Raw genomic sequence first — 267,670 nt, forward strand, 5'->3', positions numbered from 1 at the left:
AATGCCCGGTGAGCTCCTGCCGTCTGCAGCACACTGTGTGTGCATGCGCCAGTGCCTGACCTCGGTCGCCCCTCTCCACACCACCAGCAAGAGCAGTAACTATGCCACACAGTGCATCTCTGTGCTAAGTGCCACTGCTGACAGAATCATTTCTTCCTGCCCTGACTGGAACTTTGCCAAGCTACCTAAATTCTCCTTGACCTTGAACCTGGACTGAAGTCAAGAGAGGCTCCAGAGGTGCAGGACTTAACTGTGGCACTCCCTCTCGGGACACGCAAGGGTGGGGTCAACCCCTGAGAGTGAGCACCACCTTAAATGCTGTGCCCTGGGCCCCTCGTAGTCTCACCTTGAACACTACGACCGGCTGGCACCTAGACGGTGCTCAGTGGATGTGCTGAGTGAGTGAATCCTGACTTCTGTTTTCCAGTGGCATCAGCCCACTTGGAGTAATGAATTCTCTAGGTCATTCTCTTGTCCAAGAAGGAATATTCTGCCTTAAAAAAATCCACCCCCCTTTTAATGGTAAATTGTATGTGCTTTTTACAATTAAAAAATGTTTATTTCTTTATCTTTAGAAGGGAAGGGAAGGAGAGAGGGAGAAAAATATCAACATATGGCTGCTTCTCGTGCATCCCCTGCTGGGAATTGGCCTGCAACCCAGGCATGTGCCCTGATGGGGAATGAAACCACGATCTTTGGTTCACAGGCCGGTGCTCAATACACTGAGCTACACTAGCCCGGGCTGTTTTTTTACAATTTAAAAATTTAATTAAAAAGGAGGAAAACCTGCATGTAATAAGCCACTTGGTACAGTGAGAAGTGCTCCTGCTTTGGAATCAGACTGCCCCAATTCAAGTGGAAGTGATTGCACTTCCTAGCTGTGTGGCCTTGGGCAAGTCACTTTCTCTCCCTGGACTGTAGTTTCCGCACGTATGAAATGCAACTAAAATAACAGCAAAGCCCCAGCACAGTACCTGGCCTATGACAGGTACTTTACACAAGTTTGTTTCCTCTTGCTGTGAGCCCTAGTCACAGCTCAGAGGACCTCCCTCTGTGAGTGGGTCATGGACGCAGCATGGGGCTGGACTGAGGGCCTCAGTCCCTGGGAGAACGGGACTGCCTTAGGGGTACCCCTATGCCCTATGGAGCAGAGAGGGTACATGATCGTAAGTCTGCTCTAAGTAGCTTAAGCAAAATGGAAGATTACCTCATGCATCGAGAATCCTGGCTCGGGCGAGGCTGGACCCAGGGACTCAATAAGACCTTCACCAGGTTGGTCTCACTTCCTGGCCCAGGGAACGACTGGTCAGGGCAATAGGGTGCAGTGACTGGCCTGGCCTGGTTCACATGCCAGGGGAGGGTGGGTGGGTGGCTATGATCAACAGCCCCACTGAAGCAGCCGCCCACGGGAGAAAGGAGGGAAGACAAACAGGGAGCCTTACAACCTGCCACGTGGTGTCCTAAGCACTCTTAGGTGTTAAATCATTGAATCCTTGTAACAACCCTACAAGGTGCGTATAATTTTTACCACTCCTCTTTCAGGATGGAAAAACTGAGGTGCAGGGTACCTCAGGCCAGAGTAAGGGGCAGGGCCAGTACTCGACCCCAGACAGTCTAGCGCTGAATCCAAGAGCTTCACTGCTCCCATTACCTTCCCCCACCACACAGAGACAAGAGCAAGTGGTCACAGAGCACCCCCAGAAGAAGGGGTTCCAGCTCTCCCCTGAGGCTGCATGGCCCAGCCCCAGCATGAAGCCTGCCTGAAGTGCCTCTGCATCTGGAAAATGCTGGGGTCTCCTAGAGAACTTTCCAGAAATTGAGAGCACTCCTATGCTCCACCCCAGGGGCAGAAGTCCTGGCCTGAACTCTCAGACAAACCAGCTGTGTGACTCATGGCTAGTCAGTCCCCTCTCCGGCCTGTTTTTCCCTTTTGCAAATGAGCAAGTTGCACCAAATCCCCATCGCTTGAGGTGTGAGTTCTCTCTTGGGAAAAGCTGGGGGTGAACTGCTCCAACTTGTGGTCACCCACAAACTGCTCTGTCCCCAACAGCCCCAGGTGCTGAGAAAACAAGGTGGCCCCTCCCCCAGCCTGGCCCCAACACATTGCACAGAAGGCTGGTTGTGAGCCCAGCCTCCGACCCAACAGGGCCTCCGGGTGGGGCCCAGCCCTGCTGCTGTGTCCCCATCGGCATCTTCATGTCCTCAACAGGGTGTCAGCTCACCAGCTCAGGGGCTCTTGGCCAGGGTAATTTCCTCCCCCCGTAGGGTTTCCAGGTTTAGCAAATAAAAATGCAATCTCTGGGACATAATTGTACTAAGAAATCTAAGAAATCATGAATTGCTTACCTGAGATGCAAACTTTAACTGTGAAACATTCCACCTGGGGACAACTGTCCTTATCTGGAGACATTTTTGATTGTCAGGGCTGAGGGGGTTCTGGTGGTATCTAGTGGGTCCAGGGACCCCACAGCCTGCACCGAGTAAGCTGGCTCTACCAAAAAGAATGATCTTGCCCAAAGTCAGCAGCGCATGAGGGTGAGAAATCCTGCCCTCCGACCTTCTCAGGACTGACCCACTCAGGAACGTGCCATCTCCGGGTCCTGTCATAGGAGTGGTGGCTATTCTCATGTGAGAGCCAGGAAAACCGAGGCATGGGTCAAATGGCTTGTTGAAGGTCTCTTACCTGTCTGCGCCTTCTCCTCACTAACAAACTCATCTGTTCTTCTAGACATGGAGCCATACAAGGTCAGCGAGGAAGTACAGTGGGGGAAGGGAGAGAGGTGGAGACAGAGCTGCAGGGTCCCCAGATCCCTGGTAACCGCTGTTCTGGGATCCCTGTGGGCAGGCAGACAAGCCCGTCCCAGAGAGGGAAGATCCCAGGTGTTGCTAGTAGGGCTGCTGCCATTGTGCCACAAGAGGGCAGCAGAGACTTTAAAATAAGTGCACACAGGGCCTCCCCGGCCCACTCCCAGGAATTCTAATTCAGTGGGTCTGTGGTAGGCACCAGGCTTTTTTTTTTTTTTTTAAACAGCTCCTGTGGGATTCTAATGCGCAGCCAGGATTGAGAACCTCCAGTCTAAGGCCTCTGATTTAATCCCTAACTGCCCATCAGAATCACCTGGAAGTTTTGAAAATACCAATGTGAAAACAATCTGACTGTCCATCCACAAATGGATAGATAAACAAAATGTGGTACACACAGACAATATTACTTAGCCATAAGAAGCATTTTTTGACACACGCTTCCACATGGGTAAACTTTGAAAGTCCCTGTGCTTATTTCAAAGTGAAATAACCAGTCGCAAAGTGACAAATGCTGTACGATTCCCCTTACACAAGGAACCCAGAGTGGGCAGACTCAGAGGTAGAAAGAAAGGACGGTTCCAGGGGCTCCGGGAGAGGAACAGGGAGGAATTAGGATTTTGTGGGTCCAGAGCTTCCGTTCTGAGTGATGGAAAAGATCCGGAGGTGACGGTTGAATCACAGTGCCAATATGCTCAATGTCACTGAATTATACACTCAAAAATGATAAAATGACAACTACTATGTTACATATATTTTACCGCAATAAATAAGTAGTAAAAACACATGTTGCCTCTTACAATTACAGTTTAAGACCTTCCACAGAACAAAACACGGATGTCCAAGGGGCTCCCTGGACCTACTGAATACGACTGTCGGGGGTTTGAGCCCAGGGCCTGCCACCTCCCGACAGTGTCCCAGCTGATCTAGTGTGTGGACCTGATCGGGCCCCTCTCCGTAGTGTTCCAGGATGCCGGCGCCGGGAAGAACAGTGCGTGCTGTCTGTCTCTCTGTTGCAATGGCTTGAAATCTGTTCACAAAGACTTTGCTGCTCTTCCTTCAGGAGGTGGAGCCTAATTTCCCGCCCGCGCTGAGTGTGAGCCGGACTTAGTGAGACCTCGAGCCAGAACTACCTAAGTCACTTCTGAATTCCTGTCCCACAGATATGAAGAGATAATGTTTGTTGTTTTAAGCCACTAAATTTGGGGGGGATTTGTTACACAGCAATAGAAAATGAATACATCTATTTCCGAGTCTTTGAGCCATACATTCACCGCCATACACACCCACCCACCCACCCACCCACTCACCAGCTACCCATGTACTTATCCACCCATTCAGCCACTGATCAGCCAGGCAGACAGGTGGCCGCCCACCCTGGAACACGAGTCCTGGCACATGGTAGACCCTTGTAAACTCTGTCAAATGAATGAACAAACGTCTTCTAAATGTCTCCTCTTTGTTACTAGCTGAGACAGGCCAGGGGACTTACCAAGAAACACGGTCCCAGACCAGTGTGGGAGGGGACCGGGCCGCCGCCCCACCGGAGCCCATCCAGCCTCAGGTCCTCCAGCTGGGAGCCACGCCCAACCCTCCCACCTGTCTCTCCTCCCGCCTGACAGAAAACACCTGGTTGTCTCTCCATCTTCCCACACCCACCCACCCCCAGGGGCAAATGCTAAGGCTGCTGGCTATGACCCAGAGGGCCGGGCTGCCAGCCTGGGGAAGGGAAGACTGGGGACAGCAGAGGCCTGTCTCTTCCCTGAGAACCAAGGGAAGCCTAGGACAACCCCCCTCCCCAAAGCCCACACTGTCCTGCCTAATCCCTTCTCATTCCTCAACGTTTACTCTTTCAGTTTCTCATCTATACACTGGGAATAATGAGGGTGGGGCGAAAGCAGGTTTACAGTTGTGAGTACATGGAACACAGATTTTATTCATAATTAATAAGTAATACCATTACTTATTAATTATGGTATCGCTTTCCATACAAACAACTGCAAAACTGCCTTTGCCCCACCCTGTATTTTGGAGGTCAGATGACACGGTGCCCAGGAGGACCCTCAGCAAAGGGCAGGTGCCTGCTGAGTCGCTGTGAAAAGAGCACGGAGTGACAGTGGAACCAAAGTCCCCCGTCAGCTGGCGGGACAAGTGGTGGCTGCCCCCTCCCCGCCTCCCGCCCTCCCGCTTCGCTAGCCCCGCTCCAGGGCCCGGCTCCTCCTGTCCCTCCTGCACTCTGCACGCTCCAGCCTCAGTCTTCTTCGAGGTAAGGCCTTCCTGGCCCGCCCTGCACTGTCCCCATGTCTCTCGTGGATACAGGGGTTTGCTCGTATTCATTCACTTCTGGATCCCCTCACCTACCAGAGTGGCCAGCATGCAGTAGGATGATGGAGAAATGGACGATGATGGTGATGATGATGGATGGATGAGATGGATGGGTGGGTGGATAAATAAGTGGTTAAAGGAAGCGTATACCCAGTGGTACTTCGCCTATAGCCCTGAAATCCTCCTCTGAGTGCGAGCTCCCCACACTCTAGAGAGAGCCACAAAAATGGGGAACAGACCCCTGCGCCTACTAAAAAGTGGCTGCAAACAATGGACTGGCTGGGAGAAGCGTGCAGAAAGGAGGAGAACTCCCCTCCCCAGGCCCCAAGTTCACCCCACCCTGCACCCACCTCCAGGCTAAGGCATTTGGCACCCCAGAACTAAGGAAAAGAGAGCAGGGGGGAGGTGCCGGGTGGGGATGAGGGGGTTGGTAAGAAGCTAGAAACATCCCTTGGCAGGTGGAATTGGGAAACTGAGACAGATGGACAAACAGGCCGAGCAATTTACAGCCAGATTCAGAAGCCCAGGGCAAAACTGGTGACCTTCCCTTCCCTGGCTATCACTGGTCAAGCAGTTGCTACTGGCCAATCAGTGGAGGCCATGACCCTGAAAGGGCACACCCGGAAAAGCTGATGATGTTCTATTAGATTCTCCCCTAAGACCGCCCCTCAACTTCCAGCCTTTAAAAACCCTCAAAACACATACAAGAATCAATCAATGAATGCATAAATAAGTGGAACAATGAATAAATCTCTCTCTCTCTCTACATTCAATAAATTTTTTTAAAAATCCCAGCTTGAACTCTTCTTCCTGGGAGCACACCCACGCCTTTCCCTTACCCCTCCCTCCCCCACAGGCAAGGTCTCCTAAACTCTAATGGGCCCCACCAGACTTGCAACCAGGGAGCAATGAGGACAGTAGGAGCTTGTCCCGGGCTGACCCCCTGAACCTGTCCCCAAGGCCCCCTTTCCTCTGACTCTCCAGTGAGCCGACAGCAGCAGGCCTCGGCTCACTGCTTTCACATCCCTTTCTGCAGAGTCAAAGCAAGAGCGCCAGCTAGCCTCTCTCCTGTTGTTTTTTCCCATCCCAGGCCCTTCCCCGTCTCACTGTCTCCAGCTTTAATAAACGTCCTCTCAAAATCACCTGGACTCATGCTGTGAAATCTTTCCTGTACTAAGTCAAGAACCCACACACTACTGGCTGGCGGTAGGCAGACCCACCCCAGGTCCGGTTTCCTTTCCGGCAGCAGGGAGAGGTGACCAGGGCATGTCAGGGGGCTGGGAGTTTCTGGGAGTCCCATGGACACCGGAAGGAAACAGGCCCTGCAGCAGCTTCCCAGGGTCTCGCTCACTAGGGCTGGCTCCAGGGTGAGGCGAGCCCAGCAGGAAGCAGTGGGAGGGGGGAGAACAGCCACACAGGGAGGGTGCTGGGGAGGGGGTCATGCCCGGGAAACTTCCCGTCTTCCCAAACCTCGCATGGTTTCCCCAAACTGCACACTTGGGTGCGGTTTTTCAACCCGCCGTGGCCAGCCAGAGAAGCAACAACGACCAGACAAGGACAAGGACAGCAGCAGTGAGGTACACTTGTCCTTTTCCACCTTCACCCTCCACTGGAGAAGGAAGGGACTCAGAAAAGGGAAGGGGCTGGAAATGAACCTGAAATTGGACGTGAGCTTGCAGTTTTGGAGTGGCCTGGCCAGTTTCCTACTGCAGGCGTCTTTCTTAAAAAAAGTGGAAGGAGCCCTGGCTGGTGTGGCTGTGGATTGAACAGTGGCCTGTGAACCATAGGGTCACCGGTTCAATTCCCAGTCAGGACACATACCTGGGTTTCTGGCCAGGTCCCCCATAGGGGGCACACAAGAGGCAACCACACATGGATGTTTCTCTACCTCTTTCCCCCTCCCTTTCCCTCTCTCTAAAATATATATGTATTACAAGTGGAAGGAAAGATTTTAGAGAACGAGGTTCAGCGACAAAGGAAAGGCCATTGCATACTCGTGCTCCACCCAGTCCCGCCTGCAGCAGCGGTAGGTCACGACCTCTGTTCCCCGCTTGGCGCCGAGGATGACCTGAGCTTGGCAAAGCCTTGGGACGCCGCCCGGCACCAGGAGGGTCACAGTAAATGTTTGTCGAAGGAAGGGTCACTGGAAACGAAACAAAGAAGCAAGGAGTGCGGGGTGGGAGGGGTCAGTTGGAGGGATTCTGTGCCCCTCGGTGCTCCCGTCGGGGAGGGTAACCGGAGAGGGTAACGGAAGGAGCCTGGGCTGCTTCATGACAAGGATCTCCGAGACTGCAAGAAAGGAGCTGGGGGGGGGGGGGCAGGGGCGGGGGCCGGCTGGAAGGCTGCCGGGAGCCCTCCCGCCGTCTACTCAGCCCGGTCGCTGGGTCGGGCTCTGGAGCAGGGCCAGGCCTGCAGAACCCGGGTCAGTGCTCTGAGCTTCTCTCCACCCTGCAGAGCCTTCCCAGCCCCGGGGTCTCCAACAGCTGCAACGCGTGCTCAGGGAAGCCAGGGTTTCCTTGGCAACGTTGACGTCACGGACCTGGGGTCCCGGAAGGCTGCCTCCCGCCTCCGCCCGTGGGCCTAGCGCAGCCCGAGCCGGGTTCTACAGCAGCTGGGACTTCAGGGGCCTCGGAGCTGCTAACCTGCCCTCTGATTTGTCCTGTCCTGGGCACCAGAAGCAGCCAGGACAACCGGATCTCACCTGCTTGCCACCCCCGCGATCCCCTTCCTTCAGCCCCTTTGGCCTCAAATTGTTCTCAGCTGGCCGCTTGCCAAACAGACCTTTCTTCCTGTTTCATTAACAGGAAGCCCCCTCCCAAGGAAAATGCGCATTTTAATAGGAGCGTGGGAGGTGACCTGCGGTCCTCTCCTACCGCCCATCTGCCTCCCTCTGATCCATTCCACAACAAAGCCAGGGGATTATTTAAACAACTCCCAAATTATCAGAGCCCCTCCCCCCACTGCGCTAGGACAAAGACTTAAGGGCCTTGCCTCTCTCTCCCGATGCTCGGGCCCCACACTCCCGGCCCCCACCCCGTCTAGTAGTCCAACACCCAAGTGCCAGGCGCTGCCACAGGGCCTCGGCGCCTGCTCTTCCCGCGGCCCTAAAGGCTGTTCCCTCCCCTGCCCTGTCCTCCCCGCGGCGGCTCATTGTCGGCTCTTTCTCCAGGCCTGGGCCCGTGAGCTCCGCGCTGCCTCTGCAGGCAGGCGGCACTCGAGCCCGCACCTCCCTTTAGCTCTGCGCCCGGTGCGCCAACCGGTGTCTGGGGTTCTTTGTCTCGGGCCGCCTCCTCCCCCAGACGCTGCGTGGCGGAGGACAGTGTTCACCCCCGAGTCTCCAGGCGGTGCCTGTGGGGATGTAACTCACGTACCCTACAACGCACCGGAGTGTGCAACCGCACGGTTCTTAGTGTGTTTGCAGACTTGTGCAGAGCGTGCCACAGCCACCTTGAGGTCATCTCCATCACTCCAAAAAGAAAGCAATGCCCTCGAGCTCTCAGCTCCCGGCCCCCGCCTCCTCAGTTCTAAGACCGCCGATGACCTCTGTCTCCATGGAGCTCCCTTTCACGGGACTGGCATCATATGTGGACTTTCGTGACTGACTTCTTTCACTTAGCACAGTGTTTTCAAGGTTTAGCCAACACATTTTTGCCCAGTGAATGAACGAACGGGTGATTTATGAATGAAAGGCTATGGGAAGCAAAAGGTGCCCTCCCGAGAGCATGGCAGGCAGGGACTGCAGGCCCTGGGCCCACCGCGGGACCCGAAGGATAAGGGACGAACCGCTGAGCGAGGCCTGGGCCAGGAGGCGCCTGGAACACACCGGATTGTCTTCAGCCCCGGCCGGGGCCCAGTCCCGCCGCCCTCAGTGTTGACTCAGCAGTGCTGCTTTCCCTCCCCCACACCCGTTTTCCACGCATCCACCCATCACACGCAGTCCACACCGATGCAGGGTTATGGTCTGTCCATCTTTCTCTGGTTAATGAACACGCAGCGAGGCCAGGCGAGGGTCGCGATTGTGAGCACCCGTGACAGAGTTCTTCTTGCACTATTATTTACTAGTTACTGCATTGTTTTTCCATATGAAAGGCACAAACCTAATTTTTCCCAACCCTGTCTGCTTCTTTTTAAAACTCCAATTCAGACAGACAGATGTTTGCTTTTGAGTGGGACCGGCAGCTTTGCACCTCGGCTCTGAGAGACGCCCCCCCAGGGAGTCAGGCTGGGAGCCTCGCCTGACTGGGGGTCTCCCACAGTCAGCTCTGGGGTGGACTCTCAACACCCGCCGCCCAAGTGAAAACTGCTTTATTGGTGCACAAATGCTACTCCCAGTTGGGGCCCTTTGCCGCCCCCCACGTCCTCCACGCCGCCACCGCCCCGGCTCTGGGCTCACAGAAGCTCCAGCAACTGTGCCGTCCACTCGAGAGCCACTGGCCCGAGGGCTTGAGATGGGGAGTACAAAGCACACACCGGCTTTCAAAGACTTCACACGAACCGCACAGAAAGAAGGTAAAATATCTCAATACTTTTCATATTGATTACTTATGGAAAAGATAATGTTTGGGGTATGTCAAGTTAAAGAGAATATATTATCCGAGTCAGTGTCACTTGTTTGTTTTTACTTTTTAAAATGTGGCTAGTAGAACATGTCACATTATTTGTGTGGCTAGAGTTGTATTTCTGTAAGAGCTCTGGCCTCAAACAGCCACCCGGCAGGGGAGACCCCACAACCCCACGCCAGTAATGGGTACTGCTGGAACCCCAGGGCTGTGAGGGGCTGAAGACACCCCACAGCAGCCCCTGGGGAGGGGGCCCAGAGAGGCGCTCCCCCCAGAGAGGAGGGGTCCCATGCCCTGGGAGCCATCGGAGATTCCAGCATGTGGTTTTCTGAGCCTCCTTCCCGCCAAGCCCCTTCTCCCTGGCAAATCAGACAGGAGATGCCAGCCTCGTGTTTGAGGGAAACAGCTCACTGTTCCTGCCCTTATATTCAGAGGAAAAACAAACAGCCAAGAGGTCCTTTTGCCAGGAGCTTGGTGGGAGCCTTCCAGACCATCCTCAGCCTCTGGCTTCTGTGAGATGACCAAAAGTGCTTCGTTTCTGGAGGCGGCTCTGAAGGGCAGGTTCAATACACTGATGGGTAGTAGGTCGGGGACCAGGTGGATTCCCACTCCCTGCGAACCTGGGGTGGGCTGGCCCAGGCTGGCCTTCCTCAGCCTCAGAGTGGGAACAGGAGGGAAGGGCAGCATGAAATTGTCCAAGCCCCATCCAAACCTGGACAGTGCGCACTGCAAAATAAGGTAAAGTCACACATCCCGCCATGTACGGCTGTGCAGCTGTGCATTGCACATGGGTGCCTGCCACAGGTAAGGGAGTTGGTACATTTGTGATGTCAACGTTCCAGCAGATGGCAGTCTAGTGTTTTGAGGAGGGGACACTCCGGTTCACCAAGAGGCTGCAAAAGGATGGACGAGAATGGCTCTGATAGAAGCCACGGTGTCACTGGCACCACACCTTCCAGAGCCCAGCTAGAGAAGAGCAGCAACCACATTTTCTTTTAAAAAAATCAAGGCCAAATTATAACCTAGAAGAAACCAGTTCACTGTGGCATTTACAGCACTGGCGAAGTATTGTGTGACCAGCACCTACAGCCAATTCCGACAAGTTCCCGTCATTCTGAAGTAGAATTCTGAAGTAAAACCCTGCTCTCACTGAGCAGTTGCCCCCGCCCCTGGTAGGCGTCAGTCTGCTTTCTCTCTCTGTGTATTCCAGACGCTTTTTATGAAGGAAATCATACAGTAAACGCTCTTTTGTGTCTGGCTTGCTTCACTTACCACAGGCTGGGTTTCCGAGGCTCACCCACGTGGGAGCTGCGTCCCTACTTTACTCCTGGGGTGGGTGGGTGACGGACAGTTCACGGTCTCTGCGCACCACTTCTATTTACCAGTTCATTCGCTGCTGGGTACTTGGGTTGCGTCCACTGGCTGCCACTTAAAGGAGCTGATGTGTAAACACATACTGTAAACTACACAAATCCTAAGTGTGGAGTTCTGGAGTGTGTAAGCATCTCTGTATCCAGAGGCCAAGATGAAGGGCATTGTCATCCCCCAGAAGGTTCCCTCCTGCCTTCTCGGTTGGGGAAGAACCCCCCTGTCCACCCCTCACACACAGAGATAACCGCTACTGGGATCTCTATAATCACAGATGACTTGTGCGGGTTCATGGATTTTATGTAAATGGAATCATACAGCAATCATACCTCACTTATGTCTGCTCCTCTCACACAATGTAACGTCTATCCAATTAATTCACGTCATCGTGTGCGTCAGCCGGTTCCTCTCTTGCTCTGCAGGACTCCGGCACGAGTGTGCTGCTGTGGACGCGTGTTCCACCGCACTGTCCCACAGTGCGTTCGTTCACTCTCGTTAGTGGACTTTCCGGTTGTTTCCACTTAGGGGCTATTATGAGTAACGCCGCTATAAACACCCCAGTTGGTGTTTTCTGGTGGACGCATGAGCACAGTTGTCTTGGGCACACACCCAGGAGTGGGTGTGCAGGGCCACAGGGCAGGCAGATGTTTAGCTTTAGTGGGTATGCTTTCCAAAGCAACTGAACTGATTTCCACTCCTACTAGGAATGTTTGAGATGTCTTCTGTCAGCCACCACCCCACCTCTGAAAATGGGTGCAAGCCGCTTCTCAGGCACCCAGGTGCAAAGCTCTTTTGGCTCAGCTAGGAGGTGCCTCTGTGGCTAAGCTCAGGACCTGCTGACCTTGCAGTGTCCTTGGGGGTTTCCCAGCCTGTCACAGAAGGTCTCCCTCTCCAACCTGTCCCTCTGTCCCCTCGTGTGATGATCTTTGTCTGGGCTTCCCCTGCAGCGGGCTCTGAGATTCCAGTACAGGTAGCTTAGGTGGGAGGTGGTCCCAGGAAACATGAATGGGACCGTAGGAAAGTGGGAGGTGGGGGGAAAGAAGGGCAGAGTTCAACAAGCAAATGGGCCTGGGGGGCAGCCGGAGACTGGTCCCAGGGAGGCAGTCCAGGAGCCAGAGGGGCGGGGGCAGAGCCCCGGCGTGCCATCCTGACTCCTTGCTGGCCCTCCTTTCATCCCAATCACCCCATTCTGCAGTTCCACTCAAGCTTCTCGAGTCTCATTGTGTACATGGTCCCTGCCCTGGTCCTGGCTCAGCTCCATCTGTTCACCAGCCAGTAGGGGGATCTTCCCATAATGACTGGTTATCAGCTTGCCTCGGTCCCCTTGTTGACCTTGACCACGAGACCCAGCCCTTCCTGGCCTCTACTACCCCATTCTCTTTTTGACACATCGAGTTGCCTCTTGGGGACATCTGGGTGAATGGGTCTAGGTTTCTGAACTCAGGGAGCACCTAGGAAATGTGGGGTCTAGGGCCCACCCAGACCTGAAGAATCAGAATCTGTGCATTCCAGTCCAGCAGGTGGGGAGAAGGCATACTCACTCCTCTGAGGGGCCTCTGTGGGGCCCTGCCGCACAGCCATTCAGATCCACGGCAGGGACTCCTCCTGGGGGTGGGGGGTTTGTCCCCTGGAGACAGTGGGCAATATCTGGCAACATTTCTGGTAACAACCGGGGATGGGTGCCCCTGGCAACTAGTAGGTTGAAGCCAGGGTGCTGCTCAACATCCCACGATGCCAAGATTGGCCCCAAACGTCAACAGTGCCAAGGACCAGACACCACGGACCCATAGGAGAGGGTGACCAGGCTCTGCAGTGAGTCCCGACTCTGGGCCTGGGTTTCATCACCCTGCCCGCCCCTCCCTGCCCCACAAGACCCCCTGGAAGCCACACAAAGGCCACATGTCAATGAGTCACTTACAGTTTATTTTTGCCTGAAAGTATTTCACATCTCTGAACACAGCTACGTGACAGTAGTATGACCATCAGGGAAAGCAACAGTGCGAAGGGAAAAGGTGGCATGTCTCAGCTCTTCTTTGTTTTCCTTTAAAAAAATTTTTTTTTTGCTTCTGCTTTTTCCCGCACCAGAGTGCTGTAAAGTATGGGACTGGAGGGGAGATAATAAAACCAAACAACGGAAAACAACAAAAACGAAACACAAAACAACACTCACACGCACACGAAATAAAACCTGGCACGTAAAATGAATTAAGACTGAAACCCAATTTCTTTTTTTTTCCTTTTTTAAAAAAATGAGGGCATAGTCGGGGGGTAATAAAGTCTACCTAGCAAAGTATAAAACGACAAAAGCATGGTTTCCATTGAATAAGATTAAATATATATAAAACAATTACGTTGACTGGAGGTTGGGTCGGAGGTGCTGGAGGGGGCGTATTTGTGCTAAAACAACAGAAAAGGGGGCTTGGGGGAGAGGGGACCCCAAGTAAACTGTAAAGGGGCTGTTCTGTACAGTGAGGGCTTGTTACGAAAAAGCCGACTGTTTATAAAAGAAACAGAGGTGGCTGTCCTCAGGGCGGGTGGGGACAGAAAGGTATCTGCGCAGCAGTGGTCACATTCGGGGGGGGGTGGGGGGTGGTCGGGGTGGAGGTGACGTCTCTCTCTTCTCCCAGGAGACCATGCAAGGAGGCAGCATGCGTGAGGGGACCACGGGAGGGTGGGGAGGCCACAGGTCGCAGTGTCAGTCAGGGACAGGGACGGCAGAGGCCACCAGGGGTGGGAGCTCTTCTCCAGGGGTGGGGGGACAGCAGGTGGGCGCCCCCCACTCCAAACGTGTAAAGGGCGGAGAGAAAGCTGGACCTCGGAGGAGCGGGACTGAGATGTGGGGCTGCGGAGCCTCCTCCCCAGCCTGCTCCCCGCCCCGGGAGGGAGCTGGAGACACCGGGGAAGCGCACGGGAGTAGGTGGGCAGACAGAAAGACGGACGGGGAGAGGGCATTAGCATACAGAATCCATGACTAAAAAGTCATTAATTTCCCAAGGAGGTTCTCTGTTTTGTCTGTTTCCTTTAAAAAAATAACAATACTACTACCACTCCCCCGACAGCCGACTGGTTTTTACAGTACTAAATGCCAGGGGTGGGTGGGCGGGCAGCTGGGCGGGAGGGCGGGCGGGTGGGCGGGTCAGAGACTTCATAAATAAGAGGCAGGTCCCAGACCTGCAATTTGACAACATTTCTTAAATAGGCGCATTATTTAAATCTTATGTACAACAAGAATCACTTTGCATAGCAATGGCGAGGACACAGGACGGGTGGGATGATGGGACCGGACCTTCTTGTCCCAACTGCAGGGAGCTCTCAGCAGGAGCCTCAGAGGAAGGAAGCGTCCTTCTGGGCCCTGGAGGCCCATCGGGTCGTGTGATGGTGGCATCGGAATTGACTTTCCCCACATGGCATTAAACACAAAGGCAAAGAAAATCCACAAAGGGTCCCCCCCTTCCCAAGCCCCCCACCCATCCCCTCCCCGACCCGCTGATGCTCCTCTGGTTGCTACAAAGTCCATTTCAGATCAGGTCAAGGTTCCAATTATGAAGCTAAGAGAATTAGGCAGGGGCTGGGCGTACATATGAACCCCCTTCCCACCCCCTCCCCCAGCGCCCTCCGCCCCCAGAAAGACTCCCCCATCTATCTCGCAGCCAGGATGCTGGGGTGGGACCCCAGGACCGGCCGCTCTACGGCTAATTAGTCAAGAGTTATGTGTTGCAGTTGCAGACTCCTTCCTGCCGAGTGGGCCTTCACCAGGCCTCTGTGTAGCGGACATCCACCTCCTTCAGATTGGGGAGCTTGGCCTGCAAGGGAGCAAGAAGGACTGGTCCCAAAAAGAACCCGGCTGAGCCCTCCCTATCCTGCTGCTCCCTGGAGTTCAGATTCGGGCCACTTCAGAAAGAACACAGAGCGGCCAGGATGTTCCTGGCCCCAGGGAAAGCAGGCTGCCGGGCGCTCCAAGTCCCTGCCTCAGAGGGGCTCCGCATCACCTGCTGGCTGCATAGCCTTGGCAACCCTCCACCACATGAAGCCTCTTGGAGCCTCAGTTTCCTCATCTGTGGAGCAAATCTAAGTCCAATCCCAGGCTCACAGAACGATGCTAGGGATTAAATACTGAACCCACGGAGATCCCGCAGCGCCCTGCCCCACACAATGTCCTGTGCTTACAGAAGGGTGCCAGTCTCACGTACACATACTATTGCTTGTATCCTCACCACTCTCAGAAATAGGGGCCACTTTCAGCTGCAGGCACTGGGGGTCGGTGGAGAGTCTTGCACTTGCTACTACTCCCTAAGGCAGCTTCCTGCTCTCCATCCCTGCCACTCAGCCGCGCTCGCTCTCTTCCTCCTTTTATAAATAGTTGGTCTTTTCCTGACGAGCCTGCACTGCACAGAGAGGCTGCAGACCGGTCTCTTGCCTTTACTCCCTGCAATTTCCACTTCCCGGTGCACTGGCCAGTGAGCTCTTCTCCCCCACACAGTTCCTCACTGCTGCTGTGTTGTGCTCAATGGCCCCGACGGCCCCCCACTGCCCATGCACAGCCACACACGGGGCCTGCTCTCACCAGGACAACACGAACAAATATTTAGGCCAACCTTTCAAAATTAGGAGACTGCACAGGAGAAACTAGATTTCCAGGTTCTCTTGCAAACAAGAAGCCCCGGCTGGGCGGGGCAGTGCACTCCACCCGGCCTCCCCGCGTCCCCCTGCCACACGGAGGCTGGGCATCACTGGCCAGAATGGCCCAGCTGGTACCATGTGTCTCCCAAATGCTCGAAAACAAAATGCCTACTGAAAGCGACTTCCTCACACCTGGCTTACTACAGCCCCTCCCGCTTGGCCTCGGCAACGTTTAGTTCTCTGGAGCGCCGAACTCAGGGACGCTCGAAAACAGCGTCTCTCCAGCTTCTGGGAGTGCGGGGGTCTGGGGGGGTGGTGTTCAAATGCCCATCTGGACACAGCAGGTCTGGGGGGCCCTGGAGTTGGCATTCCTGACAAGCACCCAAGTGAGGGTGATGGTGCTGAGCTCTGAACCCTGTGGGTGGGCACCCAGGCTGGTTCTGCCCTCGCCCATCTTGCACCCTTGTCTCCCCTCTGCATGTCCCTTGTGCCCAGCTGTCTCTTCTGCCCTGCCTGGAAAACTTCTCGAGACTCCCTTTTGTGAAGACCCTTCTGCTTCAGTAAGTGGAGCTGGCTGCCGCTGCCCTGCTGGCCCCCAAACCCTGTCCCATCTGTTAGCTGTGCTGCCTCCTAGCCAGCTGCACCTCCGTGTCCCCGTTCCCAGCACAGGCCTGACACACAGTAGGTGCTCCATAGGTGACTGGAGGCTTAGCCAGGGAACAAGTTCCAGGCCGCAGGTCTGGCTGAGCTGGAGGCGGGAGAGAACAGGGGAGGCCTTCCCTGAAGGTGGGCCTCAGCTGAGAGCTGCCGGAAGGTCCCCTCCAAGCAGCTTTCCGGGCCTACGGGTGCTGCCGTGCTCCTGGCCCACCCGTGGCTCCTGGCTCAGCCCTCCCTTCCCAGCATGCCGGCTCCCTCGCAGCCCTGTGCACTCCTTTTGGGGCACTGTTACGGAGCCCAGGATGACAGGGTGGCAGGAGGCTGCCGAAAGCCCAATCCCTCCAATCCCCCACTCCCAAGACAGAAGTCCACTACCCAGGGTCTCTTCCTTCCGTCGATTTCGTCTCTCCAGCCTGGCTCCCACTGTGTGGCCGCACCAGTCCTGCTTCTGCTCTGGCTTCCGCTCCCCCTCAGAGAATCTGTTTTCCATCTAACAGCCAGAACAAGCTTCACATAGCATAACTCACTCCCCTGCTTAGAGACACTTGGGCTCTCCACTGAACCCGGATGAATTCCAGAGTCCTTCCAGGACCTGCGCGGGAGTATGGGGTCTGCCCCAGTCTATGCGCTTTCTCACGTTCCAGTCACATTTGCTAGTCAGTTCTTGCAACCCTTTCTGCCCTAGGACCACTGCACTGGTGCTTCCTCCTGCCCCTGCATCCTTGGCTGCTTACTCTGGGGTCCAGCTCAGGGACTGTCTCGACCCTCCCATGACAAATAGGCCACCCCTGCTTCCAACCCACTAGTTCCCTGCTGGCTTGCTCTTTATCACTTCTCTCTACCTGCCATTCTTTTCTTTGCTGGCTTATCTGTTGGTGTAACAGCCTTTCCTCCTGGAGAGTGAGCTCCATGCCCCCAAAACACCCCTATCTGGATGTTGGCTGGAGGAAGGAAAGCAGGATGGAATGAATTACCTTTAGATCTTCATAGGTGTCAGCTGAGAGCTTGGTGCTGTTCATGTTTAAACTGCAGAGACTCTTCATGGCTGAGCGAGAACAGACAGAAATAGTCATTAGGTCGGGGGCCCCACAAGGGGCAGCTACAGGTGGAAGATGGTCAAGCTGGGGGATGGGTTGCAGAGGCCAAGGCCCCTGCTTAGGAGATGGGGAGGAAGAGGCTCAGCTGGGGGGCCACTTGGTACAGAAAGTCTACTTCAGGCATGTGCAGGTCTAAACTGGTCCCTTGTTCCTGCTCTGCCCTCTGAGCCTCCAACTCTTCTGGTCCCTCTGGCTTGTCCCTCCACTGCCCAGACCAGATGTCTCCAGAACTCGATGCCTCACCCCGGACCATCCCTGATGGAATGGCCTCGCCCTCCCTTCAAAGGAACCCCGGAAGGTGATTCAAGCCCTTGGCTTCTCACAAGCAAGCCTCAAAAACCTCTGTTTGCATCAAGAGTTGTCCAGGGAACCTGTTAAAGACATGAACGTCCTGTCCCAGTCCCGGAGACGTGACACTGGGGGCTGGAGCGAGGCCCAGGAGCCCCCACCCACATGGTGTGACTCCAATGTCACTGAGAGAAGCAGCTCCAACTCTCATCCTCTCTGCCTTCCTTTCACCCTCTTGCCTGCCCCCACCCCCTCCTCCCCAGCCACCCCAAATTTGCCAACAACTTTGTCGAAGTCATGGCCACTGTCCAGCAGGCCTCCCCCTTGGCTAACTCCTACGCATCTGCCTGCCACACTCAGATCGATCATGTCCTGGATGCTTTCCTCGGTCCCTCCCAGGGGAGGGGCTATGACAGCATCAGGAGGGTATGGGCTTGGCTGGACTCATTTTTTGTTTTTCCATTAAAATTTAAGCTCCATGAGGGCAAGGATACTCCCTCCCCCATTATGTTCCTACCACCAAAAATGGTGTCAGGCACACAGTAGGTGCTCAGTAAGCACTTGTGATTAAATGAATCTATCCCAGCACGTAGCAAAGTGCACGGTGCCAAAGTGAAGGGAATGAGTATATGGGTGAAAGGATGGAAGCGGGCCTCGCCCACCCTGGCGGGTCCCTTCAGTACTCACAGCTGAGGGCCAGCAGGCCAGCATCGGTGACAGGCGTCTCACACAGGTTCAGCACCTGCAGCATGGTGAGGTGTTCCGACAGGAGGCGCAGGCCGGCGTCTCCAAACTGCGGGGCACAGAAACTCTCAGCCCCGGGGCTGACTTTGGCCCCCCCCCGAGGCACCCTAGGAAAGGTCCTCGAGGCTGGGGCAGCTGTGGAGGGAGGGGTGGGGGCAGAGCCCAGCTCTGAGGCCCCCTCCCAGCCTCAGGGTCTGTTCTCACTTCTCTCCAAAGCCTCAAATGCCTCTCCTGGCCTGGGTTCCAATCTAGCTTCTGCTGGTGGGACATGGGCCAGGCAAGCATCCTCCCTGCATGTTGGTTTAGCCACCTAACAAGGAGGGCTGTGAACAGGAAGTGACCTTTCCCTGGGCAGGACAAGGGGATGGAGGATGGAGGGTTGGGCCCGGAAGGCAAACTGACAAGAATGCCGAGTTTTATTCTGTACAATGTGAGTGACAGTGGGGTTGAAGCATCACAGGTGTGAAGTGGAGACCACCCATGTGCATCCATGCTAAATGCTTCACAGCATAATTGATACTGAGCACTGGCAGCAAGCACGGTGGTGCCATGGTCATTACTACGAGAGGCCCACAGCTGCCAACAAGCACAGGAAGGCTCTGCCTTTCAGCACCGCTTGGCATGTGTCTGCCCTGGGCCTCAGCAACTCCAAGTGTGAGATGGGCCACTGGGCTTCATAAGGTTCTAGGCCTCCTCTGACCTCTGGAAGTGGCCACTGAGCAAGGGAGGGGTATGGTCATCGGTGACGGGGCCGTGGGCTCTGGGCAGAAAGGCCAGCCACGGAGAAGGGTGCACGGAAGAGAATACGGACGGGGAGCAGTGTGCAGGGGCAGTAGGCACCTGAGTGGACCACAGGTTCAGCTGCTTGAGAGAAGGCAGTTTGATGAGGTGCTCAGCGCAGGCACTGGTTACATTGGTGAAGGCCAAACTGAGGTTCTCCAGGTTTCCGAAGGAGCCAGAGCTCAGCAAACGAGCCAAGTCTGCATCCTGCGAACAGAGGGCAGGTGGGGCCTTAGGGCTGCCAGGAACTCCCCCAAGACCCTGAGCTATCCCACACCCCTCCCCATCTCCTTTCCCTTGCCCCACAGAGAGCCACTTCAGGGGGTGGCAAATCCCCAGGAGCTAAGGGGATGACATGACTTGGTGGGTTGGGCCAAGAAGAGTGTCAGGGAGGGAGGCGCTATTCCTGTGGGTGGCAGCTGCCAGGTGGAAGAAAGAGCCTTCAGCGCTGTGACTCATACCCTGAGTCACTAACTGGGGTGTTCCAAGGCCAAGTCCTTCCCACAGGCGTGTGTGTGTGCAAAGACACACCCCACTCTCCCAGGCAGCTGCCTGTACCCATTTCCCATGTGGGAACACATGGCACCCCCTGGACTCTCAGGACTGTGGAGGCTGATGAATATCTAGCCCTAGACTGTGAGGCTGTTGAGACAAACATCCATTCTCCCTTCCATCTCAGTGACAGAATTCTTGGGTTATAGCTGCTACCTGGCTGTCCTGAATTAAGGCTAAATCTTTCAGCTGGCTGGGACAAGGATATATAAGGACATGTGTTGAGTGGAACTTCCACGAAGGTCCTTAAAGGGAAGGGTCATGTTCATCTTTGCCTCTTCCTTCTTCCTGCTGGCTGGTATATAGACAAGATGGCTGGAGCCTGAGCAGCCTCTTTTAGACCATGAGGTAGAGGCCCTGTGCCAAGGATGTAGGGCACCAGGATATGAGAAACTAAGATCCTTTGCAAAATGGAGATGGTAAGAGGCACCAACCTAAGCAGGTTGTTATGAGGCTAAAGGACTTAACACAGTATCTGGTACATAAATGCTCAATGTACCATTACCAATTAGCTATTAACTAATGAGCTATTACCATTACTGTTGATAATAACTGGTTAACGTATTAACACTAATAAACAATAATCCTTTTCACAACGTTCAGTTTCCTCCTTAAAAAGCTGGCCGTTCAAGTGCTGTGGGGTTTTAGTTCACCTCCCCCATCGCCTCCCACAGACAGTGCCATCCATGCCCAGCAGGGAGGGTCAACCCACCTGCGCCCCTCCACCTGGCCCCGCAGAGAGAATAAAACCAACTCACTGTGGACTTGGAGGGCAGTGTTAGCCTGGTGGGCCCGCCTTTCCTTTGCTGCAACAGAGACCAGGCTGATTATGACTCCACCTTTTCCGAGTTTCCTCCCCGCACCCCCACCGGTATTACCACCACCAGGGTTTCATTTTTATTTCTTGGTTGTATAAGGCAAAACAGTGGCCTTGGTCTGAGGGGCGGACCCCAAGGCAAGGTTTGAGCACAGGTGGTTCATTCCAGAGGTGATCCTGAGAATCAGGGAAGTGGGGAAGTGAGTCCACGAAGGCCCCTAAGGGAAGGTCTTGCTATCAGCCCAGCTGCCTCTGGGGACCTCTGGGAAGTAGTGGAAGAGTCATGTCTCAGAGTGACCCCTCCTGCATGGTAGGGGAGCTGCAGTGTCCACGGACCTGCTCCCCTTAGTCAGTGGCTGAGGGGCTGCTTTAGGAGACCAGGGGCATGAACTCCCTACCTCTTCCATTCTGCTGTGCATGCATGCGGACAGAGATGTGCTGGCATGGGAAGGCCAGGCCCCATGCACTGAAGTGGGATATGCAGATGTGTGGCAGGAAGGTGGGCACAGACAGTGGCTTTGGGGGTAAAACAGGACGTAGTCCTGGCCAGGGCCTCAACGAGCTGCATGACTTCGGGCCACTGACTTGACCTCTCTGTGCCTGTCTTTGAATGTCTGGTGGGTGCTAATCATGACCTCTTTGGATCTCAGAGGGGACTCAGCGAGAGAGAGGTCCCCACAGGTGCAATGGTCCCAGCCGCTCGCCTTGTCTGGCCAGCTGTGGACTCACCAGCTCCTTCAGCTCCCGCTGCCGTTCACACAGCTGCTCATACATGCGCTTCCCGACGCCGGTGCTCTCCAGGGTTGAGATGATCTGCAGCTGTGTGTCGTTGTTGTCGATGATGTTGTACTCCAGCATCAAGCACAGGATCTGACGAGGGCATGGGAGGCACGTTATCACTAGCCTGTGGCTTGGGGTGGAGGCAAACGGCCTCTCTAGCAGCCCCGTGTGTCCTGGAAAGGGGGCCTGAGGGTCTTATTTTGAAAATTAGCAGCCCCACTCTCTTGCCTCTGCATTTCTGGCCGTGTGACATCATGCAAATCACCAACCCTGCTTCCGGAATCTGTACAATGGGAAAACTGGTGTATGCCCAGGTGAGCGCACGACAAGCAGGCTCTTGGCAAATACACATGGAAACGATGCACACGAGGCCTGAAGATGAGACACCTCCTTTACCCCTCAGTGCCCGGCACTGAACTGGAGCCTGGTGGACACGTGCACTGCGCTGCCTCCCGGAGGGCCCTGCGCGGCTGCAGAGGCGCACTCTCCTTCCCAGCCCTCCCTGCCCAGCATCCGCAGGCTGATAGCTCAGCCTCTGAGATCTCCTTTCCTTTTCCACCTGCCCAGGAGGGCCAGCCCAGCCCTCACACCACTGCCTCTGCTCAGGCCTCTCCCTGGAAGTCCCCAAACAAGGCGCTCAGGATGAGCGCATGGGCTAAACTCCAAATTCCTCACTGGGCACCAGTAGGCTCTTCCTGATGTCCGCCCGCATCCCGAGCCTCTTGCCCCTGGACTTACCACGTTCTAGGGCCCTGGCCTCCCCTGTCCTGTTCAACCAAGCCTCCTGCAGCAGGCCTTGGCGGGTGCAGTCCCCACAGCCTGCAAGGCCCCTCCCCTGTCTCTTGCTAACCCCTCCATCTCAAGTCCCACCATTACTCCCACTTCCATGGGACCCTCTGCTGCTTTGTTGCTCTTCCCGCTGACAGAAGTCTACTCCTGTCCCCTAGATCACAACCCAGCCCTGGGGACTGAGTTCTAACAGGCAAAAGGGGCAGTGAGGCTGCCTGACTTCTGTGGCAAGTTTGGGAAAGCGACTGGGCTCCTGGCTGGCCTCTCTTTGCACAGTGGTTCTGGGAACTTTGGGGTGGGAGGGACAGAGGGGCAGGGAGAGGTGGCATGAGGGGCTGGGGCTGGTGTGTGTTCCTTCGTGGGTGGGAGTGCTACTCCCCTGGCTGCTGCATGGAGAGAGGCCTGGGAGCCCAGCTGGTTGAGTCCTCTCGGGCTAGTGCTGGACACTCAAATGAAGCCTTGGAAGTGACCTGGCCCAGCTCCCACCTGATTGACCCCACAAGGGACCCAGAGTGAGACCTGGGCAGCTGAGCCCAGTCACCACAAGCTCCATGAGCAAAGTAAGTGAGAATTATCGTTTGAAGGCCCCATTTGGGTTGGTCTATTACACAGCCTCAGACAAATGGAATAGAAACCTCCTCTCAGCAACTGGACAATACAGATTCCAGACGAAATTAAAAGACCTGGTTGGTGAAGGCCTCCTGCCCTGTGGGCTCAGAAGGGCTGGGGTCGCCCTGCCTTGACTGCTGCCGCATCTCCAGTTCCTGCAGTAGCTCTGGGCTTGGTGCCCACTCGACCGGGCCTAGGGACCGGGTGAGACAGTGGCCCTGCCAGGGACTCAGGACGGCTCCTTACCTCCACCATGGTCTGGTTGCCCCTCAGCGCCAGGAGCATGCAGGGTCCCAGCTTGTTTTCTGCCAGGGAGAGCAGGAATTTTTTGGTCTTGTAACAGGAGCCCATGAGGATGTGCACCTGTGAGGAGAGACGGCCCAGGTGAAGGGTGGCGCTTGCATCCCGTGTGAGGAAGGTTTGCGAAACCAGAAGACACGGATCGGACCACACCCTGTCTGGACAGAGAGACCTGACATGACCACCAGCCCCCCCAGGGGGGGTTCCAAAGACCGCTCCCTGACATGCTCCCATGAGCATGAACCTCGAGGACACTGTGCTAAGTAAGCCAGTGACAAAAGGATAAACCCAGTAGGACTGCTCTCATGCAACAGACCTAGAGCAGTCAGATCCGGAGACACAAAGGAGAATGGCAGGGGCCCGGGCTGGGGGCGGGGGCAGTGCTGCTTAGTGGGGACAGTTTCAGTTTGTGAAGCTGAAAGTCCTGCAGATGGGCGATGGTGGTCATTGCAGAGCAACGCCGATGTTCTCAATGCCGCTGAACGGTGCACTGACGATGGTTTAAGACGGTGAATTTTATATTACGTACATTTTATACATCTCCTCCCCCCAAAATACCCCTCCCTGCTGCCTTTGGGACTCCGCTGATACTCGGCCCTCTGGGTTCTCAGTCCTACTGAACCTAGTGGACACTTCTGGGCAGCCCTCGCTCAGGGAGCAGGGGCCTGGCCTCACGGGACACGGACCGGTATGGAGCCCTGCCTCCCTCCCCAAGCCCTCTGTAAGCCCAAAGGTATTCTGAGTGATCCCCAGCCCCAGAAATCCAATAGGCAAATTCTGCTTCATCCTGGGTTAGATGTGAGGCAGCCATTAAGGTAACTGTGCTTCAGAAGTCTGGATATTCCCGAGAGCTGGGGGCCCCAGAACCTCATTTGCTCTCCCGACTTCACACAATAGCAAATGCCCACCCATGGCTAGAAGCAGGGGCCTAATCAAGGGGACTTCTTCCTTGCCACACGTCTCCATGGAAATGACATGCTGCCATCCAGGGGCTGCCTGCTTCCTTCCTTCCACATATTTTTTTTCTGCTCCATTATTAACAACTCTGGCAACACAAATGCAGTCCCTCTGGCTATGAAGCTGCCAGCTCCCTGAAGTCTCTCACATAGTGGTTGGGGGGGACCACTGGGCGTTGCCATGGTGAAGCTGTGACGTCAGAGGAGCTGGGAGAGGTGGGAGAGGAGGTGCAGGCAGGCAAGGCCTCCACTTCCGGGATGCACAGTGCACTCAACAGGGACGGTCAGGAAGCAGGTGAGGAGTGGAGAGGGAGTGCGTAAGAAAAAGGACCTAAAAATAAGCCCCTTTTCAAGAAAGGTTCCGAGGGCAGTGCCTCAGTGTGTCATCACTGCAGAAACAACGCCGCTAAGTTCACTGTGGAGAGCTTCACGAGCAGCTCACCCTGCTGAATGGTCACCCAGCAGAGATGAGAATAACCACAGCCGTCACTTCTGAGCACTGACGTGTGCCGGACCCCGCACCTACCATCACTCGTAATCCCCATGGTAACCCCACGAAGCCAACACTATACTCCCTGTGTTACAGCTGTGGAAATTGGAGGCCAGAGAGGCAGGTTATGAGACCAAGGTCAACAACCTAGTGTGTAGCAGAGCTGCGATCTGAACCAGGTCTGGCTGATACTCTTGCTTCCTCAGGCTTGAGGACAGGCGTGATTGCGGAACTGAGTTGGTTTTGTCAGCAGTGAGATACCTGAGGTCGCCGGCCACCTGGAAGAGCACCTGGCCTGGGACATGGGAGTCTAAGCTCCTTTCAGGAGATGGGCACTCTGCTACCAGAAGTGGCCGGCTCCAGACCACCTGTGCCTGGGTCAAGGCAGAGACTAGGAGTCGGAAGTGCTGTGTGGCCTCAGGCAAGCCCTTGTACCTCTCTGGAACTATTCTAACACAGATGCAATTAAGGGATAGGGTTGCTGTGAAGATTAATAGTGCCTGTGAGGTGTTTGACACAACGCACAAAGGAAGTACGAAGTCGCCACGGCTGCAGATAATGGTTCGGTGACCTCATATCCCTCACCTCCACGGCGGGACGAACATCCTGACCTTGGCTTCTCACTGCAAGGCTGAAAGGAGCGGTGGCTCCACGGTACCTCCCAGAACCCTGTGCACGTTAGGCACGCGGTTCCTTGCTCATGTTGCCACTAAAATGAACTGTGTGAGCTCGGACAATTAACACCCCAGTCGGTAGCCTCCTCGTCTGTAAAATGGAGTAACAGTGTCACCTTGTCACATCGCCGAGTGAGACTGAGAGAGAAGTCAAGCCCCTGGCTCGGAGCCTGATCCGGTAAGAAACGAGAAAGTGACACAGTGGACGTCATCACTGCCTTCTTCAGGAGCAGCGTCATTTGAGCCTGGCAACTCCCAGGCTGTCCACAGTGGCTCGGGACAGCTCTCCTTCCCTGAGAGGAGAGGTGGCCCCAGCGCCCGACACGCCCGCTGACGGGTCCCCACGTACCATGCTGGCGAACAGCTCCCCGTCGTCATCACAGGCCACCCCTCCGGGGCTGTAGAGCTGAAACCAGCCGTCCTTGCCGGCCCGCACGCTCAGCAGGCAGGAGTGGACCTGTGCAGAGGAAAGGCACACGGCTCAGGGCCTCTCGGACCCACTGACATGGTGACCTGGAATCTGGACAGGCAGCGTGGAGGGCTCGGGTGTGCCCCGCAGTTAAAACTCATTTAACTCTGTTGGGTCTAGTGATGCCAGCCTTCTACTGAACCCCACAGGAGGTGCTTTTGCAAAACCTGGTATCCACGCCTGAGGGGCTCTGGCTACCAGCATCTGCCCGGCGGGACGGAGGGCCCAGCCCAGTCCATTCGCAGCCCTGAAAATTCTGAGGCCAAGTCAGGAGTGAGAGAGGCTGAGAGCAACTGCTCGGACTCAGCCCCCTTTTCTCCTGTGCCTCTCGGGGGGCCTTGAGAGGAACTTCTCTCCCCTCTGTCCTTCTCTCTGTCTCTGCTCCGCCGTTCTTTGGGTATTTGCTTCCCCCATTCCTGACCCTCACTTCTCCTCTACCTCTACCTTCTTCCCTCCCTGACTTCACTGCTTCACCCTCACGGGAGCTGTCCCTTTGCTGCCACTCTGCCACCCCCTCAGGAGGCCCCATCTGCACCTGAGTCTCTCTGTGCCTCTGTCTGGAAGGGGCTCTCTCCAGCGTGGGGGGAATTTTAGTGCCCAAAGCATAGCTCCTTCCCAGAGCTACATGTGTCCGCATGGCTGGGCGTGGGTGTGCATGTGTGCAAACACGGGTGCGTGTTTGGGAGGAGCAGTTCCACACCCAGCCCGGCCACTGCTGTAACTGCAGAGAGGGAGACACACACAAAGGCCTCCATTTTCCTCCCCTCCTCCCCATCCTCGGAACAAAGCTGAGAGAAGTGCCCCGCCATTTCCTTCGGGAGTGAAGGGCAGCTGGCTGCCAAGAGTCACTCGCTCTCGGATACTCGGTGGATCAAAACCCACACCCGAGTAAACAGAAGACAGCCGGTGGGGCTTTGATTTTCCCGTGTTGGAAGAATGTCAAATGTCACTGGCTTCAAAGAAGTAAGGAACCAGGAGTATGAAACCCCATTTGCCAGATACAGTAAAGAATCTATAAGAAAACAACTCTGGCTTCATTTAGGAGGGAGAAAGCAGGACTGGAGAGTGGAGGGAGCGAGAGGAAGAGACGCAGGAGAGGAAATCAAAGGAGGTGGCCGACAGGCGGGCGAGGCGCCTGCTGGGTGGGGGTGCTCTCAGCAGCCCCCTGGGCCCACGGGCGTTTTCCTGGCTCGGAAAGTTCCCTCCCAGCACTTGGCTCTGCCTCTCTGCTCTGGGAAGCAGCTGGTGCCACTTTTATTCTTCGACCTTCAAAGTTTGTGCCTGAAATATAGGCTCACTTTCCAGGGGAATTCTGAGAATCCTGAGAACAATGGAGACCATCACTGGTTGCCACCAGTTAGAAGCTTCCATCTGCCAGTTCTGCTTTTTCCCATTAGGCCCGAGAGTCGATTTTGGAATCAGGGTTTACAATCATGGTGTTTTAGAACTAGATCTAGAGCACGTTCTAGAACGAGGCTTTACAGCATGGCCTGAAGAGACTATATTCCACTTCATGGAGAGTAACTCGCTCTCTCCTCTGCCCACCCTTATCCTCCAGTTCTGCTTGGTTGGTGCTCCCCCTGGCCCTGGGGCCAGACCCCCTCATATCCCAGAACCCATGTGCAGAAAGGAGACAGACCACCCACGACCAGGAACCATGAGTAGTGAGGAGACAGACCGCCCCACGACCAGGAACCATGCGCACAGAGAAGGGGGCCTGAGCTCCCCAGGGCAGCGCCAGCATCTTGCTGTCCCCACGGCCCTGCCTGGCCCAGTGTGCCTGCTGCAGAGCTGGTTACTGCTGAGGCTCTATAGCCAGACTCCCTGGGTTCACATCCTGCCTCACCGTGTACCAGCTGTGGGACCCTGGGGATGTAACTCGACTGCAGTGTTCTGAACTCTGAAAGGAGGGGAATGCTCATGCACAACGGGGACAAGCAGAACCTACTCGGGGTCACACGGGAGGGTCACGGGAGGAGACGTGCACGACAGTCACGCCGATGCAACGGGGAGCAGCTGACAGCTGTTTGTGGGACAGCAGAGCCCCTAGGGAGGCTCTTGACCACGCTGCTCACAGACAAGGCCCACCTCGGACTTCTTGCTGGTTCTCAGAACCCTGGAGAGTCCGACGGTCTCTCAGAGCCAGCAGAGAGACCCTGTGCCTGCCTGCCCCAACTCACGGCCTGGGATCCGAGAAGCTGCCAGACGGGGGAACCACCTCTGGTGAGCCCGAGTTTACAGTAAAACACTGACATCATGGGCTGGGCTCAGGCTTGGGAGGGGCTGTTTATGCACAAGGCAAGGAGCCTGCGTAAACTGTTCTGAATGCCATGGGTGACAAAGAGGCCCTCACAGAGCCACAGAGAGGCCCACACGGGTCCTGCTGACGCCCTGACAGCAGGCTTCGAGCAGAAAGGCCTCACCTCTTGTCGTGGGTCTTCAGCAAACCTCTGAATCACATACTTCAGTTCCCTGAAAGAGACGGGTGGGGACAGTCATTCCCAGGGGCCTGGCTTAGGTGGACCAGGAGAGGGGCCGAGGGGAGGGGAGCCGGCTGAGCTGGCGGGATGAGGAAACTCCTGGATGGGCCTGCACGTGTACAGCAGGAGAACTTCCCAGAGGAGCCATCGCCGCCTCCCAGAGTGCAGGGGACACACAACGGCCGGAAGGAGAGCGGCTGAGGGGGGTGACTTCGGGACAGGAGACGTTTGCACTGGCAGAAGGTAGTGAGGGCGCTGCCTAAATACTCACTTGGTGAACTTCTCATGTGCGAGAGCTCTGTAACAAACACAAAGGGAAGAGTGCGGTTAGTGGGGTGCTTTTGAAACAGCACAAGGACCCAGAGGTCTTCCTCTGGGGGTGGCTAGGCTTGTGTCTGACTCGAAGAATGAAGAGGAAGCTGAGAATGAACCACTGATATTTTATTCCTATTTGAAGCTGCAAAACAAAGGCCTCCTTTGATGAGTGAGTGGACTGAGCCCCCACACCCCCAAACCACCCAGGGCCCTCACCTGTAAACAGGAGAGGCGGAGCTAACTGGGTAGGTGTGACCATCTGTGCCTGCACGTGGTCACCAGGGACCCAGGTGTGTTTGTTAATTGTTCCACAATTAAGGTACAGCCACGCTAATTAAGGCTGCATTATCAGGGCAACATTCGGGAACGATCCTCCAAGTGAATTGCATCATGGGCCCACCGTCGATGGTCCCCAGGGCTGTGGCGCAGCCAATGACACCACTGCTCTTTGGAGACAGCAGCAGCTCTCAGGAGTCAGATTTCTCCGGTCTCAGGTCCTGGGGGCCCCAGGGACCAGCCGAGCCAGCAAATGGGGCAATTACTGAGTGTAATGTCCCCCTCAGAGAGCCACATTTCATAAACACAGGCTCGTTAATGGGCTCCTGCGAGAGCCCCAGCTGCCTCCTGAGGCCTGGCTTCTTCACATCTATTAAAATAGAGACCTGGAGGCATTTTAGGGCCTGGTTTAGACAAACCTTCTCAGGCCATTATCCACCAGGCAGATCTCTCCCTGTTTGGCTGTGATGAATTCAATATCGGGGTAAGGGCTGGCAAGAGAGAGACAAAAGGCCCATTTCTGGCCAACTCGCTGGGGACCATGAGCTAATGATACTCATAACGGACGTGCTAAGACAGCTTTCAGCACGCACCGCAGGACATGTGGAGTGGTTGCACACGCATTGTTTCACTGTTGCCTCGGAGAGAGCAGAGGCAAGTATTCTGTCCCCACCTGGTAGTTAACAAAAACCACCCATGGCTCTGCCTGCATTCTCAACTCAGCCCTAAGGACGCAGTGAGGTGGTTTCCCCATTTTTCAGGGGGGTGCCTCCAAGGGTCCCAGAGCTGAGAACCAATCTCCGCCTCCCACAGTCCCTGGTGTTCCCGGTGCATCCTGTGATGTGACTGGTCCCCTGCTGAGGACTCGGGGTGACCGAGGTTCTCTCACAGGTCAGAAGCACAGGTGGGACTTACTCTTTGGGGAATGGAATGGGTTGAAGCAAGCTGGCCAGAGATGGTCTCCAGTCATCGTAGTCCGACCTAGAAAGAGAAGGGTGACGTCAGGCTGGTCTAAACAAGGAGAGGTGCGCAGCGGGCTGTCACAGTGGCCAAAGATGGGGCGAGAGTCTGTCAGAGACTCGCATGGCACCAGCTCTGCTCTGACCACCTCAGCGGCCAGGCAGCTGGGAGGACAAGTGGCTGATGTTGACAGTGTGGCTGCGAGGCCTGATGGGCAGAACCTGTCCCAAGACTTCAGTGGCAACTGAAGGGCCTGGTACCCGGCTCCCCAGAATTTCACCCCTCCTGGCCTCTGAACCTAGGCTACGGGGGTCACACTGTTCCACCTTTTGAACTATCAGGGGTGTTACGAGCTGGAATGTGTCGCCACCCCCCATATTCATATACTGAAGTAGTCCTAACACCCGGTGCCTCAGAATGGGCTGGGTTTGGAGACGGCCTTTGAAGAAGTGATTAAGATGAAATGAGGTCACATGGGTACAGGCTGATCTGATGTGACCGGTGCCCTTATAAGAAGAGATCAGAACACAGCCACTCTCAAAGGGATGACCATGTGCGAACACAGAGAGAATGCAGCCATCAACAGGCCAAAGAGAATGGTCTGTGGAGACCAACCCTGTCCACACCTTGATTTCACAGCTCCAGCCTCCAGAAAATACATTTCTGCTGTGTAAGCGGCCTGTGTCATTTTGTTATGGAAACCAGGCAGGCTAAAACCGGGGGTTCAGGTTGGGGACACAAAGCCGTTCTCATCTCTCATTGACCAGAACTGATTCGTAAAAAAAAAATTACAGACTCTTTGTTTGTATAATAGTGTGGGTCAACCCTTCTGAGTTACTGGACACCTGTATTCTGTGTCCAGATAACAGCTTTCTTTCACAGTCACTGCTAATGGCAGTAATAACACCAATGGTGGTAATAACAATGCTACTGGAAAAATAACAGCAGCTACACTTTTGTCAACACGGTGTACACACACTCTGCATCATGCTAAAAGCTTTACTTCTGTTCATTTACTCATCACAATGAAGGTTATGACTATTCCATGTTTATATAATTAATACAATATTATTATAGAGTACAATTATAAGAGTGGCCTCACTTTACAGATGAGGAAACTGAGGCTGACACAGCAATGGCTCATGAGAAACCAGCTGTGATTTGCTGAGCACCCACTGTGCGCTGGGACCAGCTAGCTCATGGAGTCGGCCCCACAGCAGACAGGAGTCCCTATGACAAGCAAGACGTGGTTAAGTAAGTGGTCGAGGTGACTAGAGCCATGCCACTAAAAGGTCACGGGGAGGGCAGCAACGGCTTTTGGAGGCCACTGTGGAGTCAGCAGGGCTGCTTCCTCCTCCCACCAGCACAGCTTAGTAAAGGAGCAACGTCTTCTGCCAACTGCCCTGAGAAGCCGGGAGGGTCAGGACACGGAACAGAACACATGGGGCACGGCCACGCCTCCGCCTGAGGACAGGCAGGCCTTCCCCCGGCACCGGGTGTTCGCTCACTTCCAGGTCAATCCACACACCCGATTCCTGGTCCTGTGGCCCCAGAATTCCTTCACACTTAGAATTCAGTGTTTCTCGGGTTTCTTTTCATCATCTGGTACCCTGATGCCCCCTGCTCTTCACTTCCTGCCCAAGGAGTTTTCTTGACATATCTTACTAATTGTTCTCCCAACATACTGTACATGTTATGTGCTATATGTCTATCTGTGCTTTAGGCCAAAAAAGAGTTGGTAGAACCTTCCCATCCCCCAGAACCTACACGCGCCTCTGTCAACAACGACAGCTCAGATAACTCCTGGGTGAGCGCTTTCCCACCCTGCCTTCCTCCAAATACATGGAGATAAAGCGGCAGCCTTTGGAATACAGCTCACACCCTGGAGTGTCCAGAGGAAAGGCTCAAACGCCGGACATGCAGAAGAGAATTCCCAGGAAAGCCTGGTGGCCTGAGCTAAGCTCTGCAGAGCTACTGGCAGAGGTGTACTAAGCACTCACTAGGCTGTGTGCTGGGCATGAACTTGCTCGCTTAATCCTCAAAACAGCCACTAAAGGAAAAGAGAGAATCACACCTACTTTACAGGTGAGAAAGCGAGGCCCCGAGCACCTCAGTGACCCAAGAGTGCAGGCAGCTAGGAGGTGCGGAGCAAGGATTCTGTGGGCCCCAGTGCCCAAGGCTGGGCACATGCTCTATGCCTGCCATGGGTGGCTGGGTGCCACCCAGGGTGCTCAGAGGCCTGTGGGATGCACGTGGGACACAGAGACTCTCCGTGACCCAATAGCTGTGTGCTTTCTGTGGGGAGGGGGTCATATATGTTTGCAGCTGGCTGGTCTCCCCTCCAAGTCCGTCCCCCCGACCCCCCTACCTGTCACTGACTCTGACTCCTGGTTTCCAGGAAGCCTGAAAGTAGTAACAAACATTCTGGACAGTGCCTGTCCTATTCCACGCCCACATGTGGATTGGCCCAGGTGCTCCTCCTGGAAGTGCGTCCCCATTCTACAGAGAAGAACGTGGTGGCCCACACTCGAGAGCCTGGCTCCTGCACCTGCGCTCCCACCCTCTGAACTGTGTGACGTCTCCTGTCTCCTGCATTTACCTGTGAGGAAAGGCCATTTCCCTTTATCAAAAAGGGCACTTTATCCGTTTTTCTTTTGCCTTAAAATAATGAATAATGTTACTTATAAAAATACCATTAATGCAGAAAGCCCTACGGAGACTTCAGATCGCCTGCAATCAGAGGGATGTTGAGCCCAGTGGGCAGGTGCACTGGGCTCCATCCAGGGCAGTGACAGGCGCAGCCCAGGGTTCACTGCTGAGTGGGGAGGGAAGTCGACAAGCCTGTTCCGTGTCCGCAGGTGCTAAGCTCTGTGGAAGGCTGAGGCCGAGCCCAAGGCAGGGGTCTGGGTAGAAGCCCTCTCCCTCCAAGGTCTCTCCAGCCTGGATCTTGGCTGCCTGTCGGCTCCATTATGGCAACTCACACAGGACCAAGAAAGGGGCTGTGAGGCGAAGCAAGGAAGAGGCAGACAGACTTCCTTCTCGCCTCTGCCCGGTGCAGCTCCGAGTCTGCAGCTGGCTCCTGGCCCTGCTCCAAACTCCCAGTCTGACCAGTTTGAGCATGCGCAGAGGGTGTGTTGGGCAAAGGGTGGGAGGCTAGGTGCCTGGGGACTGGCCAGCTGGCCAGGCCCAAGGGACAGGGCAAGGGAACCCCGTGGCCAGCAGAGCACCTGCCATGAGCATCTGGAGAGCAGTGCCAGCCTCAGGGTTGGTGAGCCAAGCAGGCCTGGCTGCGAGCGGCCTCACCACTCTACCCCAGGAAGGAGACAAGACAGCCAAGCCTTCCCTGGGCTCAGCAAGGAAAGTGAGAACAGGTGAAGCACCTTGAGCATTCCATTTATGTGTTCAGGGTAGCTCCAGAACCCCCATTTACAGATAAGAAATGGATGTCCAGAGAGGTCATAGACAGGACCCCAAGCTCCCAATCAGTCCCCCTTCCCTGTGCCAAATTCCTGGTGTTTCTTGTTAGCAGAGCTGTGGCATCTGGCTGGGGTGGTTCTTCCACAGGCAGGACTGTGCTGGGCGATGTACGTCTCCCTTGTCCCTCCTGGCACCTGTCTTCTGCATTCTAGTTCTGCCTCCCAGTCATTACAAACCCACATCCATCTGAATTTTCCCCAATAGCCCCTGATGACTGGGGCACCTTCCAACTGACCTCCAGCCCATCGGGCCTCTTTTAAAATCTGGGTCTTTGGAAAAATACCGAGTAGACAGATTTGAGCTGATCTGAGTGAGTAGATGTGCTCACGTCTCCCTCACAAAAGCTACTTTTTTCTCTCCCTGGAAACAAGAGCAACCCCTTACCTGTGGCCTCACCTGTGGCCAGTGGCTTCCCACAGTCCGTCTCACTGGGCAGGTGATGCCACTGCTCTCAGCAGTTGGTACTCCCAGATTCAGAGGGACTGAGAGAAGGTCAGTTGGGACCCCAGCACGTGGCAGAGAGCCTGGCCCCGCCGAGGAGTGCAGTAAATGCTTGATAAAGGAATGTAGAAGGAGATGGGTAAATAAGTACACGGATCATGTGCAGGTGCTCGGCAGACTAAGAGCTGGACTCCAAACTACCACAGGCCCAGGTCTGCTCTGTCCAGCTCCCACGTCCAGGTTCTTTCCGTCAGACCAGCCAGGCTGGGCCTCACAAGGAGACGCTTTCAGCAGCAACCTGACCTGCATTGGGAATAGCCTTCCTTTTTCAGCGTCTCCAGGGAACTTTTAGAGGCTTACGGTCCTTCTCAGAGGTGTGAAATTGTAATGACGGTAACTAGGGGCTGGGCATTTCAGGGCCCCGGCTGTGGGGAGGGCCGTGATGCTCACACCGGGGACCAAGGGGCCTCCTCCGATGCACAGGGTTGGCAAGCTGGGCCTGGCTTCCTCTGCCCCAGCAAAATGTCCTCTTAAGATTCCTCAATGCCACATTAGAGCCCTGCTCCTTCATTCTTCACACGGAACTCTCATTTAGGGAGCACCCCTACTGATAACGGCAGTCCACTCTTACTAACTCTTACTAAGAACCAGCACTGGACCAGCCTGAAAAGGCCCCACATCATTAAATTCCCATAGCAGCCCGCTGAGAAAGACACCCATTTTACAGACAAGAAAACTGAGGGCGAGAGGAGCCAAGATTTCTGCCGCCTGCAGTTACACAGCAAATGTCCTACAGTTGCATTCTCCAAGTTCCCAGATGCATGCTTCTTGCCACTCAGACCCGAGTGTGCTTTGAATGTATTTGTCTTTTATTTCCTCTCAAGTATTAGTATGAAGTCAACGAAGCATCTTACTCTCAATGGTGTCTTAAAATAGAGGAAACAGTTGTACTCAGGAAGCGCAGTAACTCCCATTTGCCCGGTGCCTACACCTGCCAGGCGCCCAGAGCCATGCCTGCCACCCCACTACTCCAATGCCTTGAGGCAGCTGTGACTTAGAAAAGACAAGTAAGTCGCCCAGGGTCACAGGGCAATACTGATGTATCTGTGGCCTTTGGACCCTGCAGTCTGGTTCTAAATCAGCGCTTTTTTCCGACATATCATACGTTGGGATGCTTTGAGCTGCTGGGGACCCAATGCGTCCTAGGCCTTCTAGTGGGCCAGTGACTCAAGCAGGCAGCAGAGTTGGAGAAGGAAAGCTGCTAGAAAAGGAGTTACCAGGCCCAGACATTGTTCTGAGCTCTGCACATCCGTCAGAACACCTCTGGTTCCCAGTGGGCGGCCCCTGACCGGGCCCCTGACCCCTACTCGCACCCGGGCAGCTGGGTGATGCGGGCAGGCAGGAGGTCTGGAAGCAGATCAGGAAGAACAGAGTCCTCATTCATGAGCATGTTTATGAAGAAGGAAAAAATATGTGTGTGAACTGCATGATGAAACTCAAACCCTTAGTGTTTAATGAGAAATATGAGCCAGGGCCCAAGCCGGCAGGGGGCCTGGGAGTTCCAGGTGTCTGCGGAAAACAACCAGAGTCAGGGGCTGAGGTGGAGAGCAGGGCCGTCTCTGGCCTGGTGGGCCCTGCTTCAGCCAAGGAGGGGAGGATACGAGAGCCATGGCTGACCACCCAACTCCTGGGAGAAACTGGAGCCGCCCCCGTGCCTTGAAGGGACTGAGGTGTGCTCTAGGAGAAGCTTTCAGAGCATAATTTGGAATTTCCTTTGGCAACTGTGAGGGCGTGAGGTAGGGTGGGGTGGGCTGTCATTAAATACAGTTGTGCCCTCAGCTGGCCTCTGCGGCCAGAAGCCTGGGCGAGGCTGGAACCGACCTCCCGGGAGGCCTCGCTCTCCTCTCAGGGACTGAACAGGGCAGAGGAAGTGTTTGTGGATACTGCATCCACATTCTCCTTTTAAAGCCCAAGAAGCCACTGCGTGATGTGTGTGGGTGAGTGCACCTGTGTGTGTTCATCTTCACAGACACAAGCCCTGCTTTGGGGGCACGGGGGCACCCCGAGAAGTCTCCCAGACTTATTCACCAGCTCACCAGGCACTGGTAGGTTGCCTCCACCCCTGTGGATGCTGAGTGCACTCCAGGCAGCAACACGCTGATGACAGCGTGATGGCAGAGCCAATGCTGCAGAATGTACAATAGCCTGAGAGACTCAGTAAAACCCTGGCAACACTGACGAGCCCCTGGAGCCAGGCCTCCCCCTGCATCCAGGGGCCCTGGCTTCAGACAGGGACCATAAGTCAGTTGGATGATTGTCATCCCATCCTCAACCCCTCTGAAAAGCCCACCACCCACCAATGACGCACCTGGCAGTGCCAACCTCTGGACCAGGTCCTGAGAGCAGGGCTGAGCTCTGTGCTGAAGGACAGGACTTGTGGGAGCAATCGGGGAAGGCATTTGTGGGGTTTCCTAGACCACGCTGGTCCATGAGACCACAGAGCTCAGCCCAGGTCCTCCACCGGGGGCTCTGGGAACCAGGTGTGTGAATTTGGAATGAGTCTGAGCGTGAATGGCGGAGCTGGAAAGACTCCTAGGGGATCGAAGATTAATACCACTGCCCCTTCTGGAGTTACAAAACTGAGGCACAAGGACAAGCCCAAAACACCCAACTCAGACCAGGTCTCCTGGTCCCTCACTCAGACCTCTTCCCACCAGCCAGGACTATATGGGCCCGACCCGCATGTACCTCCCCGCTGCCCGTCGCAAGGAAGAGCCAGGGGATCTGGTCCTCAAATCAACCCACAGGGCCACTTTCCAAAAAAGTACTCCCTTTATGGACACCCACACCAAGCGTACATGGCATGCACAGATCACACAACACAAACACACTCACATGCTGGTGCACAGGCATACCTGGCACAAACACAGAAACACACACTCCAACTCTCATGTGTGAATGCTCATATTCACGCATGTGCACTCACAGCCACTCGTGCACAAAAGCAGCAGAGTGCTCATATGTCCATGCTTGTACACTTGCACACATACACATGCCCAGGCACACATGTACCGTCACACCACACACATGGCCATTCACACATATAACGACACTCATAAACTCAGAATGAGCCCACATCCCACACAATGCACAAAGGTTCACAGACTCACAGACGCCCTTGGGTACCCGTGTGCTCATGCGCGCGCACACACACACACACACACACATGCTTCTGTACATACCTATACATGTGCCCAGACACTGCAGCATACATGCACACACGCTCAAAACGTGTGCCCTCGCACCTTGCATCTCTATACCCACACTCACATGTTCCCACACCCCAACTCAAGTGTGTACACTCAGCATGCCCACCCTTGCATGCCTCAAATTGGCAAATATGGATGGCAATGGCAAGGCCCTTCCATACCCTGCTGGGGACAGGCATGTAGAAGGGACACTCACAGCAGCTTGAGGATTTCCACGTAGCAGCCGAGCGTGCGGTCAGCCTGGGGGCCCAGCTCGATGCTCATGGTGCTGCAGGCAGGGCTGACCATGAGGCAGTCGATGAGGTTGGGCTCACTGTCGTTGCCCGCGCTGGCCGTCAGCGCTGGCTTGGCAGTGCTGGTGTGCTCCACCTCCACGTGGATCTCGCTGGAGGCCACGACCACCGACTTGAGCCGCGCCTCGGACAGCGTGGCTTCCTGAGACACCAGGTCCGGGCTGGGGTGCAGAAGGCGCAGAGGTAAGGTGGGCTTCCGGTCGCAGGGCTGCTGGCAGCCATTCCGGATCTCCTTCAGGCTTGGGGAGTTGTCGCGGCTGGGGGAAGAGGTGGAGGGCTGTGAGTGCAGGTGATGGCATGCCTGAAGTCCTGACAGCTGTGAGCTACAAGACCCACTGAGTGCTTCTGACAAGCCAGGCTCCACCACACGAAATGCCTCCCTGAACCTCCATGGCACATGCTACAAGCTAGTGCCCTTGGTTCCCAGTCCACAAGTGAGGAAACTGAGGCTCAGCCTGGGAAGGTGCCTTGTTCATGATCTCAAGACAGGGAGGGGTGGAAATGGCATCCAAACCCAGCTGTCTGTCCCTAAAGCACATGCTGTAGTCCCTGCACATAGTAGGTGTTCAACACATATTTGTTGAATGGATGAGTGAATGTTAACCTCTATGAGGTACCTCCATCAAGATGTGTTCCCTGGCCACCTTCCTGACGCACCTATGAGACCTATGGTCCAGGGGTGTCCAACCTTTTGGCATCTCTGGGCCACACTGGAAGAAGAGGAATTGTCTTGGGCCACACATTCAATACATTGCGACATGTAATCACAAAAGAATCTCATAATGTTTTAAGTAAATTTATGATTTTGTGTTGGGCCGCATTCACAGCCATGCTGGGCTGCATGTGGCCTGTGGGCTGCAGGTTGGACACCCCCATAACTGAACAATTTTGCTTCTGGTTTCTTCCTATAATCTAAGTGTCCCCCTTCTCGTCCTGAAGCATTATGTCCTTCAGGGTGAGGCCCAGGCCCCAGCTCTACTGCCCCACCCCCGCCAGGTGCGAGGGCTCACTCAGCCTTTGCTCTCCACCTGGGAATCCACTTCAAGGAGATCCCAAACCCCAGAATCCCAAACTCCTGGAGCACGCAGGTCTCTCCTGTCTGCAGCACCCCCCACCCGCGCCCCCACGCCGTACTGCACCTGCAACCACCTGAAGGAATGATGACTGTGCAGGGTGCTAACTGAGAAAGGGCTCTATGCATCACAGATGTCCGGTTTGTTTGGGAAATGCTAGGCTGGGACACAATGACATTAGTGCCTTGAGGCTGGATAAAGCACCTCCTCACTGAGCACTTCCAAACATTACCTGGAGGCACATCAGACTGAAGGTAACTCTAGCAGTGGGTTTCCCTTGTTGATGCCCCAGGGCTGGTACAGTGCTGAGTGCTCTTACACAGACTTCTCAGATATCCCTGAATGGGATATTACCATTTCCATGTTTTGGGTGAGGAAAGAAGTGTCCAGAGGTCAAATGACCTACCCTTGATCATAGGGCTTATTAAGTGGAAGGGTCTGGGATTTGATATAAGGTCTCAGACTACAAAGGCCAGGCCCCTCACCACCACTGTGGCTTCTAATATCCCACATGCAAGTCCTCCTCCTCCATGAAGTCTGCTCTGATTTCTTCTACCTGCCATCCTTACCCTGCTTCTGAACCAGAACTTTCCATCCCTAGCTGGACACCAGTGTCCCTTGTGGTGTGTCTCAACATCCTGAAGCCCAATTAGAGTAAAGTCTCTGGTTGGGGTCTAGACACCCTTTGTGTGCAGTCAAGGTTGAGCCCGCTGCTCCAAGAGACTCAGAACACAATGGTATGGACACAAACAGCTCGACGAAGTCTCTCCCTAAATGTGCCACATGCGTGTGCCCTGTGCTTCCAAAGATGCACACCCTCCCTATGTACAAGGATGGACTGAGCACAGAAGTAAAACCCAACACACACAGAGGGGCTGAATTTATCAAGTATGCACCACCGCCCAGGCCTGAGCTGAGCCCACCAAGGATGTTTGATAAATACACTTGAAACTTTGCTAGGGAAAAACAAAAGCCACGGGCCAAAGTCCGAAAATTCTATGGTTGATGGAAAATTGTGTGTGTGGTCTGTAGGGGGAGGGCTATGGGTTCGGAGCTAATTTGCTGCTGAAATGCTCAACACTCCATTTCCCTTTGTTTGCCTTTGCTGGGATTTAAAAGTGGATTTTCAAGGCTGTTTGGCTCAGAGCGGGTGATTTTCCAGTGAGCCATGCTAACCTGGGTCAAGCTGTCTGCTCCTTTGTGTGCGAGTACACCGTGTACCACAGAGAGCACCGCAGATGGGCCCTGAGGACAGCACGGGCTTTCTCTTCCAGGGGCTGCCCTACAGAGCTGGACCGGCCTGAGCCTGGGAAAGGTCTTGCAAGACTGTGGCCCTTCGGTGATTTCCTGGAGGAACTGCTGGCAACACCTGGAACTCAAACTACCATGGGCTCTGAGGGGGTCTGTGCAGGAAGCAGCAAGACCTGCCTCAGCCTCTCTTGTGCCTCCACCTGGGCCACCTGGTTATAAGCACAGTGGCTTGCAATTCCCCCAAGGTCATCTTGCCCCCTCTAGTCCATCTTCTGTGCAGCTGCTGCCAGAGAGGAATTTGGAAACTGGTATCTCGTTGAGTCTCTTCCATACTTAAAACCCAACACTCAGAATGAAAACTCCACAAATGAAACCTCGGCAGAGTTCTGCACTGAAAGTGTGGTCCCTGAATTAGCAGCATTTGCACTACTGGGGGTCTGTGAGATAAGCAGAGTCTCAGGCCCTGCCCCAGACCTGCTGAATCTGAACCTGCACTTAACACACACTCCCAGGAGCAGCTCAGCAGTGCAAGTCTGTCCATGGCCAGCCCTCTTCTCCAGCATCACCTTCTGCTACTTTCCCCCTCTCTTTGCTGTAGTCACTTCCTCCCCTGCTGTGGCCCTTCATCTTTAGGATGGAGCAGATCACCAGAGGAGTTTGCCCAGAAAGCAGATTCCAGGGCTCTGGAATCTAAGAGTCTGCTTTTTAAAGAAGTAGTTTGGGGGATCCTGAAGCAAGTAGTTAAGGACCATAGGTAGGAAAATGTGACTAATGGCAACTCCACCTGCCCTGCCAGGCATTTGTACCTTCTGTGCTCTCTGCCTGGATCACCTCATCCTGTCTCTTACCCTGTTGATAGTTAGAAGGTCTCAACTTAAACATCACCTCCCTGAAGGATCCCTTTCTCACTTCCCCTGAGAGAAGGGGTTCTCAACTCTGGCTATGAACTTGACTTGTCTGGGGAGTTTAAATAAAACAGAACAATCCACTGCAAGGGCCATCCCAATCCAATCAGAATGCAGTGGGTGGGGCTGTGACAAACCTTTTCCCACTATGTATGGAGATACAACCAGCAGTATGCTGAAAAAGAAAGCCAATTGCCTTGGCTTTTGTAGTGTTGGCCAATTTCCTCATAAATACTCCTATGATGACCAAATTCAAGCCACCAATGTGCCATTGCTGACTGTGGAATTGGGAAGAGGTATGCTTCCAAATGGAACAGGGCTCCAGCATACGTGGGTGTAACTTAAAAACAGAATAGTCAAATGTGTAAATTGTAGGTGCAGAGCTTCATGAGTTTTTACACATTCCTGTCTAATAACCACCCACCAGATCAGGATTCCTCCACCTTGGCACCACTGCCATTTGGGGCCAGAAAATTCTGGTAATTCTCTGATGGGGACTGTCCCGCACCTGGCGACAGGTTCAGCAGTGTCCTTGACTTCCACCTGCTAGATGCCAGTAGCACCCCTCCCTTTGCTCAAGTGGTGGCAACCGAAAATGTCTCCAGACATTGCCAAATATCTGAGAACCACTGGCCCAGATCAAGATGTGAAATACTTCCAGAAGCCCAGAAGCTTCTCTCATGCTTTTCCATCTAACTCCCCACCCTAAAGATGGCCACTATTCTGGCCTCTATCTCCACAGATTTATTTTGCATGTTCTTGAAGGGAAAAGAATCACACTCTACGTATCTTTTGGGTCTGACTTCTTTTACCTACTCTTACGGCTGTGGGTTGGTTGCATGAGTTCATTCATTCCTGCTGCTATATACAGTATGGCTTTTGAGAACAGATCGTAACTTATTTATCCATTCTCCTGTCCTAGGACATGGCGTTGAGGCAGATTTCAGTTTTGTACTATAGAAATGATGTAGCAATAAACATCCCTGTACACATCTTCTCATTAATATACCAAAAGCTATGAGGAGCTGGATCACAGAGTAGGTGTTTGCTCAGTTTTATGCTCTGATTTTTGTAAAGCCTCCCCAGGTGACTCTGATACACAGCCAGGGTTAAGACTCCCTGCCGGAGACCATTTTAATGATACCTCAGCTTCTGCCATCACAGCCCTGACCAAACTGTACTGTAACTGTTTACTCACACCCCACCCACTGCTACATCATCTGCTCTGGGAGCACAGGGGTCCCACCTGCGGGTGCACTTGTACCTTCAACACCTGGCACTTAATGGGCCCTCACTAAACGAGTACCGACTGAATGAGAGAAGGAGGCACACTGGTTCTTGCTGTCCCCAGTCCCCTGACTACAACGGTGTGTGTGTTTCCTCATCCTGGTTCCTTCCGCCTCCCTTCCCCTGGGACGGGCACTGGGAGGGAGATTTCCAGCATCCTGTCTTTCTGCCTCCTGCTCCTAAGCCCTGTTCCAGGGCACCCTGGCAGGGCCACAGACACACAAAGGGAAAACTTGGATGTGTGGTTTCCTGCTCTGGCCCCTGCCCTGCACCGAGTCCCAGCTCAGTATCCAGGGAGAGGGCCCAAGCAGGCTGGGGGGGGCCAGAGGCTTCAGAAGGAAAAGGAGCCTGAGAGAGAGAGAGAGAGAGAGAGTGTGTGTGTGTGTGTGTGTGTGTCCTCCTCTTGCTCTTCCTGCCTCCTGGGGAGGCCTGAGTTTGAAATGCGTGCAGATCAGATCGGCCAGCTCTTGGGCTACAGTGTACGAGGTCAAGGGCGTGACCATCAGTGTACACAGGAAGGCTGAGATGACTATACAGGCCATGCACTGCCCTCTGACCACCTTTTCCACTGAAATATAACATGTTACAGGGTCTCTCACAGGCACTCGGGAATGATCAGCATGACATCTGCATGTTCTGGCTTCAAGGATACTGTCACCTCTTTCTGAATAGGGAAATGATTCAAGATGGACATGGTCCCTTTGAATAGCAGGGCCTGGGGATGAGGACATTACAAATGGTCACCCTCCCTTCTCAAGCCATCATAAGAAAATACCCCCTTATTAAGGTTCATTTGTGGCCCTTTCCTCAAGACCTCAAAGTACAGTATTTGTTGTAAAAGCCCCATCTGTACAGGTTTTCAGTGACTCAGAATGTTCTGCTGCCTTTTCTTTAAGGTCTGAAATACATTCCCACTGAATCCCCAGCTCCATGTCCCCCTGGAGTTGTGCAGTGTGCCACCTGAATGACGGACAGGGCGGCTGCAGCCGATGCCATCTCTACCCTGCACAGCGCATCCTCCACAGTGACCCCAGCGGTCACTGTCGAAAGTTCTACGCAAACTAGTGGCATCTGCGTCACTCCATCCCTGGAGCAATCCTCAATTAAGGCGGAATGGGAACGGGTAGGTAACCGCCTCGCGTCACCATCCCTCAGAGGAACAACCGGCGTGCTCCACATGGTCTCCCAGGACGGCCAGTGGGGTGCACGGGGGTGGTGGTCACCGCCTACGAACACAGGCTCCAGTTTCCGTCATCCGTCCTCCTCCCCAGTGTTTTCCGGGCTTCCTTCCCTAGTAAGGTTTGTCCCCCAGCCCCAGGGGAACCAAGACAGTGGCCCTGCCATGCCTGCTTTCTGGTCATGGCTGCATTTTATTGTTTTCACAGTATTGCCTACCATCTGACATGATCCTGCATATTTACTTGTATGTTATCTCCCCCAGCAGAGCACAAGCTCTGAGGAGGGTCCTGTGCTCTCTTTTACCTGCAGTACCAACACTATGCCTGGCACACAGTGGGCCCTCAAGATATACACAGGCAAAATCTGTGTTTATGAAGACAGGCAAAGAGGGAGCAAACCTTACAGCCACCACTGGAGAGATGCTTGCACACTCACACATGTGGGCAATGCACACACCTACATGTGCACTCTCTCACACACTCACACAACACCCCATGTGCATACCCACATGTGTGCACATTCCCTCATACATGCATGCACACACACATACCCCCAGGCCCCAATGGGTCACATGTGCCAGGTGGTGAGAAATCTCCAGAATAAAACTCTTGCTCCTGAAGCCAGGTCAGCACCACTGCCGTGCAGCTGCCAAGGCTCATTCATAGTGTCTGCTTTTCCAGTGACATGCCTGGGTTCTGGGCCCTGGACTCAGCGAGCACACGGGGTGTGGCAAACACACTGGAGGCCGGCCCGGAGGAGGCTGCTGTACCTCCCATGCTTGGTGAGTTGGCCTCTCACTGTCCCCACCCTGGGGTGGCAGTGTGCCCCCACCCAGGCCCTCCCAGTGGTGGTGGTGACTGACCTGTTGATGAACTCTTCATAGCAGGAATAGATGGCAGCCAGGCACACGGCCACCAGGTTGGGCAGGACCCGGGGGTGAGGGCAGTGCCCTGTGGGGCCGTGCATGCTGGAAAAGAGCAGAGGGCAGGGTAAGGCAGCTGCAGGATGGTGCCCACAGCAGGGAGGTCGGGGGAGCCTGGGGACAGCTTGAGGAGGTCCCTGGGGGAGCACTCTGAGCCTTCTGTGGGGAGGTGGCAACACCAGATTTGGGTCCGAGCCCTGACCTGTACAGGCAACAGAGAACCAAGCTCTGGGCCGTGAGCTCCAGGTCCTGGGCACCTGGGTTCAAGTCCAGCTGAGCGGCCATGGCACGCTGCTTAAACATGCCACTCTTAGTTTACTTAGTTATAGAATGGGGACAACGGTGGCCCCCTCCCTAATGGGGAACAGTAAACACCCGATTTTCGAACTTATGGGAAGACTTAGCAGATAATGGCCATGTGGCCTGGGACGGTCACATTTATGGCTGGGGGTTCTGAAATAATTATGGCTAATACTCCATTTTACTCTCAAAACTGCCCTGCTTTGGAAGAAAAACTATTATGGTCCTGCTGACCTAGCACGGGGTCTGGAACACAGTTGCAAAGGCTCCCATAAACACAGCCATTGTTATTAATCATGGCTGCCTCAGCTTTCTTCTGCAAAATGGGGCAGTGTGGGACCTGGGGATAATACCTGTAACATTCCTGGAAAAACCACTGTGGCCACTGGGACTGAGCGAGGCCTCACCTAAAGAATTTTATAAACCCTGACTGGGTACTTGGAAGGGGCCCCGAGTCACCCTGACCCTGGTAGATGGGCACACTGTCGGGTCTGGAGACGCCCGGTGAGCAGCAGGGAAGTCTGTCTGGGAGGCCACAGCACGGGCTTGGTCGGGCCGTTTGGGTTCTCTTCACACACAAGAAGAGTCAAGACAACGAGCACCGGTGCTCCCATCACATTTGTGCACAGTTCTTGGTGCTTCTGTGGGTCAGACTGCCGAATCCCTCACACTAACTGGATGGAGTGGGTTTTACGATTCTTGTTTACAGATGAGGAAACCAAGGCATGGAGAAAAATATTTTAAAATGAAAGCAAAACCAACCCACCCATGCAAACACCGGAAGGGGGTGAGAACCAGAATATTTGGCTTCATTTTGGCCAAGTTTGAGATAGCTGTTAAAGTCCCCAGTGGAAACTGCCTGGGACCACAGGGGATCACTTCCTGCACACCTGGCGCCCACAGCCCAAGGGTGTACTCATATTACTCAGAACTGTTACCATTTCCTGAGCGCCTGCTGAGCCTCAGGTATTATGCCAGGGGCTTCCTCGTGCACCACCTTACGTAATCACACAACAACCCCTGTGTGGGGGAAACAGGACCAGAGGTACAGCACCTGACTGGCTCAGCGTCACACGGCATGCAAGTGCCTCAGACTGCACGTGGTCAGGAGGCTCCAGGAGAGCCTCGCAGAGGAAGAGACGCCCGTGGCCTCTGAACGCCAGTGGTGCCCCTCTGGGCATCTGTGGGGTGCGTGGTTCTGGGAAAGAAGGAAAGCTGGCTCACAGGCAGGGTGGGGAGGGTGTCAGCCAGGAGACCCACCTCTGAATGAACTTCTTCACCACTTCCATCCCCGCATTGAGCTCGTTCAAGGCAAGGATGTACTCCTGAGTAAACAGCCTCAGTCGTGGGCACTTCCCAAAGTCCTGCAGAGACAACAGAGTAGGAGTTGAGACACACCTGCAGAGCAGGCCAGGAAACTGGTGATGGGACCCGCTCGGCCTGGAGCCACTGGTGTGAAGACAGCAGGGAGACACCAGCCACCTCCTCTTTCTAGAAAGCACACACATTTTCACTTCAAAAAACTGACCCCGCAATGCTTCTTGCTTATACCCTTTGATGGCCGTCAGTAGAAAGCAATAAATGTCCTGTCACAGGGGGTTTCTGGCACACATAGCCAACCGTTTGGCATGGCACTAGCCCACCCCTGTGGTTGGGTGGGGTCAGCATGGCACACAGACATGCTCAGAAAACAGCCAAACCGGGGCCTCCCTTCTGCACAGCCACGAGGGGCCGGCAGATGTCGAGCCAGGCCTCCAATGCCTGGGAAGGCTGTAAACTTCTCCTGCAGCCACCAGAGAATTTCTGGGCCCCTCCTTCCTATGAGCCATTATCTGACACCACTCAGAACAGCAAAGTCAGAAGGTGCCCCAACCTGAGGCCATCAATTCAGGGTGCTGCTTTGGGACTTCCTGGAGGTATGAAGGAGGCGAAGGTGGTGCGCTGGACGGACATAATGCCCTGCGTCCCTGAACATCTTTGGTGAGTAGACACCTGCTCCTTCTCTGTGAGAGGGAGGCGGCCCAAAAACCAGGCATGGTGCCAGGTGGGATGGTTCCCAGTCCAGGGCTCCTCGGGTTGGCTTCTTCCTCCTCTTGGCTGACCCCAGCCACCCACTGCGTGCCACAACTGAACTTAAGAAGCATTCGATGACCTTAGTTGTCTACAAAGCCACCCTCACATGGGACCAAAAAAGGCAGATGACAACAATGCATGAGCTCAGAAAGGGCTGACTGGACAAGTATGGGTGTGTGTGTGTGTGAAAAACGTGGGTTATGGGAGGTGTATGTGGAGACAGAATGTATGACACGAGTGTAGAAGGTGTGTGTAAAGACTGTGTGACGGGAGTGTGGGAGAAAGTGTGTGAGAGACACAGGACGTGAGGAGTTGTGTGTGTGAGACACATGGAGTATGGGGTTGTGTGCAATAGTGTGGGAGTGGTGGCCTGGGAGGGAAGGTCCGTGTGCTGGGCGGTGAGCGAGTTCGGAGGGAAAGTGGCTGGTACATGGCTGCTGGTCAGTGCCCTGGTGCAGGGAGGAAGGAGGTGGAGGAAGGGGTGGAGGAATAATCTGTCCCATGTTAGGTAAAGGTCAAGCTCCCGGCCCTGGGGGGCAAGACACTCGCTCCATCTCCATCAGCCAGCTCAGCCCATAGGTGCCTGAATCTCACCTTAGCTGAAGCCTAATTAAGGGGCACTGAGCAAGGACAGAGGGACCCTGCCTGTTCCCATGAGTCGTTATTAGAGACAGACATTTTCTCAGTTTCCCCGGTGCAGCATGTTGATGGGGCAGATGGGGCAGAGCTCAGCTAAGAGTGGAAAGGCTGTCGGCTCCAGGACTTGTCAGAAGAAACACGGCGCGGGTGAGAGAAGCATCAGGCGGGGGAGGACCTAACGGCCACTCCCAGGTGCACAGTTAGGGACCTGGAGGCTTCCTTACTGCACATCAAACGCTGTGAGCTGAGTTTTGAATAGTCAGGAGGGGAAAGTCACAGTGTGGGCACGAGGTTGACTAGCATGACACAGGGAAGCCTGGTGGTCTCCAGACTCAGCTGTCCCTCCTATTGTCCCACTCAGTGAAGCCCACTGAATCGGGACTCTAATCTAAAACAAAACCGGTGGAGATTCTCCTTATGGATAACTGACCCATGGACCCTCATGAAGGCCAGGTAGGGCGTACCCCTCCCACTCCCTCCGGCCTGCTCGTGGGAGAGTTTCCAGAGCTACCTGGTGCTTCCTGACCTGGAGTCCAAAGGGCTGACTGAGGGCCCCCCAGGCAACGTGGGGCTCGTCTGACCGCATCCTGTCTCGGAGGATTATGCTTTCACATCAGGAGGGCAGCAGAACCATAGAGAGCTCAGAAGAAATATACACGTGTATGCACACACACCCCTAATGTGCGCACATGTATCACATGTACATATGATACACATGCATGCACACACACGCACAGAACACTGAGCTAGAAGGTGAGGTTCCTGCATAATGAAAGAATTGAAGCTTGACTATGATGTCAAATTGAGGAAGACACCCCAAGCACCCTGGTCCCCTGGAAGTGAGTGACAGGAAAGCTGTGTGGCCTTGGGCCACCAGGTCCTCTATGTCCCCACTGTAGAATGAGGGTTGAAGGAACCGTTCCCTAAGCACCCTCTACCTCTAAGGCTTTATGATGCTATTAAAACTGCTTCAACGGAGTCCTGCTAAAAGTAGTTACCTTTGCCATTAGATTTCTGGATAGTCAAGGCCGCTGGGAATGAACATTACATATGGGCTTCATGGTCTTTTCAAAGTTGGTTGAGGGACATTTTGCTTCTTTGGAAAAGTCAAATATGCTCCCCACGAAAAGCAGGTCAGGGCACCCACACTGGGGACCGCAGCCCCCTCTTGCCCCCTCTGCACAACAAGAACGCTCCACGGAGTGGTGAGTGGACATGAGGACCATGGTCACTCCTGAAGACACAGTTTAACATATTGTTGAGACTCTACCAGGGAACCTGCTGAAGGACCGCTTCAATTTGTATCTAATTTTCATTTCTGCCCAAAGAGTAACATTTTTTGAGACTCTAAACCTCTCTAAGATTCCGTGTGCTTATCCACAAAATCGGAGCACATGATGTATTTGCAAAAGACGCACCCTGGGAACAGGGCAAGCTCAGAAACCCCGGAACGGCACGGTGGTGTATGATTCCCCCCACTTCCCAAGTGCCTTCTTAATGAGAAACATTGCATGCAGGGCGAAGAGAGGTCACTGGTCACACTATGTGGCAGCCACGTGACTGGTGGCAGGCTAGGCACACTCGCTACCCAGTGACTGGACTCCCCGCACCTGCTGAGAGTCCCAGCTCCAAAACGGTGCACGCGGCCCATGGCCAATTACAAAGCTTAAGGAGCTTAAGTTAAATGAGTGACACCCAAGGTCTGCCACCTGGTAGGAGCCACTGGAGGGACTGCTCCCCCTCAGCCCGCCTGCCAGTGCTCTTCCCACAGTGTGGGTAATTAGCAGATGCTTTACAGCAGCCCAGGCTGGAGGATCACTTAGGGAAAGTCCTTTAAAAGTGAAGTGAGAATTCAGGCCCGAGGGTCCCTGGTCTCTGCCAGGCCACAACAGAGCTGTAAATTCTGGACTTGCCCTGTAGCTGTTCTGATTTTTATCCAGAAAATTATTACACAGTCAACACTCCAGGCCCATAAAAGTGGCCAAATACAAGGGGGATGTTGTATGGTTAGGCCACGGGAGGCTGCCTGGATTCTGACATTTTCCCCTTTGAAGTCAGGTATCCCAAAAGAACCCTCATTAAAGTCTACTGACTCCCATGAAATACGCAAAGGTGGTCATGTGCCCGGGGAGGCAGGGCCAGGCCAAGCACGCCCTGGGGTGTGTCCCTGTCACTGACCAGTGGTGAGGGGAGAAGCTCCTTTGCAGAAGAAACTGCAGAACCTTTGCTTTGGACTCTGAAAAGTACGCCCTCTACTCACGCCTCATCCACAGTGGTTTTAAAGTTAACAATCAGAGACCCTTTTTTTGCAAAGGGCTAAACCCAGAGAGCACCTGTGAAACTATGAAAGCCCAAATTAAGGCAGAACCTCCCCTGAACTAAAAAAACGGGGAGTTTCCTTGTTTGTCCTGGAGAAAGAATACAATGGAGTATCCCTCTCTGCCGTGTTCAGAAAATAAGAAATGCACTCACCCTAAGCAAGAAAGATCTCGTAAGTAGGCAACGTTTCAGTTACGGTGTGTGATCACTTGGGGCAGAGCATGGTAAATTAAACAGCATTCAGTATTTGTAGGGTGCCGACGCGGTTCAACCAGCAGTGGCTGCTTGGAGCACTGGGTTGAGAGATTCTTAAGTTGTCTCTGGGCTCTGCGGGCAGAGTGCTGCCATCAATTAATGATGTCTGCCCTGAGCAGGCTAGGGGAGGGAGAGCAGTGCCCCACACGCCCACTCCTGTTGGCACAGGGGTAGGTTAGGTAATGTTCTTTAGACGCATGTTGTGCGGGCAGAAAAGCGACTTCACAAAGTAGGCTGTTTGCAGGCCACCCTTTTTCAGGGCTGTTTTCAACATGCCGCATCTTGACGGGCCTGGGGCAGAGGTGACAGGCACCTCGCACCTGGCTCGGTGGCCCAGCCTGCTCTGTCACTGCACAGACGCCTGCGTGGCATCGAGGCGCACTTCAGTCTGGACTGGGAGCTGGCCTGGCGGAGCATGCTGGAGCACCGGCCTGGCTTTGGGCTGCCTGCGCTTCAGCACCACGGGGCACGCACGACCGTCCACGGGTTCCCTGAGGTACCTGGGAGCCTTCCTGGTCTCATCTGTAAAGGGAGGTCATGGGCTGTCCTAAGGGCTGAGTGACCTTGCACTTGAATGTCACACTGTCGGGCTCTAAAAAGGTGTGAGCAGATGTCTGTGCTCACTCATTCCTCAGTTTCCCTGAGTGTAATACGGAGAAAACAGTGACTTGCTGCTCCCACGGACTGACTGGAGGACAAAAGGGGCCGCACCGACTCTAAGAGTCTTACTGCCTCTAAGTACATGTGCCATTCAATTCTGCCACTTAAAAAAAAATTAACTAAAGCTCATACTTTATTCAGATTTCTTGCGTGTTTCGCTAACATCCTTTACTGTTTCAGAATCCCATCCAGGATACCACGTGACATTTGGGTGTCATGTCTCCTCATGTCCTCTAGGCTGTGGCACTGTCTCAGCCCCGAACAGCTTTGAGGAGCGCTGCCAGGTGTTTGCTGGCAGGCGCCTCCACTGGGGCTGGTCTGATGTCTCCCTCCTGATGGGACTGGGGCTGAGGGCTGCAGAGAGGGAGACTGCAGGGGTGAAAATGGCACAAACCATCGCCAGGGCTGATGCCTGTTGGTACTGGCCTTGAACACCTGGCCAAGGTGGTGGCAGTCAGATTTCTTCCCTGTACAGTCACTCTGTCCTCTCTCTCCAACCTGTGCATGCCAGAAGGATGTCCCTAGGGACAGCCCCCAGCGGAGGAGTGAGGAGCTTGCCCCGCTCCTTGAGGACGGAGAGGACCTTACAGACACGATTTCTGACTTTACATTCCGGAGGCCCATCTCTTCCCCAGCCGTGCTATTTTTGTTGTTCTTACCTCCTGTGCAAAGATGCTCCCATTGCCTGCATACACAGACACAGAGCCAAGGGGACAGGCTATACGAACACGCAAACTGGAAACCGCATCCCAGCCCCAGTCCCTGGCTATCAGGTGGCCAACCCCAACCCACGGTCTTTGTGAAAGGGAAAGGTGGGGGAGGCCTTGTGCCCACCTCCTCCAGCTCGGTGGTCCGGGGGTAGGGGGCACTCACCATGTTATGCTTGAGGATTCTCTGGACCACGGGAGTGAACACTTCGATGACCACCATGGACCGGGGCCGCTCTCTGCAGTGCTGGAGAGACAGGAGGGCATGGTCAGCGTGGAGCCTGTGGCCCCGGCAGGGCTCGGGGGCCGGGAGCTTAGCACTGCCGCCTGGGTTCCCTTGCTGAGCACTGCTGCCCAGCTTTTTATTTGTTTGTTTGTTTGTTTGTTTGTTTGTGGTTAAGAAAAGTGGGTGAATATGGGAGCATTTGTTTGCCTTTTCCTCTGATCTCACAGTCTGAGATTGTTTCGGAGGTACGGAAAGGTATCTGCCTGACAGGACCCTTATTCAGTGCAGGGAGACTTCTGCGGCACTAAGATCATGAGAGCATGGTCTCACAGAGGAGTCTCTCAATAATCAGTGACAGAACACCAGCGGTTCAGTGTTTGGACACCAGGATCTTGAAACTTCTGAGACTCTTCAACTGCTGGCTTTGCCAAGCTGCAGCAGTCAGCTGGCAGGCCAAAGGCAGCTCTCAGGTGCACCTGATCTCAACATGGTGTTTTGATTTCAAATTCAGATTGAAGGGCTTCAGATGGAGCAGGTAAGACCCCATCAATCTAACACATGTACAACCTGCCCAGCCTGATGGTGCTGAGCTTCCTAGCCCTGGATGAGGACAGTGTACTTGGGATATCAGAAATCAGAACTTTTCCTCAGATCTTGGGGTGACGGTTTTGAAGTCTGGCAGCAGAGGCATGCCCGGTGTGTCCAGAGAGCTGGCCTGGAGTGGACCCAGTGGAGGAGGTTTTGTTCCCCTCAAGCTCCGCTCTCTGGAGGGCTTCCTGGAGGGTGAGGCACCGGGGCTCTAACTTTGACCCCCCCCAGGGAAAACGGCCAGGAGGCTCACAGGACCCTGTAGCCGCACTTTTCCCTCCAAACGGCAGGGCAGCCCTGCGTTCCAGGACCAACAGAGAGTTCTACCAGGTAATGTCCAAGAGGTTCGTTTGTTCTACATTACTGTTTTTTTAAAATCCCCAACCAAGGATATGCTTATTGATTTGAGAGAGAGAGAGAGGAACATCGATGTGAGAGGAACATCGACCAGCGGCCTCCCGCACGAGCCCTGACCAGGACCGAACCAGCAACCTGGGTGTGTACCCTGACTGGGGATCGAACTGCAACCTTTTGATGTGTAGGACGAGGCTCCAGTCACCTGAACCACCGCCTACAGCTACATCACTGGTTTTTAAACTGTGCTACCATTTACTTTGAAGAGGTCCACTGCTCTAGAACGAGTTTGTAAACCATGAGACCTGGGAGAAATCCTATGGCTGAAAGGAGAAAGAGAAGCAGGTCTGGATTCAACTGGACCAAACATTAAGCGAGGAGATAACACGCAGTGACAGGTGGGGGAGCAGCTGGCCATTGTCTCGGGAGCCCAAACACTGGGTTATCTGACCTCGCCCTGCTTGGGGCAGGGAGGTCCATCTTGTCTTCAGGCTCATCAAGCTGTTAACTTCTCCCCCTTGTGTGGCCCCAGGGGTGGGGCCTGGATGCAGCACAGGAGCCCAGCACCCGCGTGTGGACACGCTCCCGCGTGCACACACGCACAGGCACAACCGCACAACTGGGCGCTCACCCACTTGGACCCAGCTTACCTGCTTGGACTGGAAAACACACACTGGCACCTGCCCACATTAACAATGTACCCTGGGCACTTCGGGCCAGCAGGCTGGGCCCACCCTCTGTTCTGTGGGTTGCTGAGAAAGGTCTCCTGACGGAGAGATAGGACCAAGAGGATAACATGATCCCATCTCCCTTAAATTTATGTCACCTGACAACACAGAGAGAGCACACTCCCTGAGTGTGGAGTGGCCGGGGGTAAAGGGCAGGGGGTGGGGGCAGTAAGTATACCCCAGCCCCCTTTCCTCCAGAAACCATTAGGCCTCCCAGGTGGCTTTGCCACGCCACAGGGGAGGGAAGAGACACAGGCGAGGTGAGTCATCAGGACTGAGACCAGGGGAGTGCTGGGAAGCAGCAGACCTAGGCCCTAGTCTTTCCAAGGACAAATCACTACATTAAAAAATCAGACAACAAAGAACAAAACCGAATTGTGTGCTGGTTCAGCCCTGGGGCCGATTCAGGGGACTAGCTGGCAGAGTGAGGGACGCCTGGTCCCCAGTGTGCCCTAGATCTGTCCCACGTAAATCCCACTGAGAGGCTGGCGCTGTGTCCCTGGAAGCGGGTATCCCTCTCCCTGGCTCCTCCAAGCTAACCTGGCATCCCAGCTGCTCTCCCTCCTCAGGAAAGCCCCACAGCCGGGCCCCCACTGTGGGCCAGCTGGTACTCAGAGAAGCCCTGGCTAAAAATAACCCAGCTCTGATGTCAGGAGCCTAGAAAATCTGCTATAAACTTCTCCCAAGACAGCCACGAAGACATTTCAAGGAAAACCTGGACACTCCTCCCCGACCCACTGGTTTGGACCCTGGGCTTCAGTTATCACCCGACACAGAAGGGACTGTAATTTTATGAACAGGGTACTTGGTTTGCCTGCTGGCTGTGCCCAGGACCCTGACCCCAGTTGGTGGGGCCTGGGTTTTCAGCAAATTGTGCAAAGCCAACCCCCAGCATCCGAGTGTGTGTGTGTGCGCGCGCGTACACACACACACATACACACACACACACACACACAGGGATGGGCAGGTCCTACAGATGCAGCACCACTGCAGCCAGGCCGTACCTTGCAGAAGAATTCACAGAGATCTGGTGGAGGGTGGTTGTTTTCCAGCAGAGGGGCAATTGCCTGGAAGACAATGAACTGAATGTCAGTCTGATCTAGAAGAATCACACAGGGGCTGTGTGTCTGCATAAGAGGGTGGACTCTAGATGGAAGACACACCTCCTTGTTACCCTCTAGGCAAAAAGGCCCAGCCAGGGCTCCTAAATTTGGGAAGTGCATGGCTCCCTTTGAGAAGTTGATAAAAGTTCTGGGCTGCCCCCTGCCCCCCAAAACACACATACAACGATGCATGTAACTCGAGGGGTTTCACAACCTGCTGACGCCCCCTCTGACCAACCATCCCTGACTACGAGGCAGGAGCATGGGTTTCTTGGCCTTGTACTGCTGACACTTGGGCCAGTTGTTCCTGTGGCGGCAGCTGCCCTGTGCATTGTGGGAAGTCTAGCAGCATCCTTGTCCTCGACCCACTGGATGCCACAGGTGACGCCTAACCCAGAGGTGACAATCAAAAATGCCTCCAGATATACTTCATTTGGTATTTAATGCCCCTTAAATTCATTTCTCAGGGAGCCTTCTTAAGCCAGCTGGACAATAATTATGGGTTCCACTGTCATTCCTATGCCAGTGTCCCATGGACTAAATGGTATTTGACTCTCGATTTTTCCGTCCCTTTCATAACTGGTTTTAATAAACTTGCTAAATTTCAAATCAAATAAAAATTTTAAACAATTGAAAAAGTGTGTCCAGACATTGCCAAATGCCCCCAGGGGGACAAAACTGGCCTCACTTGAAAACCGCTGGTACAGGGCCTCTCCCAGAGCCTGCACCGAGCCAGCTGCCAGTAAGTGTTAGCTGCTGCTAGGTTAATAGCTTTGTGAAGTCCACACTTTCCCCTGTTTGCCACACTGGGCACGTGATTAGGAAACATTAGACCCAGGACCCAGCAATGAGACTGCCAGGCATAGGTATGACCTTGGGTGGGCAATGCAACCTCTCTGTGCATTAATTTTCTAGTCCATAAAATGGGGGAGACTATAGAGTTACTGATTCACAGGGGTGTCAGGGGGATCTGATGATGGAAAACTCTAGAAGCTTTAGTGTTTCAGGCTTGCTTAAGCACACTGCCTAGAGCACAGCATGTCACCATCACCACCACAAGGGGACTGTCTTGGGCTGTGCTGGCACAGCAGCAAGGGTGCCGGTGCCTGACTCCCCAGGGAGGCTCCAAGATGGCGCAGTCTCCCCATGACCACCGGCCGCAGCTCAGACCCTGGTGCATGGTTTCAGAGGGTCTCCTTCATCTGCCCTCTACAACGATGCCTGTGGCTATGTGTAGTTACCTCTCGGTAAGGCCTTCTGCTAGTCCTGAGGCCACCAGGGAAAGAAAAGTGTGGCTGGACACAAGGAAAAGATGACCCTCAGTGGACTCGTGTCGGGGAGGGCACCTAGGTGAAAGATGACGTCACCGGAATGGAGTGAGGTGCTGTAACAGCCACAGCTGGGTTGATAAAAGCTGACGACCAGGCCCAGGGTCATGTTTGTCCAGGGCTGTGCACATGCCTATTCAAAATTTATCTGATATGAAATTAAATGATTTTAAATGAAATAAAATTAAGAGTGCAGTCCCTTGGTCCCACTGACCACATTTCAGGCGCTCGACAGTCAGTCACAGGAAGCTCGTGGCTCCCGCAATGGACAGTGCAGACAGGCAACGCCTCCACACTGCAGGGGCTCTCCTGACAGTGAGGTGCAGTGTCCGACCACTGGGTGGGGACTGTGCTGCCCTGTAAACACAGGGAGAGGCGAGGTCACAGCAGGGACAGCGGGACAGGAGCCTCCGTCTGGCCTGCGGCTCTGCTGCTCTGACCCGGCTCTGGGAGGAGGGATCTCATGCAGGGTGCACCCCGCTGGGCAGAGGCCCTTCATCGCACTGAGCCCCTCTTTCCTGGGCCTGAGTCAAGGAATGGAGGAGAGGGAACAAAGCACCCACACGGGCACCAGGCCTGGGTCCCATGCTTCCACAGTGGCTCTCTCGCTTGGTCCTTGTCACAACTGGTGAGGTAAAGCAGTCACTGCTTCCATGTATGCAGATGAAGAGACAAAGGGCCAGGGAAGTTACAAGGCCTGCCTCAGTCACAGAATGATGACAATTTTAAGACGCATGATTAATAAAAAAGCGTGTATTTTTGTGCAATTCTTCTATGAGCTGAGCATGTTGAGGATACTAGCTCCTTTAGCCATTCCCATGGCCCCCTAGGAGTTATCACACACGCTTCACCACCAAGAAGACTGAGGCTTGGAGCGCCAAGTTAGCTAGCTGAGTGGTTGTCTGATTAAGGAAAAATATTCTTGAGCCAGGAGAGAGAATGTGGGCAGGCCAGTGGTTCTCACCTGGAGTGGCTCTGCCCCCCAGGATGTCGGTGTGCTTGGGGACAGTTCTAACTGTCAGCATCGTGGAGGGGACTACTAGCATCTGGTGGGCGGAGGCCAGGGACGCTGCTCAACCTCCCACAGTGCACAGGACGGCCCCCAGCACAAAGGGTTCTCCACCCCCAAATGTTACGAGTGTCAAAGGTGAGACACCTTGGGGCAGATATGTGAAAAAAGACAGAAAAGAATTTCCAAGACATTTTGTTAAGTAACAACACAGAACAACACATCCAGCATGTCGTCACTGATGTTAAAAAGAAAAAAAGCAAAGACACAACAGTGTCTGTCTGTGTGGCTTTGTCACAGTGGGAGACCGCTGGCACTCTCTAAAGAGGGTGCTGGAATGCGGGGAATTATTCTTTTTCAGTTAAAATACATTCATGAAATACTTGCAAAATCAAAGCTAATTTTAATAAAATTAAATAAAAGTTAAACATTTCCACCACTTGCCCAAGGTCACAGCTAGTATGAGGTGGGCCCAGGGTCTGCTTTGGCTCTGAACTTAAACCCACTCTCTTCACCAGCATGGGGAAAGGCAGCTGGCATTTGGCCTCCAGGTCCATCCTCACCCAGGGACACTTCAGCTGTCACCAACCATCACCTATTGCACGGACGCCAACTCAAGTTACTTACAAAAGTGCTTATGAAAAATAAGTACATAAAAAAACACCAAGCCCCACTGGGAGAGGAGCGTCGCCAACAGGTCAAATCAGACAGTGTAATTGTTGGGATGACAGGAGGCCACAGAGGGCTTCACGACAATGAACACAGCATCGGGAACACAGAACACTGAAGGAGGGAGGGTGGGGGGCTGAAGGCCAGATCCGACACCAAACTCTTCCCTGTTCTCAGGCATCTTCAATGAGCAGGGAAGCCCAGCCCAGCCGAACTAGCTGGCCAAATGCAGCCCGGATTTCTTGGACAAAAAATTTTTTCCTGGTCTTTTTTTAAAAATTATATTTTATTGACTATGGTATTACAATTGAACTCACTCTACCCCCTTTCCCTCTTCTGCCCAGCAGCCCCCAATCCCTCAGGAATCCCCACACCTTTGTTCATGTCCATGGGTCATGTATATAAGTTCTTGGGCTACCAAATTTCTCTCTTGTCCTAAGTCCAAAGCCCTTGTCCCTCCTTTCCAGGACCAAGGTGCATCGTGGGACCACAGGGGTTGGCAGAGGGAGAGGAAGATACCAACTCCTTCCCTGGCATCCACAGTCCCACCTGCTCCTCCACTAGCCAGTCTCATGTCTTTGCCTTTACTTGTGCTGGGCCAGCTGCATGGACTGCCTTTCCTGGGACTGCTCCTATCCGTCTTTTAAGAGCAAACGTGAGTTTGCTCACCTCCTCTGGGAAGCCCTCTGTCATCTTCCTCCCTGTCAGCACCTTCCCTGACAGAGGAGGTTAGGTGTCTGTTCTCTGTGCTCCTCTAACACCCAGAACAAATGTCAGCTTCTGACCATGTCATTTCTTGATTATCTGTTGACCTGCCAGGTTCCCCCTGCACACAGTAAATCCTTCATGGCAGCTGTATGTCTACGGAATAGAGACTCCCCGCCCACCCTCCTTCAGTGTGTCTGGCACACACCTGCACTCGCATGTCAACGAATGTTTGTTACTTTGTTCAGAACAGTATACCAGAGAAAGGTGGTGATGGATGACTTGGGGTGCCCCAGCTGATGCTCCCGTGTTCTGGCCAAAGATGGCAATGGGTGGCCAGGCTGGAAACACAGGAAAAACCTCTGTATTTTTAACAAATACCCACTCAGTTCCTACTATGTACCAGATGCCATGGTTTGGGCTCCACGGAAGCTGCTACCTTTACTCTCAGCAATAAAAGACCCAGGGCTTATCTCCTTTGGAGCCAGCGGGACCCACCTGGGGCAAGGAGGGTGATTCTTTGGGTTGGGCTAGCTTGGGCCAAGTTGGTGGGCGCCCAAAGCCCTAACTCAGCTCAGAGAGGCACGGTGTCTGGGATGATGCCCTTGATTCGGAGGCTGCAGCCATGGGACCTCTTGGGCAGGCGAGTGTTCCAGGTCCTTTCCCAGGCACACAGGCCTCTGCCTCATGCTGCCATTTCAAGTTCTGCCTCCTTGCTTTCCACTTCCTTATGCTTTATGCTCCAGCAATACTGAAGTTTCCAAAAACTATCGTGATGCTTTAAATCTCTGCTCATATTTTATTTCCTCTCTCTGGAATGCCTGTACTCTGTTTCACCATCTGGCAAACTCCTGTTGATCCTTCAAAACCCAGTGTAGACAGACATCACTGCCCCCAGGATGCCCTCTGGCTTCTTTCCCAGGTGAGTTTATCACTCCACTCTCTACACCACATGCCTCTATTTTTGCAATGATTCCATTTGTCTTCCTACAATGAAGATGAACTGCTTAGGAGCAGGGGCTGTCTTAGTTATCTGTGGATTCAAAGACACAGCACAGTGCTTGGCACACAGTGGGTGCAAATTCATTTCTTTCTTCTCCCTAGTGAGAGTCATGTTTCATAGCTGAAAATTAACCCAGAAAGACATTTTGCCCCAAACATGCTCACACATCATAGTCAGGTCCCAGAAAGTATCACCTCACTTTGCACATCAAAGGGAATTAAGTCCAGGTTCCATTTGTGGATTACTAGGAGGTATGGCCTGGGGAAGGAGAGAGACTGGGTTACCTTTCCACTACAGGTTTTGCCTCTGAATGGGTTATGTGGTCTCTGCTATCTCCTGCCTTCAACTCCCTCAGCAGACTCAGGAGGGAGGAAGCAATTTGCTACAAAACTCAAAGACTGATAAGTACATCTCCCCCAAATCAACTGGGGCTCTGAAATGTGCAAAAGTGGGAGGGAGACATGTCTGGCTTGCGAGAGGAGAAAGCTGAGCAAGGTGGCTGTGCTGCTGGATAACATGGGTGCCTCCAGAATTTTGAGAATAGCTCAAAATCAGGGAAGATCGTGGGACTGGGCGGCGAGCAGAGGGCAGAGGGAGGGGGGTGGTGAGAGACTTACCACGATGATGTTTTCATGCTCCTGGGTAGTCAAGTTTGTGTTCTAAAGGATGGAACGCAGAAAGCAGGAAGAAAACAAAACAAAACAAAGATCCAAACATTAATCAGATGGAACACTTGTATCTCGAAGGTCCGCAGAGTTTCACAATGCTTCCGGCCTAGTGGACAGAGCACTGTTGTCGCCTTTCCTTAATTACACAGATCAGACGACCCCCGAAGGCACAGCTAGACAGGAGAAAAGCACACCCGGGAACAGGGGAATCACGTTTCCTAGTTGCTGTTTCAAAGCTTGTGGGTTACGTGACCTTGGACAGATCGCCTCTCGGCGAGACCCAGTTTCTTCTCCTGTCAGTGGGACCCTCTTTGGGCTGCTGGGAGAGGGTCCACGTGGCCAGGGCTCAGACCTGTGGTTGGCCCTTGTCGTGGTGATGCCACTTGGAAGCCAGAAGACTGGTTCACAGTAAACATGTAAAGAAGACTTAAGTTTTGACTCCATGACAGAGTCTTAGGGGTGGCATGTATATCATCTCAGCGGTTTGCAAACTGGGTTCCTAGGGAACACTGGTGTTCTATGAGTTGGCCCAAGATCCTGTAGCTAATTCAAATTCTAACAGTTAACTTTCAAAAATAATATTAGGTTGAATGGATTAAACTTGCTTAATTTTTAGTGCCAACTCCCCCACCAATTGGAATTTTCTTACACAGTGGGTACCTTTCTGCCATCCTGTGAGGAAGCAAGTGAGGAAAGTGATGAATACGCAATAAACGAGAAATTACGGGGAAAACTCAGAAACAGCCACCATTGTCTTTTTTGCTAGTTTCAGGGTATGTTCTGTTTTGTCTGTCTTGGTGGACGTGGGCTCTCTTTGGTGTCAATTCATATTTTCTAACAGTCACAGATGCTGCTCGCAAGATGCCTCCTCACTGGACAGTGAACTGGAAAGGTGGACTCGTCTAGAAAAAGCCCCCGGCACCCACCCGGACAAGTTTCAGGGGCAGTGGAATATCCACCACGTTTGCACAGCTGAAGCTCCTGAGCCTGTTTTCATCTGGCTGCCAAGGGAGGAAGGTGGACACAGAACCAGGGTCAGTGTCTGAGCTGCATGAGTCTCCGGGTTCCCATGGAGATGGCCTGACCCGCGATGCTTGGAATCAGGGAACATTCAGGAGGATGTTTTATGGATTCCAACGCCTCTTTCTTTTTGAGGATGTTGCAGTTTGAGTCTCCCACTTCGGGCAGACTATTAAACATCAGTCATTTTTCAGCTCAGGGCAGACGAAAGCCTGGCTCCGGTCTTCCTTCCCTTGTGACTGACTGACAAGTTCACTAGGCCTCAGGCTCTGTGCCAGAGCTTTGTAATACCAATCCCACCCACTTCTCTCTCTCACGGAGGTTCTCCTGCTATTTCCTACTAGCCCCTCAACAGTGAGCTACCTGAGACTCAGAGGTGCAGGTGCTTACCAGGGAACACAGCCCACAGTTGGAGGATTCCCAAGCCTCTATCTCCAACCATTGAGCCACGGTGCTCAGCCCGCACAAATGGCAGTTCCATCTTTCAGGCTCGGTGGGGCCAGCCTGCCCCTCACTGTACTCTGCACCTTTCCAGGAAGAGCCTTCAGTGAGCACAGAGGCCACTGCCTTTGTCAGTCACTGATGGCAGCCCATGCCACTTTGCAGGGACACTTTTCTCTACCAAGGCCATTTTCAACCCTGGGTGGATAGTGCTCATTAAAAGCCACTGCTTAGAGGGGACACTTGAACCCCAAGCTGATTGGCCACCCCACACACTCAACTCAACAAAGGCCCGGGAGGTCAGGGATGCCCACTTCGCTTGGCTGGTGGATGGATGGTCCTTTCTCAGCACTGTTTTGCCAACTAACAGCCCCCTCCTTCCCCTCCATCCCTCGGGCTCCTGCCCACCTTCTGGTTGCTTAGGTGAGGGCTCGAGCCTCTTAGCAGTAGGCCTCAGAAACAACTTGAGTACAGAGAACAGATAAAGAATCTAGCCCCATAAAGTCTAAACAAAAAAAGGGTGAGGAGGGAGAATGCATTTGCTTTTCCACCCATGCCGTCCAGATGTGTAGCTGCCAGTGCTGAGGCCAAAATCTCAAACACGTCCCAGGACAATAAAAGTGTGACTGTTTCCCAAATGCCCCCTCACTGTGAGGTACAGTGCCAACACTGTTTCTGTGTTAGAGCACTGGCCCTCATGTCTGAAATGGGCGCTAATCTGAGCCTCAGCTCACCGATGAAAACTGGGTACTGAGAAGCCTAGGGGCCTGCCCAAGGCCAGTTGGCTCCTGAGGACAGAACTAGATCCTTCTGACTCCACACATTTGCTTCTAACTACTATCCCACACAGGTGGGTCTCCCCCTCGCTGAAAAGCCTCTACCAATGCAAGTTCATGTCCCATCTGTGCAGAAGAGCCTGAGCTCTGCCATCAGGCAGACCTGGGTGTGGGCCCTGGCCCACACCTTCTCCGCCGAGGGACCCTGGGCAGATGATTGAACCTTTTGGAGCCTCTGTTGACTCTTCCACACACTTTAATACTTAGCCTGCAGGGTCTCTGGAAGAAACGTAAAACATCAGCTCCAAGTCCCTGCCAAAGTGATCATCACAGAGTGAGTACTGAAAAAGTGTGTCACTTGGAGTGGAGGTAAGCCTTACTGGAAGAGGTGCCATCTGTGCTACAGTCCCAGGTCCGTCCCTTACCAATGGCAGTTCTTATCAGTAAAACAGGTGAATAATATTGACCCCAGCCCGGCACACAGTAGGTATGCAGAAAATGCAAGCTTCTACTATTTTTTTAATGCTTGTATCTCTTCCCTCAACCACTTGGCGATCAGCTGACTTTGAGACAGTTAGTTGAAAGCTGGAGAAGTAATGCAAAGGCCCATGGGCATGTAGTCACACGAAGCATACCTGAGGAGGGGAAGAAATCCTGCCACCTCTACCTGCATCCTGACAGTGAGCCTGACTTTATAATGGTGGCCAGCACTGGTGGGGCGACAGGGGAGGGCAATGTGGTCTTGTAGAAAGAACTAGACAGCCCCAAGGTGGAATGGAATTTCCAGTCCCACTGCTTACTTGGCAGATCAGTTTCACTGGACCTCAGTTTCCTCACCTGTGACATGGAGACAGCAAGGCCCATCTCTCAGGGCGGATGTGTAGCAAAGAGATGCTGGGTGCGCAGCGCCTGGTGCCTGTCTGGCACAGAGCGGCTGCTTACCGAGGGTGAGCTGCCATCCCTTCCTTGATGAGAGGCCAGCCCCTGGCCTGCCTACCCTTCCCCTGCTCAGGGTGCGAAGCCGGGACTTGAGGTTGGGCACATAGCACCTGGCCTCAAGTTCTAGACCTTGACCACCATTCCTTTCAGGGCCCGAGTGTTAACTCCTCTGTGGAACAAGGCTGGTCTCCCACTGAGGACACATCCTCTGCTCTTCTGCTTGCGACTGTCACTGCCTCTTCACACCTCTCACCCCTACCTCCTCCCAGGGTGAAGAACCTCTCAAGTCTGTAGACATGTAGGGCCTGGGCTGGTTTCTTGGGCCAACAGAAGTGAGCAATCCAGGCCTGCAGAGAGAGGGCCAGGTCTAGGCAGCCGGGAGCTTACGTGGAAGTCAACGGGGGTGCAGAAGCCATTCAGGGAAGCAGGGTGTCAAAAGACAGGGGCCACCTCCAAGGGAGGGGAACAGAAAGAAGGGGACAGAAGTGTCGCTCCGGTGGCCATGCATAATTTAAATCAGGAGCCATCAGTTCTAGTGTCCCCAGGGGCCAGGTGGGCAAGTAAATGAGGACTATTATTAATATTTGTAAAGTGCTTAGCTTAGAATAGCACCTGGAACAGAGTAAACAGAAGTGTGTTTCCTAGCACCCCTCGCCTTCTAATGAACAGCGAGACTGACTCCCTGATTAAGTTCGCCTGTCTGCCCCACTGCCGGGCCATAAGCTCCAGGGGGGCAGGGGCTTGCCTTCGCCCAAAAGCCCAGAATGGTGCCTGGCACCATTCGTGCGCCACCAGCATGCACTCGAAGTGCGGGGCCGCCTGGCAGGATGGCTCGGACAGGTGGCGCTAAGCAGCGCCAGCTGCAAAGTGCTGCCGAATTTCCTGACTGTTTTTAAAGAGAACTAGGAAATTCCCATTTTGTCATGAAATCTCCCGATTTTAAAAATCCTGTGTGAGACAAACAAAATATAGCTGTAGGCTGTTGGGGATGATTGGGGTAGAAAACCATATTGCCTAGACCACTGGCACCGAGGCGGGCCAGTGCTGGGACTACCAGCCCCCACAGCGGGTGCCAGAAGGAAGGACAGTCTGGGGGCTTCCCGGATGCACCCCCACCTGGCAATGAACTAGAGAATTCGGATTCAGCCATCATCATCACCACCACCACCAGCCCAGGCATGACAGGGTAGTGACAGCTGTCCCTTCATCCGAAACTCAAATCCAATTCTGGCTGAGGAATGGTAAGCAGGGGAGGTAAAAGGAAATAAAACAATTTAAATAGGGGGCAGCAAGGTGCAAAGTCCAGTGAGGGGAAGCATCTTACCTCTGAGAGCAGTTTTGAGACGATTTCCAGTGGGGCTTGGTTGATGGAGTCGTCTTGCAGGGGTGATGTCAGGGCCATGTCCACCAGAGTTCGGATCTCCTTCAAGACAACCTCCCAACGGCTTGGGTTACTCAGGACTTTCTTGTATTTGTAAATCTTTTTCTGGTCAGGAGAAAGAGACACAAACATGTTATTGATATGTCGATGCCAGGAGATACAATATGATCAGAGAATCCAATGCATTAAGCTGTAAAAGTCCCCAAGAAAGTGTCAGTGTGGGCCACTGCCTGCCCGTGAGAAATGGACACCTGAGAAAGGAAGGAGAGTCTTGCCCTGAGTCACAGGCGTGTTTGCGGCCAGGCTTCCCGAATACAGAAGAGTAATTTCAATACAATTTCCAGCAACTTAAGGGAAAAAAAGAGATCTAGCTTTCAGACCATATCTTCTGCCAGACTTACTTCCTGAGTGTTCAAAGCCAATAGGAGCAGGCATATTCATGGGTCCACAAAGTGACTTTAAGTTAGAAGCACTACTTCTGTTCATCGGCTCCCAAGAGGTCCCCCTGGCGAGGGGTTCAGCAAAGAAACAGGACGGACAGACCAGGGGCAAAGAATTCAAGTCTGTCCAGCCAGGTGGGGACAGAGCCCAAGATGCCCCCAGGGAACATGAGGCCATCTTCAGCTTCCACCTAGTGAGGAAGATGGGAGCATTCTCACCTTGGCTCAGGAGCTACTTGCGATGCTGAAGCCAAGGGCTGCTGCCTCCCTCAATTTGAGGCTGAGTTAGCTCCGCCTCTCTGACATCATGGAAACAGCGGAAGGCTGAAGTCCCAGCCAAATCCCCACCCCCACCGCCGCCCCAGCCTGCTGGGGAGCCTCTCTTTCTATCTCTTTCTATCAGGATGAACTCCTTCATTAAGTGCGCCGCTCTGTGGGGAAAACCTAATTTTAGTGTCACTATGCCAGCAGCCAGCTGGAGTGACATGTCACAATCTCCAAGCGAAAGTCTGAATGAGGAAAAGAAGAAGGAGGAGGGAGAAGGTCATGGTCTCCCACTGGCCCCCGAGGGAACCAGAGTCTCCCTGACCACTGAGCTTCTGAGTTAAGAATTACAATGCGGTCTAGGAACCCAACGCATTTGGGGCACATAGTCCTTATCAAACTGGGTAGGAAACTGTGCTGAGCGGGCACTGGGGTGGAAGGAGGTAGAGTCCAGAGCCAGACACATCTGACTCCACCTATAAAGCATTTCACCCACTGAGCCTCAGTTCCCTCTTCTGTAGATCACACATGAATATATCTTGCAGCCTCTTGAAATGTGTAACCTTTTTAAATCCTGGACCCACATGGGCCACTCTGTATGGAGTTACGTTGAAAAGCACAGTCCAAACAAAGCCGCCACCAGTAACAAAAAGGGGAATCCGGATACTTCATTAGTGTTTTTTGAGAAACTTGAAAAAGATAAAATGTACAATCCACAGCAATACAAAAAAGCACCCCATTGCTTTCTCCCATTTTTTTCATATTCCATGATGTTCTGGAGCCTCTTACTTGCTAATCATACCCCCATCACTACCACCATCACCCAGTTAACTCCAAGTTTACCTCCCCTCACTGCTCCAGGTCTGTGTGTGGAAGTCAACTCGTCTCTCCCTACGCACACACAACATCCACTCCTGCTGTCCCTCACCCCCTTCTCTCTTTGTCTTACGGCTTTCTGCCCAGTCACCCATTCCCCATCAAGAACTAGAGAGGGACAGGCCCTCTCGGAGGGCCAAGGACAGAGGAGCACAAAGGTTGAAGACAGCATAGTTTTCATCAGGTGGGGGAGGGGAAAAGAGCAGCCTATCTCCTTCTCCATCATTTTGGAACATGATTAGGACGGGAAAAGCCATTGCAAGCACTGTCAGGGGTGGGCGGCTAATGAATAGTAAATAGGTCTTGATGAAGATGGTGGTGACAGTGAGTGCTTGCTAATGTTAATGACAAGACACACCCAGTTCTCTGGGCTTCCCTAGACTTTAACCAGACTCGGTCCTAGTTACCATCAGCTGAACCTCCCTGACTGATCCAAGCAAAGACCAACTGCCGGAAGCTTCATGCAGTGGAGACCATTCCCAAGGCAGAACCCAATCCCTCCCACGGATGAAAACTCCTTTGAGTCCTGAACATTGTGGTTTTGCTTTGTGCCCAGAGAATTGCTTACTTTTCAAATGACTATGAAATGGTCACAGAAGCTTGCCATCTATTAGGCCCCAAAGAAAACCACAATGACACCCCCCCATCTTCCCACAGCAGATTCTAGATCTGAACATGGTCTGAGCTTTAAGTGCCTTTTCTTCTGATCACCTGCAGCTCATTTACTTTCGAAAGAACAATGACTTCACTTTTTGGTGAAAACGATGCATGCTTATTGTGAGAATTTTAAACCATGATGAAAAGCACACAGAAAGGATAAATTAAGAGGCCTCAAAAGTCCCACATCTTAGAAACAGCCACCATTAATCTTTGATGAATATTGCTCCAGCCAACTCTCATTTAAATTTAACTGAATCCAGCTAGCCCATGGCGTGGGTGGTTGTGAGTATAGTCCCCTGCTGGCCACACTCAGACATACCAAGACTCTGGAGCAGCAAGACCTTGGCAGAAGGGTCCACTGGGTGCCACCAGCCCCAGTGCAGCTTCCAAGGAGCCCCTTCACAGCTGTGCTCAGCCTTGGCGCTCACTGGCAACAGCTCTCTCACGAATGCCTCTGGAACCCGAACCCCAGAACAGTGGTCACAGAGGCTGCATTCAAAACCAGAAGGTCCCAGGGATTGTAACAAGGGCTAGCATCCAATGAGCACGCAGTACACACCAGGCTCTGTGCTAGGCACTTATGAACATCATCTCATTCCATCCTCACAGTAGCCCTGGGCGCTGGGGGCCTGCCACAGGCAGAGCAGCCCTGGGAGCAGACTCTGCGACTGCTGAGAGGGTAGGGTGCCTGCAGCTTCTCTATAGGACGACAGTGTCCTGTTCACACATAGACTGTCATGACCAGAGAGGTGACATGGCTTGCTCAAGGTCACACAGCTAAAAAGGGCAACTCAAGAATCAAAACTGGCTTGCATAGACTCCAGAAGCCTCCCTCTTTCTATCACATCAATCAGGACCAGCACAGGTGGTAGAGAAGAAGGACAGATTCATCAAGAGACACTGTGAAGAAGGGGTCAGGAATGCTTGGTGGCAGGGGGTGAAGCCCAGGACAAGTTCACAAGGATCTGAGAGTCGGGGTCCAGGTGACCAGGGAGTAGAGGAACTGCTGGAGGGGCTGGTGGGAACAGCAGGGGGAAGTGCATCTGTGAAGTCAAGGTCATGGCTGTGGGCAGGGCACTAGTTCCCAGAAGAGGCTCTGAACTCTGGGACAGGGCAGCTACAGGCAGAGAGGGGCCCATTCAGGGCCACAGGGGCCCAGTTACTCTGCCTTGGGTGACATATTAGTAGCTTTCACCCCAGAAACTCTGATGAACTCATCTGGTGATAAGTCACAATGGGGCTGGGGACCCCGACTGCCCGGCTCCCAGGAGCCCAGGCCTTAGCTTTGCAGTGCAGTCCTCCCACTGAGCCCACTTCATCAAGAGGGATAGGTAACCCCCCTTGTCATGCCCAGAGTGGATGGGCTGCTGGAATCCTTTGACAGGGGCCTTCAAGCTGTCTCCCTGTTTATTTCTGTGCAAAGAAGCCAAGAATGGTCTTAAAATTTTTAAGGGTGATGAAAAAATACATGTGACAGAAGTCAATGTGGCCTACAAAGCCCCAATTACTCACTATCCGGCCCTTTGGAGGAAAAGGTTGCCAACCCCTGGATGAAAAGGTGAAACCCCAGCCTAGCAGTAAATGCGCAATGCTGCTCGACATTACGAGCCAGCCAAGAAATGCAGGTTCAAACCACAAAGAGACACCACTTCATATCCACCAGGCTGCTGCAACCAAAAAAACAGGTGATACCAAGTGCAGGCAAGGATGCGGAAAAACCAGGATCCTTGTGCACTGCTGGTGGGAATGTAAACTAGTGTAACATCATGGGAAAACAGTTTGACAGTTGCTCAAAACATTAAACATGAATTTATCATTTGACCCGGCAACTCTGTTCCTAGAAATCTGCTCAAGAGAACTAAAAACAGACTCTACATAAAGACACATGCAGGAATGTCCACAGCAGCACTATTCATAATAGCCTCAAACTGGGAATGACCCACATGTCCATCCACCGCTGAATGCATAAGCCAGATGTGGTCTATCCAGACAATGGAATAGTATCTGGTAGTAAAAAGGCTACAATACGGCCCTGGCTGGTGTAGCTCAGCGGATTGAGTGCCTGCCTGCGAACCAAAGGGTTGCTGGTTTGATTCTCAGTCAGGGCACATGCCTGGGTTGTGGGCCAGGTCCCCAGTGGGGGGGGAGGGGGGCTGCATGAGAGACAACCATATATTGATGTTTCTCTCCATCTTTCCCTCCCTTCCCCTCTCTGAAAATCAATAAAATCTTTTTCAAAAAAGGCTACAATATGGATGAACCTCACAAGTATTACACCAAGAAGCCAGATGCAAAAGACATACTGTATGGTTCCTTGTATCTGAAATGTCTAAAAAGGCAAATTTAAAGAAACAGAAAGTGGAACAGTCATTGCCTAAGGAGCATGCAGGGCAACGGAGATCAGATGGCAAATAGGCCTAAGGGCACCTTTAAGGATGATGGAAATAATCTAAACTGGATTGTACTGATAGTTGCATACTCTATAAATCTAGTAAAATCATTAAATCACACACTTAAAATAGGTGAATTTAATTGTGTGTAAATTACACCTCACTTAAGGTGTGTAGAGCAAATCCCAACCTCAGCAGGTAGAGGAGGACTGCTGACAAAGCCAGCGGCAGTATGGTTTAGTGGTTAAGCATACGGGTTTTGACATCAGCAGACCTCATTCGGTTCAATTCTAAGCTTTACTTCATCCACCCATCCACCCATTTATCTGTCATCCATGCATGCACCACCCATCCACCCATCTGTCGAACCAATGGAACAACAATAATGACTGGGAACCATCTGCTACGATGTGCCAAGTACTGTGTTAAGTACTAAGGTGAGCAAAAGGGACAGGCCGGTACTCATGAAACTCAGTCTGTCACTTGCACCTTACTTTCCTCACTTGTAACATGGGGTGAGAATAACTAAACGTCAAAGCTTTGCCATGGCTATTCCATGAAATAATATACATAAAGCACCCAGCACCAATTCTGGCTAAACAGCAGCTCTCATTCTTATCACCTACCAAGCCCTGGGAAAACGAATGGTCCAAAGCAGGCAGGACTTAGGAGGGCTCCCGGCATCCATGACTAAGCCCCATCAGCTCCTGAAGCAACCAAGCCAGCAGGAGGAGCCTGCTGCCTCCCGTGAGGAAGAGTCACTCACTCCATTACAGTTCTCACTCCTTGCTTGTTAGGGAGGGGATGTTACCTGGGCAACATCTGCCATCTCTCCGGCAACTGCTCCCACAGCAGAGGCAACGACAGACACTGGGTTCTTGGGCCTGGTAAAGCAGAGTCTGCTGGCTCCTCCACAAGAGATGAGCTGTCACTGGGATTGTGTCCCTCGTCAGGGAAGGCGTGACTCAGAATGTGCTGGAAGCATGCCTCCCAATGGTAGGGGCTGCCGCTCCGCTGCTTGCTGCGGCCTCGGAGGCTCGGGCTCACACAAGCACGCATGCTCCCACCACCTGACATTAAAGGGAAGGCTACATGGGAGCTTCTGGAGCCACAGAGGAAAACAAGCCAGGGAAGAGCCGGACCGGCTTTTAGAATTTCTTTCCAGTGAGATCCCAAAGCTGTGCTCCCAGCATGAGAGTCACCAGGCCCACATGGCTACTTACATTTACCTTAATTAAAATAAATTACAACCGAATAATCAGCATCTTGGTCCCGCTAGCCACACTTCAGCTGCTCGAAAGCCATGAGTGGCTAGTAGCTATCATACCAGATGGTGCAGATACAGAAAGTTTCCATCTCTGCAGGAAATTCTACTGGGCCGTGCTGTCCTAAAGTGTTGGAGTCCCTCCTGTCACCTGCCCCCAGAGGACCAGCAATGATCCGTTGCTTCTTCCCACCACTCAGGCAATGCTTATTTGCTGGGGCCAATATGTGAGCAACACCCTGTCCACCTGCCTGACTCCTTCAACTCTCCCTCCAGGTCTACAGGCTGCTGTCCCAAATGTGCCTTCACAACCAGGGAGAAGGACAGGTTGGCCGAGTGAATTGTCTGGCTTCCCTGATTCCTCGGCAGGGGCCTTTGACCTGCTCACACTCTCTGGGGCTGTGGATGCTGATGCAGCCAGTCTGCTGCTGGGGGCCCCGGCACTTAGTCAGGGGGGCATTTTTAGCCTTCTCTTTAGTCCTCCAGAATGGCTTCCCCTAAATCCTTCTAGCACTAAAGATACAACCCAAGCCTGTGAGCTGCCTGTGTGTGTCATCCCCAAACCGCCCATTTGGCCCTCAGATCTTGATCTTGTAGCCAACACAATTACTCACTCAAGTGTCACCTGCTGGCCCAACAACCGACAGATGGACTAATCAGTGATTACCCTCCAGGGACTCAGGATTTTCCGGGTAAGTATAGGGACACCTGCTCAGGGCGTTGCCGCTACAGAGGGGAAAGGAGTAAGGAAACAACACAAAATGAGACGTAGCCCAGCCCTGTCAGCTGGAGCATAAGGCACAGCTCACCTCACTCTAAGAACGCCACGAATTACAGCAACATGGCCTACCACTCGTCCAGGGCTTACCGTGTTCAGGAAGGACCATAATGGGCGGTGACAAGAGCCTAACTGTTAACACTTTTGGAGAGCTCTCTATGAGCCGGGCCCTGTGCTAAGCACTTTGTATAAAATAATTTCCTTAATCCACACAACCACTCAACAAGGTGAGTGGTATAATTAGCCCCATTTTACAGACAAGAAAACCGAGGCCGAGAGAATATAAGTCATGTTGGAAGTAAGAGCCAGAGCTGGAATGGGGACCCAGGTCTAGCTGTGGATCCTGGGTGCCCAGCTACCACGCCACTCTGGTAGGTACAGCTGTGTGCTTTCTCTGCCCCAACGACTGCTGCTGCCTCCTGCTAAAACAAGTGAGAAATCCTTTAAATCAGAGAGTTGGGCCTCAGTTCCCTGGCTGCTGCTGGGTGTCCAGCTGACAGAAGCCTGGGGAGACAGACGATTTGTTTGAAAGAGGGGGAAGTGCCTGCCTGGCCACTCAGCCCCTTGGTGCCCACCGGAGGCAGTGTCCTTGCAGCCATTACTGCATCCAAGGAAATAGCAGGAACTTGGGCACAGTGTCCTGCTCATCACCTCTGGGGCACTGGCTGGTTGCCTAGGAAACCACGCATCTACCTGGTGAGATGAACTGGCCTTGGTGCCAGTCTCCCAGCAGAGTACCACATCCTACCAGGCGCTTAGGGTCTGCTGCACTTTTGGGAACATCCAATCACCTCACACATCCATTTGACTACATTTTAAAATAGTATGTGACTGTTCTCACTCAGCTCTGGGCTTCTTGGGGCCTTGTCTGTTTCTTTATTGTTCTGTGTAGCAACTGGAACCATTTAGGGCACATGGAAGGTACTTTCAGTGTTTGTAAAAGGGAAAATACAAATCAGAAATAATGGCTAACATGTATGAAGTGCTTCCACTGTGCCAGGTACGACACCAAACCCTTTATCACCCCCTGACCCCAGTGTTCCTCAGATGCTCCTGTGTGCATGAACCACTGGGTGGGGGGGATCTTGCTAAAAGGCAAATTCCCACTCAGAGTTGGGGGGGGGGGTCGAAGAGCTTGCACTTTTAAGTAGATTAACCTTGAGATAAGAATGATGACCTTGAACCCTAACTCACATGCCTCATTTCCTACTCCCTACGAGGCAGACACATGTCTTTACTCTGTTCCACATGGTACATAGCAGAAGGGCACACTGAGAGACTGACACCGTGCTTGAGGTCATACACCTGGTGTTGTGGGTTGAAGTATATCCTCCCAAATAATGTATCCAAATCCTAACCTCTGGTATCTGAATGTGACTTTATTTGGAAATATGTCTTTGCAGCTGTCATCAAGTTAAAATGAGGTCATGCTGAATTAGGGTGGACCCTAAACCTAACCCCGGTATCTTATAAAAAGGCCATTTGAAGACATACACACATACACAAGGTCATGGGAAGATGGAGGCAGAGACTGGAGTGATGCACCTACAAGCCAAGGAATGCCAAGATTTGTAGCAGCCACCAGAAGCCATCAATGGGTGGTACTTTGTTACAGCAGTCACAGGAATCTCATACAGCTGGTGAGCCACAAAGGACAGAAGGAGCCCAGGAGATCTGGCTTGCTTGTTCCACTGCTCTGCTTCAGTCACCGAGCTGACCCTTCCAACCCTTTTTTCCTGGTGAAGGTGGCAGCTGGGGCCCCTCTGGGACTGCGGGTGAGAGGGCATTAGCACACAGGTGTCCCTACTCTCAGCAGCCTCTCCCAGCTTATCCTCAGTTTGGAGTTTGTTGGGTTTTGTCTTCCTGGAAAAGACCTGAAGCATCCCCCTCCCCTAATCTCTTCCCTACTCCTCAGGTGATAGAAATGCTGGTGTCGCTTCCCCATGCCTGCAACTAGAGGTCCTTCACTGCCTCAGGAAAGGCTGGGCAGGAACACCTGGACACCTGGACACCCAGCGAAGCTACCGGGGTCCTCCCTGGGAGGACATCAATTCAGGCAGGACACCAGGGCAGACCTGGGGTCCTTGGGAAAGAGGGGTCATGAGGGAGATTCCCGCTCGAGGCAAAGGGAGCTCCCTTTCCTTTGACGAGGGCCCCACGTGAGTTGATAGCAATCCCCGCCACACCAGAGACCAGCTGGAGCGCAGGGTGCCCAAACTTTTGGTGTCTCTGAGCCACGCTGGAAGAAGAAGAGTTGTCTTGGGCCACACATTAAATACACTGTGACATATAATCACACAAAAAATCTCAAAATGTTTTAAGTAAACTTACGATTTTGTGTTGGGCCCCATATGGCCTGTGGGCCACAGGCTGGACACCCCGGTAAGGCTTCCTATGGCCAGGCACTGAGCTGGGTGCTAATCCCAAAACAACTGTTTCGGGTTCTCAGACCTGGATAGGCATCAAAACCACCTGAGGGGGCTTAACAATATTCCATGAACAGAGTCCACCTCCAGGTCAATCCCACGGGGGGGGGGGGCTAGGGGTGGAGTCGAGCCCAGGCATCTGTATTTTAGGGGAGCATGGTACCATTCAAAGTGTATTTAAACACCAATGTGCACAGCAGCATTATTCACAAGAGGCAAAATGTGGAATCAACCCAAATACCCACCAATGATGAATGAATGAACAGACGTGGTGCAGCCATGAAGAGGGAGGGAATCTGACACACACTACAGCATGGACGGACCTTGAGGGCAGTGAGCCAGCCACAAAAAGGCAAATACTGTATGATTCCGCTCACACGAGGGACCTAGGGGAGTCAGGGTCAGAGACGCAGAAAGCAGGATGGTGGGTGCCGAGAGCTGGGGGAGGGGAGTGGGGAGTTCGTGTTTAATGGGGACAGAGCTTCAGTTTGGGAAGACGGAAAAGTTCTGGAGATGATGGTGCTGGTTGTTTGCACATCGGTGTGAATGCTGTGAAAGTTAATTCTACTTAAACAGGATTAAAACGGTCAATTTTATGTTATGCACATTTTACCACATTAAATGGAAGTATATTCAAAATCCCCGGATGATTGGGTGTACAGCAAGGGGTCAGCACTGCTGGTCGGGTCTGAGGGGGCAGGCGCAACCTGCACCATACACATGAGGATCTCACAACAAGATAGAGGGGGACAGTGACGTGCTCCAGGTCACAACTGCCTGCTGAAGCAGGTCCCCTCCTCAGGGCCGCCTCACTGTCCTGAGTCACGACACAGCCCCAGACCTGCTCTCTGCATCTGGAAATGCTCTCCTGTCTCCATGTGGCCCTAATCCCAGGGAGGCCATTCTCCAGCAGCCCCCTGCTAGCGAGTACCACTGACAGTGCTAGGGGGCGGGGATGAGCCCGGTCAGATGCGCAGCACACCCAACACTACACCCTCGCTGCCCTTTGCTCACTCGCCTCCCCCACCAGCCTTTAAACTCCTGGGAACAGAGATGCTCAGGCAGGGCCCTGTTTTGGCTCCAAGGTGTATCCCACTCCAAACCGAGAGTGGGACACATCTGTATTCAGATTTCCATTCTGCTACTTGTCAGCTGGGCAGCCTCGGGGAAATGATACCACCTCTCTGAACCTCAGTTCCCTCAGCTAAGGTTAAATGTGGTATTTCATGTTGAATGCCCTGCCCTTTGTAGCTGCTCAATAAATGGTGGCTATTGAGTTCAGTAGGTACTTGATTAAAGACAGTTCACTTCTGAGAAACGGTGAGGGTGACTGGAGAACCCCTGACTGTCAAAAGAAGAATGCTTAAATAAGCTGTGGTCCATGTTCACGGTGTATAGTACTAAAGAGCAGAGAAAAAGAATGAAGGATGAGAGATATGCCAAGGATTCCACCCTCATGATACCTGAAGTGTAGAAGCAAAACCACACACATGCCTATGTGTTCATATACGCTTACAAGCATGGGCTGCACATCCATGGATCTAGCATGTGGGGGGGGGGCAGACACGTGTCAGGCTGATGACAAGCTGTCTTCCTGGGGAAGGGAAGTAGCTTGGGGTGAGGGCAGGGCAGGGCAAGGAGGAACTTCACCTTTATCTATATTGTTTCAAAGTACTGCAGGAAACCATATCCATGTACTGCGCATTTACTTAAAAAGAAATAAAGACAAATCCCCAAAGATTTCAGAAACTGGGATCAATTTCTGTTCCTTCCACAGAATTATCAAATTGGTCAGAATTCCACCTCCTTAGAAAGAGCTGGAGGGTAGCTGAGATCTTATTATTTCCAACTTCTCAGAGTTCTAGTAGATTACCTGGGCTTTGAAATAATACATGTTCGCTGATAAATCAGAATGTGCAGAACAGTGTTAGGGAAGAGAGTACAGCGCACGAGAACACCGTCAGGCAGGCTCGTGGCCTGCACGTTTGCATGTTGCTGGCCATCATTGTATGTGTTCTCTTGCTGTGCGCGCGCGCGCACACACACACACACACACACACACACACACACACACCAGTATAAAAGTGCGGATGCTAGCCTATCTCATACATGTTGGCTTTTTTAAACTGCACCTCCGAATCCATGCTAACTCCGTGACATGTATCAGGGTCGCACAAACATTTTCTGTGAAGGGCTAGACAACAAACACTCCAGGCTTTTCCAGCCACACTCTGCTGTGGCATGAGCGGGCGGGGCCCATAAAACCCGCATTTAGAAAAGCAGGCGGTGGGCTGGAGAGTCCGCTGGCCCCTGGTATCTATCAGCTCAGATCCTTCTCCAAAGCCACACATAATCCAACACACATGTGCAGAGAGTTATTTTGTCCTCAGTTTCTGTGGCTGTGTTCCTCATCTCATTTTACAAAAAGGGCATCACATGACGCCTGGGTCTCTGCCTCTTGCTTTCTTCCTCTAACACCTGGTGGAAGTCGCTCTGTATCAGTTAGTGCAGATTTTCCCACACCGTATTTTCGTAAACCACCTTAAGCACCATGAGGCAAAGGGAACATATTCATTTAGAAAATGAAAACGAAACAAACAGATGTCCTCCTGTCCGCCCTCAGTGCTCTGTGCAAACTCTCTCAAAGGTCTTTCTGGCAGTTGCCTTTGGACCGCTGTGCCCGCCACACCTCGGTGACCGGCACTCCCCTCCTGGCTAGAGCTCTACCCCGGAGCCACTGCCTGCCCAGCGTTAGCCCCCTAGCTCCAGCGTATACCTCCAGGGTCACCCAGAACACAGCCCACCTGTCTTCCCCACTCTTCCAAACATCTGGACATGTGTCCTGCCTCACCTTAATTACAAATGTGACACAGTCACTTCCACACCAAAGGTGTGCAGGAGACCCCACCTTTTAAAAGTTCTGTTTAAGAAGATCCTATCATTTTCCAATGACGTTACCGGGGCTGGGAGCCCCGTGCAGAACCTGAACCTAGCACTAAAGACTGCAGTGGTGGAGACCTCTCATTAATCATGAATAGGAGATGCCATTTTCTGAAGAAACCCCCTCCCCCGAGTCGTAGCAACCCATGAAATAAATTAAAAAATGCAAACACTGTACCAGAGACTGCTCTTCGTCTGCCATGTGGGAGGGCCAGGCCCCTAGCGAGCTCCGCTCTCCTGACACGCAAAGACCAGCACAAGGCTGTTTCTTCTGGGCACAGAAAGGAAAGTCTCTATCCCAAATAAGGAGTTCCCTGCACTGCCTCAAGACGGTAGCATCTCCACAGGAGCCTCCACTGTTTATCTGACTACGAACTTTATCTAGCGCTTCCAATGCTTCAGAGGACACGCATCTTCTCATCCGTTTGTTTGGGCTCCATTTGGTGTTGGGCTGTCTCCCCCGGGCTGCAGCCACGGCTCCTTCTACAGAGGGCCTTAATGTAGGAGCACCCTGGAAGAGGACCCAGTTCCCTCATCAATTAATTTAAGGCTGGTCCCCAACGTGCGTAGCCAGCTAGGCAGTGATGGTGTGCTGGAGTCTGGGGTAAGACGTACTCCTGCCTCCCTGGGTAGGGGACTTGTGAGGAGGGAGAAATGACATGGAAGGCTCCTTCCTTGCTGAGGAAGGCACCTCGGTCGCACTGAGAAATCTCCTTGCACAGGGGGAGTCCAAGGTGGAGCTTGGGAGCAGCACTTGGAGGGTGTTCAGCATGGTGAAGTCTAAGTCACCTGCATAAATGGAGGAGATGAGGCAGAGTCATCTAAAAGCTACAGATGCATTCGGCCATTTATTCTTGATCTCAGGTCAAGAGAGACCCAGCGACAGGGTCTGGCCACAGAAGGAGCCTCAGGCCTGGGTCTGAATTCCGGTTCAGATATATGGGAAAATTATTTAACCTAAGAGTCAGTTTTGTAGTCGGTAAAATGGGGATATAATCTCAACCTCCTAGGGACATTGTATGGCATAAATAACGGGAACAGAAAACAGTAGGAGCTCAATAAATGTCTACTGTAGTTTCATCAAATCATTACAGCGATTTTTCATCTCTGGTGTGTATCAGAACCACCCAGAGGGCATGCAAAACACAATTGCTGCACTCTTCCCCCCAGCCTTTGAGTTCATGAGACAAAGATTTGCGTTTCTAGTAGGTTCCTAGGCCACACAGATGCTGCTGGTCTGGGCACCCCACTTTGGAAACCACTGAGCTGTTGGTTCAAAACCCCTGGGGGGGGGTCCATCCTGGCAGGGAGGCTAATGGGGGATGAGGACCTTCCTGGGTGGAGAGTTTAATGCAGACACTGACAAAGGCTTTAGGAGCCAACATGTGCCAGCGGGTGGCTCAAGTGTGCCACCTTTGACTAGGCCTGAGTTGGGCCCTGACTTCTTAGGTGTGCTTTTGGACTCCACGCGCTCAGTCCCAGACATCTGCTCCAGCCCAGAAATCAGATTCAGCCCATTCTGCCAAAGAGTCTTTTTCAAGCACCTGCCTAGTCCAGTCCCCCACCCAGCAACAAACAACCTTGGCTTCCTGCCACCAGTCAGAAGGCTCAGTCAGGGGTGGCTTCAGGCCCCTCAAAAGGGGCTCTCTGTCTATTTCAGGGCTTTCCGTAAAACTGTCTGTTGGTTCTAAGAAGGCACCAGGGTCGCCTAGCAAGCAGGACTATGGCGGTTCTGCCCTTGTCTTCCTGTCACTTAGCCTCTCTCTAAACACCTCTCCCCTCAGAGAGTTGAGCTGGCTGCGACACTGGGTATTTTCTCACCACCGTGAGAGGCAAGGACCTAACTGCTCTGTGGGGACAGGCACTGCTCGTTTCTGAGCCAACAGGTGGGCAGGGGCCTCAGTACAAACACAGAAGGGCAGGCCACCTTCCCCTGCGAGGCTGGGCCTTGCCGCAGCCCGGCCAGAACACTGACCAGCAGCCCCACCTATCTCAGGGGTGTGCTGTCCACCACCCACTCCAAAAGGGACCCGCTGCAGACTTCTGTAAAACAAAAGGTCTTGCTAGCCTAGACACTGCTTCGTATTTATGTTTAAAAAACTTCTTTGAAGAGAAAGAAATAGAGGAAAAAATTCTGCCTCAAAGGGCAGAAAACAAGTTCACCCGCTAACCATTTACGTGAAAAAAACTTCCTTGTATGGTTCAGTGACTCATCAGCCCCCATCGAAGCATGCGTGGGATGACACACACACACTCTGGTCCCCCCCTCCTTGTTTAGAGAAAAAGCAACTCCCACAATGCACTTCTTTCTTGGCCGTCTGAAGAGCCCATGGTTATGCGCCATTCCTGAGGCCCTGGGAAGATCTTTACGTGGAAGGGGTGGGGGTGTCTAGCATGTCCCAAAGCCCAAGGCCGGTGCTCTGGTGGGGGCTGGGGAAGCTCTGGCTGGGGCAGGAAGGTGGAGGGAAAGTTCTGAGGTCCCAGGGACAGAGCACAGACCCGGGTGCTTCACTGTGTCCCCGGGCAGCTCATTCTACCTGGGTGCCCTGGCTCCAGGTTCTTGCCCTTCCAAGTGGGGATGGTTGGAGGGACTCAAAGGGTGAGGACTAGGGAGCAGAGCACCCCTCACTGTCTCTGGCCCACTGATTAGGTGGGTGCTCAACAAATGCTGTGCTTCTCAGAAACTCGGTTTCCCCATCTGGACAACACCTTTTGTGAGAAGTCTGAAGTCCCATCCAGCTCCACCCTTTTCTGAATGGAATCCTACAAAAGCATAAAAAGGAATGAAGGCAATCTGTGCACGCTGCTACAGAGAGCTCGCCACTGAATGTAATTAATGGGTGAAGAGGCAAGGAACACAATAGTGTGGGGAATAAAATCTATGTGGTGTTGAGAAAGGAATATCCATAAAAACCTTGGGGAAGGCCCCCCAGTTCTATTGACACTATCGGCACTGCCTTTTGGAAATGGACTTGAAGGAGGAGGAGACTATGCACTGTATACCTTTCTATACTCCTTAGAATTACCACATAGGTGTTAACATTCATTTGTCTTAAATGCTACCAAAGGGTATCGGGGAGGACGGAGGGGCTCCCTGGAAAGGGGGATGGGGAATTTTCTGGAGTGATGGGGATTTGGGTGGTCGTTTTCCAGGTGATTACGACAGTCAAAACTCACCACACCCAACCGTAAAGATGTGTGCGTTCTGTTACATGTAAATTATAGAATGGTACTGTAAAACTTAAAAATGTTAACAGAGGTTTATGGACAGAGGGAATTATTTTAGTTCTCTCTGTCCTCTTCAGTATTAAAAGAAAACCTAAATAAGCGTGGTTTTAAAATATCCTGTGTCTTGGACTCTTCTACACTGCCAGCAGGTCTATCAGTTAGGAGGACCACTCCGGAAAACCGCTGCGTAGCGACCATTAAAGGGGACCCTCCCTGTGGCGGCCTCGGGGTCTGTGCTCAGTGGGATGCTGACATGCGTTCACCAAAAGGTACGTTTATAATCGTTCCATTGCCAATCGTTCTATTGGTAAGAGAACAATTATAGGTAATAGTCCACCTGGAAGTATGTCTTACAACAGAATGAACAAATTAATAACCTATTCACTCAACAGAACAGCATCTAGCAAAGCAAATGAATAAATTACCACTACACACAACAGCATGAATAAATCTTATAAACAAAATTTTGAGCCAAAGGAGCCAAGCACAAGAGTTCAGCCTGTATGATTCTATTTATTCAAAGTCCAGATATAGGAAAACTGGTCCAGCTGCTGGAAGGCAGGGTCACAGCTTCTTGTGGTGGGGGTCGAGAGGGGAGCGTAGGGACTGGGGGGGGCTGCTCAGGGGTAGTCATGCTCTGTTTGTTGATCAGGGAGCCAGTTACATTGGTGCAGTCGATTGATCCAACAGTTATCTCTGGGTCTGTGCACTATTCTCTATGTATGTTTTTCTTTAATGAAAACTTTATTTAAAAAGCATATCAAAATGCCCCATGTCTACTGCAGAGAGCACAGAGGCTGCTGCCAGGGCTTGACGCTCGCCTGAGGCTTCTCTGCCTCTATGCTCCTAGATGGGCCTCCATGTCTATGTCCCCACCCTCTCCAGGTCCCCAGCGGTGCCACCTCCCACCAGCAGAAGGAGGCTGGGTTCAGAGACCCACCACCCTGGGTTCAAATCCCAGCTTTGCCTGGTTCTAGCTGTGCAATGTGGACAAGCCCTCTGCCCTCCCAGCTCCTCCTTCAAGGTGACGCCGACCAACCTTTGACGAGGTTGTGAGAGATCGCGCACATGAGAACCCCCGCACAGCCCCTGGGTGTTAGTAGGCACCCAATGACTGTTCTCTCCGTCTATAGCAAGAAAGCCCATGAGAGCATGAAGCTCTGCTTCGGAGGCTGCTCTGCCCTCTGCCACTTGTTAGTTTCAATCCCTGAAGCCTCCCTTGTTATTAGTTACAGGGTCCCTGATGACATGCCAAGGGGCATGGGCTGTGGCTGGGAGTCACTGAAGACCATGGCCTTCCCAGGGGACCGGAAGCCTGGGCCCCCGAGGCCTCCCCTGAGTGCCATTGAGCATAAGTGCTGATGGGGCCTGGCTGGACCGGCTCCTGTGAGGGCCTGTGCTTTCTGGGGCCCAGTGCCACCACCAGCTGTACCACCTGCCAAGGCCCCTTCCAAAGTCTTGGACTGTGCTGGGCCCCCTGCCTGGAGGGAAAGCCCCTCCTTGCACAGTGCTCCACTGAATCCCTTGATCCCCTCTTAGGCGGGCACAAAGCCCTCTCTTACCAAGTGCCAGAAATTAATCTCCACGGAACTCCTGCCTTCTCAACCTGGAGGAAGCCGACCTGTGGCTGGGCCAGTGAGAGCATTGAGGCCACCTCCCGGCCATCCTCGTCCTGCTTCCTTGCTCACCTCCCTTCTCAGGGGCAGGACAGCTGATGCTCATGATCACAGGAGTAGGAGGTCAGGAGAGCAGGGACGGTGGCAAGTTCTCACTCTGCCTGTCAACTCAGGTGGGCCAGCAGAGGGCTATGCTGGGAAGAGCTCTGTCTCAGCGAGAGAGTAGTGTGAATGACTAGCGATGCCCACAATGGCCCACTTGGGGTTGCTGGCACAGGTGCCACGCCCGTGCCCCCCTTCTACAGCTGGCCTCTACCGTCCTTCTGCACAGAAGGAAACAGGGCCCTTAATCTGCACAGCAGAACAGGATTAATTAACACTAATCCAATGCTCACTCACATGGCAGGTGCTATTCTAAGTTCTTCAAAGCTATTAACCTATTTAATCATTATAAGAACCTAATGACCTTGGTCTTATGATAACCCCATTTTATTTAGGAGGAAAAGGAGGCCCAGGGAAGAATGTAACTGGTCCAGGGTCACACAGCCAGTAGTGACTGTGGAACCAGGATTTGAACCCAGGCAGTTTGGTCCAGAGCCCTCACCCGTAGGCACTGCAAACATTATTCTTTGGAAGCAAACTGGCAATAGATGGTAAGAGCCACCAAAAAAATACCCCAGTGCTGCCCAGTAACCAGTGTTCTGGAAATCTGCCCTAAAAAAGTGGTCCAAAAGAAGTAAAAGCTTTACTATGGAGGACGGTCATGTCTGCATTACTTATAATGAGAAAAACAGGAACAGCCCGAGTGCCCCACAGGCAGGAGTCCGTGGAGGCCTGTGCAAAGGTGGACAGACCCGAAGGGCACGTGTGAGAGTAAAATCAGTCATTGGGTGGGGACCGGTAGGAACAGAGTGGTTGTTGTCCTTATGTGGCTGGAAAGATGTTTTCGTGATCACCAATTATTGTAAAAGACAGAGAAAGACAGCAGGAGACGGGGGCTGGGGGTGCAGAGAGCGGAGGGGCGAGGCCATCATGTAAGTAATAGAAAGGTGACACAGGGGCCACCATCTTCCTTCCAGGCAAAGGGACATCCTGGCCGGAGCAGGCGAGCCCAGGCAGGCGCCACACTGAAGGGCGCTGGCCCCATGCCAAGGGGAGTTCAAAACAAGGTGAGGTCCAGGCACACAGAGCCTTGAGGCTGGAATCTGAGGACACAGGTGACGCAGCGTATTTGGGGCAGGTGTGGAACTGGGTTGTTGCTGAGCTTGACATTCTCGGGCTGAGGACAGGTGGGCTGACATGACAGTGTGCTGTGCCACAAGCAGGGTGGGTTAGGGCATCGGCCATTGTCCATGACAAGCAGGGGTGTGCCAAGTCAGAGGTTAATTCACATAATTCTCATGGTGACGTCTGTGAGACTTAGAGAAAAATGTAAAGCCCTCATGAAATGCCTCCCAAAAGAAAAAATACCCAGGCCCTAAACATGCAAGTCACGGGAAAGGAAAGGCAGGGAGGGAACAGGCGGGAAGTGCAAGCTCACAGGTACTCGGAGCAGTCTGGTGTGTGCACGCGTGGATGCTCACACATGTGTGGGAGCCACACTCTCGGCGGGTAAGATCCTAGGTTCTAGAATCAGTTAAATTCGCGCAACCCCAGCTTGGCCATCTAATGGTTGTGTGACCTGCACGAGTGGCTTAACCTCTCAGGCGTGGGAATGGGAGTAAGGGGTTCATCTTTCCCGTGGGGGTGGCCCGATGACAGAGGAGAACCTAGGCTTCCCGCCTCCATGGTCTCTGCCTCCAAGCCTCTGGTTCTCCACTTGCCCGAACCGGTGTTCAGTTACTGAGCCTCGGTCGGGGCTCTGGGCATAGGATGGGCTCAACCAGAGCCTGATGTGGAAGCTAGATCGTGACATCCCTAGGAGCTGCTGTCCTTAGCAATGTCCTTCATCCCCTTAGACTCTTGGTCCCCTCATCTGAGATGGGGTAGCAGAAGCCTTGCAGAACCACTGTGAGATTAAGGGAGCTAATGTACCTGAAGTGCCAGGCACAGGAGGCCCTTAAACACCCGAGAAACACCCCAAGGCCCACTCCAGGCAGGCCCCTCAGGACAGACTTCCCACCATCCTCAGTTCTTACAGACGCCATGTGGGGGCAAGGGGGGTGGGCTAGGAAGAAGGCTGCTCTCGCCCACCAACGCACAGGAGATGCCCCGGTAAGGGTGTGTGCGATGGTGCTCCCACAGCACCGGCTCCTGTGGGGCTCCTTTCAAAATGCTTCACAGATGACAGAGCGTCCCATCCTCACCAGGACCGTGAGTGAGGTACTAGCATCATCCCCGTTTCACAGAGAAAACTGAGGCCCAAATAAACACATTCCATTACCCACTGCACTCATAACAGTCACGCCCTCACACACACATACATGAACCCCACATTCTTTTCCACCTTTCTACTCTGTACAGGGGACAGACAGAGCCGTGGACAGGGTGACCTGTGGCTGCCCCGGGAGCCTGGGAAACCCTGCTGGGGAGAAGGAGGCCGTGTGGCCCGGGCAGATGGCCAGAGGGGAGGCAAACCTGGGCGGGGATTCTCCCAGAGCCAAGAGCATTCCTCTGCCTTGGGCCAGCTTCTTGCCTCTCACAAAGTCTGCTCCTGTCCCCTGCACTTGGGCTCAGCCCCTGGGGCTGTTCAGAGTGACCCAGATCCCCCAGGGGATAAGATCGGTTTAGTTTTCAAGATATCTGTGCAACGGCCTGAAGAACCCCTTCAGGAAGTGAAACGGCTCTTCTTCAGAGCTGGAGGCAGCAGAGGTGTGGCGCCGGCGGCTGGGCACAGCCGGAGTCTCTGCTCCTCGGGGCTCCCTGCGGGCCTAGTGCGCGCGTGCTCCTAGCCGGCAGTCAGGGCCTGTGGCCTCGATCCTCGGACACAGAAACAGGACAGTGTCCCCACAGCTTATCAGCACACAGCCTGCCCTCACAGCCTGGAACACACTCCTGGCCTTGCCACTCAAACCGGGCTGTTCCCTCGTGGTCTTCATACACACACAGGCCCGCCTCCTCAGAGCTGTGTATACCTGGGCCTCTCACCTTCCATACAGAAACGGGCTCATCTTTGCACAGCTCTGCACACACACAGCCTGCCCTCACAGCCTGGAACACACGCCTGGCCTTGTCACACAAACCAGCTGTCCCCCACGGCCTTGGACACATAGATAGGCCTGTCTCCACAGGACCTGGCCTCCAAGGGCCACCGAGTCAGAAATGAGGCCTCATTAACTCAGCACAACTGTTTATGCTTCCATACCCCCGGGAATTGGCCTCAGGGGCTGAGCCACCAGAACCAAACAGGGCTGGCCTTCCCAGGGAGTCTCAGGACAGCATGCTCTGCTCCAGGGGATGCTGGGAGGGCTGCAGCTGCCATCACGCTGCCCAGAGTAACCCCATCCATACTCCTCCGTGGGACCGGAGATGCTGGTTTTCCGCCTGCAGGGCTCCAAGGGCTGGAGGCTGGGAGGCTGGGAGGAGCTGCTGAGGTGGAGCAGGGAAGGGGGTTCTGGGGGCTGTGATGCTCTAAGTCAAATCTCACTTCCCCTTCAGGGTGGCCTTGGGCAAAGGGCTCAGATTTTCTCACACTGAGAGGATTTGAGGCCAGGCACTGAGGGAACTCCCCGAATGGACCGTGCTGGCAGGTGACGGCATGTGACCACGCTGGCACTCGGAGCTGCGGCCATGGCAACAACAGGGTTAGCAGGATGGAGCAGAGACTAGCAAGAATACCGCACAGCTATTTTATTTACACCCTGCCTTGCTTCCCAACATAATACAAGGTAGATTCCACAGCAGCGTTTCTCAGCCTTTCTTCATTATTGTCCCCGTAAGGACCCTTTTTGGACATCCTCATGCCCCATATTCCCTCCTGCCTTTGAAATTAAATACTAAAAAAATAAGATTTTGTTGAACAGAGCTGAACTTTGGAGGGCCACATTCTACTGTAATAACTTAAGGTTTTTTTAAGCCCCAAACAACAAGTTTTAGCCCCCTTGGGAGAATGCCCAAGAGATACCAGTACAACTTGATAAAAACTAAATCGATGGGAACACAGTATTTAAGGGGTAATATTCTTTACAAGTAGGAGGATGTATTCTCTATGTGAATTGCAGCTACAACATGCAAATACATATTGGTATGAGAGGGAGACAAACGATATTTAGAGAATTTAAAAACGCAAGCTGAGGTTGTAAGATTTCTAAAGTTCTTCATTTTGATGTTCTACTGGTATTTTTAAGTTAAAAATATAAAAAAGAAAAAGAGGAAAGAAAAGGCCCAAAATGGTTGACTGTAAAAACAGAGGAGAGAGACTGTATCAAGAGAAGCAGGAGGTCATATCTTGAGTGGGCTGAAGAGTCCACAGCTCAGAATCAGGCACAGCTGGAGGCTGGATGGACCCACGGATCTGTACTGAAATCTGCTGTGTGACTATGGGTACATCACTAGACCTCTCTGATTCTTGGTTCCCTCATTTGCTGAATGACCACGAACAGGAAAGCACCTAGCCACGCCCAGTACATTGTAGGTACTCAGTAACTGCATCTCAATGAAACCAGACCACAGGACGAGTAAGCTACAGAACTGGGATTTGTAGCCAGGCTTCCGGGTTCATTTCACTAGCCGACAGGGCCTCCAAACCACCTTATGTTTCTTTGCCATTTTAAAAGAAAGGAGAGCATGCCTCCTCCAACCTCATTAAAAGGAGGTGGCACAGAACCACAGGAATAAAATCAAGTTGCGGACACTGAGATACCACTGCCACCTGGTGGCAGCATACCTAAAACGTGGGAGGGGGGCAGTTATCAAAGGGGAACAGCCAGTATCTTACACATGCTTAAGGCATAATCGAATGCTTATACAGTGAGAAGAAAAGTCATCCTACACCAACCACCACTTGGCCAAAGGGGTACACACTGCCAGATGCCTGCTGGTTCCTTGACACGCAGTGTCCTGGATGCTCACTTTCTCTTTTTTAAAATTTAACCAATTAAATTCAACAACCAGAAACAAACCAAACACCACCAAAATTGAGCGCAGACATCCAGCTCTTGAGAACTGCTAGAAGCCCAGGGACCCTGAACTCCATGCTTGGTCAATCAATTGTCTAAAACCCACAGGCAATCCTTGACGCCGGAAGTGTACATTTCAAGCCTGTCACTTTCTAGCCATCTTTCTAGTCTCTTAAAATTCGGTTTCTGGTGCCCACCATCTTAGTCGTCCCTTGTAGCTGTGTAGTGTTCATAAATTCCACAAGCGCTGCCTTTGAGGTGTTGACATAAATCGCCGCTGAAGAAAATGTTGACCAGGGCAAGGCAGAGACGGAGTTTTAGCGGAACACCACTAAAGACAGCCTCTCTCTTAACACTGCTCTTGGCCACCTTTTCAATGAGGCATTTTCCCAACCTGTCAGGCAGGCTGCATATTTCTGAGTACTTTCTGCCCTGTCCTGAGCTAAGGAAAAGCAAGGCAATCCTTGGTGAGGGCTCGCATGGAAAAACGCGCTGAGAATAAAGAAGGGAGAAGACTCTGGCAGTGGAACGGCCTCCTCCTTCAGGGAGCCTTCCAACCACCACCATCCCAGTTACCTTCCCTCCCTCCACCTGCTCTGGCATTCAACTCCCAGACGGCCCCACGTAGGTCCTGACGCATGCCCTGCCTGTCTTGGGACACACTGGTCACAGAGAACCAGGCCTTAGGGACACTCTCCCTGTGGATACGAGCCCTCAGCAGTGCCTGTTGATCCTGTGAGCAGGCACATGCCTCCTCACTGTTTTAGCTGCCAGCCAGTACTTTCCACCTACATTCAGACGCCCACGGGGATGGGGAAAGGTAGGTTTGAACCCCACCTCAGTCCCTTACTGACTATGGAAGCGGGGCTCCAGTCTAGCCTCACCTTTCCCATACATGAAATGGCAGCAGTGGCAATAATCCGCCTTACAGGGTCGTGACAAGGGTGAACAGACGTGACGGGCAGGGCTGCAAGTTCCCCACACACAGCTGGTGCTCGGGGAACACCAGTGCTTTGCCTTCGCAGGCCCAACTTGGAGACTTAGGCTCAGCCTCTGAGACCACCCTACAGGCAGCAAGGCGAGCGGGGCTGCAGCTGTCGGGGAAATGGAGAGGACTGGCCCTCTTTGGAACCAGGAATGTAATTTTCCGGGGTTGTATTTCCGTCCTCTGCCTGGCCGTGACAACAGCCCCTCCAGAGGCATGAGAGGAATTCTGAGTGTTCCCTGGGTTGCCCCATGGCCTTAAACCCTGCACAGGGCCAGCTGCTCATCCTCCACAGCTCTCCAGCTTACAGTACAGCCATTCCAGCCATTCCCCACTGGCTCCGTGAGGCCACAGGCCCATCACAGCTTGTTCTAAAGCAAAAGATCAGAAGGCGGGAAAGACAGGGACGCGGGGCATGAGGGGAGGCCGGCTGAGCCAAGGAGCAGGGCGTGGACTCCCCAGAGTCCTCAGAAGATCTGGCCCCTGGGTTTGCAAGTGACCAGTAGAGAACCAATTTTCCTCATGTGCTGGGGGCTCTGGATCACCCCATGTAGAGCCAGAACTGGGAAATCAGGCCGAAGAACCAGAAGTTAAGACTATGAAAACTCAGTTGGGCTTTTGAATCTCTGGGAAATTTCGCTTTGGTGCCACCTTTAGAAGTTACTTTTAAGATAGCAAGCATCTTGAGCCCCTGAAGTCCTGCCGCCCCCAGTGTCTCACATGAGCCCCTGTCCTGACAGCAAGCGGCCCTACATCCTTTTGAAAGCAGGCACAGCACCATATGGCTATGAGCAAAGTCCAGGGCCGACGGGGCAGGAATGCTGCTTCCATATTGCTGGGAGAAGTGTATCAAATGACAGAGGGTGGGTGGGGCGGGGGGGGGGGTGCTTTACACAAGGGAGCCGGCTCTGCGGCTGAGCCATCTGGAAGGCAAGAGATAGATCTCCGCCTTCATGTCTCTGGGTAACAGACAGTGTTGAGCCACACCCAAAACAGAGGCGGCTGCCACAAATGAGCAACTGAGTCAGGACTTACCTTCCACTGCAGAGAATGGAACCACTGGTCCCGCAGGTAGCTGTTGGCAGCCTGCAACGAGAGGAACAGGAGAACAAGGTCCAGTCACAGACATGCATTTCAGAGCATTTTATAGAATAGCACACGAGCCCCAGACTGTCTGTCCAACGAGGTCTGCTCTGTGACCCTAATAACCTTTACAGGGATACATCAGGCTGAACCTTCTGGTACAAAACCAAAATAGAAGTGATAACCAGGGTGACTTTTCTGAAATAAGACTTGCGGCCATTGTATGCTTATTTTCCTGGGTAGGAATGACTTCAGACACTGGTGGCTGGAAGAGCTTTAATGCAGAGGCATCTTGACTTATTCAGGATCACAGGAGGGGCCCAGATGCACAGGACAGAGGCCTGGGTGGTAGGATGATGTGGGGGCGGGGAGCTGTTTGGGTGCACCCTTTGTCCCAAGCACTGCTCAAGCACCTGGCGGTTACAATCCACATGTCCTGTCATCAGCTCTCACTCACAACAGCTCTGAGGTGGGCGACACTATGTCCATTTCACAGAGGGGAAGACTGAGAGCCTGAGTTCTTCCAACAACTGACTACACTCAAACCCAAGCAGCCTGTCTTCTAAGCCTGTGAGTTTCACCACTGTACCTCCTGCCTACTGCAGAAAGTCATGGAGGAAAGCAGCCAGCTTTGAACTCAGGCAGACCTGAGTTAAAATCCCTGTGTGGAGAGCAAAACCTTCCTTGACCCACCCCACCCTAGTGCAGAGACCCAGGGCAGCTCAGCCTCAATTTTCTCATCCATAAAGGTGGGGAAAATGACACTGACACGAGAAATGTCAGGAGGCTTGAGAGTAATTCCTGTGAAGCATCTAGAAGCATGCTGGACACAGAGTGGGTGGTCAAACAGCAATGCAGCCATTGTTATTATCATTACCATCATCAGTTCCTCTCAAATAAAATGTGGCCCAAGGAAGGTGCCGCTGCCTCTGACATGTGCCGCTGCTGCTCTTACCCTGTCCTAGCAGGGGTGAGATGTGTGGATGGTGAAAGCGACGTTGACCCCAGCAGGGGTTCCCAACCCTCGGCCCGCCAGCCCTATGTGGTCCAGGTTGCCTATGAATGTGGCCCAACACAAAACTGTAAATTTACTTAAAACCTTTTTTTTGCTCACGGTTTTCATTAGTGTTTGTGGATTTAATGTGTGGCCCAAGACAACTCTTCTTCTGGTGTGGCCCAGAGACACCAAAAGGTTGGACACCCCTGGTCACTTTAACTCCTACGTATGGATTGGCTCATTCAGTCTCTGCAAGTCTACCCTGAGAAACTGGTCCTGGCAGCTGCTCATCCCTATGGTACAGATGAGGAAACTGAGGCTTGGGAGGTTAAAACTTTCCCCCGGGTTCACAGGCAGCAGATATGGGGCCAGGAGGAGCAGTCAGGTGGTTGGACCCGTGCTGCCAACCACAATGTTGGCACCACAACTGACCGCCCCCCAAGGCAGAAGTACAACATCCAGTCCTACCTGACCCCCACAGTCTTGTACCAAGTGTTCCTGACCATTGAAGGACTCTCACAAAGGCCAGAGCCACCCTCTAAACACGAAAGTCTACCTTTTGCCCACCCGCCATGTCCATGCATGAATGTGTAAAACTTTGGGTCTCCCTCAGTCAAAGAGATCCAGGCCTCCCCACCTCCTCAGCCTAATCATCTGTCAGGGCAGAAGTTGGAGAAATCTCTGGGCTTGAATAAATGAGCCAGTTCAGTGGCCAGTGCAGCGGGGGATCAGGCTCAGAGACTCATTCCAAACCCTGAGTGGATTCATATCACACCTAGAGGCAAGGAGAGTTGCTTTGCATTTTACCTGCACCTGTTTCTCTGGAAGGATCCAGCCTGACCCCAGAGCCCCAGCTGCCCGCAGTTCCACCATGAGCCCTCCTGGTACACCCAGGTCCAAGCTCACACACCAGGTGAATCTGGCCCGACTCAACACATTTCCTCTCCTGCCCCACCCCCAGTTGGGTCCACGGTGTCCTGCCTCTCACGGAGGCGCTTGCTGTCTAGAAGGGGCAGAGGGTTTCTTCAGTGACATTGACCACCATCTCACCTGCCCTTGTCACAATCCCCCCCAACCTTTCAGGCATAACCTGAGTTTTCCAAATTTTTCCTCTTGGAGGCAAGTACAAACCCCTTGCCCAGCCACACCCAGCTTCCTGACCAGTTGAATACTCCCTGTGACTGCCTCAACCCAAGCAGTTCAACACAGCGACCTAGAAAGAAGGCAGGTTTGGCTTCAGCAGAGTGGCTTAACTGAGATCCCTCGGGTCAGTAACAACACCTGATGTCACTGTTGGGCACCATCCAAAATGCCCTACACACATCACAATGAGGTGAAGGGCTATCTCACAGGTGAGGAAACTGAGGCTCAGACAGGCCCTGCTGCCCACACAGGAGTCTGACCACATGTCACCCTCACTGCCCGCCATTCCTCATCTGGCATGTGACCACCTTTCTCTGCTTTTGAAACCCCTCACCTTCCCTGAAGACTGGACCAGGACCACCCTTCCTCCTCCACTTCCCTGCACTTCTTCCCACCACTTGCCACTCACAGAGCCTTATCCCAGCCCTGCAGTCTATCTGCGGCCACAGAACTGGAAAGAGAGACAGCATCCAGTAGGACTCACTGCATCCTCTCCAGGGAGGCCGGTGTTCAGGGTTCACTGAATGAAATAATTACACAGAAAGCAAAGTACAAAGATGCTGGTCGAGGAACAATCAGCCTATCCAGCGGTCCTGTGCCCCCTCCCCCAGGGTGTGAGGGAAGCTCCTGGACCACAGGGAGACAGCAAATGTCTCCCACCCCAACCACCGGGCTCATTCCTTCCCAGCACAATTTCCCAGCAGTGTGGGGAGGTGGCCCCCCTGCTCCCTCCTCCCCTCTAGGCTGGTTGCTCTTCTGAAGCCTCTGATGCGTATGTCTAGTGTAAGGAACGAGGCTCTCTGAATCAGGCTCAAAGGGATTTCAAGGAGCACTTGGTATAGGGGTTCTCAGTCTTTTAGAGAATTATGAGAACCTGCAACCCTGTGAAAACCTGAAATTAACTATGGACTCCCACCTAAGTAATGTACACATTTGTACACCAGACACATATGCACACACACAACTATGTAGGCATTGTCAGATTATACCATGGACCGCAGAAACACAAACTTTCCTCTCCTGCAAAGTTTCTGATGAGGAATCTAAGGCCTAGGCTTGCTGTGGTCTCATCAGCGTCCTGCCCTGGTGTTTTTAGCCCCTTCAAGCACGTGGTGGGTACTCACAGCCTGGTGACTTGCTTTGGCCTGAGAAACAGGAGCTGACGTGACCTGTGTCACTGCCAGTGGAAGACTCTAAGAGCCAGTACAGTATTTGGTAGTTCCCTGGTAACCAGAAACATTGTCGTGGTGTGTGCTCCACCAGCAAGCTCCCAGCTGACCCGCCAGGAGTGAAAAATAATCCTTTGCTGTTTTAAGCCGCTTAGAATTTGGGGCTACTTGTCACTGTAGCATAACCCAGCATAACCTGGCTTGCTTTGCTTTTTTTTTTGGTCTGGCTTTCATACAGAGTGGACATCCCACATACCGCTCCTTCACCCCTCCCTCACTGCCTGCTCGATTATTTACCCTTCGGGTCTCACCTGAAATGCCAATTCTCCAGAATTCCTGTCCTAATGGTGACCAGCCACTCCTCGCCCCTCCCCATCAGGTGGTGACACCTCATCTAACATATCACACTATCCTGTAATTGCTTGTTTCTTGGTTCTTCCTCCTTTCCAGGCTGTGGGTTCTGTGTGGTCAAGGACCGGGCCCGACTTATTCACCACTATGTTCACAAAACCCAGAGAAATCTTTGTTAAATGAAAGACTGGCTGACCTGTTAAATGGATGAATGATTGGCTAGATGAATACATGGGTGGGTGGGTGGGTGGGTGGGTGGGTGGATGGATGGGTGGGTGGGTGGGTGGATGGACAGGATGGTTAGAAAATCACTACACCCACTCGACTCACTGAAGAAATGTCATGTGTAGTTGACTTTCAAAAGAACTCTTCAGCCTTGATATCCTCTCTTTCCCAAGCTGTATTTGACTAAGGCTCTAGAAATAATCATGGCAGTTTTTTCCTAAACACCTACTATGTGCCAGATAGAGTGGTGCATATTCTACATGTAGTACTGCTAATCCTCATCAGTACTATGAGTCCTGGTCATGGACAAATTAGAGGTCCAGAGAGGTTACTCCTGCTGCCCAAGGTCACACAGGTACAGCATGGAAGACCTGGGCTGGGACTCAGGTCTGTCTGATCCCTCAGCCTGCTCTGCCTACCACCCACCCCAACACGAGAGAGAGTGATGTACCTAGGTATTGCTGGGCTCCAGAAGTTGGGCTGGGAAATCTGAAAGTATTATGCTGATGATGGGGGAGGAGGAAGGACTTGGCACCTGTTCCAACAGCCAGGAGGCCCCACCTTGCAAACAAGAGAGTGGGCCAGGACTCTCCTCCAGAAGAGGGAGGTGACTTGTGGTACAGCCGCTGCACCTTCACAGCCACCTCCCTTCTTGTTGATGGAGTCAGCGGTTACAACAAGGGTGTGCCACTAACTGCTTCTTCCTTTGGCTTGTTCTGTTTTATAGAAGACAGAGGTTTCTCAGGGATGTCCGGAATCCCTGTGCAGGCATCTCTAAGTGCCTTCCGAGGATGGGGAGCGAGGACTGGGCTGCACCTGGCCTGGGGGAGAGGGCGAGCTTCTGCCCAGAGTCCCAATACTGCCGTGTGGACAGATGAGTCGGGACCACCTGGCCCCCTGGGACAGGGGGCACAGCTCAGAGTCCTGAGGCTCACTCAGAGGAGACGCGACTCAAGCATGGGAAAAAGGCCCTAGAAGAGGCAGGCCTGCCTCGGTCAGTGCAGACTTTTTACAGTGATAAATCTTTCGAATACTGAAAAGGGCCCGGTTCCAGGCAAATTCTGCTTAATTTCCTCTTCAAAAGTTGCCAAGTTCTCTCATTGTTGTATTGTCTCCAGAGGTGAGAAAAACAGCCAAGGGTGCACTGGGGGTGACTGTTTCCAAGTCGTCCTTCCCCAGCTCAACTGCTTAGGGAAAAAACAGCACGTGATCTCCAGACCGGAAAGGTCTTTCTCTCCAGCTTCCAGTAAGAAGGGAACCCGCCCTGCCCCTGCCCCTGCTGCCAGCGTTTGGGGTAAACAGTTGCCCGGAACGTCCGTGAGAAGAACGGGTCTTGGAAACCATTCCAGAAGGAAGCAGAAGCTCTCGGGGAAGAAGGTTCTCCTGGGTCTTGTGTCGCCTGCAGCCTTGTTTCAGGAGCAGCGGGCCCTGTCCACGTCTCACAGAGTGTGGACACCCAACCGCGAGATGAAAATCCCCAAAGATGACCTGCTGCCACACAGCCCATCCACGCTGGCCACCCCGTGGGTGCTTTCACGGAGCCGTTTATGTGCTTACGCAGTTCCCTCCTTGCAATGAAACACCAGCAGAAAGGGCGTTAAGGGAGGAAAGAAGATAAACAGGTCCTTTCTGCACCTGGGATTCTAATAACATGGCATTAGGGCGCACATGCTGAAAATCACAAAGCATCCAGAAACACACCAGTTGGACCCAGACTGGAAGGCTGGCGCCTTCGTCTGCGGACTCAACCTGCTGGCAAACTGCTTGGCATCTCAGAGCTAGGAAGAGGGCATGTTTGCCTAAGAGTGTCTCTTAACCTTCCTTGATCTCAGATAGGTCAGCTCCCTGAGGTCTGAGTCAAGCACCGATTTAAATTCCAACAAAGCAGCTTTGTAAGGAGGTCCCTTGGGAGAGGGACAGAGAGAAGAGAGGGAGGAAAATTGAGAGAGGAGAGAGAGAGACAGAGAGAGAAGCCCAGAGAGAAGGGCTGGGGTGGAGAGATGTGCATGGGGAAAGGTAACAGAGAGAAACCACAAATCGTGAAATAGAGCAAGAGATAAAAGGAGGGGGAGAAGGGGAGGGGGAGGGAGCAAAAGTATCAGAAAGACAGAGCAAAACCGACTCACGTGGATATGGAGTAACTGAGGAGAGGGGAGAGAGGGGAGAGAGAGACACCAGGTAGGCTAGGGTAGGGACCCCGCAAACCCTGACATCACCCCTGTGCAAGGAACAGCTGTGCTACAGGCAGCAGGAGGGGACCCTGTTCTGGGATGCGGGGATGCGGGAATACTACAGGCCTGCCTGCACTCTGAGGCTTTTTTCTCTGGGAGTGGACATAATGCATGGAGCATGTGTCGAAATGAAAAGTTCTAAAGTCCAGCCTGTCCAGCAGAAGATCAGGTGATGATGGCAATGTCCTTTATCTGCCCTGTCCCATACAATAGCCACTGACTATATGTGGCTATTGAGGACTCAAAATGTGCCTATTGGACCAAGAAACTACATTCTTGATTTGATTTAATAAATTATATTTAAATGCAAACAATCCTGTGTGGCTAATGGCATCTGCAGGGACAGTGCTGTTTGAGACACTGTTGTCCTCTGATGACCAGAAGCATGCAGGTGAGGCTCTTCAAGTCAGCTTTGCCCGTGAGCACCCCTGGATGCTTCTCAAGCTGCCCTCCCACCACAGCAGGGAGGACTGCTGTGTCATGGCATGGCTTTTGGTCTTGTCATGTAAATGGAGATAACCCTGAAGCAAAGGATCCTGCTGACTGTCACAACAGTAGGTGAGGAGTGCCCTGTCCTGCACCTGGGGGCACCACCCTGGGGCTCCAAGTGCCCCTGGCTACCCCATAACCACATGAACCCCCTCAGCCTGGAGTCTATGTTCAAGATGACTCGGAACCCATTTACATAGTAAGAGGGCCACAGAACCCTATGAGTCATGGGAAGGAGGGCAGGAGGGTAACAATAAGAAGGAAGCAAGGTAGAAGCCAATGGAAATGACAGTGAGAGAGATAAGCTAGGCAGGGACAAGGTGCACCCACCTGGGATCCTCTGGATGATGGGTGGAGGCCGCGTCTGCTTCCCCTGCTCTAGATGAGTGTGGCTCTGGATCGCATGAGCTGCCGACCGCCGCCTCCTCCTCCCTCTCTCCCTGCACTCCTGCTCCAGCCTCTGGCTCCAGGGCTGTGCAGGCTGCACTGTGTACTGGAGCAGAGGGGCAGTGAGCTGGGGGGATGTGGAGCAGCCGCAGGCCAGCCCGTCTGTCAGCACAGCGGGGAGGGCTCTGCGTGAGGCCACTGCCAGGTGCAGCCCCAGCCAGGCGAGTCATCACAGCCGGCCTGCAGCCATGGCCTGGGTTAAAGGGACATGCCCAGTGACCCACACCCCTCCAAGCCTCACTGCCCCTCTGTCCCCAGGGCACGTAGCGCACTTCCTTGGGGGGCAGTGCTGCTCCCTCCAGCTCCAGAAGCAACGAGGCCCCTGCTGCTCCCACCGGCAGTCACAGGGACTATGACCACCATGCCCAGGGAGCTGGGGGCTCGCGGCCTCTTTTATCTAATTGGACTATTTATTTATTTATCTGAAAGATTTTATTTATTTTTAGAGACAGAGGAAGGGAGGGAGAAAGAAAGGGAGAGATCATCAATGTTTGAGAGATACACAGTTCAGTTGCCTCTCACACGCCCCCAACGGGGGACCTGACCCACAGCCTGGCCTGTACCCTGACTGGGAATTGAACCAGTGACCTTTCGGTTGGCAGGCTGGCACTGAATCCACTGAGCCACACCTCCAACTGGACTATGTAAAGGGTTTCTTCTCTCCTGCCTCCCTCTGGCACTCACATATCCAGCTGCTTCTGCCAGGCAACCAGACTAATCCCTCTACTGTTCCCCTTACCCCTTAAAAGCTTTTAATAGCTTCCTATTGCCCTCAGCTTCTTCATTCAGCTAAGGAGACTCACATCCTCCGGCTGTGACCGAACAGCTCTAGATGCATCCGCCGGGCCCTGAACGCCCCTCTGCCCTCCCCCACAAGGCAGCAAACGCACCCTCCCCTAAATTCATGCTTCACTCCTGAGCTCCCTCAGCCCAGAGTGTGTGCCACCATCCTGGCACGCTCCTACGCATCCCTCACTGTCCAGCTCTAATGTCTCCATTCCCAGAGCGCTTTCTCTGGTACCCCTACGCTGAGCAAGTCACTCCCCACTCTGGAATTCCAGTCCTCTGGGGCATGCCTCTATTTTAGCTGCTATCTCTGCAGTCATTTGTTTATGGCTAGGTCTCCCTAGAGGACCCAGGAGTTCTTCAGAAAAGGGGCCAAGGGGCTTATTCACCTTCCTCCCGCAGCACAGGGGACAGGCTGGCTCACTGCTCCGTGGTTCAGACGGGATTTTCTCGGCACCCATCTTCTCTCAGCTTTCCACAGGACCCCTCTCTTGCCTCACTCATCTTCCACTGCTACTTTTCCCACCCAAGCAGGCTGGGACTGACCATTCTTTCATAGACTCAACAGAGAGGCAGGCATAGTTTTGGTGTCTTCCAAGAAATAACAGTAAAGAATGGGATTTTTCTAAAGGATGTTTAGCTGTTGACTTGTCTTGTTGAGCTCAGCATTCCTCAGGGGCCCAACTGCGTGTCTTTTGGCTCCACTGTTGTTGTACAACCCAGTGGCCACTTATGAAATGGGTTTTAGGGCGCATCTCTTTGGGCTCAGAGCAGGTCTCGGGGGAGTGACAGAGTTAGAGAGAAATTGCCTGTAAAAGAAAGGCCAATGCATATGTTCTCCCAATGACGACAGAGTGCACTCTCTCTAAACGAGGGGCACCTAACTTGGAAACTGGGGTGGCTCTCCCTGAAATGATATGGAACACATCGCATGTATGTACTACAGCAGCCATGTTATTCTTCCTGCCATAATTCCTTCTGTGGTGGACCCAACTCTCACAGTCCCACAAGGTCTTGGTAGGGCTACCACAGTCCACTGCTGCCTGTGGTCAAGGGTGGGCATGTAATGCAGGCAGGGTATTCCCCAGGGTGCAGGGCTAAGCAGAACCCATCAGAACCTTCCATCAGATTTTGTAGACAGATACTGGAAGGAAATGGGCTTGCACATTTTTAAGGCTGACAAGCTCCAAGAATGTAACTTGAGGCTGCCAGAGTCCATCTTTCCCACCACATGGAGAGACCCTGCCTGACAAAGAAGCCAACACAATGAAGCAGAGCCAGGAGATAGCCAGAGAGAGACACTGAATGTTAATGATGGTGGTGAACTCCTGGATCCAGCTACGCCTGAAGTCCTCTCTTAGACTTCCCAGCTACTTTAATAGTTTACAACATCAAATTCTCTTCTTGCCTCGGATAGTTTGAATATTGTTTGCATCATTTCCATCAAACAGCTCTGACCAATACACACAAGATGCACTCTTTTCCAAGAGCACAGCTCTTACTTCCATCAGAGTCTCAAAAGATTTCGATTAACAACAAGTAAGAAACCTCCTCACTCAAAGTAAAGCAAAAGGGGACACCTGCTGCTTATTAGCTTCTTACAGCCTTTTAAGGCCTTAACAACTGTGCCTGTGTGCTTTAGTTTCCTCATCTGTAAAATGGACATCAGAGAGCCTATTTTTCAGGTTTATTAAAAGAAATAACAGCACAATATGTAAAGCTCCCAGACTGTGGCAAGCATTCAGTAGGCGCTCAATCTGTGTGCATTCCCTCTTCACCAACTGAGCCCCGGTTTACACTTTCCTTGTACTTGGAGAAAAAAACACCCCAGGTTAAAGAACCTTTCCTCCTGATAGGTGGCTATCTCCCTCTAAGAAAAAAGAGGAAGGCGAGTGAGTGGGGCTGGGAGAAGAAACTGCTGGTTCATGTTTATTTCTCCTACCTGCAGTAAGACAGTTCCCCCAGGAATTGTGAGCTGTAAACAGTACTTCGGGGCATTCTCCCAGGACAGCAGCTGAACATCTTCAATAGCGCTGTAGGAGACTGAGTTTTCCATGTACCCAGTTGGCTGCAGCAAAAAAAAAAGACAAACAAAAGATATGCATTGGTTACAAGATCAGGCATAATGTCCACGCCTCAGAAGAAGGTTCTGGAAACACCCCCACTGCGGCAACAGCAAACCTAGCTGGTACAGACACCTGGCACCTGTAGGGACCAAAGGCACATCTTTTCACTTTTCCTAGCTGGCACATACTCTAGCTGGTGGGGCAGAGCCACAAAGGAAACTCGCCCACATGTTTGTTTGGGGATGTAGCTGAAACTAGACTGGGGGAGCCTTGGGCCAAGGCCTGTGCACTGTTCCTCTGCGCATTGGTGGGGTCCTAATGCAGGTGGAGCCACAACCCTCTCCTTCTCAGAAAGCGGTTACAGCCCGCCATGGGTTGTAACCTGCCTCGTCTTCCCCCACAGGTGTGCCTTCTCCACTCAGTACCCTGGGCCACAAGCCAAGTTGGCAAATCAATCCCCCTACTCTCCTGCTCAGCATCCTTCAATGGTCCCAGTGGTCTGACCATGAAGCAGAAGCTCCCACCCCCCACTGACATGCTCTGGTCTCGCTTCCTTCTTAGACCCACCCTGCGTCTTCTCTCCCTTTCCAAGCTCCCACACAGGCCTGCTGACAGCACCGCACCCTGCTCTTTGTCCCAGGAAGGCCATGGCCCCACCCTGTCATCTCCTCTTCTACTCTCCAGGTCTCAGCTCAGCAGCCTTCTCAGGGGAGCCCACGACCCTCCAGACCCCAGAGCCCACCAAGTCACATCCTCGCTTGAGCCCTCCATGCTCACCATGCCCAGGTTAACGACTGTGGACTTGTATCACCCGTTACTTGTTTGATGTCTGCCTCCTGGCCGGGCTGTGGCTCTGCCAGGTCAGGCCTGTGTCTATCTTGGTCCCTGTTCTCTCTCCCCAGGGCTTGACGCATGGCAAGTGCACAATTTGTGTTTATAGAAAGGACGATAAAGGCCATCATCAGTCAGCACCGATGTGAGGGTGGGACAAGAGAAATTCAGAGCCACTCACTGCTGTCTGAGTGATTTCTGCCATCATGAACAGAAGGCACCAGACAAATGAACTGGCCACCAGCACCCGCGGTGTCCTTGTTCCTCTGGCCCCAGGAAGCCAGACTCCGACAGACTCAGAGGTGAGTACAGCACAGCTCACATCTCCCAAGCCTGACATGCACCAAGCGCTGCCGGGCACATGGCAAGTGCTGTCCCCTATGATCCTCCCAACAGGCCCACGCTGCAGGTGCAGGGCCATCATCCCCTTTACACAGATGAGGAAGCTGGGGCCGAGGGAGCCATGCCACCCAGCTGGGAAGGGGCACGGCCAGCAGTGAACTCAATCCGTGGCTGACTCAGAATCGGCACCCTGACCACTAAGCTGTGCTGCAAGAAAGAGGCACAATGTAAAATCTATGGCTCAACCAGATGATTTTACCAGGATGACTGAGGACCTCCATGAGGTTTTTAAATTTCAATTTTTGTCTTCCAAAGTTGAGATAATGTGGTGGTGCAGAGGGTGGAGAAAGCTGAAGGCTTAGGCTGCCTCAGATTTCCCTTGATACAATCAGTTACCAGGCTCTGGAAGTTAGAGTGACTGACCAATTGATCTGTTCACCCATTCATCCCTTGATATTCCTGAGCACCTTTGACTTTCCAGGCCCCACACCGGGTGCTGGGGGTGTAACAGTGAATGAGACAAGAGCCCAGTGAGGCAAAGAGACAACAAAGGACCAAAATACCCAAATAAATAAACTACCGAAGAAGAGCGGTGCTGCACCGAGAATCAAAACAGGGTGTGGTGACGAGTGGCTGAGAGCTGGAGGATTGTGGAAGGACAGAGGGAAAGCACCGTATTTTGCTGTGTGTAAAGTGCACTTTTTGCCCACATTTTTTAGGGGAAAATAAGGATGTGTATTATACATGGGTAGTACCTGAAAACCTGGTAACTGTTCTTGTGTTTTATAAATCTGTTACATAAAATTTCTTATACATAGTATGTTTTAAAAAATAAATGCTAAAATTCCCTTATAGTACAAAACACAAGGACCTAAATATAAGTAAATAATCGGATTAAAAAATCAAAACAAAAACTTTTTTCCTGAAAGTTTGGACCAAAAACATGGGTGTGCATTAAACATGGCAAAATACGGCACATCCCAGAGCCCACAGCCAGAGCAAAGGGCCCAGAGGCTGGCACAAGCTGGGAGTGCTCAGGGAGGACCAAAGGGCAAAGGGCCGGAGGGCCGGGGTACGGAATGCCTTGGAGTGATGGGTAGGCCACTCCAGGAGGGCGTGGCAAGCGAAGCTGGGGGTCCAGGTAGTACTGCCCCACCTCCTGGGGCTTTGGGTTGAGCAAGTTTCAGGGCACCTTGGGGACTGCTGCAAGAAGAACAGACTCAGGAGTGGGTGGAAGCAGGGAGCGAACAGCCTGGAGGCTGCTGCACAGGCCCAGGTGAGCGACCAGGTTGCTCAGACCCCGGTGGGGAGACAGCCAAGTCCATCCTGCACTTCTCACTGGCACACGGCTCACCCCGGGGCACCAATCCCAGGGCCGCGTGTCTGTGTGCCCCAAAGCAAACATGGGGGCTCCCCCTCACTTTGTACCCTATTCCGGCATCTCCTACAATTTAAGTTTTCAATGTCTGCAATAAGTGAGTGACTCAGCATTCACAGCACACCTTGTCCCAAGAGTATCAGTAAAACCAGGGGCCCCGGGGTTGGTTTATATGCTCATTCCCAAGCCAGCATTCAAATATTTACTGTGTGTGTTGCTGACTGACTGTCTCCCCTGCTCGTGTTTCAGCATCACGAGAGCAGGAATTTTCACCTGTTCTGCTCTAAGTACCTGAACAGTGCCTGACACTGAGATGATTATTTTCTTAATAAATGAAGTAATATTTTCCCAATTAAAAAATGTCCATTCGTGTATTACTTATAATCACTATACATAACACACTTGGGAAGATGCCTTTTTGGTTATTATTTTTAAAAATTAAAAATAATTATATAAATTTTAAAAAAACAGCTCCAGAAAACAATGGCACCTGGGGGCCCAGATGCACCAAAAGCCTTCCCTTGTGGCCCACGCCCACCTCTGTCCCTTTTGAAGGTCCGGTCAGCCTCCAAACCCCAGCCCACTGACCCCTCGATATGCACAGAGACCAGAGGACATGGGCTAAGCCACAGCTGCTAGTGCATCTGCAGAATCATGGACCACACCAAACAATACAGACACAAGAACCCATTCTGAAAATCCCAACAAGGGGACAGTGCAACCATACCGAGTTGGACTTGATTACCCAAATCAAGTGCATGACCGGCCTTGTTTCTTCAGACCCCACCTTGGGTGCACAAATAGAAGGCCTTGAGACTTCTGTGTCCCACCACGGCCACCCTGGAGACCCCGAGACACAATGAGACTCTGCCCAGGGCTCACACCAGGCCCCTGGCAGCACATTCCAGAAGCCCACTGCTGACATGAGTGATGGGCAAGAGCGAGGGCTTGCCAACTGCCTGTGTCTGCCTTTCTCATGACCCTGCTTTCGCTGTCTCAGTGTGTCCCTGATTAGAAGTTGCAACACAGGCAGGCTCTAGGGGAAAGGCTGGGTATAAATAAATACATACTGGTTTTTAATAGCAGATGAATTGCTTTCCCACTGTTTGGACCAGTGTTGGCTAAAAGCAAAATCTGCATGATCAATGAGACCTATGTTTGAGCCATTTACTGTGTGTCTTTACACAAGTTACTGTACCTCTCTGAGCCTGCTTCCTCTAACAGTAAAATGAGAATTTAATAGATAGAATTATCAGGAGCCTTAAAGGAGATCCAATTTGTCAAGGGCTTAGCATAGCATCTGGAACATCTAGAAGACCTCAATAAAATCAACTATTATGAAAAAGACCGAACTTTATCTCTGGGGTCTTCCTCCTCCAAGCACACAATTCTGGTTAACCATTAGAAAAATGTGAGACGAAACCCAACTGAGGGACATTCCTCCAAACACCCGACCAATACTCATGGAAAACAAGGAAAGTCTGAGCAACTGTCCCAGCCAAGAGAAGTCGACAGAGACAACATGACTAAGTGTACGGTACAATCCCGGATCCGGTCTTGGGACAGAAAAAGGACATCAGATGAAAACTAAGGAAACCGAATGAAGTATGAAGGTTAATAATAGCACGTCAATCTTGGTTCGTTAGTTGTGACCAATGTATCATGCTAATGTGAGGTGTTAAGAATGGGAGAGACAGGGTGTGGGGTGTATGGGAGCTCTCTGCACCAGCTCTGTAGCTTTCTGGGCCTCTCCAACTGTTCCAGAATAAAATGTTTAGTAAGAAAAGTGAACTACTGCCCCTACCACTATGGCCGTTACTATTAATCATCATTGTAGGCAGTGCCTGTGAGGTTTACTAGGGAAGTGGGACAGATCCGGCTCAAAGGCCCCAAACGCTGCTCTTTGGTCTTTGGTCGAGGGAGGACACCCTTCCTCGGAGGTACCACCACACCCTTGGGAGGGTTTTACAGATAACTGACAATTCCCCGGTAACTGGAACATGAGGATCAGAGCAACAGTGGAGAAGATTCCTGCGTGGGATAAAGGCTGAGTTAGAAACAAGAAGAACTAAATTCTCCGGGGGAAGCTAGGAAATCCAGCTCTAAGAGGAACTTTTAAGAGAATAGTAAGCAGATTAAAAGTTATTTCTACATGTAAAAGCAGTGCAAGATGTACTGTGATCCCATTTAAATGACATCCTGAAATTAGCAAAACCACAGGGATGGGGCGTAGATCAGTCACAGAACGGGGTGGGGAATGTTTTGGGGTGACGGCAATGTTCTCTCTCGCCTGTGGTGGTGGTCACTTGACTACGTACATTCGTCAAAACTCACAGATCTGCACACTAAAACAGTACATTTCACCGAATGCAAATTACAACTCAAGCTGGACTAAGAAAGGCAATGCATGTATATCCAAGATAATTTGGGAGATGATGAATAGAACAAAATCTTTCAGAGAAAATCTTACCAGAATCACTCATTAGCACTTTGATATATTACTTCCTGATTATTTTTTAATATAATTTTTACTTTTTGTGTGGTTAGGGTTCCTGCTTTTCCTCCCCTGATTTTTTTAATATGTGATCTTTTTTTTACAGAGCCCAAATCATGCAGTCATATGACTTTGTAACTCACCTTTTTTCACATAATGTTACATCACGTACACACCCCGTGAACCATCATGTCAGTGGCTGTAACAAATCTGGCCACCGTTCATCACCACTCCTACCTGCTCCCCTATGGACAGCACAGCAGTTTAATCTTCCCCTGCTGTAAACAACTCCACAATGAACATCCTTATGAAACATGTTTTTCTATTCTATTCTATATTTAGGATTATTTTTTTTTAGGCCAGATTCCCAGAAATGAAATTAATGGGACAAAGGCTAAGAGCATATTTTACATCCTTGCCAAATTGCTCTCATCAAAGAGATATTAACAAGAACTGGGAGCCCTGGCTAAGACTCGGAGCCTTTATCCCGCGCCCCCAGCTTGAGTGGGTCCTGCTAGAAGCCAGGCTCTGACTGGGTGAGTTCAGCGTGACCGCCTGGCAGCTGAGTGCCTGCAGGGTGACCACACCACAAGGGCGTGGGAGTGGCAGAAGTCTGCTAGCCAGGGTCCTAGGTCCTGGGGACACTGCTTTCCCACAAGAGTCGGGGAACAGGTTGGGGATGCCTTTGTCCTTTTGCTCTCAGGGACTGGTGGGAGCCAGTGGGGGGGGGGGCTTCATATTTGCCAGTGTCCAGGAAGAGAATATGCTCCCTCTGCTCTTGTTTCTGAGATGAGCTTCTTCCCTGGTCCCCCCTCAACCCCTGAATCTGGGCTATAGAAAGCAAGACCTAGAGGGACCTCAGGAACCCCCATGACCCTCACAAAGCCTTTAGAGCAGTGCACTTTCCAAACTGGGAACCTTCTTGGACTTCCCACGTGTCAGATGGGGCATGGAGTGGGATGACCAAATGCCCCTCAAACAGCCACCCCCCCACGGAGCCCTTCACGCCCCCTTCTCTGGTCTTTGCTTCTCCTGTCTTTCTGGGAAGCCAGCTCCCTCCTGCCCAATCCTGCCTGCCAGTTTCCATGGAGATTTCTCCAAAAGTGAATATGAATCATGACGTCAGAGGCCCCTAAGACAAGGCTTCAGGCTGACTCAAGGCACATGTGAACGGGACACTGGCTCAGCTCCTAGGGAGGCGGCTCTGGACCCCGAAGGAAAAGCTGGTCTGGAAACAGCCTCAAAGGGCTCACTCTGGGTCAGGAGGATGTGGGAGGCTGGGAAACTCTGGTCAGCCGGGGACCCCGCTCAGCACACTGGTTGTGTGTCATGCGGGGGTGGGGCAGGGTTGCCACCCAGGCAGCCTGCTGGGGTCACTGTGGACGCACCTCCTCTCTTCACAAGTGGACTCGTCACACAGGGGACCCACTCTGCGCCGTCAGCTCCACAGGGCCCTGCTCCACACACACCAGGCAGGAGGTGCTCCTGATCCCCCCCCATGAACCCTGGCCTCCAAAAAAAGGTGTCAGGCAGGTCGGAGGGCAGGGGAGCCCCTGCCTGCCCCACCTTGGACAGTCAACAACAACAATGGCAGTAATAGTAATGATGGTGCCATGACATCAGTGCTGGTGTAAGGGTGTGGCACATATTGGGGGTGGGGGCTCAGCCCTCGCCTCCCCTTGCTTTTTGTAAAAAAACTGAGATAAAATTCATATGACATAAACTTAGCCATTGATCATTTAAAAACCTACAACTCAGTGGTATTTTAGTGCATCCACAATGCTGTGTAATCGTTGCCTCAATTTTGTTTTCAGACCCTTTCATGACCCCGAAAGGAAACCCAGAGCCATTGAGGGACCACTCTCTGTAACCCCTACCACCTGTCCCTGGCAACCACTAGTCTGCTCTCTGTCTATGGATTTGCCCGTTCTGGAGATCTCATGTCTATGAATCTACCTTATGCGGTCCTTTCTAGCTGCCTCCTTGTACTTAATGTTTTCAAGGTTCACCCATGTTGTGGCATGTGTCAGAACTTTGTTCCTTTTCATGGATGAATAATGTTCCGTGGAGGGGGAGTTATACCATCTTCGGTTTACCCAGCATTTGGGTTGTTTCTACCTTTTGGCAACTGTGAACAGACAGGCACATACTTTTTTCAGCAACAAGCAAAGACACGGGCTCTACAAACAGAACCCTCATCAAGCCCCTCCCACACAGAAAGGCACAGGTGCCCCTGCTTAACATTTATCAGGCCATCACCACGCGGCCAGCACCACGCTGAGGACTTTATATGTATCATCTCATTTAACCATACAACACCGGGGATGGGGGCACTGTATTTACCCCTATTTATCCAGGCTACAGAAGAAATTGCACCACAGAGAGGTGAGGACATGTCACAGGCCCCTGCTTTTGAGAGACAGATCCAGGATTCAATCTGACAGTCCCCAAGACGGCAATGGATCTCTTCCCCCACATTCTGCCAAACTCCAGCACACGTAATTGTGTGCATGCACATCGAAAGTGTGTGCTGAGCAACAGAGGAGCCGGGGCCCGGCACGGCAGGCAGTAGGTGGTCCTCAGAATCTGCCCGCCCACTGCCACCCAGCCCTGCCAGACCCCAGGCTGCCGCCAGCTCCACTGGGCCCTGAGGGCAGAAACTCACACATGCTCACTGGGGGAAGGCCTGTCAAAATATTTTGATGTTCTTTTTAATTCCACAAAGAAAAAGTCATACAGCACAAGCAAAGTGGCAGGTAACAGTCTGCTGCTAGTCTGGGCCCCAGTCCCAGAACAAATCTTCTCAAATACCTTTCACACTCCTGCTTCCCCTTGTTTCCTTAAAGGAGCATAATTTGACCTCTTCTGGCCGTCTGAGGGCCATGGTTATTACTGCACCCTCCACAGGCGAGCAGTGCAGCCCAGCAATGCAATGCCCCTGGTGCCACCGGGACAGAGAGCTGCTAGCTGCTGCACTCGCCTGCCTCAGCTGAGGACACTGTCTGCTTTGTACAGCGTCCCCAATTATTCCCTTGACGCCAAATGGCTACTCCCTATTGCTGCCAATGGACCTTCCCCTACACCTCAAAGGATCACTGCTCTTCTGTCATAGCCTGTGACATCAGAGCACCACGCTTGTTAGAGTTATGTAGAAAAGTAGCCCTGGCTGGTGTGGCTCAGTGGGTTGAGTGCCAGCCTGCGAACCAAAGGGTCTTTCTTTGGTTTGATTCCCAGTCAGGGCACATGCCTGGGTTGTGGGCCAGGTCCCCAGTAGGGGGTGTGTGAGAGGCAACCACACGGTGATTTTTTATCTCCCTCCCTCCCCATTTTTCTAGAATAAATAAAATCTTTTTAAAAATATGTGTAAAGTAAAAGTAACTGGGTTTTGAGCAAGGAAAACCTCATGATAAAAATACATGCTTCTTGCATTTTATGTTGTTTTGTCTGAGCTTATCTCCGCGGTAGGTGTGATTACTCTGAGGGCTTCATAGCACAGACAAGTCTCAGTAGCCCACAGGTGTGCGATGGTCCCTCAGGACTGAATTTACGTGGCCATTCAACAAGGAGAACCTCTCCCACGTGTGACCCCAATGCCGGGGCCTGGGGACAAGGTGGTGAAGGGGGGGACAAGGTGGTGAAAGGGAGGGACAAGCCCCTACAGTCATGGAGCTGACAAGTGGGACAGGAGACAGATGACCCAAGAAAACAGGAGGTCAGAAGCACAGAGCCTGTGTCCTCAGGGTGGCATTTCCACCTGTGCTACGGGACTCTGATAGCTGAGCAACTGACCAAGGCTCAGAGGGCACCTGGAAGGGGCCTGGCGGGAGGGACGGGCCTGGCCGCTACTCAGGCCCTGAAGAGCACCGCCCCCTGAGTCCCGGGTGTCAGGACCTCCCAGGCTGGAAGCACCCCTGCTGGCTCCCTTCACCTGTCTCCCACCACTGCATGAACCCTTCCCACCTCCACACCTCCCCCCTGAAGCCCATACCCCCAGAGGGAGGTATTGCCATCAACCCGAAACCGACCAGAAATAGAGGCTCTGAACAGGTATGCGCCTTGACTGACCGCACACAGCTATGCAGGGCAGACTGGGAGGAGAGGCGAGACCCTTGGACTCCGTATCCCGGCTTTGTCTGTCACAGCCTAGTGAGCCTGAAAGTTGGGGTCTGCCCCGGTGTGATACCACCACACCGTCCTCCCGCAGAACTGGTGACCCTGAGGTTACCCCTGGATGGGGACAGTCCTGAAGAAGTGCAGAGGAAACTTCTGGAGGCCTGGTGTTGTTCTAGGTCTCAACTGCAGTTGGTAGTGACTTTGTTAAAATGCATCGTGCAGGACATGGCGTGTATGTGTTACGCTTCAATAAAAAGATGTTTAAAAGCATCAGAAGTTCTGGAGTCAAAGCCAGCTCCACCACTCGCTGGCAGTGTTGCCTTAGGCAAGTATCTCAGCCTCTGCATCCATTTTCTTGCTTGTAAAAGTGGTATCATACTCACGCCCACTAGGGTGGTCATTGTTTTTAAAAAGACATTACCAAGTAGTGGAGAAGATGTAAAGAAACTAGAATCCCCAGACACTGCTGGCAGGAATGTGAAATGCAGCTGCCTGGGAAAACAGTCTGGCAATTCTTCAAAAAGTTCACCAGTTTCCATAAGACCCATGTGGGGAATTTTATGGTATGCGAATTACATGCAGTAAAAGAAAGTAACAGTCCACCCATCTTAAGGGTGTTTGTGGAGAGCACTTAAGTGTGCAAGGCTCAGCACCTCGTAAGAACCTGATAATAAGTAACTACTTTCATGCTGCCACCCCGAGAGTGGGTGGCCCGAGAGAAGGCCAGGACGGGGCTGCACGTGGGCAGGGATGCGATGAAAGAGTTCAAATCCCAGCACGGAGCCAGGTGCTAAGTAGAAACTCATTATATACCCAGGCGATTATTTTGAAAAAGCCTCAACGAGAAGGAAGAAGGGGCTTTACACTAACACGCTCGCCAAGTTCCTCCATCACCCACTGATTACTCCAAAAAGTTAGGACAGATGTCTGCTCCAGCTCGGAGTCGGCCGGGCACGCAGGAGGTGACCACCCAGCTCTGGATGACCGATGACAAGCAGGACCCCATCAGTTACAGATGGGTAAGGCCAGGCCTCAGAAGGCCCCCCCCGGGAGTTCCGGGCCTCGCAACACTGCCTGTCCCAGGCTCACCCACCTCCTCTCGTCCCACCTCAACCAAGTCCTACCACAGCCAGTCCTCTGTCGGGGCCCGGGATGGGCTACCTGGGGCGCTGTGAAAAGCCACCAGCCCGTTCCCAGCTGCCCAGATCTTGGCATGGCAGTGCCCAGAGGCTGGGCCATGGACAGTGTCTGGAGCAAAGCTGTTCGTGGACTGCACTCCGTGGAGACGGTCAGGAGGCACGTTCTGGCTCATTAATCATGAGTCCAGCCATGGCAGCTGCCCCCTTTTATGGCCAAATGGCTCAAGAGGTTTAATAATAGAGCAAAGGGCTGATATTTCCACATTCAGACCCTTCCATCCCTGGTCACCATCACAGACATGGGAAGACAGATAAAACTCTATGTTCCCAGGTGGCACTTGTCGACTGTGCCACGGGACACCTGCATCATCAGAACAGCTGATCGAGGCCCTTACGGGCCATGACATGAGGTCAGCATACTTCTGACCCGTGAGCCAGCCACCATTTCTAAGGACCCCAGGAGCCCACACAAACCAAGCACATCCCAGGTGTAGGTCCTCGGGCATAATCTCACTGCTTCCTCACAAGGATCCAGGACACCCCGATCTAGTAAAGGAAGAAAGGGAGGCTTAGGGCAGTAAACAGGTCACAGCTGGTCAGCAGAAAGACCATGCGGTTAACTCAGAAGCCAGGTCCATATCCACTGTACCACATTCCCTGCCTGTTCTTTGAGACACTGGCCTGGGAGCCCCCAAATGACCAGAGCCTCAGCTGCCAGTTTGGGCCTTGCGGGGAAGGAGGAGGAGCTTGGGGACAGAAATTTATAAAGGTAAGGACAACAGGAAGTGATAAGGACTGTTATTGCAAGGTGAAGGTACAAAGGGCAAAGAGGGCCAGGGGAGGAACACTCCAGGACATTGAGGCAGGCTTCCCAGAAGCGACTTTGGAGCTGGGTCTTCAGGGGGTAGGGGAGAGCCAGGCACTCAGAGGGGAGGGCAGGGAGAGCACGGGGAGCCCGCGGTATCTAGGACCCTGGTCTGAGGATGGGACCCTCGTAGATGTGCTGTGCAAGGGCCCCCCAGAGAGGCCCCAGACGGGACCCAGACCGAGGCACAGCCCTTCTCAAATCCCCTCTCTCTCCCTTCCTGTCTTTTTCTAAATTAAGGTACACTATACAAACAATAGAATGTGTAAAGTGCAGAAGCCTTACGTGTTCGGCTGGCTATACTTTTGCACAGCCCTGTGTGACTACCCCCCTGGTGGAGAACGGACTGTCTCCACGCTGCAGAAGGCTCCCCCGTGCCCTTCCTGGTCCCCGCTGCCAGAGGTCTCTGCTGCCCAGGCATCCGTCGCCACAGATCGAGTCCTGACCTTCCTACAGGTGGAAGCACACAGCAGACATGTTTTGTGTCGGGCTCTTTCGTTCAGCATAGTGTCTGCAAGGTGCGTGGACATGTCTGTGGCTCATTCTGGTTTTAATTTTAGAGAAGTGTTCCTTTCTATCTGCCTCCGTTGTTCATGGATCTTTGGTTGTTCCAGTTTGGGGCCACTGTGTATAAAGCTGCTGTGCACATTTTTATACTTATTTGGGGGGAGGGAGGACTAAAGCACCCTTTTGGGTAAATACCCAGGCATGGGATTTGCCTAGGCCACAGGATGAAATGCTTATATTTAAGCTCCAGAAACAAATGTTTGCAGGGAATTCCAGGGAAGTTTTATATAAAAATGAGCTCCTTTGCAGGGCCCGCCATTTCTCAGGTATCTGTGCCTTTGGGAGAGCAAGGATTCCTGAGTTTGGGTGAAGGAATCTGGCCAGCGATGGTGCTCAATTTTCTCAACAGGTGGGGTGCATCTTTCACACGGGGGCTTCTGAGACCTGAAGGAGAGAAGCACCCTCCTCAAAACTGGACTCTGAGCCGCAGAGACGGTGGTAGCAAAACAGAAACATTTTTCATGGCTAATGTGGCAGAAAGGGACGTCTCTGTTCCCCTTCACATTCAGTCTCCTTGCCACACTCAGCACAGACGCTTCTGCAAAAGGAAAGGGCATGTGTGCTCAAGGTTAGAGCTCTGAGCTAAAGGCTGGGAACAGCAACTATACTTTTGTTCATTAGTATTAATTTAACTCCAAGATCACATGCCAAATGTCATGTAGGCCTGTATACATTTGGTGTTCCAGATGTAAGGACACCAACAGGGATCAGACGGTGAAGTTCTGGGTCTTCAAAAACATATGCTTGTTGATGGTGCAATTCGGCTGGGGGAAAACTGGGGCCTATGGCAGCCTGCAAACAGGCAAACCTGTCTCTGGGTTCTCATAGGTCAGGGCACACCTCAGCCTTTGTACCTTCCTAGGCACTGACATCAGCTGTCTGTGTGCCATGAGCTCCTGAAAACAGGGGCCACGCACTTCAGCCTGCCACCTTAGTTGTGTCCAGAGTAACTGTGTTGATCAGGGACCATGCATATGATTTCGGTGTGGGCCAGCTGCTTGCAGACGTCTTCCCACTGACTCCCTAGAAAACCCCCGGAGATGGGTGTCATTATGGTCCCGTTTGATGGCTGAGAAAACCAAGGCCTGGAGAGGAGAAATAATTTGCCCTAAACCATGGAGCCATCCCTAAATGAAAGCAAATGACCCAGAAGCTAGGAGAGGTGGCTAATCTCTCCCAGAGCCACCCACACTGTCTGGGGACAGAGGGCTGCTGGAGACAACTAGAGGTGAACTGCCAAAATGCCGGCAGGGCAACCCCCATCTTGCTTTTGTTCCCAAAACAATGGGAGCGAACCACCATGACTGCAGTCTCATTCAGAGAACCTCTGACAGTGTAAAGAAAGCTGGGGACAGTGCCTTCAACACAGCCTTCTAGAAAATACCAGGAGAAGAGCAGAAAGGAGGAAAAGAACAACAACGTTTGGTCCAACATGCATAAGCAAACAGGCTCAGAGAGGCATGCTGACTCCCCAAGGTCACCCAGCTGGCATTGACAAACACAAGATGGGACCCCCTGAACTCTCAGAGATAGGGCTGCCTGTCAGAAGCCCAGTGGTAGTCCTTTCGGAGGTGGGGAGCTAGACCTCAGGTGGCCGAGTGTCACTGGTGGTAGGTAAACCAGTGTTGGACCAATCCCTGTGCCGGGCCCTGTGCTCCAAGGATGCTCTCTGCAATGGGTTCCTCAGTGCCCATCCAGCCTTCACAGCCACATCTCCCCCCAACCCCAGGTAGGATTCAGCACCTCCATGAGATCACAGAAGGTGCAGGCAAATGCCCACCTATTATCACACATGTTATCACACATGTAAATTGCCTTTTTACTTATATTTTTCATTGAACAGCTCAGGGCCTGGTGTTTACTCCACTTTCCATGACAGACCAGGGAGGAAAAGTGGGAGGGAGCCTGAATAAGCATCTTCATTAGAACACGCTGTGGGGTGCCACACGGTTCTTCCCATTTTACAGACGAGTCAGTGAGGCGCTGAGAAGCAAAGTCACTTTGAAAGGCGCAGTGGAGCCCAGACTGGAATCCTGACTGTCCGATGCCCATACTCACTGCTAAGCCTTGTAATGATGGTAACAACAGGGCTGGCAGCAACGAAACCACTAGGCAGTCGGTCACGTGGCCGCAGAAGGGGGAGGAAGGGAAGAGAGCAGGAAGGGGGAGGAAGGGGCCCTTGAGGATGCAAAGAGAAGGCATCACCACGCTTTCCTGTTCTGGAAACCAGCCTCTGGCACTGGACAGGCCGGCCGAGGGCCCACTCAGGGATCTGCCCAAGCCATCCAGAGTCTGTGTCTGTCAGCACAACAAACAAGTAGACAGAGGACAAAAACTCTAATTAAAAATAAAATCAGTACGTAGTACGAATAAGTGGCTGGCTGCTGGCCTGAACACGCTGCGAGACCAAAATGGCCACAGATGATGCTGTACCCTGGGCGGGAGCACGGACCATGCAGGGACAAGCCCGGCCAGACCAGATGCAGGCCCCACGCCGCTGAGCCCTTGTCTCCATTGCTTCATTATTTCCAGAAGGTGCCACCCTGTGCTAATTACAGCAAATGCACGCATCCATATATGGTCAGAGCTCCAAGGCTGGCCTTTCATCTGCCACGTAGGAGGGGACGCTGTCATTTCAAGGCTCCTGGGGGCCACACAGAGGTCACAGAGGGCAGCTGTTTCTGCCCTGAACATGTTTTTGGCTACTGCCATCTCTTCTACACTGAGACACAGAACTGGAGGCTGTGATCCAGTACGAGGACAAGAACTTGGAAAGGTAAACTTCCTTCTTGCAAAGAGATACTGGTGTCCCTGCAGCCACATGTCACTCCCACAGCAACTTAATTCAACTCGACGAGCATGTACTGAGCGCCTACTATGTACTAACAACCTAGAATAAAATAACCAATAGTTGAGGCAGATATCCAGAAAATGCAATCAAATTTCATTCATCTGAAATCAAGAACCATCACATAATCACTAGACCTATCGGAATGGCGGAAAACACACACACACACATACACCCACAATACCAATACCTTACATACATTAGCACAGCCACTATCAAAGCAAAAAGAAAAATCACAAGATAACAACTACTGGTAAGGATAGGAAGAATCTGGAACCACTGTGTACTGCTGGTAGGACTCAAAACATTGCAACTGCTACAGAAAACAGGTACATGAATTAAACACAGAATTATCATATGACCCAGCACTTCCACTTCAGGATACATATCCCAAAAAACTGAGAGCAGTGACTCACGTGGATATTTGTACCCCTATGTTCTTTGCAGCATTATTCGCAACAGCCAAAACGTGGAAGCACCCCCAAGTATCCATTGATGAGTGAGTGAATACACAAAGTGTGGCACTTACAGACAGTGGAGTGTTATTCAGCCGTAAGAACGACAATTCTGATACCTGTTACAATATGGGGGAACCTTAAGGACATCATGCTAAGAGAAATAAAGAAGGCAAATGCTGCGTGATTCTGTGTGTACGAGGTGCTTACAGTAGTCAGATCCATAAAGACAGAACGTAGAATGGTGGCTTCCAGGGTTTGGAAGGAGTGTGGGGGATGGGGAGTCACTGTTTAACGGGGACAGGGTTTCATTTTGCAGGATGAAAAGAGTTCTAGAGATGGATGTACAACAATGTGAATGTGCTTAATGCCATTGAACTGTACAGTAAAAATTGTTAAAATGGTAAATTCTATGCTATGTGTATTTCAGCACAATAAAAAAACTGGGGAACAATGACAGTGTCCAGTGATGGGCAGGATGTGGAGAAAGCAGAGCGTTCCTGCTTTGCTAGCGGGAGCGGGAACTGGCACGGCACTTCGGAAAGCGACCTGGGCGGCACCTGCCAGAGCCAACTCCGCCCTGCCCTCTGCAGCCCAGGGTCTCCACTGCCAGACCTTCTCAACAGGAACATGTACACTCGGTCCCACACCCCAAGATTCACAGCAGCACCCCACAGTGTCCACTGGTAATAAAATGCATACGTAAATTATGGCATATTCACCTAATGGAAAACTATATAGCAGCAAAAGTGAACGAACTACAATTCTATGCAGCAATATGGTTAGTTAGTTTCACCAACCAAAGAGCACATACCACAGGTCTGTTTATATAAGGGACAGACACTGGCAATGGTGAGGGGATGCCTACTCTGTGGAGTGGTGGCTGGAGGAGGACCCCGGGAGGATGTTGGGGGTGGTCTTGATCGGGGTCCAGGTTTACAAGGACATGTCCAATTTGTGCAAATTCACCAAAACCAAAACATACACTTAGGATTTGTGTACTTTTCTGTAGGTGTTTTATTCAATTCAACAAAGTTTCCTTTGAAAAGATGATATTCCTCTGGAAAGGGAGGAGGGGTGAGGGGAGGAGGTAGAAGAGAGTGAAGGGAGGAAAATGATGGGAGGAGCCTTGACTTGGGGTTGTAAACACACAGTACAATTAAAGATGATGTACTGCAGAATTATATACCTGAAACCCATATAATTTTATTAATAAGCATCACCCCAATAAATTAATAAAAAGAAAGTTTTTTTGCCAGCACTTATCTATATGCTATCTCAGCTTTTAAAAAAAGGCAATCATTAACATTTTCAGGTAAAGAAAAAAAATGACATTTCTCTGAATCAACAGCTGCTGGTCTACGAACACAGGCCACAGTGGGTGCCCACAGAATTACGCAGTGATTCCTTGTGCACCGTGCGTGCCTGCATCATCCAACAGACAGGGCCCACACGTACGTCACAGGCCAGGCTGTGGGGATGCCCACGAGCACAGCCTATTAATGGAAAAAATGGCATGTCTGCAGCTGCATGTGCATGCAAGTAGGACGATGCTACTGTTACGAGTATAAATTTGTTGAAAAACGAGACTGAGTTCAAAATATCTTTATGGCATTTTATCTATTTCTCAAATTCTAATGGTAAAGAACCCAGGCTTGGGAGTTGGAAACCCTGAGTTCATACCCCGGTCCTGCCTCTTACAGGCTAGGGGCCCAGGACAGACAGCAGGTTAGTCTTTCTGGTGACTAAGGTTCCTCGTCTGAGAAACAGGGCCGATAACAGAGCCCAGCTGATCGGGACATTATGACGATGAAACGAGAGGATGCACGTAATTCACTCAGCACGGTGTCTAGCACATGGTGACTAATGTCGGTGCATGCAGCACTGAGGACCTACTGTGTGCCGTGAATGAACAACACCCCTACTTCTCATAGGATTTCCCTTGTAGTGAGGGAGACAGAAAGAAAGAAAACAGGATAAATAAGAAAAATACATAGGTAGTGAAATAACTTCAAACAAAATAAAAAAGAGCAGATAGAGCAAAGGGATGCTGGGCTTTGGCATGGCCCTGTAATTTCATAGGAAAATAGAGTATAACTTAACCATCACACAGAGCTGATACTGGGGAAGTACAGGCGATACTCGCCAAGGTAAACTACTGCTGGCCTGAAATGAGACTGCTGATGGTGCCGTGATGGGACCGAGCTAACGAGCCCCTCACAGCAAAGGATCAGACTCTAAAGAGCTAACTGTGGTTGACAAGTCTACCTAAAATCTCTCAGGGAGGTTTAATCTGTTGTGGGGAAGAAGAGAGAGAAGAAAGTGGGGGACAGGAAGAGATCTATCCCATAAGATAAATCCGTGTGCTTTTCCTGGTCTGAAAACAAAAACCATGTGAACTGTGCTTCCCTCTTGCCTCCTTCGCAAAGGCTGTGAGCAGCCAAACAAGGCCTAAGGTACTGGCCCGTCTCTGGGGACCCAGCGGGGCTGTTCTGTGAGATCCTAATTGCCTCAGTTCACATGGTATCCTAGCTCTGAGAAGCCACAGTCCTCTTGGAGGCAGGCATGGTATAATCTTAGACAAATAAACACAATAGTTCTTGGGGAAGCGAGTGCTGGCAGCCATCACTAGTGCCTTTCAAATCAGAAGTGGGAAATCCCTGACTGTTCTTGGCTCAGCTCTTGCCTGGGGACTGTAGGCTTCCGTCAAGGACGCCAGGACGAGGGAATTCTGACACGCTAGCTGCTACGCTCAGACCCCAGACCTGGTGATCTTTCCCCAGGAAAGCGGGTTGCAGGGCCTGAACCGACTCTTAAGGCCCAAGGCTCTTGCTCACCATCCAGAGGTGGGGCCTCTAGAATCATCGTTAAAAACCTGCTCCTGAAAACTCAGGTCCACACAAACGGCCCCCCCACAAATGTTTCGGGCAGTTTTATTCATAACTGTCAATGCCTGGAAGCAACCAAGATGTCCTTCAGTAGGTGAGTGGAGAGAGAGCTGTTCTGTCTCCAGACAATGGAATATTATTCAGTGCTACAAAGGAATGAGCTGTGAGGCCATTTAAAGACTGGAGAAACTGTAGGTGCATATTACTTACTAAACAAAGAATCCAATCTGGAAAGGTTACATACCGTATGATTCAAACAATGACATTCTGAAAAAGGCAAAACTATGGAGAAAGCGAAAAATCAGTGGCTGTTGGGGGGATGGGAGCGATGAACAGGCAGAGGGTTTTCAGGAAAGTGAAACTTCTGCCTGTTACTACAGTGCTGGGTACATGTCATCATACATGTGCCCAAATGTACGGAATACACACCACCAAGAGTAAGCTGCAGGCCTAAGGTACGCTGTGGGCTTCGGAAGACAACGATGCACTGGTACAGGGCATCGATCCTAACAAATGCACCACACTCCAGTGGGGGGCGCTGTTATGGGGTGGAGATGAAGGGTATATGGGAATTCCTGTGCCTTCCCCTCAATTTTGATATGAATCTAAAACCGTTCCAAAAACTGAACTGAAAAGGAAAATCTGCCTCTCCCTCAAGGCGGGAGAGAACAGGCACAGGCTCAGGCACTTCGGGAAGCCAGGAGGGTAGAGAAAAGTTCTGGAGTGTCCCAGCTCTGCACATCACTAGTCGGGAAGCCGTGGGTGGCCGCCTCACCTCTGGGCGCCCCAGTTTTGTCACTGCCGGAACAAGACAGTGATTGGGATGGCTACGATCTGCACAGAAGCTTGCTGGGAAGCCAAGGACTTTCTAAGTAGTGAGTGGCTCTGGGCACTCACGGGTGAAGCAAGCCTCTCAGTCAAGGCCCCACGTATGCCTACGTGACACAGATCCACCACCTCGCAGTTCCCACCCACAGGCATGCCACTGTTTGAAATTCTGCCTACCAAACAAAATATGCTCATGGCACAATAAGCCGAAGTGACAGTAAAAATACAGCCTAGGAAGAGACAGAGCAGCATGGACACCAGTTGTAAACAGCTGGCCCACCCATCCAGGTGCATCCCACAGGACCCGGCTCTCGGCAATGAGTCACACATGTGCGATTTTTCATGAACAAAAGACCCTCTGTCCCTGACCACTGGCATTCCAGATCAACGCCAAAGTGAACTGAATATGTTGTATTGAAAAACAAAAACCCACCAACCAAACCCATAGAGTTTATCTCATGCCGCCTGCTCTTTACACTTTTCAAAGTTAGGAAAATAGCTCGCGAGTCCCAAGAGTTTTATGTGAAACCCGAGAATTCTGGAAACCCCCAGGCTTGAATCCAGAGATCTCTCCTTTTTCAGTTCTCTACCTCCTTGCCTGCTTTCCCCACCTACACAGATACCTCCTCACTCACTTGTCTAGCATATGAGCCAAGAAAGAGCAGAGTCCAGAATCCCTTCCCTTAAGGGCCTCGCAGTTAAGTGGGAGAGTCAGAAATGTCTGTAGATTATTAGAATTCCAGGTGTACGATATCTGCAGATGCTGAGACATGGAAGCCCTGGGGAAGGCGAACTACCTAGTGCTATTGGGTCATTCAAGAAGCATTGAAAGAGTATGTGATGTTCGAGTGGGGTTTTGAAGGGTCAGTAGGAGTTCACTGAGCAGCAAGGCATAGGTTCGGGGAGATGGATCAGAAAACAGGCCAGATCCAGGTAATGGAAAGCCTTGAATGCAATGCTGTAATGTTCAGATTTCCGTGGGACAACTGAGGAATGTGGGGGCTTGCAGGGATTTGATTCCCCCCAACGCACAAGTCAAGTAAGCCAATGTGTGTGAGCAGGACTTGGAAGAGTGAGCCAAGAGCTGCCCCCGCGGTTCACTGTTGCTATGTGTCTCTACAACTCAGTGAGCTTGGAACAACCACCCCTTTGGATGGTGGTTATGGATGTTGCTATCATCACAGTCACAAGGAGCCATCATCTCAAAGAAGGAAAAGCTGCCCTGTAGCTCCCTTAGGTCTTTCCTTTCAGGGACACAGGCCACAGCGTGCTTTCTGCCATGTCTATAAAAAGTGCTTCTAAACACTGTATTAGCAAAATGGTGGTATAAATGGTGTTTTGTTTTTTTTTTTTTTTTTCATTTCAGCACCCCATTTACCCAATGGGCTCCAAAATCCCATTTCTACACAAGCCTGGCTGGGTTAGGTTCTGAAGTTGGAAGGCTGGGTGTGAGGTGACACCACTCTCTACCAGTAGCTGTTCAGCCCTGAACACACCCACGTCCCTTCTGGAAAAAGACAGGAGCACACATAATGACAACAAGAGGCCAGCAAGAGGAAGCAACGAAGTCTGAGTGTGCGAATGCTGTTTGTTTATTCACTGAATCACTTGTTCACTCGACAAGCATTCACAGGCAATGCCCCGAACTCTGTCCTCCAGTATCTTATGGAGAATGGGGGACTGGCTAGCATGAGATGAGGTGAAGTGCCACAAGAAGGAAGACCATGGGAATAAAGAAAACACTGATTCTGCTCAAAGCAGGTTCTGGAGAAATGGGTAGGAGCTTGCTAGTCCAAGGAAATGGAAAGGCATCCAGGGCGCAAGGAAAAACATGTCTGGGAATGGTGGGAAGAGGGTGTGCACAAGGAAGAAGGTTGGGCGATGAGATCAGAGGGCTAGACTGGTTTGGGAAGAGCTGGGAAGGCCATGCTACAGGTGTGGGCTTTGTCATGTGGCTGTGGCTGTGGCCAGGCCAAGGGGCGGGCTAGAGATCTGGGCATAGGAAGAGGACAGGTGGGTGCGCCTCCAGCCAAGGGCCTTGCAAAGGAACTGACAAAGTCCAGGGAAGAGGGCTGAGAGGCATTACATGATGGGGCATCTGCAAATTCTGTGGTCTGCTCTGTAAAATGGAATGAATTTATACTGAACATGCTACAACGTGGCTTAACCTCAGAAACATGCCGGACACAGAGGCCTCATGGTGTATGACTGCACTTACATGAAACATGTAGAACAGATAAATCCATAGAGACAGAAAGCAGATTAGTGGGCTGGGGGATGGGCACAGGGAGTGACGGTTACTAGGCACAGGGTGGCCCCCGAAGGCGATGAGAGTATTCTGGAACTAGAGGTCACAGCTGCACAGCTTTGGGAAGGTGCTCAAGGCCTCTGAATCATATAGTTAAAAATGGCTAATTTCGTATTACATGAATTTCATCTCAATAAAGAAAAAGTTCTAAATAGCCCTGGCTGGTGTAGCTCAATGGATTGAGCACAGGCCTGTGAACCAAACAACCACAGTTTGATTCCCAGTCAGGGCACATGCCTGGGTTGCAGGCCAGTTCCCGGCAGGGAACGCATGAGAGGCAACCATACACTGAGATTTCTCTCCCTCTCTCCTTCCCTTCCCCTCTATAAGATAAATAAAATCTTTTTTTAAAAAGTTCTAAATAAATATAATGAACTCCGAGAATTTGACAGACCCCACGATAACGGCAGGTGGAGCGGCTGGCTTACCCCAGGGTCACTCCCCGTGCAGGCGTCCAGGCCCAGCAAGACTCCCGCACAGCCGGCAAACGGCAGCCCCCCTTCCCTGGACAGGGCAGGGGAAGAGGACTAGTATCTCAGGGGACTCCTTCAGAGTCCATTTCGAGGGCTGAAAATCACCTGCTGACACATAATCAACTGGTGGTAAATCAGACGGTGGACGATGCCAGGCCGGCCTGTACAGGACGAAACAGCGTATTTCCAAGACGGGGGGCCTCGCCCGTAGGATGCGCCGCGCCACTGTGCGTTGCTGCAATCCATAGGCATTGCCATGCTCTTGACGCCCAATCAATGGCCTCAACAGTGTCCACGGGAAACTCTGTGACACTGCAGAATGGCCCACGGCAGGGCCATTCTTCTGGCAGACAGAAGGATGGTTTTACATGAACGAACCCTCGTGCTCAGCTTGAGATAATTAATCTAAAACCTGTATTAAAAGTCTGTTTCCTGGGCTTCAAACTCAGTTTATTCAGTCATCAAATATTTATGGAGCGCTTCCTGTGCACCATGAAAGTGCTTCCGGCGTGGTCTAGGTGTTGGGGACACGTCATGAACAAAATGAAGCTCCTCACCTTCATGGAGGGCTCACACTCTGGTGACCGCCTGCTGGGCTCCACCACCTGAGGCCCTCCTGGTCCCTCCAGATCTCCACCCAAGCTGCACCCACCCAGGGGGTTCTCCCTGCTGTCTTCTCAAGCCTGGTTTGTGGCAACCACATGCACGAGTTGACCGCATGCAAAGCCTGACTGTTTGGTCTCCTTCAACAGCCCCAATCCCTGAATTCAATTAGTCACCAGGGGCAGATCCAGCTGCTACGCGCCCCTCCATTCACCCACGCTGTGCTACACCCTCTGTTCTAGTTTCATCTCCTCTCATTTTACTTGAGAATATCGCAGAGGCTGCCTGTCTGCATTTCCTGCTTCCAGTCTCACTCTCTTCATCTCTCTACACCAGAATATTGCCACCAGTTTTCCTCCTGAAACACAACTCACTTGTCTAGCTCCTCTGCCATGACTCTGGAGAGCCCTGCTTTGCCTTCAGAGATCAATCCAGCCCCTCTGCCCTGTTTTCAGGGCTGCTGTGAGGTTCCTCAGATGCTCTGGTCTTTCCTGGAGCCCATGGGGGAAAGGTGTACATGAAATAAATACCTGTGCAAAGACAGAGAGGAGAGAGGAGCTTGGGTCCAAAGAAAAAGTATCCCCAGGAAGCCCAAACTGGGGGTAACAGTGAAAAGAAGGAATGCTGAGACAATGGGCCTCTCTGGGGGGCTTGATGGCTCCCCTCCACGTCTCTGACCCAACTGGCAAGCTCTACTGACAACTTTCATTGCGTGCCAGTCCTTCCCTCTGCCCAGGGACAAGTATTACCAATGATTTATTTTTAAAAAGCAGAATCGGGCACTGATTGAGAAAGAATTCATATTTAGCCCAGGATAGTTGCTCCACAAACAACAGGAATAGACTGGTGGGCGATCTCAGGGTCAAAGAACAGAGCCTCTTTTGCTGCCATCTGGGACCACAGCTGTATGGGAGGCACACAGCTCGACCTCGGGGCCGTGCTCGTGACACGGTGGGACGTTCACACAGACATGAGGCGCAGGACTTTCCCAGCGCTGCCCGCCATCAGTGGGGAGACAAAGGGGCCAGGCAGCCCAGATGCTGGCAGGGCCCCATCTGCAGCCCCAGAAACAATTCCCTCTTTCACTGCCTGGTCAGGCGGCCAAGGTCAGAGGCAATGCCGGCCAGAGCTTACCCTCCAAGTGCCAAGACCCTTTAGAAAAATGTTCATACTTTTAGCTAGAAATGTCTCCTTTTTCCCTTGCTTAAACAGACCATTCAGAATATCCTTAGCCTATTTCTTGATGACATAATCGTCATTCAGAGCATCCGTTACGGCACACTGCCACCATCAGGAGCTCAGGGAGCACACTGCTGGCCCCCCACGCACAGTGTCCCCAGCTGCTGTGCACTTTGTGTCTTCACTTCCTTCCTGTCACTTTCCCTCTTTCCCTCCAGACGTCAGGCTGCCCGGCGTTTCTGCTCTCCACGGACATGGCAGCCCCTGCAGGCGCCCTCACTCCTCCTAATTTGCTGCTTCTAATTCATGGTCCTGGAAACCTAAGCAACACACCTGTCAGGGCTGCGCCCAGGGTGCAAATGGATAAACCTGGGAGCTCCGTGTGGAGCAGCTGCTGCCTCTCAGGAAGCTTCCTCCGGGTTCTGGGCTATGTCTGTGACTGGTGTGCCTGCTGGACAGTGGCCTCAAAACAAGTGGGGTGTTCTCCACTGACTCTAAGAGCAGAGGTCCCTGCAACTGAAAAGCACTTCCCTTGAATACCAGGGAGTAATTTAAGGCCACACACTCTGCCTTTTTGGGCAGGCCTTTGATTCTAAGAGGGACCCTTCTCAGTCCCCATCCCTCGAGCCCAGCCTGCCCTTCTCAAGCTCAGTCCGATAAGTGACTCTGTACAGAATCGCGCTGGCCCCATCTGGCTCAGAGAGATAGGGGCCGAACTGGCAAACGACAGACAAACATCTCAGGAACAGCCCCTCGGTTTCCAGGCCCTCTGAGGAGGAGGAGGCAGAGAACTGGAGCTAAAGGCCCTGGGCTCTGGGGGTCAAATTCCCTGGGTTCAAGTCCCAGCTCTTCCATTTTGGAACTGCTTGCTGTGTGGCAAGTGGTTCTATCACTCCGGGCCTCAGTTTCCCCATCTGCACCTACTTCAGAGTGTTACTGTGAAGATTAAAAAACAGCATTCACACAAACGCTAGACTCAGCAATTCCCCTCCTAGGTATTTAGCCAAAAAAAATTGGAAACACAGACTCAAACTAATACTTGTACAATAATGCTCACAGCAGCTTACTCAGAGCAGTCAAAGGGGGAACCGAACGTGCGCCGGCGGATGAAGAGGTGCACCCCGGACGGTCTGGCATTGTTCGGCCATAAGGAGAAAGGAAGTGCTGATACGCAGCACGACATACATGAAGCTTGAAGACATCGTGCTGAGCACAGGAAGCCATCAGGAAAGACCACAGCGTGGATGACTCCACTCGCGTGAAGTGTCCAGAACAGGTGAAGTCACTGGCACACGGCACAGGCTGGTGTCACAGGCTGGAGGAGGGGAGCTGGGGAAGAGGAGGAGGGACTGCTAACGGATACGAGTATCCTTTGAGGGTGAGTGAAAATGTTCTGGAAGCAGACAGAGGTGGTGGGTGCCCAACACTGTGAATGTAATAAATGCCACTGAATTCTTCACTTAAAAATGGTTAAAATCTTATTGTGTGGACATTACATTTGAAGTTATTAAGAAGCCTTAGCTCAGTGCCCAGTACACTGTCACCAGAACAAAGGCTCTGATGCCCAGAGACCTGGGCCCCTCCCTTCGCTGAGCCTTACATTCCGCGTCTGTCCGTGAAATGCCCGTGACGATGGCCATGCCCTCACACAGTTGCTGAGGTAATGAAATGAGGCGAGACGTGCATGTGCTTAACACGGGGCCTGGGATGTGCGTCCAAATACTTAGTGCATGAGGGTGAGGGCAGAGATGAGACCCCTTGCCGGCTAATGGGCCTGGGGAGGTGGCAGAGGTGGGGAGGGGTCCAGCAGCCACAAAGATTGGCTGTGGGAGCTGATAAAGCACGTGTGTCTGGAGGCAGTAAGGAGGTGCCTGCCCGGTCCCCAGTCTTCCTTGCTTACAAGGATCCTAAGAAAAGGGACTCTTTGGAGCCCAGATACTGGTTCTGTTCTACTGGAAACATCTGTCCCTCAGCAAGACAACCTGGGCCACAGCCACCCTAACTTAAGTGCTTTGTAACCCTGTCATACCATTTCATTTTACTTTATTAAAGTGGCAAAACACTTCTTTCAATGAAATCTTTGCTCGGAGTCCCAACAGGTAAAACATACAGCGGGTGCCACGCAGGGAGAAGCAGCGCTCCGGAGGGCCTGGGCTGAGACCTGCAAGCTCTACCCATCCTGCTCTGGCTCAGGAACAATTTCCTTCCATCCTCTTCATGAGGATGGAAGCCACCCAGGAACTGACAGTTTCTGTTGAGTCCTTCAAGAACAAGGCTCAAAGTGAACCATTTTCACTAAGGGACAGAATTGCTTTCAGGTTAGAAGCTGTTTTCCAAAGTCTAGAGCACTGTTGTGGGGCAAGGAGAAGGGAAGGGGCTGGTGGGTAGCTTAAGCAAGCAGAGCGGGGTGCAGAGGGTGCAAGGCAGAGGGCTGGATGTGAGGGTTGCAGGACCCTTAGAGCTTCCTAGTGGGCAAGGAGCCCCAGGAGGTCACACCACTGCCCTTGTCTCATTGACTTCCATCAGCACTGTGTCCTTGTTAATAGATGACCCCTGCAACAGCCTTATGAGGCAGGTGGAACTGCCCCCATTTCCCTGCAGAGAAAACTAAGGCATGGGGAGGTCAGGGTGCTTGCCCCATGGTCATCTGGAATGCTTCTCTGAATCCAGGAGGAAAACAGAGGCTCAGGAGGGAGATACGGCTTTCCTGAGCCGACGGGGCTGAGCAAACCCAGAACAGTTGTCTCCTGACTCTTATCCCAGAGCTCCTTCTACCCTGCCCCACCATCCGGCACAGAGCAGAGAAAGACGTAGCTGGAGAGGTCAGCTGACCCCGAAGGATGGGACCTCACAGGCCAGGGCGAGAGTGGTTGACTCCAGGGCAGCAGGTGGCTTGGACTCGCTTCTGCCATCAAGCCCTGAGGACCAGTGGGGAGGGAGGTCTGGCTAACATGCGGCAGGACCTCCCTCCAGCCAGTGTGGGCAGGGAGCAGGTGCTGCTGCCTCCAGGTCACACGGTCCCTGGGGATGACAGCCACCCATGCCTGCACACAGCCTTTTGTGATGTCTCCCACATGGAAAAGCCCAAGGGGTCCTCTCAAACTGGTCAGGAAAAATACCCTGAACATCAGCCCACCCATGGGGTCAGCTGACCTCCCCAGAGGTCACGCTTTCTGGGCTGAATGGACCAGGGGAAGGGAGGGCGAAATTCAGAAGAACAACTCTCTCTAATGTGGGTTCCAAGATGAGATCTTCTTCTTCTTTTTTTTTTTTCTTTTTGGACAAAAGAAGGGAGGGAGGGAAGGAAGGAGGGAAAAAGGGGTAGATGAATACATTGGGAGAACTGTCCCCCTTTTATTCCCTTCAACTGCGGTTCACAACTCACAGTAGTAACACATCGAAGGCCCTGAGAAGCCCTGCAGCCCAGAGGCCGGTCTGTACCTCTTCTGCACAAACACTGCAGAGCCCCTGGTTTTTGTTCTGTCCCTGGGACTTGTCACTCTAACTTTTGGCCAGCGTTACCAACGAACATCATGGAACAGAACTCACTTTAGCAAACGCGAGGCTACGACGTTCCCGGCACCACCAGAAGGCAGAGGTTGGAGATGAGCATTGACAAGTTTCTTTATTTGGGAATAAGCCCTTCTCAACTGCAAGGAAAAGATCACTGCCCCTCTTAGGGAACTCTGGTGACACTTCCTCCATTCTTGGGAAAAGTTCGAGTCCCTCAGGGTGGCATCCGAGGCCCTCGCACTCAGGTGCTGGTGTCCTTTCAGCTTCTCCTGCCGCGGCCCTCCCCTCTCCTCGCAGGTGAGACCTGACTGGTGGCCCGGCATTCTGGGCTCAGGACCTGCAACGGCCCTTCAGAAAAGCCCTGGCACAGTCACCTAGGCCCAGCAGGCAGGGGCGGGTTTTCAGAGAAGAAAAATCACACATCTCTTTCCCCAAAGTGTGCAAGATAGAAGTGTAGTGAGAGGGGGAAAGCATGAGCACTGTGAGTGAGCTTGGTGCTACGGCGCTCACCTCCGAGGAAAACAGAGGCTGACACGCCAGCCAGGACTCCCCCGAGCGGCCTGGCTCCTGGACGGAACCTGCCCGCTTGCTGCCTGGCCACACAGAAGGCTCTACCGTGGTGCTCCAGGAGGGCAGCGTCCAGTGGGCTCCCGGGCTCCTTCGCTGCACTCACACATCTCCGCTCTCACTTTCCGAACAGAAGTCTACGGCCCGTTATTTTCAGCGGAGGCACTGAGCACTTAAAATATTCCTCTCCTTTCCTTTCTGAAGATGGGAGGTTACATGCTAGGAAAGACCCAGAACTCACACGACTCAGGGCTGGGATGGTCACTGACAAAATAAGACTCGAGTAAGCTGTAGCCAGAGTGACAGAGTCCCTGGGGAGAGCCCGGAAGAGACCTTATCCGTGACGTCTTTCCCTCCAAAGGAAGTGCTGGTGGTGGTGGCGGTGGTGGTGCTGATTGGGTGGTGACGGTGATGATGGTAGTGCTGATGGTGACAGTGATGATGGGGTGATGATGATGGTGATGGTGGGGATAATGATGGTGGGGATGACATCAGTGGTGATAATGGCAGTGGTCATGGTGTTACTGTGATGGTGGTGATGGTGATCACAGCGTCAGTGGAGAACAGCCTCCCCTGGGGCCGAGTGCTACTTAAACTTCACCGAACTTAACCCCCGCTATGGCCCTTCCATTTTCCAGCTAGGAACACCAAGGCTTGGGGGTCCTGGGATATCTCAAGTCCACGGTTAGTAAGTCATGGGAGTGGGACCCACAACTCGATCTGTCTAAATCTACACCTGTGCTCTTACCCAGTGTTCTACACGAGACTCAGTTCACGTGACTCCGCAGCACACTGTGCTTGTTATGACACCAGGCTCTTATAACAGGCTGCTGGGGTTTGAATCCTGCCTCTGTCTCCCACTGGCTGTGTGTCCCTAAGCAAGTTACCCAACCTCTCTGTGCCTTGATATCTCATCTAGAATGACCATAGTAATACAGTATTTCATCAATTCAAAGACGCACAGTGCAATCTCCCTTAAAGCTGATAGAATTATTAAACGTCTGGCTGCATTCTTTTCTCTCTAGAGGTACATAAGAAAATAGGGTCTCTTACAAGCAATGGGATCTCAGATCTCATATTTCAGGTCTCAGATGAAAGATGGTAGTACCTACTGAGTGCTAAGAATGCCCCTGGCATAAAGTAGGCTTTTATAAACACTTGCTCTTATTTCAAACGTTTTAGAGTTTAAGCAGTCTACAAAATTTACTCAGGTATTTATTAAGGGATTGAAATGTTCAAACCTTGAACCAGACGCTGTGCCAGAAACATGCCCCTCCCTACTCTCACACCCCATCAGAACCCAGGCTCACATGGTGAGGAAGGGCCAGAGGCCAGATTTCAGCTCGGAACTGCTAAATGCCCACACGCGGCACCGCGGCGTGGGGCTCCACCACTGTCATGCCGGGAGTAGTTCGAGTATCCCAGGGGGCCCGGGAAGTAAAGGAGGGGAGCAGGGTGGTGTGTCCTGGTCCCAGGCTGTACCCTCCAGGGCTCGTCATCTTGGTGTTTACTCCGCACTAATGGATGAAGTCAGCCTCCATCCACGTGGGACCTTCCTTCCTGGGACCCAGACGATCACTGTGGAGATCTGCCAGCTTGACTAGGAGAGGAGTTTTCTGTTCCCTGCATCCTTGCATCGCCCCTGCTAAGCCTCCTAGAGTAGCTGGATCAGCGAGAGCTTCAGAGCCACCTCCACCAGTGGCATGGATGGTAAGGGCAAGGGAGTCAATGCCGGGGACAGTTCAGTCCATACCGGCTTCTCAGGAACTGTTCTGAGCCTGGCACAGATTCAGAGGTGACCTGGAGATCCCCGTTCCACCAGTGCACAACCTGGGCTCGACTGCTAACATTCTTCATGCCTCAGTTCCCTCCCCTAAAAAGTGGGATGATGACAATAAGCCCCTCGGTACCTCTGTTGTAAAGGTTAAGTGAGATAATCAGGATCAAGTGTTTAGCAAGTGCCGGCATGTAGTAAGTGCTCAGTTCGTCTGAGTTACATACTGTAAGTAACGTTTCTCAAGTATGTTCTGGAAGCAGCAGGACATGCCTCCTCAAACCCCGTAAAATGGGGGTGGGAAATACCCCTCTGAAGACAAAATGAGACAGGCACGTAAAGATCTCAGAAAGGACAACACCCTATACAAAGTCCCTCCAGCAACCACTTAATGAGCACCTACTGTGTTTCAGGCCCCGGGGACAACACAGCCCTTGCCCACCAGACCTCACATTTGATCCTTTCCAATACTCAGTACTAGCGGTACAGGCACCAACCAAACAGAAGTGTGACTGTTTACTCATCTGTCTGTCTCTCCCCTGGGTCTGTGAACCCCTGAGAGCAGGGACGGTGACCTGTCCCCAGACCCATGCGTCCCTGGCACCAAGAACAGCGTCTGGCACATCAAACAAGCTCACAGATGGGAGAAAAAAATGAGCAAAGGTGAGGGACTATTTCAGGTCAAAATCAAAGCCTCTTTCTTACAGAACCACCACAAACTCCTCTCCAGTTATTTTTTAGTGACTGAGAATTTCCCAATTTGTCCCATACGAAAGCCTCCAGCAGCCTCCCAGTTTTCGTCAAACCACCACCTTTTCCTGATGGGTTATGCAGACACCATGAGCCCAGGACAGGCCCGCCCAGTTCTGCGGAGCTAGCAGGGCCTGGTGCCAAGCCTGGCACCCCTTCTACTCCCTCCTGCCTGACAGTGGGAGGACTCCAGTGGCTGAGAAGGTTGTCGGGGCCAGTGATACGCAGCCCCGAGTTGGGCCAAGGGGTTTAGATGGTGTTGAGGGGGGTGGCTGGCAGTCTAGACAAAGGGTTGAGGGATTACCAGAAGACCTGCCGATAAAGGAGGATTTACAGCCCGCAGGAGGGCGCTGAACATAGGAAGTGAGGCAGGTGGGCTACCCAGGCTCCTGCTGGGCAGCCCGGCAGTATCAACCCTCTAGACCCACGATGTCCAACTGTGACCTTTCTGTGATGATGGAAACGCTGTCTGTCTGCACCGTCCAATCAGTGCCCAGGCCACTTGTGGCTACTGAGCACTTGAAACACAGCTAGTACAAATGAGGACTGAATGTTTAAGTTAACTTAATTTCTACTGTACTGAACAGCACAGTTATCAACTGCAGAAGTCAAATCCAGGATGTGGAGGTTAAACTGCCCCAGGAAATCAGCAGACAGTGGAGGGCAGATGAAGAAAAGCATGTCAGGGTCCTGCTCCGACACATGGTCTTGTCCTTTCTCTACAGGCTCCAAATACTAATGGCTCGATCCACAAGTCTGAGCTCTGGACTGAGCACTATGTCAAGTGCTTTCCTTACACTAACTCACTTAGCTAGCACAACCTCCAGGGAGGTGAGCCTGATCACAATGCCAGCTTCACAGTTGAGGAAACTAAGGCTTGTGTCACTTGAGGGACACAGGGTTTGAATGTGGGTCTGAGCACTCCAGAGTGTCAGCCACGACCCCATATGGCCCCATGCTCTCCCATCCCCACCACTGCCAGAGTCCCACCCCTGCTCCCGGGACGGGGTGCCTGCCTGCCAGCCTCCCGCCCAGGAGAGGTGGGCTACTTTCCGTCTGTGCATCTGAAAAATGGGGTGCAGGGTAATTTTGGGGGCAGGTGGTAGAGGCCTCTGGGGGTATCCACGGTTCCTCCTGGATGACCCACTAGCTGCAGGAAGAAGGCTTTGCCAAAACAGGAGAGAAATCCCATCGCAATTTGCCTCCTTCGACTGAACAAGGTGAACTGCGGCCTCCTCCCCCGACCTCCGAGTCCCCATTCCCGCCGGGAGGAGACAGCCTCAGCTTCGCATCGAGTGGGGGCTGCAGATCTACGTTTCTCTGAGTTCCAGGGGCTGCCCCCACCCCATGCTCTCTGTCTCCCTCCTTCCAGTCCTGGTGCCCCCAACCCACAAAGCTATTTTCAAGAAAGTTAACAAATATTTTATGCTTACTTAAAAAATAAGCCTCTTTTCAATAATGAATTTGAGTCTTGGCATCCCGGTTCTGATGCTTACGCCAGCAGTCTAATTCCTCACTGCTTCTTCCCACAGCTAGAAGAACGAAATAGCAGGTGCACCTTCCTAAAAGAAAGTTCTTGCCCTGTGGCTTCATTTTAAATCCTGGCTGTTTCTAAGGAGTGAAAAGACAAGTTGGTCTTTATTTTTGTTTTGGTTCTGTTTGTTTTTTTACTTCTCTTTATAGTTCCGATATAGAGATAAGAGGTCATCTCATTTTGTTATTTTACACTTGCACTTCTGACTCTGAAACGTGCTGATACTTAAAGAAACTTGGATGGGAGACAGGGCCATGCTGGTTTGTCCAGAGCCTCGGGGCTTTCAAGAAAGAGGGGCTTTCAAGAAAGAGGGCCTTTCAGTGCTGGAAGAGGGGAGTCCCAAGCAAAGGAGGACGAGTTGGTCACCAGCCTCAATCATGAGGAGCTGACTCTCCCAGTAGTATGTCCCTTTCCAAGAGAAATCAAGTTAATTTCACAACCAACACCAGGGACCTTGGGCACCTCTGGCTGTGGGGTTGCTAACCAGCAGGAAAGCAGGGTCAGAAGCATGGATCTGAAGTCAGACAGATTCAGATTTGCAATCCCAACCCAAGCATTGTGTGCTGGCACCCTGAGCAAGCAGCTTCTTGGAGCCTTAATTTCTTATCTGTAAAATAAGGGCAGTAAGACTCTCCTCCCACGTCTGTTGTGGGGAGAACAAAGAAGTAAAAATATCTGCACACAGTAGGTGCTCAATGAACACTGGCTCCTGCTTCCTATTTGCTGCCACTATGAAAGGTCCCCCAAAACCAAGCAACTCTTCTGAATAATTCAAAGAAGGAACTCAAATATCTTTTAATTAGCATTCTACACTCCCACCCCACCCCATGAAACTTGCAGGGGGGAGGGTTCTTCCCAAGACTGACACCCTGAATCCCACTCTGAAATGATGGGGTTTTGTCCTTTGGCCCAACTGTCCACAGAAAGAGCTGATGGGGGCTGCATGCTGCTCCAAGCAGGTTCAGAGAGGACACGCAGCCAAGTGAAAGGCTGATTTGATGGACAGAAATGAGAAGTTCAAATGGTGAGCTCAAGGTCTATGAAGCCTTGGGAAGAACATGCAATAAAGCCCTGAGCAGAGGAGGGGAATTGGCCCAAGGACTGGCCAGAACACTACATCAAAGTGTCCTGGGCTGGTGCCCAGGGTCAGGGCCAAGGACTTCCTGGTGAGCAAGTCCACCAAGGGTCTGATGGTGGAATGCTCTTCCCAATGCCCTTCCTCCCACAAGATGAAGGCTGAGGGGGATTGGGGCACAGAGTACCAGAGAAGAGGTCTTTTAAGTTCAGGTCCAACTGCTAGTATAAGAGGCTGGGATTTTTCCTGGGCGTTGAGGGAAGGCTCAAGCCTTGGGAAGCACTCCTGGCTTGGGAGGCCGGGAGGCTGGGAGGCAGGGCAGCCATCCACAGTCGCCAGTTGGGGCAGGGTGTGGCCAGCCAAGGAGATGAATGGGGCCTGTACTGGCCTGCGATGTGCTCACTAAACTCTGCACTGTGGTTTTCCAAAGAGGGGCCACGTGAGCCCACATCTGATGGCCTATTCTTTCTTCAATGAATTTTATTTTTTAGAAGTTTCAGAGTCACAGAAAAATGGGGAAGACAACGGAGTTCTCGTTGACCCCACATTCAGTTTCCTCTACTTATATTGGTTGTGGTGCATTTACCACAGCCAGTGAGAGAGCACTGCTATATTGCTACACCTAACATCCATGATCCATTCTAATTTCTTTAGTTTTTACCTAACGGTCCTCTTCTGCTCCAGGACCCATCCGGATCCCACATCGCCTTTGGCTGTCATGTCCCCTTAGGATCCCTCTGTGATCGTTCCTCAGACTTCCCTTGCATGGAAAGACCTTGGCAGTGTTGAGGAGCGCTGTCAGGTGTTTGTCTGCCATTTTTTCATGATTAGACTGAGGTCGTGGGTTTTGGGAAGAAGACCCCAAAGATAAAGCACCCTTCTCATCATGTAATATCAAGGGTACGTGCCATCGCCTTGACTCATCCGTGTTGGTCTTGACCTTGATCACCCGACAGAGGACGTCAGGTTTCTCCACTGCAGTGTGCTCCTTGGCAGGAAGTCACCACCAGAAGCCTCTTAAGGTAGGATCGATACTATTCCTAGCTCTTTACCATACAAACTAACTGCGCCAAAGCTGGGGTAATGGGGGTGGGGGGAACTCAGCACTTGGAGTGAGACAAATACAGCTACTGATCCAAGTTCAACCAAGTCCCCATGAGCAGGAGTGACATCACCATAGGACCTCGGCTGCCACACCCAAGACAGGAATCATAAGAATCAAGCAGCAAAGTGGTTGCGCCGAGTCACAGGGGCCAGCAGTCTGGCCTTTAAAGCACCAGGTCCCTGGTAGGGACCAGGAGACGTGGTCCTGATTACTGGTGGCCACAGTGGAAGGCTGATGACCAGAGGTCTGAGGGTGGGGTGCTAGGGGACTGGGAACCAGGGACATGCAGAAATGGTGAACAGTGTCTTCTTCCTGTGCCACATTCAGGGACCCTGTCCAAACAGATATTTCACAAGGGAAAGCCCTTCCCCCGTCCCTCCTCGCTTCTTCTCCAGGGGCTGCTGGAGTTTAAAGAAGGGAGTCCGCATACAGACTCTCAAAATCCCCTGTGTAGGACCCAGTGTCTGGCCAGCCGGGCCTGAGACAGCAGTTTGGCCAAATCCCTGAGACTACAACAAACTATGGAAAAATTTCTTTCAGCATCAGCCTCTTTAAAACTATTCCCTAATTTACAGATAAGGAAACAGGCTCAGAACCAGGCATCACCAGCAAATGGCCAGATGGGGTTCAAGCCCATGGTCTGTCCCACACTTGCCCAAACAACAGTGGCACCTGATGCTCCAAGCAATGTTCTCTGTACTGACGGCGTGGGGCACTGGCCTTGGTTGTTGGAATGTATGAAGCTCGGTGACACACCTGGGCACCAAGCATAGACCCTCTCACCCCCTTCATCGGCCACCAAGTCAGGGGTCACACAAACAGGTCCCTACAGGTAAAACCTTGGCTGTCCTTCGCTCAAATTGCAGCAAATGAGCATCTGGCCAAGCCCCTCTGCAGAAAGGGTTCAGCTTCCCCTTTGCTGGTTCTCTAAGAGAAGGACAAAGGAAGACTCCAGCACAGGCCGGGTGCACAGCAGGCCCTGCATGAGCAGATACTGATGGACTAAAGGACTGAGTGACTGAAAGCCGAATGAACAAAAACTGGTGTGCACACAATACACTTTGGAGCACCTACTAAGTGCAGGCATCATACCAAGCAATTTACATGTTTTCACCCATTTACTCCATATAGCAATGCAATAGATATTATTCCCATTTCTCAGATGAGGAAACTGAGTCTCAGAGAGATTCAGTGACTTGACCAAGGTCCCTCAACTGGGACATGGTGGAGCTGCAGTGGTGTGTGCTGGGGCTGGCTCCCGCTGGCTTGTAGGAGCCAACTGTCTATACTCGGGGTTCTTCCCAGTCTATACTCGGGGTTCTTCCTTCGGCCACAGCGGGAGAGTTTACACTGCAGAAATTGGCAAGCACTACGAATCAGGCGTCTCCCCCCCCCCCCCAGAAAATTCACCACTTCCTAGAAAGCAGGATTGCTAGCACACCACTGGTTCTAACCCGGGCAGTCTGACTCCTCATCTGGGTTCGCTACCACCAGACCACACTGCTTTCTCTCACACTGAGATTTCAGATATTTATGGGACGATTTTTGTCCAAATGAGCAAAAGCAACAACGACCACCTAGCCAAGATATGGATGCGCTTCAGTAACCCAATGGCCTGCTTGACAGGACTGTCCTGTCCCCATCAGCCCCTGCAGGCCACGGCTACTGATAGTCAAAGTGAAAACCAGAGATACCAGAACCATGTGGACCCTAACCAGCATCATCTTCCTCTGACAGAGCCAGGGGCAAACATTGGTGACAAGGGAGGCAGAATGAAGGGGACTAGCTACCTCTGGGTTCGAACTCCAGCTCTACTACCCACTACGGAACCTCATCCAAGTCACTCCACCATCACGAACCTCAGTTTTCTCATCTGCAAAACAGAGCAATAAGCCATCCCACACAGGTTATCAAGAATGTAGCAGTATGTGCACAATGCCTGATATGTAGTAAGTACTCATGAGCAGTGGCTACAAACATCTCAGTGGACACAGCATGAGGGTGAGAGACCACAGGATGAGGTCTGCCAAAGAGTAACTTAATTTAGAGGAAGGGATTACAGGCCCAGAAGGGGGGGGGGGGTCCACAGCAGTGCTACAGGCACAGCTCTTTCTTGGAAAATGCATTATACATCTAAATCTTTGCTAGTTTTCCAGATGAAAACTTGTACCATACTTTCTTTTGATAACTTGGAGGTTGGTGTTTTTCATACCATCATTGACCACTGCATTTCTCCGTTTTTTCTTTGTACATTTTTCCCCTCAGGTGGTCTCAGTTTCTTATTGATTCACATATACTTTTTGCATATTAAGGTTATTTAGCACTTTATTTGTCAAATATGCTGCAACTCTGTTTTTCCAGGTTATAATTTGCCTTTCAAATTGGTTTATGGTGAAGCTGATTTGCTTGTCTATTTTTCCATGCTCAAGGGTCACTTTTTCATTTAGCCAAATCCAGTTCTCCTTTCCTTTGTGGTTTCTCTAACAGCAACAGCCAAAGTTCAGGGCTGCTGTTGATCTGTGAGGTTGATCCCCACTGACTGGCTTAAAAGCAAGAAACAAATGTAAAAGTTTCCACTCTCCTCCCTCCTGCCCCAGGAAGCCAAGGGCTGTGCCTGGGCCTCCTCCCTGCCAGGCCTCTACTCTGTGGGGTCACTCCCCTGTCCCCTACAGCTCCTGCCTGGCACAGAGAAAAAGTGACTCACTCCCGAAGCATGGTGCCCTCACCCTGGGCCCCAGCCGTGCCAAGACAGGAGACATGTGCCCCACGAGCTACAGAGTTTTCAGCCCCTCACACTAAGCAAAGCTCCCTTCCGATGTTCCCCATTTCCAGTGGGCAGAGGCTAGGCATGTGGCCAGAGGAAGTGGGAGAGAAGGAGCTGGAAGTCAGAGCGAAAGGCAGAGCTGACTGACCACGCCATGGTCCACAGTCAATGCCAACAAGGGGCGAGCCCAGAGGTTCCCCCTCTCTTCCTTGCCGTCAATGCTGCCCTCCTGGGCCCTGGTCGCCATATCTGCAAAACGGGCCTCCTTCTCTATACAGTTACTGCCAGCTGAAAAAAATCTAATCTACCACTAAACAACCCAGTCTGTTCAGTTGTAAGTTCCCAGCATCCCTGAGTGAGTATATTGAAGTTTTCTAGCCTCAGTTACACCCAAAAGAAAGCCTGGAGCAGGATAAGACTAGGAGAACCTTCTAACAGTAACTAACAAGTCAGTGCCAAGCTAATGACTACTTACTAAGCACCTACTATGTGCCAAGGGCTACAGTTACAGTAGTGAACAAAACAGCAAATATCCCCGCCTTCAGGTAGCTGACAGGAAGCAATGTGGTAAAACAAACGTGGATCCTGTGGGGAAAACATGCAGAGAAGGGGTGGGGTGTGGCCCTAATGGCAAAGTGGCACTGGAGTAAGAAAGGGAATTTCAACTTTGCTCCAAGCCAGGCAAGGGGCTGGCACTTCACATGCAATGTCTCTTGGATGATGTCCACACACCCCTCCAGTGCCCTCCTTCCTACAGAAGCACAGACAGGCCCAGAGAGGTGACGTCCCTTGCCCAAAGTTGCACAATGAGATTTGCAATGCAAGTCTATCTTCCTCCTCCAAGCACAGGGCTAGGACTTCAGGGTAATAAGTTAATGCTCCTGAGGCCATGTTATTTTCCTGACATTCCATGCAAGGATGGAAAGAAGGGAGCCCCACCTTGCACCTGCAGTGCCCCCACATTGGTCACAACGCAATTCAAGGACAATTAAGTCCCTCGAGGGACCACAGATACAGCAAGTATAGCACGACTGCCACGGGCACTTCCCTGGGGGTCCTGCCACCAGGTGGCAAAGCCCCAGGACTGTACTTCGGGATTCTTCCCAGTGGGCATTTGCAGAACGGGTATGGCCATAGGATCCTTCCCCCTGGAGGCAGGACAGACAGAAGAGCTACTTCAACCTGGTCACGTGCACTGATGGCATGTGCAGGCTGATGAATGTTCACATACATACACACCGGTGTGACTACCAACCTGCAGCCAGAAGGCTCCCTCATGCCCCTCCCTGGTCAACACTCCCTTCTGACCTCTATCACTATAGGCTAGTTAGCCTGACCTTAAACCTCGTATAAACAGAATCATGCGACCCTGACTGGTGTGGCTCAGTTGTTTAGGCACCATCCCGCAAAGCAAGAGGTCGCTGGTTCAATCACATGCCTGGGTTGAGGGTTCAGTCCTTAGTCTAGGCACATATGAGAGGCAACCAGTCTCTCACACTGATGTTTTTCTCCCTCTCTTTCTCCCTCCCTTCTCCTCTCTCTAAAAGTAAATAAAATCTTTTTAAAAAATAGAATCATTCAGTATATACTCATCTATGTCTGGCTGTTCAACATAATGTCTGAGACTCATCTGTGATGTGTTATTTTTCATTGCTGTATAGCAATCCACTGAGTGATTATGCCACAATTTGTTTATCTACTTTACTACTAATGGATACTGGGGCTGTTTCCAAGTTTTAGGCTACTATTACTAAGGCCACTCTGAACATTCTCGGACAGAGCACTTGACTCTTGAGAATATGGCTGGCAGTAGAATCGCTGGGTCTTAGGAGAAGCAGGAATGAATGCACTACAGCTTTGTCAAGACCTGGTAGGCAGGAAATATAAGCCTCCTTGTACAGACAAGAAAACAGAGGTCAAATAAAGTGCCTGGGGTCGCACAGCTAGAGAGTAGCAGAGCCAGGACACAAGCCCAGCTGTGCGTGACCTCGGCTTTGCGCCTCCTCTCTCAGCCTCACCTGGGCAGGCACTCTGAGCAGGAGGACCTGCAGGATAATTGGATGACAGAGAAAGGGAGCTCGAAGGAGGATAATGCTCTTTCACTCCCTGGAAGAACAGTGAGGCCCCAATCTGTCCCCAGGAGGCTGGGAGACCAGGTACAGGGCCTGGCAGGCTGAGCAAACAGAGATGCATGAATGAGGCCTAAGTCCACCCAAACCCCAAGCACATAATTTCATCTGGAAGCAAACGCATCCAGCCACCCCGGCGCGCCCTCCTTCTCGGGGAGAGGGCAGCCTCCAGTCTGAAGCGCCTTTGTTTGTCTCCCCTGGAGTGTCTGAGACAGAGTGGGAGAAGCCTTGCTTGTCCAAACAAATGACAGTCAACAGTCCCCCCATGTCCCCCACTGCCCGATTTCAGCCTCAGAGGGCCAACTATTTCCCTCCCCCCATCTCTCAAGTTTCTTGCCTGCAGTTTCCCGTTAGCGATGAGTGCCAGAGAGGACACACTCTGGTCCTAGTCATGAAGCCTGGAGGAGGGATGAAGTGGCACATACTCCCCAGTGACATCTGTGCACGAGCCCCCAACACAGGGCTGGGGAAAGACAGTGGGGCCGGCACGTCCCGAAGGAGCTCATGGTCTTGGAGGAGACAAACATGACAGGTACGATGTGAGTTATGTGCGACCTTCCCATCGATAGATTGGACAAAGAGCTGAAGAATCAGACAGGAAAGGAGGCAACTGAATTCTTCCTGGCATGAGGCCCGGGCAGCACAGCTACTGTCCCTGTGTCACTCCCTCCCCTTTAGAAAACTAAATTTCCCTTCGCAATGTCCCTGCCCCCATTGGCTGTGGAGTTACCATGGAAAGCTGCCATGTGTACACTATGACTCCCCAGCCTGGAAGCCACGGTGACTGGTCCAGAGGTCTATCTGCCCTAAGCCCAGCCTTATGGGGTCTCTCCTTGGGAACTTGGAGACTGGGAGTGAGAAAGAGCAGACAGGCTTCTGGCCGATGTGGGGCCCCAAGCTGGGCACACCGGAGGCCATGTTTTAGCATGAGAGGTGCAGGAGAAGGAAGCAGAAATACACAGAGAAGTGGGGGTGAAGGTGCTGGGGGCTTCCAGTGCCTGCCCCAACTGCTTTCCCACGCAGTCCCTTGGGTTGGGCTTCTGTGATCTGCAGATAGGAAGGGGAAGGTCATCTGGAGGTGGCACATTTCAGTGGGTCTTGGAGGAATTTATAGAGTGAAGACTAAGAAAAAAAGTCTCCTCTTCTCTAAGTCAAGTGCCACCCAAAAAGCCAAACTTCCCTTTGGGAGGATGGCCATGCAGCCAAAGGCATCCTTCCACGCCCAGCTGGGGCCCAGACTCTGGGCTAAAGTTCACAGTACTGCCCTGACCTTGGTCCAAGTCGGCACTCTCTGTAGATTCCATAGTAACCATCCCACTTCTGCCTCGCTCCCAGAACTGAGCCTGCCATCGGCCAGAATGTCTTCAGCTCCACCCTGGAGCACCCAGGTCCTCACAAGGCACACTAAACACCAGCCCTTCATGTTCCCCACTCTGGAGGCCCCTGCTCCACCCCTGCTATCCTGGAACCCCACCCATGCACATGCGCCTCCGCACATATGCATCCACTGCCCACGACACTCCCCTTTGCTGCATTCTCAGCTGCAAGCTCATTCTGTGCACATTCTTCCATTAGCTCATGCATGTTTTATTCATTTCTTCATACATGCCCTACTCATCAAATATTTATTGAGAACCTATTATGTACCTGACTTGCTGGTTCTTCCCCCAGAGCCCACTTTCTAACATTGTGATTTGCAGGGTCACTAGCCGAGTCACCTGGGCTTGACTGTTCAAAATACAGAGCAGCCCAACCCTCCACCAGCATCACCCACTGGCTCTGCATTGCAAGTGTGCACCTGAGTTTGAGAACTGCTAGCCTCAGGGTGCTGAGGTAGCCAGCACTGCTCCTTCTCGTCCTCATTTTTCATGCCCACCCCCCACCCCTGCCCAATCGACCCTCAGGGATTCTATAAGGTGCTCAGAACCACATCACATGGAGACTAGATTTCTCTCTAACAGCACTGTGGTTTTATTTCTGCTCCAAGAGCATTAACTACGAACACTCACATACAAAGATAGACATATACACACACTTTTAAGCTGAGTCTCTGGAGGTCTTCAAGAGCACATCTTAGAAAAGCTCCCCCAAGAAAGGTGACTTAAGTGAGGTACACAGGGCAATGCTGATGAAGGCCCCAGGGCTAACAAATTCTTTCTTCTTGGCCCCTCCTGGGCCACCAGACTCCCTGTATGAGGGTTGCATTCTTTTCTCTCCTGGGAAATTTATTTGGCCAATTAAAACCCGAGCTCCACCATGATGTCACAGTCGCCTGGTCTCTCCCACCCACTGGGGGCTCTCTCAGACCACATACACCAATCGGTCCCAAAGTCCTGAAACTGCAGGGCAAGACAGGAAGAATGATTGAGCAGCCAGTCCTGGGCCCTGGGGTTCGATTCTGCAGCTCTTCTGGCCTCGTGACGCCGGGCCCTGCTCTGAAGGCCAGGCCCAGACACCACCAGCTGGAGCCAGAAAAGCCGCACTGGTCCCCAGTTGCCATCTGTGATGGGAGTTTGACCCTTCAAAGCTCATAAATAGCCAGACAGCACCGACCTGCAGCAGGAGCAGGGCCAAAGGCAGAAGCTTTTCTAAGTATTGATCTGTTTTCCAAGGCATCTCATCTCTGCACCATGAATCACCATAATAACAAGAGTTCAGAGTAGGAGAGGGGCGGCCCAACCCCACAGCTAAGAAGAGAGAACATGCCTGCCAAGAGCAGTCTACAACCTGTGCTCAGTGGTATCTAGATTACCTTGAACTTCTCGCTTTAATGTGCACATGAATCACCTGGGGAGTTGTGAAAATCCAGATTATAATGCAGCCAGTCGGGTAGGGTCTGAGAGTCTGCATTTGTAACAAGCTTCCAGGTAAGGCTGTTCCTGCTGGCCATGGAGCCCACCTTGGATGGAAAGCTACCTACCAGACAGAGGAATTTATTATCATTCCCACTTTCACAATGAAAAGGGAACAACAGCTTATAGCATTCGCGACCTGTAAGGGGTCGCAGAGGCAGAGGAGGCGGAGCAGGGATTTGAACTTGGGACTGTGGGCTCCAAGGGACGAGCTCATGACCACAAAGCCAAGATGCCACCCCAGTCACACCCCAGGCTTTGCTGTCCCAATGTTTGGGTGTCCGCCACCACAATGTGGTGCCAGCCAGACTGTGGGACTGAGGAAATTCAACCCTCTCTTGGCCAGTGCAGGCCATGGCCTAGCGAGCTGGCAGAGCCTTAGTGCAAAGAACAAGAGGTCCCTTTCCCTGGGTGGGTCAGCACCTTGCAGGGCACGGGAGATCCCAGCCCACTCCACCCTTGACCATGACGAGGCCTGAAATTCAAACTGCACAACCCTCTGCAGGAGGCCCTGCTCACCAGTACTCTAGCATGAGGCGGAGCCTCGCACTGAAGCAAGGGCTCTGGATTCGAACAGACCTGAGTTTAAATCCCACAATTACCACTTAGCCACTGTGCAACCTTGGGCAAGTGACTACACCTCTCTGGGCCTGGTCCCACATTTGGAAAGTGGGGAAATACCCACCTCCCTCGCAGGACTGTTGTGCAATTCAAAGTCAGAGCCTTCTGATGCTGGCAGATTCAGCACTGGATACACGAGTGAGCCAGGCAGGGGGCCAGTGGTGGGGCAGGGTGAGATTGGAAAGAAAGGGGAGGACATCCTGATAGCCCTGCTTTGCTACATGACCCAATTCCACAGGCTACAGCCCAGTGAACACTGTCCTGGCCCAAGTGGCCCACACTGGGCACCTGCCAAGCATGGCCAGAGTTACAGGTCAATCCCAAATGAGTTTGCTTGGGGCAGGAGGACCTGGCAGCCAGCAGGTGGTTTCTGGGAAGACAGAGCTGATAAGGAGGTCATCCGAGTGGACAGCATCAGAGCTGAGAAGATCCAAGTTTGAATCCTGGTGCTCTGAACCCTGAGCTGGGGGAGCCTGGCCAGCCCTGTCCCTCCACAGAGCCTCACTTGTCGTGAGGCTGTTAAACGGGGCTGCCGTGACTCCAGGAGACCATCCATGTGTATTACTCAGTCTCCGTGCTCAGCTGGGGTAAAGCTAAACTAACCATCTGTGTTTCCATCTCACAAACGGCCTCTCCACCCAACAAGTCCCGAGCTGCCCTCCAGTGGTCTCCCCCCCACGCTTACTATGCATCCAACCACAGGCAAGTCCTGTCCTCTTGACCTCCAAGTAGGCCCTGAGTCCAACCACTTGTCACAGCCTCCACCAATGCTACCAAGTGGCCAAGGGTCAGCACCGTCTCACCCGGATCATTACCAGAGCCCCTGGGAGGTGGCTCCCCCCCTTAGACAGCACTGGCCAAGAGAACTTTCTGTGATGGTGGGAATACTCTGTATGTGCACTGGCTAGTGAGTGCTTGGTATGTGGCTACTGTGACTCAGGAACAAAATCTTCAATGTTATACCTTTGTAATTAATTAGGTTTAAATTGCTACACATGGCTAGTGGCTGTTGGAGTGGAGGTTTAGACTATTCTCCATCCAGCAGCTGAGGGATGCTTTTTAAAGCCAAGTCAGATTATGTCCCTCCTGCGCTCAAAGCCTCCAATGGCGCCCCTCTCACTCGGAAGAGAGTGAAGAGCCCTGGCAATGACCTGAAACCCTGCCCCCCAGGACCTATGGCCTCCATTCTCTCCAGCCTTAGCTTGCTCTGCTCTGGCCCCACTGACTTCTTCATAGTTGCTGAAACCTGCCAATCCCATCCTGCCACAGGGCCTTCGCAGGTGCCCCCCACACACACAAACTGCCCCTAAATATCTAGTCGGCTCCCTCAGATGAACGCTGTTCAATTGTCTTCCTTGATCCCAGTAAACGACACCTTAGTCCCCCTGCCTCACCTCCCCCTGCCTTATTTCTTTAAAACACCAATGGGCACCTGAAATCCTATGTTTATTCTCTGTCCTTACCAGAAAGCAGGAGAGTCTGCCTGTCACACTCACTGCTGCATCTCCTGTGCTGGGAACAGCCCTGGCCAGGCCCATCGCAGGCCCTCGACAAAGACAAATGAAAGAATCACCAGGAGGACACCCAGAGCACAGCAGGTGCTTAGTAAACGGCCACTGCTGCTGCGGTCACAGCACATGCTCGTCATTACTCCTGTCTCAATCCCAGCCAGTCCCTATTCAGAGTCTGACAGCACATTGCCTGGCCCACACAGCCAGGCCTGGTGTTGCCTTTGGCTAAAAAAGCACAAAGGAACGGCACCCTCTCCTCTGCCTAGCGCGTCCTGTCCCGGGGGCCAGGAAGGTGGAAGCCCCACACCAAAGAAGGAAGTCCTGATGGCAGCTGGGCAGCAGGTGGGACTCAACGGCCTGGTCGCCGGGTAACCCCACCCATCACTCACGAACATGGACACCACAGGTTCCACTGGGAGGGGTGATGTGTGTTACATGGCCATCTTCTCAGCTGGCCTGACAGCCAGTGTTCATGCCTTGCTTTCAAAAGGACGAAGTACCTGGAGGAGCAAAGCTGAGAGGAACCAGCCATGACCCACAGGCCTCAACCTGCAGCAGGGAGGGAAAGTGAGCTCAGGTTCCTGAGGGCCTACTGGGCATGGCCCACTTTCAAGAAGCTCTGGGCCACCTTGTGGTGACATGGGTTTAAATGAGATAATGCACAGAGGCACTTCCTGTGGTGCCTGGCACGCTGAGAAACACTCGGGAAATACGAACCGCTGCTATGGTTATTACTGCTATTCTCCTGAGACGCCTGTCACAACTGTCAGGGCAGCCTGCCTGGCCGGCCTGCCTCACCTCCACAGCCTCATTCCATGTCTTTCCCTCTTCCCCTCACTCACTCCCATCCAGGGTCTCTCCACCTCGGCACTGTTGACGTTTGCAGCTGGACCACTCTTTGTGGTGAGGATTGTCCTGCACACTGGGGGTGCTGAGCAGCATCCCTGGCCTCTGCCCAGCGTTGGGGCCTCTGCCCCTGCTGACCCACTCCCCCCCCGTAAGGCTGGCCTCCCCCCACCCTCAAGTCCCAACTCAGAAATAACTTTCTGGGGAGATGCTTACCCCAGTGCACAAAGCAGAGTCCACACAACCCAGAGCCCTAGAAAGTTCCCTGGGTTTTAGCACAATGAGGATTACTCAAAAAGATGAGGAGTCTTCTAGGGATAAAAAGAAAGGCTGATGGAAAAAATGTGAAAAATATACCCAAAAATATTAACAGTATTATCTCTGGGTTGTGGGTATCCAAATAATTCCTGTTTACTTTGTTTTGCTTTATCTCCTATAGACAAGTATTTTGTTTACTTGTTTTTGCTTTAAAAAGAGTTAAATTTGTAAAAAACAAATAAAGGCATTTCACTCACAAAGAAAAAGCTAGTATTATTATTAAGAGCTGAGTTAAGTAATGGCCCACTTGGGGGGAAAAAAAACCAACAAGCTCCAGGTGAAGGCAGTGGTGATTCAACTATTTTTAGGGTCTTCAATGTGCCAAGACCATACAGAACTCTGAGTCATCTCAGGTGCTGTTCTTTCTGCCACACACTCTTCCCTCCCCACAGTGCTTGACTTCTCTCTCAAGCGTCAGATTAACCAGCACTCCTTCTTAGAAGCCCTCCCTGACTACTTCTACCCAGATCAGACACTGCCTTTTAAAAATAACTTTTGTATTTTAAAATTGTTTTAGATTTACAGAAAAGTTGCAAAGATAGTTAAGGGAATTCCAGTGAACTCTGGGATGACTCTCCCCAATTTCCCCTAATGGGGAAAATCTTTGGGTACCATCTTTGTAACCATGGAACATTGGTCTCAACCAAGAAACAGGCATTGGCAATGACTATTAACTGGACCCTACACTTCATTTGGACTTCACCACTGCCCTGCTGTGTCCTTTTCCCTTCCCAGGACCCCGGTGCTCCGGGTGACACGGGTCACCACGTCACCCCAGCCTCGCTGGATCCCAGGCAGTTTTGCACACTTCCCTTGTCCCTAAACGGCCTGGCAGTGGTGAGGAACTCTGCTCAGGTGGTTCTCAGGATGTCCTTCAGTTCGGATTTGTCTAATGTGGCCCCTCCTTTTTAAAAAAAAAAAGCTGTGATAATATATATATAACAGAATGTATCATTTTAACTATACATTTCAGTAGCATTAAATTCATCCACTGGTGCACGACCACCACCGCCATCTGTCTAGAGAGTTCTCATCTTCCTCAAGTGAAACTCCGCCCCATCCGCCACGCCCCGCCCCATGGCAGCCAATATTCTACTTTCTGTTTCTAGGAGTGCAAACCAAAACCACCACCAGGAGCCATTTTTATGCCGATCAGAATGGCTATTACCAACACACCAGAAAATAACAAGTGCTGGCGAGGCTGTGGAAGAACAGGAGCCCTGAGCACTGCTGGCGGGAGTGGAAAATGGTGCGGATGCTGTGGAAAACGGTTTGGCGGTTTCTCAAAACACTGAACACAATTACACATGACCCAGCAATTCCATTCCTAGGTGTGTACATAAAAGAATTCGAGCCCTGGCTGGTGTGGATCAGGGGGCTGAGCACCAACCTCTGAACCAAATGGTCACTGGTGCGTTTCCCAGTCGGAGCGCAGTCTGGGTTGCGGGCCAGGTCCCCAGTGGGGGGCCCGCAAGAGGCTACCACACACTGATGCTTCTCTCCCTCTCTTCCTCTCTCCCTTCCCCTCTGTCAAGAAATAAATAAATAAAATCTTTTTTAAAAAAAGAATTCGTAGCAGGGGCTTGAGCGAATATCTGAACCCCATGTTCAGAGCAGCACTAGTCATGAGAACCAAAAAGGTAGGAGCAACCCAAGTCCACAGACCACCTTTCATAACAAGCACTCCCTTGTGCCAACCAGCTCAACACCTGTCTCCCAGCCCCCACCCAAACCTCCCACCTCTCCGGGGCTAGGTCTCCTTGCTCTCTGGGGCATCCCAGCCTTACAGGTGTCCAGCATGTAGGACGAGCCCCATAGGGCAAACCAAGGTGAACTGTGGCCGGTGAGGGGCCTGCTCTACTCAAAGTCTGGCCTGGGTTGTGTTAGGAGGCAGGGCCGCGGCAGAGGTGGCACAGCAGGGCATTCCTGCACTGGGCCTACACCTTCCTGACCCCCTGGGCTGCCTCGGAAACTACTGACACTGCCTAGTGGCTCTCGTGAAATGGGGGTCTCGGAGCAAAGGTGGAAGAGCGAGGCTCCCTTCCCAGAGGAAGGCTCTAGCCAACAGCCCCTCCCTCTGCAGCATGAGCACCACCCGCCGAGGTAACAGGGAAAACCCGGTAACAGTGGTCCTCACGGGGCACCCACAGTGCACTGGACAGTGGGCTAGATCAGCAGGTGAGAAGGTTTCATTTGGACTTCAAAACAAATTGCGATATTGATAAAATAATCTCCCCATTCTACAGCAGGGAAACAGGCTTGGCAAGGGATACGATCCGCCCAAGGTCACAGAGGTACTGGAATCCACCCGGTCAGTATGGCTCTGGACAGTGCTTCAACTCGGTGGGGACGGTACTCAAGTTTTAAGAGAAGTGAGTAACAACCACGAAGAAGTCCCTGTCTATTAAGCCCTTACTGTACAACAACGTTTACTCCTAGTGGCCATCTTCACAGCTGCCAAGGGGCAGGCATTATTACTAACCCATTTTAGAGATCAGGGAACTAAGGTTCAGGGAGAACAATCACTTGCCAGGAACCTGGCTCCCCGCAGTGAGGACAGACTGTAAAAGCCCCAGTGGCACTAACAGAGTTTTGTCTACTCTGGAGTGCGTGGGCAGAAGCATGCGGGCAGGAGGGGCTGGGGGCTTCTGCAGTGCAGGGGAAGAGGGTGTGGGAGGCAGCGACAGCTGCTCTATGACACTGGGACTGCAGGGAAGGGTCGCGAAGGCAGCCCTTCTTCCAACACTGACCCGCATCAAAACTCCCTCCTGGATTTCACATTTTCTTGTCTCTTAATTTTTGAGTTTCTTCCTTACCACATTTTATTTACTCATCCATGGAAAGTTCCAGCAAAGGACCACTGTGTTCCAGGAGGCAACATAGCCCCATTGTACACGTGCCGGAATCGGAGAAGTTGCATGACCGTGGGCAAGTTGCTTCAGCACTCTGAGCGTCAGCCTCAGCAGTGCAGAATGGAAGGAACCCATGCGCTGCCAGGCTGCTGTGCTCCTAGGATGCAATTGTGGCTTGGGAGCACCTGACGCAGTATCAGGCACAAGTGGCTATGTGGAGAGAGCTGGGGGGATCTGAACCAGTGGACAAACCAGAGGGAAAGGCTTCATACTCTGGCAGAGGGCGGGGAAGATGAAACACAACTGCCCAGGTATCATAACCGATAAGCCACACGTAACAGCGTGAACCACAGAACGGCCCAGGCCCTCTTCCCAGTTCGATGCTCTCTCCACACCCCCTCCCTTGCCTGCCAGGCCCTTTCCATTCAGGTGATCTGGGGCCTTCAGGGATCCTTGCAGATCTGCCTGGGGCAACTCCACCCTGGAGGCCTGGCGGTGGTGTTAGTAAGTCTGTGGGGTCACTATCTCCTTGTGCCCCCCATAGGTTTGAGGTCTGCTCCCCAAAGCTAAACCAGGAAGAAAAAAATGGTTTCACCTAAGCCCAGGGGAACCTTCATTTCCGCAGAGCCACTTTGACCACTTGAAGAAAAAGGAACCAAAGGTATTTTTTTCCATGTTGCTCCATCACTTTTTCCCCTCCCTGGGTGATTCCTGCTGCTGATTATAACTGTGACCACATCGGAAATATTTCTCGTGGATTTCTGCAAGAGGGCAAATGGCAGTCTCTCTTCTCCCTCTGGCTTTGTGCTGGATGCTGCAGACCTGAGAGGAGGTCTCTCAGTGTGGGGTGGGGCAAGGCTGGGGTGGGGTGCCAAGCTGCCGGAATCCAGGGGGAGGGACCAAGGTCAGAGAATGCTGAAGTAAGGCACCCTCCCACTGTGGCAGCATGAGGAGGGCTTACCAGAGACCCAGGAATGCCCAGCGAGGAGGGCTTGCCAGAGACCTGGGAAGGCCCGGTGCTGCCTGCTGCTGGGCCTTCAAGCTGCTGAGGGTTTAGGGAGAATTCAAATGTATTTTTAAAGCACTATCATGTCTTGAGTTCCCAGTACGTGCTAGCAGGCATTGTGGTAAGTACTCTGTGCTTTGGTTGGGTCTCACGGAATCTTGCCACTCGTTATAATTATTTCCATTCCACAGATGCGGAACTAAAGCCTGGAGAAAAATATAGTGGCCTGACCAGGGTCCAACAGCCAGGGAAGTGGCCACGGGAAGAGGTAGATAGATACCTGTTGATGCTGGTGACTGAAGTAAGAGAACGTGCAGTGACTGTCCTGAGTCAGAGAGCACACACTGGAGGAAGGTAGAGATGAACTAGATGAGATGTAGGTATTTGCCTATTTGAGATTTTGCAAATCTCATCTCAAGCACCTGGAAGTGTGTTGTGAAGAATTCTGCAGCTGCATCTGGGCTCAACAGGAAAGAGTGGTGATTGATTATTGATGTCTGCCCTGGACACAGTTGTGGAAGTGGTAGAACAGATGCCCCATTTATCATCATTCCTCTACTGCTCATCTTCCTGATGCAGGATGTTTCTCTGAATCTTCCTGCTCCTTAGCTTCCCTTGCATTAAATGAACTCAGGCACAGAATAATACGTAGAAATACCTTTTGAAGAGGAAGATATTTTCTCTGAATGTTAAACTAGTTGCATACCTGGTATTTATTTATTCAGAGGTAAAACTTAATTCTTACAGGAAAGTTAGTTCCATTAACTTCTATTTATTAGGCACCGACTGTATCTCTGTCCTCACTTAGCAGGGAGACAATTAACTTAATAATTATTTAATATGGTTGCTGGAAAGTACAGGAGGCCACATCACACTCTGATGGGGTGCTCTCTGTCTCCCTGGCAAGGATTCGATTCTGATGTGGAAAATTACCTTTCTGTCTACAGACCACTAGACACACTTACACAGTGGCTCTGGGGCCCAGGAGGGTGAACGCCGAGGAACATGGGCCCAAGATATAAAGGGGACCTTGGGAAGCTGCAGCACCCGAGGCCAAGGGTGGTTCCTCTGCCAGCGATTTGTCTCTCTCTGCTAATTAGAAGCTCATGCCTCATTCTTTGATTTTTCTGCCCTAAGGAGGAATCTTGGCCATGCCACCTATGGCTTTTGGCAAAGGGTGACAGCACAGGAAAGAGAAGACGCAAATGGCACCTCTAGGGCTGAGAGGGAAGGTGTGTTTGAAGCTGGCAGAATACGCCCAGCTTTTATCTCTAGGCTGTACTTAGAGGTCTTGCTCTCCCCTCGGCCTGAGCAACCTCACCCACCGCTGTGGGGGGGCCGCAGCATGTGACAGTCACCTCCCCTGTTCGAGGCTGGCACAAGGACCAGCAGTGGGGTTTGTTTGGACTCTATGTTCTTCATCAGAGGAGTCTGAGACAATCTCCCTTTCTGGCCAGAGGAGGAGGAAAGCATCTCTGAGGCCTGCACTTCCCCCAGTGCAAACAGCTGAACCCAGCCTGCCAGGCCCAGCTTTCAACTTTGTTGCTTTTGCAAATATGGTCCTGGGTCCTATTTCCCACATCTCTCCAGCCAAGTCCCACCAACCTCCTGGAGGCATGGCCTACTCCAGGCCAGACACCGGGGGAGACTAAGACGAGCAGGAAGTTGATCCCTCCCACCTTCTAGAAAAACATCAGGCAAAGGGGTTGAGAACAGAGTAGGCACAACCAGGGCAGACTAAATGAGTGACCAATAGAAGCAGAGAGAGCTCAGGCCCTGGGTCCTGAGACCAAGTGACCAAGCAACCCTTCTTTATGCCTTTTATTCCCCAGCTCACTTCCCTGACATCTCCTTGTTCCTAGGATCACAGCTGACAAGTCGCTCCTTGTTTCCCCAGGGCGGACTGGGCCACCTGATATTATAAAACGCATCCACGAAAGTCCTGTTGAACATCGGTCTCCCCTCTGGAATGGACTGGCAGTCCCAGGAGGACAGAGGATGCATCAGCCCCAAACCCCAGCACCACATCTGGTGCAAACCAGGGGCAATGCAGGAACAAGGGAGGGGAGGAGGGAGGCAGGGTGGACCCTTGGTTTCTCATATTAAGGCTGGCCCGTCGTAGGCCCCCCAAATATCTTCGTCCTATTCCTGGGACCCCTGCATATGTGACCTTACCTGGACAAAGGGTCTTTGTAGGTGTGATTAAGTTGAGGGCCTTGAGATGAGAAGATGACCCTGAGTTATCCATGTGGCCCCATGTCATCCCAAGGTTCTTATAAGAGGGAGGCAGGAGGGCCAGAGGCAGAGGAGATGTGGCCACAGGAGCAGAGGTCAGAGTGTTGCCACCATAAGCTGAGAAGTGCAGGTGGCCTCAAGATGCTGGAAAAGGCCATGGAAGAGGTTCTCCCCTGGAGCCTCCGGAGGGACCACGGCCCCAATGACACCCTGACTCTAGTCCGGGGCACCCAGCTTGGACTTCTAACCTCCAGAACTATGAGATAATAAATCTGTGTGGTTTTAAGCCACCAAATTAGTGGGAATTAGGCAGAGCAGCCATAGGAAACACAAACACCCACACACGGCACTCTCAGTACCTCTAATCGGCGATCGTCAGCCCCACTGAACCCGCGTTGGCGACAGGGCGGACATCGCTAACAGCCACAGGGTCCTGGTCTCAGCTTATTTCCTGGTACGTGAGGGATGAAGATTCCTGCCCACCTGAAGCCAAGCCACAGCAACATGTCTGGTTGTGGCCAGTCAAATGTGAGAGGAAGTGACAGGAGGCACTTCCGAGAACGAAGGCCTGCACAGCCAGGGCTGAGCTCCGGGCCCACCCCAACCTGAAGCTTCATGTGGAGGTAACAGCAGCATCAGGGGGGAGAACCTCCACCAGCCCTGCCCCCTGCCTGTGGCCCGTGTGGAGCAGGTGCCTGCTGACCTTCCTTGGACATGAGGACATGTCAACCAAGCAAGAGGACACCTTCGAAGCCCCTGGGGTTGGGGTCTTTTGATGGCAGCACAGCCTCCCCCATCCTGATCAAGGGTCTATCTATGAAAGCAGCAATTGCCACCCACATGCATCCTGTGGACCTGTCTGCTTGAGGGGGGTCTCGGCATCTTTGGAAACAGATACCACCTTGGCCATAGAGCCCGGGAACGTTCCCAGGGTCCACTGACGATTTTCACCTCAGACGGAGGAAGTCCACCTTAGTCATGGAACAACCATGAAGTAAAATCACTTCTTCCAGACAGTATAGGAGAAAAGTGGAGGATGGAACAGCTTCCCGCACCCCCCACGGGGGCCCCCCAGGTGTCTCTGAGGCGCGTGCCCAGAGCCACTTGCCGCAGCCCGCCAGTGTGCCCAGTGCGACTTGGTTTTTTGTGCCTCCCTCGGGGGATCCACAAGTGTCTTCTCACCTCTCAGCTTCTCTGCCAGGCTCTCTGCCGGGTCTGTGGCTGGGATTCTAGTAAGTCAGTGGGCATTTTCAGAGCTGTATTATCCCGTTTGTCACCTGCTAATTAGCTAGGAGTGACCGATCAGAAAGCAGTGGTGGGACAGATGAAATACTCCCATTTTTTTGGCTTTTAGTTGCCCACTGTTACTGAGAACCCTCTGGATTTACTGATGGAGCTGGGGGGTGAGTGTAAAACACAGGGGTGGGATTTTCTTTGTCCTCTCCTGAGCAAATGTGGAGGACCTGGGGGCTTTCACCAGGGGAAAAGGCAGTAGCTTCACATAAGAATGCCAGTGTCGTGGTCACCAGTGGGCAAAACCAGGGTCTCGGGAACCCCTGACCTCAGCCTTCTAGTAATTTCTAACTCTGACCAAGCAAGCTGTGGAAGCACAAATAGCCCCAGTGAGGTCTGGCCTCTCTGGCCACTAGAGGCCATGTGACTGGGCCAGACCAAGAGCACAGAGAGTGGTAAGAGACCTGCCAACATGGTCATGCCCACGGCTGCCACGGGTTCAGAACCAAAGTTGGGAGGGGCAACTAAAGTCCCCATGGCTCGCCCAAACCCCTACTGGCAAAGCCACACCTCCCCAAAGCTAAGAGGACATATCACCTACCAACCACCTTCTCCCAGCTGGCCCCCAGCCACACACACACACATCTGTCACTCGTGATACTCATCTAAACTCCTCGAAGTTCCTTTCTTTTGTTCTCCCATTTCACCGACTTGAACACTGAAGCATGACTGGCCTTGCACCATTCAACAAATAACTGGCAAAGTTATATATCGAATCCAGGCCTTTCTGTATCCAGCATGTGTAGGAAGGGGAAAAGGTGAAGGGCTAACATTGGCACATGCCAGATGCCTGGCATATATTACCTCAGTCCTATGACCATGGTGTGGAGTGAGGTCATATCGCACATTAAGCGTGCAACACACATGCATGCCCACAGGCACACAGAGATACACACATGTGCATACACATGTGTGTATGATTTACGTGCCCACATGGGCACACAGGGCCACTGTGCATCTGCACACACATGTGTAGTATATGTTAATGCATGCATGCACGTACATGCCCACACACATACATGGTTTCTTAACGTGGAATGAGATGAGGACACAGTCACCCACCAGGGAGCCAGCCAGTACTCTGTGACTGGCTGGCGCTCAGGACCTGCTCCAGTTCCGCCGGCCCAGGCCGCCAGGTTTAGCAAAGACAGACCTTGCCACCTCTGCCCTTTGGGGGTAGTTTCATCACTGACCGTGATTTCCAAAGACAATAAATAAATACAGAGGCCTCAGTCCTGCCCCTCAGAGCCACTTCGTCAACACCCCTACCACCACCACCCCCGACAAGTCCCGGCCCTGAAAGTCCCCCAGGTTGGACAGTTTCTCGGGGGGCACACAGCAGACTGGGGCTGGCAAGGAAAAGAGGGAGCGCCTGAGAAGAATTTCCCAAGGGCCCTCAGCACAGCTCCTGACCTCATGGGTAATAAAAGTCCAATGAGGAAAGAGCAGATGTGAAACCAGCGGCCCCACATTTGCAGGGCTGGCGCGTTCCAGGGTAAAGTTCTGACTACGGAACGGCTGCCCAGCTCCGCCGGGTTAGTCACTGCCTGAGAATATCGAATGGCTCCTTCAAACCCTCAAGACAGTGAGTGCCCTGCTGCTACCACAGGTCAAGCAGGTCGGGCACCAGCTGGGGGTCAGAGATCCTGCCCTTCCCATCGTCTGTCTCCAGGGTTTGGTTTGTGGCTTGAACAGGCTCATGATCAATCACCAAAAGAGCTTTTTTCACTGACCACCTACTAGGCTCTCAGCCCTGGGCTGGGCCCTTTCCATGCAGGCTTGCAATATAAGAGAGTTAACGGCTGAGCACCCAGGCCCATGCAGGTAGACCTGGGTTCAAATCCCAGAGATAACAGTTCAGGGCTGGTACCAGCAGGTTCCTCATCTGTAAAATGGATTGCTATTAGAAAGAATGGGACAGTGGGTGTTAAACAGGATTCCCCAGTTGTGGGCATCTGGCAATGTCCAGACATTTTCGGTGGTCACAATGCAGGAGGGTGCTATTGGCACCTAGTAGGTCGCCAAGGGTGCTGCCGTCCCGCCATGTACAGGACGGCCCTACATCAGAGAATGACCCAGCCTCACAGGCCTGTGCCGAAGGTAAGAGATCCTGGTGTAGAGCCGCGGTCCCCAACCTTTCTGGCACCAGGGACCAGTTTCATGGAAGACAATTTTCCCACGGACTAGAGTAGGGAAGGGGGGCTGGTTTGGGGGATGTTTCAAGCACGGTGCATTCAAGCTCACCTTCCACTCTGAGGCCCCATTCCTAAGAGGCCCAGACCAGTACTGGCCCGAAGCCCAGGGGTTAAGGACCCCTGGTGTAAAGGATGTACAATCCCTGGCTCAAGGTAAGCCCTCGATAAACGTCAGCTGCTATGACTATCTTTAAACTGTCCCAGCAGACCTAGAGCACATTACAGTTCCCAGACTATAGGGAAGAGATCTGGGACCAGAGAATCGGTGACTTGCTCAGGTGACAGGAAAGAGCAGAGCTGACCAGGCTGCCTGACTTCACCTCAACTCCTTTGCCTTCTACTCTCCCATGGCACTGGACAGTGGGGGACAGGCCGGTGCCAGGCCTGAGGCCCCATGGCCCAGTGGGCCTGCCAAATTCCCCCTCACTGCCCCAGAATCACAAGCCAGCCTTCCCGCTTCTCCTTTCTTCTACAGTTTCACAAAGAGAAGACGGGCTGTTTCCCGAATTGCTTCCTTGGGCTCTGAAAGGACGGACAACCGTGTCTTGACCCTGGAAACAACTCAGCAGATGATTCCTTCCTCTTCCTCCTCCCCCTCCCAGGCCCTACCGGTTACCCCCAGCTTTTGCCCAAGAGGGCAGTCTGTCTCCAAGGCCCACCTTGTTCCTAGGAGAAAGATGCTCACCCTGGCCCTGCAAACCAGACCCTTCTCTGAGCTGGCTGTCGCTGGCTGTGGGACCCTCCACCTGCACACCCAGGGAGGGGGTCTGTCTTGAGAGGTGGCAGAGGACCCTACAAGAGCCTTGTCTCTGTCTACCTCCAGCAGGTCCCTCCCTGCACACATACCCTACTCACGGCCATATAAACACACACAAGGTCTACAACCAGCCACACTGAACACCTTCTGTCCCTCCAGGCTCTTTCTAGAGGCCAAGCCTTGATACATGTCCCTCCTGCTTCCCGGGGTACTGTGCACCTTCCCTTTGGCCTATACCCTCTTCACATGACTTAGACTTGGCTGAAACAGTCCTGCCTCCGGAGGCCAGGCCCAGCTGCCCTGCTTCTATGTGCCCACATCGCAGGGCACGCTGCCCTCTGTGTGATGGAACACACACTGGACTTTACCCGTTACTGTGAGACTCTGGGCTCCAAGTGCAGAGAGCCTTTCTGAGCACCTCGAGTTGCCAGCCCGGGGCAGTGCTAGCCATACAACTTTCCGTACTGACAGAAACAGTCTGCCTCCGAGCTGTCTGGTGCGGGAGCCGCTACCTACCTGTGGGCACTATGGCTTGTACCTTTAAAGAACTCAATCTTTAACTTTAGCTAAATTTATAGTACTGTGTGGCCAGTAGCTACCATATTGGACAGCGAAGATCTAGAACAATGCCTAGCACATAGTGCTCAAGACCCACTGGCTGCATAAATGAATGATGTTAATTTCCCAACTTTATTACCCTGTATTATAAGTGTCTGATACCAATCTTCTCCAGCTGGCTAAGCTTCCTGATGGCAGAATACAGTTCATTTTTTATCAATGGACCTCAATAAATATGAATTGAATAAATGAATGCAATAGTCACTGTGTGCCCTCAAAGTAAATGAATGACTGACTCAGTGGTGTGCAACTTGGACCCCCTTCTTCCTTGTCCGCCATGTCTAAGGAAACCTGTGATGAGAAGCAAAACAGTCCCCTGGGCTAGTTTCTGAATACATTTCCAGCTCATTCCCTCCTCACTAAAGTGCCTGCCTGTCCCTCGCATCCTGGAGTCTGCCTCGCCCGGTGTCAGCAGTGAGCCTCTGCTACGAGCAGACGAGGCCTCCTTTTGTCAAGTGTCCTTCCCTGTCCCCCAGTGCTGTGCAAGAAGCAGGGAGAGTCTGTCTGCTCCAGACTCAGAGGAACGAACTGGGGCTCCTCATTCCCCTGGGGCTGCCCTTCCCTACCTCCCTGCTCAGGCAGCAGAGTCCCCCAAGAGATTTCAGGGAAAATTATAACTCATAAGAATGAGGATGAATGTGAGCTTCTATTATAAATCAAGTGCCTTTCTTCCCCAACTGTTGGCTGTGATGTTCTCTTTAACACTGTGATTCACCGAGAGTGTCATCTGTGCCTCTCCCCGCACCACCTGACCCACTTCCTGCCGATGTAGGTCAGGGTGGATTCTCCCTGCACTCCCAGGTGTGCCTCCAGGGAGGGAGGTGGCACCACTTCAAGGAAATGTAGAAATTCTCTTACAAGCAGATAGGGACCCTTTGCTCTCTCATGCGGCTGAGACCCAGACTTACAACAACTGCACATGGAAATCCTGTGCAAAGATCCTGGGGCACATGGAAGGGCAGGCAGGCAGGGTGGTTCCTGTGCCCCAGCAAGCGGGGCAGCTGGAGCTAGAAAGCTACCACTGCGTGGAAACATTGCCAAGGAGGGTTTGGTGTCCAGAACAGAAGCAAATTAGTCAACTGGTAACTAGCCCCACTTTATGGTGAGCAGCCTGGGCCCACCATGTGAAAACTGTGTGTGACCTGGGGCAAGTTGCTTCTCCTGCCTGAGCCTCATCTTCCCATCTGTAAAAGGGGCATAAAGCCAGCACCCACATCACAAAGTGGTATGGATTAAAGGCGTTCAGAGAGGCAGAGGGTTTGGCGTGGGGCCTAGCACGGATGAACCTAAGCTTCCGCTCTTCACCCCGACACGCACTGAGCATGGAGCCTCTGCAGGGCACGGGCCAGGTGCGGGGGATGGGTCAGGCTCTGTACCTGCTTTCAGGTGGCAGGGCACTGGGTGGGATGGTGGACACATGAACTGACACACAACGGTGTAGGTGGGGGTGTGTCACAGGAGCAGGAAGGCTGAGGAGCCCAGCAGAAAGAGGACTTGGTCCGGGCTGGCCTGGGAGGTTCACGTCATGGGAGCTGGGCCGGGAGAGAGGAAAAAGGGGATCCTTGCCATGGACTGGGCACCTTCAAAGGTCTAGAAGTGCACAAGATTATGGGCTTTTGGGGAAACAAGAAAAGGCTGTTTGTGGCTGGTGCAGAGGGTGCCTGGTAAGGAACTGGCAGGAGATAAAAATGAAAAGACTGAGTTTGGGCCAAATCTGGCCTTCTCTGCCAGGAAAATAAGGAGTTGAACTTTGTCCTGTGTCTGACAGAAGAGTTTTCAGTGCCATTCATAAAGTTACTCAACTCTGGAGACAAGGACCACATCCCCTATGCACACAGTCACACACACTCGGGTAGGCCTGGCTACATGCACAACACTTACAGCGGAAATGGGAGCCCCCAGGCTCCAAGACAGAGCAAAGAGGATGTGTTCTGACAGCCACGTAGAGGCCCGGGAGGCCAGGCTCAGGCTGTTGGGAAGATATGTTTATATACAAGAGGTTTCCTGCTCGTGCATGTACACACACACCGATGCATGTGCACATACATTCACCCCCTGAGGATGGAACAGTTCTAGGGATAATTTTTTCCAAATACTGCCTTTGCAGGCCAGGTCTACCACGTGTGGCACCAGAGAGACTGCTATAAAAACCCAGTATTTTTCACTTGCACGACTTTCCAGTCTGGGCCTCGTTTTAAAACGAAACCTTCCCCTCCTCGCCATCACCCACAATTTAAAAGGGAAGTGTGGGCCTGTCTCCAGGAATCCCAGCCATGGAGCAGAAGGTAGAAGTGATTCAGGAGCCCCACGGAGGATGGAGTAATCCGGGTGGGGGACAGCTTCACATGGCGATGCCTGCACTGCTCCCTCTCGAGCTAATGGGCTGTGTCCTAAGGAGAATGGTTACTCCCAAGGAGACACTTTCACAATGACATCTTGTGCAAGGTGGATACCAATAAAAATCAGCTGAAGTTCCTTAAAATAGTTGCATTCTAAGTAAGATAAACCTTTTCCTCTGCAACACAGTTCATACCAGTAATTAGCTCAGCAAACCCTTTTCCTTACGAAGTAGAAGCTGAAATGGGACTTCAGGGGTCACAGCTAGATGGGAGGGAGTCAATTTTTAGCCAACGAATTCAAACTTAGTTATTTCCTTGGGAGGAGAGACTGCCTAAGCCAAATAAGAATTTTTTCGTTGTGCCAGAGAATTAAACCCCATCTTTGCTAGGCCAGATACAGAAGCCAGGCACTGGTCTAAAATAATAGCTTGTTTTACCCTCACACCAACTGTAGATAGGGAAACTGAGGCACAGGTGGAAACAGTGACTTGACCAAGGTCACACAGCAAAAGCCAGAATTCGAGCCCAGGCCATCTAGCTCCAATGGTCAGACTGTAACCCCACCACCCTGACCTCCCTCCTGGCACATTCAGCCCTATCATTCTGCTAGGAGAAGGATGGGCCACATGCACACTCATTAGGGTCCATGACAGTGGCCAAGTCCTGAGCAGCCTTGAACTTTAACATGGGAATGGCTGGCCAACACAATGTATTAGCAATAAGCAGCAAGCTATGGGGGTGGATGTGATTGTTTCCAAATGTTCTCATGGGGCCAACAAAGGGCTCTCCAGCTGTCGTGCGGCCTTGGCTGTGATGGAGAAGGGGAAGGGAGCACATTAGGGCAAGATGGACACTACGTTTAGCCACAGGTCCCACTCTGTGCCCTCTCAGAACCACACTGTTGTCAGACTCCCCAAGCCTGGCCCAGCCATCTACCAGGCAGGCAGGCACACTGAGGGCCAAAGAGGGGAAGCAACTTCTCCAAGGCCGCACTGCAAGCAACTCGCAGAACCAGGAGTGGCACACGGTCTTGTGACGCCACTCATGCGTCTCCCCACCGCACGGAGTCCAAGTCAGTGAGGCCAGAAAAACACTCTTTGGAATGACACCCAAACTTAACCTTCACTGGACCTGAGACAGAAAATTCACAACGCCACCTCCAAAGAGCCAAACCAGAAGTCAATTTACATAATCTGCCCGATTGTAAAACATTCCTTCTCTGCTCTTCCATGCTGTGGATGGTGTTATGGGCTGAACATCTGTGCCCCATCCACAAAAATTCATACGTTGAAGCCCTAACCCCACAATGTGACAATACTGGGAAATGGGGCCTTTGAGAAGTTCTTAGGTTTAGATGAGGTCCTAAAGTTGGGGGCCCCCAAGATGGGATTAGTGCCCTTATAAGAGGAGGAGGAGACCACAGCTCACTGGCTCAGCCACGTGAGGACACAGAGAGAAGGCAGCCATCTTCGAGCCAGGAAAACGGGCCTCACCAGGAACCGACCATGCCGGCACTCTGCTCATGGACTTCCAGCCCCCAGGACTGTGGGAAATAGATGTCTGTTGTGGAGGTTGCCTGGTCTGTGGTATTTCGTTACGGCAGCCTGAACACACTAAGACAGATAGAGAATATTACCCTCCAACCAAGGCCCAGAAAACTCACACTCCTGCAGTCGGCCCTCCCAAATACAGAACAATTTTTCCTGCTTCTCAAGCCCAGGCACCCCAAGCTCGGACTCTCCCACCCCCAGTGCCTACGTGCCCCTGGCACACAAGCTTGAGAAGTGCCCGATGAACAAACAAGCCCAAGTTCTGGGCGAGTATCCGTGCAATTAATAGCTGGCCTCTGTTGTAACCCTTATTCTCGGATAAAGACAGTTCCTGCCCTCATGGAGCTCCAAGCCTGAAGGTCTTCAACTTCAAAACCAACCAGCAGCAGCCTCCTTTGAAATGAAGAATGCCCACACCAGCAACTCCTCATCTGAGCATCGACCCACAACTGACATGCGCACAGGAATCTCAGATAAGGCTGTTTGCTCCTGCGCCGTGTTTGAAAGTGAAAATCAAGAAATGACCTTCACATCCATCAGGGGGGTAGCGCTGGCAGAAGGACCATTCTACGGAACCTGACACAGCAACAGCAGAACCAGCTAGGTCCATAGCTAGCAGAACCAGTGGTAGGGTGACAAACCCAAAATAAGTCAACCATCATCACAAAGGCAAACAGACATGGTATTTTTGCCACAAACATGTAAAGCATGTATTTGTTCTTCATCTTTCGTGGTGGGGCCAAGGCCCTGTCCTGAAAGATTACTCTACACCTCTGAAGTCTCCTCTGTCTTTCTCACATCAACCCCAAGCAATGTGCAATTGACGATTTGCAATTCCGGGTAAAGATCTTCCTTAAAGATCTTCACAAGGGCCACCTGGCCATTACGGCTTCCCCTGCTCTGTCACAGTCTCTCACCCACAACAGCTACTTTTTCTAGCGGCACTCTACTGAGACTTTCCTAAGCATTCCACCAGTTTTCATAAAAAGAACCACTCTCTTTTCACACTCATATTTCAGAAGCTGATGTAATCTTTGAGTAAACTGTGTAATTACAGTAACACCTATAACCAGTATAATCAAGTTTGGGAGCAGACACCACTGGCCCTTGGTAACACACCACACAGCACCCCAGAAGAACAGTGCAGAGCTTTCCTGGAGCAGACAGTGCCCCAGCCCGAGCCTCAGCCCGGGCAACTCGCGGAGGGCGTGGCGGGTAGCATGGTGGTGGCCTAGCCAGTCTGTTAAATGAGGCCAAGGAGTGAGCCCAGGTAGAACCATACATAATACGGCTCTATTGAACTAACATGGACACATTTCCAAAAAGTCTTCAGTGAAAAGGTAAGTTGCAGAAAGATACGTACACTATAATTCCTTTTATGTTTAAATAAACTCTTATGTAAAATTATATATTTTATATAGAACCATCATCTGTTTGAACCATAAATATACAGAAAAAAGACGGGAAAGATGGAATGTGGGGTAGAACAGGTCACAAGAATATTTGTTCATATTAAGTATGTAATTGTTTTACTTTATTAACCAGTAAGATTTAGTCCAGCATATAAAACCAAAAAGCCCAGAGCCTTTGGTTTTAAAAAAAAACTGCTTTAAAAAAATCAAAATAACACTGGAAATAATAAACATTTACTGGTAACTGGCTTCAAAGAAACAGCTGTGTGCCTGTCAGCCAGGGTTAGCAAGGCATTTATGGGCTGGAGATCTTCAACGGGCCGAACTAAAAACGGGCAGTGAATTCATCAAACCTGCATGTTCTGACCAGACACCAAGGTCAACGTACGCACTTAGCTGCCACAGCGACCGACTGCTTTTGGCTCTTGGTTTGTTTCTCCATTTAGCCGGATATGCTGCACATCTGACAAACTCACCAAGCAGCAGCACTCAAAGGGACCTTTCAAGGTGGCTGAGATTATTCTGCAAGTTAGAGCACTACTTTCAGCCTCATTCACTGCAAGTGTCTGTTTGCATCATTCATTCACCCATGGTTTAGTGGGTCTCCAGAACATTCTAACCATAGCGCTTAGAGCTGAGGACAGAGTTGTCATCTAGAAGCTAGTGACCTAGCATACTGGGACACCAACCCACCAATGGACAAATCATGATTTCATGTGAAATGTGTCTGTGCTAAAGCCCATAAAGAGAATTACTACCCTGTCCTAGGTGGGCAGGGCGTCCAGGAGGACCACGAAAGGTCCCCTGTGGAGGTGCCACTGAAGCTGAGAACTGGCTAGGAATTAAGAGGTGAAGGTAGGAGAGAAGAGAACCCTGCACTCTGAGGTGGCCAGAAGTTGGCTGTCTGAGCAAAGGAGATGGACTCCCGGGGCGGAGCTGGATGGTACCTGAGGAGCTGGGGGAAGACAGGTCCCATTCTTAGCCCTGAGGCTCAGGTCAAAAAACATGAGTGTTTCCTAAAAAGCAATGAGGAACCATTACAGGACTCTTGAGCTGACGAGGGGAATTTAATCACGGAAGTGCCTTTCATGCCCAGCTGAAAACACTGATTTTTCAGCCTGTGCTTCCCAAATGCCTCTCATTTTCTTCCATCTCTGTGGGCTCCGGAACATTTGTGGGAGCCCCCCAGCACAGCCAGACACTCTGCAGCTGCCCCCACCCATCACCATCAGCCCCCATGGCCACCCTGGTTAGAAGCCTTCCATCATTCTGCACAAACCCTCGGACTGCGGGGCTTACAGAAACATTCCCACAATGTTCACTCAGTGCAATCGAGACACCTGCTTGGAAAATCCTGGCTGCAAGCATTTCTCCCCCTGAGGCGGCTACACCCAACTGTTTTGCTGCAAGATCCTGCGTCACAAAAGGGATATCCCCAGCTAACGTACCAGTGGAACGAACGCACAGGAGAACCTGGGCTGCCTGCACGGGGGGCAGTCCCGTCCCATCAGCGTGTGTCCTTCCTCTGGGTTACCTGATCGAATTTCCTGAGTTTATGAATATAAATACTATTGTCCTGACCCACGATGAACTTGTAAACAGACTAATTGTATCAGCTTTCATAGATTGAGGTTTCCAAAAACAGAGGGACACCATTACTTTTATTTTAATTTAAAATGAACACAATTTCCACTGGACACAGATCAAATTAATGACCTTAGGCGGTACCACCACACCACCTTGTCTGTGAAAATAAAAATCAGATTGTAACACAGTTACGAGATCGTAACGCAAGTTTGCAATGTAACACGCTGTGTCCACCTTAACGCCTTTTTCAATTTTCTTGGAGAGGGGCTACTCTAATGCATTCTTCTGGGGCACTGAACATCAGCACAACTCGGCTTCAACGGCAGGGGACAGATCGCCACCCCAAAATTACTGAAACCAAGAGAAATCCACAGGATCAAGTCCAGACCAAGAAAATCTTATAAAATGGTAATCAAATCAACTTCCTACCAAAACCAGGCTCCTCTTAAATTGCACATATCAACTTATTCAGCTTATGAAGTAGGAATATGGAGATATATGCTGGCCTCCAGCAAATCCACTGAAAAAACCATAGCTAACCCGCCTAACCCACAGCACAGTCACTAATGATGATGAAAACAGTTCCCGCCATGTTTCCACAGTGTTCCAACGACCCCCTGCAATCAGACATGGCAGCCTGTTCTCTGTGTTTACACTACTCAGGCTCCAGCAGCAGGAGACCCGTCGTGGCTCCCTGGCTTGTGGGTGTCTTGACTCCATAGTTTCCACAGGCAAACCATACAGTGTGGTGGTTATGGATGAAGCTCTAAGAATGAGACTGCCCAATCCCACCACTCCTGTCTTGAGACCCACTACAGAGCAAGTCATTTCACCCACTGAGCCTGAGTTTTACCATGTAAATATGAGCACCAAACAAAAATTGTAGTGCCCACCTCAAAGAGTTATGGCAGGGATGCAATAAGATTGCAATGCGGGCACAGTGTGCAGCACAGGGCAAGCCCCTGGCACGTGTCAGTTATTACTGTCACTGTTCCATCCGGAACACCTGGGCTCTTCCTCGGACTCACCCACCCCCCGACTCCCACATGCACTCTCCACCCCTACCCGCCCAAGACCGCCCCCAGGGTTTCGCTCCTCTCTCTGCGAATCCTCGCTCACTCCTCTGGCTGACCTTGGCTCTGTACTCCCTCCAGTCATCTCTGACCACCCCAATGGCTCACTGTCACTTAGAACACCACGGGTCATTTCACTGCTCTACAGCAGTCACACCCCTGAAACAGCCATGCCTAATTCCTCTCTAGAACGTTCATGAGAGCCTTCGCCTGGCCATTTCCATCCAACTCTGTGTCTCAAGATTCCCGCTAGAGCCCAGGCCAACTCACATTCTCATGTACCCCTGAAAGGCCAGACAGGGGCAGACAGGGCAGAACTGGGTCTGCGTGCAGCTCTGCCTCCGAGGGGCTCCGAGTCCCCAGCAAGTGTTGTGCAAAGTTGCACACACATCACCTCTGCAAAAGGCACCAGACAAAACCCACACATGCCGAGTGACTGAACCTCTGTGACGCTCAGACACAGGAAAGACTACTGAATGCAATCATAGGCCAAGAGAGCAGTTCTCCCCTAGGGTCTGGGGCATGAGTGGGGAGGGCAGGAGGGCTGGTCATTATGTTGTTTCTTGATTTGGGTGCTGGTTACAATGTGTGTTTAGTTGGCAAAAATTCACTGGGCTGGATACATGTTATGTTTCAATAACACACAAAAAAACCAGTGACGACAGTCTGTGCCTTGGTTTCATTGCACGCCTACTGCTAAGGTCTGTTTGTGCTGTTTCTCCCTACCCACCTCATCTAAAGGTCATGAACCAGGCCCCCATCCTGGGGCCAGCTCCAGGACTTCGTTTAGAGCACAGGTGGCCAACACAAGGTCCTCGGGCCCCATCCAGCCTGGCACCTCGTTTCTACCCGGAGGCGGCGCCGAGCTCTCACTTAACTGTTAAGGAGTAGTTACATGTATACCGTCCTCAAATTACATTCAGCCCTTTGAAGGCAACCACGAGGCTGATGTGGCCCCGGTGAAAATGAGTTTGACGCCCTGGTTTAGATGAACCAGAGTTCGGGGCAGTGGTGGCACAACAATGAATACACTCGACTGTACACTTAGAAATGGTTGAGATGGTACAGCTTATGTATATTTTACTGCAAGTGGGGAAAAACAACACAGTACGTGAAAATATTCTAATCCTGGAGATGCATTTATAATGCCCTGGAGTTAACGACTGGTGAGAAATGCACCAAGGTGTGCCCTTGGGCTTCTATTTTTAAAACTCTTGCCTTCAAGCACAGAAAGATGAATAAATAGTAAACGCTGTCAAAAGAGAATGCAAGATATAAAATTTTATGTACTTGGAAGAACACATTAAATAAAATGTGCAGGGATTTAGATAAAGACTAAGAAAAATAGCCACTAATAACAGGATTTATTGTTCTGGATAGAAATTATGATGATTTTCTTTTTCTATTTTTCTACACTGTGAATATTTTACATTCATATTTCTTAACCATAAAACTAAAAGAAAATGAGTAACTTTGGTCTGCTCTTCATGGTCCGGCTTCTCCCTTCTGTAAAGTGTCTTTTCAGCCCGCGGTGTCATTTTGGGTCTCCACAGACTCCTCAGCTCGGCGACATGGCTGCCCCTCACCCACTCATGAAAATGGATCCCAGCCCTCTTTCCCACCGAGCTCAAATCAAGCCACAGAATCTTTCTCAACACAGTAGTCCGGCCACTCCCACCTGATGAAACATACCTGCCATGACTAATTATACTTGCTCTCTCTCCTTTTCTCTGATCATTTCCTGGCATTGTCTTAATCCCCCAAAGCAAACACAGGCTCCTGGGAAAGAGGCGCAGAGATTTGTCCTCATTCTCCCCCATCCCAATCCTAAACTGAGGTAACAAGAAGCCCAACAATCCCACCTGTGCTTGACCACCTCTCAGACAACACGACACCTCTCCCTTCAGCTTCACTCTTGACTTATTTCCAAACCAAGACCATCTATTTCCAAGTCAAGAAACCATGAAGCACAGGCTCCTACAGAGCATGACGAAGGATGGTTTCGACCTGACAGTTAACGTGTGAACGCACCCTGGGCTCGTCTCCCCATTTCAAGATTCCAGGCGTGCAGAAGGGACACATCTCTGACCACGTGTGTGGCATGAGTGGAGATGTCTGATGTAGCAGCAAGGACGGAGAGCACTTCCAAGTGCCTTTGGTCATCATCCCCCAAATGGGTTCATGAAACCCATTATTAGCTTTCACAGCATTCAGTCTCTTCTTGTATAATTTTAAAGTAATTAATACTTGTCTGACTTTGAAGTTTCTAAAGGGAAATTAATCTGTATGTTAGCTGGTTATGGCTCCTTTGCAGACCTTGAGGTAGAGGGGATGTTCTGAATCCCTGCTTATGAGCGTATACCGCAGATGGGACTGGGCGGAATCAGGAGTGCACACGACAGGACACTGTGGGTACAAGGTCGCCCCTCAAGGAGGTTCTCCAGGTCTCTGGGTGACATGACTCACCGGGGAGACCCAAGATGCTTTGACCTTGGCACGGGAGTGGATAATTTTCCCCAAAAGCCAAGGACATGTGAATTGACCTAGCACCCTTGTGTTTCATGGGAATGTTCAAGTGTATAACTTCTTATTACTGTCATAGCTTGTCAGCCCTTTAGAGTTTTGAGGCCATATCAATCATTTATTGGGTGGAGGGAGAGGTGGGCAACAGAATCAAATATCTGCCCCCGGGAATATACTGAAAATTCAGGAACATGTGAGGATGTAGCTTAGAGAAAGGCAATGACATCGATGGGAATAATTCATTTTATTACTATTAAGAGATTAAAGACTTTTTTTAACTTTTTTTTTTAGATTTTATTTATTTATCTTTAGAGGGGAAGGAGAGAGGGAGAGAAACATCACTGTGTGGTTGCCTCTAGTGCTTCCCCTGCTGGGAAATAGCCTGCAGGGAACTGGCCTGCAACCCAGGCATGTGCCCTGACTGGGAATCGAACTGCGATCCTCTGGTTCGCAGGCCTGCGCTCAATCCACTGAGCTACACCAGCCAGGGCAAGAGATTAAAGACTTTTATGTGCCAGGCATGGTACTATGAAACTCACATGTGTCAAATATTTATGACTAGCAAACTCTATTTAGAGACAGAACTTACTAGGGCTATTATAATATAAAAACAGAAGGTATCCCAGCGATAGACCATGAGCAAAAGTGATAATAATATAAGCAGAACAGGGAGGCATCATAAGACATGACCTATAATAAGGTTAAATACACACACACACACACACACACACACACACGACCATTGGAGACTCCATCTAGCTGTGTGACTTTGGGCAGGTTACTTGACCTCTCTGTGCCTTAGTTCCTCCATCTTTAAAATTAAGGGGCTCAACTTTGCAGCACTACGAATCCAAATAACTAAAACAACACACTGACAGAATAAGCATAATAAATCAGAAGTAACTAACCAAAAGCTTAAAAAAGACTTGAGGACATATCTGAAAAATTTAAAATATAATAGGGATGTTTTAAAGCAGTAAAAAAAGAATATATTCAGTGAGTAATACTGGACAATTAGTTAACTATTAGGAGGGAAAGAACAGTATTGTGCCCACCTCACACCTTGTATCAAATATTAATTCTAGATTAATTTTAGAGCTATATGTTTTTAAAAAAGGGAAGTGTGTGCTCGATCTTGAAATCTGGAAGCACTTTTTAAACCACCAAGACATTACATTAAGAAACCACTAATTAAGACACTCAGATCTGACCACAGAAAATACATAAAAACTTCTATATATCAATAAACACCCCATACAAAATTAAGAAACTAGAGAAAAAAAGAAGTGGGAAGGGGTAACAATCATTCCATATGTAATTTGAAAAAGGATGCGTAATTTTTCTATATCATATATAAAATCCTTGCAAACTACTTTTTTAAAAAAGGCACATACCCCAATTAAAAATAAAATACACAAAGATTCTAAACAATGTGTGAAAGAAACGCAAACACTTAATGAACCCACAAAGTGAGGGGAGTAAATGAAATGTCAGATAACAAACCCTTATTGAGAACAGCAGACAAGGTTCACACTCCTTCAAAGAGCTCGGAGTTTACGACAATTGGGCATGTGTGGCCTCGCTTGTGTGGTCAAAGGGTGCATTCCCGAAAGTCCTGGTCACGAGGTGCAACTTGACCGCAGGCTGCCCAGAACATGCCCATGGGCAAGAACCCCGACACAGAAAAGTGCCCCAGCCCCCGTGTGGTAGAGAGACATGGACCCAGCGGGGGGGGGGGGGCAGTAGAGCTGTGAGCGGGAACCAGGATCGTCCCCACCTGAGGCCCCGTGGCCGCCCAAAGGATGCTCAAGGTTGACGGGCAGGGGAGGCAACAGGCAGTGGGAGGGGCCTACCTGCCGCCCCCTTCCTCAAGCACTTCCCACTGCCCTGCAGGGACTCTGGTCCTGCTCGTGCTCTGGGGAACCTTCCGATATAACCCCTTGATTTTAAAGATAAAGCATACAATGATAATATAAATAACAACCGAAGTATCATTTAGTGAGTGCCTAATACACACTCAGCAGGCAGACTCCACTCCAGTGAGCAAACTGAGGTTCTATGCAGTTCAATTAGTTCATTTATTCACTCATTCACTCACTCAGAAAGTATTTCTTGAGTGTGCCTGTGTACCAGAGAGGGGACAGAAAACAAAAATCCCTGCCTTTTTAGCAGGAGGAAACAATTGGCAAAACAAATACACGGTCCGGCACAAATAATGCCCCTGCTTTTATTACACGATCATAAGCATGTGATTCTGTAACATAACAACATCACACTCAAGCACACCATATGAGGTTTTAGGTAAAATGTTCAAATTAAAACTATAAATTGTTACACCCATATTACTACCCTACCAACCACATTCAAGAAGGCCTTACTCCTGCCAGCCTGTGTACATGGTCTGTTAGACCATAGTAAGTGCTAAGAAGAAAAATAAAGCAGGGAAAGAGAAATAAAACATTGTGTGTATGGGGGGGAAGTCAACATCTTAGAAGGTATAGCCAAGAAACGTTCATTAGGTAACTTCTGAGTAAAGATCAAAAAGAAGCGAGGGAGTGGGCGGTGTTGATACTTGGGTGGGGACACCTGGGTAGAGAGCCCGGTCAGGGCCAAGGCCTCTAGGTGCAGTGTCAGTAATGCCCAAGGTCCGGCCCCAAGTCACACTGTGTGGAAGCAATAAGCTGAGCCCCACTGGGCCACACTGCCTTTGCAGCAGGCCCAGAAGGCAACATGGTCACCAAAGTCACACGGTTAATCATTGACAGCACTATGGGAAAAGGGCACCCAGACCCACACTGGATGTGCACCCCTGCCTTGCTCTGGGGGATGGTGGAGAAGAGGCCCGGGTCCCACTGTTCCATTGCAAGGCATCGAGTCCCAGAGCCCCACCTCTGACTCAGCCACCGGACAAGCCAAGGGGGCCTCCTGAGGCCTGCAGGACCGAGCTGAGGACAGCCAGTCCCGGTCCCTGGGGAAGCACAGAGCTATCTGCGGGATTTAAAAGGTACTTGAAGAGACAGCAAATAAGCCCAGTGATTTATCCATTTGGCGGAATTTATTAGCCTGGCGGGAGAGGTTGTTTAGGACATTTTTCAAAATTAGTGATAGTCACCGTTCTTGAAGACAGTTATATACGCACGGGCTTCCTGCACAAGCACATGTGCATGCACACTCACTCTTCCACCCAACGCGTATCTGAACATGAACACGGCATTTGTTTTTCTCTGCATCTAATTGTGGAACTGTTTGTATCATGAAGACTAGCAAAGTAGACTGGAAGCTTGAGTCCGAAAACTGCAGTCTGAAAGCCAGCTTGCACGTAGATGAGCTGTGTGACCCTTGGGCACCTACGGCCTCCCTTTCCTCGTCTATAAAATGGGGCCCCCACTAAACTACGGCGAACACTACAGATAATGCAAGGAAAGCACCCACTTCCGTGCCCAACAGTCAGGACTCCCCGAAACTGGAGGCTACCAAATCACAGCATGGTTTTAGAACTATGTGCAGTGCAATCATTTTTAGAGGAAAAACCAGACCCACGTAAGCAAACTTATGAGCCATTTCTAAGCACAAATGGCAACAGAGGTGAGATAATCAACAACTAGCCCCAACTAGTCACTTGAAACAGAAATGAATGTTTCTTAGTCAATAATTTCTCTTTCTCTCTCTCTCTCTCTCTTTTTCCTGGCTAGGGCATGGTTTGAATCAGCCAGTCTGGGAGAAGCCACAATACATGATTTGATCTCTTGAAATTTAACCATAACTTGGAAGCCAAGGGATTGATTCTTGAACCCAATAAATAAACCCAGTTCTTCAAGCAAAGTTTGAACAGCGGCTCTGGCAAGACCATCTGCCAAGACCCTAATTTCTAAATAAGGTCATGTTTCCAGGTACTGGAACATATCTTTTGGGGGCACACAGTTCAACCCACAGCAGTGGCCACCCAAGATACATTAGAAGGGAAGTGGGCAGTGAGTGGATTAACGTGCTGGGTGCTAGGTTTGGCTATTCCAGTTACTACCCCTGGGATGTTAGGGGGACAGTGTTTTCAATGTGGGGGGTTGTCGTGATCCAATAAGACACTGTATGCAAAGGAGAGCACAGGGCCTGCACGCTGGGCCACTTGTGGTGCCACAACCACGGACAGCGTCTGGAGGAGGCGCATGGTTCCATCACTCGGTGACATTTCCACTTCCCAGTGACACAGAAGCCTTGGAGGTAGCAGTCACACAGGCCCCCAGCTAAGGGAGAGACGTGGGAGGGGGGCGGGAGAGGCTCCACTCTGCTCTGAGGGAAGGTGGGGAACTGAATAACGAAGCAGCTTTTGTGAGCAGGAGGCAGGAGATTCAAGTGAATTGTCAAGCGTGTCAGCTGCAGAGGGTGCTGGGTGAGTCGCTGAGTCAGACGGGCTGCACCGATCCTATAAAAGACGCATCCTCCCACCAGGAGAAATCTGTTTGACTTTAGAAAAGTACAGGTTGCAGTGATACTCACTAAACACCCCACCTTCCCGCTCCACAGACAGGAGGGATGAGTAATGGGAAATCCATCAAGGTCCCTGAGGGATCCGCCACTTTTGCTGGGATTTTTCCCCCCAAGGGTGGGCCCTATTCACCTGGTATTTGCCTGGGATGACATTATCAGAATCCCATGGTGAAAAGGTTCAGTCTGTAGTAACACATGGGATCTGGGTAAAAATGGATCAGGATCAGCGAGCTTCCTTGATCCTAAATGAGGTTGTAACAACAATTTATCCACAAAGAAAATCACTTAGAGTTGCCTAATTGGAAGATGAACTCTAAGATGGTTTTCAGGTAATGGCAATAGACTTATCATTCCTGGCCAAAGGTCCCCCATAGCCCCTATGACGCAGACCCCGGTACAAAGGTTTTCTGGCGCCGCTGCACTTAGCCAACGTTTCAGTTTCCTATGTCTGCTATAACAAATGATTACAGCTTAGTGGCTTCAAATGAAACAAATTTATTCTCTTAACAGTTCTGGAGATCGGAGGTCCAAAATGGGTCTCACTAGGCCAAAATCAAGGTACGACCAGGGCTGCAATCCTTCTGCAGGCTCCGGGGAGAATCTGCTCCCGTGCCTTTTCCAGCTCCCAGGGGCTGCTGGCATCCCTAGTCCTGTGGCTCCTCCCCCATCGAGGCCTGCAACATCATCACTCCCGCCTTGCCGCTGTCCTCCCATCTCCTTCTCCGTCTCTTCTGCCTGTCCCTTTCTCTTTCAGGGAAGTCTGTACGTACATGGGGCCCACCCAGATGACCCAGGATAACCCTCCCATCCCAGGGTCCTTACCTCAACCACATCTGTAGAGTCCCTTTTGCCATGTCAAGTCACCTATTCACAGGTTCTGGGAATTGGGGCGTGGCAGCTTTGGTGGGCCCTTAGTCTGTCCACCACACTCCATGGAAAAGCCATCCCAGTGTCCCACGGCTTCACAGCCCACATGCCCCACCTAACCTGCCCTCCTGACCTCTCCAGAGCTGTATCTCCCACCTGACCCCACACTCTAGCTCCCCCACTTGCTGAGTAGACCAGGCACTGCTCACCTGTGTCTCCCTCCATCAGGGAAACCAGCTGCACACTCCACCGCTTACGTTCCCTCCCTGGGCTGTCCCTGGGCATCCCTGAGGCACAGCTACACCATCATAACCTCCAGGAAGCTGTTCCTGTCCCTCCTGACCTGGTCCAGATACCTCTTTTTCCCCCTTACGTACCCCAACATAAGCGTCACATTGTATTATGAGTACCTACTTACTCATTTGTCTTCTGCAACAGGGGATATTATTGGGAGAGCCTCAAAGGCAAGAACCACAGTTCATTCATCCGTGTCTAGCCCAGGCCTGACTCACCCATCCTCCCTCCCTCCCCCTCTCCTTTCCTGCCGTCTGTTGACCCATCCATCTACCCACCCACTCACACAGCTCAGTAAGTGTGTTACAGTTGTAATACAAATGGTACAATAATTAATAAATAATAATATAAGAATAAACTGCATTGTGTATGCACAACTGTAAACCTACTTCTGTCCATGCCTGTATTACGAGACTTTTCAAACATAAAGCTGAATGCGGCTACACACCCACCAAAATGGCTAAAATTATTAAAAGATTAACATTAACAAGTATTGGCATGCATGTGAAGCGACCAGAAATCTTATATACTGCTCCTGGGCATGAGAGCTGGGACGACCACGTTGGAAAAGTGCCCGTGTGACCTCCAAGAGCAGAATCGACACGCACCCTGTGGCCACCAACTCCTTCCTGTGGGCCAACAGCACTTCGCGCACCAAGGGTTCCAGAGGTGCAGGCAGGAGTTATTCGTAGAAACCCAGTAATATTATTCACAGAAACCAAAGAATGGGTACATTCTCAAGATAAAATGTTATCTAGCAACAAAAACTAATAGCCTTCAGCAATATACAAAACATGAACAAATCTCACAAAAGTAATATAGAGCCAAAGAAGGCAGACATGAAAGAATACACCGTGATTTCCTTTCTATAAAGCTGGGAAAACCTAGGAAAAACTATAGACATAGAGTAGTCAAGAAAGTTAACTTTGGGGAGGAGCAAGAGGTGGTTATTAAAAGGGGCCTACGGGTGGCTTCTGGAAAGGCAAACGATGTTCCAGCCGATGACCTTGGTCATAGGCAGATGAGATGTGATAATTCACAGATCTGTTCCTTTCGGTTGTGTGCCTTTGCAAGTAAGTAATGCATTAATAAAAAGAAAGAAAAACGTTGAAATGACCTTACAATGGGTCCCAGACACTCATCACCTAGAATCTACAAGGGACAATTTCCTATTCTTGCTTCTTCAGCTACCTACCTATTCCTTTAGCCACCCATCAAGCACTATTATTATTATGAATAGTAAATGGTATTTTCACATGCTGACTATGAAGGCACTTTCTCAAACGACGCAGCCTGGCCTCCCCACCGCCTGGTGCCCGGCACCCGCCGCCCTGTCTCATTTGGGCAGATGAGCTGGCGGGTGCAGGTTTTCTGAAGTGGGTGAAAACCAAGGAAACGCAGTCCTCTCCAGGTTCAGACATGTCTGGCTGAGTGCTGCTGGCTGCAGCATCACCACACATCTGCCTCCTCCAGTGAAACCAGCTCCGCAACTGCAGAGCTCACGCCCCCGTGTGCTCAGTCCTGGGAGCCCAGACAGCCTGGGAACTTGTCCAGAGTCATCCCCCAAACAGGGAAGATTCCTAGTAATTAAGTGAAATTTCTCTTCTTATCTTTAAAGGTGGGGAAAAGCTAAAAAGCAGGGAAGGCCCAGGACCCAGGACTATGCCTCCGAAGAAACTAGTTTTCCTCTCCAGGGCTACCTGAGCTGATGGTGCAACCCTGCTGTGGGCCCTCCAGGGGCACCTGGAGGGGACCAGGGAGCATGTGTTCGCTTGAGTGGCGGGGGAAAACCGCATGGTTTCCTAACCTTTTTGGGCCTTGGAGTCCTTGGCTGTCTGGTGAAGAATCTGGATCCCTTCTTGGAGTTATCTTTTTAAATATATAAAATAAATTCACAGGATAGAAAACCAATCATACAGAAATAGTTCACAAGATCTAGCTGTACGTCTGATAACTACCTAACTTTAAAGGAATAACTGATATTCCAAGGTAGCTTCACTGACGGGAGCGAGAAATCTGGGACTTCCATTGGCAGCCAGGTCACAAGTACTGGTGATACCACTGTGGTACTGTCTGCAGGCGTCACTGAAGGAAATGTTATATTGGAGTTGCAGGTTGGTGACCATAAAGATGCCATTTACTTTTTCCACATCCAAGTACACAGATCCCCTGAATTCTATCTATAGATCTGATGATAAGAACTGGAAGTCTGGAGCTTTCCTCTTGTACTCTATTTTTCCTAGTGACAAATGCTCCCTGCACCTAGGTATATACCCCAATACAATGAAAACTGAAAGTGGGGGCGCAAGTAGAGAAGGTATGCAAATGTTGCCTTCAATGGCAAATGGATGAACGAAATGTGATGTGCACAACATTATGGAATATTATTCATGAAAAGGAAGGAAATTCTGACACGCGCTACAACATGGATGGACCTCGAGGACGTTATGCTGAGTGGACCCGTCCAGTCACAGAAAGACAAATGCTGCATGAAGCCCCTCACGCGAGGGACCTAGGGGAGTCAGGGTCAGAGACACGGAAAGCAGGATGGTGGGTGCCGGGGGCTGGGGGAGGGCAGTGGGGAGTTCGTGTTTAATGGGGACAGAGCTTCAGTTTGGGAAGACGGAAAAGTTCTGGAGATGATGGTGGAGATGGTTGCACAACAACAGAAATGTACTTAATGCCACTGAACTGTGCGCTTAAAGTGGTTAAAACGGTAAACCAAAAATGGTTAAAATGGTAAGCTTTATGTTTTGTATATTTGACCACGATAAAAACAAGTAAATAAAACCATTCCTTGTAGGACACAGAAGGCGTTGTCTCTAGTAAGAAGAGAAGCAGATTCCCTTGTGGCCGGGGGCAGAGCTGCCTGGTGGTCCTGCATTTGGCTGGGCTGCCACTTACTGCTGGACTTGAGAGCCACCTTGGGCAGGTCGCCTCACCTCTCCGGCCTCGCTTTCCATCCATAAGTGGTGGCCGTGATCCCAGCTGCAGTGGGAGCACTCTGGGCACTGGTGCTCCCCAGCACCGTGATGAGCACGCTGTCTTGCTGACACTTCCCCGTAACCCCATGAGGTCGGTGGCACTGTGACTCTGCTTTACAGATGACCTACCTTGCTAACCCCACTAAGACCGGCAGGCCCAGCTGACGGCGGAGCTCCAGTGGCTCTGTGTGTATCTGCCTGTTTACTGTCGAGCTCCTACTACGCTGCAGGCTCCAGCACGACAGACACCGTCTGTTTCATTTGCCACATGATCCCCAGAGCAGGTCAGGCGGAAGGCTCAACAAATACTGCTGAGTGACTGAAAGAATCAAGTTCTGTCTGACCCTAAAACTGGCTTTCCTTTTAAGCAAGGGGTGGTGACATTTAGAGGGCCTGGTTTTTCAGGTGTCCATGTGATGCTGTGATAACCCCAAGTCACAGGTCAGTGATCTCCAAGGAGCCACTGACAGAGTGGGGCTGGCAGGGGCCACAGTTAAAGGGACAGAAAATAAATCTGCCCCACGGTGGATGCCCACACACCGACATCGCATGTACACGCACACCTGGTGAGAACGCTGATGACTCAGGAACCAGCAGCAGCGAGTTTCTGCTAGTGTGCAAGAGGCTCGCCTCTGGTTCCAGAGGCCCTGACGCTGGGAGGGAGCCGAGAGATGAGGTCAGACTCATGTCCAAGCTCTGGGGTGAGAAAGCTGTACCTGAGCTAAAGTTGAGGGTTACCTGATGTGACTTGACTCCGGAGACAACTCAGGGTGCTCAGCTGAGTGACGCCAATGCCCAAAGCTGCTTTTGCAATCCTCCTCCCAGGGGCTCCGCCCAGCAGCTGAGGGTAGTCAGGGAAATGGGCACAGCACTCTCCAAACAAAAGCACTGTCATCCTGTTTCCTTCTCAGACAGCGTTCTAGGCCACAATGCCTTTTGTGGGGAGGGAGGGTTGGCAATGACCTCAATTAGGCAAATATGGCTAGGCTGGGTGACTCGGGAACCTGGATTCATCAGACTGGATTAGTCACCTTTTTGGTAGGGGACCAGGTAGGCCTGAGGCACCATGAGGGGAGCCCTGCTTTGGATCCCCACCAAAATGGGGGTAGGGGGAGTAGTGAGCCCACCTTGTATCCAAGTGATCATGGGTTCCAGGTCCCCAACTACAAGACAGGGGGCCACCACCCTGACAGAACAAGAGGCCAAACACAAAGTTACTCTGCAACAACGGACAGAAACAAACTAGATCCGTGCCAATCAACAGAGGCAGATCTCACACGCAGGAGCACACAACGCAGAGTGGAAAAGCCAGGTTGTAAGCACCTTTTAGAAACACACACAAGCCATGCTACATGTCATTTCCAGTTAAGTGTAGGTGTATGTAAGAGTATGTAAAATCTAATAGAAAGATCCACACCAAATTTATTGTAAAGGGTACCTGGGGGGCAGGTGGGAAACTAGAGGTGACTGTTAAGGTAACTATAACTTTGATGATGTTTCATTCCTTTTACTTACAAAGGCAAAGAGAACAAACTATTAACAACAGGGATTCTGGGTGGTAGAAATGTGGGGTTTGGACATGTCATTGTTGCTTTCTGTTTGTTTACTGGTTAACCTGAAAGTCACCTTGACATCTGTATGTGCTCAAGTGCAAACCCTACTGACCAGGCAGGTATGTCTCCTAAACTGTGTGTGTTTGTTGGTTGTGTTTGTTTGTTTATTTGTTTATATTCTCAAAATTCAAAAAGGAAAAGTCCCTCAGAGCATGGAGTGTCCACTCCAAGTGCACGCCTCCCCACTGCAATCTAGAGCCCAGGCACCCCAGGGCTCTGCTGGGAGGCACTCTTCTGACCTCTGACTGTGTCAGGTACGAAAGAGAAGTTCTGCCTGGCCCTGGGCCCTGCCACTGCCAGGCACTTGTGGAGTTCCGGGTGTCCTGCAGTGAAGGCACCAGCACTAAGTGTCCAGAGGGTTCTCCAGCCCCCGTTTCAATCCAGGTATGACTACCTGCATGGCATAGGGCTCTGATGGCAGGGTCCAATACACCAATCACATGGCAGGAAAGCCAGTGACATCACCAACTACCAATCAGAGCGCCTGGCCAGCATGAGCGAATCATGTTGCCACACTGGGTTGACAGGATTTCAGCTAGAGGCAAAAACACTTGACATTTCCGTTCTCTTGGGCAGCCTTATCAAGTATAAATGTATGATGTATGGGCGGCATTGCTCAACATGTAACCAGCCAGCAGCCTGCATGTCCACTGGCACTTAGCTCCTAAATGTCAGATTTACTCTGAAAGGGTAACAATGCCCCTTGAATCCTGCTTATACTTCCCCTCCCTCAATTCCTAGATTAAAAAAAATAACATTCTGAACACTACATTTCACTATATAATATGCTAGCCTTGCTACGGAGATATTTGACCTGCGAGGTTTCAGATGCTTTCTATGGAAAAATTCAATCTGTAAGATTTGGGATGCCAAAAATGAAAAGAAACATTCGGGATACTTTTTCCTTTCTCTGATCTCAGCCAATCCCCAAGTGAAGAAAAATATCACATGTTTAAAAACTCAAGTGAACCCCCAAACTATGCCATTTTGAAATCTGGATGCGAAGTATGAAAGGAGGTTTAAAAACCACCTGGTTCCTCTTAGCGCACCATGCCAACGTCTGCAAATAGAGGCAGCCTCGGACAAGAAAAAATTCACTCCAGGGAGCCTGCAGGAGGGGCTTTGGGGGAAGCTACACACAGACCCTGCCCACTGGATTCGGGGTCTGTATAAAGACCCTCCCCAGCTGAGGTGTCCCTGAAGACACTCAGGCCCCTCCTTTTCTAGAAGGAGTGTAGCCCATTCTTTCCAAGAAACAGCAGTGGCATTTCAGGGAGGTGGTGACCTCAGCAGTCACCATTTCACAGAGCAGAGCGGCAGTGGGGGCAGCTTGTGTTATGCGGTTCAGGGGGGAGGCAAATGCAGAGCCACCAGATAACTAAACCCTCTGCTGTCTTCCCGCAGTGCCGACCATCACCATAGGAACCACATCCTGCTGCTACCATGGCAACCGCACAGTACCATCCGCTCAGTTACCAATAATGCAGACGGCACTCAAGAAGGCTTGATGCAAGGCCTTAGAGCTGACAGGGTCCTGCGGTCCACAGTCACAGGGAACGGGAAGTGACAAAGAGAAGCCTTCTGAAGCAATTAGTTTTTTGATTTGAAAGCCCTTCTCCTGCTCCTCAAGAATTAATTTACTCCAAAATTAAATAGTTTCTAAAGTACATTCCTGTTTCTGGACTGCAAAAATCTTCAGGGCGAAACACACAGGATAAGATCCCAGTGGGTGCTTCTTTCAACACACGACCACTGCTCAAATGGAGAGGGCAGGAGGTGACACCATAGGGTCCTCACAGTGAAACCACAAGATCGTTCACTACGGCCGGCCCTGAAGCAGGCCAGGCACTGGGCAGAGCCCTTCCAGAAGGAGCATCTCATTTCCATCCCCGCAACCCTACTTATAAAGCTAATTCCTCACTTCCTACCACATTTTACAGAGGAATGAGGCTCAAAGAAGTTAATTGACCTGTCCAAGGTCACGCAGCACAGTGGGCAGGGCTATCTGAACCTATGACTTGTGGGCACTAAGAAATTCTGGTCAGCAGGCAAGAGGCAGACCTGGGGTCCAGACTGGGCCAGCTGGACTCCAGAGCCTCGCTCTTGGCCACCCACTACTCTGCTTCTCAACTACATGAAACACAAACATTAGACCCCGGCCACCTAGCACAGCTTCCAAGGCCTCCCACCCCTCTGGGCTGTGCCCGTCACCCATGACACTGTTTGAAACAACCCTGCTTGGCCACACAGGAGCATCTGCGTCAGCACCACGGCCGCATCCCTGCAGCTCCCACCACACATCCGGCATATGAGAGCCTTGGTTAACACCCCCCTTCTGTGCAGACAGGACCTTCCAGGGAGGCACGACTTCAGTACTCCCTCTTCATACTGAGGCAGTGATTTCAGAACTCACTTCCCATTCACTGCAGTCCAGGACAACCAGGCCCTGGACAACAAGGGCTCGAGGGGAGGAGACAACAGGCTAGCAGTCCTAGCACCTCCTGAGACCACCTTCACTGTGTACAGATTTGGGGGGCCATAGGAAACTGCCATTTTGTAGGTTAAAAGTGTTCCAATGCTGGCAGTCTCATGTGGCTTATCCTATTGCCTGAGCAACAGAGAGGTTAAAAGACTGCCCAAGGTCACAGGGATAGAAATTAGGAGAGAGGACTGGAGCCAGGTCTTCTGGGGAAGGGGATTCAAAGTCAAAGTCCTTCCTCCAACATGTAATGCTCTTTCCCTGACTGCCCTGGGGGCTGGAAAGCCCAGCCAGGGTGTGACGAAGTGGGAAACAGGCCAGAGAAACCACTTCCTGTGCTGCACAAGGTTCGAGTTATAAGGGGGCTAGAAGCTGGGACACTCCGGGCACAGGCTCTGCTCTCCAATCGAAGCAGACCTGGTGTAGTGGTGAGACCAGTAATCTCAGGGGCAGGGAGACGGTTAATCAGTTTGAACCCAGCAGCCTAGTGTGTAAGGTAGGATGCTAACACCTGCAGCACAGGGCTGGCTGAGAAATAAATGCAGGTGTGGAGCCGAGGGCCCGGCACCATGCCTGGTACATGGACAGTACTCAGCATACACGTTAGTACCTCATCCACAGCTGGTCTGGGCCTCTCACAAGGCCGCAGAGTGCAACCCGGTCTGGTCCCTCCAGGGACTTCAGGGGGAAGCTCCTCCCTTGCCTGTCCCCTCCGTCCTGCCCAGGCAGGTCCGGGTTTCCTGTATTCCAGCCAACATGAGAAGGCCATTGTTTTTATTTGGGACCCTGACAACTCTCTCCACTTTCCAACTCCACAGTGTCAGCAAACCCAGAGGGCAGCCAGTGGGCCAGGTGAGCTGACCCCTCCCGGAGCAGGGGGCATGCCATGCTTTCAGAATCCTGACAGATTCTCTGTGCTCAGCTATCTTTCAACCAAAGAGAGAGCCAAATAGGAAATGGAGGGATGAGATAATCCATAGGCTTTGGCCATGGAGTTTCAAAAAGGATTCAGGAAATAGCATCTCATTGGCTCGAGCCTTCCAGAGAACGGAAAATCCTCAAACAGCTGCATCACCCACTCTCCCCTACACTACACACACACACACACACACACACACACACAATTAACCATGGTAGGCAGGGTGGGGGTCACTCAAAGGGAATCCTTTTATTTACTTTGTCTGCAAAGAAACTCCACAAACCCACTAGTGTCCATTTTCCTAGAAAATCCAAAAACTACTCGAGGTTCCCATCCTCACGGCAGGAGGTCAATGCTGAAAACAGATGTTTAAGCCACTGCCAGCCCTGCACCGGGACTGGGTCTCCCAAACCTCCAGAGAGCGTCTCACTCCACAAGCGGCGTTCCCAAAGGACGGGGTCGTTTCCGACGGGGAGAGTGCACACTGCCCTGCGCTGCTTCTGGAGAAAACGTTGCCAGCCTCCCTGGTGTTCTGAGATTCCTAGGACACACTGGCTTAAATCTGGGGGGGTTATTTCACAGCTAATACATAACACAGCATTATCACAAAAACTCAAACAATATGGAAATATGAAAAGCAAAAAGCACCAGGGTCCGCTTCACCTGGATTCAACCTCGCTTGCTTCCTAGGGGTAGCCCCTTTTTGCCAAGTTTGGGATGTTTCCTTGGAGCCATCCTTCTGGGCCTTTATGTACATGTAAACCAAAAATTCCTGTTTTATATTTTGTGTCAAAATGTGTCTCAAACGATAACATGTCTTGAACATCTGTCCACAGCAATGCATTTTATATTTCCCTCCTTCTTTTCCGTTGTTGCATCAAATTCCACACAATGAATGTACTGACCTAGTTTACTGATGAACTTAAGACACCCTTCGCTAGTTGTTTACTCAGCTTCCTCACACGTCCCTGGGTGCACCTCTAGGTGCATGAGGGAGAATTTCTTTAGGTGCTCTGACATCTACTGTCAGGCCCCTGGGCTCGGCAGTGCAGGGCCAGACCTGGTCCCTGGCCCCATGGAGCCATGAGCTCAAAGTGAGCAGAGGGTGCCGGGCCGGGAGACACCAGGCTGGGGGACGAGGTCTGGCCTCTGCTAGTGGGGACATCTGAGCTGAGTTCTGAGGTGGAGCTGGCCAAGAGAAAGGTACAGGTGTTCAGAGTGTCCAGGACAGGGTGCTGGGGAGAGATTCCAAACCTAGTAAGAGCACATGCCTGCAAAAGGCAAGCAGTGAGCCAGAGTGTGGTGCTTTGGGAAGAGAAAGCTGTCCAGTGTGATGGAGACCTTAGGAGGAGGCTGGTGGGAAAAAACGGTCTCAGAGCAGAGGAGATTGAGATTCAATTTGTACTTCAACAAGGGCCAAGATAGTGGGGGGTGGGGAGAGGGTTTGCCATGCAAGGAAAACTTCCAAACAGAAAAGAACATATGGCCTTGACCTGAAGTCAAGTGATGGGACTGGAAATCATGCAGAAGTTGGGACTGCATCATTTGGAATCTAACAAAGACAGAGAAGCACCTGGAATGTTTGGACTGAAGGGCTTTAACGCAGGGCAGTGGGTGCACAGGAATGGAAGAGCTGAGAAGCCAAATGGGGACAATGAGGTGACCCAGAGTTCAGCACCAGCACGAAACTGCTACCACCCTAGACCAGAGGGATAGAGGGAGGGGGTGGAGGTCCTAAAGCCCAGGGTTTAGGGACAGAACACGGTGTTCTGTGGGAGCTGGAGCCACAGGGAATTGGCAACTGCTATCAGGGACCTCCGGACTCAGAGATGGAGAGAAAACCTCCAGTCTCCTACTGGCTCCTCCCACTGGTTGAACCTAGCAACAGGGGCATCTGAGACAGAAGCCTGCCCCCCCCCCCGGCAGGGGGTCATTCTCTTTCTCCCAGGCCCAGCAGAGCAGAGGAAGGGCAAGGAATGGACCCAGGGGAGAGCAGGCCCAGCCCAATAGAGCAAACTCCAGTACCTGGAATGAGCCTGGGATGGCTTCAGAGCCCCTCCCCTCCAAGGCCTAGGACTGATTTCCTGAGAGCTATGGAGACCACTCTCAGACTGATAAAATGCGTCTCTCATTAACCCCAACCCAGGCCGTGCACTGCAAAGCACTCAATGGTAAATCAATACTTGTTCTCTGAAACAGCCGCCACGTGGTGCCTGCCGGCCAGCCCTCAAAGCCAGGATGGGGTGTGCTCGGCCCCTCACTCATGTCCCCACACATAGTTAAACCACCCAACCCAGACCAATTTCCACATTCCAAAACAGGAGGGACCTCAAAGGTTCAAGGACAAGAATCAGGGGGCCAAGGGCTCTGTTCAGCTGCAGGTCACTTTGAGGCCTGCAAGCACAGGCTGAGATGATTCAGCTGCACCTACCCAGTAAACCCTGAAATCCTGGTCAGGTTCTTAGGCATGTCCTGGCACAGAATAAAAACTGGTGACCAGGATGTTTCTGTCTGCTGGAGTCCAGCTTTGGTCCACTGGGATTGCACAGGGAAAAGGCCAAGGGCTCTGGGCTTCTTGGCTCGGCCAGGAACCGGCCATGGGTCGTCTCCAGCTCTGGGGACAGAAAGGCTAAGCCTTCCAGCCAGGGCTGCTGGGAGATTCAGTGAGATAGAACCTGGTCCTCAAATGAGGACCTGCTGGGGAGCTACTCTTGAACTTCTGTCACTGGGCAAGGGCCCCATTCTGGGCCCATGGGAGTCTCACTTGACAGTTATTTGTATTAATATTAACTAGAGTGAAAATGTCTAGCACTGACCAGCACATACAGTGCTAGCCAGGCATTATTATCCTAAGTCCTTCACACCTCCTGAATCACTTAACCTTCATAAACCTGGGAAGTATGAAATATTATAATGCCCATTTTACAGATGAGGAGAATGAGGCAAGAGGAGTCTGAAAACTAAACCACAGGTGCAGTTAGTTTATAAGTGGTGGAGCCAGAACTCACTCTCGGGCACTCGGGCTCCAGGGCCCACACAAATTCCCACTGAGCCAGCACTCCCCATTATGCTGCGCCCACCATGTGCCAGGGGCTATGCCAAAGGCTCTACGTGGGCTTTCTCATTTAACTCCCACAGCATTCCCACCCGGTGAATGAAGAAATGCAGGCTGAGTAAGGTCAAGCCACTTGTCCAAGGTCACGGACCAACAAGTGGCTAGGTGGGTTGCAATCGAGGTGGTCTCACTCCAGAATCACACTCCTGACCCCCAGAATCAGCCTTGTTCTTAAGGTCGAGTCAGGCTGTCCCTTCCTCCCTCCTCATGCCATTTCTGGAAACTTCTCTCACCCTGATCCTCTGGTGGTAGTCACGTGCCCCCCCAAAGAGGAAGCTTTCTTGGTCACTCCCCTCCTCCCTGCCCACCGCGCCTCCAACTGCAGAGGCTGGACCACCTGCCCTCCTCCAGACAGATCCAGACACAAATCCACCCCTCAAATAGACCAGGAGTGTCACCGGATTCAAGCCTCTTATAGAGGAAATACATGAAGTCATTCTCCATAAACGAACACATTATTTTGGGGAGGAAGAGTCTCTGGACATCAACAAAGCCCGTAGTGGTTTTTGCTTTGTTTTGTTTTTTAAACTAACACCAGAACAGAGGCCCCATCCGTGGTCCATTTCGGGGCCAAATCACAAAGCCATCCCATAGCCCATGATCGTGCTGGGCCATGGAGACAAGAACGTGCAGCCAGGGCTCAGGAGAGCAAAGCAGAGATTGCTGGAACAAAGACAACAGAGCAAAGGCTGCAGGTCAGTGGAGAGAAAACCAAGCCGGAGGTTCCGACAGCTGGAATTTTAAAAATTCACACCCGGAAGGAATACAGCTATTGAGTCAGGGGCCAGCTCTAGCCACGTCTGCAACCCCTGCAGATGAGCTCGGCATGGTAAGGGGGGGCTCCACCCTGGGAAGTGTCCAGATCACAACCCTACCCCCCGCCTGTGCCCCACATGTCTGCACCCAGCCAGGCAGGAGGACGGGTGCTCCCCTGGTGGCACCCTCACCATGACCCTAGAGGCTTAATCCCCTATTCCATACACACTCAGCCCTGGAAAGGTGTCCTGACGCTGCCGAGAATCAAAGGCCAGCTCTATTTGCAAGCTGGACTCTCTGGAGAATCCCAGAGTGGAAAGGAACCCAATCCCACCAGGTGGTGTGACAGATCAGCTTTCTGTCCCTTCATTCACCAGACAGCCATTTCCGGAACACCTACTATGCGTGGGGCCTGAGCCAGCAGTGCTGGACTCCCGCCTCTGGCTGGGACCTTGGCAACGAGTCCAGAGAGAAAAGGTGGCACCTATGAATAGCCCACTGGCAGCAAGCCCCCGTATCTGGGCCTGGTGAGCAGCGATAAATGCAGGCAGGCCCCACTCTAAGAAGACTCCATGTAGAAGGAGGGGAATCTTCTGAGCAGCTGAGAAGAGGAAAGGAGACTCACAAAGGGTTTAGCTGAGGAAACAAAATTGGAGTAAAAGGCTTCTGTGGTCAAAGATGGGACAACCTGAACATCAAAAAACAAAAAAAGATTAAGTGCATGGGATCCAAACTTATCAAGTACAACTTTAAACTCATGAAGTCACACTGAGTAAAAATTGTCAAAATAAACCTTTGAAAGATACAACAGAATCAGCTCATTACTCCAAAACTTGGTGAAAAGGGAAAGAATGAAGTTTCCCCCGTCTTTCCTACATATCCTGAACATCAGAACAACCAAGCACTGACTACCCGATGAAGGGAAGCCCTTTCAATAATAATCCATCTTAGAGATGAAGACAGAAAGGTAAACTTAAAATGCCTTCACTTTGCAACCCTGATGAAATAATGGACCTGAGCAATGATCGTTGGTGATGACTAAGACATTAGCAGAAACGCTAATGGATGATGGGTCAGGTGGCCAGCACCTGAACCTGGTGGTGAGTGACTCCCAGAAGAATGCACCTCAGGCAAAAGAGACCCCTGGAGTGAGGCAACAGGAAGAGCCTGGGCCTCCTACAAAGGATATATTAAATATATCCATATACTTACCTAACCCAATACAATCAACACATTATCATTTCAACATGAGATCCATATAAGAAATTATTAGTGAAGACAGTCTATATTCTTTTTTTTAATTCTGGGTCTTCAGAATCCAGAGTGTGTTTTGTTTTACACTTAAACCACATTTCCATTCGGATCCGTCACACTTCAAATGCTCGCTGGCTTGTGGCCGCCGTGCTGGGCGGCACAGGTCTAAGCTAACTGGGAAGTCACACAGGGTGCAGGAACACAGGGCACAGTGGAATGCGTTCAACGACAGCATGAGGAAGCCGTCAGCAGAACTGGGAGCATGGAAAATTCCATAGGACAGATGACCTGATTCAACAAGAGAGTTAAGACCCTTAAGGACATAACTGAGTGCACACAATGTACAGAGCATGTCTGGATTATCTGAACAAATCAACAAAAATCATGTATGAGATAATTGGGGAAACATGAATATTGATAGGACATCTGATACTAAGGAATCATTGTAGTTTCTTAGGCATGAGAATGGTATTGCATTTATATTTATTTTTTCAAAGGCACCTTATTTTTTAGTGATATCTACTTGAATAATATCCAATAAAATGATAGGATGTCAGGGATTTGCCTCCAGGTAATTCAGTGGTCGGTCCAGAGGGGAGTGGTTGGGGGCAGTTACATGACGGGATTGGCTGAGAGTTGGTAATTTCTGAAGCTGGTGACGGATACACAGGCTTCATTTTGCTCTTCTCTGTTGTCAGTATATGTTTTCGAATTTCCCAAAATAACGATTTGGTTTCTTTTTTTAAGTGAAGAAAGAAGCCATCAGTCTCAGGCTGGTCTGACGCAGCAGCAGCAGGAATGGTGGTAGAGAAGTGTCGTTCTGAAGACAGCCAGCCCTGGGATCACACCTCCAGGATTTAAATCTTGGCGCTGTTGCCGGCTACTTGTGGGACTGCTATTTGATGTGCTTTTGGTTGTTAAATCTCTCTGCTGAGTAGAGCTACATGTACTGGTGTCCTTACTGGACTGTTTTAAGAATTAAATACAATAACACGAGCTAAGTGCTTAGCCATGGGCCCACAATGTTACGTGGTAATATCTCTATCATAATGGAGTTAATCATCATTCCCTTTAGAAAGAACTTTGGAGTCAACAGATCCCTCATGGCCAGGTTTCCAAGCTGAGCTGATCCCAGGAAATGGAGCCTGTGTAGCCCTCAGGCAGCAAATGTTTCTTAATCCCCAGTGGAACCTTGAGAGCCATAAACTGCAGGAGGAAGGAGCAGGCAGCACGGCGGAAGGACAATGACGACCATCAGGGATGTTTTGACAGGGCACTCACAGGGGCAAGAAGTCAAAGCCAAGGCCAGCAGAGCTTTGCCAAATGCCCGATCGGAGATACAACAAAAGCATCCCATCTGAAAGTCCAATAAAAATTGATTGGAAAACGAGGCTCTGTCTGCCGGCCAGGTCTTATTAGGCACAGTTCTCCGGGGCAGGGCTTCCAGGTGGAGAGAAGGCTGCCTGGAGTTCCAGACAAGGGCCCTCATCCCAGAGAGGTCGGAGAGGCCATCCACTCTGTCCCCTCAGTCATGCTTCCACGCTCCAGTACCCTGCTCCCAGAGGGCCAACTGTTCTGCCTGCCCGCTTAGGGGAGACAGGACAACAGCAGTCTTGGGGCCCCTAGAGAGGGTTGGTCAGGCCATGCCCTTGGGTGGTCCAGACAGTGCTCCGGAGCCATGCTGAAAGTTGCCTACCTCTAACTCAAGGGAAGAGCTTAGGATAACCTGCTTGGGATGGCCAGAGGAAGATGAAAAAACAGGGCAGGAGGGAAAGGCAGCCAGACCACAGCTCCCTGAGCGCCCACCCTGTCAGGAATGCTATTCCCATTCTTGGTGCTGGAGGTGACATGGGCAGCACGCAGGGCGCACCTCTGTTTGAAGCCCAGGGACTATCCACAACGCCGCACTCCCTCTGCTGCGTGCTGCACCGAGCCTGGGCAACAGGGAGTGCAGAGAGGCAGCCAGCAGTGCAGAACGAGGGCTCGCACGCTAGGCGGTCCTGCCTGGGCCACTCCTCCCTTCATGGCACTTGCTCCTCTGCAGGATGGACCTGACAGGGGGTCACTGTAGTGAGGCAGGAAGAGGGCCTGCCTGTGGGAGGCCCATTTCACCTTCAGAAGCCAGTTAGGAACCTGCTCTTCAATGAGATTTGCTGGCTTTTATCCCTGAAGAGTGGCCTTTATTTGCAAAACAATAAATGATTCCCTTCACCCTGTTCTTCAGGCAAGTGAACTCTGAATTGCATTCAAGAGTTCATTCCTGGGGGTGGGGGGACCTTCACACTACGCAAGAATGGGGCTTTGGGCTCCAAACATCCAAATTCTGCTTCTTCTAGAAGAATGCAACATGTGCTTCATTTTGTAAGAGGCCGTCCGGCAGGGGCCAAGGGAGGCTAGGTCTGGGCTGCGACATTTGTTCTCCTAAGCATTTCCCAACCCACGTTGCATAGCTGACAAAGCACATGTCACAAAAAGCCCCAGGATACGATGACAATCCCTATCCTGGCACCTGCTCGGTCTGCATGCCAGCCCCAGCCTCTTCGAGCTGCCCTGAGATCTTTCTCGGTGAGCACCTTCTCAGGGCAATGGGGTTTGGAAATATCTATCAATATTCCAAAGGTACCTAACCTTTGACCCAGCTATCCCACTTGTAGGAATTTATCCCAGAGACGCACTTGCATATCCCAAAGATATGTGCAGCATTACTTGAAAGAGCAAAGGGCTGAAACACAATCACAAGGGAATGATTACACAAATCCACGCAGCAGAATATTTTGTAGCCACAAAGAGAAAATGAGGCAACTCTACTGATAGGTAACAACCCCTCATTATTATTCAGCAAAAAATAATATGGGAATGTGTAAGACTCTGTCATTTGTTTAAACAAACAGGAAAATAAAAATATGCATGCATTTGCTTGTGTGTACCTAGCCTATCTTTGAAGATGAGATGTCTTTGTCCTTCAAAGACCCGCAAAGCTGGCCTGGTGTCCTGAGCAGCAATAGGACACATGCTCCCAGGACTGTTGGCACCATCATTACAAACCCTCCCTAGAACCGGGCCTCCTGTCCCTCCAAGAACCCCAGACATAAAGAAGGGCAAAGACTCAGTGCCATGCACCCAGCCCGCCAGGACATTTCACTCAAGTCTTGTACTTAATCTCAGTAAGCCACATGAATTTTGCTTTCTACTCCATATCTGCATCAGCTCTAATAGCAAAATAATATTTTAAATGACTCTCTAGTTAGACTGTTTAACCTTTCACCCTTCGCCATATCTTCTTCTAAGACAGGAGCTTCCAGAAAGAGGTGTCTCATTATAAATTACACACCAGTTAAATTACCTAACCTTTCCACCCCTCAAGTAAAATGCTCGTTCCAAGAGGGTGAGCCATGTTTCATACATCCCAGCTAAATAACTTAACCTTCTCCCTCTGAAATGAGTTAAACAGACAGATGGGGAAGGTAGGATGAGCTAGCCTGTGGTTTCTGGAACTCCTGACTCCTTGTCGGCTGGCTGCACAAGCAGGCCCTCAGTATATGCAGAGGGGGGTACCCAAGACCTCCAGAGAGTCAGGGCTGGGCCAACGGCCTTACCTTAGGGCACATTTAGGAAAAGGCTTTGAGACACTTCGCCTTCAAAGATCCACTTATTTCCTCCCACTTAGTAATCTTTATAGTTGGAAAACATTTGCCCCATCAAACTAGTGTGCTTAAGCCATCACTAATTTTTATTTCTATTTTCCATTTTCCAATGTTATTTCCATAAAACAAGGACAGTTTGTTAAAAACAGCAAATATCAATAAAAGGAAGGATCACAGTTCCCTGTGGAATAACAAGGCTGAACTTTGCCAGGATCTGTCTCTCAAAACTAAATGCCAAAACCCCACTGGGCATTTGCAGGGTTGAAAATTTATCTGGGGATCTTTTCTCTTTATTACTTTCTCCGACCCCAATTCAGTAAGTACCACCAAAACATTTCACAATGGCAAGCTCCAAGTCACACAGACCTGGATTCATTCAACCCTCACTCAGCCCATGTCCAGCTGCGTGACCTTGGGAAAGCTCCCTGAACCTAAGACTTGGTTTCCTCATCCACAAAACGAGGCTACGAATAGTTCCATCGGCTGGGGTTGCAGGAGGATGAGTCAAGATAACGTGTGTAAACTGCTCGGCACGGGACAGTCCAGCACATGGTAAGCACTCAACACCTGACAGTTCATGTTATTGGACAGTGGCCTTAAATCAGCCACTGCTTCACTGAGGAGAGACCTGAGATCCGGGAGGGGAAATTACCTTGACCAAAGTTTCAGAGCAGTCTCCCGACTCTGCTCATAATTTCTTCCTTCGCACAGCCTGACGGAAGTACACAAGACTTCCCGTTCCCAGACCAAGAAAGCACCACAGCCATCCTCTAATGGGAACCAGAAGCTAGTCCAGAGGGTCCCACCCGACACTCGGGCCCACCGACTATGCTGCTGTAAAAGCCAGAATGCAGATCCACAGCCCTGAGGCTCAGAGAGCCCATCCTAGCCCAGAGGACCAGCCACGCCTGGGGGCAGGGACGGGCGCAAGTGTAACCGTGCAGCTGTTCCCAAACAGCCTCCGTCTCCTCCTTTCTCTGGGCACAGGGCAGCATTCCACTTCTTCCCTCTCCCCGCCCACCCCCGTAAATCACAGGTGTGGCTTTGGTGCCCTGAGAAAAGGGATGCGTGCCGCTTGCACGCCCGTGTACGAAGTGTGCCCTTTACCTTCATGATGGTGGAAGTACACGTCGATATGGGATCTCCATCAGTCAGAGCTGAGCAAGATCCCCTGGTGAAGTGCCCTGGACATTCAGCATAAATAAATATAAACTTCAGCTGCGTAAAGCTCTGCTGGGCGGGACTGCTGCTGCAGCATAAGCTCAACCGACTGGCTGATACGAGGGGCTAAAAAGCACAGGCCAAAGCAGGAGTGTTCAATCTACAACATGAGTGGTAAAAGACCAGTTTCGACGTTCATTTTAATAGCTAATCTGCTGCAGATCGATACTTCTGAAAAATAGAGTAAAAATGTCTTTGCAGTGTTAAAAGACTAGAACAGTTTCTACACCCCACCTCTTGCCCTCTGTGCTTCGTCTTCACAGATCAGCACAGGCCCCAGGACACACTCACTGGCACCATGCACTCGCTGTGGAGGGAGACAGGGCAGGCTGGCACCCCAACTCTGCCACCCTCTGATGTGGGGGGACAATAATGTAACCCTTTCAAGTCTCAACTCTCCATTTGCTAAGTGAGGGTCTGAAAGCACGTAGGTCACAATGCTCGGTGTGCAGAAGGCACTCGAGGAACGCCAGCTACTCAAACACACCCTGTCCTGTTCCCAAGCGACAATGTCTATGTCACAGGCCCAACTGTTAGCACAAGAGTCTGAAGCAGGAACACAGGCTTCAAGCAACCTCGGAGGACAAGGCAGTGGGCTGAGGTTCGGAAGTCACTTCTAGACATCCACCCTGAGAGAAAGTGACCAGACTGATGTCTAAAGCGGGGAGGTATGCCTAGGACCGGACAGAAAGCCTGGTGGTCCACTGAGCTCGGAGGATAGCATCTGCTGCCTCAGTACCAGGGAGAATATCTTAGGACAATTTAAAGCCATTATGAAACCAAGCTCACTGCCATTTGTGAGGTGCCTCTGTGCTGGATTCTTCTCATAAATTATCAACGCTCCCAATGACCCTGTGAAATAGGAAGCATTAAAGCTATTTAGAGGCTCAGTGTGGCTAAGTACTGTACCTGCAGACACACATCAGAATGGATGTGGTGACCCAGGGCTGGCTTCACTCCAGGGTTGGATAACCAACTGTCCAGTTTTCCTGTGACTTGGGATTTTTGGCTTTAAAACGGAGATAGTCCTGGGCAAACCAGGACAAGCCGGTCACCTGCTCCACAGCCAGAGTTCGTTAGCCACCGTATTTAGCACGTGCTGAACTAGGTCAGGTCTTTAATAAAATATCAACCGGGAGGCCAAAGATGACCTTTGGCTGCTCAGCCATCTCCCTGGAAAAGCCACGTCCCACAATGCTCTGCAAACCTACATAAGGACAGAGAGACGGGGCAAGGTGGGTACAACCAAGGATAAACCGATCGCCTGGCATCCAAGGGACAGCAGGGCCCTGCACAGCCAGGGAGGGCCCTGGCCCCGCCCTGAGGCCTGAGGAATGGAAACTTCTAAATACCAATCATACAACCAGAACCCTCTAAAGCCTTTGTCTTACTTGTTTCTTTTTTTTAATTCAAACAATAGGCAATCAGAATGTGCTCCTTAGTGACATAGTGCCGCAATTTGCCGAAGAATGGGAATATGATCCTAACAGTAATGCTTTAGCTTTCCTTAGAAGGGCAGGTCTCCATTTCCCAGAGCTGCTAGCTATGTCTTGTCTCCCTCCCCCTCCTCATCACCTGCTCCACCCCCAGCACGACAGCCCTAATGCCTGGCACTCAAGAAATGCCAGGGAAGGCTGGTGGATGAGCTGATGGAGGAGGGCACCTCCTGGCATGACCAAGCTACACAAAAAATGAGTCCTCTGTAGCTGTGTCCCCTCCCCCCCTCAATGCCATGGGTCCAGGGTCCACAATGTTCCTGGGAATGTTCTCAGAGCACACATAAGCTGGTCATGTAATCCATCCTCCAATACGGGAGACTTTTAGAATGAAATGAAATGGGGCAAGACTGAGAAGTGTATGAGGGCTACAAGTGTAAACAGGGACTGTCCCAGGCAAACCAGGGCGAGCCATCACCATGCTGATCCACAGCGGCATCTCATCCATCCATCCTGTCCATAATGGCACGCCCAGACCTTGGGGCCAGACCCCTGGTCAAAAGCCCAATTCTGCCCCCTATCCGCTGGGCAAGTTCCTTAACCTCTCTGGGTCTCAGCTTCCTCCTCGGTAAATGGGGCTAGGCAGTAGATGCCTCATAAGGCTACTGTGAAGATTACAACAGTTAATATCTGCAAAGTGTAAGTACAGGGCCTAGCACGTGATAGGTCTACCACATGCATGTTTATTGAATAAAAAAGTCCTCCTGCCATCCCCAGGGGAGGACTAGAATTGTCCTGCTTTAAGGAAACTAAGGCACAGAGGGGTAATGTAACCAGCTAATTAGGTGTCTTAACCACCTGCAGTTCTACCCCTCCCCCACCCTCTGCACAGCAGACCACTCTGGGTGGGGAGCTACAGGTTCTCTGTCTCCACCCTTCGGGAACTCAGGACTCAGGTCAGAGTAAGAAGGGCAAGGCACCCTGAGACAACCAGGCGCACAGGCACTTGCCGGGCTTGATCTGGGCCCAAAGAGGCGGCTGACTCAGAGGAGGGGTCTGGGGTCCCCTGAGGCTGTGCGGACTTTGCAAAACCGAGAAGCATCAGCCCCAGAGGAAGAGAAGAGCACTGCTGCCTGCGTCACAGGCCCAAGTTCCCTTTTTCTCTCTCGCCAAATTACTCGATTTCAGAAATTCCCTTGCAAGACAAGACTGAAATGCAATCTCCAACCCCGTTGGGCCCAGTGGAATTTCACCAATACAAACTGCAGAGTTCTCCAGGAAAATGAAGGAAGCCTGCCTGAAGTTTCAGTTTCTTGGCTGGTCTTAGAAAGCTCAGGCACTCGAGTGACTCCTGGAAGTGGCAGGAAGTGGTTGGTCTTTGCTTATTTTCCGAAGGAGATTTGCTCATAAAAACTTTTTAACCAATTGGCAGAGGGCACCTGCACAATCAACTGTTTTCTCATCTCTCTGGCATTTTCTCCTTGTTAGTTCAATTTGTGGGGTTCAAAGAAGCCAGTGCTCAGGGCTTGACACAGGGGAAGGGAGGGAGGGAGGGAGGGAGGGAGGGAGGGAGGGAGGGAGGGAGGGAGGGAGGGAGGGAGGGAGGGAAATTTTGATAAAGAAGCAAAACACACCAAAAGCAAAGCCGAAAGAGTTCTACTGAAGCCCCTGGCTCCATACCCAGCAGTGCTCACACAGCACTAACCATGAACTCTAACGGGGTCAGGGGCTGAGGATGGCACACACAGGGAGGGAGGGGAGGAGGAGCAGGGACAAGGAATGACTGAAGATGGCTGGATGCAAAGGGAAGACTGGGTTCCTCCCTAGAGACAGGCATGTTTTAGAAAAGGAAAGATGGGCCTCCTCCCAAGGGAACAACCAAGCGAGGCATAGAGACAGGTCAAAGCCAGAACGCACTAAGGAGCCCAGAGGGTGAGGGGCAAGCCAAGGACACTGGAGGACCTGGCCCAGAAGTCTGGATGCTTCTGATGAGGCCAAAATAGGAGACAATCTCGCCCAGGCCAACAAGCCCAGACTTGAGTCTGAAAGCAGCGGGTGACAACTGCAAGCCCTAGGCAGGACTGGGAGACACCGATGCTGACATGGTTTGGATTCAGGGGGCCCTGCCAGGTGGCAGTGGGGCTGGGGTGCATGGGGTAGAAATGACTCGAATGGCAAGAAGGCTGCCAGGAAATGAAGGCCGAGGAGGAGGAAACATGAGTTTTCTGCTGCCGACTTTTGGGAAGTCTTTGGACCAGTCACTTTTGCTCCCTGTGATGTGGCTGTGTCCCCAGCCCAGTCCAGCATGGTGTTCCCAGGTCCTGGGAGCTGGGGGGCTGAAACCCTATGCCAGCGGTGAAGATGCATGGGACGGAAGTCAAGTGGGGGCTCTGGCGGAGAGAACAGCTGTGGGGCGCTAGGAGGCAGCTTGGTCAGGGCCACCTCCCACACAGAGGCCACAGACCAGGGATGGGGCTGAGCATGGGTGGCCCTGGTGGGCGAGTCACTTCCCTCTCTAACCGGTGAGTGTGAGGAAATAGAGAACAATCTAGAAGAACCCTCAGAAAGAAACCTAGAGACTGGGGCGAGTGCCGGGATAGAGATGCAGGACACAGTGAGTGGTATGTATGTACACGCGTGGGCATGTGAATGATGTGTACATAAAGACACAAGCATGGCCCTGACCAGTGTGGCTCAGTTGGCTGGGCATTGTCCCACAAAGTGAAAGGTTACCAGTTCAATTCCCAGTCAGGGGAATTGTGCCTAGGTTGCACATTCATCCTAAGTCAGGGCAGGTAGCAAAGGCAATCAATCAAAATTTCTCTCCCTTGCTTTTTCCCTCTCTCCCCCATCTCTAAAAACGAATAAATAAAGTCTTTAACAATAAAAGACACGAGCACACTCTCCAGCACATGTGCTGTGTCCCTCCACACACATGTACGAGGCGTGTGCACCTGTGATTGTGAGGAGTGTTCTGTGATCACATCCGCACACTGAGGGGGTGAACACCATGCTTGCACGCTTTCACACAGTACGGTTGGTGCACGCACACGCACGCTCACAAGGAAACACCACCAAGTCGGGTTTCAGAGCCTGGACTGGAGCCAGGCTGGGACTGACTCTGGCCCCGGCCTGCACTAACATGTGGCCCTGAGCAAGTGACCGAACTGCTCCACACCTCAGTTTCCCCATTTGGAAGGTGGGCCTAACAGTAAACACTACCTCATAGTGTTGTTACATGAATCTATATTCGTAAAACACTTGCATGGGGCCATAGTAAATGCTATGTATGTGTTAAAAAAATAAATACGCAAGTACAGGTGGATGGTCACACAGCTGGGCATGAAACCTGTGTGCATCTGGAAAAGTGTACACAGCATGAAATTAATGGAGCGTGTGCACACGCAGGGGCAGGGTGTGCATGGATGTGCAAGAGTGAGGTGTACTCAGCCATTCACAAATGTGTGTGCTGTGCATGACGATGATGCCTGGAGAAGGAAGTGCATCTCAGAGCCCAAGACACATATTGCTTGCTCATGGGTCAGTGTACATATGCACGCATGTGCAGGCATGTTCTGGGAGCATGCTGGAACCATTCAGAACAAATCGTGGTGATATGGGCCTAACATCCCCAGTGGGAAAGGCAGCTCTGAGGAGCCTGGGCAATCAGTGGCCAGATGCCCAGAGGGTCCCCTTAGAGCTTCCGGGAGCCTGAGGTGGGCAGACTTTGCATAGAGAAAGGTCAGGAAGAGAACCCAGGCCAGCAAGGCTGGGGACATGCGCCACATCTGACTCACCCATGTGCCTCAGCAAGCTGTACAGGAAGGAAGGAAACAGCGAGCGTGAGCAAGGGAGGGACACAGATACATGGCATCGCAGGGACCACCCAATGGACGTACTTGTGTCAGGGGCTTCACAGCTGCTATTTCATTTAACCCGCTCAGCAGCCCTGGGAGGAGCACCATCCCCATTTTTTCTGACAAGGAAACTGAGAGGCTAAATAATTTGTCCACAGGCCCACAAGTAGGAGGAGCAGGGGCTTCTAAGCCAGCTTTATCCAACTCTGTGACTGTCCTCTCGATGACTGCTCTATTCTGAGAATGAATGAATGAATGGACAAACAACAATGAAAGGAAACCGAAAGTTAGTGTCCAGAAAAGGGATTAAACAAGGGATGTAGCATTTGAGAAGCTACTTGGGGACAGAGCCCATTCCCTGAGCTGGTTTGAGGAGGACTCAGGACCCCACTCTGTGCAGGCAGAAGGAGCCTTCTACAGGAGCCCAGGGGCTGCTGTGGCAGAGAAGACGGTGTGGGTGCCATGTGGGTCCCGGCCTCCAGGCTGGCCCTCGGCAGCCCAGAGTCAGAGTGCAGGCCTGGCGGCTTCACAGCAGGGCCTCAACGTAAGTTCTGAAAACTGGCATTCAGAGCTCTGCTCAAGTCCTGTGGGATTTTGGATTAGCTAGCTCCAGCTGCCAAGACCTGGACACTCGGGGAACCAGCACGCTGAGGCTGGATGTCACCACCAGGATGAGTTATCACTGTGACCTCTCAAAGCTGGCTGTGTCCTAAGGCCTTAAAAGGCTCAAGCTAATGACAGTGGAAGTCCCCTTGCCCCACCAGACACCCCTCCCAACACTGTCAGCAGGTCCACGAGCTCTCTGGAAATGGTTCTTGAGCCCCCAGACTGCCATGCTTATTAGCAGCCCTGAGCTTTAACTTGGCAACTCTGGGCGGGCCCTGGACAAGTGGTTCAACCTAGGCTGGTCCCAAGCTTTTCCTCCAGGCTAGAAAGGAAAAATCCACTTGGGGTTACAGATGGAGAGGACCCCCTACAAGGCTGAAAACACATCTCATACGACACGTAGCAGGTCTTCCCACGTGACGGCTGTTCTTACAAATGGCAGCCATCAGGGGCCTGCAGCTACCTGGGCAGACGGGAGTCCCAGGCTGCTGGACCCCACAGGCACGCCTGGCTAGAAGGGACCTCAGTGTGGGTGCGGGGGGGGGGGGGGGCTCTGCCCTCCTGCCTCTTGGCTGTATCTAGGAGGCCCAGTGTCCTCGCCTCCCTCCACACCGACACCTTCCCACAGCCCCAGACACCCCTCGAGGAGAGCAGAACCCAGCACATCTCTGCAATTCATGGGGTGAACAAATGACCCCACAACCAGGCTGCATGCAGGTGTCCCCAGCACTGCCTTCCAACTGTGGCCCCGATTTCTCCTCATAAACCTGCCATTTGCCCCCTTCCCCCATTTTGATTAAAAGAAGATTTTTAGTGGTGGATCATTTTAAGTGGGAAACATGGAGTGTCTGTTTACAAATTGTGTTCCCTTGGGCCTTTAAATGGGTTGCAGGGGTCCCCATGGGAGCTGACCCCCCACCTCAACCTAGACAGCATGCCTTTATAAACCCTCTCTTCACAATAGTATTTGAGGAGAGTTGTGACACCAAAATCACAGAACGCAGGTGCACAAGAGTTTGCCCAATTTAACATGGCAGAACCCTTCCCTGCAGAACCCCAGCCCCACCTCCACGGCTTGCTGATCCACCTCCTGTCTCTCCGACTAGTAAGGCCCGTGGCGGCAGGGGTTTTTCTGCTTTGTTCACTGCTGTATATTCAGCACAACGGCAGGCACAGTAAATGTTGATTTAGCATTTATTGTTTTAATTAGCTAAATGAATTAATAACAATAACCATGGTACTTGCTATGGGCCAGGCTCTGTTTATGATACACGTGTTAACTCACCTACCACTCACACTGACCCTCTGAAGCAGGCACTATAGTTATCCCCACTTTATAGGTGAGAAAACTGAGGCACAGCTGAGCTTCCAACCCCAGATTTCCAATGTCTTTGAGGCACCCACCTTCAGTCACTGGCTCCCTGCTCCCCGAGCCTGGAACGGGACCCCTGCCCCGTAAATTCCTCCCAGGTTGGTCACTCTGCCTCTACTCCCGCAAACCTCAGAGCTGGAAGAAGCTAGGCGATTATCTCAAAAACATGCACATTTCGGAGATGAGGGGGCTGAGGACTAAGAACCTCCTGTCTAAATGGGAGAATAAGGTAGAAAGAAAAAAACAGCTGACAGCAAAGTAACTGAGTGGGGTAAGTGAACATTCCAGGAGGACGCTGCCTGTCACTGATCATCAGGGTGGGTTTGCAGGCGGAGGTGAAAGCTCTCAAAAATGTCATGTCGGGACTGTGTCTCCTCCACCAGAAGAGCTCCAAGTCTTCGGGCCTCCAAATGAGAGGCCTTTGGGTCTTTGGGGTCTCAACCATTTCTCCCACAAACGTCAAAGGAGGAGGGGCCCAGGATATCTCAGAGTAGGGGACATACCTGTCCCTTCTCCACTGAACAGGCCTGTGACTCCAGCCAGCTCTGGAAACAGTCCCCCAGCTGGGCAGAGCCACGCCAGCAGTAGATCCCAGAGAACTGGCTTCCTCTCCATCCTCCCCAAGCAGACCACACCCAAGTGGCCAGTCCTGTCCTTCCCTGGACAGGGTGGAAATCCAGAACTTCCCTCCTGGCGGCGGGGTTGGGGGGAAACAGAGTAGCCGGGCGGGTGTGTCTATTCTCCTGCAGGTCCCTCTGCCACTCACTCCGGCAGCTGCTCCCCTACATGCTCGTGCCTGCATGCGGATCCCACTGAAGAGCCTCAGCCCCTGGGTCTGCCGGTCTCCACCCACCACTGTGCCCAGCCTGCCTGGGGCCTCACCCACGGGGGCTCCTCCATTTCACCCAGGCCAGGAAGTTCCACTCTGATATCAGAGTCTCTTCCTTTTGAGACCTTGAGTTATGGTGATGGTGATGGTGACGATAACGATGATGATGATGATGACGATGACGGTACCTGACATTGTGCCAGGCACTTAACAGTTATCAATTCACATAATTCAAACCTCTACCATATGGAGCATGATTAGGTCCTTCCCTGTCCAGAAGAAACTGGAGTTCAGAGAGGACATCTAACCTGCCAAAAGCCTTCGAGTGCCCGGGTATAAGGCTTTAGTCAGCAGACCCAGCGCAAGTCCCACCTCTGACATCAGCTCTCCAATATAAGCTAGTTATGTAACTACTCCATGCCTCAGTTTCCTCGTCTGTGAAGTGGAGATAACAGTGCCAATTGTTTAGAGGCTTCTTTAGCAGGCCAAACAAGGCAATGCAGGAAAGTGCCTAACACCTAGAGGCTCTCAATAAATAGCAGCTATTATCATTTACTCTTGTTAAGAATATTCATAATAAAACCAATTCTGTGTTGTTTGGGGTTGAGACTACCCAGTACCCAGAGGAACTTGGGCAACCCTAGAGAGTCAAAGGAGCCCAGGATTTGGAGTCTGAATCCGGGCCACACCACTTCAGACCACGTGTCCCTGGGCACCACGGGCAAGGCAAGGAGGGAACCCCTCATCACGCTGTGAGAGAAACTTATGCTGCATTCGACACAAGGAGCCGCCCTGAACCCAGCCCCGGGAGAGGAACCAGCCCACACCTCTCTAAGCCTCTCTTCTGATGTCAGCTTCCTGTGCGAAGTGTGTCCTGTTCCATTTCCTCCCTAAGGTGAAAGGAGGGCTGTCTTGCCTTCCCCTGGAAAGTTTCTAAAAAGGAGCAGCCCAGGTCCAGGCTGTGAGAAGAGGGCCCACCCTCTCCTGGGGCAGCCACCTGGCTCCTTTCTCACCCTTTGCATCAATAAAGGCCGATTCTGGAGAACCTTCTACCCCTGCATCTGCTCTGTTTTCAGCACACGTCTGGAAACACCCTCAGCTGACTGGGACCTGCTCTGGGTGGCCCCTCCCAGGCCAGGGGACAGACAGAACTGACACTGTATTTAGCCGGGAGGTGCACGTGAGCTGGGAAGCCGAGGCGGGAGGTGGCACACACCGCCCCTGCAGTGGCACGCGTGGAGCCAGGGCCTGCCGCAGGCTATAGGCCCAGGAAGGCACAGCTCCAACTGCCCGATGCCAACCCAGTCTTTGCCCCAGCTTCCCCAGGTTACTGGTCGATGGGCAAGGGTGGTGCCTGGAGGCAAGCTCCTGGAACATTCCTCACCTGGGTGGACGGGGCTATTATTTTTGAGCCAGAGACTCCGGCTCCAACCTGTCAGACCACACATGGATTCACATTTCCATACTCTGATTTTTTTTTTTAAATAAAAAGATGAAAAACAACTAACAAGTATCAACGATGCTGAAAAACAACATCTCAAGCATCTTTCCTGAGACGTTCTGAAAATGAAACGAAACGTCCCATGGATCCGCATCTGGGCTGTTTGTGCCCCTGTGGTCGTGCGCCCCGGAAGCTCCCTCCCCGCTGAGCTGAGGCTACCTCACCTGTCACCTCTCCTGTTTGGAGGCTGCAGACACACACACATGTTGCGCACACGGGGCCCTCAAAAGCAGTTTGCTCACTGTTACAACTTTCGCTGTCACGGGGACACGCTGACCCTCAGCGTCACTGTGTACGAAGGGGGATCATCGGATGCACTTGGGCCACGCTGCTGGGGGTGGACAAAGCGAGGCCCTCGCTCAGGACTCACACTCCGCTGGCTACCGTTCCACCGCCACTGTCATCATGACAAAGTGGGCAGCCCCTCGGGTCTCACAGTCAGGTATACACTCGGGGCCAGTCCTGCTCCACGCACTTTATATAGCAAACTTGATTTAACCCTCAGGACACCCTGCCGAAGTGGACAATGTTATCAGCACCCACGTGTGCTGGACTGCTAAGGACATATAAGGACAGGCCAGGTACTGCCCCAGGCCTCCTGGCTCACACGGTGGCACCAGCCGTGGCCCTGGGCATCCTGGCCCCAGTGTCCATGCCCCTAACCACCCCACAGCTGACTGGTGTCCCTGTGGAAGGCCCTGGTGGGGTCGCTTCTTCACTTTGTGCTTACCAGCACTCTGTGGGGACAGTGCCGTCACTGGAGGTGGACCCAGGGTCACGTGGCAGGAAGGGGCAGCATTGGGGTAGAAACCCGGGTCCCAGCTACAACCCGTGTGCCTTAGTTCTCGTTCAAGTTTCAAATGCACAGTCAGTCTTCTGACTCCCTTGCCCCGTGCCCACCCTGGTCCTGCCGAGCTCAGAAGCCCTTCCACCCCCAGAGAAAGTAAGGACGTCAGACGTCAGACCTGCAGCCCTAGCCATCTCCTCACTCACCTCTCCCATTTCCTTCCCTTCTCATGCCCTCCTTCTCTCTCTTCATCGCCACCATCTCTTCATTTCTCCGTTTCTCTTCCTCTCTGACTCCCTTCCCCCCGTCTCTCTCTCTGTGTCTCTCTGTGACTCAGTCTGTTTCTCTGTCTCTCCCTCTCCCTGTCTGTCTCTCTCACGTGTGCACACACAGCCCACTCAGACAGCTCCTGCCCCTGGCACCCCTCTTCTCCGTCCCCTATCTCGGCCCCCATCCCCTGCAGCGACTTCCCGTCTCTCCTCGGCCACATCCTGCTTCTCAGCAGCGGTTCTCCTTTCTCCTTATCCTCACTGAGTTTCCGGGGTCTATTTTTGCAGCTTTGTCTTTGCTTTTCCTTCTTGCTTTTCTCCACTGCCCTCATTTCCCTTCCCCCTTTGCTTGATGCTCCCCAGGCCCCCTCCACTCCAGACCCCTGCAGGATCCCCTCTGCTCTGCTCTGGACCCCACCCTGCCCCACACTCCTCAGTCAGAGAGGAGGGGTCCTGGTTGGAGAGAACACTGTATCATCTTTGTTGCAATCGACAGTGCTAATGGCTGAGTGACGAGGGACAGGAGGAGAGAGAACACGGCACTGGCCGAAAACACCAGGGCATGTGTCTCAAAGCCAATTGTTGATTAACAACACTCAACGCTGCACCATTTTCAACCCACGAAGTTAATTTAAGAAAGAAAAAAAAGAAAAAAGAAAAACAATGACACCCAGAGTTGACTAGGCTGTGTTAAAATGAGGACACTCGCGCACTGCGGATGGCATTACAAATGGGCTCGACTCTTTTGGAAAGTAATATAGCCTCATCGATATCAAAAGCCATCAAAATGGTCATACTCCTTTGACCAACTAATCTCTCTCCTGGGAATTTTTCCAAACAATTATTCATCATCATAGGAAACGGGAGGGAAAGCTACGAGCACACAGATATTCACTGTGGCACACTCTGCTGAAGAAGAGAGGCCTTACTATCGGGCCAAAGAGAGACCCGTTCATAAACATGGCGCGCCGACTATCAGGTAGCCCCTAAAAGTGCTGATGGTGAGGACTGTGCAGAACATGATCCCTGCTGATGACAGCAGCGGAAACAATGAAAAGGAACCCGGCAAGCTCCCCCTGGAGTGACATAGAAATGCGTGCATATATGGGCAAAAACCAAGAGAATGATTAGAACGTCAATACAAAGAACTCTCTGTAGCCAAATCCATTCAGCTCCTGAGTTCAGACACCAAAGGATGAGGTTTGGGATAGCAAGTAGCAAGAACTTCGGATAAATCCAGCTTTGGATTTATCTGAAGTCCATTCAGTGGGTACATGTTTAGATAGGAGGGGATATCCATGGTTATGTTAAGGTGGTAAAATTGCAAGAAAAGGATTTTTCTTTCCTTTTCTTTTTAAATTCCAATGTTCCTTTGATACTGTTCTTGCACTTAAATAAAGGGAAAATCAGCATTCTCATGTACAGGGCTTTAGAGCTGACGAAGGCTTTCTTGTATATAATCTTACTTGATCCTCACAAAAATCTTGGGAAGAGAGGGAGAGCAGGGAGTTTTACTGACCCCATTTTCACCAAGATGAAAATTAGGGCTCAGAAAAGGGGCTGATTTGTCGGTGTCACACATGTGGTGGCAGAGGGCTTCAGGAGGACACTGGGTCCCCGGCAGGGCCCTCTAGGCCTGTCCTCACTGGCTTCCGTGAGGCCAACACCAGCCAGCAGAGCTCCGACCCCCTGGATGTCTCTAACCACAGCCATGTGCAATGACACATGACAAGGCTCCAGGCCACATGGCACATTAGCCCCCAGGCACTGCCAGCCAAGAGCCCCCGCAAAGGTAATACCCCTGACCTGCAAATGACCCAAGGCCACACCCCACACATGACTCAGTATTGCGGGGCCCACACATGAAAACTACCTGGTCTCTGACCTCAGCCTGCAGGCAGACGAGGATGACAGCAAACACGCACAAGCTGAGGCTGCACAATCAGCCACAGCAAGTTCGAATACTGATTCCGCACTTACTGCCGCATGACGAATCACCCTAGGCCTCGACGGGACCAGTCAGGAAAATGGGAACTATAACAGAGTTCTAACTCTTAGGGTTATCAGTGTGTGTCACGCCCCCATTCAATGCCTCCAGAGCCAGCGCTCCTCCATGCCCGCCACGTCCTCCCCGGGGCCTTGGCATTTGCTGTCTGTCTGGAACACTCTACCCCAGTTATCCGAGCAGCTCGCCCTCTCCTCCCTTTGAAGTCAGCTCGTGTCTTCTCCTGGGAGAGCCTGCCCCGTTCACAGGGTAGGCATTCCTACCTCCTCGCCCTGCTGGGCTCCCCTGCACGGCCGGCCCACACTCACCGTGTGACCTATTCATTCCATTAGTGTCGCCCCTGCCCCATGGCTGCCACAGACACAGGGATGGTGGACACTGTCGTGCTCTATTCCTAGCTCATATCATGGCAGGAGCTCAATGAATGTTGAATCCATTAACTAATAAGTGGTGGTGATGATTTTTCCTGAGGAACAGGAACATTTGGCCACACTTAACCAAGGGCCACCTCGGCCTTTCACAGCCCCCGAGGGGAAAGAGGCTCCCTGGGACACTCCAGGCCCCTGGCCAGGCCACCGTGGCATCCATGAGCCCCACGCCCTCTCTGCTTCCCTGCCTGTTCCCCAAGGTCCCAAAGGGCACCAGACCACAGGCTGGCACTGAGAAAATATCAAGAATCCCGCTGCCCAGAAACACGACAAGTCGCCTTGCCACAGGCAGGAACTAAAAATTTCAGTACATTTGCCGGGTCCTGGAACCCCTGCAGGAGGCCACAGCCCAACTCCTAGTGCTGGGGGGCTGGGGAAGTTCCCTCGGCCTCTCCTTCCCCGCAACTCCTCCTGTCAGGGCACCCAACCAGCCAGAACTGGGACCCCAGAGGCCTTCAGGAAATACTCCTGTGCTGGGCACTTCGCACACACCACGGCTGGGTTTCTCCCCAGCCCTGCACTAGGCCGCTGGGCCACTTCAGAAAGGAGGATGAGGATGTTCCAAAACCCAGATGTGGAAGCCGAGGCCACCCCAGGGGCTGGGTCCTGGGGGAAATGGCAGCCACGTGGGTCATCTGGTAGTAATGGGTGCAGGGTCCCTGCCCATAGTGAAGAGCTTCCAGACTTCTGAGCACAGTGGCACTTTCGGAACATGGGACCCCCAAATGAGACCTCTCCTGCTAGTTTCTAACCTAAGTCCCTGCATCCAAATGGTACAACTCACTACAAGGGATTAGGAAGCATCACGCCACCCAAGGTTCTTTGCCCTGGGGACCCTGAGCCTTTGCAGGTGAGGTCCCTTCTCTAGGGAACAAGCACCACTTCACCCAGCTGACTCCAGCTCCCTCCCAGGTGTCCATGTAAACGTCACCTCCTCCAGGAAGCCTTCCCTGACCCCTCAAGTCAGCCTTCCAGAGCCCCATCAGCATCGGCTGAGGCTGTATCTCCCATGCCTAAGAGTGAGGCTAAGACACAGCAGACACTCAATAAATTTTTCTAAATGAATGAATGACAAAGAATGAATAAAGAGGATGAATTAAAGTACTGAACTGAAACAGAGCAAATGAAAAAAAATGAATGAATGAAATGTGAATGAAACACACAGGAATGACTGATGGGCAGACTCTGTCTCCCAGTGACTGCCCAAAGTCCGGAGTCAAATGTCAAATGACAGTAGTACACATCTAACTTTACAATCGCAACCGCACTGACACACTGGTCATTATTCCTTGTCCCGCTGATCACACAGGGTCTCAAGACAACACAGTGAGTCAGGGGCCAGGGCGAGAATTCCTGGATGGGTCTGGAGACTCCAGGGCCCTCCTGAGGTGCTCCTGGAAGTTGCAGGAGCCATGCCGGGGCTGGGGTACAGCGAGGGAAGCAGATGAACCCCAGGGTGAAGGGGCCGCCAAAGGGATGGAACTGCCAATCACGCAGCTGTCACGGAAGACTGGCTCTGTTTCCCACTGTTCTCCTGGAGGGAACCACACGCGTCACCAGGACTCGCTGAGGAGCAGAGGAGTGACTACAGCACTGAGGGCTGACACGGCACCCCGCTGGGCACCAGGCCCTGCACCACGCACTGCACGCCATCGTCTCACCAACCCTCACAACAACCCTGCCAGGCGGGCAGTGTTATCCCCACTTTCAGGCTCGGAACTGAGGCACGGAGACCCTCTCAGTAAGTGGTCCCACAGCACACAGCTAGTAAGTGGAGGACCAGGAATTTAAAACCCATGCAGACTGGCTCCGGAATCTGAACTCTTAACCACTATGGTTAATGGCACTCAATTGCAAGTGCTTTGATCATGTAGCCAATAACAAATAATAACAATAATATTAATAATAATGCTCTCACCTTTAACATGCAGAGGTCACAGAGCCAACAATAGTCATAATACACAGGGAATACCACCGGCCCCTCCAGATTTGTACAGAGGAGGGGCCGGGGCAGTAATTCAGTCAAGCAAGGGGTATAGGCAGATGGTCTAACAACTGTTGGCAGAAGAAGCCCATTTTTTTGTTTATATTGTGTGTCAGTGGAAGTGGGGTGGCTCTGAAGTAATGCTGGGGCTTCCCAAAACTACTGTTTGGTACCACACAAACTTCAGAGCCAGTCACCAGGCTACTCACTTCAGAAATCCTCTCCTCTGGCCCTCACACGGACCCCGTGAAGGAAATGCAAGCATGCCCCCAGTTTGCAGATGACGCAAGCTGAGGCTCAGAGATCGCTGACTTGCCCAAGATCATACACCTAGGAAGCGACACTTGAACTCAGCCTCTCTGACCTCCACACCCAGACCCTTGCCCTCTGGCTTCCTTCGCCTCCACAGGAGAGGAGCTGCCCGGAAGCCAAGTGGGAAAGCCTGCCTGCCTGCCTGTCCATTCCCGCCAAGGCTGCTCTAGGCCTGCCACAGGCCCCAGAGCCCCACACTTCAAAGTGATTCACCCTCGAGGACAGTGTGGTTTGGTCTGGACGGGGGGAAGGGAGGGTGGATTTGGAGAAGTCAGCGCCGTGCTCACCCCTGACCACCCAGGTTTGAACCGGCTTCCCTAGGACCTCAGGAATCCAGGTGCAGCTCCTGCCGACCGCCCAGTGGGAGAGGCCCTCCGCAGAGATGCCCGCAGCGCTCAGGAAGTCTAGATTTGTATAGTTAGGGCTCCCGGGCCCAGCGGAGATGCTGAGGGGACAGAGAGGTGCCCCGAATCAGCCCCACCCAGCTGCTCTGACCAGTCTCGCCTTTCTGCTCCCAGCTGGGCCTGGACCCCCCACAGGCTGGAGGCCAGCCCCAGCCCAGCAGGAGTCCCCCTCTGCGTCTCCAACGACTGGTGTGTGCAGGAATGCAGCTGCTTCGGCCGCCCCACCCCCATGTCCCACGCTCCCTCCAGAACACTTCCCTCGTCCTGCTCAAGACCCCCATCACGATCTTCTCTTGCCTTTCTCAGTGCCCTGGAACCCCAGGTGGCCAGGGGAACACGGGAATGTGCGATGCCTGAGGTCAGAGCCTGAGTTTGATTTGAGCTGGGTTGAGATGAGGGGAAAATGGCCAAGAACAACTCACTCATTTACTTCATTTCCAGACTTGGCGGCTGCCGGGGCTGGGCTTCCAAACCAAGCTGGCTTTGGCCAGGACATCTGCAGCAGTGCCGGCCACAAGGCACATCTGGATCCGCTTAGGGAGTTAAGAGCCATAAAGTTCCCTTAAGAAATTAGTTCCTGGGAAGCCCAGGTCTCTCTGAGGACTGGGTGAGGGGCCTCCTTGGGCTAAGGACACCCAGAAACTGACTGGAGGCGGGGGACTTCCTGGTCTTAGAGAGTCACCCTGTATGCTCAAATGCAAAATGGCTTGGGAGGACATAAAGGCCCGGCCCCGGCACTTCCTGGCTGTGTGGCCTTAGGCACCTCTCTTGACTTCTCTGGGCTGTTGAACAAATCACATCACCTGAAGGATAGTGAACTCCAGTAACAACTCGAAAGTACAATTTCCTAATTTAACACTGTGTCTTGAAGCCTAGAGCATGTCTGGCCCACACAAGGTAAATGAGTGAAGGAACCCAAGAATGAACGAATAAACCTCGGTTTCCTTATCTGTCAAATGGGGATGGCAGTATCTACTCCCCAGGGCTGTTCTGAGGCCTTGCTGGTAGAACGGAGGGAAGGCCCAGGCACAGAGCGTGTGCACACTTGTCCCTCGATGTTTCAGTCCACCGACTAGATCCATAGCCAGGGTCTTGGAAACGTGAACATCCCGAGGAGGCCCCGCTGTGGGAGATCTGCCTCATTTGTCTCCCCTAAGCGTGCTCGTATGAAGTGTGACACACAACTCACTCTGGCCAAGCAGGTGACAAGCATGTAAACCAACATGCCAAGAACACAGGGTGGCGGCCCGGAGCACGGCCTTCACTGAGTGCCTCTCCGCCTGCCAGGCTCACCCCTGCCACCTCACCACTCAGTGGCACGTCTGGAAGCTCAGCAGCTAAGTGACCCCGTGAGGAAAGCGGCAGGGACCAGGCGAGACCCAGGGCAGCCGCGTCCCAAGGGGCATGAGCAGGCCAGGCCCAGCCCTTTCGCTTGAACAATATTACCCCCAACAGCCTCTCTGGCCTCAACTTCCCCATCTGCACAGGGGAATAATAAGGGTTCCTATTTCATCAGGTTGCTTCTTATCTGCATGCGATGGCATCCACATTTTAATACCAAAAATTCTCAAAAAAGTGTCTGGTGTATTACATGTTAAGTACTCAGTAAATGTTAGTTCTCATTATTTTTTCCACTGGGCTGTCTACACATACAACTAAAAAAATAAGCCTCCGGTTCCCAGAGCCCGGAAGGACAACAAAGGACAGGGTTTAGAAATCACCTGGACTCTTCCAAGCCGAGGTCCCCTGGCCGCACATGATAATCCCCTGGGGAGTGACTGGACAATCTCTGGTGCCTGGCGGCAATCAACTACATTCCGCAGGCACAAATAGTTGGCATTTCAGTGGATAAGAATCATGTACGTTATTATCAGCTTTCCACAATTGGAGTTGTAAAACAGCTCAAAGACAATGAAAGGCAGAAATAGCTCAGATGGGTGAGCCAGACAAGACACCCAGGAATCTTTTCCCACCCATTTCAAAGTCATTTACGACTTTTCTTGACAATCAAGATCTCATAAAAAGATGGGTGTAGACTGTATCCCCCTCAGAAACCCTGACACAACTAAAACGTCTATGATGGGGAATAATTCTGCTGCGCACGTGCCGTAGAGCACTCTGTGGCCAGCACGACAGATGATGCCATAGTAACAAATGATGCCCAAGGCCCACCACACATCACATGAATCCCGGCCTCTGGATGGGGCCCAGGGGTCTGCATATTTTTTAAGCCCCCAGGTAATTCTGATGTACAGCCCAGGATAGAAACTGCTGCTCAAAACCCACCAAGCAAGCCCTGGACAGAAAAGAGAGGTATTAAGGGCTGCAGGACAAGGAGGAACCTGAGCACAGCACATGCCTAGGAGGGGACAGAGAAATAAGGAAGCCAAGAGTCAACCTAAGACAGCCCGAAAGCTGAGGATCAGGAGAAGAAGACTAAATTTCACACTTGTTCCAGAAGCCACCTGGTATCTCCCAGGCCTGGTCGGAGCCTTCAGTACCGGATCTGCCCAATATGTCCACAGTCTGCAGAAGTCCCATCAGTGGTCCTTAGCTAGCCAGGTGTGTGCACACGCCCTGCAGGCCACTCCTGCCTGTGGACCGAGGGCAAGAGGAGACAGTTTTTACTGTGGGAAGAGGGCAGGAGGTCTGTAACTGGGGAATCTTTCTCCATTAGAGTCAGGACGGAGCTCGACCTGCACCCCACCCCCTCTTGGCTCCTCAGTGGGGAGGCAGATGTGGCAACCAACCCCAAAACCCTGGTCCAGGCTGGGGCCACCAAGTGCCACCAGGGTCCTGCATAGGCGGCTTCTGACACCTCCCAGAACGCGGCCTCAGGCTAGCAAGTGCAACTCCACTGCTGCCATGGCTTTTTCACCAAACACAACTTTTCCAGAAGAAAGGTGGACAGGCAGGGTCCAAGAGGGAAGGATGGCTTCCACCAGGTGGGCCTCCAAGTTGACCTGGCAAGATTTGTGGAAAAGGGTAATGTCAGAACATGTCTGAAATTTTTGTCTTGCTTTCTGTAAAGCTATATAGGAGAGGGCAGAAAACGTACCTGCTTTGTTTACCACCAAACTTCACATCTAGCAGAAAACCCCCAACACGGTAGTTTTTCAACAAACATTAACAAATTCAGTAACTCTAAAACGATTAACTACAGAATTAAGCTAAACAGGATGCTACCTTACACAAGATTCCAATGGGAGTTGGAAGTTTAAGTGAAAGTATAATGGGTGGGAAACACGAAATGCAGACCACCCTATCTACAGTCCTACTTTCTGTCCTTTCATTTGGATAGAGATCACCACTATTTGCCTGAAGAGATAATGTACTGCGGGACGGACTGAAAAATTCTAGAAGCAAAGTTTGCAAATCACTGTGCTGGATAAATAGCAAAAGCCATATCGTGACGCTGGCTAGAGGAAGGGACGGCTGAGTTAAGTCCCCAGACCAGACTGCTGGGGAGGCTGGACCCTGGGCTTAAGCAGTAGGCCTTGATGGGTCACCCATCCCCCCAAACAGAGTGGGCACCAGAAAGGGGAGGAGAGGGCAGAACGGGAGGGAGGGAGGGAGGGAGGGAGGGAGGGAAGGACAGTAGGACTCTGGGGCTGCCATTTTCTCATGTCTACCCTGGTGCAGCTCCCTTTTCCCTTCAGAGTCAAAGCCAAAGTTCCTGCAAGGCCCTGCACCATCTGGACCCCCAACAGACTCAACTGACCTCAGCTCCTGCCACCGTCCTTCAAGTTGGCTGACTCTGCTCTAACCACATTCATATCCTTGCCTTCCTAGGAAATGCCAAACTCCTACCCTAGGGTCTTTTTGCAACTGCATGGCCAGGCTCCCTTACCTCCATCAGGGATCTGTTCAAATGTCACCTTCTCATCCGGATCTTCCTGACCACCCAATGTAAAGCACCGCCACACATAGGCAGTGCCACCTCCCCAGCCAAGCAGCACTCCTGTCCTCCTGATCCCACTAGATTTTTCTCCATAGCATTAGTCACCAGCTGACAAAATTCTCTATCTCCTTGTTCCTTTTTCTTCTTCCCCCAGTGGAATGGGTGCTCCAAGAGGGCTGGGACCTCATCTGTTCCACTCTGTGCCTTGAACAGCGCCTGGCACCCAGCAGGTTTTCGGCCACGCCTGCCAAATGAACGTGCCAGTGATCCCGCTCTGCACCAGGCACATCCCATGACCTGCCTCATTGGTGCCTCCTCACAGGTGCCCCTGTGAGACAGGCCTGTCTCACCCTCATTTGACAGTTGAGGACAGGATCGGCTGAGGAGCCTGGATTCACCCAGATACGGGGCCCCCACAAAGCCCGGGTGTGCCACACCCCACAAAAGTGGGAAGATGTAGCATATGGGGCCTGCCGACCCCCGACAGCCAAACTCCTTCCTGTCTTGGAGGTCGCAGGACACCAGTGCTCCCAGCTCTCCATCCCCCTGTCCGAAGGCAGCAGCAGGAAGGCTCCTATGTGGGGGTGGGCACCAGCCCGTCCTCCTGGATGCACACGTCCTCACAGGCTCAGGCAGGAGCAGAGGTGCTGACTCCAGAAGCAGGTGCCCAGCTCCCAGCCTGCACCATGACTCATCAGGCCCACCCTCCCACCCTGCACACCCGGCTGGGGCTGGCCGTTCCCGCCCACGGTGCACCCCTCCTAGTCCTCACCCCAGGCTCTCAGGCACCCAACAGCTCCCCCAAAGATGTCCTTGCCCTAATCCCTGGAACCTGTGAACGTTCCCTTACATAGTAAATGAGACTGTGGTTAGCTCAAGGATCCTGAGATGGGGAGACTGTCCTGGATTATTTAGGTGGGTCCAATGTCATTACAAGGGTCCTTAGAAGAAGCAGGCAGGAAGGTCAGAGTCAGAGAAGGAGATGTGACAAGGGAAGTAAAGGCTGGAATGATACAGCCGTAAGCCAAAGAATTGGAGCAGCCTCTAAAAAGTAGAAGAGGTAAGGACACATATTCTTCCCTAGAGCCTCTAAAAGGAATATAGCCCCTTGATTTTAGTCTCATGACACCCATTTTGGGACTTCTGACCTCCAGAAATATAATACAATAAATGTATTTTGTTGTAAGCCAGTAAGTTTATGGTAATTTGTTAGAGCAGCCCCAGGAAGTTAACATACCTGCTGCGCCCTCAGCTGGGGGGGAGCGGGGGGGGGGGGGGCTGCCCCGGCCTCAGTGTGGTCTAACCCCATGCAGATGCTCCCAAACCTTCCTCTTTCATAATCATCTGTAAGTGGTTAGGAGCGTGCGCTCTGACGCCAGACGGCCCCGTTCAACTTCAGCACAAGATGTGCACTTGGAAATGTTTCCCACCCTCTCTTGTGTTGCCTTTTCTTCGCCTCTTACGTCGGGCTCCAGAAGGGCCTCTCTTCTACTACTGCTGTGAGGCTGGAACGACAGAACTCACAGAGACTGGGCCTAGTACCTTCGCTCAAACAAGGGCTGCTCACTCGGATCCGTATCCTTGGCAACACTCAGGACTATGGGGAGTGGAGACTGTGCCTGTCTGGCGTACCACATATTCCCAGAGCCCAAACAGTGCCAGGCTATCTGGTCTAAGTAACAGTTGATGCATGAATGAGTCCCACAGTATTAAAAGATCTCAAACGCACGTGTGAGGGACAAACCATGTGACATAATGCTCCTGAAGAAAGCCAACAGCCAAGCCACAGCCCCGGGCTCCTCCTGGATTGACTCCAGCGGCCCCCAACTATTTCAAACTAGGCAGAGGGAGTACTGACCGGAGTACTGACCACTGCCCAGGCCCTCCTGTGAAAACGCCATGTTTGGCTTCAAGCCTGACCCTCAGACCAACATCACACCAGCCAACCTTCACTCTCCCTCTGCTGTGGCTGAGCCCCCCACCAAAATGGCTGAGGGAAGACCCCTGCATGATGCTAATGGAGCCCCACCTGTTTTTCCCCAGGAATGTCTGAGCAAATCATGTCCCCTTAGTGTCTGTTCTTGGGGAAACACTGCATTATGACAGCACCCCAGCCCTGCCCCGCACGAGGCTCCTACAGAAGTAAAATGAGGAAAGGCAAATGATGTGCGTAGTGCCTGGCATACAGTTAGCACTCCATAAATGCTATTAGCCAAAGAATTTGAGCCATGAGACAGAGTTTAATTATTTTATCCCACAGTATACATTTGAGCAGCTATAGGTCACAGAACTAATTAGCGGAGGGCAGGGCAGCAGAACGAGGCCAGGGCTCTGGACTCAGACAAAGATTTGAAACTGCATGAGTTTGGGCAAGTTGCTCAACCTCTCTGAACCAGTTTCCTGCCCATGAAATGAAGGCAGTATTAACTGCCACAAAGGAGTGCTACAGCATAGTGAAATAATGCCTCGTAGTCACTTTAGGGGCCGTTTGAAAAAGGCCAGTGCCCAGGCCTCCCCTGAACCAATGCAATCAGCGCCTGCAGGCTGGGGTCTCCGCCTCAAGGGTTATGAAGCTCACCCAGGGTGATTTCACAGTACAACCACGGCAGGGAAACACGGATGCTTACTGGAGCTGGCACATAGTAAGTGCTCAGGAAATCCAAGCTTTCTTCATCATCTCATCAACTGGCAAGGATTTTCTTTCATTCATTCAACATACATTTGTAGAATGCCTAGCATATGCTAATTCACAGGTTTATAGCCATATGCTGGTTGCCGAGGGCTGAGGGTAGGGGGGATGGGGAATACTTGTTAATGGGTATGGGGTTTCATTTTGTGGTGACAACATATTTTGGAACTAGATAGAGGCAGCAGTTGCACAACACTGTGAATGTATTAAATGCCACTGAATTGTTCACTTTATAATGACTGGTTTTATATAATGTGATTCTCACTTCAATTTAAAAAAGCAAAAAAAAATCATAATCCAGACATAAAAGTACAAATATTATATGATTCTACTTTTATGAGAGGCCTCAGAGCAGTCAAATTCAGAGAGACAGAAAGTAGACCAGTGGGTGCCCGGGCACAAGGGTGGGAGAGAGAATGAGGAGCTGGCATTTAACGGGCACAGAGTTTCAGTTTGGGGAGATGCGAAAGTTCTGGAGATGGATGGCAATAATGTTTGCACAACTGAATGTACTTTGAACTGCACACTTAAAAATAGTTAAAATAGTAAAGTTTTATGTTATGGTGTATTCTGCCACAATAAAAAAAAGTCATATGCTGACATCATCACCACAATAAATGAAGCTGCCTGGTCCCACCTGGGCTGCCCCGGCACCGACCCCAGCCTCACTTCTCTTGGAGATGACATCTTCCCAGTTCTTCCAGGTGAGCAGCCTCGAGACACCGAACGCCCTCTTTACAAACAGGATGGAGACTGTATGAGTTTTCTCTCTGGGGCAGGGCCAGATTAAGTAAAGAAAACAAAGCAGATTCCTCCCCCTACCCCCAGGAAAAACCCTGCCGTGTCAATAGCAGAACTAACAGGGTTAGTGCACACTTTCACTTCCCACTGGCCCATGTCTCCCAGCTTCTGGGTGTCCAGTGAAGCCCAGACTTTGGGTGGCAGGTGCCACCCTCTCAGCCTGCTCTGGAGGCCTTGTCTGCACTGAGCTCCAGTAAACAAGACACAGCCATGCCAGCTCTGCAGCTCTGGTTTCCTTGCAGGGAGGTGAAGGAGTCACAGGAGGGGCGCTGGGGTGGCTGAGAGGGACCTGAATCTCAGAATCCTGGGTCTGCTGCCAGCCTCAATGTGCACCTCTGGGCACAACACTTCCCCATCTGGCCCTTAATGTCCTCCCCTGTAGAAATGAGAGGAAGGGGTTCATGCAGGAAAGGTGAGTAAGTTCACCTTGTGAGCTAACCTCGATCAACAGAGGCTATGGAGAGGTTCCTCAGGAGGCATTTGGGTTCAGCAGGGCACCAGGGTGAGCTGGTGATGTCTGCCACTGGGGGGACAAGGCAGGGAGGTGACAACTCAAGGCCCATGATTTGACATCAGTAAATGAGATCCCTCATACAGCAATTCCTTGATGAGTCTCCATGAACCTTCCTTTCAGATGTGGAACACACGCAAGTGGCCTCCCTGAGTGACACATGTTCGTTCAACCTCTGCTTACACATTTCCTTTCTCAGAAAGCTTACAACCTCCTCTGGCAGCCCATCCCTCCATGTCTAAGAAACTACTCTTGCCCAGGGACCAACTCTGCTACCATAAAGAATAAGCCAGTTGTTTGTTCTACTTTACTCTTGCTGCAAAAAACTTATTCCATATCTTGGCTCCTGTTAAAGACTTAGCTCTTTCCACGTGTGAGCAGGTTTCCAAAAAATGACCTGTTCTAGAAACATGAGGTTATGGCTGTGCCCTACTCACAGTGTATGTCCCTGACTACATTTCCCAGAGTCCCTTGCAGCTAGGCGTTGCCATGTGATCCAGTCTGGCCAATAAAATAAAAACAGAAGTCTCCTTAAAAGGGTGGAAATTGGCCCTGGCTGGTGTGGCTCAATGGATTGAGCACTGGCCTTCGAACCAAATGGTTGCATGTTCAATTCCCAGTCAGGGTATTTGCCTGGGTTGTTGGCCAGGTGCCCAATTGGGGGTACACAAGAGTAACCACACACTGATGTTTCTCTCCCTCTATCTCCCTCCTTTCTCCTCTCTCTCTAGAAAGAAATAAATAAAGCCTTTAAAAAAGAGGGGTGGGAATCATTCTCCATTCTCCCTTCCACTCTCCCTTCCTGTTAAATGGAATGCAGATGCAACAGCAGGAACCTGAATAGCTACTTGGGCCATGAAGCAAGGTGCTACGAAGAGTAGAGCAGCAAGATAGAAGCAGCGTTGAGTACATGAAGAACACAGACCAACCATACCAGTCCTCAACAAACAACCTATACCCTAGACTTCTTTTATATGAGAGAACAAACTCCTACTATGTTTAAGTTCCTGGTTTTTAAAAACATTATATGAATATTGAACCTAAATGCCAGATAAATCAAGTCTAATTACAGATAATGAGAGAGCTTGGCTACCTTCACAGAAAGCAGAGCACCCTGCCATTTGCAGTGGGAGAGAAGGTAACCCCAGTTGCTAGGTCCTGGGATTTCAACATATAGCTCATAGCATGCACTAATATCTGCCCCTGAGATAGTCAGGGTCTACAGTTTCAAGGTTGTTGTGTTTCTGCAAAATCAGTGGAGGACTGACTGTACCAGTGGATGATATACAACTGGCCACCATTTATCAAGCACCTACTATATGCCTCAAGAGCTCAGTTCATTTCTGCAGTTATGATTTTAGCCCAAGCTGGAAACAGCCCCATTACAGATGAAGTCCAAAGACATCAAGTACATTGGGGCTAAAATCCAGAACTCCAGCCCTCTGGCCTGAGGTTCTTTCCATTATTTCTCACTGTCTCCTGAAGATTCTCTGGGGGCTCAATGGACTGAACTTGACTGCTCCTGTGAAGTGAAGAAAAAAGGAAGGGAGGAAGAAGGAGTGAGGAGAGGATAAGCAGAGGAAAGAGAGGGAGGGAGGGGGGAAATGCTTGCACTTCTGCAAGGAATATGTTTATAAAGGACTCAGGGAAGAGAGAAAAAGGCAGGGGGTAGAATCCAAAAGGGGCACCCAGGAGAACATCAGGAATTGCAGCTGAAATGGTTTATTTCTTACACCAGTGGTTTTATTTACATACTATTTTATATACTACTTTGAACAGCTGAAATCATTTAGCATTTAAAGGAAAGAGAGAATGTGCACGTTTATTGTATGTCAATCACACCTCAATAAAGAGGGTTTTTTTAAATGTACCCAAGAAGAGAGAGGAGGGAGGGAAGGGTTAAGGCTCTAACACCACAGCTTCTCATCACAGCCCACGCTCTTCTCTGCCACAGGGAAGGCCAGCCACGCTGACCACAGCAGCTCTATCCACGAAGCCACAAGCCTTCTGTGAAAAGGGCCACTTCACCTCCACGTTGCTGAAGTCTCCCTAGGTGGAATGACGTCTGAAAGCTTCCAAAATGAGTCACCCTCAAGCCTGGCCACCCCAGAACCATGTTCCGCCCACCAGCAGTTTCAACAAAGACAAATAGTTCCTATACACCCCCCTCCCTGCTCTCTCCACGGTGGGATGTAGGGTGGCCAGAGGGGCAGGGCCTCGGGACAGACATCATCCTGGGCTTGCTCCCTGCATGGAGGTGGGTGAGCACAGGAGGAAGGGGAGCCCCACAAGGAGGGTGCCTCAAGCACAGTGCCCTATGCAGCTCCTTCGGTGGGTGGGCCATGGAATCCCTGACTCCCCCACTGAGTCCCTCCCACAGAAGTATAGGTCACATAGGACAGGAGGCTGAGGCCCCCCTTCTCCTGCAGCCTGATTCGGTTCACCCCTGAGATCCTCACACAGTGCCCTCTGGACTGAAACCAGGGAGCCTAAAACAAACTTTCATACAGATCAGAAGTGTTGCGCACTCTGCCAGGCCTAGGTGGGCTCTGGGCGACTCCATCCTGACCTCTCCAAAGTCAGATGCCCCTAAGCCCAGACCAGACAGTTAATGAACCTGAGTACAGTGGGCCAGGTGAGGCTGGGGTGAAGTGGAAAACATGTGCCCAGCCCAAAGGGCACAGCCACACCACCAGCTCTAACCCACGGCTGCCACATGAGAACATGCACAGCCAGGAACAAACTGGCCCACTGTCTGCCTCATTGCCCCCTGCTGTAAAATGGGGATAATAATAAAGATGCCTGCACCACAGAAGTGTTCTGAGGATTAGAGGAGCAGATAGATAGATAGACAGAAGATAGATCGATCGATCATTCAGAACAGTGCCAGGCACATAGTAAGTGAAACAAAAGTGTTTGCTCTTGTTGTTACTAGAAAATGAAGATTCAGACATTTTTTAGGGAAACTCTCCTGGTTTTTAAATGCGGACAACTTACTGAGACATTTTTTTTCAAAATCACCATGTGGGCCAAAGAAAATATATCGGCAGACAGGCCTTGGTCCGTGGGTCACACGCTTGCAACCTCTGCTCAGCACGCTCCCCACTTCCCTCTAAGGCAAACCCAAGTCCCAGGGTACCACCAGCAGTCGGGACCTGCCATTGTCCCACTTCTAAGGCCAAGCTTCTAAGCCCATGAATCTCTTAATGGGAAATAAATGTTTGAATCAACCTCCACCCGACTCCCACACCAAAAGGACAAGAACTACTAATTCTTACCCACCACATCCAAGTTGCCAGTTTTATTTCATAACAAGGGGAGGGGGGAGACCTATTTAAAAAAAAAAAGAAAGAAAGAAAGAAAGAAAAAGGAAAACCAACAAAGGCAAACTCGAAAGTGCACCACTATTGACTTGGGCAACAGCCCTGCCGGTCAGAGAGGAAAACAGCTCAGTTCTGAAACCCGTCCCAGACATGAAAATTACAGAGCAGCGTCGCTGACATACCCCTGCCCTTTCTGTGTCATTCACTCCCAAGGAATGCAATTAAATACCCCTCCCCCACAACAAACAAGAAAGACAGAAACGTCAGCGCTGGAGCTGAAAGGGACTGACCTCAGAGAAGGACACAGGGGAGGCAGGGCCACGGTGGGGGGGGGGGGGCAGGGAGGTTAGAGCGTCCATCGTCATGCCCATTGAACAGATCAGGACAGAGGGCACACAGAGGAGATGGGATGTAAGCTTGGTCCACTGCACACAAGGGGCACAGCTGTCCTCACACCGTCACAGACAGCAATTCAACACACTGCTCCTGACACCCACTGTGTGGCTGAGCTCAAGGCAGGTTCAAAGGGACAAGAGAAGAACAGCACACAGAGTCCACCCTTGATGCCTCTCTCACCAGCCTCAGTAAAAGGTCATCAGATCTCATGTTGTCCCTGCTTCCCGAGGCACTCAATAAAATCCAGGCTCCTTGCTGGCACTGCATGACAGTCATAGCTGGCCCCTGCCATCCCACCTCAGGGCCTCTGTACTTGCCATACCCACTCCTGAAACGGTCTTCCCCCGTTCCCCACAGGACTAGCTCCTCCACCAGTGTCACCGCCTCTGAGAGGCCTTCCTTGACTGCACTGTCGAAAGTTTGTCCCCATCCAACTCTCTCTGCTGCCTCACCCAGTCCCATTTTCGTCCTAGCATGTGTGTCACCTCTAAAGGGGCTTTGGTGATTGCTGGCTTGTTTACTGTCAACGTCCTCCCTCCCCACATACACACACCACCCCAGGGAACTCCAGGCTTCTCAGGAGCAGAGGCCGTGTTGAAATGCCCTAGAGCAGTCCGTGGCATGGGTTAACACTCAGCGGTGTGGAATGGGAGACAGACTTCACTATCTACCCTAATCAGGAGAACCACGGGCAGATGGGCCAAGTCCTGCACCTGTGGGCAAACCAGGTGCTGTGGGAATACCGCAGAGGGGGGGCCCGAGGGGGCACCCTAAAGAACACTGGAAGTCAGAAGGGGTTGACTCAAGCACACTGGAGGTCCTGGCCCCTGTGCCAGGCTTGTTCCATGCATTTTTCATTGTGTCTCGACCACAATCCCAGGTCATAAATATTACCACTGATCTTATCTCAGGGATAAGGAAACTGAGGCAGAGGTTATATAACGTGCCCAAAGTCACACATACACCCAGTAAATTTGAATGCAAGGAGTGAAATCCCAAAGACGACCTTTTAAGATGTCCATATGTGTGCATGTGTATATACGTGTGCACATGCAATGTATCCCATGTGTGTCTATGTATGCATGTGTTCGTGTGCCCAACTATGTGTGTACTGTGTGTGCATGTACAGCTATGTGCATTATGTGTGTTGCATATGTGTGCATGTGTACGGATGCCAATCATTATGTTTCTCTTTCCATCCCAAGAAAGGGTTTCTTTCGGCCCTGATCTTATGAGTCAGTCTAAGGGCCACAGCAAAGAGATAGCACCAGGAAGTCAGGAATCATGTTTACTTACAAACTCGTAGGTCAACCTATGTGAAACCAATATTTACTTATTTTGACTTACAAAAACACAGTTCCTTCCCTATGGTTCCACCCAATCTAACCCAAGAGTCACCCTTTGTGTGGAGACTTAACAGGCAGGTGGGCGGGGGGGGGGGGGGAGAACACCCAGGCCGGACTCCCCAGGAGGCCAGCAGGCACTGTGGTTCGGGCACAGCCCTATCTTTAGCGCATTCTCCAGGCACGACAAGAGGCAAAGAACACTGCTCCGAGGTCAGACTTCTGAGCATCTGTCTCTGCAACCTGGCCTTTGTGTCCAGGCGCCACAGCACACAGGACAAGGAACACACGCCAGAGAGTGGCCCGGAAACCCAGCCTCTGAGCCAGCAGCCTGGGTATGTAAAGAAAGCTCTGAACATCAGCTGTCTCTTGAACCCGAACCTGCCAGCACCTCTGCCCTCCCACGTCCCAGAGGTCCCTGGAGACGCCTTGGCCAAACCATAGAAGCAGCAAAAAGCAGAGGTGCAGGGTCGCTTTATTTCTCTAACTCTCTCAACTTCTTTCTCTTTTTTAAAAATTCTCCTCAAACTGAAACTGTCAGAAGTTGTGCCTGATAAATCTGAAGGCTGTAGAGGAAGTGGTTTGTCCTTCCTCCTGTTCATGACTTCTGCAAAAGATAACACACAGTCTGGGGGTGAACTGTCAGGCAACGCCAGGGCTCTCACCAGGGCGCGAGCAAACCCTTCTACCTGAGAGTGGCTGCCAGCCTCCAGATGGGGTTATGGGTGCAGACCCCTGAAGTTCCCTGCCCTACACCCATCTGCTGGGGCTGCACAGAGCAGCAGGAGCTCAGGGAAAGCCCCTCCCCTCTCTAGGCCCCCCACAGTCTTTCAGGAAACTCGACTCAAACAGAGCCTTGACCCAGCAGCTCTTGCACTCCCACAGCATCCTGGGAATTGAATTTTAATTATTGGCCCATTTTCCAGGTGGGACAACTCACGAGGGTGGGGGGTCATAATGCACATAACATGCTCAGTTTAGTCTCAATAACTTGCCCTATGTCACAGCTACAGACTGTCAGAGCCTTAACTTAGGAATGTCTGATTCCACTTTTGATAACAGCAATAGTAATGAGAGTAAGAATAAGGGCTCTCTCTTTTTTTGTGGGTACTTCTCTGTGCTGAGTACAGAGCTAACACTGGACATGCCTTAGCTTACCGAATCCTTTCAGAAGCCCAGGGGACTGATACTACTACTCACCCCATTCTACTGATGAGAAACAAGAGCTCGAAGAGGTTAAGCCACTTGCCGAAGGTCACACAGCTGGCAAATGCCAGAGCCCAGGGTGAACTCCTATGTTGCTGCTCTGATCACTAGCCAGGGGGCCTTTTCACTATGGAAGGCTGATCCTAGCGCTTCCAATACCAGACAGTTCTTTCCACCATCTTGGTCCTAAAGGTTTCTGGTCCAGAATGACCTCAAGGGCCAGCCCCTTCGAGTTTCTCCTCCAATACCACAAGATGAGGGAGTGGCCATTTCCTCACTGGCAATGAACTAAGCCCCACCCTGGTCACCAGCTCAGCTTTTTCCAAGTCATCCTAAGGATGATCAAGAGTCAGGACAAAGAATGAGATGTTTTCAAGGCTAAGAAGGAAGGAACTAGACATTTGGGGGCATTCCAAGGACTCAGCTTCCATGTTCAAGTCCAAAGTCCTGGGCCCGGCACACAGGACAGCTCACCGGGGCCCACCCCACTCAACACAGTCCTGGTGCAAGTAGCATTTCCCTCCCCTGGACCTGCCACACCTCCAGGCTCTGCCACCGCCTCTCTGCCTGGAGTGCTGTTCCTGTGTTCTCTGCCTCGCCCAAGTCCACCCCTTGTGATCAGCAGCTTTCTCCTGGAGAGCCTGGTGCTTCACACAAGCTCCTGTCACCCTTGTTTATGTCCAAGTCACATGAGGCATTAAATCCAACCATCCACGGTGCTCTCTCCCCAGGCTTGGTGCAATGCCCGGTACCCAGTAAGTACTCTGGAAGTGCATGCTTCAGGCACGACGCCTGAACTCCAGGTGAGAAGCCCCTGCACACAAGGAGGAGGCAGCGCACTGGCGCTGGGTACATTTCCTCACTATGTCCCCACCTGCCTTGTGCAAAAGACTCCATACTGGGAGGAAAGGGAGGACAGGCCCAGGACTGGAGGCCAGGCTGGTGCAAGCGTGTCTTTACTTCTAGGACACAGCACCACTGCCTGAGTGTGTGAGTGAGTGGCTGGTGGAGGGTATGAGACCACTTTAGGTCATTTCAGACACTGGAGCTGAGCTGAGCTGGGGGAAAGAATTACAGCCTCTCCCCACCCCCAGCCCCTGCCTTTCTGTCACCTCAGACTCCAGAGAGCCACGAAATGCCCCCTATTATGCTCGTCACAGTCTTATTCACCAGGTCCCGGGCCCACAGGGTCAAAAAGCGAGGCCTGGGAAAGGTAAAACACTAAATCCCTCTTCTTCCCAGACCTGAACCTGGGCAGAAATGGCATTTTGAGAAACAGCACTCAAATCCCCCTGCCTTCTCATGGGGAATGAGAGGGGGCACCCGTGCTGAGGGGTGGCAGTGGCTCCCGTGTTGGGGGTCAGCATCACTGGAGCTGCCGAGTGGTAAGCCCCGGCCCTGCGTGTGCTTGCCCGGTCCCCCACTCCCTGACGAGGCCACGGTGCCATGCGCCTCTTTTGCAGGTGGAACCTGAGGCCTGGCACACGCAGACATTGAGGGACTCACCCAGCCCCCATGATGAGTGGCAGGGACAGGAAGCAAACACAGGTCCAAGTCCAACACCCACACTTGGGCTGGGCCACACAGGCCAGGCAGCACCACGCAACCTCACCAAGCCCGTTGCCTGACAAACTGGAAACCTGTTCAATTAGAGGAACTCTAACTGAGAAACTCTGTGCCAGAGAAGGTCCCTGTCCCTGTCCTACAAAGACAAGTGCACCTCAGAGGGCAGTTTTGGGGTTTTGTCTCTCTGTTTCTTTTCCTGTATGATCTGGTCATCATCTCAGTGAACCAGAGACTGGCCCCAAAGAGGCACAGGAAAAAGGGAAGAGCCAGCCCTGCCACAGAACTCCTGAACTGGCTGCAGACACCGGCCTTGGCTCTCCCAAGCTGGGTGAGGGAACAAGGGCCTCTTTCAGCGCTGGCCCCTTTTGTTCCCGTTCCCAGGAGGAGACAATCTGACGCAGGGCCGGGGTTCTGAACACATTCAATTCAGCCAAAGCATGAGGAAAATGATGCCACGTCGGGCCGACCCACTCGACACCCTCCTAGCCCCTCTCCAGTGAGCCCCCCTTTACAGTGGCTCTGCCACTGTAAAACCACGCGGCCAGCAGCTCATTACTCAACGATGGCAGGTTCACAATGACAACAGCAGCAAGCACTGAGACGTTGCAATGTGCCAGACACTGTGCTCCATGAGCAACGTCACCGTTAAGCCTAATTATAACCCCAGGAGGCAGACACACCACAATCTTTCGACAAGAAAACTAAGGCTCACAAAGCTTAACATCATTGCCAAGATCACTACTAGCAAGCAGAGGAGCTGGGATTTGAACTCTATAACTGTACATACATCCCTGGCTGCCAATCAACAACAACAACAACAAAAACCCGGCCAAACAGATTTCTTTTTTATAAAATAGAAAGAGAGAAGTGAATAAAAAAGAGACAGGAAAAAGAGAAAAGGTATCTTTCTTCATCGTACTTATTTATTCTGTGAAATTACCGGGTGCTTTTGTGCAAGGCTGTCTCCCCTTCCGGAATGTAAGGTCCTTGAGGAGGGACCTTGTTTTGGTCACCTCACAGGCCAGCCCCTAGTCAAGTACCTGGCACACAGGACACCCTCAGCAAACACCTGTGCAGTCAGAGAACACATTCAGCCCTACCGTTGGGAGTAAACTGTCCTGTGTGCACCCAGCTGCTCAGGGACAGCCCCTGCTGCGCGGGGACAGGCCTGCCTTCACCACAGATGTGAGCGAGGACTGGGAAGAGGGACAGCTCACTGAGCTAGGGCTGCTCTTCCCAACATGCCTGCTACAGGAGATGAGCCAACGGGCCGAGTCCGAGAGGACCCCACTGCTACTCATCAACCCCACTTGTTAATTTCACTCCTTCGATTCATTCGGCCATTTCTTTATTCACTCATTGAACAAATATTTATTGAGTGCCAACCACCATCAGGCACTGTGCTGGGCAGCACTGCCAGGAGTCAGTCCATACAGGGAGCAGGTAACAGGAAAGAGAACGGATGAAGCAGGACATAGCAGTCGCAGACAGGGGACATATCCTGCACCCACGAGGGATGCTTCCTGGAAATGGTGAGCACTCAGCTGGGCTGCAGAGACCAAAAGGCACCTCCTCCCTCTGCCCCAGTGCCTTCCACAAAGGTTTTTGTGTTTCTAAATGGAGATCCAACCCGTACTACCAAAGACTGCACATATTCAACATAATGCCATGTGGATGGGGAAACGACACACACAAATTTGCAAAAGTTTCATGCAACGTCCCAAGTGTCTATGAATGGATGAATTGGATACACAAAATGTGGTCTGGTCATACAGTGGAATACTCTTCAGCCATAACAATGGAATGACATTTTGATTAATGCTACAACTTGGGTGGACCTTAAAAGCATTATGCTAAGTGAGATAAGCCAGACATAGCAGGACAGTTTTGTATGATTCCACCTACATGAGGCACCTAGAACAGAGGCGGCCAGGGGCCAAGAGAGTGGGAAGGGGCATCTAGTATTTAATAGGTACAGAGTTATGTTGGGGATGACGACAAGTTTTGGATATAGGCAGTGGGAATGGTATCATAATGCTGTGAGTGTACTTAATCCCAGTGATTAACCCCAGTGAATCGTACACCTACCTATGGTTAAAACAATAAATGTCATGTATATTTTACCACAATAAAAACACTCAGAATCTCAAATGCCTCAATAAATAAATAAGAAAGACAGTGTTACCAAGGAGCAGATAAAGTAAAATAACCAGAAGCCATCCTGGGGGAAGAATGACAACTAGCGCAGTCTCCCTCCCTGGGCCTCAGTTTACCCAACTGCAAAATAAAAACATCAGCCTAGATGATCTCCAAAGGCCCCACCAGCTCAGATGGGGATGCAGTGACTGGACCTGTTCTTCAGTCTCCTGGCACTAAGCTGATTCTAGGAGGATGCTGGCAGGGGTACACTTCCAGCTTATGCCACCAACCCTGAGATGCACCTCTTCCAGGTTAACAGGCTACAAACACCTCCTAGGAACAGCTCAGCCTCAGCCTGGCTCCTCCCCTCATTATCTAAGTGACCATGCCAGGACACCCTCCCCTTAGAGCCTCAGCTTTCTCACCTGTGAAACAGAGTAATAAGAAAAGTACCTTCTCTATACTCCCCCTTCCTTTACATACTGGTCAGGACTGTCTTGGGAGGTCACATGGGTGAGGCAGACAGAGCCTTAACTTTGTTCCATAGCTGGTAGCCTGGAGCAGGCCACCCCAGCTAGTGACCAGGAGGGCGAGGCAGTCCTGGGCCCACCTGAACTTAGCAGGGAGGCTGCTGAGCTGGAGAAACAGAACTCTCCAGGCCTCTCCTTGTCATCCAAACACCATCGACTTCTCTTTCCCTAAGTGGAATCTTTAAGGGTGGGGACATAAAGAATGCATAAGAAGTCCCCTGAGAGCACAGGAGAAGTGTCAAGCCTAGGATAAAGGACATGGGCTCCAGCTAGCCTGACCTGGGTATTAACTGCAGCCCCATGACCTACAGCTGTGTGACCCTGGAGGAGAGGGACTGACCCCAGTCCAGTAACATGGGGACACTACCCAGCCTAGGGGATTGCTGCAAGGATGAGACAAGTACCTAGCACATAGTAGGTACTCAAGAATGGTGGATTCCATTGTTTCACCCAGCCAGCCCTTGGCAACCCATCTTCCGGAAGGCGAGAGGCCTCCATGCAAACAGCACACTTTTAAAAAAAAAGTCAAGAGTCATCAACACACACATACACACACACAACCACATCCCACCAAACTGGCAAAAGTGGTGGGAGTAATGAAGCAAACAAAAGGGCAAGTTCAACTCCTCTTTTTGGCTTAAGAACATGCAAATGCAAAATTCAGTGGCAAAGAAATCGTCCCAGCAAAATTTCATGTCTAAATTGGAAATGGTCCCACAGAACCCTCTCTCTCCAGTCATTTATCATGTTTCATTCCAGGGAGTGGCTAAAGACAGGTGTCTGGCTAATGTCAGAAGAGTCCAAGGCAAGGAGGGAAGTCACTTACTAGGGTCCCTTTACATGCTACCAACCAAGGAAGACCCTTGCTGGTCAGCCTCCTTAGTCTTCTGCCTTTGGGGAAGGAGCACTTTAGAACCGTACGCATCCCGCTCCTCACACAGGGCCTTGGCTCACTTCAGCTGAGTCTGCCAGGAGCCTCCATAATACAGACTCCATAAAAACACCAACCTGTTCCAGTGCAAAGGATCCAAACTTCTGAGTCAAATTCCAGGCGATCAAATTCAAAATCCACCATGTCCTTTTTGAATATTCTCTGGGCCTATTTTTTTTTCACGGTGGCTATTCCTTAATTCTTGACCACCTCCTAGTCTGTGGTAATTCTGTCTCCCAGCTTTACAGGTCGGGGAGGTGAGGTGGCCCAAGAGCTCCCCGAGGGCCTAGCAGGGCTGAGCGCTGAGCCACCATCTGCGACGTGGGTGGAATCACCCTGTGCTCCACCACAGCACGCCTGCAGCGATGCGCTCCGCCTTATCAAAGAGAGAAGAACTGCTCTAAATCTTAAACATTTTAGGGGCGAGAAGTGCCAACCCTGAAACCCCAGACTAGGATAAAAGAAAGAAATACTGCACCATAACCAAGAAGACTAAACACAGCTCAACAAGTGTTAGAAAATGTTATGTGGACAAATGCACTTGCCCAGCCAGAGGAGAACTCTGAATAAAAACCCTGATCTTTCATACTTAATGAAACATTTAAACATTTTCAAAAATCATTTATGTGTTTATTTCCATGCAAAGTTCTATTTCCTGCTAGCAAAGTGTCACAGGCCCCCAGCCTGGTTTATAAGCTGGAAGGGCGGTAGAATCTATTAAGAATGCCTATATTACAGATGCTACATTTTTATCTTACCATTTTACCATTCATCTTACCATCTTACTATTCTGCCAGCAGAAGGGTCCACATATTTCATCAAATTTTCAAAAGGAGTGTATCACTCCAAAAAAGTCAGAGGTCCAATGTCCTGGCACATCCATTTGGTAGGGAAGATTCTGTCACTTTGATTGTTTGTGACTTGCCAGACTCACCGACTAACTGCCCTGATATGAGAATGGAAACAAGACCAGGAATAAAAGAAAAAGTAAATCACTTCCCAAAGCAAGTCATGGGAAGCATAAATAGGCCAAAATGTAAGTGGATGAGACAGAGAAGTTCTTAAAAAGAAAAACAAATTTCAAAAGCCTCCAAAAAATGAAAATGACAGTACAATTTCATAGGCTTCTGCGAGGGAAAGAGGGAGAAAACAAGCCTTACTTGAATCGGGCCCTGTCTTCACAAGGGCTGTGAGCTCCCTGAGGGCAGGGCCTCGTCCCCACAGCCTCTCCACCTCGTGCCAGACCTAGCGAAAGTGCCCCCACACCAGACCTGCATCAACAGCTGCTGGATGCTGAGTAAACATTTACGGCACTGACTCCTCACAACCCTGGGATGTGCGCATTATAATTTTCAGTTTCACAGACCATGGTCCGAGAAGTCACATGACTTGCCTGAAGCTACCACCAGTAAGAAGCAGAACCGGGATTTACACCCAGATCCCTGAACTGCTATACTAACCCATGTCCTTCCCCCCACACCACACTTTATTTAGGTGTCAAACTTTTAACCCAAAGTCATCTGTCAACAGAGAACTCCCCGGTGTGGAGCAGTCTCCACAACTCCATTTGCTTCACTAAGAGTCATTTAACTTCTCCTAGTCTCCATTTCTTCCTAACCTACACTGTGGGAGAAGTGTTACATGCCAACAATTGATTAGTAGTGCCTGTTTCCAGGGTCCCAGGGAAGGATTGATTGTGCCAGAATTGACTAGCAATGTCTACCCTGGGCAAGGCAATGAAGAACTGCAGCACCTGTGTCGTATGTTTGCCATCCCAGAATTAGATGACCAGCAGGTTCTCTTCCAACTCTACCTGACTCTGATTCTAACTATAAAAATTGTAAAGGGGGAGGGGTGGAAAAAGGAGAGGAAAGACTAATGTTTTTCCAATACTGGCTGAAGGTATATTCAGCAAAGCCAAAACTGGTGGCTCCATGCACACAACCCTGCCTTGCCACGTGAAAGGAGGTAGAAAACATCAGATCTGCTGCCTGCACACCCAATAAGACACCGCATCAAAGACAGAAGCAGTGAGAGTGTGAGTTTTATCTGGCTCGGCCTGGAGTGTAAAACACCCCGTCAGGAAGCAGAGACAGCTCTCAGAGAGCAGCCTCAGGGTTCATTCCCTGGCCTGACCTCTTGCCCATCCTGAGCTTGAGCAAATCACAGCACCTTGATAAGCCTCGGTTTCCTCACCTTGGAAAATCTTCACGGGATTGTCATAATAATTAGCCTAATAGTGCATCAAAGTCCTTAACACAAGCCCAGAGTAAGTGGGCAAACTAAGGGCCACTGCTACCGTCACCGCCATCGCTGTCATCATTGTCATGGTCGCACATCTGTCTTTCAGATCTGTCTTCCACAGCATCATCACATTTGTCTTTCCAGGGAACACATTTTCAGAAAAGGGTTCAAGTACAAGAGATTAATTTCTTTTTCCTGTGTTTAGCGTTACGGCCTGTTCGATTACTACAAACTCTAAAAGAGGCTCTGAAAGCAATTTCGTCCCCCTGAAGCTCCTGGTGTACCAGCCAGGGCCCTGGGAAGAAACAGACGGCAGACACGAGATGGTCCCTTTTGAAGGAACTGTAACAAAAGGACAACGTAGCAAGGTGTGGGCAGAGCGCAGGGAAAGCACACAAGATGATTTTTCTACCTACGGTGACCAACTGTCCCACACTGCCTGGAACTGAGGGGCCTCCTGGAACACAGAACTTGACTGCAAACACCTGGGACAGTCCCAGGCAGGCCAGGACAGCTGGTCATCCCATTTCTACCCCGTGTGTTCCCACTCCTAGGCCTAAAGGCACAAGGGGAAGGAAGGAACAGAAGCCCTGACAGGGGTGACAGGACAGGAGCTACAGCAAGGGACACTGCCTGCCCGCAGAAACCCTGAAGAAAGGCCTGCATCTCCCTCCACAGCCCCCACTGGCCACACAGGGCAGAGAAGAGCAGACAAGAATGGAGCGTTCGCCCTTCCTGAATGGCCAGGAGGCTAGGCCTCACCTCTTCAAAAGCTCCACAGGGGACCTGGTGCGGACCCAGAGCTCCCAGTCCTCATCCAGCAGGGAGGAGAGAGACCTCCACCCCCACTCAGATGGGCACATGGGGATGGGACAACCAGACTCAAGCTCCGGGAAGCCACCTGCCAATGGGATTAGCTCTCGATATTCAGGTTTCCCAGGAAGAAGCCTGCTCCCCCGGCAGCAGCAGCAGCACCACCAGCAGCGAGAGTGAGGCCTGCACGACACCATGAGCTGCCGCCCAAAAAGAGGGCCTTCCTGGGCTCTGTCTACACGGGGCGCTCTGCCATCAAAGTCAGAAAGCCTGCTCGAGAGCAAAGGGCTATGAAATACACACACGTGCGCCCCGGAAGGTCCCTCAGTGGTGTGCCCGCTGGCACGCTCAGACTGGCCACCGCCATTCAGGCCCTGTGCATGTGTCAGGGGCAATATTGTTGAGAAAATAAAAGCAACTTTCAATTCTGTTTTTAAATCATATTTCCTAAGATCAAAATCTTATTTCCCAAGCACTGCTGCTGAAAGCTGAGTAAAAACTACCGATAATATCTCAAGCCTCCCAACTGTGGTTTCTTTCCTGCTCAAGATGCAGTGGTGGAAGCTGGGGTTGGGGCCAGGGTTGAGGGTCCATTCCAGGTCTCGGTGCCCAAGGTGCCTCAGGTGACTCCCTGGAAGTTCTCCCAACAGGACAGCTCCAAAGTCACCAGACAGAGCCAGCGTTTCCTAGAAAACTTCACAGGCTCTTCTGTCTCTTCAAAGACTGCAATGCCTGGGGCCCTGAGATGCCCCATATAAGCAACCATACAGTCGTCCCTTGGTATCTGCAGGGCACTGGTTCCAGAACCCCCAGAAGACACCAAAATCCAAGGATTCTCAACTCAAGTACCTTACATAAAATGGTGCAGTGTTTGCACGTGACGGACGCGCATCATCCAATATACTGTAAGTCGTCTCTAGACTGTTTGTAATGCCCAATACAATATAAATGCAACACAAATAAATAGTTGTTACACTGCCCTGTTTAGGGAATAAAGACAGAAGAAAGTCTACAGGTTCAGTACATACAGACTGAACCATCATAACCCTAGTAGGCCTAACCACATGGTAATGACAGCAACAATGTAATTTTGTTAAAAATATTTTTGATCCATGGTTAGTTGAATCTGCAGATGCCGAACCCATGGATATAGAGGGCAGACTACATTCAGCCAAAGTCTTCTACTGACATCATGTACACCTGGATGAAAAGGACCCCGCCTTCGAGAAGTTCAGTTAGGTCCTGGCTGGGTAGCTCAGTTGATGAGTATCATGCTGACACAGCCAAGTTTGTGAGTTTGATTCCTGGTAAGGGCACATACGAGAAGCAACCAATGACTGCATGTACGTGGAACAACAAATTGATGTTTCTCTCTCCCCAACCCCCTTCCTCTCTCTCTCTCTCTAAAATCAATCAATTTAAAAATTTTTTAAATAAGTTCAGTTAAGCAAGAAGCACAAATGTAGGCGGGCCGAGGCAGCAGCCACGGTAAAATGGGTGGTGATGGCAGAGGAGGCATTACTAAGCACTGACCCTATGCCTGGACTTTACTTTCTAGGTCTTATCTGCTCTATTCTTAAGACGACTTTGGGAGGCAGCTACTGTTGTCCCCAGCTTGCGGATGCAGACACCGAGAGCAGGATTGCACCGCTGGTTACCTGGCCCAATGTGAAGTGTCAGAATCCAAAATCCCTAGCCAGACCCCACTGGGAACGGGCTGACCTGGGGAGGCAGGGTCTTTAGCACCTCCACCTCGACCCAGGGGTTTCAAAGTGTCTGCTGCTCCCCAGTTGGCAGCGCAGACCCCTTCAAGAAAGACTGCCCTGAATGCTGATTTGGGTGTGTCCTACACAAGAGTGCCCAGCCAGGGCTTGGCTCCCAACTCAGAGGGTGCCCTGCTTACTGCTGGGGCATTAAAAGAACCCCCTGACCTCCGCTCTTCGTAACACTCTCTGACCTAAGACCCTTGCCCCTTCACTGCACCTGCTGGCAGGACCCACACATACTTTAGAAGCTTCTTTTTTATACCTTTCTTTGTGGTGGGGTTCAACTAGCTCAAAAAGCGGGAGGACCCAGTGCACTGCCCTGCATGGGGCTTGAGTCAAGCAGATAGCCTTTTTAGAAGGGCGCATAGCCAGGTCACCTACCCCATCCCACTCCCTCCCTTCATGGCACCCTTTCCCCCACCCAATCCTCCCAAATGCTTTAATTTCAGACAGGACACAAGAAACAGGTTTCAAAGTCATTCTCCTCACATCGTAACTTTCCGATGCTGGTTTTTCTCGCTTTTTCTATTGGCGTGATGCAATTCCCCTTTCAACAATCCAGATCTCTGAAGTCCTGAGTCATCAGGTGAAGGCAGCATCAGCGGGGAGGTCAATCTGAGGGATCAAAAGTGTGGGGAGCTTGCCGAAGCCCTGGCCGGCGGGATTTCCTTCCAGGGTCCCTGCTGACTCTCGGCCCCAAGCCACACCACACACAGAGATCAGGGCTGCTGCAGCCCCACACACTTCCTGGTCACTGCCTGCCTCTGTGCCAGTTTCCAAAGAAGCAAGGTGGCCGCGGGGCAGGAGAGTGGGCTCCAAGCTCTGCCCAGGCCATCCACAGCCAGGGCCACTCTGTCCCAGAGAACCTCTTGGGGTGGATGGACTGTTAAATGAGTTACCGCAGGGGTTCTAAGCTGGTGAACTTGCCCCCCAGGGGACACGTGGCAATGTCTGTGGGCATTTTTGGCTGTTACAACTGAGAGGAGGTATACAAACACCCAGTGGGCTGAGGCCAGGGACACTGCTCAATGTCCTACAATGCCCAGGATGGTCCCCAATAGCAATAGGGCTGAAGTTAAAATTCTTTGAGATAATGCATAAAAATGACCTCGCATTTATGAGTAAGACCACATCCGTGTGTGTCAAGTGTACTCATCTAAGCAAATGCGTAGATGGCTATACCCCAAAATAGTCACATGAGGGATTCTGGGTGTCCTTCTTGGTTTTATAAAATCATCATTATCCCTGCAATTATTCTGTTTTTAACGCGTAATTGTGGACATGCAGAGCAGTAAAGAAGACAACTGCCTCCCAGCTGGGGAAGTACTGTGCTGTAGGAGTGCACCCTTACTCCCTCGGGGGTCAGGGGAGACTCCAGGGGCCGAGGGCCGGCATGGCAGCAGAGGGGAGAGGTGCTGTGCCAGAGCTCCCCGTGTGGGGCTGAGTCAGAGGGCTGCTGGGCAGGGTGCACGCTTGGTGGTGGACTCTGGACTTCAAGCTGACCGTGGTCAAGTCAACACAGCTGACTCTGACAGGCAGCTCCTTGGGGTCAGGCCATCTCAGGCAAGTAAACTGAGGCTCCAAGAGGTCAAGTTCACTACCCCAAGATCAACAAAGGTCAGTTGAGGAACAAACCTCTGCCACGGCTCTTCCAGAGATGGGTCTGCAGAGATGGCTGAACCCTGCAGTCTGAAATGCTCTGCTCTGTCCACACCCTCCCCCTTCTGCAAGGCCCACTTCTCAGAGCACAGCCAGCCCTGGCCACTGGGGCCTTTGTGACCCTCCGCTCTCGAGCCCTGCTCACAGGCCACATGCAGTTATACTCTGGAGTAAGATGGCTTGGGTTCAAATCCCAGCTCAAGATTAACAGCTGGGTAAGAAGGGACCTCTTCACTCCAGGCCTCAGTGTGCTTATCTAGAAAATGGGGTAATGACAACACCGCCTCACAGGGGCATCGAGAGGATGAAACAAGCTCATCTGCAGAAGGGCTCAGAGCAGTGTTCACTGTTGCTGCCACTGTCTTGCAGGTGATTAGTCCTCGCTGCCCAGGCTCCTGTGTCCCAGCCTGGCCAGGAGGCAGCATGGCACTGTGGGGAAGACTCCGGCTCTGCAGCCTGGGGGTCTGGGGTCCAGTTATATAGCCTGGAACTCTCAGGGCCTCCATTTCCCCACCTGCAGCTAGAGCTTCCAGGGCTGGTGTGAAGATGAAATGCACAAAGGAGGACTTAGCATGGCTGGAGGAAATGACTGCCACGGTCCTGCAGTCACCCCTGATCCATCTGACCCTGAGGTTGACCCTGCCTGGATCCCCAAGCCTGGTAGCCACTGGACTGCTGAAACAGTTCAAACTCTTTCATTTTCCCAGCCCCAAAGGAAGCCTCAGTCACAAGGTCATGAAACACAAGCCAATAAGAGCAATGAACAGATGTCACCAGTCATTTCCCCTTTTCAATGGGACAGCCCTGCCCCCACCACTCCACAGCTGCCAGCTCAGGGCCCCACTGCAGACACAGAGCAGAGCACTGGTCCTGCCCTGGGCCTTGGCCCAATGGTGCCAGCTTCTCTAGAGACAGAGGGCCAGCTGGGCCTTCCCACCAGACCTCCAGCAAAGAAGATTCCAGAAGGGGAGCCCTTTGAGACAAAGCCTACAGCAGAGACTTCAGGCCCAGGATTCAGAAAGTACCAGAAGTCTCTGATGGCAACCCATTAGGAGCTCCAGACTGGCAGGCCAGAACAGGCAGCTTCACGGCATAGCAGTGCGCCAGGAACTCCTGGGCTGTGTCCACCCCAAGGTTGGCTGCAGGTACCATGTCCCTGGCAACACGTGGGGTCTGCTGCACACACTCCACTCTCTCTTTTGGTCTCACCAGCCCTGGAGAAGGAAGTGATATAACATGCTTGACACACAGAGGGCCAGAGACACACAGGAGTACAAGGAGGTGGCAGGTGGGGGTCTGAATGTGGCTCTTCCCTCGTCCCTCCAGCAGGAGGGCCCCCCCCGAACTGGACACCAGCAACAGCCTTGCTCCTTCCCTCATTCATCCATTCCTTCAGCCAAAGGATGGCTGCTGAAAGGGAGCCTCGGCAGCTCCCTCTGTGAAATGCAGAGAGCAACAGCACAATAGTGGGTCACTGTTGGGACCACCTAGCACAGCTCCTGGCAAAAAGAACACTCCTGAGTGGCTGCTGCACTGGTCACTATTGTGACTAACACCTGGCCCTGCTGACTTAGGTCCCTGCACTTTCAAAGTTTCCATTCAGGGGTATCCCAGGTTCTCCAAGTGGCCACTCCCCCATCTCTCTGCATCACAAGCAAGGTCCTCCCAACTCAAACATGCCTTGGTGACCCCAACACTAACCTCACCCTGCCTCGGGGCCCCCACTCTGGGAACCAACCCCTACCTCCATCTGTAGCTCCTACACTATCTTATGCTTCCCAGGTGCCCGTAGCTCAGGGAGAATGTCACAAACCACCTGGAACGTGCCCCAGCTGCTTTGGCCTCTCTCCCTCTGCCCATCCCCATCCCTGACCCCATCCCCATCTCCGCCCAACTCAACCCTATCTCTGTCTGTCCAGATGCGTCTTTCTCATGAAGCCCTTCCTAAAACCACCTGCCCCCATGACAGCACTTCTTCCTTCCTCCAAAGAGCAGACAAGGCATATGTGCTTTGCTCTACAGTGTACCGTAGTTTACGGTGTACCTCGTTTTAACTGTGAGCCTTTGGGGAGCAAAGATTATGTCTGACTTTGCAAGTGTAGTACCTGGACTACTCACTTTGTAAGTGCAGTACCTAGAAGCACTCATTTGCAAATACAGGGTAGCCGGGAGCACCCCCTTTGCAAATGCAGTACCTGGGAACTCCATCTACACACACAGTATCTGGTATTCGATTCACAAACTAGTACCTGGTGCTTACCCTTTACAAGTCCTTGGCATTCGCTTCCCAACACCAGTTCCCTGAACTCACTTGACAAATTCAGAGGCATGTCTGCCAAACAATGGCAAATAGTAAACTGACAAGCTCACTGACTTTCAACTAAGATGTTTCTGCAAGAGGCTGAAATCCTTTATGTACGGTACGTCCAACGAATGCACACATGTTCTGGACACACACACTCCAGTGTGGGGCAGACCTGCCTTTGCTTCTGAATTCTACCTACTCCCAATCCCTCCAGTGCAGCATCTGTAAAATGGGGGTAATGCTACCCACCTCGTGGGGTTGTATGGAAAAGTAGAGCGCTGTTGCTGGCACACAACAGGTGGGCAATAAATGTCAGCGTAGCCAGGAATGCGGTGCCCCATCCCTTGCAATAGGTTCACTTATCCCATTTATTCCCCAAGAGAGAAGACTGCAAACTTCCCTAACCTGCCACCAAGCTCAAACCCAGAAGCCAGTAGGGACCAGGTCATGTGAATGTTTTTTCCAGGCAAACAGCTCTGCTGATGGTACCCTAGAGACCTCCAGACTACTGTGGTGTCCCCCCGTCCTGGGTGAGAACTGTCATCAGGCCATGGTCTCCTTGGTCGTGGACACAGCTCATCCCACCCCAGCCTCCTCTGTACATGGGAGAGCTAAGTGACTGAGCTGTGGTCAAGGGACCAGACAAGCCCACAAAAGGCTCCGCCTGGTGCTCGCTGCCTCTCCCCACACCCGACCCAGTGAGGCCCCACAGGAGGCAGATACCCAGACTGGACTGTGACAGGAGCCAGAAGTAAGGGTGTTATGTGCAGCCAGCCAGGTGTGGGGGCTGGTGGTCGCAGCAGTTTAGCTTGCCCTGGCTGCACCCAGCCCCATCCCCACAGACAGCACTGCTGTCCACGGAGCCCCGCACGAGCATGTGTGGGCAATCAGCCTGACCCGGGCTGGACGGTGAGCCGAAACCAGAGGCAGTGGGCTTTCCCAGACTGCGCTCCCACTGGCAGCTTTTCTGGGCCTCCAGGAGCTTGGGGCTGGCCCAGGACACCCAGGAAACTACTACCAGTTCAAGTGTTATCTCTCCTCTACTGGTGACCCCAACTGAGCCAGCCTAGTCCCAGGGAAACGTCAGCTGCCCCGCCTCAGTGCTGAGGACCGGAGAGTTCGGCTCTTCTGCTTCCCTCCAAAGTGAGTTTACTCAGCCTAATCTGTTTATGTGACAAAGGAAGGTACCAGAAGGTGCTGGGAGGCAGGAGTCCTGGGTGTGAGTCTCAGCCCTGCTGCTGAGTCATTTCTAAGGGTCCCTGGGCAACACACTTCCCCTAGCCTCTGCCCTGTAGGCTAATTCCATGATTAATATGTCTGGATCCTGGGACCCTTGCAACACAGTATGGACAAAAAGAATTCGTTTTTGAAAGTTTTGCTGGGCTTTTAGTTTAAGAGTCTCTTCAAGCATTGCTCCAACACTACTCTTCACTATTTATTGGGAGAAAACTGGGTTAAACACAAACGCACATGCTCACATACACCAGAAGCATTCGAATGAAAGCTCCACGGGACAAGGAGCTCCCTGTACACCTAGCACCTGGCACATTCTAGGCACTCATGAGTATTTTTTAATAGATAGTAACAGCTGCTGGAAAGCGGGGAATGACAATTGTAGAGTACTTGCTCAGTGCCGGCAACTTTACTGGGTGATTTCTAAGTACGGGCCAGCCTCAGGACCTTTGCACTAGCCATTCTCACTACTTGGAATGCTCTCCCTCCAGATACCAACTTCACTGCCTTTCCTTTCCTGGCTGCCGCATGCAAAGCCACAAGGATCCCAGTCCCCAAGCCCCAAATACGCCACCTGCCTGCCCACTCTCTTTTCTCCCAGGCTCCTGGCACGCCCCCAGCAGAAGATTTTGTATTTACTTGCTTGGTGGTTTACAGTCTGTCACCACCGCCCCAACACAGGTTCCAGAAGGGCAGAGACTGCTTGTCTTCCAAGTGTCCACAACAGTAACATTCATCTGTCAAATGAACTGCCATCCCTTACCATGCCTAACCCTGGGGTCAATGTTAAAAGGAAGTCCCATTTTCCGAGTTTTACAGATAAGGACAGAGGTTAGGAGACCTGCCCAAGGTCACCCACCAGCTAGGAAGTTGCAGGGGCGGGATCCCTGCTTGCCTATCTGACCGCTCTGCTGGGTCTGGCTGCTTTCTATCCACCCCAGTGCACAGCCCAGACGCTGGTTTAAGCCCTTCTGACGTCACAGGTACAAAAAAAATAGCGACTGAACATGGGAACCAATTTCAGCACCAGAAATATTTGCTCTGCGGTCCCCTTTGTCTCAGCAGACAGACACCTCCATGCACGCCACGTGCATAGACACACACACCTCGTCACCATCACCCACCCTTGGGTAGCGCTCTGCTAATGGCAGCAACGGTTCCTTTCAAATGCCCTGGCCTCCCTCAGTGCCCTGCAGCATGCGCTGGGCGCCTTGTCACTGGGGCCAAGGGCTGGGAAAAGACATTCTCACTTCCTCCCTTTCTCTACCTCAGGGCCACAGGGACAGGCTTCCATCCTGGGGAAGCAGGAAGTGCCTGGGGACAAAAATGATGCCCTCAGGTGGAGCAGGAAACAGCTGTCCTGGGCTACACAGACCCTCGTCCTTGGGGCAGAGGTCAGTCTGACTGGTCAGAGCCCCCTGCTCACCTGTCCTCAGCTCCTAGTGGGGCCAGGCAGCCAAACTGCCTAAGGGGCTCCCTGACTGGTGACATCAGGCCAGACTGAAGCATGCCTCCAGGCAGCAGCGACCCCAGACAGTGCACTCTGAGGGAGGGTCAGCTTGCCCTTGCAAAGCAACTCTGGGCCTAAATATTTTAACGCCCACCAGGGAAGTAAGCAAACAACATTCAATTTATCAAAACGGAAACGATTCCACTGAATAAAAATGGAAAGTGTCTTGTTTAAAACAGCAAAAGAATGGGACTAACCCAAATGTGCCGCCGTAGGGAATGGCCTATGTTATTGTAGTGCCCTTCTTCTATGGAACACTACACAGCAGCGAAAAAGAACAGGGCAGCTGTGTCCGCACTGATCTGAAATGATCTCCAAAATACACTGTCCAGTGAGAAATAATGACTCAGAACTGCGTGCAAATGCCAGAGTGGTCAGCAAGGACACACAGGAAAGGGTAAGAGGGCTCACCTAGGAGAACTAGGGGCTCTGGGGACATGAAATAAGAGAGATGCTTCATTTTCCCTTACGTGCCTTACGCTATCTGAATGTATTTGATGTGCGCATCACTGTTTCAATTTTCAAAAAAAAAAAAGTTATGTGTTTTTGTTTTTGTTTTAAAAGAAACCTGACTGTGCCCACTGAGGAATTTTTCTTAAACTGCTTTCAACGACTTCTGGCCTCCACACAGACCAAAGCTGCTAAACACCCTGACCTCCCCAGAGGCACTGCTCATCACAGGAGGCTTCTCCCTGGAGACCCCCCGTTTTAAAGTAGCAGCAACCCCTTCCACTTGCACATAGTTTCACAAAGCTCTCTCCGGGCAATTGGGAAAACAGGAATTGGAATAGTTGTCATACCCCTGTTCTGGGCTGGCCACCCTACTAGGTGCTTATCTGAATTCTTTCCAATCCTTACAGCAATCCTGTCAGTGAGGAAGGATTGCCCCCACCCTGCAGAAGGAGAAAAAGGCCAGCAAGGGAAAGCACATGCCAAAAGTCACACAGCCAGGAGGTCATAACCTCAACATCCAGACCCAGAGCCAAGAGACGGCAACCCCGGAGTTTGTTCTGCCGCACGGTGGAGGCACCCTAAACCACTAGGTTGCCTTGCTTAATCTCAGTGAAGCCCTTCATCACAGGCATAACTCAGCCATCTCAAAGGTCCATTCTGCCAAAACACCATCCGCACAGGCCGAGCTTGGCTGGCCTGGAAAGAGGCTGCCCTGCTCCCCCAAGGCTGGCAGTGAGGCACCTAAGACAGCTTTGATGACACGGCCATCAGGCTCTCCCCAACCTTGCCAGACACGGTACCCCAAAAGTGCCCTCCTTCTCTCGATACCAGGTGGTTCAGCGGACCCTGTGCAGAAGCCACCTGCAAGCCATGGAGCCCAAGCCGAAAGCACACATCCACCTCGCCCATCTCCATCACCAGCTCAGCAGCAGAGCCGGGGCCACAAACAGTGAAACCCATTCCACCTGGACTGGCACGATTTTGCCCAGAAGGGGCATCTCAGATCGCACCAGATGAACACATGGCAGCATCAAAACATATTCTGTCCTTAAAAATGTACCTATTTACCACAACCTGGGGAAGGCAGACCACATTTGCTGTCTACGGAGAATTTAGATTTTCCTTCTCCTCTCTGTCTCTGCCCCTTCCTTCCACAAACTCCAATCAGACAAGTTATCTGGGAAGCAAATCTGATACATTCAAAAATCTTCTTATGATAAGTGGCATTAAAAGAAAAAATTGTTGTGTGTACTAACACCACAAGAAGCATCATTATCAATCAAAGGCCAGAAGCAGCACACAACACAAAGTGCAAAAATGAGAACACATGCACACACATGCACACACAGAAGCACTCCCATGGGACGCATGACACAAACTGTGATCCTCACATGGAAACACACCATGCGGATGAGCTCTCCCCTTAGCACTGGACACCTACATGCTTAGTAAGCACAAGTACAAGTTCGGAAGTAAGCTGCTCTCCCCAAGAAAGCACCAAACTAAAGAAACCCCACGAGAATTAAGGTGACTTCTCTGTCCCGCTCTGTGACTCGAAGACCAGAAACATTTCGGTCGGAGCAGCAGAGTGGTGAAAAGTTAAAAACAAGTCACTGGTGAATTAAGGCTTGAGAATAAAGACCACCACCGTCACCTGTGCTCCAGTCCCTGGTGGGTCAATGAACAGAAGGCTTTTCCAGTCGGACCCACCGCAAGATGCTGTGTGAGGTGTGCACAAAACCAGGTAAAATAAAATGTGAGTGGCTTGTGTGTACCTCCCCGGTGCAGAGGACACAAAGCACACGGACAAAACCCCCTTCCAGTGGACAAACGTGTCTAGCAGGTGATCAAATTCAAGCCAAACGCACAACAGCAAAATGGACTCTGGTCTCACTGGACCTGGCTGCTTATGCAGGACGCCTGCCGTCAGCTACACCCGCCACCAAGAAAGCCCAGGGAGGCCCAGGGACTGGGAGGTCTGAATGCAGAAGGGGATTGCAGTACCAGGCCAGCCGCAGCCTAGGCAGGCATGCCCTTCCCCCACAAGGTGTGGTCGTATACACCCCAGGAAAGGGGTGGACGCCTCCCAACCACCCCTCACACGTCAGCCAGGTCACTGTTGCCTTTGTGTTTCCTTCTTTGTTTACGAGCTTTCCGGATCCAAAGTCTCAAGCACAGAGTGCATCAGACCTGGTGCTGTCACAGGCCACGTCAGGCACTGTGGGCTCTGCAAGGATTTAATCAGTAACTGGCCCAGGAGACAGGCACAGGGCAAGCTCCAACCTGACCCCACGGAAGCAAAGTTTATAGCAGGGCCAGGGGTGAGGCTGCCAGTCCCTGGGGCTCCAGGCGGAGCCCATCTCCCCAGCAGGGACTCGGGACAGGTCCACCTGAAGGGCACAGCTACCTGGAAGTGCCACCCAGGTGGGCCTGGGAGCCCCATGTGCTTCCACCCCTGCCAAAGACAGCTGTGGTCCTGGAAGCCTGGTCTTCATCTCTGACAACAATTTAGTTAATTGGATCAGTGTAGACAGACGCCAAAGACAGTTTGGGCAAAGAGTGTATTTGGTTTGTTTATTCATTTGAATCCAGATCAATCACTATGACTGTTGTTCCTGAAGCCTACATAATTAACCAGATAATTACCAAATGGTTCTGGGCTGCGCTATAGAGATGGCTTAATGTACAGATAATATACATTTCATGAGAGGATAGGAAAGATACTTGATGTATCAGCAGCTTAAGGCTGGGCCAGGGAACTCTGCAAAGCCACAGGCCGACAGGGCTTGTTGTTATAGTGAACTGCACTCAAATTCACCTTTGTTTCATTTGGGCTAATATTTCTCAATAGAGTGCTTGGGCCACACTATAAAATGCAGACACATTACATAACGCCCAGACCTCAGAAAAACCCCTCAGGGTGCTCTGTTTCCTAGGGCCTAGACGCCAACCAGGTGTCTTCTGATGAGAGGAGGTCCCCAGTAGCAGTCCTAAGCCCACCTCTGCCCTGGAGGCAATGGCTTTGATCAAGACCACTCTTGGCAGTCCCCCTCCACACTCATAGGCCCTGAGACAGAGAGCAGTACACCCCACTAGAGCCCATGATGGGGAGATTTAAGGACACCCCTTGCCCTGCCCGAGGGGCTGGGTGACAGCAGACAGAGGAAGAGGAATTATGCCAGCTCATTGGACACTTGCTCAGAGTTCCTCATTCCACATTTCCCAACGCCAGAGCAAGGCTCTGCTGAGACAAATGTTGTTCCATGGAGAGCCCTCAGTCCCTAGCCCTGAAGATCATAGCTCCTCTCCAGAAAGGCCCAAACTACGTAAGTGCCACCCACCTTGTCTGGTGAAGATGGGGCCAGGGCCTCTGGCTGCTTAAGAAACCAGTGCCTGGCTTCAGCCTTTCCTCCTCTCTCTCTCTCTCTCTCTCTCTCTGTCTCTCCACCTCTCTCTCATTTACATCCTGAGCAACCAGAGGTAAGTCTGGGGCCATGAGCTCCAAAGCTGGCTTCCCCCAGACCGTGGCCAGCAGCAGTAGAAGACACACTCCTGGCTTCTCCCAGGGGAGAGCAGGAGAGCTCGGCCTGTTCTTCCCACAGAGGATCACTGTTTTCCCATCCACCTGCCCCTCAACCCTTTTCTTCCCCGCAACTCCCCATCATTTTGAGGGGTGGCAGAAAAAATAAAGCCCCTCTGAGCCAGGAGACAATTCTGAAGCCAGATTTGGGAGCTCCAGGTCCCAGGCAGGGAATTACTAAGGATACAACTTCTTCCCTGAATCTGAAATCCTGCATGAGGGCAAATGTTCTGAGGCTCTCCCTCCATCAAATGAAAAGCCAAACACTGAGGCCTGTGGCTTGCAACGGGTTTAAAAACATGCACGAGCCTGAAACTGGGCCTGGGCTGCTTCTCAACAACCAGTGATCCTTCCTGAGAAAGCACCCTTTGCAGACATTGCACCAACGTGCCCACAGGAAAGAAAAAATAGGTGTTCTCAGCACGTCGGACCCAAAATTCAGAATAAAAGTCCTCCAGTGCTTCAATGCTCTCAGGAAGGGGGAAGCTGTTTCGATGAGTGTGGTTTCTTCTAACTTTTCCCCCTCCCCATTCCTTGGAGCATGTGTCACGCACGGCCTGTGACACGCTGCCAAGGGAACATGGATGCCGGGGAAATGTCTACACATGCTACACGTTTGTGACATGCCATGTAAGCGACACCCTGTTTCCTGGCTGGGTTTTCTTGGCACAGGTGTGGACAAGCGGTGAATTCTGCACCCCCCCCAATGTGCTTAGTAAACAGACTCACTGTGGCCCCAGGGGGGAGTGTGCATTCTGGGGAAGAACTGTCACCTCTCCATAGAAGAAGGAACCCCCTAAGCAAGGCTCAGGCCCAAGCTGATTTCGTGCTTTAAACTGTCCTTGTTTCAAAACACAAAGCATCCTGTTCAGTCAGGCTCCTGTTCACCACCCGCCTGCTGTGACCCACCACAGCTGTCTTTCTCCACCTTGTAGATTTGATTTCAGAAACAGATCAATGACTTCTCCTCTCCCTCTCACCCAGCTGACCCAGCCCCAGCCATATATTTAAAAACAATAACAAAATAAACCCCCCAGCAACGAAACACACGTCTACACACACTTCACAGACAATGCAAGACCAGAGCCCCACAGTCCAGCTTCCACACTAGAACTTGACCCACAGCCCTGGGTGGGGAGGAGACAGTCCAGGACCCCTGCCCCCTCCCCCTACACTTTCAACCGCCCAACCTGCGAAAGAGATTTCTCAGAAAGGGAAGCAAGCACCCAGTTTTGCCTGCTAACCCGAGCAGGAAAAAAGAATAAAAGATGGGTACAGCAAAGAAAGGAATTGGTTTCTGGAAATTCTTTGGGTTTGGAGGTTTTGAGGTTGTTGGGGGTTTGAGGTTTGGGGTTTTTGTTTGTTTTATTTTTTGGTTGTTTTGTTTTCCCATCTACCGCAGGCTTTCAGAAAGGGAACCCTCACCACCATCCGGGCCCAGCCTCGGGTCTATCCCACGGTCCTATCTGTAAGAAACCCAAGCTCTGTGCCCAGAGGTCCCCCAATGCTCAGGGGGGGGCGGGGGGAAGGCAGATCTTCTCCAGAATTCTAAGGATCCCCCCCGAGCTGCCGGCTGGGCAGACCTGCGGTTTTCACGAATCAGCCCAGAGCCCAGGCCAGGAGTCGGGCGCCGGGTTCTCCCCGCCCGCGGCGCCCCTTGGCGCCCCCCAGCGCGCAGCAGGCCACGGGCTCCAGGTGCAGAGGTGGGAGGGGGCGCCTCCCGGGCCCGGAGGGGAGGTGCAGGGGTGCAGGAGCGCGCCGCGCTGAGAGACTCACCGTGGCGGACGCCAGGCTGTTGTCGGCCAGCGTTAGGTGGTGCGGCTCCCAGCGCCTCAGGAATTTCGAGGTGAGGATCTTGCTGAGAAAGGTCCGCGGGTGCCGGATGACACAGACCTGGATGTCGCCCTCCTGCAGCAGTTTGTACCTCATCCCGTTGCACAGCAGAAGGGCCCGGCGACAGGGCACGGCGCCCATCTTCGTGCCCTCGGGGGCAGGCACGTCGCCCCCCAGCAGCGGCTTGGTCTCCTCGATCTGCCGGGGGTCGCCGCCGCCGCCCGCGCTGCTGGTCAGATCCATGGCCGGCCGGGCCGGGGAGGGCGCCGGGGGCGGGGAGAGGGGCTGTCCCGGCTGCGGGGCGGCGGGGCCCCCGTTCGGCAGCCCGCACCCCCCCACCGCTCAGGAAGGTGGGGGGGTGTGGGGCTGGGGGCGCCCACAGGAGAGGGGCCCGCGGCGGGCAGGCGGCTGGCGCGGCCGGCTCTCGGTCCTTCCCGCGGGGCTCGGCTTCCTCCTAGCTCGTCGGGTGCATGCTCCCAGCGGCCGGACCAGCTCGGCGGGCAGGCGGACGGGTGGGGACGCGGGCTGCGCCGGGGGGCGGCGGCGGCGAGCGGGGGCCGCGCGGCGGGCGTGTCTCGGCCCCGCCACCCGCTCGTGTGTACAGTACGTGTGTCTGGGCGGCCGTCCGCGGGCAAGAGTGCGGCGGGGGCCGCGGGGGCCGGCTCAGTTGAGAGATTGCAGAAGCCGCTCCGCGCCCGCGCGATTGGTCCCCGCGGGGTCATGTGCCCGCCCCTCTGACGTCAATGGCGGCAACGGCGGCCGCCGCCGCGGCTTCGGCCTCTCGCAGGCGGAGTCGGCCGCCGGGCGGGGATGCGAGGGGCAGAGGCGCGGCCCTACAGGAGGGGGCGGCCCCTGGGGAGGGGGCTGTGCGAGCGAGCCCCAGCTGGCCCCCTCCCGGCCCCGCCCGGAATGCGAGGGTGGGCGGGGGCCGTGGGGGCGGGGCGTGACGTCACGCCCAGCCGCGCCCCCGCCGGTGCCCGGGCTTGTGCTCAAGCCGCTGCTGAGCTGCAAGGCCCGCGGACGGGACCAGATTCGGGAACCAGCCGAGGCACCCCCCGGACCACAGGCTCCCCACCCCGGCGGCCCTGATGGGAAACGTAAGCACCCCCAAACATGTCAACGCGGACGACCGGACGGCCGAGGTGCGTGCGACCAGGTGCAAACCAGAGGGAGGGACTGGGCCTGGGCTGAGCTCTGGCTAGAGGGGGTGGGCGCTGAACCGCTTGACCTCTGATATCCCCTCCAGAGCTCAGGCTGCCCCTCTGGCTGGCCCGATGGGGCCGTCAGACCGGGATGTTTCCTGGAACTGAAAATGTTGCCTCAATCATACAGATAATGAGCCCATATTGCCCTGTCTCAGCATACCAGGCTGCAGATCCCTGGCCTTTTGCAAATGTCTACCCGCCTTAGCCTTTGGGGTCCTCAAGCCACTTAGGAAGAGGGGACAGGCTCCTCAGCACCCCCTCCTTTGTCCTGCCCCTGGAGTCTGGCCCCTTCTAAGAACCTAGACAACAAAGTTTCCCCCAAAGTTACTGGACTGCCCCTTCCCTTCCTCTTCCTGCTCTCCAGTAGCTCCATCTTCTTTATCTCTCCCCTCAGACCGGGATCTGGACATTCATCTCTGCATCTCTAGGCCCAGCACCAGGCAGAGGAGAGAATTATACTGGAAGCACCTTAGTGGAATGAATTGCAGTATCACTCAGGAACCAGAACTGAAACCAAAAGGTTCCCCTTCTGCCATTAGGAGACATCTAACACCGTCCAGCAAATGCTCCGCTCCTCTGTCAGGTTTTCTCATGTCCACATGCTTCTGCAGTTAATACCATCAAAACCCCCAGATTTGTGTATTTTTGTTAGGTGAGGGTGCCCCACAGTGAATGCAGGAGTGTGAGCATGTGTTGAGTCGTATCATGAATACCGCAGTTTGTGCACAGAATCCCTCCCCACTCTCACTCAGAACCAACAAGATGGATGGGTTTCCCAAAGACCCTCTCCCCTGAGCCTGACCAGAGCTGGGGGCAGAGGGTGAAAGGCAGGGCCCAGTCCTTCACAAAATAAGACTCAAATGTCCAGCCTGCCCAGGAGATGGGCAGAGCTGTCCTCTCCTTGGGCAGCCTGAGGGAGACACAGTTAAATAAGAAAATAAAGTATTCAGCATTTCCCCACAATTTGCTGCCATTTCACTCAAGAGCCTTGAGAAAACCACCCAGCGAGAAAGGGGCATACCCAAGCCCCCACCTCATGCTGTAAATGTGGGTGCAAGGAATCATTATGACCAAGAACCACCCAGGTCATTCAAGGGTGGGGTTTAGTCAGTTGTCCAAACCTTTATTGAGTTCCTTTATATGCTGTCACAGGAGTAATTTTTATAATAGCCACAGTATCCAAAGCACTTCCTATGGGCTAGCAGTTGTACATGCATGCACCTTTCCTCTGTCACACCAACCTTATGACACAGCTGTCATCATCACCCTCTCTTGCAGATGAGGGTACAGAGAGGCTGAGCTACTTGCCCAGGCTCACTTAGCTGGTCAGGATTGGACCTAGGTATGGAGTTCAGATAAAGCATAATAGAGACAATGACCAACAGCCCTGTGCTTCAGCTCCAGGAACAGAGGGAGAACAGATAAGCCAGCAGTGCCGAGTACATGTCCTGACTTCAGGAGGCCTTTAGGAATCAGGTAAAGAAGGGGAATGGTGCTCCTGGAAGTGGGGGAGGGGTGTGGCAGACATGAAGAGGTGGGAGGTCGCTTGGCCTGTGAAGGAAACTGGCTCGTTTGCCAAGATACGCAAAGTGCCCCAGGAATGCAGGGCAGAGGCCTAAGAGATGAAAGTATTGAATTCAACTGGTATCTTTAAATAATTTTTTTTAATGTTCATTTCAAGTCAGTGACATGGAGCCCCCAAGATGCTGTAAGAAGAAAAGTTCCCTGAGGCAGAAGTCCAGAGTTCTGCTGGTTAACAGCAGAGCTGGCTCCAGGACCACACATGGCAGGTCAGGGCTCAATGAATAGGCAATGACTGATGGTCACGCCTACCTATTACACCTATTACTATTCTGGCACTTCAGAACGTGCTGGCCACAGGACCAGGTCAGTAAGCTGAGACGTGATGAGATGGGATGGCACTGGAGTTCAGCCTTCTAGACTGGGACTCACGTGACTCACTGCACAGCCCCATGCCTCCCACCATCCCAGGTTCTTGACCTAGAAATGAGTCTGAGTCCAGCTGTCAGATTCCATCAGAAAGCCCCTCCCTGCCGACACCCAGCCTCTGTAGGAGACAGCCCCTAGAGCTTCCATGGATAGATCATGTACCCAAGTCATCTTCAATGCTGTGGGAACCCAGACTCTCCAAAAAAAATGGTCACAGCCCCTCAGAGTTCACTCTCCTGGCATTGAACTTGACAGGTTTACAGAGCAGCAGAGAGAACACAGAAACTCACAAACCCTTCACTGTCCTTGAGCTCCCACAGGTCAGTTCACTCAGCCAGGTCACCAGACAAACATGTCCTTTTCTGCATTCTTTGCTGGTGGTCTCTCCTTGTTGGAGCCAGTTTCCAAAGGACCATGATGTGCCCTTACTGCTCACTGCATCATTTGAGTTCAGCAACCCATTCTGGGTTCACCCCCAGGGCCGCAGTGGTAGAGAGCCTACACTGGGTCAAGTGCAGTACTGGGACCTGTGGTTGTAGTGAGCAAGTAATAAACTGCCCTCATGAGCTCACATCTCCACTCTCAAGTCCCTGAAGAAAGATTCCCCTTGAGCTAAGTCAGAGAGAAAAGACAGATCTGCTGCCCTGGCTGCCCACAGAGGAATTTGATGAAGTGGCGAAGTCCCTGGTGGGGGCAGGGAGCATCACTGTGGGTGGCCAGCCCTAGGAGAGGTCCCCCTGAACACCCTCTTCCAGCAGACACTCCTAGAGATGGGTGCCCCCCTCCCTGCAGTGGTCTCCGGGGGAGATCCTCAACAGCCTTTGCACCACTCCCTTCTCGCCCCAGCCCACCACAAAATGGTGGACAAACCCGGCTCTGCCCTCCCAAGAGGGCAGGGTTCACTCCAGTTTTGCCCGTCACTGTGTCCAGTGGTGTGCAGGTAAATGTGTAACCATCAGCTTGCTGCAAAAAGGAAAGCCCTGATTCACAGCGTTTGACAGTTTCCATGGTGTAAGTATTCCCACCATAGCCGATTTCAGGCTACCAACATGCATAACTGAACGTGGAGTCAAAAAGAGATGCCCCCTACCATGGACTATTTCCACCCCACAGACACAGCAGACCGGGAGACAGCAAACAGTGGCTGAGGGGCCAGATTCCGCTCTTGGCCTGCAGTACCTGAAACCTTTGCTCTCTGGCCCTTGTATAGAAAAGGTTTGGCGACCCCTGCGATAGACATAAATAACCTCCAGAACAGAGATACCAGTGAAATGTAGTAAAATAATTAGGAAGTGATGTGTTTTATTACCTTTTAAAATATATAATTTATTTAATGGTAACTTTATATAATTTAATTTTATTTAATGGCTGTTTGACAATCAGCTTGCAAGCTTCCTGATAAATTAACGGTTGGCTCTTGTGAGCCGGTAGGCTAACTTCAGCAAGCCACTGCTATTTCTCTGGGCCTGGCCCAGAGGAGGTACGTGCTAGTTATCTGTTGAAGGGCTGGAAATCTACCTGCAATGCCTACGTTCTAATCGCTGGGTGACATTGCCCCGCTCTTTCACCCTTTCACTCCATTCCATCAAAAACCTATCTATTAGCAGCTACTGAGTTCCAGGGCCTCTATTGGATGCTACAGATCCAGTCTACCCAGGATGTTCCCACCTTGGAGCTCACAGTCGAGTGGCAGGAACCAGGCGTCATCTCCCCACAAAAATCACCAGCACCCTAGGAAAAAAGTACGCCAAGAAGAAAACGACCTCTTCCTCTTCCCTTTCCCAACTGTGTATATCTTCCGTTGATTTATTACAAAGTGGGGTCATAACAGCGCCCTTTTCCAGAGTTGTAGAAATTAAACGAGGTAATCAGTATCAGGCTCACGGCCTGGCACAGAAGGAGCACTTTGAATGAGCTTCAGCTAGTTCATGTCCCCACCGGCGTTGTAGAACCCATGCCGACTCCCCAGCCACGGACTCTCCATCCACTCCGTTTCTTGGACTTTTCCCATTTGTCCAACAGCCGGAGTGCAGATACTCCAGATACAGATGTGTTCAGGGTTCTAACCTGCATACTATTGACATTTGGGGCTAGATAAATCTTGGTGGCAGGTAGCTGTCCTGCGCACAGGAGGACTTTCAGCAGCATTCCAAGCCTCTACCCACAGATACCAGTCGCATCCCTGATTTGTGACAACCATAGTGTCTTCAGACATTGTCACATGTCACCCAGGAGCCCGAAATCACTGCTGTTGAGAACCCCTGGTTTAAAGGAAGATGTTTTCCCCTCCCTTGCAGTGGACACGGTCTGCTCCCCCACCATCCTGTGGTTTGCAGTCCCATGTTGCTCGCACTCACACAATAGCACGTTCCCCCTCAGATGCCACTTCTGGGGGCTGGAGCAAACTTACCGCCGGCTTGATCAGCCTGCCAAGGAACACGGGGAACCATAGGATGGAATAAGGTACAAGCTCTTTTAAGTCCTCTGTTTTTAGAGCCTACTGAATGTCATGAAGCCACACTATAATAAAATGCCGAGCACCAAAAGCAGGTAACAAAACAGTTTATTCTTAAGTGGTCCCGATTTCATACCTACTCATCACGCTATTGCTTTTGGGAAACTCTGGAACCTCCGTCTGAAAACTGACTCAAAATTACATCAGCTGGGAGATCATTCCCAAGCCTCATCTTTAACAGGCATGAGACACCAGTATAAGGGGACACACATTTCGTACTGATAGCATTTAGTGTACTGATCACATAATAAAATGTGCTATTTTTCCGGTATAAGGAGAGGAGTCGTGTTAATGAACATCCTCCTCCTCCTTCTGAGCTGATGTGAAGTCAGCCCATTTTCTAGGCTTATCAGCAGTGATGGGAAAGGTGGAGAGCCCTTTTTTATTTATCAACCAGTGATACTGGGTAGCTGATTACTGCACCACTTACCCACCTTCTCTGGTTTCAGGGGACAGAAGACATCAAATGAACAGGAAATACCATTCTCTCCCCCCTTTCTGTCTCACTTTCACCAAATTCCTAAGTCTGAGGTTAACTTTTTAAAAAATCTTACAGAGAAATGGTAGTTTATCTGGAACTAATATTTTTCACAGAATCGATTGATTGAGTTACATACACAAACCAAAACCTAAGAGCAGTCAGCTCTGGATAACTAAGGTCAGGGTAGCCAAGATCAAGGGTTTGTCTAAGACCCCACAGCAGGAGAGTGGAATTGCAGGTCCCTTTCTTCCCCTTTTAAACCAATGTTACTGAAATATAACTTCCATGGAGTAAAATGTGCCCATTTTCAAGAACAGGTTGGTAGGCAGTGATGAATGTCTTCACCCACATAACTGACACCTTGATCAAGACACTGGAATGGAACATCCCCACAGCCCCAGCATCTTCCCAGGGCACCTCCTGGCCACTGCATCCCCTGACCCACTGCTTGTAACTATAGACAGTTTCACCCCTTCTTGAATTTCATGCTAATAAAATTGAAAGTTGTGTACTCTGGGGATCTGACTTGGACACTGCACAGCAGTTTCTGAGATGCACGCTGTGGTCCGCTCCTTTTGTCGCTAATACAGCCACTGTGTGGACACAACACTTCTGGGTAAATTCTGTGTTCTTTATGCCATCCCCTAAGTTTCTACCATGAGCATGTATTAATCTCTTTTAGTTTCTTAAATTAATCTCTTAAATTAATCTTTCTTAAATTAATCTCTTCTTCTTTTTCATCAAGTAGACAAATGCTGTTTCTTTTTTTAAAGAAATTCACAGGGACCTCATGAAGAGCCCAAATGCCACGCTGCTGCTGACTGGTGAAAACGATGTCTGGCACAGCCTTACGGAGAACCGAAGGCCATGGATCATGTTTTAAAAAATAAAAACCACTGTGTTTTTCAGATTAATTGCCTCTCTCTCCCACACCAGCCTTTGTGGTGAGCTCTTCAAATTGACCAATTTAAATGTGACCTCCTTTCTTTACCCTCCATCCGCTCTGAGTCAGTTGCTAAGAAGCAATGAAAGGAAGTGGAGGGGTGATGTGTTGCATGTGTGGGGAACATGTGGTTCTTCCAAAACTTAGCCTCCCCTCCCTTCGCATTAGCCCCTTCAGACAACCTTCGGATGGGCAAGGGTGATGGTATCGCCCCATTTCACAGATTAGGAAGCTGAGGCAAGATGGTGGGTTTGTCTTGAGATCTCGCAGCAGGAAAGTGGGAAGATGCTAATCCAGCGGCACCAGGCAGGACGGTGAAGAGCTCGAAGGCACAAACTTCAGATTTAGATCCCAGCCCTCCTCCATCTTCCTCAGCTGAGTTACTGCGCTAACTAAATCAACCTCTCTGAACCTCGGTCTCTTCATCTAAGAAACAGAGATCCAATCGAGATGTTCACAATGGAGCTGATAAGGTAATGCATAGATAGTGCTTAGAACAAGGCTTAGAAGAAGTTGGGGCTCAGTAGGTGGTAGGGAAAAATGGTTTCCCACCTCCCGCTCTCTACTTTCTTCAGCCATGGCGTAAAATGAAATGATTCCAGCCTCCAGCCTGCCTGAGTTGAAGGGGAAAAAAGGACATTTCCTTGTAACTCCAGGAAGATCAGAGTCTCACGGATGCAGAGAAACGAGAAGGCAGGCTTCAGCGTCCAGGCATTAGCCAAGAAACCTTGGTTGCAACAGAAGCCAGTTGGAGTAGCTTCAACAAAGAGTCAAGATGGGCTATGAGGCGCCAAGGTGGCCTCGTTAGCGCTCCAAAGGCATGAAGGTGCCCAGGGTTCAGAAAGGGCCAGGAGCCTGCCACCCAGGGGCCTTCTCTCTGCTTCATGCGTCTGCCCCTCTCTACCTCTTCCTTCCGCACATCCTGGCTTTCTCCGTGACGTCTCTTCAGCACAACGGAGGTGGCCACCTGAGAGACCAGCTGGGATCAAACTAGGATACGATTGGCCCAGTGCCAAGGGAAGGGCTTGGTTGGCTCCGCTTGGGCCAGATGCCCAACCCAGCTGGTGTCAGAGCCAAGTTCTACAGACATGGCACCTGCTCCTGAGAGGAGCGAAGGGCGGTCAAGGGGGTCGCTGTGAGCTGGGCAGGTGCCCCCAAGAAATGTCATACGATGAACAACCACTTCTTTCATTGTACCTCCCAACTTTGTGCACTTCTTTATTAAGAGCCAATGTCCAGGCAGGACTTGGTGTGCATCAGCCACTGGTGTAAGCACTTTGTACATGTTAACTCCTCACAAGACTACGCTTTCAGGGATCATTTCTATAGTTCGTTAAGTTAATCCTCACAAAATTGCAGTGAGGTTTATTTTGTCCATTGTACAGATGGGGAAACTGAGGTGCAGAGGTAAAACAACTTGCCTAAGATCATACATGAACTCCGCCAGTCTGGTTCCAGACCCACTCTCTCTTAGCCACCAGGCTGTGTTGCTTATTTTAGCTCCAACTATGCATTTTGCATTTCTTCTGTTAGTCCATGCCTGTCAAAATGGAGGGAAGAAAAGATGAGGAAGTGGAAGAATGTGATATCTGACATTTCACAATAGCATTTAACAGTCGACAGTGGGAAATGCTAGAGCTTTGCTGGTTGATCTATTTCATTCCGACCTGGAGTTGGGGTGGGCGGTGGGGGGGTGGCATGGGCAGCCTGCATGTCCTCCAGGACACTTCCCTTGTCCTGGGCCAACCTGAGGCAGCATCTGGAGCTTCTTTATGTCTTACCCTACACCTGCACACAGTGGGCGCTCAGGAGGGTTTGTTATTGCTGAGGAAATGTGTTCCTCACTTTATAGTTCTCGAAGCCTTTGCAGAGACAGGCAAAGAGGTAAGTTAAAATCTTGTTCCTGTGATGCCATGAGGAAGGGGAGCCAGTGGAAACAGCACACGTAGAGAAACCAGCGCCGCTCACCAGCCACGCCTGGGGAGGCACAGGGCCCGCAGCAAGGTCCGCACGAAGGCTCTCCTCTCCCCTCAGCCTTCCGGCCTTCCCTCTCCTCTCAGTTCCCACACCTGCTCCAACACTGGCTACCTGGCGCTGGGCCCAAAGCAGCCTCCTGGCGCATCCTCAGGGCCGAGTGTTCGCTGTCAGCCAGCTTCCCACCCCCAAACATCCAGGTAAGGGATCTGATTGACCCGACCAGTGTCTGTCCAGCCAGGCCTCGGAGTTCTGGTTCTGAGCCCCAGGACCTAGGCTCAAAGAAAGAAAGTAAGATGCGCAGGGTCTCCCAGGTTCTCCCAGATAAAAGGCAGACGAGCCAGGATTCTGGTCTGTCAGCCCCAAAGGAGTGTCCCAAAAATGCTGTAACAAAGCACCACGAATGGGCTGGCGGGGGAGCTTAGGCAACAGAAATTTACTTTCTCACAGCTCTGGGGCCTGGAAGTTCAAGATCAAGGTGTCAGCTGGGTTGGTGCCTTCTGAGGGCTGAGAAAAGGATCGGTTTCAGGCCTCTCCCCCAGCTTCTGGTGGTTTGCTGGCAATCTTCAGCTTTCCTTGGCTTGTAGACAGATGTATCACCCCAATCTCTGCCTTCATGTTCCAGGCACTCTCCCTGTGTGTGGCTGTGTCCAAACTTCCTCTTTTTATAAGAACACAGTCATGTTGGACCATGGGCCCACCCTAGCCCCGCATGACCTCATCTTAATTTACTCCATCTGCAACAGCCCAATGTCCAAATAAGGTCATGGTCTGAGGTGAGGGGGGGCTAGGACTGCAACATCTTTTTGAGGGACATAATTCAACCCGTTACAGAGCCCAAAACCTGCCGCAGAAGGGCCACTCGTTTCTGCCCCCACGTAGTTCCCACCATGGCGCGCCCCAGTCCCCAGGCCTCCTTTCAGCCCCAGTGGACGTCCCTCATCCTGCTTTCTCCAGAACAGGCATGGACACCGGTCTGCCCTCCTGGCCTCACACTCACACCACAGCGTTCACAGGGAGCAGCTGTGATTCGGGAGGACCCACTGGGGGTTCCCCGGGCGGCACATGGCTCAACTCGGGAGGAGGCTGGTAGGGAGGCTCCGTGCAGACGGACAGCCAGTGTCCGTGCTTCTCCGCCACGCTCCAGTTTCACAGGCAATTTCAGAGGCATTAAACCTGAACAGCTCACAATGGGCTAATGAATTTCATTCAGTACAGACAACAATGACCCAGGAATCAAAGCCGGCCAGGGGGACCTCTGGCCTGTGGTTGCACAATAGCAATGGTCGGCAGGTGGCTGGGTCCCGGGCCAGGGATGCAAGTAAGTGCTTTATTTTTACATGTATTCACTTTTCCATTTTGTTTGGCTAAAATGTTAAGCAGATTTCACTCAGAGGTTAACTAGCCAGGTTTACCCTGAGGATTACTTTTGGAAGCCCTGGATCTGGGCTCAGAGAGGAAGAACCCGCCCCGTCCATTCCTTTAGTCACGACATACATCACCAATAACTTGGGAAGCGCTACCTAAGACCACAGGCAGGGAAGCAGCAGGCTGGGGACTGGATAGTATACACTAGACCCTGTACATGCCTTACTTTGATTTGGTGACTCGTAGTTTTGAGCCTTTACCTGATGTTTGCCATCTTGAAAGGAAAAGTGCTAAAGGAGCCACCAACACATTCAAATCCCAGCAACCTTGACCCTCTCCTGCAACCCAGCAGGCAATGGGATAGACCATTTGCCTTGCCAGACCTAGAACAACCCCCAGGGGGCTCCCAGGCCACCACGCTATTTTGCAAATGGGGAAACAGAGGTTGAATGAAGGGAAGGAACTTCACCCAAGACCACACAGGTGATGGGTTGCAAAACCGGGCTCAGAGATCCAGACTCCCTCAGCCCAGAGCTCCTCCCACCCGTCTCCAGCTTTTCTCCTGTAGCAGCTGAGGAAGGCGCCTTGTACCTGTGCATTTCCTGTCTGTCTGTTTGCTGTCTGAGTCTGTGCAGTCGGATCCCCTGGGAGGTTCATCTTTCTCCTGTTCCGTCTGCCCCAGCCCCTGGAGCCAGGCTGTGCATCCTACTCCACCCCTAATGATATGTGTGTTGCTTCCACCCTCTCCCGGGACTTCTACAGCTCTTCACACCTTGTCCAAGCTTCCTCTGGGCCTCCCTCCTGGTGCCACCATCCTCAGCCCCAGGGGAGGCGCTGATCCAGGTTCCTGGCTCAGACTACCCCTGGCCATTTCCACTGAGCCCCCTTGGCTCTCATTCCCACCCCCACACCCCTTTATTCTGCCACCTGCAACTGCCTGGTGCTGGTGGTCCTTCCCCAGGGTCTGATACATGGGACAGACCCCCCCATGTGTGGCTACAGACCAACGTGGCTATGAAAAGATGTAGCAGTGGGGACTTTTTAAATTTGTGGTTGTTACAAAAATGATATATTTTCACTGGATAAGATACAGATAAATAAAAAATATATGATATATTTTATAAAATATGTAGATAAATAAAAAGCAAATAATAAATATGAGGTACCTAATATATTCTAAGCACCACACACATATTAGCTCATTTAATCCTCAAATGAGAAAATCTACAGGACAAATGACTTGGTTTTTTCAACAAATAAATGGTAAGGAGCCCTGGCTGGCGTGACTCAGTGGACTGAGTGCCAGCCTGCAACCAAAGGGTCGCCAGTTCAATTCCCAGGCAGGGCACATGCCTAGGTTGCAGGCCAGGTCGGGGCACATAAGAGGCGACCACACATTGATGTTTCCCTCCCTCTTTTTCTCTCTCCCGCTCTCTCTAAAAATAAAAAGTAAAATCTTTTTGAAAAAAACAAATGGTAAGGAAAAAAGGTGAGAGGGAGATAGTATTTAAATGAAGAGACTTAAAAGTGTCATTGACTAGAGAGAGACAGGTGGGTGGACATGTGGCAAAGAAAGCACAGTAACATGTTAATGCATGAATCGGGTGATGCGGGAGCTCACGGTGCCGTCCTCCACCTTCACTGGGTGTTTGAAAACTGTCCTGATAAAATGCTGGGGGTGCGGGGGGTGGATCTGTCAGCCAAAGGTAATGTGTGGATACTACTTCAAGCATATCAAATTAAAAATACATTTGTGGGACAAGTGCAGATGGTTAGATATTCAATGACTAGATGATTAGATATTGGATGATTTTAAGAAATTATTTTAAAGAAATTTTAGATGTGATCATAATATTGTGATTTTTTTTTTAAGAGTCTATTTGGCCCTGGCCAGGTGGCTCAGTTGGTTGGAGCATCAATCCTATAAAACAAAAGGCTGTGGGCTCGGTCCCGGGTCAGGGTGTGTAGGGAGGCAGCTGACTGATGTTTCTCTCTCCCATTCATGTTTCTCTGTCTCTCAGATCAGTAAACATATCCCCTGGTGAGGACTAAAAAATAAACAAACTCTTAAAAGAGTCTCTCTATTTGAGATCTGCTTTAAAATAACCAGCAGGGGAGGTAGAGATGAAACAAGATTGGCAGTGCATTGCTAATTGCTGAGCTGGGTTACAGAGGCTCATTAGACAAGATACCTTCTTTTGTGAAAGTTTGAAAGGTCCCACAATCAAAAGTTTATTTAAGGGAATCACCTCTCTGTTGGCGGATACTGTTATCTCGGCCGGGAGGAGACTGTTTACACGCGTTTGCCCAAGATCACCCAGCTGGTAGAACCCTGAGCAGGGGTCCTAGAAAATTCCTGCCTGACGTTCCATCACCCACTCTTCACACTTTGCTGAATATCCTTCTAGATCTGCTATGCATATAAAAGGATTTTGAAATTTTTTTAAAAAAGGGTTGTGAATGACTTGGAAGTATATACCTTTGCCTGACCCCATCTCTGTGCCACACAGATGATGTAGCGCGTCCTGAAGCATGTATTTCTGACGTGTCTCTAGGAAAGGGCGCTAACGAATAAGGTGGAGCACCGTCCAGGCCACGCGCTGTCACCTGGGTGGTTTGGAGGAGGCCCCTTCCTCTTCCAGCATTAGCATTAGGCCACACTGTTGTCCCCGTTTATACGGAGGAGGAAACAAAGTCAGAAAGGAGAAATGGCTTGTCCAAGGTCACAGAGCTAACGACTGCGAGAAAACCTGTGCACACATTTGATAGTGTGACGCAGTGAAGGTCCGTCGGCCCCTGGCCTGCAGCCTCTGATTCCCGGACCCCACACCACAGCTGAGCGGGAGCGGTGACACCACCCTGAACAGCAGAGGAACACACCAGGGGCCTGGCTCAACCCCCATACTGAACGGCTCCCTTTTTGAAAAAAACCGTGGTAAAATAAACATAACATAAAGTTTACCATTTTAACCACTTTAAGCGCACATTGTGCATTAAGTACATTTAAGTACATTTAAGTGGCATTAAGTACATTTCTGTTGTTGTGCAACCATCTCCACCATCATCTCCAGAACTTTTCCGTCTTCCCAAACTGAAGCTCTGTCCCCATTAAACACGAACTCCCCACTGCCCTCCCCCAGCCCCCGGCGCCCACCATCCTGCTTTCCGTGTCTCTGACCCTGACTCCCCTAGGTCCCTCGCGTGAGGGGCTTCATGCAGCATTTGTCCTTCTGTGACTGGACGGGTCCACTCAGCATAACGTCCTCGAGGTCCATCCATGTTGTAGCGCGTGTCAGAATTTTCTTCCTTTCTAAGGCTGAATAATATTTCATTGTATATACAGGAGTGAGCAAAAGGAGGTTTGCAATTGTTCATATGGAAAAATATACAGTGCAAGAATAAGTGATAATGTAGGAATAAACTGTTGGTGTACTCACAACTGTGGGCAAACCTACTTTGCCCAGCCCTGCATAGACACCATATTTTGTTTACCCATTATCTGTCGATGAACATTTGGGTTGTTTCTACCTTTCCACTATTGCAAATGCTGCTGCTGCTGTGCACATGAGCGCACACCTCCTTGAATCCCTGTTGATGTTACTGTTTTAATGGGTATATGCCCAGAAGCAGGATTGCTGGCTCACCTGGCAATTCTCTTTTTCACCATTCTGAATCATTTTCATGCTATGCTGTATTTTTTACCTAATTCTAAGCCTTTCCATGTGGCCATGGTTTTGTCATTTTGGTGGCTACTCATGGGTCCCAGAGAGACAGAGTGGTGCCTGCTGACTTTATGCGGGGGCCTCCTCCTAACACCTCCCCCCTCCCCTGTCTGTGCGGGGTCCACCTGAGTCAGCTCATCCCTCGGACTCAGCGTCAGGGACGCAGCGTCAGGGCCCCAAGCGATGCCTGAGATTCTCCTCCATGCCCAGTTCCTAGGTGGCATTATACAATCTGTGGGTCATCACCTGTGGCACCACCCCCACCCCTGCCCCCACTCTGAAGGCAGCCGCTGCACCTCCTGCTCTCTGCTCTCTCCCTCCCAAGGCCCCTTCTCAGTCTCTGGGTCAGGTTACGTGAATGAATGTTATAGAAGTAATTAAGTAATTACCTACTCTCCTGGGAGTGGTTTCCAACTTTTCAATATTATTAACAAAGCAACAACAAAGAGAGGATTTTCTTCATGCTATTGAGTCAGTTCCTTAAGACATATTTCCCAGGAGTGGGAATAACTCAACCTTGGATTTGGGAGTGGGGCAGGAAATGAAAGGAAAAGGTAGACTGGGGGCCATTCACTAAGCAAGGGAGCCGGAAAGAAGTGTATGTCGGTGAGGGGAACAAGGGTCAGAGAAGCACTGCCGCCCCAGCCCTGGGAGTGGACGCTCTTCTCCTACTTCACAGGCAGTCCTTGTAGGGCCGAACAGTGGCTCCAAAAGATATGCCTACCCAGAACCTGTGCAGATGACCTTATTTGAACAGAAATCCTGGCAAATGTAATTAAGGACCTCAAAATGAGTTCATGCAGGATTGCTGGGGTTCCCAAATCCAATGACAAGTCCTTAGAAGAGAACAGAAGGGCGAATGGACCCAGAGAAGAGGCCACGGGAAGGTGAAGGCAGAGGCTGGAGAGGTGCAGCTACAAGCCACGGAACACCAAGGACTTCGGGCAGCCAACAGAAGCTAAGAGAGGGGCACGGAACAGATCCTCCCTTGCAGTCTCCAGAGGGAACCGCCCCTGCTGGTACCTTGACTTCAGACATCTAACCCCTGAACTATGAGAATACAGTTCTGTTATTTTGAGGCACCCAGTTTGTGGCAATTTACTACAGCAGCCACAGGTAACTAATACCGTGCCCATCTCTGCAGCCCCTTCCAGAAGGACACAGCCACCGCTGCTGGGGCTCATCTCTGGAGCAGGCTGAGACGTCCGCACTGAGTACTCAGCCCTTCCAGAGGGAGGTCGTTGGGTGTGCAGGGGGTGTCAATGTTGGAAGACAGGATGTCCAGCCCTCAGCCCACCAGGAAAGCCAGGCCACAAACTGGGGTGGGTGCATCCCTTGGCCATCTAGCTGGGAAAACAGAATTAGATTCTTTTCCGACACCACACACACAAATAATTCCTGGTGGACTGAAGCCAAGATGTGAGAAACAAAACGTGCAATTATTTAGAAGACATAGGAGAGTATTTCCATGACCTCGGTGTAGCTGAGGATTTCTTAAACAGGATACACTTTGGTACTTGAAGCATTTGACTGTGTTCAAAGAAAACCCTCTGTACATCAAAGGGCACTAGTGCGAAGACCAGCGATGGACCAGCAGACAAGTCGTGCAATGCAAGCCAGTTTCCTGGTTTTATGAAGAATTCCCACAAATCAATATGAAAGACACTCTCAACTCCAACTGAAAAAACGGGCAAAGATTCAAACAGAAAATTCCCCAAGGCAGAAACCAAACATATAAAAAGATGCTTAGCGTCACTGAAAAAATTGGCAAGAGGGTGCAAATTAAATGACGTCCTGATGGCAAATGTCCGTTGGTACCACCAGTTTAGGAAGTAATCGCCTCCCTTCACACTGTGGGAAGAAGGGAAGACCCCTCTCATATGTTAAAACACTAACCCCAGCACCTCAGAATGCGCCTATGTTTGGAGACAGGTCTTTAAAAAAAAAAAAAAAAGCAAAAAATGAAGTCACAGTGCTGGGCCCTGATCTGGTGTGCCTGGTGGCCTTATAAGGAGGGGAGATTGGGACACAGACACACAGAGGAAACATAACATGAGGACATAGGGAGAAGACGCCGTCTACATGCCAAGGAGAGAGGGCTCAGAAGGAAGCAGCCCGCAGACACGTGGATCTAGGACTTCCAGCCTCCAGCACCAAGACAATAATGTTTTGTTATTTAAGCCCCTTAGGGATATTTTATTATGGTTCCCAGGCAAGCTAATACACCTGTCAGCCGAAGAACGACTCATCAATTGTGGGACATCCATCTGAGAAAATACTGTCAGACAGTGAACACTATCAACAAAAGCCAGCTACAAAGTGCAGCATAGAACGGTTTACATTAAGTTTGAAAACATAAAAACACACTATGTCTTTTTTTTGTACATATCAATGAGTAGTAATAATCTAAAAACATACCTGGGAAGAAAAAACACCAAGTTTTATCCCAAAGGAGTGATATATGCACGGGAGACAAGAGAAGACCTGAATATAAGAGCCCCCTGAAGTCGAGGCCTCAGAATTATTTAGAATTTCTTCAATAGGATTGAAAGAAATAAGGTAAAATTCATGCATTCAACAGAGACCAAGTGCCCACGAGCTGAGAAGCCGGGGTGGAATCCATGCAAGAAAAGCACCCAAGAATCTGGGCAAGTGCTTCCTCACTGCCCCCGCCCCTGGCACACCTGTCCCCTCCCCAGCCGCCATTTCTCCGCAAGCAAGGTGAGGTTCAGAGGGTGTTATTTACCAGGTCTGCCAGCATGCACACACACACACACACACACACACACACACAGAATTCAAAAGAACAACACAACATAGCAACTTTCTCTATTTTTTTTTTCATAAAGAAACAGAGAATTCATCTTTCACTTTGCGGTAATATAAAAGAACAAAAACATGCCAAGAAAGAAGTGGCCGGTGACACAACATGCACCCAGTTTCCAGCGAAAACGGCAAATTAATCCCAGAGCGTGTACACTCACGGGGGTCCAGGAGGAAATTCAAAGACAAGATGAATTGATGGAAAACATTCAACCTCAGGAGTGGCCAGAATCCCCACTCCTACCTCACCCTGCCTGCATACAACCCAGGGCTCTGGGGGTGGGGGACTCTGACAGGCAGCAAGAGCCATTCAGAAGGTACCTGCAGGACAGGAGAGGGGACCAGGGGGAAGTTGGGGACCCCAGGGCCACTTTGGGGAAACCAGGGGATTCCCTGGGATGGTGTGAAACAGACCACTGGTGCCTGCCTCTGCCTTGGGCCAGCTGACTAACCATCCAAGAAACTACCATCCAAGTGCCCTGTTAGTGGATTTCCAATTTTTCTGAATGATGCCCCGTTCTGGGAAGATGTGGTGAACTAGAAGAGCAGAGCCTGTCTACAATCAGGGTTGGAACCGTCTGTGAATTCACTGAGGGCCTATTTAGTGAGCACCGACTATGTGCAGCCCCATTCTGGGCCCCGGGGCACTGCCGGGGGTGTCTGTGTGAGAGGGGTGGGGTCTGACCAGCAGGTGGATCACCCCCCACCCCGGCTCTAGCAGCAATGTGTCAGGAGGGACCAACAGCCCATACAGCTGGCTAATCACGGACTCAGCTCCTTGTCCAGCCCCAGCGAGTCTCTGTGAGACAATGGCACCGTCCGACTCTGACAAGGCTGACCAACTCGTCCTGGTTTGCCTGGACACGCCTGGTGTTAGCACTGGATGCTCAGTGTTCTGGCAACCCTGAGACAGGGTTCGGAGCTGGGTCCCTCGGAACCCATGGTGCATGGGCGGGGCAGATGGAGAAGTCAAAGGCACCCAGATCAAAGCACTTTGAAGAAGTCCCCAGACGTGCTCTTTTCAGTAACAGCAGCTGGTCCCCAAGGCTGGGTCAGGGCTAGTGCGTGAGGCAGGCTGAGCCACCCCTGTGTCAGTGCCAAGCCGACCGTCTCCCGGGAAAAGCGCTCTGGCAAAGTGTACTTAGGCCGTGAAACTGTTCATCACCTTTGACCCATAATACTATGCTTGAAAATCTATCCTAAGGAAATTACTCCATTTTTTATTACTGAAAAGCTTTCGGAAAGAAAATGCTCTCCGCAGCACTACCTGGAAAAGAAAAATAAACCTGAAGAACCCACGCGGGGCGATGACTTCGTGCAGTGTGAGCGCCTGCCGGGCCGAGGTCGCACAGCTGTGGAAGTGCAGCCGACGCTGGGAGCTCGCAGCATGTGAGTAGTGTCTTAGGGACCGGAGTAAAACTCACGACATCTTCTGCCTGCAGTTTTGCAAAATGTTTTTGACTGAGGACAAGACTGCAAAAAAAAAAAAAAAAAAAAAAAAGCCGAGTATCAGGTATGCTGGGAATAAGAGAAGATTTTTTAATTAAAGATATTTTTTAATCTCCTCATGTTGTCTTTTAAAAAGCAAGGAAGGAAAGCTTGGAATTTGCTGCACAGATAGACCGGTGCCTGTGGACAAAGAAATCACCTGCGAAGGTGGCCTCTGCGGCACTGGCAGAAATAGTAAATGATCGGAAACCATCTGAATATCCTTCAGGAAGGGTATGGTTGAATAAAAACTGGTATATCCATACAATGGAGTAGTATGTTGCTATGAAAAAGAATGAAGCAGCTGTATGGTTATGGGATGATAATTAACATACATTAAGAAAGGCTAAGCACGGTGCTGCCCTGGCGGGCGCGGCTCAGTTGGTTGGAGCATTGTCCCATAACCTAAAGATCGCCGGTTCAATTCCTGGTCAGAGCACATCCTGGGGCTGCTGGCTCGATACCCTGTTGGAGTGTGTGCAGGAGGTGGCCAATGGTGGTCTCCCATCAATGTTCCTCTCTTTCTTTCTCTCTCTCTCTCATGAAGATAAAATAAATCTTAAAAAACAAACAAACAAAAAAGAAAGGTCAAGTGCAGAAGTGTGTAGAGAATCCTACTATTTGTGTAAAAATGACACACGCAGCCCTGGCTAGTGTGGCTTAAAGGGTCGAGCGCCAGCCTGCAAACTGAAAGGTCACCAGTTTGATTCCCAGTCAAGGCATAGCCTGGGTAGCAGGCCAGGCCCTCGGGAGTCGTGGGCGTGTGAGAGGCGACTGACCACTGTACCTCTCACACACGGATGTTTCTCTCCCTCTCTTTCTCTCTCCCTTCTGCCTAAAAAGTAAATGTAAAAAACCTTTAAGAAAAATGACACACACATACACATGTAGCTATATTCCTACACAGGCCCAGGTTTTCTCTGGAAGGACACCTTGGAACTCCGTGGAGGGCTCTGGGTGCCAGGAAGACAAGGACAGGAAGGCGTTTACCTCCGCAACATATGCATTTGGTACCTGTCGTGAGTTAAATGGTGCCCCTCCCCAAATACAGGTGAGGCACAAGTAACACCCCTAATTGCACAACCTTTTATTACATACTCATAAGCATGTAATTCTGTAACAACAATATCACACTAAAACTAGAAATTATTACCCCCAAATTATTACTTTACCAACCACACTCAAGAAGGCATTACTTCTGTCAGACCCTGTATGTGTCCGTGTCCTAATACCCAAAGCCTGTGAATACCACCTTATTTGGGGGGAAAAAGTCTCGGCAGATAAATTTCTGTTGTTTTAAGCCTCCCGGCTTGTGACAATTTGTTACAACAACCCTGGAAAATGAAGGCAGCTTGTTTTGGATTTTGGGGGGTAACATATGATTACATCATCTGAACAAAATAAATTTAACGTACACAAAAACACACTCACAGCGAGTCACGAACAACCTGAACATCTGCCAAGAGCAGAATGGAAACCAATGGGCTGAGGCACACACTCAAGACTTTTTTATTTATGGTGTATTAAGTTATGCCTTAATTTTTTAAATTAAAAATAGCCCTGGCTGGTGTGGCTCAGTGGTTGGAGTGTATGCCATCCCGTAACCAAAGGGTCGGGATTCGATGCTCAGTCGGGGAAAATACCTGGGTTGTGGGTTCGGTCCCCAGGCCTGGCACATACAATCCCCGGTCCAGGCACCTATGGGAGGCAGGCGATCGATGCTTCTCTCTAACATCAATATTTCTCTCCCTTCCTCTCTATCTAAAAGCAATGAAAAAATGTCCTTGGGGGAGGATAGAAAAAAAATTAAAGAAAATAACAGTGGGACAGAGGACGCCCTACAAAGAACTAGATACCTCATTCTAGAATGCTTTGGCATGGAGCAAATCCGAAAACATGAAAGGTACAAGAAGCCTTGAAGATCAACTGCCTCCAAGTTCTCAGTTCAGGGAAGAGGAAACTGAGGCTCAGAGAGGCTACACAATCAGCTCCTTGTCACTGTAGCTATGCAGCGAGCCAGCAGGGGGGAAGGCTGGGCCGCCAAGGGCTCTCCAGGCTCCTTGACCACTACAGCCGGTGCAGGGAGACGCCACAGCCGCCTGTGGATGCAAGCGAGGGAAGCGGGTGTAGCCAATCCTGTCCTGGGTGAGCGGACCAAGGGACAGCGTGGTGTTGATGCTGGACGCCAAGCCTAGAGGCCATCGCCAGCCCTCCTGGCAATCTCGAAATGTGCCCTGCCTGCTCCCCTACTCCCCTGCTCCCTGACGTGGTCCGTGCTTACTTGGTTTTCGCACAGAGCCCAGCCAGGTATGGGGATTGGACACTTGGTCATGGGTGGGCTACAGGCCCAGCCCTGCGCTGTCACCCCCCAGGAGGCGCTTGGGAGCAAGTAAAGAGTCAGGCGTGGGCAGCACCCTCCAAACTCCACCCTCAGAGGCAGCTGGATCGCGGGCGCAAACACAGCCTGTAGAGCAGAGGCAGGGAGCAGAGCCCGGGGGCTGGGGTGGGGAGAGGGTGAGTGATGGGGTGAAGGAGCAGCATCACAGAAGGGGCTGGGAGGGTAGGTCAGCCAGAGATGGTGGGGGTGGGAGAGCTGGAGACTGGGAGGAGGGAGCAAGGCCGTGCTGGGAGGGGGGGGCAGGGGCAGGTGTGCAGGATGGGCTGGAGTCCCCAGGTTCTATGCCTCCAAGGACAAGGCCGGTACTGAGTCAGATGGAAAGTGCTGGGGTGTGGAGAGGGCGGTGAGGGAGAAGGGAAAATGCTCCTCTAGAGAAAGTGAAGTTTCATGTTTGTATCCTAGATCTCTGTGTGACCTTGGGCATGTCCCTGGGATTCTCTGAGCTTCCATTTCCTCATCTGAAACGTGGCAATAAGAACAGCTCCTGGACAGGTGCAGCACTGAACCGGGAGCCGCTACCAGGAATCAGGTCTTGGCCAACATCTAGGAGAACCCTCTGTACTCCAGGCGCAGAGGGCGGCTGGGGTTCCATGGTGAAGGGTGTCGGCTCCTGGGCTTCTGGGGAAAGACGGACAAGCTCTCAGCATGTGGTGGGTGGGATTAGGGTGGGCTTCCTGGAGGGATGATGGGTACGTGAAGACCCTCAGAAAGAGCAGGCACTCCCCTCAAGGAGAATGAGGAAGAGAAAGCACTGAGGTAAGACCTGGAGTGGGGGGGGGGTGCAGCCTGACCCACTAGCCCACTGTTCTGCTAAGGGCAGAAGGGCCCAGGGCTGGCATTTGTCTCAATAATGTGTGTGGGAGCCACTGGCATTTGTAGGGGCAGTGGGCAGGGAGGCCAGGCACCCTGCACTGTGTCGACCAGGTCCCTCGGACAGAAACGGCCCTGTGTCCCACATGACAGACTGACGGCCACCCGGGTCACGTAGGCGAAAACGGTTCCCTGCTGGGAATTATTGGCATTTAGAATCTAACGTCATTGTACATGTAAATGCAAATTTTCTCTTCCTGGCCAGTATTAAGAGTCACTGAATTCTCCAGGAGGGCAACCACCGTGTCAATGGAGGGAAGGTTGTTCTTGTTTCGTTTGGACAGTGACCAAGAGCTGGTCACCATTTCGGAAAATGACGTCACCAGTGGCCTCGCCCACAGGGCACACCTGTGACCACCTGTGCTCGTGGCCGTTGCTGCCTGGGGCTTCTGGAATCTGAGTGAGAACCGGATTCCTTCTTGATTTAGAACGTGCCCTCTATTCCGTGGGGTCTAGTGTTTGAGTGGGTCTGCTGTTCCCACTTATGGAAAGCTTCTTCCTTTAAATCCCCCTCCTTCCTGTTATAATTATAGCATTATACCGATGTTTGAGAAATCACATGTCCAGGTGAATTGTATGAGTATAAAATCAACTTCAGGATAGAGAGCCATGTTACAAAATATTTGTTTTATAAAAGAAGCACCAGGTCTGGATGTTTGCAAGCCCCTGAGTGAGGAGATGGGGAGAAGTTTTGGTGAGGCTGCCAGGAGAGGAGGAAGCAGCCAGCCTGGGGCCCACCCAGAAGCACACATACCTCACGACTGAATCAGGAGGGGGACCTGAATGTCACACTACCCTTTCCAAAGCCGTGCCCTGAGGCGGAAGCGAAACAAGCACCTTTGCCTGCTGCTGCCCCGCCTACGTAGGTCCCTCGTGAGCAGCTCTGAGACCAGAGCTGGGCCGCCCGGTTTGGCCAGGGAGGTGGAGGCTCTTTATGGCAAAGGAGACTTTGAAGCTGAATCCACCTAAAATGCAGTCAATCCTGAAGGAGTGCGAGTGACCAACATTACCCACCGAGGGGGGCAGGGAAATGTCAAATGAAAGGCACTTCCAGATCAACTGGCAGGTCACCTGAGTAGACTAAACCCCAGGTATTCACACACACACACACACACACACACACACACACACACACACACACACACAGAAAGGATGGCCTTAATAAAAACGTCATTTCCTGTTGGAGAAACATGAAAACATTTACAAACTATGGAGAGGACTGTCAAATTTCCAACCTGCCTGGGGCCCCTTGCTTGGGCCCTGGCTGTCCCTTAGTGGGATGAAGATGAAGGGCCAGCCAGGCATTGGCCAGGTGACCCAAGCCCCATAAATCACGCCAAAAGGCTGGAACTCAATCCCAGACTTAATTGGAAGCGGTTGGTGAATGCTGAGCAGGGAGCAACGTGACCAGATTAGCATTTTAGAAAGTCAGCCTGGCTACAGTGGGGATGATGGATAGGAGGGGCCAAGATTAGAGGCAGGGCGGCCAAGCAGGAGCCTGCCTGTATCTGGGGAGTAGGGTGGGGGAACGGAGGTGACCTGGATTGTCCAGGGGAGACATGACAGTGGCCTGGATGAGCAAAGAAGCATCGAGGAAATTGGTCCTGTGTTGCCCTGAGCCAGGCTCCACTCAGTGAGGCACAGAAAGGGAGCCCCGTGGATGTGGGGCGCCCTCTGCTGGACATTTCCATCGCCTGCCCTGTGATTTGGATCTGCTTCCGGAATCACAGATTCGGACGTTTTTGACAAGGAGGGAAGGCAGTGTGGGGAGAGGGTCTTCTTTTTCCTCGCGCCCTCAGGGGGTGGCTGTGGCAAGGAGAACATGGCCAGTCCCCAGCCGATGAGAAAGAAAACAGAGCAGAGGAGTGTACGCTTTTCATTTCCACGTTCGTGCCCCATCAGTAGGGGTCTGCCCTGAGGACAGACACCACCACGCCACGCTCCTGCTAGGAGTCACAGGAACCACGAGCAGCACAGCATTAAAATTATTCCAGGGGATGTAACTGCTACTTGTACTTATTTATCAGATAGTTTTTAACGGGTGTAACTACTACACATTATGAACATCTTATTGAACATTATGTTAGATGTTGGGTATGATTTACTAGATATTGAGTTCACAGTAGCCCACAATAATCATAGTATTAAAACATTTCGTGACTAGAACTACTCTTACTTAATCATTGAGTGTATGACTAGACATTTCCTAGTTTAATCCTCATTTCTATTATTAAACCTATTTTTCAGATGACAAAACTGAGGTTCCCAAAGATTAAGTCCCAAGTCGAAAGGCACGCGGTTCCACAGGTGCAGACCCTTGTCAAACCCTGGGCTGGACTCTGAGACCACTGCTCTCTCTCCTTTGCTTCCCTGGTCCCTCAGCTGAGCTAGAGCACAGGTGCCCCTAACACATGAGGGCCCCTCGTGGCCCCTGGAGGAGGTAGGAATGTCCTAACTGGGCTCCTGTACTTGGGGATGGCAAGCAGAGGGGAGCTACTTACCTTCCGCCATCCCTGGGGCGGCTCCGCAGGTAGCTCCACACTTGAGTAGCAACTGGAGTGGGGCTGACGCCAGTCACGGAGCCTGACACGTGCGCCCCCGAGTTCCTGTGTGGCCTTCAGGGCTGCAGGGTGGGCCATCAGGGGTCCCTAGAGGTCCTGGAGCCCAGCACTCCCTCTGGAGGAAAACAGGACTTCGTGGAAGTGAAGAAGCTTCGGACAATTCTGTCTGATCAGGACTAATGATTAAAAAAAAGGTCATTCCTTGGCTGGGGAAGAAGAGCCTTTCCCAATAACATCCTTCCAAAGCAAACCATCCTTACTCTGTAGGCTGAGGCCCAGGCTGCTGGAGCTTCACAAAGATGCAGCAGGTCTGACGGAGCCCCTTCAGGTAGATTTTCTCTCGGGAGACACACCTGAGATAGACACGAGGCGGTCGGGGAGGAAGGGCCGGTGCAGAATTAGCCCCCAATGAACGCCCTCTCCCTGTCCGCCAGGCCCGGAGCGGGCTGTTCCCCGTTTGCTGTCTCACCAGCTCTGTCTGAGGTGGGTGTTCACTGTCGCCCGCAGGGAGATGGAAGCACAGGCACGTCAGACGTCTTCTGTGCCCAGAGTCACTTGGCTGGGGAGTGACAGGCCTAGGACGTGAACTTGGACTTTTCTCACTCCCAAACCCCCGAGATTTCCCCCGTAAGAGTGACATCTGTACTTGGTCTGTGGCCCACTCTGACTTTTCAGATCTCCTCCCCACTCTGCACAAGGCCGGTCCCATCCCATCTGGCAGCCAGGTGTGATGCTGAAGTGCACAGGCTCAGGGACCAGCCTGTTTAGATTTAATACTGGGCCTGCCACTCGCTAGCACTGGGGAAATGGCTACGCTGCTCTGTGCCTCAGTTTGCTCACCTGTAAAATAGGGATAATGAAAACAGTATCCACCTTCAGAGGATCGTATGAAGAAAAAATTCTTAGAACCTGGTATAAGTGCTCGAGAAATGTGGGCTTTCATTCACAGGGGGACAGTTCTCAGCCCTGGCAGCTGCAGGCGAACACCACCATGTGGGTCCCACCCAAGAGATTCTGATTTAATTGGTCTCAGGTGAAGGCCTTGTGTGGCTGATTGTCGGGACTCCCCCTGGTGATTCCAATACTCAAGCGAAGGTGATGTGCACCCAGCCCGGGTCTCCATAGCAGCCAGTGTCCCGGGTCCCCTGGGACCGTGGGCAGCACCCGGCAGGTGTCAGGAAATACTAGCAGGTGCTCAGATGCCCATGGGGTCTATGCCACTCTTTATTCAGCACCTAGATCCCCTCGAGTTTGGATCTCATCTCCCGTCAGTGAGGAGGGAGGTCACCCCCTCAGGCCAAGGTCACCCACCCTGAAACACAGACCAGCTTTGTCCCATCCTGACAGTCCTCAGTCCAAACATGAAGTCATCCCAGCCCTGCCTCTGCCCAGGGCCGTGGAAGTTCCGCCCGGCTGAATGACGGCATCCCTGAGAATTCCCGAGAAGGGTCCCACCCGTTTTTTTCTAAGTCACGTGCCACTGTCTCTTGGCTTCCCTGGGAAGTGGGGGAGAAATCCAGGTCCGTCGGGATGTGGGCTCTTTATTCCGTACTACAAATGACTTCAGCTTCCTGGGTCTGTTTTCTCATCTGGAAACATTTCTCAGGTTTTGCGGGGATTCAAATGACAGTAGACAGGGCAGGGCTGCGTTAAGTGGCAGCCACACTAGCAGTAGTCCTGCTGGTTGTTGAGCCGGGGTGGCCCAGGAGGTGGGCCAGAGCACCCTCACTGATGAGGGGCCCCTGGCAGTGCTGGGGGCTGGTCAGGGAAGGGGCAGCTGCAGGGGCTCCAGGCCTGAGCCTCGCCAAGAGGAGGATCAGCAGCTGACAGACAGCAAAGTGCAGGTGGCACCAGTCAGCCCTGTCCCCTGCTTTCTGAAATGCAAGCATTTACCCGGAACATGCAGAGGGTCCGACATTTCTGGAGCTCCTCCACAGGCCGGGCCTTCCAGCAGGCGTCAGCCTCTGCTCCCATGTACAGAAAGCTGTGGCTTGGAGCCGGCGAGGGCTCCAGATCCACGCCCAAACTCGCCCGGGTGTGAGCCCAGACCTCTCCCACTGTCTGGAATGGGACGTGGCTGGCATGCCGGCCAGGGGCCTAAGGCCCCTCCCTGAATCATCTATTTACAGTGACACGGTGGAAGAGGAGCCACAAGTGTAGAGAGCCGAGTTCCCTTCAACACTTGTTTACTCATTCTTCCACGAAGCATTTACTGGGCACCACTGGGTATTATTGTGTGAGGCATGGGGGACCCGACAGGGAGAGGACAGGCTTGGCCTGCGGGCTAATAATGGAGCCGGCATTCCAGGGCGTGTGTGGGGAGTGAGGTGAGCAGGGAAGAGAGACGAAAAGTAAGAAATCCCACAAAGATGAGAAATGATAAGGGCTATACATCAGTTATCTGTTGCTGCACAACACCCCAAGCAAATGGCTTGAAAGGCCCATCATTTATTTCCTCACAATTCAGTGATCTGGGCTGGGCTTAGCTGGGTGGTTTTTCTGCTGGTCTTGTCTACAGTCATTTACAGCCCCAACTGTCACCAAGTAGCTCAGCCGGGGCTGGAGGGTTTCAGAGGACAGATGGCAAAGGCCCCCTGAAGCCCGGCTCTGGTAGCAGCAGCGTCACTTCTGTGCACTCTGTTGGCACAGTGAATCCCAAGACCTGCCCGGAGTCTGAAGATGAGAGAGCGAACTCCCAACGGCCATGTTTTCCAAGCGGTCCCGGGCTGGGACAGTCCAGGCTGGTGGCCAGCACAGAGGCCAGAAATCGGGCCCACGTACATATCCGCTCCACGTGAATAGTAATATTTTTTCAAAAAATCGAATTACCTTAAATAAATGCAGAAACCACAATAGTTCCTATAAAACTCAAGATTTTCCAGCTTTTTGGGAAAAACCAGAAGGTCTGGCAACACGGGGCCCACACGCCACACAGCAGCAGAGCATCTGCTGAGCGGTGCTGCCCCCGCACAGCGCGTGGCACTCTCCCCGCTGTCACGGTCCTTGCCGCTTCTGATGGGCTCCTAAGCGCGAGGCTGAGGTCTGTTGACGTTCAGGACTGTTCAGCTCCTGCAGCTCTGACAGGAGCATCCAGAGGGAAGTGAAACAGCTCTCCGACCTGGACCTCCATGCAAAGTGGGGCAGTGAAAGACAGAGAGAAGAGCCCATGTTTGGTGATCTCCGCTGTGCATGTCATTTGTATTTGTAGCAATTCAGTGGTAGACGCTCTGCACCTCTTCACCCCTTTGGAGCATCTTAGGCCTTTTCAGCACTTTCAACCCTCTGGATACAAAGTTAGGGGAGAGGAGCTGAGAAGGCTCCTAGGAGAGGTGCCATCGATGCTTCGCTCTGAAGGATGAGAAGCCGGTGGCCTGGATGAATGTTGGGTGAAGAGGCACAGTATGTGCCAATGTCCTGTGGTCACTGGGAGCCCTGGAGACTGGAAGACGAGTGTCAAGTGGCATAGAAATGAGGGTGGAGCAGTGAGTAAAAAGCCCTTTGCA

At 51.8% G+C, this 267,670-nt stretch overlaps 1 protein-coding gene and 1 long non-coding RNA gene across 2 annotated transcripts; one reads left to right on the top strand and one right to left on the bottom strand.

The window, feature by feature from the left end:
• Positions 1-12,956: 12,956 nt before the first annotated feature.
• On the bottom strand, positions 12,957-240,530 carry CMIP (c-Maf inducing protein). The gene is made up of 21 exons (XM_037142455.2): positions 239,813-240,530; positions 97,483-97,608; positions 87,655-87,705; positions 63,639-63,800; positions 59,088-59,129; positions 53,658-53,720; positions 50,924-51,004; positions 45,365-45,468; positions 43,745-43,849; positions 37,091-37,444; positions 29,663-29,728; positions 28,428-28,454; positions 28,100-28,148; positions 25,557-25,664; positions 23,034-23,150; positions 21,339-21,479; positions 20,551-20,598; positions 19,301-19,447; positions 18,404-18,509; positions 17,306-17,376; positions 12,957-14,857 (listed from the first exon to the last, which is right to left on the bottom strand). The coding sequence occupies exons 1-21, from the start codon at positions 240,110-240,112 to the stop codon at positions 14,804-14,806; spliced, it is 2,322 nt and encodes a 773-aa protein (XP_036998350.1). The 5' UTR covers positions 240,113-240,530; the 3' UTR covers positions 12,957-14,803.
• Positions 240,531-242,876: 2,346 nt separating this feature from the next.
• Positions 242,877-248,168, top strand: LOC128627634 (uncharacterized). Its single transcript, XR_008391885.1, has 3 exons — positions 242,877-244,766; positions 246,794-247,436; positions 247,539-248,168. It is a non-coding gene; the product is annotated as an uncharacterized LOC128627634 (long non-coding RNA).
• The last annotated feature ends 19,502 nt before the right edge of the window (positions 248,169-267,670 follow it).

The sequence above is a fragment of the Artibeus jamaicensis genome, unplaced genomic scaffold, assembly GCF_021234435.1.
Source record: "Artibeus jamaicensis isolate MK-2021 breed Jamaican fruit bat unplaced genomic scaffold, CSHL_Jam_final contig_464, whole genome shotgun sequence".
NCBI classification, from domain to species: domain Eukaryota; kingdom Metazoa; phylum Chordata; class Mammalia; order Chiroptera; family Phyllostomidae; genus Artibeus; species Artibeus jamaicensis.

Bases quoted from the DNA above. Each gene is read 5' to 3' on its own strand.
- CMIP (XM_037142455.2), bottom strand. From the start codon at position 240,112: ATGGATCTGACCAGCAGCGCGGGCGGCGGCGGCGACCCCCGGCAGATC. The intron at 21,480-23,033 runs GTAAGGAGCCGT...TGCCCTCGTCAG, and splicing joins GCAACCAGACCATGGTGGAG to ATCCTGTGCTTGATGCTGGA. The intron at 14,858-17,305 runs GTAATTCATTCC...GCTCCCTTGCAG, and splicing joins ACACCTATGAAGATCTAAAG to GCCAAGCTCCCCAATCTGAA.